This window comes from Lonchura striata, chromosome 6 (genome assembly GCF_046129695.1).
Source record: "Lonchura striata isolate bLonStr1 chromosome 6, bLonStr1.mat, whole genome shotgun sequence".
Classification (NCBI taxonomy): Eukaryota; Metazoa; Chordata; class Aves; order Passeriformes; family Estrildidae; genus Lonchura; species Lonchura striata.
In genome coordinates, this window is record NC_134608.1 from 5716285 (window position 1) to 5983347 (window position 267063).

The 267063-nt window shown below is 43.0% G+C and overlaps 5 protein-coding genes across 9 annotated transcripts; 2 read left to right on the forward strand and 3 right to left on the reverse strand.

The window, feature by feature from the left end:
- Window positions 1-6603: 6603 nt before the first annotated feature.
- LOC110484083 (homeobox protein SIX1) lies at window positions 6604-8929 on the reverse strand. The gene is made up of 2 exons (XM_021554476.2): window positions 8222-8929; window positions 6604-7182 (listed from the first exon to the last, which is right to left on the reverse strand). The coding sequence occupies exons 1-2, from the start codon at window positions 8779-8781 to the stop codon at window positions 6894-6896; spliced, it is 849 nt and encodes a 282-aa protein (XP_021410151.1). The 5' UTR covers window positions 8782-8929; the 3' UTR covers window positions 6604-6893.
- A 26400-nt stretch (window positions 8930-35329) lies between these two features.
- SIX4 (SIX homeobox 4) lies at window positions 35330-41833 on the reverse strand. Its single transcript, XM_021554474.3, has 3 exons — window positions 41001-41833; window positions 38992-39680; window positions 35330-36580 (listed from the first exon to the last, which is right to left on the reverse strand). The coding sequence occupies exons 1-3, from the start codon at window positions 41831-41833 to the stop codon at window positions 35784-35786; spliced, it is 2319 nt and encodes a 772-aa protein (XP_021410149.2). The 3' UTR covers window positions 35330-35783.
- A 1151-nt stretch (window positions 41834-42984) lies between these two features.
- Window positions 42985-160824, forward strand: MNAT1 (MNAT1 component of CDK activating kinase). The gene is made up of 8 exons (XM_021554535.3): window positions 42985-43114; window positions 76937-77089; window positions 78666-78739; window positions 87064-87167; window positions 91172-91312; window positions 96674-96799; window positions 125212-125333; window positions 159662-160824. The coding sequence occupies exons 1-8, from the start codon at window positions 43026-43028 to the stop codon at window positions 159780-159782; spliced, it is 930 nt and encodes a 309-aa protein (XP_021410210.1). The 5' UTR covers window positions 42985-43025; the 3' UTR covers window positions 159783-160824.
- A 1972-nt stretch (window positions 160825-162796) lies between these two features.
- TRMT5 (tRNA methyltransferase 5) lies at window positions 162797-168897 on the reverse strand. The gene is made up of 5 exons (XM_021554465.3): window positions 168813-168897; window positions 166599-167248; window positions 166173-166297; window positions 164099-164753; window positions 162797-163088 (listed from the first exon to the last, which is right to left on the reverse strand). Exons 1-5 carry the CDS (start codon window positions 168815-168817, stop codon window positions 163024-163026), a joined length of 1500 nt encoding a protein of 499 aa, XP_021410140.2. The 5' UTR covers window positions 168818-168897; the 3' UTR covers window positions 162797-163023.
- Window positions 168898-169019: 122 nt separating this feature from the next.
- Window positions 169020-206854, forward strand: SLC38A6 (solute carrier family 38 member 6). Of its 5 annotated transcripts, none has more exons than XR_013340132.1 (17): window positions 169020-169177; window positions 169647-169768; window positions 170473-170546; window positions 174579-174631; window positions 177499-177538; window positions 186571-186649; window positions 191083-191165; window positions 191636-191694; window positions 195902-195967; window positions 196171-196224; window positions 197748-197827; window positions 198493-198593; window positions 200598-200722; window positions 201611-201755; window positions 201876-201970; window positions 203047-204505; window positions 205925-206854. XR_013340132.1 is itself a non-coding variant. In XM_021554466.2 (16 exons), the coding sequence occupies exons 1-16, from the start codon at window positions 169025-169027 to the stop codon at window positions 203125-203127; spliced, it is 1410 nt and encodes a 469-aa protein (XP_021410141.2). In that variant the 5' UTR covers window positions 169020-169024; the 3' UTR covers window positions 203128-206854. The 5 variants fall into 5 exon arrangements, 2 of the variants coding, with proteins under 2 accessions (XP_021410141.2, XP_077640040.1); XR_013340133.1 differs by having other exon boundaries at window positions 203047-203248; XR_013340134.1 differs by having other exon boundaries at window positions 203047-203248; window positions 206079-206854.
- The last annotated feature ends 60209 nt before the right edge of the window (window positions 206855-267063 follow it).

Genomic DNA, 267063 nt, shown 5'->3' on the forward strand with positions numbered 1-267063 from the left:
ACCCCATGGCATACAATGCCCTGCTGCCAGGACAGTCCCCTCGGGCACGGAGTGGCAGGGGCTGAATGCACCCATGAGACATCCAGGCTGGGTTTCTGCGAGGTTGCTGGGCACGGCACAAGAAATCACCATGCAAGTCAGGGTTTGGCTTTAGAAAATGTTTTAGGTTTGAAGTTAACCCTGCAGCTGCTGCAGAGCCATTGTGGTGTCCACCGCGGGCTCCCCTTTGTCGTGTCTCAGTCCTATTCACAGATTTGGCTCTTTTTGCCTCTTTTCCTTCTGGTTTAGAGGATTTTAACAAATCCCCCTTGCACTGGTGCCTTCAGATCATGCATCACCTCTTTTTCCTATCTAGGGTAGATTAGCAAATTCAACACATCCATAAACCAGAAGGGACTACTGTGATGAGCTGGTTGGACATTTGGTGTGCTGTGAGCCTGGATCAAGGTGCTAAACACCTCCCTGAAAGTCATCACCATGCAGGGGCTTCTTCTCCTCCATCCTAAACCTTCCCAGCTAGGCTTGAATTCAGCCCTGAGTAGGAGCAGACTGGAGTGGGGTGGTGGGGGTGGCCAGCTGCTGACCATCCTCACTAAGATCATCACAGGCTTTGGCCACACCACTGTCCCCCACCACCCCAGTGCCAGGCTCCTATGAGGTGATGGAAATCACACAGGCCAGCAGCAGAGCCCCAGAGTCCTGTTGCTAAAGGTCTCCTCCAGCCCAGCCCTGCCTGTTTGGGAGTTCAGAGGCAGAGCAGAGGTGGGGATCTCTGAGCAAGCCTCCTGCAGCTCCCCATCTTCAAGCCCTGCTTTGCATTTGCCCTCCTGAGGGTTTTTTGAACCCAGTCCGGGTCACCCTTGGGACCTGGAGGCCTCAGAAGCAGATCCTGCACACAAGGTAACAGCCCTGGCTGGCACCAGCCCCTTGGCCAGCTTGTTGCTTTGTCTGTCCACTTCAGCAGGCACCGTGTCTCCTGGGGATAGCACAGCTTCAGCATCCCCTGTGCTGTTCCCCCCCAAGAAATAATCCCACCTCCTCATCAAGCTCCTTCTTGGCTTTTGGAGAAGTTGCCTCAAGGAGCATTTCTGAAAATAGAAACTCATAAAATCACATAAATGTAGAATGGTTTGGGTTGGAAGGGACTTTAAAATCATCCCATGCTCAGGACACCTTCCTCTAGACCAGGTTGCTCAGAGCCCCATCCAGCCTGGCCCTGAACATTTCCAGGGGTGGGGGATTCCTCCTGTGTTTCCCTGCCAGCTCCAGGACATTAGGATGATGTTAATTCCCTAAATCTGATTTGCTCTAGGACGGTGCTGCCTTTCTGTTGAACGAAGCATGCACAAGGGCAGTGTCTGCCAGCATCCCTGGCAGCCACAAAATCCCTCCTGTGCCCTCCTGGAGGGAGCTGCAGGTCCCTGTGACACCCACCACCCCCCACAGGGCAGTGGGAGCAGGGGTGGGGGGACACGGGCTCCCTTTGGGGCTCAGGAGAAACACCCTGGTAGTTTGCAGATGTGATTTCATTTTTCAATTGTTTCTAATTTGCTTGGGTTTTTTTGGGGTTGTTTTTTTTTGTTTTTTTGGGTTTTGTTTTGTTTTGTTTTGTTTTGTTTTGTTTTTTTTGTGGGGGGGGTGTTTTGGTTGGGTTTTTTTTTTTTTCAGTTCTAGAAAAGAGACAATTTCTTCAGGGAGTGTTAGCCACAAGCCTCATCTGGCATTGTTTTTTAGTCAATTGGTTTTGTCTCATATTAGGAATATTGTGTTACATAATGATAAGGTGGGGTGACTTATTATGGGGGCTATAAAGGGAGGCAGTGTGGGAGTGCAGAGCACCAGCTGCCCTCCCCACCCATCACCTGCCCTTGCTCTGACTTTCAGCAGGTCTGTCATCTCCCCAGGTCTGTTTCCCCTCCTGTAAATCAGGGCTGATCCACCCTCCTGCTATTATCCTAAAAGCTTTTCCATCCTGAAGTCAGGAAAAGAAGAATTTTTTCCCTTTTCTTCCATCCTGAGATGCAGGCACGAGGGTTTCCCATACCTTCTCCACCACAGCTGAAATTCATCTGAGCCTGAGCAGATAGCAGAGCATCTCTATCCCTGCAGAGCTGAGCTGTGGATGAGAAGCTGAGGCAGGGATGAGCAGGAGTCGCTCTGCCCACAGAGGTATTTTCCAAAAGCACTGGACAAAAGAAAACAGGAAACCGTAATTGAACTAAATCTGCCTCTTTAACCTCATTATTAGGATTGGGATTATATGCTTCAGAGAAAGTTCAACCTCTGTTTACAACTTGAGGAGATGTGGATGAACGCTATAAACCACAGGGAGAGAGGGAATGTTCCTGCACTTGGTGGGAAGTCCAGATGGAAGGAAAGACAGGGTGGCACGGGAAGGGGGTTCAGCCTGGTGCCCTCCTTCCAGGCAGCATGAGGCTGCACTTGGGGTGAGCACTAAAAATCTCTGGTAATTTGCTCTCTGTGCCTGAAGATTAAAGCAAATTTTCCTTCATTTCCATATTTAAAACTGTGTCCACATGCAGCTGGGAAAGATGACAGCGTCTCAGGTTCCTCTGTACACTGCCCCCAAGCTCCTGCAGATCCAGCCTCTGCCACCTCTGCCCTCCCCACACTGCACCTGGTGCCCTCAGAAAACCTGCCAGGAACAGCAAAATCCATCTCTGGACACGGATTGCCACAGCCAGGATGTGCAAACTCTGTGTTCTGCTGCTGCTCGTGGCACGGGGCAGGTTGGACAAAGTGTCACCAGCAGCGTCACCCCGCAGCAAGCTCTTCCTTGGGTGCAAAATTCCTGACAGCAAAGCACATTGGGTGGGCAGACAGAGAGATTTCCCACCTGTGCAGCATTCCTGAGCTGCAGTCTGGAGAAAAGCAGGAGCAAGGGAGAAGCTCAGAGGTGAAGAGTTATCTCGGGGCGCGTGCTGACTCTTTTACAGAGCCTGCGGATCCTGAAGCACTTCAGGAATAGTTAAACAATTGTTAAATAGTACTTTATCTTCAGGCTGGATAACAACAGAAGCAGCCACTGGCTGCCCAGTGACAGGCAGCTCCATAAAACCACCTACCCAGAAGAGAGGGGGTTGGGATGCCTTGGCCTAATCCTGACAGTACCGCACACCTGGACTCATTCCAGTTGCTGACATTCCCAAACCAGTGTGCTTAAAATGAAACTCCAACTTTCTGGCTGTTCAGGCCTGGCTTGCAAAGACACAGAGCACCAATGTACCACATCTTGGCCCTGGGCTCCTGCAATTGCAGCTGGGGATGTGTAAGCTTTAGGGAGCCAGGCCTGGAAATGTTGGGCTTAAATCCACGGGCTGAGCGAGCATCCACTCCTCACCAGCAGCTCCTGTGGAGGATTTGCCAGCACGTAGCCCAGGACTGTGGGGGCAGAGAATGGGACTCTACCTGGCCCTCGAGGGGGCTGGTGGGGAAGGGGAGTGGGCAGGAGCTGGCAGCAGAGACAGGACAGCACTGGCTCAGCATGACCCAGGAAATTAAACTAAGAGAGAGCAGGGGGCTGGCTTTCTCCTTGGGTATTTGCTTTTATACACTGAATTTCCTGCTTGGGGAATCTAAGTGCACCCCACAGCCCTCCCCAGGCTGTCCCAAAGGTGGAGATGGGCTGGGGAGCAGCGGGCTGCCCATCTGACTCCAACAGAGGAAGAAACGCTTACGGTAGAGGTGACCTTTCTAAATCCCCGCTTTGGACAGACATTTCCAATAAGTGCTGAAGAAAAGCCTGCCAGTTCCAGCTTTCTCAGCCTGCTCTCCATTTTCCTTCCATCCTCTCCAGGCTGAATTTAATCCGAGAAGGTTCCTTTGAGCTTTTGTGTGTTGCTGAGGGAGATGTGGGCGCACAAGGGATCGCGTTACAACTTTCATTTCCTGAAATGTTTGAGGGAACATCCAGGGTTTTATCCACACATCAGGCAAAGTTGAGGGCTCGGATTTCAGGTCTTGTCACTCAGCTGTCACCAAACAAATGAGGCTCTCAGAGCTGGAGATGGAGAGAGCTACCTGCTATTCATGACCCCAAAAGCAGGTGATCACTCATGGGAAAAGCAGGTAGAATTAATCATTCTGCTGTTCTCGTTTCCTCCCCTTTTTTGGCTGACCTGGACACAGTGTGAAATCTGTCCTGGGGGGTGAACAGGAGTGGGGGGGCGAATTAACTCCTTCCTGCCAGTGGAAATACGAAGCAGAGCTTAGCGAGAAAGAGCCTCAGGCTGCCTCCCCAGGCTGGCTCTGCTGTGAAAAGCTTGCTGCGAGGTCAAGCCTAATCGAGGAGAGCTCAACAACCTGTGCCTAGCTCAGCTCCAGCGCCTCCCTGCTCCTACCTGACAGCTGGCCAGGGAGTTATTTCCAGGGGGATGCCCTCAGCACCCTCCATCCCTCCTTGTTGCCAACCTCGTCCCTGTCCCTTTTGGGAAAATGGAGAGCAGGGGGTTGGGTAGGGCTCTGAGGTCGGGCACCTGAGGCTACCCCCGGTCTGCAGGTGTGTGCTGGAAAGGGGAATTTGGGCAAGGGGAGCATCCCATGGCATCTCCCCCAGCCTTCGCCAACCAATCCTGTCCGTGCCTACATGCAGGAAGTGCATCCTGCATGTTTGAGCTATTTGCTTTGAAAATAACTCCTGGTTTGGGAGTCCTTGCTTGGCTTTCCAGCCGCGCAGGGATGGAGCCCCGGGCAATATTTACCCTTCCTCTTCACTGAGCCTGTGGTTTGGGAAAAAAACTAAGCTGGTGCTTATCCATCCTCGAGGCGTAGAGTCTGCAGCTGACCCTAAAAACATCCTGCATTTCCCCGGGGGTTCCCCTTTTCTGCCCGAGGGGACAGGAGCGGCTGCTTTGTGACGGATCCCGGTGGAACTGGATGAGACCCCCGGAAGGTGATGAAGGTCCCCGGAAAGGGACGAGAGGGCGAGCCCGGAGCGGGGGCACGGAGCGTCCCGTCCTGTCCCCTACGGTCCCGCCGGGTCAGGGGGTAGGACTCGCCTCCGGTCCCCTTCCCCAGCCGGGCAGCCGAGGTCGGGGTCGATGCACACCAAGAGTGGGGGGTCCATGCTGCCCCCACAACGCCGGCTCTTGCCCCGGCTTCTTCTTGCAGAGGAGCGCGAGCAGCTGCGCGGTTTGCGCGTCCGTGCGCGGGATTTGCGCCCTCCGCCCGTGGTCCCACGGAGCCCCGCGGTGCCCGGCCGGGCGGCGGGTCCCGCAGGGCCCCGGCCGTGCTCCCCTAAAGCGTCGTGGGCGCGGGAAGCCCGGCGGGATCTCCCCCGAGGGGGCGGCCGGGGCCCGTCCGGAGGGAGCAGGGAAAGCACCGCAGAGCCCCGGGCCCGGCTCCCCCGCGGCCGGAGCCCAGCAGGGCGAGGCCGGGGCACGGATCCGCTGCCCCGTGCGGCCGCGGGTGGGGATCCGCCGGGAGCTCTGCAGCGGCGCCGGTCCCCGCCGGGGATCGAGCGGGAGGGACGCGCAGCGCTCCGGCCGGGCAAGACCCTCCTGCAGAGGGTGACATTTCTCCATGGCCCAAGACCCCGAGCACAAACACGGCAGCGATTTAAATAAACACGCACTTAATGATGCAAAACGCTAACAGAGACGACCGGCACCGGCGAGGCCCCGACGGGGCGGCCGGCGGAGCCCGGTGCTCCCTCCCGGCCGAGTGTCCGGCTTCCCTCGAGGCACAGCAGGCGAAACGGGTCCTCTGTCCCCGTCCCTGCTCCCTTACTGGGTCACCGGCTTCCCCGCAGCCCCGAGCCTCCGCTGCAGCCCGTGGGGAGGGGGAGAGGGTGGGCAGAGGGGCACGGGTTCGCCCCTGCAAAGAAAAGCGCAGCCTGAGTGTTCTGCCATCAGCGTTGTTTAATTTAGACTGTTTAGGTACAATAGAAAATAAACCCGAAAGCACATGCGATTTTTGGTAACAAATACTCGAGACAGGCAGCGTCATCCGCGGGCTCTCTGCAAGCCGGAGGAGGGAGGCGGCGAGCGGGCACAGACGGGAGAAGGCAAAGGGGAACTGGCGGTTTAGGAGGAAATGGCCGTCGACTTTTATTATTACTATTATTATCCTAATTTTTAGCCACATCGATGCATTTCACCACCAAAGACGAGAAAAGTGGGGGACGCGGGTCCACGGGAGCCCACTCAGTATCTGCCTCGCACGGCCGCGGTCAGACACAGGCACTTGGTAAAACTCTAATACTGCAGCTTTTGATATATTTTTTTCCCACTCTTTTTTTTTCTTTTTTTTTTTTTTTTTTTTTTTAAGTTTAAACTACATCGAAATCTTTTTGGTAAGGCTAAGTATGAAAAATGTAAACGTAACTTCCCCTCCCTCCTCCCACTCTGCCACAGGGCTCAGTACAGTGATTCTCTCTCTCTGTCCCTTTCCCAGATCCTCGGGGACCGGGCCAGGCAGCAGCAGGGATGTGCCGGCCGACCCTGCCCCACCGCGCCCACGGCGCTGGGATTTGTTTGAATGGAATCGGATCCAGCAGGGGTTGGGGTTTCATTTTCTTTTTTTTTTTTTTTTTCCCCTTTTACATTTTCTTTTACTTTTTTTTTTTTTTTTTGTTTAATTCCCGTTGGGACCAACTCGTTTGAACTCGAAGGGCTGATGAGGGTTATTGCCGCTCTCTGTGTTTGGCTACGTGGAAAAAAAAATAATTAAAAAATCGTGGTGATAGTGGGAGACGCTGAGGGGGAACTGGAGCAAGAGCCGATGTGGGGTTGTGTGAAAAGAGACGAGAGTCCCGTTAACAATCAGCGGGTGACCTGTAAAACCGGGTGCTGTCCTCTATGTACAACCCAGAGCCTCTGTCCCCGAGCAGAACCTCCTCCTCTCCCGATCCTCCGGCGGCCCGCCGAGGGCCTTTAGGATCCCAGATCCACCAGGCTGGACGTGAGGGGTCCCAGCAGCGAGTCCTGGAGCTGGTGGCCTTGGAGGCTGTGCGGGGTCTGGGATGCGGCTAAGCCGCTCAGGGAATAGCCGGAGCTCCTGGCGTGGCTGAGGTTCCCCTGCAAGAGCAGGACCGAGTTCTGATCCGGGCTTTGGGGAGGAGAAAACTCTTCCTCGGAGCTGGACATGAGGGGTTTGCTTCCATCCAGAGGCGAGAGTTGGTTCGGTTTGTTGGTGGCCGCGTTGTTGTTTTCCGTGTTCTCTCTGGGAAAGGCAAAAAAAAAAAAATGTATATATAATCCCACCACGGGGATGTTAGGGCGGGCACGAGGCGGCGGGGATGGGCATTGTGCTAATGCCCACCGTAAATCCTTCGCCTTTAGTTCCAGCGTGGGAGCAGATGCTTCTCAAGGGGAGAAAAATAATCCTAAAAAAATTCATAACGGATCGTCCCTATTCCTTTTATCCCTCCTACAAATAAATACACTGAACAGCCCGGTAATTTAGGTGAGGAGGGAAAACTGGAGGAAGGGATTTTTTTTTTTTTGAGGGGCCGTCTTCCTTTCTTTTTAATTAAAAATGAAAGTACGGCCCGCGGACGAGCTGGGTGCGGGGTTTTCTCCAGGCGGCTCGGTGGGGAGGCAGCTGAAGGAGATGCCCTCCGTGGCTCTCTGCCTCGCCGGGCCGAGCGGCCGCCTCGCACCGAGGCCACCGCGTCGCCTGCCGGGGTGGCCTCGGTACGGGGCGGCGGCTCGGCCCGGCCGGCGCGTCCTCATCCCGATCTCCCTCTGCTTCCCCCCACCTCGCCATCCCGGAGCTGCATCTCTCTCCTCCGAGCTCCGGAGCTATCCTGCCCGACCCGCGGCCACACGCGACCCGGCATCCCGACCGCTTCCCGGAGCCTCCGGGTCCGCATCGCTCCCGGTTTACTCGAGGAGGCAGGCAGCAAACAAAGGCGGCGGAGCGGCCTGGAAGAGGACGGTGGAAGCTCGTTGCTCCCCCAGGGCAGGTGAGGTCGAGTGAAAAACCCATTTGGGTTTCCACGGAAGGGGGAACCGCAACGCGGTTTAGGAGGGAAAAAAAAAAAAAAAAAAAAAAAAAAAAAAAAAAAAAAAAAAAAAAAAAAAGGAAAAAAAAAATAAAAAGGGAGGGGGGTGGATTTGAAGGGAACCGTGTGTTTTCGTCGCTCCTATCCCATCCGGCTCCGGGTACTCGCCGCGTTCCCGGAGTAGCTCCCGGGTTCCCAAACGCCCCCAGCACGGTGGAGCAGGGAGAAAAGCGGAGAACGGAGGGTGGCACGTACCTTTCCTTCGCCTCCGCCGCTCGGTCCCGTTGCCTTCTGTTCTTGAACCAGTTGCTGACCTGGGTGGTGGTGAGACCGGTGGCTTCCGCCAACTCCCGCTTCTCCCGGGGGGACGGGTAGGGGTTGTGGGCGTACCATTCCCGCAGCACGCCCCGGGATTTCTCCTTGAAGCAGTAGCTGGTTTCCTCGCCGTCCCAGATGGTGCGGGGCAAAGGGAATTTTCGGCGGACGCGGTATTTGCCGACGGCGCCCAAGGGTCTGCCCCGCAGCTTCTCGGCTTCCACGTAGTGCGCCTTGAGCCAGAGCTGCTGCAGCTTGGGGTGGTTGTGGGGGGAGAACTGGTGGCTCTCCAGGATCTTGTAGAGCTCGCGGAAGTTGCCGCGGTGGAAGGCCACCACCGCCTTGGCCTTGAGGACACTCTCGTTCTTGTGCAGGTGGTCGCAGGCCGGCAGCGACCAGAGGAACCGGCCCAGCCTCTCCAGGTTCCCCCCTTGCTGCAGCACCTCGCAGACGCAGGCGACCTGCTCCTGCGTGAAGCCAAACGACGGCAGCATCGACATGGCCGAGCGCGGCGGCGGCCGCAGGAGGACGAGGAGAAGGAGGAGGAGGACGAGGAGGAGGCGACGGGCACCCCGCGGGAGCGCGGCGGCGGAGGGGCGGGGGGTAGGCGCCCGCCGGGCCCGGGCCCGGTGCTGATCCCGATCCCGGTGCCGGTGCCGGCCCCAGAGCGGGGAGGCGCTGCGGCAGGCGAGGGCGGTGTGCCGGGCGAGCGGGGATGCTCGTCGCGGCGCCGGGGGGACTTTGTCCCCGCTCCGCCGCCGCCGCGCTTAAAGCGCCCGAGCCCCCGCGCCGCGCTGATTGGGCACCCCCGGCCCGGCCCGGCCCAGCCCGGACAGCCCAGCCCAGCCCAGCCCGGCCCGGCGGGCAGAGCCTCGGCACGGGCGGGCGGGGCCTGGCGGCGGGGACACGGCCCCGGACACGGCCCCGGCCGCGGCTGCGCGTCCCGCCGCCGCCTCTGCGCGGGTGCGGCCCCGGCGGCCGCGGGGGGAGCCCCGCCGCCCGCGCCCCCGGGCGCATCTCCGGGGAAGCCGCTGCCGGCGGGCTCTTGTCTTTCTTTCTTCCATCTTTTTTTTTTCCACCCCAAAACTCCTGCCCCCCGCCCGCCCGCTCGCCGTCCCCTGCCTAGGCAGCCCGTATTTAATTACCTCCGAGCTGGGGATGAATAAATAATGCTTTGGTGAAGCGCTGAATAACGCGCGGGGCCCGTGCGCCCCTTCCTGCCCCTCGCTCTGCCCCGTTCGCCGCGGGGGGAGCCCGGCGGGTCGGGGCAGCTCCGTGTGGATCGCGGGCAGCGGCGCTGCACCCACCGGCGGCGCTTTAAATTAGCCTAATCCTCATTTGCACACCCCCGCTCAAAAGCAATTATTTAAAAAATTAGAAAACAATTAGGCTCCCTAAGCAAAGATAATCTATTGTCAGCAGGGAGGTGAGGACAATGCGGTGAGATAAGGGCAGGGCGCGGGGGGCTGGGAGTGTCTTTATGGCTGTATTTATCTTTGATTAGATAAGTCGAAGCCCATATTTTAAGCACACTCCAGAACGCTTTGGATTCAGGAATGAGTTCGTTCCGCGGGTGCTAAGAACCATCGCGGGGCTCTTTAAAACCTGTTTGTCCTCACTAAGACAGTCGGATTTATTTGACCTACCAAGTCGGATTTATTTGAGTTCACTGCTCCAAGTGAAGAGGAGCCGCTCCCGGCCGCGGGGCGCGGAGCCGGCGGCGCTCCCTGCCCGCAGCCTCTGCCCGCGCCACGACGTGGGAAAGGCCGATATTTTCCTAAATCCGGATTGTTGTTTTTCCCACGTACTTCGCGTCTCGGTGCTGTTTAAATTAAGCCCCTGCCACCCTGTCTGTACAGCGACTGTACTATGTCCGCTGGAGTCAGGGCGCTTCCATATCCCATGACCATGTGTCTGGTAATTTTCCCTTGCCATTTTATTTTAGTACTTATGATGTTGCAGATGAAGTCTTAAAGAGCTGCAATGTCCTCCCAGAAGGAATGTCTACTTGGAACAGATCCTTATTGACAAGGCAGCTGTGTGGGGACCGGAACGGAGCCTTAAACCCGGCTCTAAAATCAACTAATACCCTAAAGTCTGGAGCAAGTGCGCAGAATTATGAGGCATCGGCTCGCCCGCGGCCACGTCCTGGAGGAGCAGCGCCTTGCCCAGCCTGGGGGTCGGTTCCCCCATCCCTTATTTCTATTGTTATTAATTTTAAATTTTATTTTCTTCTTTCTAATGAGGGGCTCAGCTCGGGAAAAGCACGGACCTGAGGGTTTGTGACTTCTGGATGAGGAGGAGAGAAACGCAACGCGGGACTGGGGAAACCCCTGGGCATTGTAACGAGAGCGGGCTTCTCTTGCCCTCACAGTTCTCCTTTTTTTAGTTGTTCTCTTTTTCTTTTTTTCCCTCCTGTAAAAGGCCGCCCAAAACAAACACTGTTCTTGCTGGGAATAAGCAAATTATCCCGATGTGGCCGGCAGAAGAGATGACAGACACGGGCGAGGGCTGAGCGGAGCCTTTCTCGCGATTCTTGAGCGGAACTTTATTCTTCCCTCTCATCAAAATTCACATGAGGAGGGGACAGACCCGCCAGGGTCTACCTGAGAGTTGCTGTAGGCAAGGACCACTGAGCATCAATGTTCGTTAAGGATTCGGGGTTGGTTTTCCTAAAAATTAGGAACCTTTCATTTTGAACCACGGAAAGAGGCAAATGTACTTCCAGAACACCCCATCCCATTTAACCCTTGAAAAATCACAAAAGCAACAACACAAAAGAGAGTTTCGAGCCGCTCAAAAAATAAAAACATAAACAAGGAAGATGCAAATAAGCAAAACGCCACCGAACAAGACGACGGCACAGAGCTGCTGCCGCCGGTCCCTCTCGGTGCTTCCTTTGCCGGCGGAGCAGGAGCAGCCCGGCAGCATCACCCGGCAGCATCCCCCGCTCCCCGCCCGGCCGGAGCTGCCCGGGCTGTCCCCGCCGCTGGGGCCTGGCTCTCCGCGCCCGCGGAGAGGTGCGGCCGAACGAGGGGGCCTCCGCTGCTCACCCCCATTGCCCGGGCACCCATCGGCTCTGTTTGTGCAGGAAATTCATTTATTCCCTTATTTATTCGATGTATTTATACAAAGCAAAGCGGGGATGAAGATGGAGCCCACGCAACACGCTGCGGGCTTTTTCTCGATTTCGCCAGAAAAATCAAAACAAAGCAGAAAAAACCTAAACCGAATACATCCCCCATTTCCTTCCAAGCTTAGAAATAAAGCTCTTCCCCAGTCAAAAGTAAAATTTAATTTTTTTTCTCTAGAAGTACGAGAATCTAGAGGGAACAAATAGCGCAACAAAATAAAATCAGCAGCGGGTTTTTGGGAGCCGCTTCTCGTCGGGATGAGAACCGGGCTGCAGGCTGGGAACCGGCGGGGCAGAAACACAACGCCGCCACTCGCCGAACATTTCGAAGGCGAAATCCAAAACCGACCCATTAAGTCAATGAGGTTTGTGTTGTAGAGGCTCCTTTCCCATCCACTTGCTGTTCTGAAAAATAGATCGCATTTCGTTATCTCGAGTGAGGATCTGCAACGTGATACCGGATCCGCGCCGCCTTCCTCGCCGAATGCGAGGCGCAGGGAGACAGCCAGCTTCCCGGCTTATTCCCCAACAATAAAGGATTTGTATTTTCTTTCTCCCCCTCTCCCCTCCCTCCTTTATTATTCTATTTTTTTAATGAGGAAGAACAAACCCCTCTCCATATGCACCGCTCTTCTCTTGCAGGAGCCTCTGGCCCGGCTCGCCTGCAAACCGGTGCGACCTTTAATTACTTGTTAGTAAATTACCCTCCCGACACCTGTAAAAACAAAGCCGGTGTCCGCGGGGCCGCTCCGCGTCCCTGCCCGGGCCCCGCGCCCCGGGGCTGCCCGGCCAGGGGGTCCCCCCGCACCCAGCGGGGTCAGGCCGGGCCGGGGCTGCCGGAGGAGGGCCGGCCCGGGCCGGGATGCTGGGGCAGGATAAGGATGAGGATAAGGCCTTCCCGATGTGGCCGATCCCCAGGGCACAAAGGGCTCTTTCTTCGCGCACTTACCGGGACATTTTTCAAAGGATTAGAGGTGATCACGCGTTGTTTTCTTCTCTTCGAGGGCCGATACGTCTTTCTGTCCCTGTCCCCGCACCTCCACCCTTATTTCCTCCTGCTTTTGCCATGGGACCCCCAGATCCCGTCGTCCCCCCCCCCCCCCCCCTTCCCTCTTCGCTAATGTACCTCCTGGATGCTGATTCTTTTAAGCTACGAAGAATTTCCTTTTGGGAGGTGAAACCCTCCAGCTCCTCCCGTTCAGAGGAAAGTGCTAGTGATGGTAATACGGGGTGACACTAAATAAACAGTTAAAGCAGGGCTGGAAAGATGGAGTTAATTATCCAGTGAGCTACATTTAAACCGAGACCAGGAGGGGCAGATTTGTTTTGGCGTAGGGAACCGAGAAGGAGACGAGCCACCGAGGTCTCCTTGCTCCTCTTTGGTGGCTCTTTAACTTGTCCTTGCTGTCGCCAGCCCGGGGACCGGGGTCCTTTGGCCCCGGAGGGGGAGTCCCCGGTTGGGACCCCCGAACCGTGGCCCGCCCAGCCCTTGGCCGCAGCGCTGGGAGTCTCTGTGCATGGGAGCAGGCGATTTCAGGGGACTCGGAGGCGATTTTTTTCATGTTTGTTTGCTTTTGTTTCCCAGAAGTTAAATGAATTCTCGTCCGTGCGGCTTGCCAGTGCCTCTGCTCTCAGGTAAGTCTGCCTCCAAGCAGCAGCCCTGCGATGTGCTTTTGTTTTTTAAATTTCCCCTCCTGCTTCTTCCTTCTTTTCCTCCGTTTTTTCCTCCCTTTCTTTTTTTCTCCCTCTTTTTTTTTTTTTTTCCTTTTTTTTTTTTCTTTTTTCCTTTGAGAAGTCTGATATTAATAATCCCCGTATGCCCCGCTTTCCGGGTCATTACGGTACTGCTGGTCTCTAATCAATCCTAATGCGATGGCAATTGGAGTCTCTGATGAATGCATCTCAGGTTTCTTGTAATGGCTCTACCACATTTTCCTGGACCTCCTTCTTTAACCTGAGATGCCAGGGGGACGTCTCCGTTCTCAGCTGCTGATTACTTCAAGATGTTTGGGCTGGTGTGGGGAGAGAGGGAGCGAGCGAGGCAGCCTGCCCCTGAATAATCTGGAACTGAATTGGATGAGCCATTTCCTAAATCAAAGGACAACGGCGGGGTTTAACTCCTTTTCTGCACGGAAGCCTGCGGCTCGCCTTCCAGCCGGCACGGGCTGTGCCGCCTCCCCCGCGCGTTCGTGTCCGTGTCCGTGACCGGCCCTCGGGTACAGGCGTGCGCAGCTCCCCGCATCAATTGCAGCCCCCCACTCAAAGGGGGAGACCCCCACCCATCCCCACCCATCTCCAGCCGCTCGCATGGCCCCAAAGCCCCCGAGTGCCGCTGCAGCCCCACCGCGGGTGGGATCCCCACGCCGAGGGGGGGAAGGGGCGGTGCGATCCCCCCGCGGGCGCGCAGGGACGCGCGGTGTTAACGCCGAGATTCGCTTTCTCCCGACGTTGTTTTTCTCTCTTTGCCCAGCGTAATAGCGTTTGCCGTAACGCGAGGCAATGTTAGCTGCAACTTCTGCCTCTTTCTTAATTTTTACAAATTTTTAAAAAATAGGATACTGCAGCAGGAATTAGGCTGCGGTCAAACCAGGCATGGGGTTGCCGCGGGTTCGAGTGCTGCTTCTCTGCAGCAGCAGGATGTTCCCTCGGGATGCGGCTCCTCCGTGGGAGAAAAACACGCCCCAGCTGCCCCTCTGCAGCCACTCCTCGGCCGGCAGCTGGATATGTCCCAGCGCGACCCAACACGCGTGGGCAGCTTCGCCTGCGCCCCTACGAGATGAGGGTGTGCTGAGGGCGAGGGGCAGAATAATGTTTGGAACGAATAATTGAATCTCTCAGCGCCGGATGCGATGTAAAAATGGATCCCCGGCGGGAGAGCAGCGAGGGGTAAATGCAGCTCCTTCCCCGCGGGGTCTGGCCCTGCGTGGGGAGGCAGCAGCAGGGTCGCGAGTGGGGTGTTTGTACTGAGGGTTGTGGGTGGGTCCCCGCTGCACCTCAGCGGTGCCACATCTGCCAGGAATGAGTCACTCGCAGAAGCGAAACAAACCGCGGGCGCCTTCCCCGCGCCGGGCGCTCGGGGAGGCGGCTCCAGCCCGGCCGATCCCCCCGGGCTGCCGGGGCTGGGCTGGGGGAGCGGGGCACCGCAGCCCCCGCCCTGTGACACCCACCCGTGTGTCACCCCACACACGCCACGCTCCCACCAACGTGCTCACTCCCCTACCTGTGCTCCTCCGTGTGCCCACACCTCAAAATCCACCCGTGGGCACTCCCCACCCGTGTGTGCGACGCTCCCCCTCCCCCGAGGGCAGGGTCCCGGTGAGCTCCTCAAGTGGCACAGACACCGCAGCCCTGCGTGCTCACCGAGCCCTGAGAACGCTCCTGCAGCCCTGTGTGCACCGACCCACGCGGGCTCCCACCCCACCCACGCGTGCACCCCACACCCGCACCTGTGACACCCACCCACACTCACATGCACCGTCCCCACGCGTGTCTGGGGCAGGGAGTTCATGCGAGTGAATCCCGTCTGTCCCTGCCTTAGGGGATGGCTAGGACGGGGGCGCTGGACACCGGGAAAACTGCAAAAAAACCCTTATTTAAAAAAGGAACTACCAAAAAAAAAAAAAAAAAAAAAAGGGCAGCAAGGGTGATGGTTTGGTTGATCCCCCCCTTCCAATACATTATTGTAATGATTTCCATGCAAAATGCTTAGAAAAAAATATAAATTACATTTTGTGTCCTCCCTGGATCGAGGCAGGCACTTTGAGGGTTTTCCTCACTCTGTGACATCCCCCAGCACAAATCCTTCTCCCCACCTGGCCAGTGCACGACCCACATTGGGAGCAGGGTGCTGCCAGGGGCTGCGAGGATGGCAGCTGGATTGGGGACAGGATTTACATCCCAGCCTCTGTTTCCCTGTGGGCTTTGCATTCGGGTACTGAACAAATATTTCCATTGCTGGGGGACTGTGCCAGTTTCAGCTGTGCCAAGGGAAGAGGCACCACGACCCTTGTGGATGGGTGTGTGTGTGCCTGTGGCGGGTCAGTGGGGACCCAGGTGTGGGAATATGGGGTTGTGGGGCAGTGCTGGGGGGGGGCCATCCCACACCCACCGCCCTGGTGGCTTTCCAAGCTGGCTGCAAGGAGGGGACCTTTCACCTCTCATTAGTGATGCCATCAGTGGCTTGGCAGAGCAGAGCTGAGGTCATGTTACATATGGCACACAGTCTGTTCAGCGCCGGCAACGCCAGCTTTGAAATTTTAGAGAGGGGAAAGGTCACCTTGCGTAAGCCGAGGTCTGGGGGTCCTCCGGTCTGTCTGCGCCCTGGGTGGGTCTCCATATGCCTCTGTCGTCGCCAGCCTTGCTCTGTCTGGCCCTGAGAGATGCTCAGCCCGTCTTCTCTTCCATCTCCTGAATTTGCAGGCAGTACTTTTCCTTTTCCCTTACAGAAAGCCTCTCCCAGTGCTGTTTTTTTTCTCCTTTCGCTTCCCAGCACAAACCTGTCTCTAACATCTGATTATTTTTTCAAACAACGCATAATGCGGCTTTCCAGGAGAAAATGAGTTGTCTCTGTTTATCAGCAGATCTCTCCAGACGGATAAGTTTACCCTTCTCAGACCTGGGTGTATAATTTCATAGACCTTCAAAAGTGTCGTGCTTCCATGGTGATTAAAACTCGCTCCTGAATCTTGCTGGGGCATTTCAGGTTTCATGCCACTGGATCTTAGAAAAGCACATCTGTACAGCCATATATCTTTCATCTGAAGGGCCAAAAGAAAAAAAAAAAAAAAAAAGGCAAACCCAATATATTTTGTATTTGCAAAAATATGACACATTGCAATAAATTAATTCCTGGTGTAATTCACTACATTGAATTTTAGCAGGATCCTGTTGGAGCTTCATCTGGAATGGTTCTGGAGGTGTTGACTGCAGGGAAGAAGTTACCAGTTTCCCACGTATCACAACTGACAGGTAAGTTCATGCCCCTTCTCAGCCCCACTGCAGAATCTTATTTTGCACTTTGTTTTTTTAAATACGTGGGGCCTGATCCTTAAACTCTTCAAGTAACTTGGCCAAGAGTCTCTGGCATGCAGCTGTTGCGGGGAGATCTTCAAAAGGACATTTGCTTCTTCACAGGTCATAATTAAAAAGGCTCTAAATGAAATAGATGCTTATCTCGAGAATTCAGGAGAAGTTGGAGCTGAACCAGCATGAAGTGGATTTGGGATACACCTTTCTCTCTGCTCCAGTGAGGCATCCAAACAGCCAAATTAAAGGGAGCCTGATGTAATTTCCTACAAATAGGGCTACTTCCATGGATTTTAATTTTTAAGTAGGAATATTCTGCCTTCCAAAGAGGGAATTTGGGAGCACACGTATGAAAAGGCATATTTTCAGAAACTGAGATGCTGCAATCTATTTATGTTTTTTTCTCATAAACACTGTTTTCCTAGCATGGGCCTAAACTGTGTCCTGGTTATTGAATGTAAATCTGCTGATTTAAATGGAGCTCACTGCAAGTGGGAACAGGACTTGGCCATCATTTTCCTCTGCTGTCTAATCACTGTAGTCTGAAGAAAAGCAACATATGTATAATGGTAGCTGAGATGCAGGAGGGGTGGAAGCTTTCTACCAATGAGAACCACATTAAATAATTAATTCCCAATTGCCTTTCTACATTAGTGCTTTCAGCTATAAAAGCTGGTCAGCTTTGTAAGGCCCCAGGCAATGAAACATTTGGTGCATTGTCAGTCCAAAAGTGGAGGTAATAGATATCCAGCATGGCTGGAAAAGTGCTGCTCTCCATCCTGCCATTTACATATTCCAGCTGCACAGCCTCATTCCTCATCCCTTCCTCTGCTTTACTGAAGTTTGACAGGACAGCATCTCTTCTCAGGTGGCTGCTGAAGAAGCCAAAAGTGTATTTATTCCATCAAAAAATGAAAGGAACTTAACGTCTGAGTCTAAGAATGGAGTGTACAAAGCTGATCTCTCTTATCAGCAGACAAATCTGACGTGTTAATGAGGAAAAGACTGAATCTCCCCCTCCTTCCCCATTTGCCCCCCTTGCTCCATCTGCTGTCCCCCAAGCCCAGCCTGTCACCTGAGGTCATTATGAGATCTTTTGGGCTCAAACGTCATCCGCAAGAAAGGTCTTGCCATGAGAAATGACTTCACAAAGCCTTTTGATGTGAAAAGCATCAGAGGCTGCTCCACTCACCTTCTGAGATAAAGGTACCTGTGCGTGTGTGTATGAAGCTGCAGAAGAAAAGGAAGTGCTGGAATAAATTGCCTGGGGAGGTGGGAGATTCTCTGTTTAGAAACAGGTCTAGACAAACATCTGTCAGAAAATACCGACTTCTATTTGATCTCGTCTTGGAGCTGGGGGAAAGACTGAATGGTGCTGTCAAGTCCTTTTCAGCCCTGAGACAACACTGTTGTACAAATATATTTATATCTCCTCAGGTGTGTGTGTAAATGTATGTATTTCCACACTCTCAGGGACAAGCTCTTGGCCCCTGTGATAATTTGTGCCTGTGAATCTTGTAGGTTAATTGCAACCAGCTTTGGTCTCTCTTGGCTTCATCAAATTTGAGTTTCATTTATATTTTAATGTCCTTTGTGCCTCAAGTAGATCAGATCACAGTGTATAATCTACTGATTGTGTTTTTCTCTCCTCCCCTTTTTCTCATGTTCAAGTAAAGTTCCTTCAATTCTGGGTGATGTCCAGCAATTCCACATAACTCCCAAAGCACATCTGTCAATGCTGGTGGGGTTGCACTTCTTGAGGTAAGGTTGTGGTAGTAGAAACTTATTTTTACCATCACTTGTAATAGATGGGTTATGGCAAAGTTGTTAGGCTGAGCATGTGGATAGCATGAAAAATTTGGGGGGTTTTATGATTATTTTTATACACAATCACTTTCCAAAGCATTCCTCAGCTTTAAAGACAATGTGGTCATGGCTGCTGCTGGCACCCCGATAATTTCCTTCCAAGCATGCAGACCTCAACAGGATCACTGAGCTGCAGGATGCAGCTTTGTGTGTGTGTTGGCAGCTCATTTGTGTTTGTGCATGGACTGGGACACACCAAGGGCCAGGGCCTGTGATCCTCTACACAGCTTCCAGCATTAATTGTAAATACTTGCATTAAAATACATTTGAAAGGGTGTTTTTATCACTATGATGCTTCCCTACAGATGGGGTCCTGTGCAACTCAGTACTGGAGACAGAGGAGAGTGATAGAAAACTTACATTCCAGGGAGGTGAAAAACAGTTTTGCAGGGCTGAAGTGGAGGAAACTGTAGAGCAATTGTCCTGTTGCTGCCCCTAGACCACAATTACACCAAACCATGCCAGTATTCCCTTGCCATCCTGGTGTGTGGAAGCAGGAGATGCTGCAGCAAGTTGCAGAAATCAAATTCTATGATTTTGTAGCAGAAATTGAGCTCTGGATTTCTGAAGCCAAAAGCTGGGATGAGCCAGGCTGCAAAGGCTGATCTAGGATTTTAGCCTTCACAAAGTTTCAGAGGTGACTTCTCCTGCTTATCCATCATATCCTTCCAAATGATCCCCCCACAGCAGAACCCTTTGTGGCCACATTTGTGATGTCCTGGCTGAAGTCACCTGCTCCTGCAGAGTGCACTGGTGCAGCAGGTTGAACTCTGCAATGACCATGGAGGGGACACACCACTACTTCTGCCAAGACCACAGAGAGGCAAAACCTTTGCCCTGGGGACAGGCAGAGGCAGAAAACCCTGATAGTGCCTGAGAACGAGCAACCAGAGCTCATGAGTGTGTCCTTGGGCAGGGTTTGAAGAGGAGCTGAGAGTTAAATTTACATTTTGGATGTACCTTCCTAGCAGAGCTGAGCTCTCCAGCATGTTCATTCAAGGACTGTGAGCAGCAGGGAGGAGAAGGTGAATTATGAACTCCTTGGGTGCAGAAAACCAGAGGGGCAGCAGCAAGGTGTGCTGTGGCACACGTGCTGATGGGTGTGGCACAGGTTTTGAACCTCAGGACAAGGAACTCTTTGCAGGCCAACCTCTAGCACAGCTTGGTCAGGCTGTGCAGGAAAGGCAGGGTGAGAGAGGGATGGTGGCTGTCCCCTAGAGCCACATCCAAGAGGAAAGAGGGGGAAAAGGAGCACAGGCTGGCTGTGAGCACGCAGGAGCTTGATGCTGGGACAAGGTCTCCAGCACATGGTGCTCTGCAGCAAGGGTGGTAGAAATCACACTCATTTTACAAAGGAGCTTTGTGGAAGTACAAAGGGCTGAGATGGGCTGTTCCCCTTCTCTTATCTCGCCCTTTTTTATTTTAAACACCACTTTTCCCAAGGTCTGCCTGCAGAGGGTGGGGCGGGCTGGACACCAAAGGCAAAATTCCTGTTTGCCCTTCCCAAGTGGCACATTTGCATGCACCGGAGGCATCGATGTCAGATGATGTTTTGGGGGCAAGGCAGAAGAGGAAGGGGGGGATCTTCCCCACGTTTTGTTTTGTCCATTCCTTTTGCTAGTGAACCATTCCCATCGTGGCTGGGCTGGATTTTCTGATGCCTCTTGGGTTTGTTCTGCAGCCAGCACTTCTGATTCTGTCTGGCCACATATTGTATTTGGCTGGTTGTCCCTCTCACTCTGAAAATTCCTTTTTTTTTTTGGTTTAATTTTTTCTTCTTTGTGGCATTTTAATATCTCACAACTGGCACCTTTACCAAGAGATTAAAGGTCTGTAAACAAAGAGCTGTTTTACAGGCAAGGTTTAAAACAGGCAACAGGTAAGAACCACTTGTAAAAGAGAATTTGGGGAAAATTTCTTCAGTGTGGGTAATGCTTTTAAAATATTTCTTCCACAAAACTAGGTATTACAAACAATTCCTGAGCTAACACTCAAATAAAGCACCATGAATTATTCAGGTAATTAAAACTTTAAAACCATTTTAAGGGAAACTAGGAGAGAGTGAAGCATTGTTGACCTTGAAAAGTTTCTACAGCAATGAGAGAAAATCCAAATTCTTTTGGATGGGTGGTAGAGGCAGTTCAGCTGCCTCTACCTTTGGCTTCAGGGAAGGAAAGAGAAAAGCCACAAATCTTTTATGTTAATAATTTGTTTTGCACCCTGGTAGAAAAGCCATTGGAAATGTATCCAAGATTGTGCTGGAACTGTCTTGGCACTGTCAGTCTGGCCTTTTTATTGAGGTTAGAGAAAGCACTTCAGGGCTTGGCCCTGGGAACTGGGGAGAGCTGGTGAAAATCAAGCAGCCAACAGACTCATGCAAAGAGCAGGGATCCCTTGGCAGGGAGACCATGAGTGGGTTTGTCCTACCATGAACTTGTGTAAAAGCTGTTTTAACTCAAATCCTTTCCTTTTAACAATCTAGAGCTGATCTTTTTCCCCTCATCACCTGAGAGTTTCCATGTTCTGTTTTCTATTAAAACCTTCTATCTAGTAAGTTCTGGGGAGCTTTTTTCCTGGCAGGGTGTCCTCCTATCCTGCATCCACCCTCTCCTGCCTGGCACAACAGGCATGAATGCATTGCCAGGTGCCAGAAGGGTGCAAGGGCACAAGTCAGGAGTGACAGCAGCTCAGAGCCCTTCCCAAGGGCTGGCTTTGGCAAATTCCAGCCTGGCCCAAGGGCAAGGACTCCTCAGCTCAGGGGAACAGCGTGGCCCTGGCTCTGCATGGAGCTGGCATGCTGTGGGACAGGCTGAGGCTGTGGAAGGTGCTCGGTTACAAGGACTCCAGGACAGTGCTGAAATGAAGTGCAAGGGACAGAGTGTGGAGGTGGATTAGCTAATTAATGCACAGCTTAATTAGGAAGTTGGAGGCAGGCATGCAAGCCCTGCTCTTCTCCTCTCCTGGTTCTGACCCCTCTCACAGTGAGTGTGACATAGGGAGCCACTGGAGACCACTACAGGAAAAGTAAATATTGTTGTTTCAAGCAGAGAATGGTTTATTCTACAGCAGAACAGAGGTGCATTCTCTTGGAGAGCCCACATTGAGCTGGGTGTAGCCCACCCAGCTGCCAGTGAGTCTGCTCCTTCTGCCAGGCACAAGCCCAGGTGCCAGGTGTGCCACCCTAAACCCGCGGGTGATGAGGGGATGCGTGTGGGGCCGCTGTGAACACATCCAGTGGCTCCAGAGATGGTCCATCAGCTCCTCCCTGTGAGCAGCTCCTTTGCTGGTGTTTGGGCCAGTCTTGGGCCAGCTGCCCAGGGCAGGATGGAGTCACTGGGGTGCCAATGGAGCTGTGAGGGGCAGGATGCAGCTGGAGCAGGCAGAGAAGCCAGTGATGCTGGGGGAGAGGAGGGCACAAGCTCTGCCCTTCCCCACTGGAGCTGTGTGATCCTTTGTATAATCCCTTTAGCTTCGATGGCACCACGGTGATTTACAGCACTAATGCTTTGATCCAGAACACGATGGACCATGGGACACGAATTAAAATATAAGAGATGACTGCAAAGCACAAGTTTCCATTTGTGGCCAGCTATTTTGTGAAGACGTGACAGCAACCAGGTGTGAAGATCTTGCAGGAGATGAGGGAAAACCAAGCCAGTCCAAGCAGATTTGTTAGAATGTGAATGGGAGCACAGCAGCGTAAGTGCTATTAATAGGATTTACACAGATTAGTAAACTAATCTGTGCATTTCAGATTGGATTTCATATTATGGAAAAGAAAATTAAGCCACATACCACACAGACTTTCCAGGCAGTGATTTGTGAGAGTGATCTCTTTGCTGGTAGAAGTGGCTGCTCAGAAAAGTTGTGACAGCTCTGTTGGGTGGGTCAGTGACACCCAGTGGGAGCCCAGGTGGGGGGACCGTGTTGTAGCTGTGCTGGTGGATTTGGGAGACAGACAATGAAAGGAGCAGGTTGTTTAAGGAATGGCTTTTAAAATGCATTACCAGGAGGTAAAGCAGTGTCCAGCCTTGCCTGCATCACCACTGGTAAAGGGGTTGTCCTCCTGACAGCTAAAATGAGAAGCTGTGGCTGTCTCATCCATGGAAGTGCTCAAGGCCAGGTTGGATGGGGTCTTGGAGCAACCTGGTCTGGTGGAAAGTGTCCCCACCTATGGGATGAGATGAGTTTTAAGGTCCCTTACAACCCAAACCATTCTGTGTTTCTGTGAAAAATAACTTTCCCTTGTCTGCATGTGGACTGAAGAGGAGCAGAATTGGTCAAATATCACTGAAGTGGGGAGGTAAAGGGCTCCCTAAAGGGAAGGGCACAGTTTCCTTGCTGTGCCCTGCTCCTGGTACCAGTGTGCAGGGACAGGGAGGTGGGAGGCATTGGCACAACTTAGGGAGAGATTGAGCACCCAGGAAAATTCTGAGCAGTCATCTGTGTAAGCCGAAAGTATATACGTATATATAATATCAAATAATATATTCAGATTACATAATATAAATACATGTTACGTATGAAAACATAATAGATATTATATGTAAATATATATTATCCATTTAAATAAATATTTTATATAAATGAATAAATAAATGTGTTTGATCAGTAGGCTTTCAGTATTTTGACTGTGCTATTCCAGGTGGGTGAACCCCAGCCTGGCTGTGCCTCTTGCCATGGAGGAGGGAATTGCTGTTACTGTTGTTGCACTGATGGGGAGTTATAAATCCAGATATTTAGGAACTGGACTTTTGGTTCCAAGTGGTTAGCATCAGCTAATCTTGGGATAGTTACAGTTCAAACTGTTTCTGAGTAGGGCTTGAAAAACAAAGTATAACTCATCTTTCTCTTTGTGCTTCCCATTATTTTGCAAAAATACAAGTTTTTAGAACATTTAAACACTCATTATAGTCAAGACTGAAGGTTAGCCTTTCAAATTTCTGTTTTAGGCCAAAGTTTTAAGAGCCAGAATGATCTGAGCAGCCCAGTGTTTTTCTTCTTGCAACACCTTGTTAGGTTGCAACAGATAAAAATCCCAAAACTGATTTGGTTTGTCTGGGAGAACAAACATTTTTGATTTTTCCTGGGCCAGGGCTGAGGGTGGCAGCTAATAAAAGGCACTTCAAGAAGGTTTCTCTCCCTTTTCTGCCTCCTTTCCTGCAGCCCTTGAAGCTTCTTCTGGTCCTTGCTATGGGTGATAACTGAGCTGAAAACCATTTGTTACAACTGGGAGCCATTTGCTTTGTGCTAATTCTGGATACACCAAAATGCAGTTTGGATGCAGACATGTATTGAGGTGTGGTGTGGAGCTGGGGTCTCCAGCAACCTGCCATGGAATGGTTTGTGCTGCCAGTCTTGAGAGCTGCCAGGAGCTGGATGCTCTGGAAATCCTGCCTGTGTTACACAGGGATGTGGAATGAATTTGCTTGAATTCCTTAAAAACAGAAGTGCTTTTACAGTGCTGATTTTAGGAAATGCATTTGTATGCTGCTTTTGGGGGGGTTGTTTTTAGGTCAGTGAAATGTGTTTCTAACTTGAGTTTTACTGAGTTGTTTTTTTTTTTTTAATCAGTGATTAGCTTTACTGATTATACTGCAATAGTCTAGAAAATTAATTCAAAAGCCTAATTTTTAGTTTATGGAAATATGGGCCCAGAGGCAGCTTTGACAAATATTCTCTTGAATTTGTAGAACATTTACTAGTTTTATTTCTAAAACAGCACCTATTTCATACCCTTGTTTATTTTCCTGAAGCGTCTTGTTGCACAAAGTGCTATCTGACCCAAAAGCTTGGAGAGCATGAGGTAACACCAGATTTGAGATAAAATGCAGATAGATAGATAGATGTGATACACCCAAATTTATATATATTCTGCTTGGAGACCTTCAGTATCTCCAAATTTATTTCTGTGTTTTAAAACCAGGAACTTAAGAATGAAGTTGAGCAGGAAGTTGTGGCTGTAGCTCCTTTGCCTACTGCCCCTCTCTCACCATCTACTAAATATTGCAAAGTCCATAAATTGTGAAAGTTGACAAATCAGATTGTTGCTTAAGTATAAGACTGAGACTTGGAGCCAGGAGATTGCAATCCTGCATTACCTGGAATATATCATTACTGACAGACTTGTTTGGATTCAATTTCTACCAGCTATAAAGTGGGATTCTCAAATTCTGTCGTGCCAGCCTCGTTGCCTTTGATGACATGATACTCTGCCTGGAAAGAGAAGAGCCATCAGAGGTGACACAGCTTGGCATCCACCAGCCTTTGGTGCTGTTCCATGCCCCAATGAACTGGGGAAATGTGATCTGGGCAAAGTCTCTGCAGGGTGGGTGGGAAATTGTTCTGAAACTCTGATTGTCTTGTGCTTCCAGGTCAAAATACCATAATCTCCTGATGAAAGTGGTTTCTTGATCAAGTGTTTCTACTCAGCATAGCTTTAGGCTGTGTTTGCGGGGACATCTTGGATTTTGGAAGAGGGTGTGCTTATTAAATACAGATGAACTGATGATTCTGCATGAGTTTCACAGGGTGGAGACCTGGATCCTGAAACATGGGATTTTGTGGTGCCTGTGCTGGAAGTAGAGTTTGCAGGACAGGAGGCACTTCTTTCACTGGATGTGGCTCTGGTCAAACCTAAGCAGGAGTGTTCTCTAGTTTTGGGCTTACATATAGCTCTCCTACTGCTTTCCAGTGGTATGAGTCTGCTCAAAACAGCTGCTTATTTCACATTCATTTATTATGGCTTCTAGAAAAACCCTAATAACTTAGAATAAGACCCTAATAACTGAGAATAGTTAAGAGATGAACAGAAATAGGCTCTACACTGTACTTTAATCTGAGGGTCATGTCCTCCAGGGCACCACCAAATGACTATTCCTTGTTTGTCATGAGCATCATTCACCTTAATCAAGACTTGATTTTGTAACTCAAACTGATCAAAAATCCAAGTGAAAAAGACTCAGATCGTGGTGAAGAAATCTGGGAGGAACAGGAGCACTTCTGACCATGCACAGGTGAGCAATGCTTGCTCCCATTACTGGGTAACAAACACAGACTTGAGCAACTGCTTGAGTGGTTTCATTCTCTGGGGCTGACTTTTCCAAAGGAATGAGATGAAACTCTCCTGGCTTGAGGGTCAGGTTAACTCTGCCTTTGGTTTGCACAAGGAAAAAACTCCACAATAGCTACAAGAAGCTGAGTCCATAAGGGATTTACTGAGACCTGCTAACCACAGCAGGAGGTGCCAAATGTCCTGGCGCCTCTGTACTGGGCCAGCAGTGAACTGTCCTGGAGGCATGGCTGGTGCTGTGTGATCTCTGTCCTGGGACCAGGCACCCTGCAGCCCTGCTGGTCAGGGCAAGGCGACTGTGCCTGGAATGTGCAGCATGCCCTGTGCTCCTGGGAGCACTTCCAGGCCCTCCCTGATAAAGCCAGACCTTGAAATAGGCTGCTCTCAACAGCCTGCTGCCAGGTACTGCTGTTTTTGGAAGTCCTGGGTCCCACCTCATATCAAGAGATCCTCAGGGCTGAGAGAAAGAAGGCAAATGAGAGCAGGCCTTAAACATCTCACTTGGAATTTCTCTGGAGGGTCCTGGAGAGCTCACAAGCTGAAAAAGCCACACAGGGAAGAGCTACAAGGGCTCAGCTGAAGCTCCTCAGTGCTCACTGATGTGGAGGCTGGGCCTGCTGTGTTCTTGCACCCAGTCCTTGTCCTCGTGGGCAGATGTGTAAAAGAGAGTCTTATTTTCTGGTCTGGAGTTGATTGCTTTCTTGGCAAAGCTGGGGACACCAAACCCTGAGGGTGATGTAAGGGGTAAAAACACCTCAGTGTTTTGAAGCTCTGGGGAGAACAGCGCTACATTAGTAGTGAAGAGGAGGAGAAATGCAGTAGCAGCCCTCAGAAACTGATGTGACTCCCCACAGAGGGGTGTGACGTGCCTAAATCCTTCCACATGCAGGTGGAGTTTGCAGCTCTCTCTCTTGCTGACAGTGTTTGAGTCAGCCTCTCCTCCAAGAGCAGCACTAACAGGGCAGTCAGCCCCTGCTGCCTCTGCTGCTCTTCTGCCACAGGCTCTGAGCAAGGGGACAAGAAGTTTAGCAGCAGCAGGTCAGAAATCTGAACCTGTGGTGGAGTTTTGGGACTGTGCTCTAATACATGTTGCTTGCAAGGAAAAGAGGCTGCACCTCTTGCACAACTTCATAGTGGACCTCAAAAAAAAAAGATTTTTTTTTGGTTTAATCTGGCTCACTTCCACCTGCACACATACAACACAACAGATAATGTTTTTTAACACAGACAGCTTGTATATTTGTATGTGCATTGTGAATGTGCTTGGGATGCTGTTGAGTGTTGCCTTTTAGAACTGCCTTCTCATCCCCTGGCCTGCCTTGGTTTGATTAAGCAGCAGTAAATAGCAACATCTCCAGTATCTCCCTAGGACATGAGTAACACCCAAATTGTCATTTGTTCTCAATGTATTCTTTTAAGAAGCCACTGCCTTAGGACATGCAAGAGCAAGCACAGCTCAGGCTCTGGACTAACCCATCCTCATTCCTGTGAGCATTTCTCCCTCTCTGCTCCTTGGACTTGGTGGGAGATGAGTCAGACCTTTCTCAGATTGCCTTGATTTAGAAGTGGGTGGCTTTGGAGTCCTACAGGGCCTGCTTGTGCATCACCCTGAGCTAATGATCCAGGCAGGAACAGTTTTTTGGAGCCTGAGTGCTCGGAGGCTTAGGGATGCTGCTCCAGGGCCAGTCTAGTTATCAGCAGGGCTATTGGTCGGCATGAGAAGGCGGCTGCAAACACAACAAATAAATGAAAGAAGGAAGCTCAGCGTTGGTGTCAGCAGCAAGTCCTCCTGCTGCTGTCATGGGACATTGCATCCGAGTGGGATCGGGCTCCTGAGGAGGTGGCTGAGCCAGTGGGCAAAGCAACAGGGGGAGTCAGAGACCTGGCTTTGTAACCTGCCTGTGCCACCCAAGCTCTGCATCGCCCCGGGCACATCACAGCAGCTCCGCTCCCCTGCTGCCTCCTCCCAGCTGCTTTTATTTCTGTGCATTTACATCTCAGGCAGTGCAAGGGATACCAGGAGCACCGAGCTCGCTGCCTGTCAGCGCGCAGAGCAGGGAAGAAAATGATGCGGTGTAACATGCAGGGAGTCCTTTCATAACGTAAGGTCTCTCACAAAGCACTTTGGCTGCCACAACAAAGCTTATTGATCAGCCTCAAGTATTCCAAAGTGTGTCTTTCTGCCCGAGAAGTAGCAGGATGGAGAATTAAAGCACTTACACGGGAGAATATTGTACATGAGTTATTGAGTAACCATCAGCACTGCTCCAGGGCTGCTCTGTTCCTCTGGACTGCATGCAACTCCTGAACATTTTATCTATTTTCTTCAGCTTTTGCAGGCATGTGCCAGCTTCTGTGGCATATAAACTAGGTGCTATTTTTATTGAATCTGGCTTTAATGCTGTAGATTTTTCACACGTGTGTTGGTTTTTTATTGTTGGTCTCATTCCTGAACTTTCTGGCACCTCTAAGTGTGAGATCGGTTATGTGCACATTGCTTGGCAGATGAATTCCTATTTCTGGGAATCATTTTCCTTCTAAAATGTATTTTTATATTAAAAATGTGATCTGTATCCACATACCAGCCTAAGATTCCAGCCCAGAGATTTCTGCAGCCAGAGATCATCATAACAGGGGATGCAGCCCGGAAGGAGACCTCTGCTTTCCAAGCTGTGAGTATTCATATTAAAGTCTTGTTTTACTGACCTAACCTCTGCCTCTTGGAACAGCAAAATCCCTTTCTGATCTGGCACCAGGGAAAAAATCAAGACAAATATAGAGGATAATAAGTCCTGTCTTCCAGCATTTTCTCCCTTCCCAGCTTGTCTCCCTGCTAGATCAAGAGAAACTACTCATCTCCCCAAGCCTTCTTACCAACAGCTCCATCTCAGCTACTGCCTTGGCAGCCCCCCCTCCCTCCAGCATCCCCAGGCCCTGTGGGAAAGGCAGGGGCTCAAGGACCCAGCTGCTCACCCTTCCAAAGGTGCTGTCCCCCCTTTCTCCATCTGTGCACAGGCTGCCAGGGAAGAAGGAACCGTGCCTGTGTGTGGTTTTCTCGCCCAGGGTGACCTGGAACACATCTGCGAGGAGCTCCAAAGTAGCAGGAATGCGCTCCGTTAGGACATGATTCATCCTGCATACCGCATGGGTGGCTGCTCGGGGAGAATTTGGATATTTGCATACGCTGCCGAGACCTTCCGCTTCTCGCTTGCTCTCAAACCCCTGCACTTCATCCAGAGCCCCTGTGGGGGCTGCACAGCCAGAAATCCCTTCCCGGGGCATTGGCTGGAGCCAGCCCAGCAGCGGTGGTCCTGGAGCTCCTTCCCCGCCTGCATGGTGAGGCACAAAGGAGAGAAGCTGCTCCCAGGCAGGTCGAAGGGTGCCTTTAGATCCTGCTGCAAGCACAGCTGGGACAGAGCTGCTGCCCGGAGATCAGTTTGGAATTCGGTCTCTGCAGGCAGGAAAATACCATCACAGCTCTGCTCAGGCAGAACCAAAGGCAGCGCCGCGAACACGGCTGAGCCAAGCGCCCGCTTCTGGGAAGGAAACAGGAATTGGGCAACGAGGCAATTGGCTCTGGCTTAGGGCTGCTCCCGGGTAACTGGATTATTTACTTCGGCAGCTGCAGATCGGATCAGCCTGGAGCAGAGGGGAGATGCTCCCCGGGCTAGGAGGGGACTCACAGTGCTCAGCCTGGAGCAGAGAGGAGATTCTCCCCAGGCTGGAATGGGACTCCCTGTGCTCAGCCTGGAGCAGAGAGGAGATGCTCCCCAGGCTGGAATGGGACTCCCTGTGCTCAGCCTGGAGCAGAGAGGAGATGCTCCCCGGGCTGGAATGGGACTCCCTGTGCTCAGCCCCGAGCAGAGAGGAGATGCTCCCCAGGCTGGAATGGGACTCCCTGTGCTCAGCCTGGAGCAGAGAGGAGATGCTCCCCAGGCTGGAATGGGACTCCCTGTGCTCAGCCCCGAGCAGAGAGGAGATGCTCCCCAGGCTGGAATGGGACTCCCTGTGCTCAGCCTGGAGCAGAGAGGAGATGCTCCCCAGGCTGGAATGGGACTCCCTGTGTTCAGCCTGGAGCAGAGAGGAGATGCTCCCCAGGCTGGAATGGGACTCCCTGTGCTCAACCCCGAGCAGAGAGGAGATGCTCCCCAGGCTGGAATGGGACTCCCTGTGTTCAGCCCCGAGCAGAGAGGAGATGCTCCCCGGGCTGGAATGGGACTCCCTGTGCTCAGCCCCGAGCAGAGAGGAGATGCTCCCCAGGCTGGAATGGGACTCCCTGTGCTCAGCCCCGAGCAGAGAGGAGATGCTCCCCCGGGCTGGAATGGGACTCCCTGTGCTCAGCCCCGAGCAGAGAGGAGATGCTCCCCGGGCTGGAATGGGACTCCCTGTGCTCAGCCCCGAGCAGAGAGGAGATGCTCCCCGGGCTGGAATGGGACTCCCTGTGCTCAGCCCCGAGCAGAGAGGAGATGCTCCCCGGGCTGGAATGGGACTCCCTGCACTTTGCCAGCGGAGCTGCGAGGAGGGAGCTGCAGCTGCGATCAGTGGGAAAGGTGGAGGAATGGTGAAAAAACACCAAGGTAATGTCTTAGTGAGGAAGAAAACAATGAATGTCATGTTTTCAGCTGTATCTATTAAAACAAACAAAACAAAGTCTCCGTCACCTCACCTTGCTTCCTCTGCCCTAAACACAGTTTAAAGGGACAGAAGGGTGTTTTCCTGCTGTGTGTGCAGGCTGTTAATTATCTCTAATGTACATATAGCTTCAGTGAGGGAAACCATTTCACCTACACAGATTAGTCAATTTGAATTTACTGTCGTTCATTTTGGCATCAAAATCGTAACCAGGCAATCCTGGTACTTGGAACACGGATCTGAAGTAATATGGTAATGTGTTTAAATCCTTTATATCAGGGGAACATAACATTTCAAGCTGTTCTCAACAAGCTGCCAAAACCAAGTATGTCACTATGTGAAACATTTTAAAGAAAAATTTCAACAACCAGGAATTTAGAAAATACAAGTACACCTACCCAAAAAAGCCCCTGACATAGAAAGCATGCCAATGTCATGAGAACCACAAGTAAATACTGACTAGCAGGTGGAAGTAGATTTTAATAACATCTAACTAATTATGGTATAAATTCAGTTTGAGACACAAGTAGGCTCAGTATGAGGTATAAGATTTATGTTTTTTAATTTAGTATTTTAGAATTCCAACAAAACCCCCTCAAGTCAACAGAAAGTCTCATTCTTGCTTAAATAGGGTGCAGATCAAACCCCATGTAAGCACAGGAGTTTCTAGTTGCCATCACCTTTCATGATAAGTCATTAGAAGCCAAGCTGCTACTTCAGATTGCTTTTCCAACTCAAAATTCAAAGCCCACACATGACATCCAAACAGAAATATTTACACAAGATGTGTATAAATATAAAGTTTATTCAGTATAGTGTTTAGAAAAATAAGTTCACATCATCTCAGAATACAAATAAAACACTTAATTGTCCAGGCACAAACCCCTATTACAGTACAACAAACATACATACTTTAGATCTCTTTGGTTGGGTAATTAAGCACAGATATGTTTGATGATACACTCTGGGGCAGCATCACCTAACAGTGCAGTAAATTCTTCTTTATTATTCCCTCCTCTAACATGTACATTCCGCTTAAATTTAATATTTGTTGTAAGGCACAATAAAACCCATATTGGAGAAATAACTGGTTAGTTCTGGACAAACAGTACATGCAGCAAAAGAACAAACATCCTCTGAATGTGAATCCTGAAAGCCAGAAGATTCACCCCCTCCTTGAGTTCAGAAATTTAAGAAGCAAGTTTTAAATTATATGAAACATACAGCTAAGGTATAAAATATCCTTCAAGATAATAACTGTTAGGTGATACAGGAAGACTTCAGGCATCCTTGCTTTTAAAAATACCATTATTTTTGTTTTCAGAATTGTAAAATTACTATTCTTTCTGATGATTTGACATTCTTCTCAACCACAAGCACTGGGCAGCTCATGTTCCCAGAGCCCTGCACACATATCTCACATGATACTGGAGGGATGCACCCTCTTGTTCATCTGCCCTTGCTAAGGAAAGTGCACAGACACTGGAAATCTATATACATGAAAAGCTCCTGCGCACACAGGGCCAAATTCCACCCCAATTTATTTAACTGAAAATTATTACTGAGGTGATTTTGCATTATTTGAAATTAGAACCTGTCCATTACTGTCATCAATCTCAGACTGAGAGCAGTAATGACACTTCCAGCCTCACCTCTGGGTGAAGCCACTTTCTGAATGAGTCTTCCTGAATCCACGGGTAGGGGAAAGCAGTAAATGGGAAGAGGTATATGCTTTGATAGACTGTGACTGTTTGGTTCTACCCAATGTCAGCCTTGTGCTCTGGTTTGTGCTGCCACTGTGTACTGGGCCAAATGCGTCCCTGACCTAACACCAGTGAAATGAATGGACCATATTCCCAGCTGGCAAAAAAGGACATTAAAGTCAATGGAAACGTGCTAGTTCAGCCCAGCTGAGGACCTGGCCAATAGATGTCTGTGATTTACATTGCTGAAATGTCCTTGCAGGTAAGACCACAGGGATAATGCTGCAAATAGTCCACACAGAGCATTCAATTCATCGTGTTTCTGGTTTTCTGCAAAGCTCTGGGTGAAACAGAGGCAGCTTTAATCAAAAGTAGTAAAGAAGAGAGGGGTTTTTAACATCGTGCTTTATAAGAATTTCCTTAGGCATATTTTTCAAAGCCGAGCCTGGGACTAGTAAAGCAGTAGAATTTGGCAATGTTTTCTGTAAGATTTCCAGTGGACTTAGAAGTTACAAACATATGCGGAGCTGAAATGATCCTTTACTCTCATCCATAACAGGGAGGAAGGGAAGAGAAGGAATGTGTATGCCAGGTAGACATACCTTCCATTTAAACAACAGGATGTGATAATAAGGGCTGTCTGTGGGGCCTGGACACTCACTGCCTTCCCATGTGTGGGAGACCAGCACCCAAATCCCCCAAACACCACGTAAAAATCCTTGGTTTGGGAGTCAGTGGAGCAATGCCTTATTTACAGCAGCCAAAGATCTGGCCCTGGACACTTTTTGGGGCTTTGAGTACTGTCTATTGAGAGCAGTGAGCCTGCCTGCCTGAGGGCCACAAAATAAAAACTTATCCTTGTAAGGAATAAAACTACTTATTTAAATTTCTATTTTAAACACACTGTACCGTGCAATGAGTCTTTATATTGTGCATATGTACCTGCAGAAAACATGAGGTTATAGCTACTTTATCTGGAGGGAATGACACTTATTTTCAATGTGAGAAAGAAAGAAAGAAAGAAAGAAAGAGTAAAAGATAATAGGAAGTTACTCGATATCTGGAAGACTAGAATAGATTAATCTCACTTTGTCCCAAAACATTGCTTTTATGTACATCCTCCACTCCCACTGCAGAGTAGGAAGTCTCCTATTAGAAGTACCAGACACTCCAAGAAACGTGCCACTGTAACAACATACACAGTTTTTCACATCAACTGTGCTGCAAAGCCACGGAATTCAGAGCCTCAGTAACACAATGAACGCAAAGAAGGAAAAATTAAAGTAACAGGTACTATTGTAACACCACAGTCTCTTCTTATGAGAGATGATCACACCAACAACTGCTCTGAAATATTCCCTAGCTTGCCTCCAAATATAGTCTGAGCTTCACAGACCAAATATTAATCCACCATCAACTCCTTCAGAGCCAAGTACACATTCTCCATTAAAATGACAGCGATATGGGGTATTTCTAATTTTCCAAATGGCTGAATGATTTCATGCAAAGCATATACAGCTACTGTCATCACCATCTTAGTTACATGGATGAAGAAGAGGTGGGAAACAGATTGCTCACGCTGGGGCCCAGCATACAGATAAACAAGCAGAATGGTTAGGAGAACTCTGGACTATCCGATTCCCTGCTCACGCGGAGCTCCCGGGAACGTCAGGGAAAGTTGTGCCAGGGGAACATACAGCTCCATGTCCTGCCTGTGATAATCTCTGCTTTAAAGCACTTGCCTCAAACACCCTGTTTGCCTGGGAGCACATGGGGACAGCCAACTCTGATGGGCTGCTCCTGCCTGCACAGTGTCAGCGACTCTGTACTCTGCAAGTGCTCCCCTTGCACACTTGTTCTTCCTTTTCCTGCCCTCTTCCCTGCAACCCTGGCTCACAGCATGGACCCCATTGCACACCAACAGAGCTCAGCCTCGAGGTTCCACAGAAAACCTTGCAAAATACGCAATATAGTGCAAAACTACAACGAGAATGCTGATGCCATGCCCACAGTGCACAGAAAAACCTTCATTCCCCAAAAGCTTTCCATGAAACCAGTTAAAATCAAGACAAACACATTGGGATATGCTACCTTAATTATCTTTCCTTTCAATTTTTTTTTTGTCCTTTACAAGTGATCTTGGTCTGTCCTGAACCTGATTCAGAGCCCACAGAAGCTTATGAAAACATTTCCCATTGCCTTCCAAAAGCTTCAGAGCAGGCCCCTGATGAGGATGAACACATGCTTTAGTTGCTGTATATATTCACATTAGGATAAAATATAACAAAACCAAACCCACCAGGATTAACAGCATGTCACTGTTGTACATCTGAATTCTTCTTATTATTTTAAAGCTTTAAGGATGTGCTTTTCCATGCTACAAAAACTCCTCTGGAGGAAAGGTTAAGATCTGTTCCACCTGCCCAGAGCCCACCTGCTTCTGCTGTGCCCAGGGAGAAAGGTGTGGACACCCATCCCCAGCCAGGCACGGACCACGGCTGCTGCAGCTCCCACCACAGCCCCCAGGCAGCTTCTCCTGGGAGGATAAATATAAATACACACTCGACTGCACTCCTGGATGGGGGCCTTGCTCGAGCAGCAGCTGAAGCTGTCCCAAACATGGGGTTCCCTTCCTTGGCCTGCCCATCCAACTTTTCCTGCTCATCCCATGGAGCCAAGAGCTTCCCCTCGGCACAACCCTGCGGTCGGACCCCTCCTGTCCTGCTGATGTGGGGCAGAAGGAGCCATCCTTGGCTCTCTGCACTGCCAGGAAATGTCACCCATGAGGTCCAGAAGACTCTTAAACCTCCTCTTACTCGTGCAAGCAGGGACACCCAAGTCAGTGGGTCTCCTTGCACAAGTAAGGCATCAGGATACGGCCCTGAGGACGGATATTTGCAAATCAGTGTTTTTATTCCTCTGGCCACTGTGCTTTAGTAACAAAGATAAGGCCACTAGGAAGAAAGGCACATGGAATTCTGTAAAAAATACACAAAAGGGTTCAACTAAATTGCAAATAACTAACAAAACAAACAAAAAAAAAGCCCTGAACACAAAGACAGAGGGGGTAGAAACAGTGACCTCCTGGGTTTGTGAGACTGGGAATTAATTTTCTAGTTTCAGTGTGATTAACATTTTACTTTTACAGTCTATTGCTTGAAAAAAACTACAAAAAAGTAAAACCTTGTCAGAAATAACTACGCTTACTTCCTGCTCAAACAATAAAATAAATTAAACAGCCAGAAAATGTTTTCCTTTTCAATGCATTATGTCTAAAGTGAAAGGGAACATAAACCATAAATAAAATCCATTGTACTAATTAAAAAAAAAAGTCTCCTTTATAAGAACTGAAACAATATTTACATTCATACTGGATAGAAAGCTTCTGAATTGCATAATTAGAGTTTCAAACGATGCTTTTTTCTTGTGCACTGGCAAAACACTAGCTGTAGCATTTAGAAACCTGTACAGGATTGATGTGAGACTTTTGGTTTAAATGCAAGTCTGCTGGGAAAAAAGCAAACAAACCAGTAACAATATTATGATTTTGTTTTGTTTCTTAACCTCAAACAACATAAAAGTAGTCAGAGAGGTATCGTCTAGAGTGCCTTAGAAATCTCTCAATGCCCATGGACTGGAAGTAAACAGAAAAAAACATGTCTGCATTGTTTCTACCATTTTGGAGTGAGATTTTTGTTTTCTGTCTGAAGCTAGGAGTGTATACTTACTGTTAAGAGTATGTTGTACTATGGAGAGTCTAGTTAAATTTTCAGGGTAGCATCTGGTAGCCAAACCTGTACCCATTCCTCAGTACTTGCCCTGGCCATTTCCTTTCTCCTTTAATCTGCTTAAAAGAGAATACTGCATGCAAACTAAGTGTGGCAATCTAATTCCATTGCTGGAGATTCCTCTGTACATTGATTCAGACCACTTAAACGTTCTTCTGGTTTCTTTAAATGAAAAAAAAAACCACCAAACAAAAAAAACCACAAACACCTCACTAGGTGTTTGTTTGTTAGGGCCTCAACAGGAGACTTATCTATTAAAACAGAAAGCAAGAAAAGAAAGAAGTTACAAGTCTTGCATAACTTCATCCATTTGAACTGTCTGCAGTTTGGCAAGTTCTTTTTTGTCCGTTTCCAGTTCTTCACATACCGTGTCAACCATGTTACTCATAACATACTTAGATTTGGAATCCAGCATCATTAAATTGCCAGTTGACTTACTCTCAGAATTAGGTAAGAAATTCTCTTTGACATCGGGTACAGCTTGCAGAACCAACCTGTGCTCTCTGCCAAAATCCTGGTGCACTTGTGCAGGGGGGTGGCTGACACGGTCTCCACTTGTCGAAACGATTTCTCCAAGCACGGGCTGCGCTGTGGAAATGGACAACAGATCCTGACTGGTGATGAGGGGGCAGTTCTGAAGGGTTGCATAGTTAGTGTTGCTGATTGATATCACTGTAGAGGTACTGGTCACGGGTGAAGACATGGACTGGCTCTCTGAGATACCAGAGCTCAGTTCTGCAGCATTTAAAAGAGTTGGTGGTGTGAGGGAAAAATTATGTGAGGGCGTTACATTCACTAACGAGGAGGCCAGGGACTGGAGTCCTGCACTGGATATATTTTCAGAAGACATGTTGACGTTCAGTTGCGTGTTCTGACTGACTGGCATCAACTGAGAAAACACCAGGCTTCTTTCCAGTCCTTCTTGCTTGACAGATCCTACTGCCTGGCCCGAATTGGGAACGGTATAAACCACTGCACTCGGAGCGAGGGGGCTGAAGAAAACCTTTCCTTGCTGCACTGTTGAAGATTCAGTTGTAAAAGTTCCTCCATCAGATGTGCTGGGATTTGCAGAAACATTACCTAGGGAAAGGGAAGGAAAAGAAAAGAAAACAGAGATTACAGCTGGCAGAGAGTTATGCAGTCCTGGTCTTTTTCACCTTTGCAGTATACACATACACTAATATTTCATGTAACACTGAAAAGCAATTTTTGTAGCAGGTGAGAGAAAACTTGATGTAAAGAAATCAATGCTGTTAATAGAAGTTACTTCTAGAAGGTTAAAAAAAAAAAAAAGTTTCTGATATATTAGATTAGGTATCTTTCAGACTCTCATTAAGGAGCAAACAGTCCCCAGCCATGTGACTAAAATGAATGTGCTTTGGCCTTCACTCGTTGCCACCACTCAATTTCCATCTAAGAATAGAAGCATGAAAAGCTATTAAAGATAGTTCAGTGACAGACTACAGCTTGTGTGTGGGAACTGGAGACACGTCACATGAAATCCACCGCTGCTGGGGAGAACCTGCCCAAGCCAACCCACACAGAAAACACGAAAAACCAGTGATTTCTATTGGTCTAAACAGGTAATCCCCAAGCACACAGCTCTATTCCCTTTCACCTTGCTTTATTGTGTTTTTCTAAAATCCTAATCCTACCACATCCACCATGCTGTGCAAAGTCATCCAGCACTGCCTGCCCTTGCTGAAAGCCGTGGCACTGCTCGTGTGATGTTGCAGTGAGCCAAAGCAAGGAGAGGTGGCCAGAGATGACCTGAAGTTGTTTTCACTGGACTTGCCATGTCAGTTGTCATTATGGTAATTCCTAAAATAAGAAATACTGGCTCTTGGGACCGAGTCCCACTTGGAACAACTCTCTTTCTCAAAAGCAGTTTAATTATAAGAGACTACAGTTAGACACAGCTGAATATTTTAGAACAGCACCAAAAGTAGTTTTTTATTTTAGTTCACTATTAATGTTGGTTGATCAATTATGATTTTTTGGAAGATGTTATGCATACAAGTAAACTAGAATAATAAAGCCAGGTAGCTTGAAGTTACTTGTCAGTATTATTTACTGGCTTACTTGAAATAGCCTGCAGCATGCTTCACTTGGGATAGGCAGCCACCTACCCATCCAAGACAACCAGAACCCTTCTCTGCATCAAAGATATGGTGGATCACTCTCCAGTAGGCAATCAGTATTTTTAACAATGGGAAAAATGGTCAAAGAAGAACTTATTATGAATCTTAGGCTTTTCAAATACAATAGTCCTACAATACCTAAAAGGACAGGACTTTCTCACCTTTGCTGGCTGTTAGTTTATGCCTTGGAGCACGTGGATTAAGTGGCTTTAGTAATTACAGGTGGCATTCATACTAAATGTCTTCCCTCTTTAATCTTGCTTAAACTATGTGCCAATAACTTCCACTGCCTGTGAGTGCCACATTTTAGGACGTTATAATTGTGCACCCATTTGAAATGTGATTGCACAGCTTCAGTGTTTCTCCCTGAACTTCAGCAAGAACAATTCACACCCTACACACATTAAAATCAAAGAAGCATATGAGCAAAATTTGACTTCCATTATAGTATTCACAGCTCCTGAAGCCAGAGAGAATCATTCCAGTTTAATAATTTTCATAATCAAAGATAAAGTGGCCAATGAGTACCAAAGATGTTCAACTGTGCCTTTTAACTGATCTGCTTCAAAAAAAGGGATCCAGAACTGGGTTTGTGCTCCCTGGGATTCTTCCTGGCCAGCTGCAAGATTCAGACTATGGTATGTTAAGACCAACTCGAAAGCAAACTTGGGGAGGAGCCTGCACACTTGGCACATGAACCTGTGATGACATATTTCCCTTGGACTGAGGGCAGTTTTATCCAAAGAGCCTCACATTCTATATCTACGAGCTGGTGCTTACTTCTATTGTTTCCATCAAGTTTAATCTTTCTTAATTATGGAACAGAAAATGTACAAGCAACTGCTTGGTCTTGTTGTGTCTACAGTAATTCAAAGTGTATTTTTGTGAAATGCCTTTGTTAAGTAAACAAAAAACCAAAACAACCACCACAAGAAGAACAACGGTAACAATTTCCAGCTGCCATAATTTTCATTTTTATGAACCTCCTCATTAAAAGAATTCAGTGGCAAACGGGGAATATTTTGAATTACTGAAACATATAACATTTACAGATATTTGTGAAGACTCCTATCACAAACTTCTGTGAACAGCATGAGATGAAAGGGGTGTAAATTACCAGACCTCCTTCCATGCTCTTAACAGAGGTGCTCAGCTTCATCTAAAGGTCTGCCCACAAACATAACCCACTATAAAGGGAGGCAAGCAGTATCCCTTGGTGTTCTGTGTGTGGCCATGGCTGAGACACTATGTCGATACCTTGGAAGAAAAGGATCACAGCTTCTAAAATGCTAAGTGTGCCTGATTCCAACTTTTTCTCATACCTCTTGCTGCAAGAGGCAAAGCTTTTACCTTGTGAAGCTGCCACAGAAACTGGAGGCAGCTGCAGAGAAGAGAAACCAATGCTTCCGTTCAGCAGCTGGCCATTTGTTCCTGAATTGGGGATCTGGACAATGCCATACTGGTTTATTTGGACAGGAGCAGTAAAAGTAACTACGGAGCCTCCATCCTGGGAAGCAGCAGTTTCTACGCCTTCCCTTTTCACCTCTGAGCTCGGTATCAATCCTGGGAAAGTGACTGGGATGTTGCTAGGGCTGAAGGCTGCTGTGGCATTGGGGACCGAAGCCTGAAGGAGTTTGAAGTCTTTAACATCTTCTGACGACGATGACGACAGTATGTCAGTGATGGACACCCCATTGCTCACAACACTCGTCGCAGTTTTGGGCGAATTTAAGGTAACAGTCTGCGAAGTGCCCACGCTGAGTCCATTGAGTATGACACTGTTGGGTCCCTGAAGAAACGAGCTACCATTGAGGAAGACAGGAGAGGTACTGGCAGGCATGAGGTTCCCATTCAATAAGACACCAGACGAGCTCAAGGCTATTTTAGTGTTTCCAAGCTGCTGCATGTAGACAGGCTCCATGTGCCCGGGAAGGCTGAGGCTGGTAACGCCGTCTGATGAGCTGGAGAGTGGATGGGGAGATAAATCCTCCCGCCCCTTACTGGATTCATCTTCTGTGCTAGGGTTGCCATCTGACTCGCTGCGGGAAAAGATGGAGAGATGACATTGCATTACCACGGCACACCAGGACCTCTGCACCAAGGGGGACTCCTTGCTTTAACACAAGTATGTGAGAGTTTCCACGAACAATTTTTTTTCTGTGTTTTGCCTTTACAAGGCACTTTAAAAGAATATTCAAGCCAAGGGAGGAGGTTTCTTAGACCAGAACACATCAAACCAAACACTCGCCAAAGGAGAAACTTTACAGACTGGGTTATGGAGTTGTAAATAAATTCCTCCACCCCGGCGACCGAAGGGGGCTGCCTGGGCCCCCCCACGTGTGAGACCGGCCGCGGCCATTTGGCAAAGCGCTGGGAGGTGAGGCAAGGCCGGGAAGCGCCGCCGGACCCTCGGGGCTCAGCCTGCCGCCCCCGGCCCGGGGGAAGCGGGAGATCCCGGCAGCGCTGCCCCCGCTGCCGGCGGAGGCACCTCCGGCCGTGCCGGGCGGCCGGGGAGGGACGGAGAGATGGGGGGCGGCCTTTGTGCCTCCGCCCGGGGCTGCGCCGGGCTTTTTCGCTGACTGGTCCGCCCTCGGCTGCATTTTTCGGTCGCTCTCCCCTCCCTCCCCCCTCGCCCTTTGATGTGTCCCGCGGAGAGGGGCCGCGGCGGCACAATCGCGCCCTTGGTTGAGAAATGCCTTGGGGCCCCCTCCGCCGGCCGCTTTCCCTCCTTCTCTCCCCGCTGCCTTCCTCCCCCCGCTTTCTCCCCCCTTCCCGTCCCTTCCCGGAGGAAGGCGGGGGGCGGGAGCGGGGAGGTCACCTCCACCTGCCCGCGCCCCCGCCGCGGGGCGGGGGGAGCCGAGCCCGGGCCGCGGGCGGAGCGGGGCCGGGGCCGCTCTCCCGCCCCGCGGCGCGGCCGGGAGCCCCGGGAACCGGCCCCGCTCCCCCGCTGAAACCCGAGCCCGGCCCGCTCCCGAGTCAGGTTTCAAAACAGAGGGAGCGCCGGGACCCCGCGCGTCCTCCGGCCGTCAATGATTAACTCTGTCAGGCGCGACAATTGAATAAAAACAAGGAGCGGGGGGAACAAACACCCCCGTCCCGTCCCCTCCCGGGAGTCCGCCCCGCGGCTCCCCCGTGCCGGGAGCTCCCCCGGGAGCGCGGGGCGGCGGGTCCGGGAAGTTTCCCCGCGCCGCCTCGCACGCCCGGGCCGGGTGGGTGTGTTGGGAACGAGGGAGCGGGGAGGAGGAAGGAGGGGAGGACGAGGCGCACCGAAGGTAAGCGCCATGTTTGCAAGGGAAGAAAGAGCCGGGAGAGGGAAAGGCAGGCGGGAGAGGGGGCGGGGAGGAAAAGTTTTCCCTCACCTTTTGGACTGGGTCTCGGAAGGGTTGCGGTCCCGCTGCCTGCGGTTCTTGAACCAGTTGCTGACCTGGGTGAGGGACAGCCCGGTGATCTTGGCCAGGTTGCGCTTCTCGGCGGGCGAGGGGTATCGGTTCTGCTTGTAGAGCTCCTTCAGCGCGTTGCGGGACTTCTCCTTGAAGCAGTAGACCGTCTCCTCGCCGTCCCAGATGGTCCTGGGCAGGGGGTATTTCCTCCGCAACCTGTACTTGTCCACCGCCCCCAAGGGTCTGCCCCGGGCTCGCTCCGCCTCGGTGTAGCGAGCTTTGTACCAGAGCTCCTGCAGCAGCGGGTGGTTGGAGGAGTCGAAGTTGTGGCTCTCCAGGATGCTGTAGAGCTCGGCGTAGATGCCCTGGTGAAAAGCCACCAGCGCCCGGGCTTTCATCAGGCTCTCGTTGCCACGTAGCAGATCGCTCGGGGGCAAAGACCACAGGAACCTGGCCAGGCGGTCCAGGTTCCCACCTTGCTGCAGCGCCTCGCACACGCAGGCGACGTGGTCCGGAGAGAAAGCCAGGGGGGTCTGCGAGGAGGAGGAGGAGGAGGAGGAAGAGGAAGATGAGGGAGAGGAGGCAGCGTGGTGATTCCTGGCCAGGAGTTCCGTATGGAGCAGTACCTGTTCCGCGGCTCCCTCCTCGCCGGCGGCAGCGGAGCCTGCATGCTCCATGGGGAACTGGGCAGCGGCGGGAGGGGGCGGCGGCGCGGGCCCGTCGGGGGCTTCGGAGAGCATTTCCATTACATTTTCCTCCTTGATCTCTACCGCGATCACGATGTCGTCCGTGGCGGGGGAGGCAGAAGACATGTTTCGGTTTGTTTTCCTTTTTTTTTTTTTTTTTTCCGTTTTTTTTTTTTTCTTGTGGGGTTTCTTTTTTCCTTCCTCCCTCCCCCCCCCCAGGTTCCCTTCTCCTCCTCTCCCCCCTTCCTATCTCTCTCCTCCTCCTGCTCTAGCCGATCAGGTTTCCCCCGGCCCCGCAGTGACCATCCGGGATCGCTGCTGTATCCCGGCCGCGCTCCGCCGCTCCCCCCGCCGCGACTCCCGCACCCGCCGCAAGACTATGTGGCCCCGCCCACCGCTGCCCCGGCCGCGCCCGCCCATTGGCTGCGCCGCGCCGGGTGGGCGGGGCTACGGCGTCTCCATGGCAACCGTCAATCAAGCGGCCGCGCTCCTCTCTCCGCTCCCCCCCCCCCCCAGTCTCCACCTGGAGCCCCCGGGGAGTGGCGGCCCCGTCACCTGCGGCTTTCCCGGGAAGGGAAGGGGTTAAAACGCTCCCGGTGCTGTCTGCTGTCGTTACTGGGGCTGAGGGAGTTTTGCTGCGTCTGGGCCTCTCGCTTCAAGAAAGTCATTGAAGTGCTGGAGCGAGTCCAGAGAAGGGTAGCGGAGCAGGGAAAGGGTCTGGAGCACAAGTCCTATGGGGAGCGCTTGAGGGAGCTGGGAGTGTTTCTCCTGGAGAAAAGGAGGCTCGGGGGTGACTTTATCACTGTCTGCGACTCCCTGAAAGGAGGCTGTAGCCAGGTGGGGGTCGGGCTCTGCTCCCGGGCTACCAGCGACAGGACCAGAGGACAGCGTTAAGCTGCGCCAGTGGAGCAGTGGTTGGACACTAGGAAGAATTTCCCCGCATAAAGGGTGATTAAACATTGCAATGGGCTGTCCAGGGAGACGGTGGAGTTACCATCCCCGGAGGCGTTTAAGGATAGACTGGACGTGGCACTTAGTGCCATGGTCTGGCTGACACGCTGCTCTTTCCCGAAGTAATCGATTCTGTGGCTCCTGTTGGTTAGTCGTGGGCAAGCGCCCGCCGTCTCTCGCTGTTACAACGGGAGCTCCGGGGCCCGGACAGCCCCCCGGCCCCGCCGCGGGGCAGGCGCTGCCTCCCGGGCGGGCGGCGTGGGGACGCGGAACGCGCGGGGCGGCGCTGGGCGGCGGCGGGGCCGTTTGGCGGCGGCACCGGAAGGCGGAAGGCGCGGCGGGAGGAGGGAGGGGAGCGGAGGCGGCCATGGACGACCTGGGCTGCCCGCGGTGCAAAACCACCAAGTACCGCAACCCCTCGCTGAAGCTGATGGTGAACGTCTGCGGGCACACGCTGTGAGTGGCGCCGGGGGGAGCGGGCGCGGTCCGCAGCCCCGCTGCTCGGCGGGGCCTGGGGGAAGGGGTCGCTGCCCCGGCCGCTCCGCGGGTGGCGGCGGCACCGGCTCCGCCAGACCCAGCGGCGTTCGCCGGGCGGCTCCGGCCGCTCCTGCCGCCGTTTCCTCCACCGGAGGGTCCGTGCCGGCCCGGGCTGGCTCCGGTGTGGGTTTGGCTGCCCTCGGGGCCGGCTCTGCAGTGGAATTCCCGGGGAGGAACCCGCGGGACGCGGCTGAGATCGGGACACGCTCCTGTCCCGCAGGGCTGCCACGCTTCGGCGTGCGGAGCGGGCAATGCAGGGAAAAATGCGTTTCCCATGGAGTTAAGCATTTCTTATTTAAAGCTGTGCTCGAGTAGTTAACAAAAAAGGTGTTTTGTTGTATTATTGTAGTGTGTTAGTTCTTCTGAATGAAGACTGTTTTGCTGAAGGTTTGGTGCTGGTTTAAATGTTGGGAAATCCTCTTGCGAGCCTGTGCTGATGGTTAGTATGGTTAGTATTAACTCATTCGTGGTGGTTTTTTTTTGTTTTGTTTTGTTTTGTTTTTTTTTTTCCCCAAGAACATCCATTACTTTTTCTCCCATCTCCCGAAAATCAGACCTTAGGTATTACTGCACTGACTGTTGCTGATTGTAGTCACAGATAGTCTTGCTGATTTAAGTCACAAATAGCCCGAACTCACTCACTTTCAGATCTGGAGACCATCCTTAGTTAGTGTGGAAGTTTGGAAGGCTGTACTCTAAATTCTTCCTGGATGTACACCATACAAGTCCAGTCCTGCGCTAGCAGCCCTTTCTGTATTTTTTATTTTTGTCTTGTCGTTTTTCCTGTGATGTGTATGTTTTTAAACCACTTGTGAATTACATTGAAAAGATGCAGCTTTTGAGCTTTTGCTTGCCTTGCTGCATTGTTGTAGGTGAACAGGATGAAGAAAGTCAGTTGCAGGAAAGGATTTATCTTGTTGTCTTAGGAAAAAAGTGTTACTTGTCATTCTCTTCCCTGCTCCTTTCTCTTCTTTTGCCATGAAGGTGTGGGAGAGGTGGCCTCAGGAGTGTCTCTTTGGTGACAGCAGTGCTGGAGTTCAAAAGGCAGCAGCCCCGTTTAGGCAAAGCTGTGCAGGTTTAAAATGATGCCTTGATCCTTCACCAAAGATCAAAGGAATGATCAAAGTGGTCCCCATGTGCTTTCAGGCTCCTCCAGAGCCACTTCCAGCAGAGGACAGCATGTCTCAGTTTGCTCTCCTGCTTTGCTTCTCAGTTGTTTTGGGCTTTTTTTTTGCAGCTGAGTTTTGCTTGAGACAATTAATGGTGTTTTCTGCTTTACTGGGTGCAGTTGCTGACACCGTGTTTGGGGTTGATGTTCTTGTCTTGCGTCTTGTTTCGGCACCCCAGCTCTTCTTGTTTGCATCTCTGTGGCAGAGTAGGATCTCTGGGTTTGTTTTGGTTGTAATTAAGGACTCTCCATTGCAATGTGGTTCAAGTGTGCCACTTTTCCTCTGTGTTTTCCTTCCAAGAGCTCCCTCAGGGTTGTATATCTATTATTGCTTCCATACAGTATTAAAAAGCTTTCATGCTGGAAGTTGTTTCTTAGAAATGGTTAATAAATTTCCATAGTAACTCATCTAGAAGCTGGAAGCTCAGATGACCCACCTGAGAATGAAAGGAGGTAATTGACTTGTTCTCATAAATTCACCATATTTCAGTCACAAGGATGGAACATTTAATTAGCTTCCAAAGTAAATGAGCTAACATAAGTTTCTGGTGGGTATTTATCCTTATTCAATCTATTTTGATATTTAGCAGTTGTTACCATTGAAAATGCTACTCCTAATTTCCAATCTAAATTTATTTCCTATAATTGAGGCATGTAAGAACTCTACCATGAATTTTACACATTTGTGAACTCTTTATTATTTCTCTTTTATAGGAATATCTGCAATATTTTGAGGCTTTCATTTTGCTATTTTTCACTCTGAAGAAATCCCATTGCTTCAGTCTCCTCTCTTCAGTGATTTTTAATTTTTTTTTTTTGTTACACTTGGGGCCTATTCTCACTGGGTTTTTTTTAAATCCTTTTCCACTTGGTTTGCATTTTGCTGGAGCTGAACATGATGTTCCATCTGAGTCCTTAGCACAACAGCCAGAATCAAAATTATTTTGTGTTCTTTTCATACCTGCATTTCATCCAGGCAGGCTGATGACTTTTTTTTTTTTTTTTTTTTTTTTTCAGTGATACATTTGTTTTATGTTGAGCATAAGCCCCAGATTCTTTAGCACTTTACCACTCAGCACATCTGTGGGCAGAACAGAATTCAAGCTTGCTTTCCATGTTATGTTGTACAGGTGATTATAATTACCTTTTTGCTCTGTTAAACAGTTTGTTACTTCAGGTGACTGTGGATTCTGAGACCCTCCAGCCAAATCTTTGATCCTGTTATTTTCCAATGTGTAGTCTGTGGACAGAATATCTGGGAGATATTGGAAATTGTTGCTTGTCACCATAAGAAATCCAAGTGAGGCAGAGCAAAATATGAAGTTACCTGCAGTAAGTTCATTGCTAAATAACTCTTCCCCTGGATGCTTTCTGTAACAGTGGAGAATGTGAAAAGATTAAAGCCATGTGAATGGGCTTGCTACCAATTTTCTCTCAGACTGAAATAACGATAGCTTATCTCTGGGTGTGGGTTTCTAATCATCTCTGAGTACTTCAGTATGTTCTGCTTTTGTTTAGATTATATGGCTGTCAGTTTAAGAGTGTCAAAAGTCCAGTTAAACCAAAACTATATTGCCTGTAGTTGCTGTTTTACTACCTATATTGTTACTATGTCATTGGAGGAAATTATATTCCTTTGATACTGTTTGTTCCTAAGAAATTGTGTGTTGAATGTCATCTGTTCTGTTATCTGAAATATGCAGGAGATAGTTTTTTTTTTTCTCAGATTATTTTGGCATCTTCCCAGGATCTGATGGTAAGCTTGATTCTGATCTGTGTTTTCCTGTGTACTTATTTCTTGCTCTTTAGAGGCAGGTGCTTTAGTCCTTCTTTAGGTTGTTGGAGTTTAATGCAGAGAACAGAGATGATCCAAAACTTCTTTTGTCCGTTTTCAAAGGGTAAATATTGCATTTACCAGATTTGAAAACCTTGAAGTACTCCTAATGCTGTAACCCTGGATATAGTCCACAGGTTTATGGACTACACGTCCATGGGTTTATGGAAGCTCATTAAGCTGTCTGCAGAAGCACATTGCCTTTATGGTGCTTTTTGTTTGAAGTGTGCCGATAAATCTGCATGGAAAATTCAGAGCCGTGGCTTTGCTGGCTTGAGAGGTTTGGAGCAGTTGCTGTAATGCATTTCCCAGTTCCAGCCTGGGCTCCTGCTCCTTCTGCTGTGCTATGAGTTACATTAGCCAGCTAATCCATCTTACTGAGTGGAGATTGATGCAGAAAATGCCCCAAGTGCTTTGGCATCATCTGTTAGAGATTTTCCCTCTCATTGGAGAGTGGGTTAATGCGCTCCTGCTTCAGTTGCTCTTGCTTGCATTGCAAGCATTCTGAAGGAATAGTTTCATTTTACATTCAGTGTTGCCTCTTGGTAGTTTCTTTCCTAAAGCTTTCCTATTCTGTCAACTGTGCTGTTCACTTAATGAAGTGACCTCCAGTGATGTGATTTCCACTTGTGCAAAATACCTTGAATTTAAAAATATTGAAGAGCCTTTACTTGGCTGAGATGATTTGTCAATAAGCTTCAGATCTTTGTTTCATCTGGGTTTCAGAAAGCTTGTGGTTTTATCAGGAATTAATTTTATTCATTTTGTGACTCTGTTTTCCTTTCTGAAGGACTGTGAGAGTTGTCTTCTTATGCCTTCCGTCAGCCAGGTTGCTTCCACTTTCATGTTCTTAGGTAGTTCTTGCCCTCTGATTAGAATGAAATTAGAAGAGCCATTCCTTTTATAATGGCTTATTTTCCCCCCTCTTTTTTTTTTTCTTCTCAACTATTATATAGAAAAAGCACTTCAGAATATCTGAGAACTTATTGGGCAACACATGCCCTGTTTTTTCTTTCTTTTTTTACAGATGGTTACAGTGAAGGTTCTTCTTGCTATGAAATCCTGTGCTTTGGAGGTTTGGCTGTTCATTTTTCTCCTCTTCCTCACTTCATTCATTTAAATCTCATCTGAGGTAGATGCTATGTGTGAAAATCCCTGTGCTGGCTTCCCATCTCTTTTCTTTCTGTGACCTTGACCCTGCCATCAGATTGGTTCTGGATTTTGGCAGCAGCATGCAGGTACCATTTCTCCTCCCTCATCCTTTGAGTCTCTTCCCCTTGTCTGTGGCTTGACCCTTTTAGAAAACTCACAGTGGCTTTCTCCCAGTGCTGCACCTTTGGCATGGGAGTTCTCCCCATGGGCATTGGGGCTCTGGAATGTGCTCCTGGCAGAGTGGGATCAGAGTGCTGATAAGCACAGCAGTGCTGCAGTGGAGATAAGGGATGGGCAGGTGGCTGCAAGAGGATGAAATCAGACATTTGGTCTTTTATAAACAACCTTCAGGTTGGGATTTCACTGCAGTTTATTCCAATAGAAGCATGCCAAGCTTTACAATTGTGGGAGTGGGTTTTTTGGGGGGTTATTTCTTAGTAGTTTGTTTTCTTTGGTTATTGCTTCTTGACCAACATTGCCAAAAGTGTAACACCATGTGTTTTTGGCATCAGAGTCATGTTAAATAAGCCTTTTCCACTATAAATCTTCCTTGTCACTGGGAGGGAGGATGATAAATTAGCAGTTAAAAGTTGTTCTAGGATGGGACTTAGTAAGGAAATGCTTAGTTCAAGAATAATGAATGTCTTTTAAAGTTTATTTTCTTAAGTATAACAGAGGTTCAAGGCATCAGATATTTGGCTTTAAAAAAACTTTTTGTGCAGGGAAAAGTGTGTCTAATTATGGAGCAATGCTTCATTAAAGTACTGTAATGCATTAGTTTCTAAGGTGCACTGATGGCTTTGGTTTCTTTTAGAAGTTCACTCAAGAATTATATTCAAAATCCGTTGTGCATGCATGACAATTTTTGGTTTTTCAGAGAATTCCTAAAGTCTTTCCTAAGCATGCAGATGCTGGGTGCATGCTTGCCAATGGAGTTGTAATCCACCTGGCTTCACTTGAGACCATGAATTATCTTTTACTCTGCCTGCTTGGATTTCATGGCCGGTGTTGAGTTTTAGAAGGCAGGTTAAGCATATCCCACTGATTTACTTACATAAAGAGGAGAGGAAATACATCCACCCAAACCTGCATTAAAAAAACGTTAAGGTTGTTACTGCTAACAGGAGTGGGAAAAGAGATTTATTCTTGGCTGTAAACTTGGACCATATGGTCTCCAAGAAGGAGACACAAAAATGTTAGGTAAAAAAGGTGGTTAATTGGGATTGCTGGTTCACCTTTGTTATCCCACTGCCTTTTATAGGGAGCAGGAAGGAGCCATCCTGGCTTGTATAGAGAGGAAGTGTGTGTCTGCAGACCAGCAAAAGCAAAGAAACTCCTTTTCTTTCCCAGTGTCATGCCAGCTGTTGTGCTGTCTTGACAAAGTGTCTTTTTCAAGCTTGACACCTCTGGGAGACAAGGGCTGAGGGACCAGAGCAGCCTCCACAGAAAACTGGGAAGCTCAGTTTCAGCTGCTGCCAGTTTGGTGGTTATGGGTTTGTTCATGTACTACCACAGTCTTAGTTGGTAGCTGATGAACTTGCTTTATTATAAGCTTTTCTGGTCTCTTTCCTGTCTTGGAGAGACTTATGGAAAGGTTTCTGGGCTCCTTACTTAAATGTAGGATTTTTTTTCTCCTGTTCCCAGAGGGAGATGTATTTATTTCTCATTAATTTGTTAATATTACTTCAAAACGAACACAGTGTAAAAAAGCTGTCTCTAGGCCCAGCTTTGTGTTGCTCAGGGGAGACATCAGTTCACCAAGTTGTGTTGTGGGGATTCTCTAATCTGCCCTGCACCCTGTTAGGTGTTTCCAGGGATTCATTAAGGGGGAAGTGCATCCTTGGAGAGTTCTAATTGTGGTGTTAACAGGCTGCAATGTGAAGAAACAGAGGTTTCATTATTTGCCTATTTGTTTTAATGTCGGAAGCTTTTGGAGTTTTGTGGCTGTCAAATTCCCTTGGAGGTAGGAATAGGAACATCCCTGGTGAATTCAGGGGAATGGGGTCTCATGCCAGTGTGTGGGGCTGGACTTGTTGGAAAACAGTTTGGAATCTTCTTGTTTCAACCCCTTCCAAGTGAAAGGACGGCTTGGCTTCCTGCTGCATTCTTCTCTGCAGTGTGGTTCAACAAAATGCCTTTCTTCTAGGATGGGGGAAGCCCAGGAGACTGTGGAAAATAACATAAAACTGTATTTCAGCCAAGTGAATTTGAGTGAAGAAGTCTAAACTAGAGGTAGGCAGTGAAGATCTGTCAGATCTGTAACTTTTCATTTGAACATGTGGGAATTAGGGGGGCTTAAATATGCATTTAAATTTTATTTGGCAAGCATTTTTCCTAAAAAAATACCTTGAATGCAAGATATACAAGGACAATGATTCAGGGCTGTCATTTGTAAACATAAAGGTTGGCTGTAATAAAAAAAAAAAAGTGTGTGGGCTTTGGAGCACAAACAAGTGTGAGTGTGGTGGTTCAGCCATGAAGTGTGGATTCAAGATTTGTGAACAGGCAACAGTCACAAGGAAAAGGGCCACCAGCCTTTGGTACTTACCAGACCCTTGCAGGAGCTGATCTGGTTTGCTGGCAGAAAATTGGCTTTTTTTGGTCAGTTAATGCTGTTTGTACGGAACTAGCAGGTTGATGTGACTTGTGAATGGTTAGTCAGACATCAGAGGGGATGCAAGGTCATCTCTAGGAATCTGTGTCTACAAATGAGGTAGGAATAGGGTGGAAGGAAGGACTTTCCTATGACACAATGTTAATTTAGTTTTTTTAACCATTTTGTTAAGCTGTGTGCCTTAAAAGTTGGCTTATCTCGGAGAGCAAATGTGTTTTGTCTCTGAGGCTTGTTTTTTTGCTGTTATTACCATATCACACCTCAGCTTAGATTCCTGGATGGCAAATCCTTGCTTGTATGAAAAGCATGAAATGTTCGTTGGATTAAAGTGGATTGGGACTACATGCAGTTGAAAATCTCAACCAGAACAGAAACTTGGTGTGGTCCTGAAAATGCCTACTTTGCTTTGGGGAGATAAGTAATGAAAGCTATGTAAATGTATTGCATTCCCAATAATTTCCACCTCTGAGAGAATTCTCCTAGTTTCTTCTGTGTGACTTGGGAGACACATCAGGGAGGTTTTTACTCATTTTGTCAGATCTGCTATGAGACTTTAACTGATGCTTGATTGAAGTAATTGCATAATCAAAGCCTGTCTGCTTCCTCAGAGGAAGAAGCAATTTTTTTTTTTGTGTTAAGTAGGATGTATTCCCTCTGAAAGAAAGCTTTTTCCTGACTTCTTAAGGGAATAAAAATCTAGGTCATCTTTCTTCTTTGTCTTTTTGGAGTTATTCCTGCTTTTATTAATTGGGATTAGATGCTCTTTGGATCCAATTCCATCCCATTAGTCTTCCAAAGTCTCTTCAAGTTAGTCATGGGAGGTGATTAAATCATTGCTGAAATACCCAAGAGGTTATTTCCTTTTGCCATCCAGTTTTGACAGTGGATATTTGCTTTTACATTTGGCTCTGAGTCATGGTTTTGATACTTCTGATGAAATGGTGTTAATGCCTCAGTTTAATTCTTTTGTTTTAAAACTGGCATATTTAGAAAATCTCTTTTCTCTGTTGAGCTATCAATTGCCATGTCTGCTTGGTAATACTTCTTGTCTGCTTAGCAAAGCTCACAGAGCTCTACTCTTCATTCTCTGTAAGTATTTTTGGAAATTTAAGTTATAGTTCTGCTTCTTGTGACCTTGGCAAAAGGAAAGCTGTTGCTTACATCCTGTCTCTCCAGTCAGTAAATGGAAAAGTAAATTCTTTTTCCTTGGTTCTGAAAATTGTCTGTTTAAATTTGTAGCCTGGGTTGGAGACTTTACAAGAGCATGCAGTGACAGGACAGGGGGAATGGCTTCACACTGAAAGACAGCAGGTTTAGATAAGTTATTTTAAAAAAAATTCCTTTACTGTGGGGGTGGTGAGGCTCTGGCATGGGTTGGCCAGAGAAGCTGTGGCTGCCCCATCCCTGGGAGTGTTCAAGAACAGACTGGATGGAGCTCTGAGCAATCTGTTCTAGTGGAAGGTGTCCCTGCCCATGGCAGGGGATTGGAATGAGATGATCTTTAAGGTCCCTTCCAACCCAAACCATTCTGTGATTCTGTGGTCCTGGAAGTGGGTTTGGGTGCCCAGCTTGAGGATTGTTCCAACATGCTTGGCCCCTTCTGGTTTGGGTGAATGCTCACCCAAATGGTCTGACACAGGTGTGGTAAATCTCTGTGGTGGAAACAAGTGCTCCTCAAAAAGAAGGCAAACACAAGGCCTATTTAAGCAATTTCATATTAGACAGGTTTTTCTGTTCTCTTTCTTTTTATTGCATCTACTTCATTTTAATTGAAGCCAATAATTTGTGGGTCTGTGAGGAAAAAAGACAATGGGCTTGCTTCTATGTGGTTGAATTAGTTGTCAGATGTTAATAAGCCATATGCATAGGTTTAATATTTATGAAATTAAGCAAATAGATTCCTGAGTCATTTTAGAAAGCATGTGTGTCTTGCTAACTGTAAATTCACAGCAGGGCAGATCCAGAAGTGCCCTGTTGCAAATGTCCAGAAGTGGCATTTGTGTGCATGCTCTTTGTTTGGGGCTTTGGTTGGTTGTTCCTCCCCCCCTGGACAGCTGAAGGTGAAGTCTGAAGAAAAGCCAGGTCAACATTTTGGAAGTTGAATTGAATACTCAATTCATACCTGGTGAGAAAATAAGGAAAATTCCCTGAAAGTCACGGACTGGCACACTGTGCTGAGCTTGCACTGGGGACACTTCAGTTTCCTGTTGCTGGTTCTCTCTCTTGGTTTGATGATATGCAGGGAACAGTGGATGTTTCCTCACAGACCACTCTGGCTGCAGTAAAAGTCACCAATAGTAGTCCTAACAGTGATCTGAATTTTGTAAAGACATTTACTTGGTTTCTCTTTTTTAAAAAATATTTTGCAATAATTAATTTTGATGAGACCAGATCTGAGAAAAGATCTTAGCAGGAGCTGCTGCTCTATGTGACAAAATTAAACTTTGTCACAGCTAAAATGATTTTTTGATGCTCTGAAAATGATATTGTTGGTTTTTTAATATAATGTGCATGGGGAGAAAATATGTAAGGAAATTCTGGCAGGGTTTTTTTGTGTGGAATGTAGGTAAGTTCAGATCAGTGAGAACAAGATGGCTCTGTCACAAAGGAACAATGAGGAAGTCATCTATGTGATAAATATTTTGGCTTCAAATTGGGAAACATGAGGTAATGATTTTTGCTGTGCCCACACAGTTCTGCCTCAATGGCTGTCACTAAGGTTAGATTATGTCTAAGCATTTGCAGAATCCTGGGCTTAACATGAGCATGACAACTTTAACATTTTGGAAAAGATAAGTGGCTCTGCTGAGAGTTAGGAAACAGTAGGGTGGGACAGAGTGAGAAAAATGTATTTTATTGATTTCCTCTTAAAGAAGGAGTGTTGAGGTGAAAGTTCCCAAGAATGTTGAACTCTTCAGTTTTTTATTAGTTCCAAGAAGTGTGACCAGACTGCCAATCTCTGCCAGGCTGGTGAAGGAGGACTGATGTTCCTAGACAGCAGAAGGCAAGGGAGTGGTTTGGCCAGTGTTGACACCTTCAGACTGCTGAGCCAGAATGGGAAGTGTTGGGTCTAGCTGGGCAGGAAAGTCTGGCACTGGGATTAGATATATTGCAAGAGCTGCCCTCAGAGCCAGGGTTAAGGAGGAAGATCTCTGGTCCCAGACAAGTACAGACAGACAAATGTTTAACTTGTCTTACTTGCAGGGTGTCATGTGTTTATCTGTTAAAAAAAAAAAAAAAAAGATATCTTTGTGGGGATTAGGAGTTGAACAGTCTCTAGGTGTAACTAGTGGCTAGGTAATCTTTACTGTGAGCACATGAATAGCCTTGTGTAAACAGAAGAGTCCAGATTTTTCTGGGAGTAGTGTCTGTAGGCTTTAAAAAACTGAAAAATATTCCTTACACACCCTGGATGGTGTCAGGAAAGACTGTCAGTGGCAATTGTGTAGTTTGATAAGCCTGTGACTGATGTGCTGTGAACTAGAAATGGGAGGCTGCCTTTAAATCCCCAAAGATCCCTTGTTTTAGGAAAAAAATGGAAAGTTATTTTTAGTTTTGGGGTATGGTTGTGTTCTGAAAAGGGAAAAGAGAGGGAGGTTGACAGGACTGAGGGCAATGCCATGGTTGTTGCTGAACATCGTCAGCTGAGCAGGCTTGGAGGAATTCAGGAGCTGGAGAGAAACTTGTCTGTTGAGCTTAGTCGAGAAGTGCTGTATTTGAACTTTTTAGTTTCTACTCTTGCAACAAATTTTTTCCAAACAAACCCTTGATTTTTATTCTTTCTGCTTGGTTTTGGGGAAAGGTAATACAGGAGATGTGTGCAGAATTAGCTGCCTTCACATGGACAGGATCTCAGGGATGTGTGAATGAAACGACCCCTTGGAGATTTGTTTCTTGGGATGAAGTTAGGGAGCTCAGATTCCATGGGGTCTGGGGGGGAAATCTTTGCTGCCAGCTGACAGATTTTGGAAGGGAGCCTTCTGTTCTGCAGGGAAGGTGTGCCTGGGCAACACCTTGTGGCTCTGGTGAAACTGGAATGCTGGAGTGATCGAAAGGGGAGGCTGGCTCCCATTCTGACTGTATGACATAAAGGAAACTGCAAAGATCACAAGGGAAACTTGCCTAGAGAGAGGGACTTGACTACATGAGAAGTTGAATGATGACTGGGCTAGGGAAGGATTTGGGACAATCTTGGAAAACTCAGGAAAAACTGGAGCTCAAGAAGTGTGTAGCAGGATATGCAGTTCTTGGAGGATGAAGGCATGGGGAGGCCATGGCTGTGGCAATCAGAGGTGAGGACAGTGAGTGAGTGTGCTTGAACATTGTGGTGGAGGGCTTTAGGTGTCTAAATGGAAATTAGCCAAGCCTGGATACAAAAGTGTTGTCCAGGAGAAGAAGAAGGGTGCAGCAGGCACTCAGATCCTGTGTTCCCTCACTGGGATGGAGCAGCACCTGGGTGTTGGAGTTGTTTTACAGAGCCCTGGTGTGGAGCTGGCCGAGTTCCTGGAGTGCAGTGTTCTGCAGGGCCTCTGCTGTGCCCATGGGATGCCCCTGTGGAAGGGCAGGCTCTGTGCAACTGCTCCTGCTCTCCCTGGGAGCTGGGCTTTGGGCAGAGGAAATCCTATAGAGCACTAATGCTAATCGCTCTCAAATCAGGAATGTGAAATTTTGGGCATGCTTCAAGCGTTAATTATAGTGGCTTAATTTCCTTATCTGGTAATGTGGGGATAATGCTACCTCATGGTGGTTTTGAGAAGGTCAGTTATTTAATGCTGACTGTGCATGCCAAAGAAAACTGGAGAGGGGGAGAAAAACAGTAAAATGTGTCGAAGCAGGATTTGAGCAGGGCAGAATAAACAAGGTCTGAGGATAAACTGGCATTGCCTCTGTGTGTTAGCTGAGTGTTGCCTATCCAAAAGGCTGAAAGAGGTGGGATCCTAACAAACTGGAAAGAGCAACCCCTCATCCTGGTGCCTGGCAGGCCATGCATGTTAACTGTAAGGAAAACCTGTAATGCCTGGGCCATATATCATGCAGGTTGTTAGAGGAATAACATCACATCCAGGCCTCTACCCCGCTGCCTGGCTTGGTTGACACAAGGTAATGGGTATTGAGGGGAGGAGCTGAGTAGCAGCATGATTGCATAAGCCTTTTTTCCAAAGGAAACTGGCTAGCACAATGTGGAGATATAATAAATTTATATTGTGGTGCACGACCACAAGAGGGATCAGACCGCTTGAATTTTCACTTTTGCGTTTTTGATTCTGCCTTCTTTTGTGTAGCCTGTGTTACATATGGAGATTTTAATTGTCTGACTTGCCAATGGTAATATGACAAATTTGGTTGAGTAGTGGGCTTGGCTATAGTTTCCTTTCTGTCTGTTTCTTGGCTTCAGTCTCTGCAGTAAAAACAAAGCTGCATTACTGTATGACTTTGATAAATAGATTTACAATTCTGCTTGCACAAGAAGTTATCTCTTACTGTTTGCTAGGTAAAGCTTCATTTCCCATACTGGTTTTTTTAGAGTGAGTATTCTAAAATGTGACTGTGCCATTGAGTTCAGATAAAATACAGAGCCAGTATTTTATGTGAGCTTGGTCATTCCAACCTGATTCTCTCTCCTGCTTTCTTTCTTCTGGAGTATCAGTTGTATAATTGGCAAACATATCCAAGAAAAATGCTGACCTGAAAGTGACTATTCCTTCAATATAATGGACCACAGTTACTTTCTCTTACACCTAATTAGTCCAACATTTTGTTTGAAAATCCATTTGTTTTCTAGGGAGAATAGAAAGATGCAAAGTTGCTTGAAGGAGAATTGTCCCAACTTCTTTCTACTGTGTCCTTTCTCCATAAATATAGAAGCAGCTCCATCATTGAAAATTTAATGAAGCTTTCATCAATATAATGCTGTGCCTCTTCATTCTCTGAAATGTATTAATTTTTAATGAACTTCTAATTCTAATTTCAGGTAACAGGAACGACTGAACATAACCATAAATCCAATTTATTTGTGAACAGTGTGTCCCATGTAATTAACAATTCCTTAAGTTGTCACTGATGACTTTTGGCTGCTTTTGATAATTTGGTAAAAATGTTTTGTTTCAGACCTTTATTTTTTTTTTTCTAATCAGCCTCAGCAAACAGAAGCAATGACCTTAAAACAACAAGGTGGTTATCCCAATGTCATATCAGAGTATTTGCATTTTACATTTAAAAAAAAAAAATTCTTAGGAAGCCTGGGGTTAGTTCCTTAGTTAAAAAGTACAACAGTGGGAAAATATTTTGGGTATGTGGGAGAGCTGGTAATACTGAACAAAATATAATATTATGGATTATTAGTTACAGAAGATGGAAACAGTCTAGGAATAGCTGTGTAAATACTGTACTGCACTCTGGATGGTCTCATACTGGAGATACCTGTGAAGCATCCAATAATATTGCACTGCTGGAAGAAGTAACCAGGCTTGCTTGGCTTTTTCTTACTGGGAGTTAATAGTAATGCTAAAAAAATAGTATTGTTTACCAAATTTTATGCAATAATGACACCTATGAGTACATAATTACCTTTTCAATTAGCATAAGAAAGCATTAACCCTGAAACATTGTTTTGGTCATGTGAAAATACTTTATTGTTCTATCTGCATTATTTAATTTATGCTCCTTTTATTGTTTCTCATAATCATAATTGACATTTATCCATAAATATTTAATTTATGTTTTGGATGTTAATTGCAGAAAAAGGCCACATAGAATGTGATGCCACTGAGTAGGGAAACATAAAATTTAATAACCAGAAACATTCTCTGCTACACATAGTATTGCCTTTGTAATAATACAGACAGTAATGTAGAAAGAGGGGAAGGGATGAATACCATTCTTGGCAATGTGCAATTTTTTTGTTTTTTCTGTTAACTTCCTTGAAAATAAATAGTAGTTTAGTACCAGGTGGAAGCTGCACTTGCATGGCACATGTTTGTATCCTGATTTCTTTTGACAGTTCTTATTTTCTTACATTGATTTACTTAGAGCATTACACCCACGGGATGTTTTTCTTATATATTTTTATAAACACTTTTTAGCAGCTTCACAAATGGAAGCAGTATGCTGAGCATATTATATAGATATCCTGAACTGTTTCAGGTATGTGAAGCAGCCCCACAATTTTATCCAACCTTAAGTGAGACTTAGAACTTCTTGTCCTTGGTGGTCTCTCCTTGGTGCGGACCAAGAGGAGGTGTTGTGCTGGCCTCCTTGGGAGGTGCAGCTCTGGGGCAGTGTTCTTGGCACTGCCAGCATTGGCACAGGCTTGGGGACAGTCCCTGAGAGCACAGGCAGCCAGGATGGGGCAGGGGTGATGCCCCTGCAGCCCTCAGTCAGCTCTGCCACGGGAGCCTTTGCCCAGGGGAAGGAAGCTGTGGGAAATGCAGCACAGCCTGTGGTGCACGGGGTTGTAATCCCTGTTCTGGATTGTTCCTCAGTGCATGGCCCTGCAAGAACACTGCTTTTTTACCTTTTGAATGCTTTCCAAAATGATTTTCAAGGCTTTCAGAGACTCCTTCCTTACAAGATCAGATCTGGTGTGGGCAATTAAATCTGACATGTCCTGAAGTAGAAAAGTGAATATTTGCTGTGCTGGTCTGTTCTAGAGACTTTACCCTGGGTGGTGCCAGATCTGTATCAGTGGTAAACACTTCTGCTGTGTGTGGAATCACTGAATGATATCCATATTTACTGAATTTATGATGGCTAATTGCAAAAAATCAATTTTCTACTTAGAATTCCCATTTCCTAGCTGTTTGGAATGCAGAGCACTACAACAGAAAAGTGGATGAAGGAACTGTGTTAACAAGGCTGTTGTTTTAAAAGACTGACTCAGTTCTTCAAGTGCTTGAGTGCCAGAATAGCCTCACTTGTGCAAGTAGCCTATAGAAATAATGAAAAATCTGCATGTGATGATTACTTTCAGGACCAAACCTCTACTATTTATTTTCACTTCTAAAAAATGTGCATCAGTTTTTCTGACAGTTGTTTTTCTGTTAAATAGTTTACTTAACACAGACAAACAGTTTATTTAAGATAAGTTGATAGTGCCAGACTTGGAGTTTGTCCTAATACAGTCACTTCTCATATTTGGCTTGGACTATTTACAGTAGAATCTGAAAGTGAATGAAATGAGGGAGAGGTGGAGGTTTGTGTCATTTGCCCCTCTGAATATGATCAGTTTACATTAAATGGCTGTCGCTCATCTTCTTCTGAGTGATACCAGACCTTCTACTTGCCAGTCGTTGGTTTGACTAAGTCAGCTTTTGATTAGGGACTGTAATAAATACACCAATCCAACTTCATTTCATGACAAGAGAGGATTTTTTGGTGCAAGATTGGAACAACTGCTTTAATAAAACTCTGTTTATCTTTCTTTCCTAATATCTCTAGAATTCTTTCCAGTTTCTTCAAGAATAATTTGAGTATTGTTACCTGGAATCTGTTGAGGAATGTATAGATAGTGCATAAAAGCTACATAGAAGCTTTGTCTTGGAGTTTAGCACCTAAAAGTAGAAAATTGCAAGATAAGGACTTGGGCTTAGTGTGGTTCCTCTATTTATATGGTAGGGTACTATTATTGACATAGAATGGTATTTTTCATCTTGTAGGATGTGTTTTATGCTATAATCACAATATTTTAATCTATTAATTTTTGGACATATCAAGCATATGCAATGCATAAGAGGAGCATTCATTTCTTCCTTTTCTTTAGCATTCTTGATATAAAACTTTTCATGCCTGTGTATTTCTCCCGTGATATTAAAGCAGTGCTGCCTCATCTTAGGAGAAAAATCATAATTTTGAGAATTATGAGAAAAATCATATTGGTTTTACAGGGTCTCTACATTTTTATGTATGCTAAAAGGGGAATGGAGGTGGTGGAGTCACCATCCCTGGATGTGTTTAAAAACAGACTGGATGTGGCACTTGTTTTAGTTGAGTGTTAGGGCATGGGTTGGACTCAATGATCTTGAAGGTCTCTTCCAACCTTGTGATTCTGTGAATTCTGTGAACTTCTTTTCCATCAACACTTCATCTTCAAACACACAGCCTACTTCCCCAGCAAACAAAACCAGCCTTTTGAAAGGCTCCTGATGTCAGGTGTTAAGCTTAGAATGTGCCAATCCCATGAGTAGCTGCTGGGCATTCCAGAAAAGGGTGTTTGCATGAGTTAAGGAAATTATACTTTAGCTTTTCTGTGCAGCATAATTTTGGAATTTTTACAAGTTAGAGTGTTAGGGAGTTGGAATGGACCTTAAGGTCATCTAGCACCAAATCCCCTTTCTATGTGCAGGGATACTTCTGAAGGTCTTAAATTTTGTGTTACATTTACCTTTGCCAGGCATCTGTGGTCATACCCTTTCCAGTGGTTTTATTATTATTGCTTGGGCTCAAAATGTTATGGCTCTCCTCACACTCTGCTTCCAGCACAAATGAGCTTTGTTACTGGCCAGGTTGGTGTAAAATGTTTTTATGCTTTGGATGTGATCAGACATCACTGGTGATGTATGTCTTTTATGCATAAAGACAACAGGAAGAGAGGTGGTGTGGTTAAGAGAACAAGTAAAAATTACTGGCTGCAGGAGTGTGTTGACTTCCACTTGAGCCTCCCTGGTTACTCCAGCTAATTAAAATCCAGGTGTTCCCTGTGTCACATGCCTGTCCCATCCTCGTGTTCCAACCTTTTTTTTTTGGCACTGAATGGTGCATCAGTTCAGGAAGGTGATCCTTTTTAGGGTTTTAGACTAGTTATCAACTGAAATAGCTTCTTGTTCCTGGGCACAGGTAGAGGTTTCAGGGCAGATCTTAAACAGGATAAGCTACTGTAGGACTAGACTTGACCTTGCACTTGTAGTAGCCTTATTTGATAGCAGTAAAAATAAATATATGAATCTGTATGAGGTACCTGCATGTATTTTTGTAGATAACTCCAGTGCTGTGCCAGGAGAGTGCTGTCCTGTAGCATTCCAACAGCCTGAAGTGCCCGTGTAGGTGTGTGTCAGCCATGCAGAAAAGGCTTTGATCTCAAATGATCCCACACAATTTCCCCAGTCCCTACTGGGAGAGTTAAGATGTTTGTTTTAGTTGACAACCCCAGCTTGCAGAAGCTCCATTTGTCTTTTGCTCAAACACGGTGTAGCTTGGATTGGGATTTCACTTAAACAAATGGCAAGGAACTTCCTCTTCATGTTACCTAAAGTTTGCTCCTGAAAATAAAAGGATCACTTGTGGATTACTGGAAGTGTTGCAATGTGACAAGAGCTGTGTTGGGGAGGAGACAACTTTCTTCTTGAAGTGGGGGAAGAGTTTTCAGATCTCTTCTTGTTTAGATCTTTATGTAGTCCTTTCAAAACTTGTTCAGGAATTAGGTTCACAGTGGACTTGTAATGTCACCAGTGTGAATGAAAAGCTGGTATGAGAGATTACTCAGGAGGATGCACAGTATGGTCCTTCATAAGTGTGATGGGTTTTGTTTGGCCTATTTTTCTTTACATAAATGAAAGTGAAGGTAGTACAAAGCAAAATCTATTTGGAAGCTAATAGCAATGGCAGTGAAGTGAATTTGGTATTTGATGTGTTGTGGCTGTTGTCACCAAGCTGCTTTTATTCTTCTTTCTCCCTTTTTTTTTTTTTAAACGTTGTTTACGTTGGTAGTAACCAGAAGACCTTTCGTAGGTCCCAACTCACAGTTCTCTGCAAGGAAAGGAAAAACTCTTGAATGATCTGTAGTGTAAAAAGTAAACAGATTGGGCAGGGCAGGTGAAGATATAGTAGGAACAAGAAACATTTTCCTCCCGAGTTACAGTTGATAGAGTTTCTCCTGCTAAAGTACTTGCCCAGTTTTATGCATGAGTTTTCAGTGCAGCTCCAGGATGGGATGGGAAATAACACTGGAATTAGAACTTCATAGAGCATAGATTTAATATTTGTGGCTTCTTATCTCTCTGGTGTTTTTTTTCACACCCCTCCCTCCTGGAACAGAGGAGGGCAGCTGGTGTCAGGAGATGTTTGTGCATTATCAGAGAGGTCACACATACGCAAGTCATCTTTGTCCCCATCTTCCTTGTCCCCTGCCTTGGGACAGCCATCCCCTACCTTCTCTCTGCGCTGGTGTGTGCAGAGGGAGAGAAGGGCAGGAAAAGTCACGTCCCATCAGCGTCATGAGAGTACTTTGTGTCCCTGGGAGAGTTACACTTGGGGTCTTTTCAAAGCGGAATAGATGCTGTACAGGTGAGTCAGCCTTTTGTGCTAAGGGCCAGGTGCTTGACTTATTTTCAAGCTGGCATGCTAGGCCACACTGGCATTCATCACATTTGTAAACACTCCTCAGAGCTGAGGAAGGCTATTGTCTTGTAACCGGTTTTCCTTAATGCTCTGGGAGTGTCTGGCTTGACGCATTTTCCCCACGTGGCATCAGCAGCCTGTGAAACACAGAGGAAGCATTTCTGCTCTGTGACCTTTGCAGCAAAGTGGTCTTTAGGGAGGACAAGCAGGAGTGAGTGTCTGCACTTTTACTGCTGTGCCCAAATATGTACACTTCTGACTCCAGAACAGGGAGTCAAAGACTCCATGTCTCGGACCAGCCCTTGGGCAATGCAGTTCTTGTCCTCACTTTTCTGCTGTATGTGAATTTGATGGTTCACAAGTCATTCCTGCAGAGCAGGAAGAGAAATCTCATGGTTTTAGCAGTGGAAAGATTATTGCTGGTATTGGAGTGGAACAGAGCAGGCTGTGGTCTGTTGTGCTGAGTTCCATGTCACATTTAGGATCTTACTTTTTTGGATGAGTGTTCAGGTTTCTTTTTAGCGATCTAAGTCTAAGTAGTCTAAGACCTAATGATTAGTTTTTGTAGCATTTTTTTTAACAAAGACTGGAGAATATTTGTCTGTAGCAAAGAACAAGTGAAAAGTAGTTCCTGGTGAGTTTTTTACAATATGTGTCATAAGGATGGCCTCAGTGCTGGGGCTGCTTGCAGAAGTGAATGTTGAGCTGTCCTGGACCCACATATGTGTTGCTAGGGAAGGCAAGAACTCCAGTTATATGGGATTTATCTAGTACTTGTAATAAGTGTTTTCTCAAGTATCTGTATTCTGCTTTTTTTCTTTTCTCCTTTCTGTTTAGGGGATTTTTTGTTTGCTTTCAGTAGGCCATTATCTTGAGGTGCCTGGTCTTGCAAACAGTAATGAACAGGCTTTTTGTTTACTGGTGATACCTGTGAGACTGTTCAAATAAGTATATGGAGCTGAATCCAGGACCTCCTTGAAGCCCACCAAATACTCAGGGTTTGTTTCCCCTTCTTCCTTGAGACCTCAATTCCCAGAGTGCCTCGAAGCCGGTTCACCTCTCCCGGTAGTCACTGACTGAAGGATTAGGCCAATTTTTTTCATAGTAATATAGACTTGAACATAGTCACATTTTGACATGTCTGAGAATGTACAAGGTGTGAGCTGTTGTTCAGCCACACATTTTTAGCTTATCAATGATGAAGTCTTGAGTGTTAACATACCTGTTAAATGGATATTTTAGGCATGTGAAAAGTGAATTAATTGTATTTTGTCAAAACCAAAGAAACTTTTTTGGCCTGGCCATTTAATAGACCGTTTAGCTTCACTTGAATCTGGTTTTGATAAAAGCTGCTGAGCAGAAATCACATGGGTTTGTCTTTCACTGTTCAGTGCTGTGAGGCAGGTGCTGGTGACAATTTGAGCTGTCAGACTTTGTGCTCACAGAGTGACAATTGCTGCCTCACTAGCAGAACCTAAACATACATTATCTTATTAGTGCATTCACATCTTTATGCAATTAAACTGTATTATGTTTAAGCTGCCTCCACTGTGCACGTTCCCACAGTTTTAACAGTTTATCATTTAGAGCCCATGAGAATTTGACTGAGATTTAATTCCACCTGTACGGCCTGGGCAGCAGTGGAGTGTGATTGTATCTGTGTGGTTTAAGTGCAGCTGCCCTGAGAAGTGAGAGTGCTCCAATCTGTATTGTCAAGGTCTTCAGCAACCAGATAAGAGCGAATGACCAGCAGGAAATACTCCTTTGTGGGGGAGAGTTTTTGTTCCATGAGAACACTTTCAGATAAAAGGTGAAAATTGATCATCTTGGCATTCCCTTGCCTTAAAATTACTTAAGGGCTATTCAGCAAGGAAGTTTCCATACAATGTTTAATAATATGAATTTCTGTAGAAATGCCAGTATTTCACACATATCTCAGTTCTGTCACTTGGAAGTTTTGCACATAAGTACTTGTCAGTTCTGGAAGCTGTAATATATATTGCTGTTAAGGTGATATTTTGGGGTGGAGTATTTTTTTTGAGTAAGTATCTCTGTCCTAAAACCATCTGAGTTATGTATTCTATTTTTTAATACAAAATGGTTTTGAAGGCTCAGCACGTTGTAGCGGTTGAGATGTGGCACTAAGCATAAAGAGCTATTGAAATGCCTCCTGAAAGGAGGGGAAAGAATATTATGTCCCCAGGATCACTGAATTAATTTAAACATTTATTTATTTCTAGTGACCTGGGCAGTGCTTATTTGCAAGCTCATTAAGGTGTGTCGATGGGTCCAGTTTTGGGGCTGACATTTCCCTGCCCCTGTTTCTGCTTCACCTGTACAGACAGGGCAGTTCTTTTTCTGTTGTGTTCAGTCATCTTGGAATGTGGCCTGATCGTTCTGATTTCCATGACCAAAATGTAACATGTTTTTTTCATGGGGGAATTTTGTTAGACTGGTTAACTTGGTTCATTGGATTCAGGTTGTGCTGCAGTGGGTCTCACCAAACTTGTTTCACAGGGTTTTCCAAGTAAAACACCCACTATGGTGTTTTCTGCCCTGGGTAGGCTGTAAATGGCTTTTTCAGTTGAGCTGGAGTTGCTTTTCAGGTACCCGAGTTGCACAATGGCACTGTGACTCAAGGACCACAGCCTGTGTCCCTAACTGGATTCTTTTGGGGCTTTAATTGTTGTGTGCAATAGCCAGGGTGCAATCTTCAGTATCTACAAGCAATCCATCTTTTCCTTATCTATGGAGCCCTTTTGTTTTATTTCTACTAGTAAACTTGGCTTATGTGCTTTGTGAGATTAGGGAAGGTGATCACTTTTCTATAGCATCCTAATTTTTCTTGGAGAAAATGCTGGTAAACTATGGAATGTCTTACACATCTCTCCAGAATGTTGCATGTGGTTTTAAGGGGTGGGAGCTGCATGAATTGCCCTTTAAAAATTGAAAGTTAGGGAAGTAGCTGAAGTTCACGGGAATCTGAGAGCTTTAGAGAAATTAACAAAAACGTGTTATAAATAGCAGGAATATAAAATAGCAACATAAAATGATGAGACTAGATTTTCAGTGTGTTATCTCCTTAGAGACTATTTTTTGGTTAGAGGGAATTAAATATTTTGCACATGTGCAGCTTGCTTTGATAAGAAAGTTAGAGGCGGGCAGTGTTACATGGGCACCCCAAAATGTCAGGAATTGGAGGGGTCATTATTTTCTGAAAAACTCATCCTTTGCTTTATTTTGTGTCTTCACTGGGTCTCCCAATTGTTGGTCATCATGTATTTTGCTAGTGGCTATTTCTGGAAGGATCTATAGAATCAAAAAATCATGCATAAATAGATGTATTGGTTTTTAATTTTTATTTTTTGAGTGTGTGATTGTGAAAAAATCGGTTTCATTATTGTGTACAGCTTACGATTTGATTGAGACTAGGAGCATATAAAAAGCATGAAATCCTGTATTTCAAACTTCCTAGAGTTGTGTGCTCAGGGGTGTTCTTATCTGATTTGTTTTAATTTGACTGCTTTAGTGGCACTAGATAATATCAAGCATTTATTGTGTGTGATTTATATAGATAGGGAAAATACTATACACACTTTCTCAGGCCAGGAACAATGTTCTTTACACATGACCTTTAATACAGTTGTGAGCCTAAATAAATGCTGCTTTTGAATATGTGCACAGATCCTGTATAATTATGGAGCCGTGTGGTTTATTATGAGAGAGCATGCAGCATTGTGGAGTGCTCCTCAGCTGATGTTTGGATAAAACAGATCAGCTCAAATATTGTCTGGAACTGATCACCTGAATCTTGGGCCAAATTTCCTTTTCCTTACTTGTTTTCAATGGTTCTTTAGTTAATGGGGGGAGTAGTGGGCTCTGGTGGCACAAAGCATATGGGTGAAGCCATGGAAAATGCTGGGGTTTGGTTCTGTGTGATATTTACAGCTGAAGTAGTGAATGGAAATGGAGAACTCTTGTCTTTCCCATTAACATTATGCATAGGTAGGAATGAACAAAAATACTCTCCAAAATGAGTAAGTTAGACTAGTGCCACAGAGTGTGGCAGGTGGGGTTTATGCTGAAACAGGCATTCATAAACACTCTTCTAGGCTATTTCCACACATAAAAACAAGCCACACACAAAATCCCAACAATCTGTACTCTGAATTTGCTGTACATGGGGGGAACTTCACATAATGAAGAACAGATTTGTGGTTATTTATCTGACTTCAAATCATTTGACAACAATTTGATCATGATCATCTCACCAGTGTGGGGAGGCAGCTGTGTCCTCCTCCCCCTTGTCCCAGCATCTGCATCCTCTGCTGAGTAACTTCACTGGGGTGTTCTGCTTTGTGTGGTTTGTGGCAGAATGGGTACTGAGAGAAATACTAACAAGAACAGAATGTATTTTGTTAAAACTTTTCTGCTTTCATCTTTTTGATCTGCCCTTAATACGAGTTGTCTCGCTTCTTGCTCCCTCTGTACAACTGATTCTCCTCATTGCTTTTCCTACTAACAAACACTGAAGGAATAAATTTGCATCACAAATTTTCATTGTGATAATATTCTTAGAAATTTCCTGCAACTCTGAGAGAACAGCTCATGTTACTCTGATGAGTAATGTGTTTGCTCACTTTGTACTTTGTGTTTGATAACCTGTGAAGCTCCCTCCAATTTCACTGGAGTAGAGCTGGGTTTTTATTCCCACAATCTGTAGGAAATAATTGAGATGCCAGCACAGCTAATGAAGGCCTGACATGTTCTCCTTATTTTTAATACCTAGAAGTATCTGCATTGAATATGACCTTACAATTTAGCTTCAAAGAGTTTGCATGACATTCACAGAGTGGTTTAATGCACTAGAATAGCAGTTGCCATTTATTTTTGAGCTTGAGAAAGAAGCATTTTTTTTGAATGATTAAATTTAAAATGAAAAAAAAAAAAAAGTTCCCTACCATGCTTTGAGTAGGTCAGGATTCCTGCCACCCTTAAAAAGGAAATTGAAACCTGACCTGCTCAATGGCCAGGGTGGGATAGGGGAGGGTGGTTTTGGTGTGTTATTCCTTTTTCTTGTTTCTAATAAGTCATAATATACTTGTTTTTTGAGATTAGTTTCACTGGCCACGTGTTGCGTATTGTAGGGTATTTCAAGACATCCCTGAAATATTTATCATGCTGTGTCCCACCAAGAATGTAATCTTAAGGTCTCCACTGTTTATGAAGCACAGTCTATATTTTATCTCATGCTGAGAAAAGATGTGATAATGGTTGTTTGGGGATTATGTGAAAATGAAGTGAGGAATGACCCTTAAAAATTGGTAGGAAGTGGGAGATTCCCAAATGAGACCAGGAAGACGGGAAACAGAATTGCTGCTGTGGGGTTTTTCTAATGAATATTGTCCTTGCACTTACAATGGGGGAAATTAAGGTTAGGGAGAGAAAGAAGCATTTAAAGAAAGTGCAATAAAAATCTGTTGGGCTACAGAAATGAAAGTTAAACCTGTAATTTGGGGAACTTGTTTTTGTCAGCAGTGCAGTTTCAGGGAGTGTAGGCACAGAGCCTGGCAAGGTGCCTGTGATGCTAAAGATCATCAGTGGATCAAAGGTGCTGGGAGGTGATGTGATGTGAATGAGCTTCAGGCACAAGGTAGCACAGCCACCTAAATGAGACACCTATTGCCATAGGAAATGCTTTACTTGGTTTTGGGTTCATTCTTTGCATCTCCTTTGACTTTCTTCAGGTTAAAAAAAGAAAGTAGATTACCAAAACATTTTTTAAAATACTTGCCTAGACTTATTTCTTGAAGGATTAATTCTGAATTTGGATGAAAGATGGCAATAAAGTGTTATTGGGTTGCATCTTTTGTTTTTCTGCAACTTAATGTTCAGAATAATTTGGGCTGTGCTCTGTGAGGTATTAAAGGAGTTCATAGAGATCATTCTTCCTTCTCTGATGTCCAGCTGTTCAAATTTCAATAGAAAAGCCAACAGAGATTTAGCAAGTCATTCTAAATGGTGCTTTAGGGCAGGGAATAAATAATGTCCTAATCAACTGAAATTTCAGTAGGGAATTGTGATATGATGTAAAATTACCTACATAAGTAGGTAATTTTAGTAGGTAACCAGAACACCCATGTGATCTCCACAGCAAAAATACTACTGAGACCTTCTAGTATTCAAAGCCTTGAAAACACTTGATTCCCTGAGGCTGTGTTGGACTGGAGAGGAGGGAGAATGATTTGTTCAGTCATGACCACCACCTTTTGCTGCAGAAAGGATTTTTTGCATGCTAGTAGCATATATCTCCATAACAAATTGCATGTTCTATCTGAAGTAGGACAAGCTGAGGATTTTTACTCCAGTTTCTTCTATGTGTTGTATTGGCTGTTAAGGACAAGCAGAATGGTGTGATCTTACCTTTTCTCTTTCCACAATGTAAAAAAATTGATCCAAGTGAATCAAGTTTCATCTCTGACATATATGTATTATGGGTTATGCCAAATAAGATAAATTACTTGCTTTTCATAGAAGAATATTAATATCTTGAATTTGGGAAGACTGCTTTAGACTGATGGCTGAGAGTGATTAGTGTTATAAGCAGAAGGAGCAGATGACTGAATACTGAAAAGAATTTTAAAGCAAGACAAGTATAGCCCAGATGTTCTAAGATGCACATAGTTTTAGCTTTTCTCTAATTTTTTTTCTTCCTAATTTATTGTTGTTTCAGGGTTTCAGTCATTAGAGCACATAGCCAGCACCATAGTTAGGACTGGAGATATCTTCTTTACCAAATCTGGTTACCTAGTGAAGACTATCAGGTCATCAACTCCTCCTCTTGTTAACTTACAAAACTTTTTAAAACTAAATAATGTTAATTTTTTAAACTATTTTTTTGTCCTGTTACTCCTGTTGATTGCGATTCCAGACCCCTGCTGTTGTGACTGATGAGAAATAAAATCTCCAGTATGAAATTTTACTCTATTGGTTGGACTTCTTATAGTTCAGTAACTTTTCCTGCTGTTTTTCCTGAAAAGCCAATCTTCCTAATCTTGTGGTTACCTAGCTGCCTTTTTGTGCATTTGTAGGATGAGCTCATCTGTTTTGAGTGAGATTGATCAGAACCACACTGGTCACCTCAGGTTAAACCTCACATCCTGCTGGTGACTTTTAAACACCTTGGATTCCATGTGCCTTTTCCTGACTGCCCCACATGGCAGGGGGACCACGAGGTGCTATTTAATTGCTATAGAGCTGTCACTTTCTCTACTTGATGCTCTTTAAGTGATGAACTCTCAGTGACTCTCTGATTTGTTTCAAATGCATGAATGAATTAATATTTTTCAGTTGTGTTGCCTTCTGTTTTCTGTTGTGGAAGGACTTGGCTGTAAAGTAATCTTGTGTGCTTTGTGTAAAGTATTCTGAAATAATTTTTCATGGTCTTTTGGCTGGATTATTTTTAGCAATTCTAAAAAATAGCATTTACCCTCTGTCTGCTACCCCATGTATTATTGCATTGCTTGTGTTTTAACTGTTCATTTACTTAGCTTTTTAGAGGTGTGTTGCTCAAGCAACGTGTAGGATATCCTGAAATAATGATGGATACTTTTGGGTATTTTTTTCTCTCCTTATACTTTTGGATCAAGATAAACTAGCTGAGTATGCTCCAAAAGCTTTGGAGGAGGGAAGGAGAAATTGTAATAAACAGCACTGTGTGCCGTGGGAAGGAGAGAACAACTTTTTATGCCCTCCTACCCAATGGAAATCCCTGGGATCTTAGTTCAGGGGTCTTGTTCAAAGTGTAACCTGCCTGGGTGGTACATCCAATGGGAGAGTTTATCTGGCTGAAAATGAACCCGAAAAGTAACCCAAAAAATAACTGTGTGGCTGCACAAGTGTTGTCCTGGCTTGTGGGAGAGGACAGCAGGGGAAGGACTGTGCACAGCAGTGCAGGTTACAGCAGCTTCTCTGGCATTGGTGCTGACTTAACACTTAGGGATGCATTTCTGGTGTTCCAAAGCTGAGTATATAAACTCAGGGTTGTTGGGACTTCTGCTGCTTATCAGAATGGCAGATGATGTCTTAACCTTTGAGTTTGGCCCTTAATTTGTAATTAAATAAAAAGAAACAATTGATTTTATTGTATCATAAACTAAGATTTATGCAGGAGCTCCCACTTGGTCATGGCGACTTGTTCTTTCAGTCACTTCAAGCAAGTTTAGTGGTAGGGAGGACATCACTTTGTTACACTTTGTTTTTTGAGCACTGATAGGGGTTTCAGAGCTATCCAGGACATGGGTGATGCATTTATTGCTCCACCAAGCTGTTTTTTCAGTTGTTTTAAATTATGTGTACATACACCCACACTGTCTACGTATTTGAATAGCTTTGAGGAAACGGCACTGTGTACTTTTCATGCTTTGAGTCAAACACAAGTCTCTGCTCTTGGCAGGAATTTGGCTTGGTTCCTTCCAATAGCCAGGAGAGATGAGCCAGCATTTGGAGATCACTCAACAGTATCTTTACAAAAGATGGGTCAAGATTTTGATTTTTGAAGACTTTTAAAGCCTTGCATGTTTCCCATTGAGACCCCAAACCACTGTTGTATTTTGGAAGACCTTGGTCGTATACCTGGCTCTCTGACAGATGTGTCTTATCAATTTTATCTTACTCTGAGATTAGACATGAAATATGGGAGTGTCTTGTGACAAGCCCTCAGTAATGTGGTCAGGATATCCCATCATGCCACAAATACCTTTTAATGTTTTTCCCCTTTTACCGTAAAGCCACATTTCCTTGTCTTGTTCCCACATGCCGTTGTTGCACTGTTAAAATATGTTGAAAAGACAGGACAGAAGGTAGAAGTCTTGTTTTAGTAAAAGAGTTCAAATAAAAGATCTGTTGTGACTATTTTGGGACCTCCAAGTGTTTATCTTTTGTTGTCTATGTTTTAGTTTTTTTCCACGTGATTTCTGGCTTATGTAGGTGTTCGGTGTGATGGAGTAAGTGAGTGCTCTGAGTACTTGGGTTAGTAAGACCTGTCAGCTCTGGGGGCAGATCAGCCCATACCATGGTGCAGGACTTTCTCATGAAGTAAGAAATGGATATGGAGGGAGAAGGGAGCAACATATCTCATGTGGAGTCTGGTGTGAGATCTCACACTTGTTAATGATAAATGTGTTTGTCTTATGAGACAGTGGGTGATGTTGAGCTGGATTGTGTCTAAGAAAGTGCAGTTTTGGCAATTTGGACAGACGTGGGAGATTTCGTAATTGTGACTTTAGTTCAGGAGTGGTGTGGGAAGCTGTTGATCCTGATAAACTATTTAATTTGATATTTGTTGAGAACTCTGAAAACTTGCAAAGCTCTCACTGAAGGAAAATATAATAAAAAAGGTTGTTGACACAGTTGAATTATTATTTTAGTGCATGTGTTTGCCCAGTAGACCATAATGGATTTGGAGTAGTTGTTCTGGTACACTGAGTAAATTCTGGGTCGGTTTTGGTGTGCCTAGTCATTGTGAAAGCACTTATTTCTCAATGCCACACAGCTGCTCTTGAAGTGTTAAGAATTGGTCTGTCAAGTACTGGCCTGTTGTTTGACCAAACTGGCAGAATGGTGCTGTAAGACATGTTTTTGTGATTGTATCCTTAATTGACTATGCAGCACTGTGTCAGAAAGAACCACTTTTATTTAAATACCCATAGAAACATTATTTCTATACTATTGAGAGTTAATAACATAAAAGCATCTCTAATTTTTTTTTTCCTCTAGGGAAAAAAGAAAGGCTTATCTCTACTGGATAAAAGTGATTTAAGTTTTAACTTGTTGTAAATTCTCTTGTCAGGTCCAAGCCCCTTGAAATGTTTTTGTAGTAGAGATGTTCAAACACAATGGGTGGTGGAAATGTTTTTTATTAATTGACTCAGTATGTCTTTTTTTTCCCTTTGAAATGCCAGTCAGTCAAGGCTGTTGTTCAGCCACTACCTGGTCTGCTTTATTTCTGATGCAGCTGAGATGAACTGGTCTGTATAGCAGAGTATGTACATGGGAGTGTGGAAAATAGGGTTAACCGTGCCTGAATGTCTCCTAAATCTTTGAGATGTCTGGGCTCATTTAACCTCCTCTTTGCTGCAATATGGAGCAGAAATTGTCTGACAAAACAAAAATGAAACAGAAGTGGTGTGCGTGCATCCTTTTCCCAAAAGATATAAACAGTCTAGAAGGAGGATTGTGTTCTCAGAAGCTTGGCAGATGATGCTGAGAATTGACATAACACAGATATAGGCAGAGCACCAGTCTCTTTTTGCTTTTGCTTTGTTGCTTAAAGGAGAGAGTTCAGATCAGCTCTCTGGAGTCCTGATACTTTTGAAAAAAATGAAATGTTAGCGAAGCAATCTCCGAGATTTTGTGTCACAATGTGTGTGACTAGGCTGAAGAGAAGGGAGCTGCAGATATCTTATCAGCAGTGTTTAAAACCTCAAAATTCTCATCTGAATTGAGGACTTCCCATCTGAATCTGATAGAGCTGTGTTTCCTGCCTGAAAGCTGTGTCCTATTGCCATGATGAGCTGTAGTCTCTGCATGGCACGTGGGCTGTCTGTGAGACCTGTTTATTTACTAGTTGAAGACAAGACCCATTGTGTGGGTTTTTTGGCCAAATAAGGTTTTGAGAGCATTCTGAAGTTGTCTCCTCACAAGGTAAGGACAGCAAAATCCCCACTGGTTGAGCTTAGCAGAATCTGGACAGGACGGGGAGAGAGAGTAATTGGTATCACCTTCTCCCATCTCCCTCTTGTATTTGGCAAGGGAAGAGATGGCCCAAAAAACATAGGCAGCAGCTACTGCAAATACTTGAATAAGGATTTATGGATTCCTGAAGCTGAGGTGTGAAAAGGAAGACTGATTTTTATCCCTAACTCCCTATTGTTGTCTTAAGCTCTGTTATTCTGAGGCTCTCAGAAGTGCTTGATATCACTGGAGTTGTGTTTCTCTTTCCTCTGCTTTTGGTCCTTATCCTGTAACATGAAAAAAATGGCTTTAGCTGGGTTCTTTTAACTCTTTTGGTTCACAGAAGTCATGGTTGCTGCAGACTCCAGGAAGAACCTGCCTTCTAGGCTGAGTCCATCAGCCCAGAAAATAAAGCTGCAAATGGTTGATGAGCTCTTGGCTACATAGCAGAAACCACTGTGACTTGTTAAATGTACTGAAGGCTGTGAAATAAACAGGTTTGACAGCTTCTCTCCCTAGACTGGGCTGTTCTTGCCTCAGTTCAAGAATCGCTGCTTGAGAATATCAAATTGTCTAATCCAAGAAGCCCAAGAATTTTTCTAGAATCATCTTTGATTTAAAAAACTAGATGCCATTCTGTAAGTTTTCTCATGTGTGTGTTTTCTGGTTTTTAATATTCTCTCCCCATAAATCAAGTCATTCCACTTCTATAAGTAAATTTCCCTCTGACATCAAAATTGAGGAACAAATGAAAACACATCATTTTTGCTGATTCTTTCCACTCTTCTTGTTTGTGGCTCAAGTCTTGGCTATATATTGAAGACTGCATTATTTTTAATCAAAACTGTTTCTTCCATAGTAGAGAGTATGATTTGTTTTGTTGCTTTAAATAACAGAAACATCTTGGTTATAAAAGCTGAAGAAAGAGAGGCTTAGAAATTGTGCTTGATACTATTTAATGAGTCTATCTACTAAAAATAGACTTCATAAAGAAGGGTAGTAACTCATTCTGTAATACTCCTAGTCAACAGCAGAAGCCATACTTTTTTTTTTTTTACTGAAATGATTAATGGCTGCATATCTAAAGTTCTGCAAATTTTTGTAATGCTCAGCAGAATCTAAAATTTTGATAGAATATCTTGTGTTCCTGCTGGTGAAAATAGCTGTTCCTTTAATCTGTTTTGTTTGCTCCCTTGCCAGCCAAGCTAAAAAAGTGAGCAGCACTATCAAGCTCTGCTAATGCTGTGAGCCATTTTCATCCTTCAGTGTCCCAGAGGGTTGATTCCTTGTCTGCCATCATCCCTGCATGAAGTGAATGTGTGCATATGTGAGGAATGCAGGATTGGGCACAAATCCTGTACCCTTTGAAGACACTCTGTCCAAAACAAACACTCAGTTCCCAGTCAGTGTAATTTAGTTGATAAATATCTTAACAGCTTTCTGGGGACAAACCTCTGCTTGTTTTCTGCAGTGTACTAAAAGCATTTTTAGTACAATCCTGAAGTCCTTGAACATGAAGGCCCTTAGTGCTGTTTGTGCACTGATGGTGCCAAACCATGTAGATGTTTATTGTTTGCTTCTCCCAAAAATGTGGTGCTCTAGAATGCTCAGAGGATGGGCCTTTTGTTTAATATTTCATGGGGGTTGAAGAGAAGAGCAACAGATAAAACCACTGTGGATGAAATGAAAAAGAGCCATTCTAATGTTTATTGGTGTCAAAGACCAAGAGACTTTATTGTTCCTGGTTGGCAGTACTGATAGTTATCCCTCTTGTATGTCCATGTGTAAGTCCTTGGGCATTTTCATATCTTCATCCTGATCACATGTTCTCAAGATACAAACTCAAATCCAAAAGGAAATGTGAGTATGTGAAGTAGAATACAGATTGCAGGGGCTGTGCAACCTTGGTGTGAAGAGAAGCAGCAACATCACACTGTTAGTTTAGCTCTCATGTGAAGCTGTAGTCTTCAGACAAACTCGGAATTGAACAAATGTATGGATGGGATTTTTTGAAATAAGAACATTTGTCATCATTAGCTTATATATGTAGCATATCTGCATACACAATACACATGCAAATGCAAAATCACCTCTTTAAGGCTCCTCATTTAATAAAACACAGTGCCATCTGTTTTGGCCCTGATTTGAAGGTGAGTTAAGCAGGTGCTTTGGTGCTTTGCTCATTTGGAGAAAGCCACATATAATGTGATGGCTTGAAAGATGTACAGAATGGTGTCCTGCTTCCACTGGCAGCTCTCCTTACTGTAAGGCCAGTGGGGAAGAGTTGGACTTGGGAAGAACTGGAAGGCTCTCCTGAAATTACATGGTTTGTGTGCTATGAGGAGCTCTCTAATACCAGCTGTGGTGTTGGGGTGTCCCTCTGTGCTATTGAATGAGTTTCTGTGACTTTGGTGAAGTCACAGAAATTGCTACATGTATTTATATAACTAGCTAACTAGATAATCCAAGTGAAAAAGAAATATATTTTTAAATTTTACAGTGCAAGATAATTTTTTTTCAAGTCACATTTTGAAATCTTTATTTCAAGATGTGAGCAAATTCATTAAATCCACCTTTGTAGCAATGGGCCTTCGTGGTGATGACACATGCTCTGACATTAGCGATCTGCATGAAACCAAAAGGAATTCCTTGGAGCAGGGTTGGGAAAATAGCTTTTTTCCCTTCCTCAGGAATGAGGTGGAAGTGTGTGACCAACATTGCCATTGGTGGCAAAGTGGCTGCTGTTTGTGGGGGCAAGGATGACAGATCTGTTTGGTGTATTAAATCTGTCTGGAGATGGGAGAGGAGGCAGGATATGGGTTGAGTCCAGCTCTGCCCTTGACTTGTCCCATACAGCCCCCTTTGAATTCAGAAGGAATTATCTCCAAATAAATATAAGGGTGGATGTGCATGAGTGAGTGAGAATGCAATCACCTGATGTGGGATTCCCATAGTGAGGTGTTGACTCATCTTTTTATGTATGGAAAGCTATTTTGCAGCCTTAGAAACTGCTTTCAGTTGGGGAAGGCATTGAAGCACTTGTATGAAGTGCTTTTGCAAGGAGGGATTTTTTTCCATAGTCAAGTCCTGTGCAAACTTGAAGTGTCTTTGATTAAGGGAAGTGGGGAGTGAAGTAGTTTCAGGTGCTACTGTCTGTGAATAATATCCTGCACATGGAACCCCTTTTCTGTTGGTCCTTAGGCAATACTGTGATAACAAAACAATACAAACACCTGCACTTGGATCCACCTGCTGAGTTCTGTCTCTTTACTCCCTATTCTATAACTTAGGAAAAAGGAGGCAGGGACTTTTCTGTGCTTTGGCTGTGTTGAGAGGCACAAACAGCACGAGCTGCCGGAATAGAGCCAGTGAAGCTGTCCTTATGTTGGGCTCCTGCATGCACAGACAGGTTGGGAGAGGAAGGAGAAAAGCTTTTCCCTGCCTTGCCTGCTCTCTTGCATTTACTCTTGGCCCTCCTGTAGTGGGGACATAAATTGCTTTCATTATGTACATTATATTCATTTCTCATTATTTTTTGAGTCCATGTTCCAGCAGCTTCTAAATTTCAGGCTTAGTGGGCTAATGAAGTTTAATCGTTCCCTACCCAGAAAATTTGTATTTATAATTACACTTTGTTTAATAACTAAAGGAATTCTGGAGCAGGAAAATGCCCAAGTAAATTCAATATATTTGGTCTTTGACATTGGCAGCTGCTGTGCAAGTTGCAGGCTGAAGCTGTAGATCTCCATGTGTTAGCAACAACAAAAAAAGGCATTTTTTTTTTTTTTTAATTGTGAGATACAATTATGTTTGTTTTCCACTTTCTAATCTTGACGACAGAAGCTGGGTAAAACTGGTTGGCTCTCCTCATCTCTGCCTCTGTAAGGACTGGAACCAGTTTAGTTTGGGATAGGTCAGCAGTGTGAAAGTTTTGTTTAAGATCTTTCTCAACCATGTCAGTGTTGTTTCTCTTACCTTGTTTAGCTTTTGTGCTGGGTTTGTGAAGGTAAAACATGGCTTTGCCCTTAACGTACAACTGCTTTGGCTCCAATATAGCAAAGCTATAAATAGGCTCCCCTTTGCCTCCCCAGCAGTAGGAAATGACTGCAGCAGGTGTTGTCCTCTGCTAGAAATTTGCACATTATTACTACCCAAGTACTTTTTTCTTAAAATCTGCTTTCTTGTTGTGTGTTCTGCCTTTGTTAAATGCCAACTGACTGGTCAGCAGGTATCTTGTTAAAATCTGAAGTCTTCATTAGGTCAAAGGTATTTTTGGTTTATTTCTGTGCAGCCCCTGTAAAGTTTATTTTACATACAATTTAAAAAGTATTACCAGAAGGCACAGGAGAGCTGCATAAAGCTGGTTGCTGACTGAAATAGTTTTGATTATTTTACTTTTGCTGGGCTGGAGTTTAACTTAGGTTTGTTGCAGCAGTTCCTCTGTGACAGGACTGGCAGATGCTTGGATGTCTGCAGGCAAGATTTGTGTCCATGCTTGGATTGAGTTCTCCTTGCACTGCAGTATCAAAAAAATAAACAGGGTTTTTTGTGCAGTGAGGTGGTGCTTAGAGTGAATAAGGATATTACAGTCTGGTCCATGTGAAATGGGTTTGCTGCTGACAATAAACAGCTTCCCCTTGATCCAGACCCCATGATTTTGTTTGGATTAATGCTTGGTCCCAGCAAAGAGCTGGAGATGTTTGGGCAGGGAGAATCCATGTGTTTGTGCTGCTGAGCCTGTTCTGCTCAGGCAGGGTGGAGAGCCCTGGCCTCCTGCCTGTGGTGGGTGCTGCAGAAAGAGTGAAATCAGGGGAGAACTGCTGTGCAAACAGCAAAAAGGGGGCACAGTCCTGTGATTCAGTTCCTGTTTAACATCTGGGTGCCTTTGCACCCTTCTTTCTTCCACAGATGTGAGAGCTGTGTGGAGCTGCTGTTTGTGAGAGGGGCTGGGAACTGCCATGAGTGTGACACCCCCCTGAGGAAAAGCAACTTCAGGGTGCAGCTCTTTGAGGATCCTGCTGTCGACAAGGAAGTGGAAATCCGGAAGAAAGTGCTGAAAATGTGAGTGTCACCATTTAAAAGAACAGAGAGTAGATGTATTTCATGGATCAAAATTAAAAATTAACTTAGTAGTACAGAGGAGATCTTTTTTTTAAGTGGCAAACCATAAAACTTGACTCCATTTATCATGAAGGGATTTCAGAGAATCTGATTTTGTGCAACAATTAAGAGCTGAATTCTCAATTTAGCCTTGAGGGATTCCTTCTTAGCATTAGAAATTGTTGAGTGTTTCTATGTGGCCTTCTTTGGCAAAGACTTGGCTCCAAAATGGAGATGATTAGATATTGAGGGGGTGAACATGGCAGTAGAGCAAGAAACAGACCTTGATTGTTTTGTTCCCTGGGGACCTGTTCTGAGAGTTGAAGGCCAGTTCCCTTCAAAATCAAAATGGGCAAAAGAGTTCACATTGTTTTTTGCTTCACACAGCAATTGTTAGTGGAAATGGTTCCTTACAAGCTTGGTGTTACCAGTCTTTCATGCAGATTTGAAAGCTCTTGAAATGGAGATAAATGAGGTCTAAGATTGCATCTCTCTCCTTGTGGCCAGTAAGCAGCATTTTATAAGGAAAATATGGGAGCCAGTTGGTGTTTTGATAGAAGAAAATCTGATAAATGTAGCGATCCAGAGAGAATTGTGTGTGCCTAAGTGAACTTACAGGTAAATTATAAGCTTGTCAGCCTTTATCTAAAACTTGGTACAATAGTAAATGAATCATATGATGTTGCTGAGATGTGGGGAAACTGTGCCACTGAATACCAAGATGCTGATGTGGAAAGCAGTGATAATTTTGATGTTGGATTTTAATGTCTATTGAAGTTAACAGAAGTCAAACTGGAATAAGTCAATAAACATTGAATAAACATGGAAAATGCTTAGCCTGCTTGGGTTTGTCACATTAGTTTTTAGGAGGCAGAAAAAATGCCCCCAAATTGGAATATGGCCTCAATTCTTGGGATTTTTATTTTCCTGGATGTCACGGTCCACAGATCAAGCAGAAGCTCAGGTTTATATTTTCTTGGGAAGAAAGTCTGCCTGTCTTGACTTTCAAAAGCTGTCCATGTTCTAAGCCAATTGTCCCTTCATCTTTTTACTTTCTCCAGCTCTGAAGAGGTGAATATGAGTGCTGGAATGGTCTATTGATATGAAATAAGATAATTGTGTAGCATGTTCAGTTTGCTGCTGACATAAGCTTTCTGTTGTTGGCACAAAGCCAAACTCTTTTCTGATTGTTCTAGAAAAGCTTTTTTTCTGTGGGTGTTGCTGTTGTCTCTGCCTTTGTTAATTAAGAGGCTGGCTGGGAGTTACTCTGTCTTGGCCTCTGTGCTCATGTTTACCTGTAACCCTGGAAAAGCAATTGGCAAACAACAGGCAAAGATAGCACAGATTTCTTCCAGGTTGCCTCCTTTCCTTTGGAGCAGGCACTTCTGTCTCCCATTAAAGATTCTGGTCAGTCTGGGAGTCACAAAGCAACAGTAGATAAAACTAGATCAGTGCTTAATCAGCTTGCAGCAAAAGCCTTGTTGAATGGAAGTTGCATATTTCTGTATTTTATAAATACTTTCCTCTTCTCTCAAAGATACAATAAAAGAGAGGAAGACTTTCCCACTCTAGATGAATATAATGATTTCTTGGAAGAAATAGAAGAAATTGGTAAGTCTTAATGCTTGAATTTTTCATGTGCTGTGCTTATGAGACAATAAGCTTTTATCTTCTGACTCAGCTGCCTATGAGAATGTCTAAGTTCAGTTTCTGTAATATGGTTTATCATAGTACCAGATTTTTATCTAATTACTTTTTTTTCTGGATTTAATCATATTTGCTGAACCGTAGGACATTGTTAAGTAAAACATTTTATCTGCCAGAGAAAAAAACACAATCCAAAGAGGAAGCAAGCTGGAAAAAAAAGGCTTGCAGGGGACTGTCAATGCTGCACTGGCAAAGATTAAACAAAGAGAGGAGAAATTGAAATTTTCATTATATCCCTCCATTAGCTTTATCTACCATGACAGAAGCCATATGGTGCCTTTCATCATTTTTGCTTCTGCAAGTACAGTAGTTGAAGCAGCTTTGAAGCTGATGGCCTTACATACCACTGTGGTAGCATTTAATGTTTCTGTGCAGAAGGAGAAGGTTTAGGAACAGACGTTGATTTCTTTCTCTTTGGATTAGCTGAAGCAGAACTTTGCCCTTTGGGGAAGGGACAATGTTATCAACAGAGTTTATTTTCTTCTTAGTTAGGGTGACTTGTGATTTATGGTGGAGTGATGGGTTTTGCTTAGAAAAACAAGGATGTGTTCAAAGGAGCAACTCCTAAATGGTTTGTTCTTGGTTTTTATGAGCTTCTGAGCCTTTTTTTTGACCTGGAGGAAGAAGAGGTGACTTAGAGCTTGCAGGAGGGGTAGTAAATGTGATTTGAAGGAAACCGTGGAGATTACACTTTTCCTTCATTTTTCTCAAAGGAGCTCATGCTCCTTTTTTGCACTGTGGTGTCTTGTAGAAATGCATCCAACACACTTACTGCTGTGAGCAATGTATCATGTTTTTGTTGGCATCAGGAGGCTGAGGCTGGGAAACACCAGTCACACTTACATGGGTCCAGATATCTGGAGGAGATGATGTGGGTGTAGCTTTGTTTGTATATTTTTTGGAATGGCATGGGGGAAGGAGGGAATTAATAGAAAGAATAGCCAGAGGATCCTCGAAGAATCAGTGTGCTCATGGGAAGGAAAACTTCTTTTTTTCATGTAGCATTAAATACAATTTCCCACTTAACTGCTGTTGCAGGACTTTTCAACATCTGTAACAAGGGAGTTGAAGTTTTGCCTGAAATTGTCTGAACCTCATGAATTTGTGCAGGATGTTATGATTTTACAACTCTTGAGATTAGGTGGTTACATTGCAAATGGTTCCAAATCCTGTACTGGGAACTTGGTTTTAGAAGCAGCAGAAATCTGGCTGGTCTTAATAACCCTATGAAAAAAAGTTATTTGGGAATAATTATTTTAGCCCTGCAAATGCATAGTGAAAAAGCCTGATGGAGTTTTTAGGAATTGCAGTTAATTACCTGAGAGGAATATCTGAAGTTTGAAGTCCAATTGCATCCTAGTTTGTTCATGTGGCAGCCAGGGTGATGAGAGGAAAGAAGGGGTGCAGTCAGAAGACTCTTAATTTTCACTGTCAGTGAGTTAATTTTTGATATCCCAACTCCGGACAGATCCCAAAGGACAGGTTAGATTCAAAAACACCACTTTAGGCAAGAGTTCAAGCCCTGTTTGCTCTCCCTGGTGACAAAGCCCATTGCACATTTGTCTCCAAGCCCATCCCTGCTGTGGTCCTGGGCAGAATTCCCCACCTGGCAGTGGGGAATTTCCAGTGCATGTTGTGAATGGTGTGACTGAACAGTGTGTTAAAAGTCATTGACTCTGTATGATAATTACACACTTTACTGCTGAGAGGAGTTATTTCATTTTTGTGTGTTTCTGAACTCCCTGCTTGCTTGCTCATGTGGAAAACTGAGCTTCAAGATGGAAAAGAAAGGATGTGCAGGGCAGATTTGCTTTGTGGAGCCAATATTCAGCAGACTTGCAGTAGCTGGTGGTGGTTGGGAAGGTTTCCCCTCTCCTCATGCCCCAAACTTTCAGTTTTTCTGTGAGAGGGTCAAAGTGCAGCTTTACCTTTTGTTTTTTTCTCTTTGCTGGAAGGTTTTGTTTCTGGAGTTGTTGTAGGGGTTTAAATGAAGTAGTTGTTTAGCGCAGACAAAATGTAACATCCTCCTGTATAGGTGTATTTCACATGACCCTGATTCTGATAGATTTTCCAAATATTCCAGGTAGGTCAGCTCCAAAACTAGCCATGGAATGAGACACAGCAATTGCTGACCTCATTTGAAACACATTTCCCTCCTTCATATCAGCTGTTTTTTGCCTACAGACTTTTCCTATTGAAATAGAAGAGTTGGATGGTGCAGCAACATGTGTGTGTGGGGGAAGGTCAAACAAACATCAGGGTAGTCACCTTTTAAGATTTCTATTATAAAAAACAGGTTTTTGAGATGGTTTAGAGTGCAGCCACTGAATAATGCTTTGGGCTAAAATGTGTTAAACAAGGCTTTAAATAAAAACCACATTTTAAAGCAAGTTCTCCCCAAAAGAAAAATCAGTTGGACAATTTGAGAACATTGTAAACACAGTTTGTTGTCATTAGCACTAGGAATAAAAATAAAATGAAAGGGTTAAAACCTGCCTTTGGAAAAGGTGTGGACAATGTCTGAGTGAGTCAGGTCTGTGCCCATAGGGAAGAAGGACCTGGTTAAACCTTTGGGTCTTGTTACAAGTTGCACTTTGTGACCACAATGTGAATTTCTCTTGCTCTTTCTAGTTTTCTTCTTTCCCCAAGTATTTCTTCTTCCCCAGAGTATCTCTGGCCATTTTTCAAGCCCTGTGTGAAAGCTCTTGGAGCAGGACCCGCCTCCCAGCGTGTGCCTGGCACCTTCTGCTGGTACCTGAGTGAGGCCCCCAGGCATTACCGCAGCACAATGGTTATGGGTAATTGCTGCTTTTTAAAAAGCATTCTGCTCCGAAGGAGGCTGCTGTTATTTGTGTATTCCTGTGTCTCCCTGATCCTCCAGGACTTTATGCAATACTGGCTGCCTCTCAGAACACTTATCTGACAAGTGATCCTTGGATAGAAAGGGTTTTGTTATCTGTGATCACTTGTGGGTTGTACTGTTTATTGTTTTGTGGTTTGGTTTTTTTTCCCCCTCTGTGTGTGTATTCTCGAGGATGGTGTTGCTGGTCCTGACACAGGCAATAACCCAACTGGAAATTGGGCACCTTTATCAAAGATCTGTTTCAGTCATCACACTGTTCCAGCCAAAATGGTCTTTCTTAGAGTGATGGGGCTAAGTGATTTCAGTCATTCATTGGTGTTTACAGCTCTTCTGGAAAAGTTGTTGACTCAGTAAAAAACTGCTGAGGATAAATAGAAATAATCATTGATACCTAACTAGACTTTTCTGGCTTAACTGTGGGTTTTCTTTTTGTTTCTGAGGATTATTTTGTTATAGTCCCAGAAATGTTGGTTGGAAAGGACCTGTGAAATTCTTTTCCATCTTTTCTCCCCCTCATTCCACTCCTACCCCTTTTAGGGGTCAGGCATCAAAAGCACCAAGGGAAGCTGCCACAGTAGCATGGGACATCCCAGGCAGACTGAGGATGAGGTTGTGTCTCCTTCTGTAGCACTCTGCCATTCCCAATCTGGGGTTTTAGGGAGATGTTAATTTAGGAGTTGTTTGTAGTAGGATGGGAGGAATGTTCTTTATAATGAACTAATGCTAATAATTTTAAGTCTTAATCTGAAACAGGGAGATTTTGAGGGACTTAGTCCTGTAGTGCAGTGATATTCATTCATACTGCTATGTCTCTAGACAAATTGTTGTGCCATTTAATTAATATTTTGGTCTCATTCTTTTTTATAACAAGGGAAATATTTCTCCATTTGTTGTAGAATTGTATAATGAACGTTGTTGTTTTGAAAAACAGAGAAAGTCCCTGTAGAGGCTGAATTTCAGAACTTGGTAGTTTCACCTAAATAGAATGAAATGTTTCACAAAAACACAATAGTCTTCCTGTTATACTTAACAGATGTCTCAAGGCAAGTCATTTTATAAACCAACCAATGTGAGATGGATAAGTAGATAAATAATTGTTGCATACAAAACAGCTTCTGTTTCTTTTCCCTGAAGGGCTTCAGGCCTCTTATATCGGCTTATGCTATATTTCAACATGGACAAAAATAAGTCTGTCTTCTCTTTGAAACCTTTTCAAACCAGCCATCTGCTTTGCCACTCATATTCAGATCTACACCAATATTTTTTTAGGGTAGGTGTAGCATATGAGTTGGGATTTTTAACTCTTTCTAGTTCTTCTAGTTCTATAATTTTTTTTTTGGAGTGATGAAGTATATTTAAAATAAATTTCTGGCAAAACTCAAAGCAGGCCAAATAAAAAAAGTGCTGCATAGTCCTATGTTAAAGTTTGTATGTGGAGTGTTAGCAACTGTGTTCTTTGGTTTTATAGTTGTTGGGTTTTAAATGCCAAGTAACTTGTGGAGGGGGCAAAGGACAAGAGAGGGAAATAATATCTTAATTTTTTTCTGTGCCCTAGTGGCCCTTGCAAAGCAGACTTGTCAGCTGTATTGTGAGGCTACAATGGCAAGAATTTGTATTCTATAAATATTGATGAAAAGACGTTTGAAGCTCATGAAAAATTTATTAGAAATTATGTTGAAAGATGTTTTGGCTGGCCGGCCGGCCACTGGTAACCATGCAGGGTCAAAGAGCAGCTTGTTTTGCTGGTAGGTGTTTATTGTAGGAGGGAAGATGCTGTTTTCATGCACTAAAAGGCAGCTGTTGACACTGAAGTTGATGGAGGCAGATCCAGGTTACGCTGTTACACTTTCCATTGTTTTGCCTTTTTTTTTTTTTTTACACTTTTTAACACTCTTTTACACTGTTTCCAGTCTTGCAACAAAATCTTAAGTGTTTCCACTCTTGAAATGTGGACTAGTCGGTGTTGAGGAGGAGGTGTTTAGGACCAGGATAATGCTTCTCATCAATGGCTATAGATCAGTATTCTCTGGGACAAATTTCCTGTGGCTGTTCAGGGGGCTGGAAGTTAGAATCTCTGATTGCTGGTGTCCTACAATATCCTTGAGTGACAAAGCAGGATAAAATGGGCACAGCAGAGTCAGCATGGTGTGAGCAGATCTGACTGCTGAGAGGTTTGTGGCTGTGGTTTGGTTCCAGCCACAGCAGGAAAACAAGGGGGGGTAAACGCTGCCACCATGAGCAGAGCAGTGGGTTTTCAGGGTGCCTATGCAGGTGGCTGCTGAAAATTTCCCAAACATTGATGCAGAAATAGATTTTTTTTTTTTTTAGATAGATATATTGCTTCCTGTAAAGTACCAAAACGCACCCATTTTTATAAGCAGTTCTCAATAAAGGTAGACATCTACAAGTGATTAAAACATGCCTGCTTTTCCCCAGTATGAGTTTTGAATCTTAAGCTTCTTGTTTTACTGACCAAATTATGACCAGTTGAACTTATTAAAGATAACTGAGAAAGAAGCAAAAAAAAACAAACCCAAACCCAAACCCTGAAGGTTTCAAACAGCAGTAATTGCAAAACAGAGCTCATCAGCTTATGGCTAGATTTATTTTTAGAGAAATATTCATGATGTTCAGGAGCCTAAAGGCAATTTGGCATCTCCTCATGTACCTGAAGGTGGCATCTGGGCATCCTGCTAGCACAGCATGGCTCATGGGCTATTTCTTTCTTGTGTCGTCATTGAAGAGTTTTGAGAGCTGCTGTGTGGATTTAAGTTGTAGGAAGTGCTGACATTGCCATGCAGCTGCTGTCGCTGCAGAGCCCTGGGCTGATTGTGTGCCAGCATTTTTATATGACACTTCTTCTCTGCCCTAATAGTCAAATATTAAAACTTCTTGTCAGTGGGCAACTGTAGGCTGGAAATTTGGCTGTCAGATCACCATTAATATACTAAATATTTAGACTAAAATAATGTTTTACTAAGGAGAGGCTGCTACAACCAAAAAGTGTGTGTTTGTCACAACATGAAATGGGAAAATATTATGCCTTTTGGAGAGGGAAAAAAACCCCAAAACATTTGGGATCTGTAGCTTGCTTCCAAAAACCAATGGCTTTAAATGGCTTGTTTGGGTTATGGTAGTGCCCAGAGGCTCCAGCTGGGATAAGATCAAGACCTCAGGGAGAAGTGTTGCCTGAAGCTACAGTGTGGAGATACAACAGGTGGTCTGTAGGAGAAGGGAACCTTTATTTCCCTTTTCCTGATTCTTACCAGTGGGAGACCTCCAGTACAGAGGCCCAGTGGTCTGCCCAGGAACAGTAGCAAAATTCAAAAATTCAACTCAGGTGTTGATTCTGAAATTCTTAAAGCACAAACTCAGCCATCTTAGATCTTCCCTCTGAACTGAGGATGGTGGGGTGGGGCTGGATGAGTTCAGCTGGTTCAGGAGCCAGACTGAACTGAAATGTTATTCCTCTTGATACTGCTTATGATTAGGAAAATGGGAAAAATAAAAACAGTTTTTTTTGTTGTTGTTGTTTTTTGTTTTTTTTTTTTTGGTAAGGTTAGGAAGTTCTTGAGCTGTATCTTGGTGAGCAATTTTGCTGCAGTTTGAGGAAATTGAGTATTTTTAATAAGAGCAAGATCATGTGGTGGTTTGGTACTCCTGGAAAGAAAGTATTCCTATTCCCATCTGTACCCTTTTATTATTTCCCTGGTACCCTCTCTGGCACTCAGCCCCTGTGTTGAGCCAGTTCAGGTTACTGGGGGATTTCTCTTGACACTGCAGAGTATCTAAGGGAGTTCTGGAATCAGAGCAGGAGAAAGAGTGAGGCCTGTGCTTGGGGAGAGGGGCAGGAATAAGAGCAGGAATGCAGCAATGAGCTGGGCTTGTAGAGCTGACCTGCATCCCACAGCTCTACCACTTTGGACCTTCCTGTTTCTTCTTACCTCCATTTTCTCCTGGCATTGATGTCTTGATGTTTCCTTCACTGTTCTCTCCTGGTTTGCCAGTCTGGGCTGCTTTTGATTTGGTTTGCCTGGAATCCTCCTAAGTGCTCTTTTCTGCCATGTTACCTGTGGGGAGGATGAAAGAAGGGATATGATGTTCTCCAAACTGAGATTGTTACCCTGATGAGTAACAACAGACTTCATGCTGCTTCCTTCTGTTCCTCTCTAGCAGCCTCACTGGTACAAATGACTTGGCAGTGGTGCTTGTGCCCAGGCTTGGCTTGGCCCTAGTTGCCTAAAACCCTGGGAAGAGAGAACTGAACCAAAACCTCCCAAGTGCCATGCTGGAGTTTCCACAAGATCCTCCTTCCCTTTAGGGTCTGCCGCAGCACGGTCACTGTGCAGTTGTTTCTTGTGGAGGATTTATCAATGGCAGCACAAATTTCCTTGCTGCTCTTGTAGGCATGTGACAGAGCTCTTGGAGGCTTTGAGTGCTCTGTGCTGGCACTGTTCAGTAGCTCTAAGGCCACGGGCATGAGCCCAGCATCCCCTAAGGATGGGGATCACCAGGAGACTTCCCAGTGATAATGGTGTTCAGTTGGAATTCACTTGACCCACAAGTGAACCAGTGACCTAGAGGTGAAGGGCTCAGGCATTGTATCAAATTGCAAATCATCCAAACCATCTACATCTTTCAAGCTGTTGATTATAGAAACTGTTCAATTTCTTGAGATATCCATGTGTAGATAATTGGGAATGTTGTGCTAAACTATGGAGCTTGCTGGCTGACCCTGCTTGCTCATAATTACATGAGATATAGTCTGTCACCATTGAGAGACATCAAAAGAATGTCAGTTGACCTATTAATCTGCAAGCATCTGCAGATTCCTCATAATAAAGGTAATTGTACATTGGTGCCTTTTAAGTTATCAAGTAATGTGAGTTTTTTTTTTTGTGTACCTGAGAATTCAGTCACTGTAGTCTTTGTGCATCAGATATTCCCTGTGAAATGGAGTGACTTAATTTCCAACCTTGTCTTCATATGCCTGTGTTTGGTCTAATTTAATTTTACAGGAATCACCATGTTCTTAGCTATAACTGCTACTTGGAAAGGTCAGTGTTTTATGAACAGTATGATGATTATTCATGTGTATCATTACAGTGTCACAAAATGGGATTCAAGATTCAAATTTTAATCTCCTACAGATGTGTAAACCTATGGAAACTCTTCTGGCTTTTGTTGAAGTGCAGTGACTTAGCAGATTGTCTCTGTCTTTATATGGCATGTTTAAATAGGTTCTGTTACTGCAATGTTTATATTTGGCTAGAAGGGATACAGAGCATAAGAATAGTGTTTCTTTGTCATAGTCATGCATGCTGACCTAATACTTTTGCTTTCTGTCTTTATAATATGTATGCAGTATTTAACTTGACCAACAATGTGGACTTGGAGAACACCAAAAAGAAAATGGAGCTGTATCAAAAGGATAACAAAGAAGTCATTCAGAAGAATAAGCTAAAACTGGTTAGTTAACTTCTCTCCCCTACAATTTTTATTCATTTGTATAAGAATTAAAGGATTTGTGGAGTACTTTCTTAAAACAAATCAAAGCCGAAAGCACTATGTAGAGTTCTTTGTATTTGAATATTGAGGTTGATAGCTGAAAAGTAGTTATGCTTTATTTTGGGAAGGGCTTGAGGAGAGGGGCAGGCAGTAGAGCCTGTGTCTCATACATCACCACGGCATGTGTGCTGGCAGTGTCGTTGGACAATATCCAGGAGAGATGAAGTTCATTCCTACACCAGGACAATCGTTCCTTTCTCATCTGAAGGAAAAAAGGAATCCAGACTCAGACATTATGAAGCTCCCAGGAGAGAGTTGTAAAATTGAGGCAAAACACAGGCCTGGTTTATGCAAAAATCAAAATGAAAGATGTTGAAACAAACATTAAAACTTTTGTTCAAGAGTTGATAACAGTAACATCATGGATATTGTATATATAATCTGTATGCAAAACACAGGGTTCTTTGAAGATTCATTCATTAAATTATGGCTCACATATCATTTTGTCTTTAAAAATAAACTTCCATGCGTTTATTCCTGTAAGAAAAGTTTAATCTGTTAAATATTTTTTCAGCATAAAAATACACATTCTTATCAGTTCTTGAAGCAAAATGTCTGCCCAGAGGGTGACATAACAAGGGTTTGTATTTGTAATCCAGTTGCAGTAAGGACTTGCTTTCAAATCAGTAGGGGTGAAATCCTCACTCCCCTGAAGTCTGTGGCAAAACTCTGAGTGATTTCTTTAGCTCTAGGATTTCACAGGAGGAGATTGGAATCTGAAAAATGTTTGTTTGAACCTCTTCCTTTTAAAGGCAAGGAAATTTCCCTAGGGGTCCATCTCTGATCTGTTATCCTGTCTCTGACACTGTGCAATATCCTCTGCTTCAGAGCTTGAAGAGACCTGCCAAAGCTTTGGCTGTGTGTCTTATTTTACAATGGAGCTGCAGGCTCTGGGGTCACAGTGAGAACAGCTCTGCCTGCAGCCCACCTTCCCTTCAAGGAAGTGGCTCTGACAGCCTGTGCAGGGGCTGTGGGATGCTGTCAGGCAGCTCTGTAATACCCTGTACCCACTCAAGCCCCCAGGACTTCTATTTGCTGTGCTCCACAGTCCTGCTCTGCTGGAGGCTGGCTGCTGGAAGCTGGGCAAGCCTGTGTGAATCCAGACTCAAGAGCTGGAAACATTTCTTTTTTCTTTTTTTTTTTCTTTTTTAACATTTGAAACACTCATAATTTCTTTTTCAACAATTGAAATATAATAATAGACTTTACACAGTGGTTATTATAGCATGATCTTGTCCATAAATTTCCCCCTCTTCTGAAAGTTGAAGTGTTGCTTTTCCTCTCCAGCTCCTCTAAGCAAGTTTTGGAATGTCTTTACTCTGTGTATGGTAAAAAGTGTTCTACTTTCTTGCTTAAACTTCTTATGGCCAGTCATTGTCCCTAAATTCTTGACTTAAATTTTTTCTGTCCACTGTAATAGGTTGCTTCTGAGGGATGTGGATGTTTTCTGTCCCTCTTGTTGTTTTTGTTACCCTTTGCCTGCTCCAGTGTGATTTGTGTTTGGCAAGCAGAAGGGGCCAGAATTGAATGCAGAGATCTTAATGCCTCTTGTAAAGGAACTCTGTTTTCCCATCTCTGCTGGAAATACATTGATCCTAAGACTGTTCTTCTCTTGTAGTTTAGAAAAAAAGTGAAGATCTTGGTGTTGTTGTAATTATAAATTGTTTTTTTAATACGTAGCTATTTATATACAAATTTTATTTATAAAAGCTTGCACCCTGAGTGGACTACAGCTTTTCCAGTGTTTCTGACTTAAATATTTGCACTTCTCCAGTCATAGGGTAACTTGTTGCTTCCTACTTTATCACTAGATGTTTAATTTCACTGGCTGCTTTGTGCAGTCTTGAAATGGTTGTGTCTGAATTCTGTGATGTGAATGTGCATGTTTTCTTGATTAGCCTTTTCTGAATGTGGCAAAACATGATTTTACTTTCTATTCTTCACTTGTAGGCTTGAGATTACTCCTGGCTTCACTGTCATCATTTTTTCCTTCACATATTGGGACTGTGTTTTAGATTGTCTTTAGTCTGGACACAACTCTTGCTGCCTATTGAACTGAGCTCTTCTCTTTTACTGTTTAAAGAATTTGATATGACTCGTGATAATTCTTCCATTTTCCTGTAGTCTGCTCTGGTTTAGGTTTGTTTATCAGTTTACTTATTTCAGACTATAATTTTTCTGGGCTGTTTCTTCAGACTAGGTCTGTCAGCACTTCCCTATAAGTTTTCTTCTATTTCAGTGCAAATTCCAGGCAGTCTTTAGAGATAAATGTGGAGGAGCCTTGGAATGTCTCAAAGACCCCGAGCTCTTCTGTCTCGAAGAACTAACTAAATCCCTTAATTTTCAGACATAAACTCAGTTAGAAATATGGGGATTTTCTTGTTTGTTTTTTTCCTTTCATTAAATGCAAAGAGAGCCCAATTCCACGTGGTTGCTGGTTGGTGACCAGCTTTTCACCAGTGTCACTGCAGCAGTTACAAAATGGAAGCAGCTTCTGTTGGCTGGGTGGCAGGTGATGAGCTCTCCCAGGAGTAACTGAGCCTCACTGGGACCCACTGGCTCAGTCTGTCTGGTGAAGGTATTTTTTGGGCATATTTTGGCTTTATTTAGGTAGCTGTGCTTTATGATGTGACTTTATGATTAGAACAAACTTTACTATGGTCTTGGCCTCGATAATGATCACAGAATCACAGAATAAGCTGAGTTGGAAGGGACCCGCAGGGATTATTGAGTTCAGTTCCTGGCCCTGCACAGCACCACCCTCAAGAATCCCACCCTGTGCCTGAGAGCATTGTTCAAACCCCCCTTGAGCTCTGTCAGCCTTGGTGCTGTGACCAATGCCCTGGGGAGCCTGTTCCAGTGCCAGCCACCCTCTGGGGGAAGACTCTTTTCCTGATATCCAACCTAAACCTCCCCTGACACAACTTCAGGCCATTCCTTCAGGTTTTGTCACTGGGCACCACAGAGAAGAGATCAGTGTCTTCCCCCATGATGTTCTGCTGAAACTCCTTTCATCAATAAATCATCTGTTAAGTTTATAAAATTTTAATTATCTTACAATTTTTACTGTATCTCCTTTTGCTTTAGTATATTTGATGGAGAAGACTTGGAAAATGTTTCTTGTATGTTTTTTCTTGTACCTTCTAACAACCAAACTGACATTCTTTTGATCCACCTTCTTTATAAAATTGTTTAATTTTCCTTATTTTCCTCTGTCTCTGAGCCCTCTTCTGTTTTTTTTATTCTTTCACTGTGATTTTAAATACAGATTACCTAATAGTTTGCACATTAAAAAAATACTTGCCAAGAAATAGATCTGTAACAAAAACTTGTCATTTTGTACTAGTAATCTTTATCTCATGTCACATGACTACAATCCAGGTTATAGGAAAAATTCCTTGTTTTCTGAAAATGTGGTATTTTCGCTGTTAATGCTTAAATACTTAAAGATATAGGCTTCCCTATTAAATATTCATATATTTGTAATTTCTCATTTTTCTTCTACACCACTGATAAGCACAGTGTGCTTTGCAAAGAAGATGCAGCTGGTCCTGGATGAGTGGGATGATCAGGAACAATATAGTGGGATCATGTTTTTGCTCAGCCTACATACATCATTGAGTTATAGGATGTGTGGGAGCTGAGAGGGGCTCACTTTAGAGTGAAAGTGTAGGGAAAAGCCATTCCCTAACATTTAAGGAGTCAGATCTGGCTCCAGAGAGCAGCAAGTTAAAAATCTTTACACTGGACAATGAGGAGGTGGAATGATCACACATAATCACCTTAAAATTCTGCTTTAAAAGGTAGATTTTGGCTGCTTTCCCCTTACCTGGCCTGCCTGGGGTCCCTTGGGGGGCAGTGGAGTTGTGGGGCTGCTGTGAGCTGATTTCTGATTTCCCTCTCAGACGCGGGAGCAGGAAGAGCTGGAGGAGGCTCTGGAGGTCGAGCGGCAGGAGAGCGAACAGAGGCGGCTCTTCATGCAGAAGGAAGAGCAGCTACAGCAGATGATGAAAAGGAAGAATAAACAGGCACTCCTGGATGACCTGGTGAGTAACAAAAGCAGAGGCTTTGAAAGTACAGTAGCATTGACATTCATCTCTATCGCTGCTAACTGCATGGAATTAACAGATCTGTCCCTGTTTCCCTGTTTTGAATGTTTTGTGTTTCCATTCTCTCACCTGTTATTTATTTCAGTGTTGCAAACTGCTCTGGTTTTGGTAAGCTAGGGGCTGGATGAAGACTGCTTCTGGGATTTGTAGACTTAATTGGGCTCTACCACTGTTGGCTTGTTAAGCCGTTCTGAGTAGTGGCTGAGAGTCTGGTGTGTGGAAGCAAAAAGGTCATCAGGAGGTGTTCTTGACTCAGCCACCTGTGCAGTGGAGATGGTGGAGAGCAGTAACCTCATGAGTTATCCAAGCATCCAAGCATTGGTCAGCCCTTTCTCAGTCAGAGCACCTAAATGATTGGTGTTCCCCTTGTATGCAAAAATGAAAAGTTTTCTGCCTTGAGTGTGTCATGTTCTCTTACTGAACTTCTCCTGTACAAGTTGGTTCTGTTGAAGTGAATGAAGCTTGTATAGACACACGGAGCAAAACTCAGACTGCTTTTGGAAATTGTGGTTAATTTACTGATTCTGAATCTGAAATGCAATAATGTGTGGGCATAGAGAAACTCACTAAATGTGTTACTTAAACAAGGTTCACATCTCAATTTTTTTAATACAGATGTGTGTGCAGATGTGCATGCACACACATTCACAGATTTAACACCCATGAGGACAGTCTGTGTACACACAGCCTGTGTGTAACCCTGAGGGAGATGAGAAAAAAGAAGTATGTATGCTGAACATGTGTTCATCTGTCTCGGCATCGTTTAAAGCTGCTTGGCATATCCAAATCATATTTTCTCTCTTATATCAGTGCATCTCACACTAATACACTGATGATTCCTGCTTTGTAGTCTCAGTTCTTATTCAAGATACAGATGCTTTTCTACTTTTCCTGAAGAAGTAGAGTTCCTCTTTGAGCCAGAGCAGAAGGCACTGACATGGGGAGAGGATCTAAGTGAAGTTTAGGAGTTTCAGAGCCTCCTGAAGAGATAGATGTCTTTCTTCAAGCCAGGGTTCCTGGCAACCTGTTACTGGTTTTCCTTTTGTAGACAAAATCAGAGGTGAGCAGAAAGGTTCTTGGAAAAAAAAAGTCAAGCCTGTATCTTTACATCCAGCAATCTATTTTCACTTTAAAAGTAAATGTGTTTACAGTCCACACAATTAGGAATAGGTGGAGAAATTAATAAAAACTCCACTATGAATTTGAATTTAATTTCTCAGAATATGGATTTAGAGTTTCTGACTTTTTAAAAACCTGCTCTAAAACACACTCCTAACTGACTAGAGACTAGTGGTTGATGTGTGGTTGTTTAATTTTTTTTTTAACACAGCATTTGGTTTTACTGGAAACCTTCACCAGGTGGCTTGCAGAAAGAATAGCTATAAATAACCCTTAAAACATGATTAAAATAAGTAGTTTTAACTGTGATTACACATGCATTGCTATTAAAACATACTTTAATATTCTGAAAACAATATAAAAGTGATTTTTAAAGGCTGAGGGAGGAAACTGGACAGTTTCAAGTTGTGTCTCTGTTTCTGAAGGGGCAGTGTCAACTTAAATTTGAGCCAAAACTTGTTTTGTAATATTACTAAGGTTTATAAAACCAGCACTGAAGTGTTTGTGTAACGACTTACAAAGTCTCTGGAAAACCAGCAGTTGTTAAAGAAATAAACTTTTCCTATGGTCTCTGAAATCCCTCTAATGCTGTGCTCCAAATCTGAAAATGAAACTGATAATAAATAAAACTTAATTGAGAAATGCAGCAAAAACCAAGCATAAGCAGCAGCAGTGTAAAGAATTAACAAAAAAAAATTCCAATATTTATGGTTCTGTGCTAAACCAAAAAGGATTAATTTCTGGCTACAGAGATACCAGAGGTAACGCCACTGACTCTGCGGGATTGTGAGAACACAGGAACGAGGGAATCTGACATTGGTTTTGAATCTTCTCCTTTGGATAGATCACCTAGTCTGTCACCCTACAGCCCACTGCTGGATCTTGGGAATTTTTTTTCCCAAGTTTACCTCTGCCACTGGGCCACAAGGAAAAAAAAAAAAAATTAAGACACATTTTTTGTGTTGTACAAGTAGAGATGTCAGGTATTTTCCTTGTCAGGAAATGAATTTTACCTTTGGTGCTGGAATCTTACAAAGCTGCAGATCTCATAGAATCACAGAAATGCTTGGGTTGGAAGGGGCCTTGGAGACCATCCAGTTCCAGTCTCCTGCCATGGGGGGGGAAAACTTCCACTAGAGCAGATTGCTCAGAGCCCCATCCAACCTGGCCTTGAACAATGTTGGGACATCCACAGCTTCTCTGGGCAGCCTTTGCCAGGGCCTCACCACCCTCAGGAAAAAAATTCTTCCAATGTCTAATCTGAAGCTGCCCTCTGTCAGTTTGAAGCCATTTCCCTTGTCCTGCCACTTCAGGCTGTTGTAAAGAGTCTCTCTCCATCCCTTTTGTCAGCTCCCTTCAGGTACTGGAAAACCACAATTAGGTCACCCCAAAGCCTTCTCTTTTCTAGGCTGAGCAGTCCCAATGCCCTCATCCTTTCCTCATGGGAGAGATGCTCCTTCCCTCTCCTCTCCAAGTATTAGATGTGGTACTTGTGGTGGTTTCGTATGGAGCAAAGGTCTCAATTGTGTGCAGGTGTTTGAGAATGCTGTATCCTCTTCAAAGAGCTGATAATTTAGGTAGTCCAGAAACACAGAAAAATGTTTGGTGTTCTAAATGCTGTGCTGGTGTTCTAAATGGGGAGTGCAGGGGCTCCTGCAGAAACGACTGGACCTGGGGCCAAGGCTCCATGAAACCATCCTTGGCTGGGAACAGGGAGGGGAAGGCCAGTGTGAAGAGCTGGAGAGATCAGCAAGGCATCAGGGGGACTCAGGCTCTGCAGGCCACTGGAAAAGCAGTTTGGTCCTTTTTGCCTCCCACTACTAATTAGGGAATTTCTGTGTTAACTTTGTTATAGGTCACCTCTTTTACAATAAAACTCTCACTTTAAAAGCACAATACCCTGTTGTAATTTTGACTTGGAGTCTCAAATGCACTTTATGCATCGCTGGGAGAGCTACATGAGTGTTTTATTTTGGGTTGTTGTTTGTTTGGGGATTTTTTTTTAAATCTTGGGATAGTCTCGGATAATCCAGGCTGAGTAAAATATTAAAGCACTTTCTTTATGTGCTGTACAAACTCTATCACCTGTATACAGAGGATTCTAAGATGATCTCTTGTGTTTTATGGGACTTGCACTCTCCTCTTCAACAGCCCATAATTCTCAGGCATGAGCACAATGGGATTGCAGCACATGGCAGAGGAGCAGGTTTTCCTTGGACTGTGGCATAGCTTGGAGCCAGGCAAAGGCGTTAAAGACGTCATATCCACACTTTCACCAGAACCTCAAGGGTTTGGAGACAAGTCTTCCAGAAATTATTGTGTATAACCAGCTTTGTTCATAGTGTAGACACTTTGTTTTCCCATACAGAAAATTGCTGGTATGGATAAACACAGGGCTGGAACTTCCACGTGTGTTAATAGTTAACAGAAGGGCTCTGTGCATATTCAAAAGGACAAACAATCAGGATGTGGTGCCTTGCTGGCACAGTGTGGGTTTCCCACAGTTGTGTAATCTGGTTACTGGTCATTGTGTGAACTCCTGGGAAGATGGTTAAAAATTTCCTTCCTTGAATCATTTTATTAGAAATGCAGTGAATATTTAAGGAGCATGAACAACAAAATGAACAGGAGAATGCTTTCCACTCTTCCCTTGTCCCCCAACACGTTAAATCTGGTGATTGAAGGAATTCAACATCCTTAACTTCTGCTGACAGCAGACAGCACATGCTGCTGCATGCAGGTTAGAGATGTACAACACTTGAAAGAAGCAGACTCTAAACTAGTGCATTTATGGCCCAAATTTTCTCCAAGTTTTTCAGTAATTAGATGTCTCTACAATTTGGGTTTTTAGTATCTTCTCTCCCTCCTCCCAGCTGATCACAGAAATGCAAGTAGGATCCTGTGCCTTAGTTGTTGTACTTGTGATTCTGGGCCAGATCTTGCCTTGTGAGATTTTTCTGCTTTTATCTTGCATTCTAGTGGTAAGGCAAAGGGAATGCAATAAAATATAGAAGGGAAAGAAGACTGGAGAGTGATGTGAAAAGTCAGTGTACAATGTGACTGTTCCTCATGATCACTTCAGAGGATTTCTCTAGGTACCATAAAAACAGCAAGGCATCTTGTGACATTAAAAACATCCAACTTCTTACCTTGAACTGAATGATTTAAAAAAATCACAGTCCTGTTAATAAAATCTGTTTGATTTTGTGAGTAACAAATTTGCTGTAACAGTATTTGCTTGGCTCTTAGAAACAGAAGTAAACGTGATGTGTGAGGGCCTTAGGAAGAAAATACTGTGTTAGAGCAGTCCAGGAAGAATCTGTCTGAACTTCTTCCCTGCTCTCAACTTCAGGGTAGTTCTAGCCAGAAATTCTCAAGGATTTCTGTGTGCATGTAGATAGTCACATTAGTCTCTTAGAAAATTACTTGGCCAATAATTTCCTGACTCTCTCAAAAATGCACTTACATATATGTATGTTAATAATCATTCTGTCCTGACAGTTTAAGTAATTCATTTGCTTAACTATTCATTTTACTACTTTGTGTGTGTATATATATATGTGCGTGTATATATATATATATATATATATATATATATGTGTGTGTGTGTGTATATATATATTTAAAAATTGGCTGGCTTCCCTAAAAATAAGTTGCTGAAGGAGAAAATAAATATGCTGTTGGTTGCACTTACAATAGTGCCATTGTGCAGAGCAGAGCAAGGATCATTTCCAAACGGCCTCAGGTGAAATCTAATGGGAAGCAATTTCAAACTGGTCTGAGTTCATTGGTAGAAAGAATGTGTCTTAGATAAACATCTGATCCAAGTTATACTACTCAGTATTATTCCTTCTCTGATTAAGTTCTAATTTTTTTTTTTATTTTAATAAATATTGTTGCATTGCCCAGTTGGAATAAGGAGCCTGTTATATTGTCTTTAATGTGGATTCTATAAAAATGGTTGTTTGCAGGTTACTCTGATTTATGGGGTTGCTGCAGCTTTTTCTTATTACTGAAAATGATCGTTTTCTGTAAACTGTTTCTGAGGGAGAGGATACTTGGCATTCTCCTGTTCTAGTGATGGCCTTGCAGTCACAGCTTGCAGTTTAGAAGAATATGCAGTGTTAATTAATATTTGTTTTGGTCTAGGACTCAAATTTATTCCTCATATGTTTACAGGAGAGCTCTGATCTTCCTGCCTCTCTGCTCTTAGCTCAGCATAAGGACAGATCTACTCAGCTAGAAATGCAGCTGGAAAAACCCAAACCTGTCAAACCAGTCACGTTTTCCACTGGCATCAAAATGGTAAGATTTGCTTGTTTGGTTTTTTTAATGTCTTTCAGAAGATCAAGGATTTCCTCATGAAATTCAGAGGTTGTTTAAACCTCAGTTGCATGTTACATGAAATAGATTGTTCTCTTCCCATTACATAAGTTAATTAGGAAGTAATTGAAGAATTTCATCATTCCGCTAGTTGGAATATTGTGATGACCCACCCAGAAGGGTCATCACAAATATATGGAACATTTTCATTGTGTAGTTGTCAAAAAACAAACTATACCTCTTTCCATGTGAAGTTGTGGTGTCCTTGAATTATTTTTCTTGTTTGTGTACCAGTTCTGGAAGTTGAAATTTTTGAAGTTCAAGAATCATCTGTACTTTCTTCAGATTTATTTTGAGCACTGGAGTAATCTGTGTGAGACTGACAATCTAGAAAATTATACCAAGGTTAAGGATTCAGTTCTCATTGTTATTTGGCTCTAGGAAGCAACAAGTATTTTTACAAACGTGTGGCAGCTGAAGATCTCTCAGCATTCCTGTTCTGTGTAATGACATGACACAATTACACATTAGCCCATGTACATAAATGTAAAGCTGGGGATAGGAGCACAAGTGACTTGTCTTTTCTGCACCTTGCTGGTTTTCTGCTTTGTATTGTTTTAAATATCTTTTTAGAGTTTTTAAAAATCCACTTTTTTTAGACTTTGTATTTTAGAATTGGTAATGGTAAACTGAATGTCTTGAAAATAGCCAACACTCTTTACTCTCCTCAACAAACGAAGAAGTCAGCAAAGCAAAAATCTGTGCATCAAGCTAGTTTCCTGTCAGTAATTAATTTATTTTTGCCATTAATATTTGTGCTGTATTCATTATCTGTTAAAGTGTTCAGTGTGGAATCATTTGCAGCTTATTTTTCCAAAAGCAGTGTCAGTTTTTGCAAGGCTGTGTGGATTGTTTTCTTGTTTTCCTGTGGTGTAAATTGATCTTCTTCCTATTTCTTTTAAAATCTAACAGTTTGGGGGAGAGTGATATGATTTGTGAGAGATTTTCTCTCTGTGTAGAAAAGCCAGTGGACAGAAAATGCCTGTTGTTCTGCTTAAAAATACTCTAAATGGCTGTACTTTTTCTTGCTGTTAAAATATATTGTCAGAATTTCTTAAAGCTGTGGCTTTTCTGTGGGAAAAGGAAGAAGATCAGCTTATGGATGTTATGAGGCCAGTGGAAGTATTTTCTACTTTTTAAAAAAAACAATATTAAATGCAGTATATGCTAGTGGACATTTGAGATCTGCAGCCCTAAGTAAATTTCATCCAGGAATGGTGAAAGACTTGGATGAAGAGATTTCCAGCAGCAGGACATTTAAATTGTAATGTTTGGAATAATAGGGGATATGCCAGATAACTAATTTCTAATTCATCAGTGTTCAGAAAATGTAAATAGATAAATAATTTAATTTGTTCAATCTCAGGAAACAAAAATTTCCTCATCCTGACTGATCTTAGTCCTAAATGGAAAAAGATCTGTTTAATTGTACTTATTTCTATTAATGTCTTTCAACAGTAAAGTTAAGGATAGAAGCATTTGAAGTTGGTGACTACTATTTATGGAAAATGGATTGCATCAAAAAGTTTTCACCAACAAAATTGCAGGTTTTGCTTAGAAAGATTAATGTTTTCTTATTTTCTTTACAGGTGCTTGACATTAAAAAAAAATACAAATTCTATTACATGATAATAACAACATTGATATTCTGCACGATAAATAAAGGAAGTGTCTAACTTTTTGTAATTTTTGAAGAAGTTGCTTTCCCAGCCTGGGAATGTTTCTGTGGGTGTTCTGCTAGGAGGCAGCTCAGTGCTTGGAAGCAGATGTTGAATTTCTGTGGATGATGTGCAAATTTTCAGTTTACATGGCTGCTTTGACAAACTGGCCTCATTTGAATTAAATGTATTTTAATAAGGCTAAATGCAAAATGAGAAATAGAAGAGTAAATAACAGGCTCTGGGAAGAGGATTTGGAAGTTTAAGCAAGTAAACCAGTCTGACCCTCAGCCACAGAGTCTGTGGGGGCTTTGGGTATGTGAATAGTCCAGCAATAAATAGGAAAGGACTTCTCCTCCTGAATGCAATGTTGGGAAGAGTTGTGGACTGCAGAGTTCTGCTGGCTGCATTTTGAGTGCAAAAATCAGAAAGAATGCTAAGAAGAGCCACAGAAGTCCATTCAAAGGCAGAAAGATCTGTTCTGTGTGGAGCATTCTGCCTCTGGTTTAGGAGGTGGTTCAGGTTTTACACTGAGTACCTCCTTAGCACAGAACATGCCAGGTCTGAGCAGTGCATCATTAAATGTAGCAAGAACCAGTAACCTTAGTTAAACAAGTACCATCTAACTAGGAGCTGAAGGAACAAATAGGACCTAAAGTTCACACAATGTTCTGCTGGTTAATTGGTCTCACTGTTAAAATTGCCTCTGGAATGCAACAAAATCTCAAATTCTTGATGTTTTCAGATTAAGATTAGGATTTGTCTTGGAAAGTTACTGTAGTTATCAGATGCAAGTTTGCTGGCCTTGGAGCAGGGTTAGTTTTGTGAAAAGCAATTCTGCTCATTGCACATGATCCATGAAGGTGGGTTCTAGTGACAGTGTAAGGTGAATTCCCACCTGGCACTCACCTCAGGACATGCTTGTTTGCCAGGCTGAGTGTTTTTCTAAGAACCTGAGATGCTCAGTCCACTCCTTTTGCGTGGGTGTCCACGTGAAGTGGGTGGAGCTTTTCTTGTGCTCTTTGTAGCTGCTTTGGCTTTGTTCCCCTCTAAACCATGGGGTTCACTCCACTCCTCTTGGTGGGTGCAGCTGTAGGGGAGTACTGAGAATTTCTTAAGCAATGCAATTCTAATTAATGTTCTGGCACAGGAGTTCTTCAAATTCAGGACATTTGTGTGAAAAGTCTGTTTTATGCCCACTGTCAGAGGCTTAGCAGTGCACATTTAATTAATCACTATGTATGTTCTTCCCCTGAGCTTTTATTTTTTCCTAATAGTTTGGCCACTGACCTTTTCTGATGGGTGTTTGCCTCTAATTTTGTTTCAAAAGAAGGGAAGCCAGATAGAGCTAGCTGAGCTGCTGGCTGATCTGGAGCTGGTGTTTACACAAAGGCTATGAAAATATGCCACTTGTGACAATCCACTGGGGTTTTTTCCAGCTTAAACAGAAGTGTTTTTCCTTGATCAGAGATGTTCTTCTGCCTGACTGCTAATCAGACATGTTTCTTGGTGTCTGAGATAGGAGCATGTCCATTCTAGTCTCCTGGGCAATGCTCAAGGAAGTTGGCTCATTTAAGGTGTCATATTAATGCTGTGAGTTCCTCTGCTTGCAGGGGGAGGAGGGAATGTCGTGTAAGCTAAGCAAGAGCATCCCCTATAGCATGAGACAGACAAATAGCTCATGGGGACAGGGTCTCCTTCAGTTTTCCTTTTGTGAAATTCCTTTTTTCCCCCCTTCCTTTCAAGTGCAAGCAGTTTTTCCTCTGTAGTCTACTCTTCAACTTCTTCAGTAAATTCTATCCTCTGTGCACAAAGCTTATATTCCAAATCCATCAGTTTGATTTACCTCTTTGAGTAGAGGGAGACAGTGCTGCCAGGCTTTTTTCCTTATCATGTTCATCATATTAAGAAATATTTTTTTCAGCACATCTGAATATTTTAGAACAGTCTTACTAAATCCAATCTCAAATCAGGGTAAAGCTACAAAAGAAGCTGTAACAATCTTAATTGCTGCAGTAGTGCTAAAAATGAGATTTCTTGTCAATTGCAGTACTTCAGACTTCAGCAGCTGTCAAAAAGAGCACAGTTTGAATTAAATGATGTTTTCAGCATTTCTAGGGCTTGTCAGGAGGTGCAAAACAAGGTCTGGCAAGAGAACCATTCTTCTGTTTCTTGGTGAATGTAATGACCATTTCTGGTTGTCAGGTAGCTTTAATGTGGGGCTCATTTTAGGGTGTAAGAAAGATGCTCCTATGCTCCTATATATTGCAGACAAATGGCAATTTGCAAATGCAACAGGAATGAATTGTGTTACATGAATTTAGTTTCCTTCTTATATCTCTAGTGCTTATAGTACAGTAGAAGGCTTTTCTAGGTCTGTGCTTTACCTCACCATGGTGGTTCAAAAGTGCACAGAAGTGTGGATGTATTTAGCTCCTCCTCAATTTGTTCAACTGAGAGCAAAGAACCTTTGAGTCTGTGGCTTAGCTGTTTCTATGTTTGTAGAAAATCTGAGTGCCTTAGACTGGCTCAGCTTGTGCCATCTCCAGCACATTTCGAGCTGTGTGCCTGTCCCTTTTCTGTTCCTTCCAGTTCTGTAATGCTTGTTTTCTTATTTTTTAAGAAAATAAACATTACAGAACTGGAAGGGCTGTCCTGGACTTCCCCCAGCCTCCCAGGACACTTAGCCTCTAGTGATGGTATTTTTGGAGTAATCTCTGAAGTTAAAAACTCAATTACCTCTAATTAGATTACTCAAAAATGATGGAAAACAACATAGGTGTCCCCTGGTTTGCTCCTGCTTGGGGGAGTTTACCTTCTTGCCTTTTATACCCAAATACCTCAGAATTAAGGTAATGCATCATTGACCTTGCAATTCTTATAATTTTTGTTTTATTACTTAATAGCAGTGGGAATATTTATTAATAGAACCATTAGCGTGGAGTGCTGTACAGGCTTTATCATTACCAAGATGGTCCCTACCAAAGTGAATTTGCAGTTTAAATAGATGTGTCAGGGAAGGAGGGGAACTAAATGCCCAGAGGGGATGTTCTCACCCAGGATTAGCCAGCAGAGCAGTGGAGGAAGAAGGAATAGGATCCAGCCCTACTAAATTCCTAACCTCGTGGCTCTTCCGCTGAGCCGGGCTCCATCTCCTGTCAACAGCACCCCTGAATGGCAGCGAATTAAGAGTGAAATATCTGCTCCAGCTACTGCTTCCCTGTCCAGCTCACAGCAGCAGTGTTAAATATAACTTTGTGGCTCTGAATATTGCCCAGATTTATTCCAGTTCTTGCAGTTTCAGGTTATTAGTAGCTGGATGCTGGGGAGAGCAGTGTGCAGCCTGGAGCAGCCAGAGCTTGCATGAGGGAGCAGTCGTAGAACCAATATTTCAGAGGAATGGATTTGTGTCAGACACAGGATGTCTAGGACACCTCAGGAATGTGTGTTACCACTAAGCTGCACATAACAAGTGTTAGGGAAGAGATTTTGTGCAGTCTTACACTTGCAGTATTATTCTGAAGGGAAATAACGTTCTTATTTTACATTATGTGGAGCTATTTCTTTTAAAACATTGACCTCATCAGCTCAGGTCAAATTAACTGTTCTTTATTATTGCCTTTTCCTGCAATATTGCTTCCTGTGCAAACAACTGCTCCGCGGCTGCTCCTGTTTTTCAGTCTGTTTCTTTTATAGCTCGTGGAGCAATTATCCAAAATCCTGTTCCAAACTCAAAAAAGTCTGTCAAAATAGCCTTTTTAATCAATTGTGCTCCTTCAAAGTTGCTTAGACATATGCCAGGTACTCTGAGGTAAGTGAGGTGCATGTCACACTGTGGTTTAGGCTACAGCTATTCTGCAGCTCCTGAGGGGGCCTTACTTTGCCAATTCTTACTGCTCTGGTTTGCTTGGTTGGTTTGTTGGTTTTGGTGCAGTGTGTTTTAGTGTGTGTGTGGGGGTTATGGTGGGGTTTTTTTTTGGGTGCTTTTAGTTTTTTCCTGAAGTTAAAAAATAAAGCAATCAAGGCTTCCTTCACTGTTAGCTCAGCTGGTCTATCTTCAGACTGAAACTGTTCAGATGGAATTGATTTCTTTGAGATGAATGCCAGTTTGAGTTTAATTGGTGTTTTGTTTTTAATCTTTGTTTGGCTCATACCATGCACATTTCTTTTTTACAGCTGGGTGGAATATTTCTCTCTTTGCAACTCTTGGTAGTTTAGAATCACAGCAAAATTACAACACTTACTTTCAAGAGTAACTAGTGTATTCAGGCATATAGATCCTTTTGTAATAGGCATATTTGTTTAGAGAACATACATGTAAAGGTAAAATTTCCAGTGGCACTGAGAATTCTGTGTCTCTGTGCTTGTATGTGGTGGCTGTGTCCCAGCTCAGACACTCTGGGCTCGGTGTTGGTGCCAGGGAGCAGAATCCCTTTCCAGAGGAAACCCAAATATCCCAGTCAGGGGAGTCACAGCACTTTCCAGAGGGTCTCTGGATGGAGTGCTCAGGTAAGCAGTGTTCCTGCCAAGCAGCTTCCCTGGAGCAGAGATTCACAGAGGTGCAGGTAGCCCTGGGACAAGTGAGATTCTGCAGTTGCTAAGCACCATTTCCTGATTCCTACTTAGAGTGTACATTCCATATTGCTTTAGCACTGAGTTTTTGTCATCAGTAACAGTGTCTTGTTTTTAACAATGAGCATTGATTTGCTAAGGAGGACACTATTTCTGAAAAGAAGAGAGGAAAAAGAAATCGTGGCTGCAAGATCTTTACCATTTCTGAGAATATGTGGATATAGAATTCAAATATATAAACTGAGGGACACCAAATATGCTGGAAGATATAACTCAGGTTAGGACTAACATGCTGGATTTAAAAAGGGATCCACAGTCCTGTTACCTACCTACTGCTCCCTTAAATCTCATAAGTTTATAAATACAATATGACTGCAACTTCCGAGTAGCTTGATGGAAAATGATTAGTAGTAGTAAATACATTTGTCATACTAAATCTCTAGCCTTCTGTTTAAATAAAGATGTTTTGTTAAGAGTCAAGCACATACATGCTGAACTGTGCTTTGAGTTTCTGAACTCTGGTTTTGAAGTGTATGCCAAATAAACTTTATTTAAGTGATCTGTCATCAGAATGCTTCCTGTGCACTCCAGCCCATGGACTGAAGTCTAAAACATTAATTGGGTTCTGGCTTTACTAAGTAATTACTGTTATATCAAAGTGCATAAACATTCAGCACATGATGTTGACTTAATGAATTTTGTTCCTTATGTTGGTAAGAAAATGTTTCTGGAGAAAAAAAGGCAAAGTAAATGACAGTATTTGTTATTTCCCCTCCCTTCATTTGCACAGCAATGGCCTTGGAAAAGGAGACTGTATTGTGAAAATACAGTGCTATGTCTCCCCATAGCTCTCTGCAGGATTTTAGTTTGGAATGCCTTAGGAAATATGCTGTAGTTGAAATGAAGTTGTTTGGTGGACAGACAGAATCAGAACTGCTTGACTTGATTGTTTTTTATGGTTGGGCTCTCTGATACTGCTCTGTTAAAATAATATTTGTTCATTTGCTTTAAGGCTCCTTTACATGGCTAAAGCAACACATGTTTATGTACACATATTAGTATAAATACAAATTAGACCCATAAGTTTGCACAGCTGTAATGACTGGAATTTAGTAAATGAAATAATGCCAACAGTGTTGATTGTGCAGGAGTGAATGGCACGACCAATGTGCTTGTTGGTTAAAGTGTCTGTGGCCAGCAGTGGAGCAGACCTGTGATTTAGCTATCACTTTTTGGAATGGAGCTGTTCTTAGGTTAGGGTTTTTTTAATTATCTTTTCTTGAGGTTGGTTTTTTTGTGTTGTTTACTTGTTTGGGTTGGTTTGGGTTTTCATTTTGTCTTGTTTTGTTAGTGATTTTTAGTGTCCTGTTTGATTTTTGGAGTTGGCCAAGAGCATAGTTACATGCCTGAGTCTTCCCCATCATTTTTCAGAGAACATCTCTGTGACATGCAGCATGTTCTGGTCCCATGTAAAGGCTCACAGGGAGAAAGAAGGATGCTGGAAGAGTTCAGCCAGCTTGTCATTTGCTTCCTTGCCTGTATGGGAGCAGGCAGTAGGACAGAACAGCAGAAACGGGCTTCTGGCTCTAATGTAGGATGCCCAAATTCCATCCCAAACAGCAGCCAGACCTGCCACTAGCTAAGATAGCACAAAGACATGTTGTAGAGTAATCTAGGGAAAATGCTATTTAAATCAGCCTGGGATCCTCCTGTTTCTGGGTCTTACAGCTCTGAATGTACCTTTGCTTGAGTAGGTGTTACTGTGAGCAATAGGGAGGGATTTGACTGAAAGAAAGAAGGTGGCTGCGAGGAGAGTCCAAAAAAACAGCTGGCAGGGAAATAAAGAATAATAAAAAATTTCTCAATCATTGTTTGTTTTGGAAAGATTGTGCTTTAAGCACATGGAAATACTTTACACATTTGAGAAGTGCTGACTTCCTACATGCCTTGTGAAGGAACAGCAAATCATTCATATAATGTAAACACATTTATAGATTGTTCCAATATAACTTTTTTTCAGTGCTGCTGTTCTTTTTAACAAGATACAATTCAGTGCATACATGCTCTTTTGATGCTCTACTTTGGCCAAGAGTTTCAAACATTATAAACATTAAATATTAGAGTTTCTGCTAAATGAATGTTGCAAAGTTACTGAACCACACTTCTCATGCAAAAAGTTGTTAAACAGTGCTGTTTGATGCACTGTTTAAAAGTGAACCCATGAGAAAGTAGTGCTGGAGTGAAACAGAAAGAAATGGTTTGTCCAAAATTGTAAATATAAGCATTATGTCTTAGAGAGATGATAAAAAATGGGATCAGACAAAGTTCCTCTGTGAGGGTGGTATTTTAAATCAGGCAAGAAAAATGAATGAAAAGAGAAGCTGTGGTGCCAGAATTGCAGCAGGTACTTGTGAAATTGTAAAATCAAAGTGCTGCTTGGGGGCCTTGAGAGATCATGAGGTTCTTCCCCTTGCCATGAGGCAGAGCCAGGGGTACTTCATGTCAGGGACCTGTCCTAACCTGTTAAAGACTGACGGGGATGGGGGCTCTGCAATCCCCTTCTCAGCCTCTGGTAACACTTACTGCCTTTGCTTTTACATTTTAGGGGAAATTGAGTAACTGTGTTTCCTTGATCTGATACAAGCTCATTTTCTGCCTTGGTAAATGGCAGAAGTAAGCTGTTCTCTACCTCTTTGTAGGAGCTTCTTATGTCCTTGAAGATAACTATGTAAGGAAGACTTCACAGAACTAACTGTTTTAGACTTTAGGTCTTAAAAAAAATAGTTTAGGCACCTTAATTGTAATTTAACAATAAAAATATTGATTGCTTCCGCAAATGCTTGGTAGACTGTCTCTACTCTTACAGACTGGATGTGAAATGACATTCAGCTGAGGACTTTTTAAAGAGGAAAATTCTTTTAAAGAGAGCAGCATGAACTTTTAAAGAACTCTAGTAAGATCAGTGAAGTGTTTGAAGCCATTTAGGGAAGCTGTAGTACATTTGTATGTATGCTTAGAAGTATGTGTGACCTTCCTGCCATGATCTTTTTTTTTTTCCTTAGCAGTTGTCTGCATCTCTGAGAACATCACATGTTTGCTCCTAATCCTTTCTCCTGTTGCTGCTGATCAAAGCAGTTCTGTGTCATTCCTTCATCTTCTCTGTTGTGTACCTGGAGGAGCCCTGGTGACCTGGAGTGGCAGAGCAGGGATGATGGCTTTGCAGATGGCTCTGAGTCAGCACTCAGGCCATGTCTGTTTGTCTTGCTCTGAGACTTGCCTATTAAGGCACGTGTGTGCACACTTACCTCCCATCCTGCTTTCACTCCTGGTTATTACATTTCTCAATGAACTATAATCCCATTTCTTGATGTGGAGTGTGTTGATCTCACAGCACTGTTAAAAGATCTCCCATATGCCTGTATTTTATTCCTTCCCTGTTCTCAGAGCCGTTTTAAGACAAATTTTGGGTAAGCACAGCCTACAGCTGGCTTTTCTGAAATTCTTGCCAGGCTTGGTCATACAAGGAGAGCCAAGAGGAGGATGAGGGATGGCCATAGTTGGAGGCAGTTGCTGGAGGAAATATGGCAGGGAAATCAGTAACAAGTGCTGGCAGCAGCAGTGGTATCCTGCTGCTGCATGGAATCAGGGCTGCTGGGGATGGGGAGCACAGGACAGCAGAGGAGACACACTGGGGAGAACACGGGGGGACATGACACCATCCCTCTGAGAGGGGAAATTTGGGGCAGAGCTGGCAGAAAGGTGGGTGTAAGTGGGGTGGGAGTTTCTAGTTAGAAGGGCTGAGTAGTTTCTCCACAAGGTTGGGAATTAGAGGGGAGCTCTAGGACAGAATCTGTCCCAGAGGATTTGGGGACCTGGGGATCTAGTACTCATCCATCACAATTAGTTCCTGTATAAGAATCCTGTTCTCTGAGGTCAGCCAGGGTGGTGTGTGTGCACTTGTGTGGCTTCCAATGTGACACCCACCCACACACACGTGTGCTAACCAGGGTTCTGGCTGTAGGCAGGGGTGAACAGGCAGAACTTTTTTTTTTGCAGCATCTTCAGTTTTGTCCAAGGTACACCAGCCTTTCTGATAAATTAATTACTAATATATTGATTTCTTATGAAGAAAAAATCATCAGTGTGTTGGTTTGGGCTGTGCTGCATGTTTGTGCTTGTACCACCTATTCTGCACCTTAGTTCCTGCATAAGTGCACAAATTAAATAAATGAATGTTTGCTACAGGGTCTTGGAGAAGTCAAATTTTGAGCTTTCAAAAGGCACATTTGTAAATCAAAAAATCATTTTAAAATTAAGATGTGTTTCAAAGGAGCTCTTGGGGTTTCTAGTTTTCAGTAGTGATCATTACCATCCAAGGTGCATCTGTATCATACTAGGGTACTTGAAGAAAGATATTTGGATCAAAGAGACTGTTTTGTAAGGAGACTTCAAAAGTAGTTTTCCTTAAAAATGTTTGTTCAGGTGCAGAGGGTGAGAGAAAGGAATATTGTTTGAGGCAATCGGTGTTGGACATCAAAAGGGGATGTCCCCATATATGTAGTGGTTGTCAGTCAGGGTGTCTCTGGTAAGGAATATTAACAGCTTTAGCTAATAAGGAAACAAATTATCTTCATGAAGAAGTACCTTGGTCTCTGAAAGTTTGGCTTATCCTCATTCCTCTTAATATTTTGGGCTTGTTGAGGTTTTTACTTTAAGGGCAAAAAACATAGATAATATTGAAGTAGAGAAATGACTAGTTTACTTTATTGTTTTGCTTTGCCTGAACACAGTTGTTACACAGGTAACTTCTGTATTTGGGGGAAATGCAAGGCTCAGGTGTAGCTTGTGATCCATTACAGTTCAGCAGAATGTGTGGCAAAGCAGTAAAATCCTCTGCCTCTTTCAAAGTCAGTAATAGAATGTTAATAGGCTGTGTTTTATGCAGGCTTCTTTTTTTAAAATATAAAGTACTAAAGAATATTGTGACTACAGAGAAAGCTGCTTTGACTCACTTAGACAAATGTGTGCTGTGGTATGGGCAGGAAATGGAAGGACAGAGAGCACATGTGGAACCATCTATCTAAATTAGCTGGATGGGGGCCAGGAGACTGGAACTTGCAACATTTGCCATGATTAGTAGAAAATGAAATGGTGGTTTCGTGTAAGAATAATGATTCTTGTATTATTCTGGGCTAGTGAGGTAGATCCTGCAAGATACAAATGGTGCAGAGTTTAAGTAGTTGGAGGGAGGAACAAGTGAGGGCTGTGCACAGGAGGAAAGCAGCATATATATATAAGTCTGAGGTCCATTCTCCTGTTTCATCTCTTGAAAGAGAGGCCTAAATAAATAGAGCATCACTCCCTTCTCCAAGGCACAGAGAGATCACAGAAACGTGATCCTCTGCAAGTCAGTTAGAGGCAGTGCTCCAGGGGCTGGGCTGTGGGGACGTGCTGACACATCTGAAGGGGTGGACTGGGCACCTGATCCTCACCATCCTTGGGCACTCTGGGGCTTGGGGCTGCCTGTGTTTGGTGCCCTGTGTTTGGTGCCTGTGCTGCATGACTGGTATAAAGCAAAAAAGCCACATACATCCCAGTTTGTAGTGGTGATAACTCTTTGGGTTCAGACAAGCCAAGCTGGAATAATCGATCTGTAAATATTTGAAGAATTTTCTGCCCTTCTGATGGGGGTGGCACTGTCTCGGCCTTGCCTGCATACCTAACATTCCTCTTTGTGGTTGTTTACAAGAAAACATGATTAGGATTTTCTTTTGTTATGGGGGTGAAAAAGAGGGCTTGGCTTGAGAGCTAATGGGAGAGAACATAGAGGGGATTGCAGTGGGAGTTTCATCCTTTCTTTAACTTTATCCATTTGGTTTCACTTATACACCTTAATCTGCTACTTGGTGGGATGATGCTACATTGAATTCCTGTTTAGGTAGAATCTGAAGCCTCTATAGACAGGGTTAGGCCAAGAATTTATCACATATCAGGCACTTTTGGAATATGGGGTAAAAGTCTCCCATTCCAATCCTTAAGGTGCAATTTATAGTAAAGCTTAATGTTGTGCCAGTTTAGTTTCACTGATAGTGTTGTGTACCGCATTTGCTTTGTGCTAATTTTTAACCTGTTTTATGTCTGGTTAGTTAAGTGTATTTGAAATACAAAATTAAACAGATGTGTCACTTTAAAGTAATATAAATATTAATGAAGTTTGTTGTACCCATTTAGCTGTGTGTTGCTTTTAAATTGTAACCAATTTGAGCTGTAGGTGCCAGGTATAACTTTGGCATTGTCTCTCTGTCATCTAATTGAAAAATTAGATGACAGATTTTTTTTTTTTTTTAAATCCTGAATAAAATATTGGAAGGATCAGAGTTTTGTTTGTTATGAAGACCAAATCATAGAAGTAGCTGCACTTCAGTTTTTATTTGGTTTATTTACAAGAAGACAAAGTACATAGCAACTGCAGCTTTTCAAAATGTGAGATTTCTGCTGTAGGAAGAAAGCTGCTTTAGAACTGCAGATTGCTTATCTTTGTTGTTAAATGCAGGACTCTATGACCATGCTGGTTCACCTTCTATTGTTTTCAGTCCATCTCTTCTCACTGTTAGCCTCAGACTTAGAAAAGAAGGAGTGGGGAAGTGAATAAAATATAGTAAAGTAAAAACCACTGCTGCATGTTCTGCTTGGAAAAACTTCTGCCTGTAGCTCTGGAGCTGTGAAAGTGCAGTCTGGACCTGGGAAAGGCAGGAGGAGACTGTGTTTTCATGTATCTTTTGCACAGGGAAGTTTTTGCTGTTGTGCATTCTGTTATCTTTGGTTTTGCTGGCAGAAAAGGAAGTTGGAAAGGCGAGGAATGGCCAGCTGACACTTTGAGGAAGGGGAGAGGGAGCCCCTACCTGTCATGGCCTGTGGGTGATGGGGAGAGACACACACAGCAGGTCTGTCTTTCTGCAGTGGGAGGGATGTGCATGTGCATTGTCAATTGTTCATGACAGCTGACAGTGGGGGGAGGGAGCTTTTGAGGGGAACTCCAAGATTTGGATCAGGGAATGTGAGCTTCAGTCAAAATGCTTCAGTTGTGGTTAATACCAAGCGACTGCAGCTAGTTGGAACATGATTTTTGGATTGAAATATCAATGCAACTTAGGTTGGGTGGTTTTTTTTTTTTTTTTTTTTTTTGTTATGGTTTCCCCCTTCCCTAACAGGACACACATTTTACTGAAGGATCAATTGGAAAACCTGAAGGAATGTGGATGATGTGAATGTTAGGGTTACTACGCTCTCTGACCACTTTGACAGACTCACTGAGTTTATAAAATCTACCCCTTTAAATATTCTTTTATGCTTTTATATGTTCTGATTAATGGAATCTTGAATCTCTTTCTAATTATTTGCATAAGGTCACACAAAGTATTAAGCTAAGGCCAAGGAGAACAACTTTGTAAATTCTTGCTGCTCTGAAATCTAATTAAAAACCTGCAAACTTCATCATTCATCATTTTGCCGTAGCAGTATATTTCTTATGGAGACAGTCTAATATCCTGCAGCAACTTCATGGTATTAAAAAAATAATTAATGGACCCTTTTAGGGCAGTGTGTGTTGCTACAATGTAGAATAATACTTCAGTGTTATAAGTGAATGGTGTGCTAGGAAACACTAATCCCTTGTGTATAGTAACAGGAAGTATGAATATTACTTATTAATAATAATGTAAAACACCTTCACACACATGCTTTTTTCTGGGCATATCTACCTTCCTGTAAACAACAGCAAATTTTAATTACAGAAGATTGGTGAGAAGCAAGAGGGATTTGTGTGATTAAGATGATCTGTTTATTTAAAAATCTTCAGAAGTTGTAAGAGATGGAACTTAGCTGTATGTGAGGGATGAATGTTGTGCAATAATGCCCCTTCATTCCCCTTTCATAATAAATCTCTGCAGAGTATTCATCTGAAGGGCTGGATGCCAAAAAGAACAGGTTCGACTTGTCTGTGAGGATTTACACCACAGTGAAATGCACAACTGCTTTTGTAGAGGTCATTGTGAAGGTCACGGAGCCAGTACTGCACCGCTGAATGGGAGCAGCCTGGAACAATGGTGTGAGAGGTGGGACTGCCTGAAATCACTGCTTAAAACCTCATCTGAAACGTAGCAATAAGCTGCAATCCTTAAAACACACAGCTTCAAAGCATGTAGGCTGTTTTGCAAGAAATGAACGGTCTCTTTTGCAGTAGTTTGCATCTCATACCCTCTGCTGAATGTGGCTCTGAGCTCAGAAAGCAAGTGTGTGCCACTTCCTGACAATTAACATTGAAATGACTGAGTGTGTCTAATGTAAACATCCTCAAACCATTAATAATTGCCTCTGTCCAGGTTTAAAAAAAAAACAACCTGGATTTAACTACCTGAAATTTGGCCCACCTCTTTCTTACAAATAAGGTCTGAGTTTGGCCATACGGTCACTATGTCTTTAAATAAAAGATGATGATCATTTCAAATGGCAGCCAGCCATCACTGGGGTTTAGTGCAGAGATTAATTAGTAAACTTTGGAATGCGCTACAGCAAATGCAGCTGATTGGCAATAGCATGTGGAGCAGCAACTGGTGGAAGGCTGGTGCTGCTGAGCAGCAGAGGTATTTCCAAAAAGACTTAAGGGTGCTGTGATGTGCTCTGCTTTAAATGGCACTGTGCTGATTGCATCAAACCACCAGTTCTCAGTTTTTGCAGTTTGGTAAATGCACAGATTAGAGAAATCTGGTGTGCATTTGGAAAGAAGGCAAGTTTTCTTGTGTTGTTTTGATAAGATGAGGTGCACCCCACGAATAAAGTGATGCCCCTGAACATCAGTTTGTAGGAATGGTGGTTTGTCTGCAGTGCATTTTATATTTTTTTAAATTAAAAAGAGCAATGTAAAATGCTAGTATAAGTATTATTTTAAAAAAGCACTAACATGATTATGGACAATTCAACAGTTATTGCAATAAGCTATTCCTTAGAATTCTAGTCCACTTTTTAAATTATACATATTTCTAAATATGTGTCTGTATGATTTATAGTTGCTTACTCTCTTCCTTTTAAAGTTTTAAATGTGTGGTTAGAGAAATTTGGAAACTTTCTCTGTAGGTTAACTTTGTAAAGAGGTTTGATCTATTTGCTATGGGTAATGGACCCCATTATGTACAGTCCCTAGTGCAACTATTTTCTCAACTTGTTTGACCCATAGGACTGGGGCCTAGATAGTGAACTTAAGGTGATTTATATAATAAATAACTAATTTTGAGATATTGCTTGGAAGCCAGATACACTTTTTAAAATCTATCTTAATAATATTGTATTAGTCTACTGATCCCCACCTTCATTTAGAAGGCGATGGTCAAACATCCGTTTAAACAGGTAAGAAAACTCACACAAATACTGGTAGAGTTTTGCTTTGGAAGTGCCTCAGGCATGTGGATTAGCTTGGTAAAATTCATCTGGCTGCCCATACCTCGAGTATTGAGCTAAGGTCTGCACTTGTGGACTAATGGGATCGCTGAAATAGTCATATAAATTTTTGATACAAACCTGGCGGAGGTGCTTGATCTCATAAGATATGGATCACCCTGGCTTTGACCCAGAAAACCCTTAAGCATGTGCTTTGAAACAAAGCAAGCAGGTACTCCTCTTGGCTCGGCTCTCAGCTCTGTGACTTGGTCCCCGTTGCAGTTCAGTCCCCAGGGCCCATCCGTGTTTCACGGTGGATCTGTGCACCCAGCAATGGCACACGTTGGTGTCAAATACCTGGGCACAACCTGCTCGACTTCCCAGCTGTGGGAGCAGTCCATGCAAGGACAGGGAGTGGAGACTGGAGCTGGGATGGTGCTGGTTGTTGCTCTGGAGGCCTGTTTGTGCAAGCCTGTGTTTCCTAGAGCGTGGTGTTTATTGCCATAGGTAATTGCAGCACAGCGGATGGGCTCAGTTTACGCCATCAGGTTTAGGCTTGCTTGGCTTTGTTGGACTGGACTCGTAGGCCACGATCCAGGCAAAGTCATCGGAATGTGACTGCTCCTTTGGCTTTGTGAGGCTCTTTGTGTGCTTGGAGCTGGGTAGTTCTCTAAGCTGAATCAGTGTTGCTGAATCTGGGTCTAAGCCCCAGGTAAGTGGATGATAAAATTTTCTGATGGCAAATAAATTTGTTTGCTTGACATGCCTCTAAATAATTCCCGTGTGCAAATGTGCACATGATTGAGGCATTACAGGATTGTGCAAACATTCTATGATAGTCTTTGTTTAAAACTGTTTAGCTCATGCCCTGGATTATTTGTGTTTGGGTGTATCTGTGTGTACACACACAGAACAGAAACCTTCATGCACACAAAGAGCATCTCATTAAAAGACGGCACTATTTGAGTGCTGCAATCAGCTAATTACTAAGGTGTGTTTATTTTATTCAAACTGCTGTGTGTATGTACAGTATACACATCCAAGTACATTGTAGAGTGTTATGAATAATTAAAAGCAAATTGTAGCCCTTTACAGAAGCAAATGTAGGTACATTCAGCAAAGCATTATCCTGTCCAGGCTGCTGGTTTGCTGTGACTCAACTATTGTATGAATTATAGAATGCTCTTTGTAGCACTTGAGGGCTCTTAGTATTGGTCTAAATCTGGGGTAGAAAAGATTAAAGTTTGAATTTCTTTGACTTGATAACAAACAGTCACTGCAGCTCCCTACTTGTGCTAATACCCTGGAACAGACCAGTGCAGGGCTGGGGGTTATGTGATTTCATAAGGTGAGCTCCTGTAGGCTCTGGCAGGCTTTTGTTCCTTGTAGGTCTCTTGGTCAGCGCTCTGTCCTGGCAATAAATGTTTCAGCCAACACAGCAATGGCTGTGAACAGGAGATGTGGGAGAAAAAAGTTGATGAAGTGTCATGTTTTAACTGTGCCCTGAGATTAGTGTGAAACTGAAGGAGAAAACATGGTTTTCTCAGTCAGCTACCATTGATAAAAGTTTATGTCCAGAGCCAGTGCCAAGTTATTTAGGCTGCTGGTGATTTAAAGGGTGATTTAAATTTGTTTGTTAAAACTTTTTTTAAAGCTTGTCATCTTTTGCTGAAAATATAATTTTCCAGAGAGTTATACATATTAAACTTAATTTTATTTTTCTTGTCAAATCTTGGACAATTGAAAACAAACCCCTAAAACCCCACCCAGGATTATTAAGCCAAATGTGCCGTGAAAGCTTCTTGAACAGCTTGCCTTGGCACGCTGAAATTAATGTGGTTACAGTCCAGCCATGGTGGTGGTGGGAAAAATAACCTTCCAAACTGTCAGCACTTGGGAAAGGAGACACAAAAACCTATTATTATTCATATGTAGTGTAGAGTTTCTGATTTGCTCCCATTGACTTGAGTGATACGGTATCAGTTTCTGCGATGGCTGGAGCCGGGTTTGTGTTTCACTAATGAAGTGGAGCAGCGATGCAGATGCACAGTAGCCCAGTGTGGCTGGATGGATGGCTTCCAGGTAGATGGACACTGGGGCTGGCCAGCTTAGGAGGCAGTTTGCTGTGGTGAGCCAAAAAATCAGCTCTTGCTGGTGAGTCTGGAAGTGTTTGTGTGCGCTGTCAGTCTCTTTATATACTGGGGTGATTGCAGCACTGATTAGACTGGAAAGGCTTGGCAAATCCTCCTTGTGTGGGAAGCCCTAGTGCAAAAACTTGCCTAATTTTCTTTATTTAAATCAGTATCATCCTGCTTGAAGCCTTTTGGAAAGCACATCTAAGTGAATGGTGTTTTATGTTAACACAATTGTTCACAATAAAGGGCAGTTTCATTGGAAAAGGGCGTGCTTAGAGTTACTTTCCACAGGTTCTGCCCTGTTACATGTGAAGGGACTCAGTTCTCCTGCACACACATTGTCTTTTGTGAAATCTCTCCTTGAAAGATTTAATATCTTAAGATTTGCTCTATGATCAGCAATTCTTTTGAACTTGCAAAGAAGAAAGTGCAGATAACTTCAAATATCCATTTGAAGTCTGATTCTGAGGAATGCTTATGTTGATTTTGACCTTAGAATGTAAAGTTTGATCTGTCGCAAAACTGCAGTTTTCTAACAGAAATGTAAATACACTCTGAACTTTTTTTAGGTCCCTTTAAAGTGCGCTCTGTTTCCTGAAGACAGGGACTTTATTCCAGAGATTCTGGGTATTAGCCAGGGAAACCTATTTCTCTTCATAAGGCTCCAGATTCAGTAGCTGATGTCTAATCAGCAAAGCTCACTTGCATGTGCTCATGTTCAGGAGACACCAATCTGTGGTGGTTTAGATTTGAATATAACATTTTTGGTAATTGTGAAACTTCATAGACTAGAGAAGGGTGAAAGGTGGAAGCTAATTGAGATGATTTAGAGTTTTATATAAGCACATAAAGCTGTATGTTGTCTTGTTGTGTTTGAGTTTGAAAAGTGCCTTTTAACTACTTTGACATCTCACTTTTATTCTCAAACATCTGCTTTAGATTGTTTGCCATAAAAGTGTAAGAATTAATCTTGCCCTCATTTTTGTTATTGCTACCAGAAACCAAACTATTTTTATTACTTCTTGTATAGGGATTTGGACCCTGAACTATTTTCAGAGTTCAGGAGAAAAGGAGTTTGTATTTTATTTTCTTTTCTTCTCCCCTCGTGCACCCTTCCTCTCCCCAAGCTCACAGGTAAAGTTAATTAAATAATAGTTTTTAGGTGCATGAAGATGTTCAGCATGGCTTGTAAAACTGTAGTAAGCTGTGCTGTACTTTGTTTGGTCCAATACTAAGAGTTTTAAGGGGATTCAAATGATCAGCTTATGTTGGTTTGTTTCTCAGAGCAGCAGCTGCCCTGAGCCAAGCATTTGCATCATATGTGGAGAGCTTGGTACATATTTTACTGATTGGAAATAATATGTGAAATTCAAAGAAATTAAGACCTTCCTATATGATTAGTCCTTTGATTAACAAATCATCTTAATGCTTGGTTTTGAGGCTTCCTTTTCTCTGGGATTGCAGCTTGTTTGTGTTGTTTCCCAAGCAGCAGCCAGTGGCCATGGCCTGGGATGTCAGTGCAATCCCTGATCCAGCACGCTGCCTTTGAGTGATGCCTTTCCCCTGTTGGGTTTTATTAAATGTCAGAGCACTCTGCTGATGTGGCTCCATCCAGTACTTGTGCCAGAGCATACAGGAATCTTCTCTTCCATAGTGGAAGGGTTGTTTTTAAGGCAAAACTATCTGTTGTAAGCCTATAGCAGAAAATACTCGGACATTCCTCCAACTTGCTCGAAATGCAATGTTTGTCCTGCAGTTGCTTTCACAGCAGTCTCCTTTTTCAGAATCTGTGGCAACACTTGTTTTTTTAAAATTTGAATACAAGTGTTTTAGCAAAAAGGTCCACAATGAAACCAGTGAACAAGATAAAACAGATGAGGCATCTTTTTATTTTGTAAACAGATAAATATGGTTTTTCAGGGACTGAGTGTGAAATTGCCACGTGATTTTATCTGTTTTTGCTGCCAGCTTCTATTTTCTCTGAGATTGTAGATTTTTCATGGGAGGAACCATTCCTTTTTCTTTGTGTTAAAGATGCTTTTGATATTTCTGCTGGTGTTTCAAGGAGGTAGGAAGCTATAGCCACTCAAACCAGGGCAACACCGCAGGCCACAGTAGTTCGTTCATAGGAGGACTTTTTGCAACTCTCTCAGGATCAGGCAAGGCTTACAAATAGGCTTCTTGGTCCTGTGAATTTCTGTGAATCCTGTGAAGGACTGGTAAAATTCAGGTGCCATGGGAAATAAGTACACACAACTTGAAAATCTGTCATGTGTCTGTGGTTCAGATTTAAGCATTGTCTTGTTATACCCGCTTAAAACTTAGGTGGAAGCTTGCATGGAAAGAAACTGAACCTCTCTGGAAGGAAAAAAGTAAATTTTGTGCAGATTAAAAATGCAGTTTCTTCTGCCCTAGGGATTTTTTTTGTTGAGTTTGAGAGAATTAATATGCATTTTCAAAGCAGTGCCATGAAGTGTGTGTTTTGTTTGCAGTGGGTCCCCTCCTGTCCTGGAAGAGTTGGTTCATGTTTACTTGTGTGCCCTTTATGCAAATGGAAAAAGGCTAGAAAGAAAGTATTTTTACTTTAAGTAATAATTTCTAAATATATTGCTAAACAGTTTTCAATTTTCATTTAAAATGTTCTACTAAATACAGGCCACAAATATTGTGAAAATGTATCATGTACTGCTAACGTCTGATACTTTTAGTTTTTTAACTTTAGACTTCAGTTTTTCTGAATTCCTTCTTTTTATCTTTTTGCCTGTTTCTAATAATTCACCCTTTCTGTTTTTCTATTCTGTTCATTCTTTTCCTTTCATCTTCCTTTATTGTCCTTTTCTTAATATTTTATTCCTTTTTTGTGTCTGTTACTATAAAAACTTCCTTACTTTCTCTTGCCAGATGATCATCAACCTTTAGCAGTCCCGCCTTAAAATCTAGCTATTCAAGGAATCTCACTTTATTTCTTCCCTTTATCAGGCAGATATAAGCCATACTGAATGTGATGTTCTGCATTTTTATCAATGTTTATCTGGGTCTAGGCTGGATGCTCAGTAAAACAGCGAATATATCTCTGACTTCCATACACACACACACAGAGTTATTCATCTTCTGCAGTCTGAGGTCAGCTTTCTGCTTTAGAGAATCTCAGGAAAGAGCAGATAATGGAGTACAGTGATGTATGATTCTTTATGAGCTGCTGTTCTTCAAACACAGCAGCTGGTTTTTACAGTTTCCACTGTTCTCCAGGAAATCGTAGATAATTTTCTTTCATAATAGAGGGATCATATTAGTGGAACACACAGCTTTAGTTGAGCAAAGTAGGAGCGCCAGTAGATTCACCTGTGCAGAGGCTCAGGCAGTTGTTGCTGGTTGATGAGCAATGCTTTGTGCTCTGACCTCCACTGCTGTGTCTGTCCCTCTCTCATTGTTCATGATGCACAAATTGGCATTTACCATTTATTCCTATTTCATGTCCCTTGAAAAATTAGGTGTTAAATGTGTGTATTTAAAACAATATTATATTAAAGCCTTAAATCCTGTAATTAGACTGACTATTGTTGATAGTTAATACTGTGCTTTGTTGATAGCCAAACCAAAATGACCAAGGCTCCAGAAGTCTGATGGTAGAGATGCAACAAAAGTTTGTTTTGTTCTGCTTAGTGTGCTGTATTACCAACATAGCACACTGAGGACTGGTGAAACAAAGTGAACAGAACATGGACTTTAAGTCATCTGTAATGAAACTTTTCTCTAAAAATGGGAAGAACTTGCAGCTATACCCTGAGAAGGGCCACATAGAGTCCTGTAAAAGCTGCTGTAGGAAAAAAGCAATACACGAGGTGATAGTAAGGTTTGCAAATGTAACTGGCATTCCCAGGGTGTCCAAATGCCCCTCAGCAGCCAGCTCATGGCGTGGCTCCTCAGTCCAGCTGAAGGTGTCCAAACAGGCACCAAGTGCAGGGTAGAGGTCCTGGGCACAGAACAAAAGGAGCAGAGGCAATTGAGCCGTGTCTGGCACAGTGGCATGCACAGAACTAATTTCCTGGGAGCTGAGACAGAGCTGGGAGGAAGATTGAGAAACCAGTGCTGAAAACCAGGAGTGTGACCCATGGGCTTATTAGTGACATGAAACTAATGTTGTTTTTTTAATTCTTCATTCCCCGAAATAACTCTGTCTTGTGCACTGGGCTATCCTTTGAACAGTGGTGGGGATTTTGAGGAAAGCTTGGCAGATCCTGCCAGAGCTCTGGGGTCTCTGCTGAAAACAAGAGAGTGATTTGTTGCAGCAAACATCCAGACTATTCCCTGAATCCTGCCTGGGCTGCAGCAGGCAGTGCTGGAGAGGACAGTCCCAAGCAGGCACTGCAATCCATGGGCATGAGGAAAGGGCACCAGGCTTTTCTGTGGAGAGAGGAGGCACTAAATCCTGCCCTGGCTCTGACCCAGCAGAATTGTATTTGGGCTTGTTAGATGGACACAGGCTTTCTTCTGGGAGATTAGAGAAATGGGGCTTTTTGGCAGGAGCTTAAAGATAAGTCTGGTCAGGTAATTACTTATGTCAGAAAGTTGTAAAGGAAAATTTTGGAGGCAAGTAGAACTACCGGTGTGATTTAACCCATGTTAGTCCATGGTTAATTTTCCAGGTACCTGTTTGTGTAACAAATTGCATATATCTGACTGTCTTTGTTAACAGCTTCTTCAGGGCTGTTGATCTCTTGGCTTATTTCTGTCATTCCTAAAGAAAGCACATCTTTCAAATCAGTTTTGGCATTTGAAAATCAAGTTACTATGGAGGGAAAAAAAGGTCTAAATTTAGGGAGGTTGTTATTAAGTATCTGAAATCATCTACCACACAGAGAAGGGGGGGTTGGCAATCTTGTGTCTTTGATCTTGCCATTTGTGGTCAGATTCTGGTTTTGAGATCAACAGAAAATCTTAATATCAGTTCTGTTGCTTTCTGTCAGATCATTTGTTCTTTCAGTTTTGCTTCTGAAATAGCCTCATAATCTTTTACTTCTCATAATCAAGTAAATAAATTAGATTTATTGTTGCTTTTTCAAAAGCAGAGAGAGAACAGTTGATATTTAAGTCTTTGAAAAAGCTTCACTGGCACAGGAATTTTAGGCCAACAAATAGAATTATACATTTTAGTTTGACATACTTTGTGTTTATTTAAAAAGGCTGTGGAAGACAGAGAGGGTAAAGGTTAAAATAATATTAACTGAGCCCTCCAAATCTATCAGTTTCATTCTTCTTTTCCTGAGTATTACTGTAGTCAAAGTAGTTAATCAGAATCAGAAGGCCACATTAGCATTGCTGACATGGATTTGTCAATAGTGAATTGAGAGGGTGGAAGCTGGAGGGGGAGAATAAATCCACAACAACCTAACTTCTGGCTCACACCACATCGCCAAGGCTATTTGCATTGATATCTGTAAGAAATTGTGTTAACATTAAATCTTTTAAAAAGCTGGATTCTGTTATGAGCTGAACAGTAAAATAGTTTCCTAAGACTGCTTATACTGAAAAATTTTTGGAATTTATAGTTTTGTTTTAATGTTTGCTTGAAATAATTTGGATAATTACATGCTCAGATGATGGTGTGTTTAAAAGGGTCTTTGTTAACCTCTCTGTCCTGCCATGTGCAATGGAAGCAGTGCTGGAGATGTGTTTTAGCAGCATCATGTCCTGGCATTCCACTGCCCTCGGTTCCTCCTTGTCCCCTTTGGCCAGGCTCAGGAGAGTGACCTGGCAGTGAAAAGGGTTAAATAAAAATAACATTGCTGCAAACGGACTTCATGAGATGTAGCGCGACTGTCGCTATTTCTGTTCTCTGACGTGTGCTGTGGAAGTGGGCTGATAGCAGAGCTGAGCGAGTTCCTAAGCAGAGAGAAATTTAAAAGGCAAAAAGATTGGCTCCAACAACGAGTCCAGCTGCTACTAGTACAGAAACTTGCCTTGTCTGGACAAGTTTTACTGACCCCAGTCTCTGGCTTCTGTCTCTTGCCTGGAGATGTTTTTGTGGCATAGCTGTTCCTCCTCTTTCCCCTACTAGTGCATTTTTGGTGTGAGTCTCTTTTCTCCTCCTCCTTTGCTCCTGAAAGATTTCTGGGAAGGCTGTCAGTTGTTTCTTTTTGCTGCCGAGGGAAGGAGGTGGAGGAAGGTAGTGTCTTTTTGGAGACACGGACAGGGAGAGAGGGCAGGACAGGATGAAGTGTGAACGCTGCAACTTGGGCTGATATTTCTGTACTCTGTGCTAAAATAACCTCATTCTGCTAGCAGGGGAAACTGATGTACCTGGCATCTGCCACGAGTCCCGCCCCAAACCTGTGTGAAAGGTGCAGAGATACACTGTAATTTTGATGCTCTAATAGCCATGATTGTTCCTGAAAGAGTGTTGTTTTTGTTTAAAGTAAGCTCCTTGTTACTGCAGGGGCAATTCTTTGTATGTAATCCGTGGCTTTTCTTTTATTAATGCCATGTTGTATCACAATCTGAAACCAAAACTGGGCACTGCTTTTGTTTCTTTTTCGGCTGATAATTGTCTCAAACAGTCTATCAGCCAGTCAGTTTTATTTCTAATACAAAGACTTTATTCAACCCCACTCCCAATTTAATTCTGTATGTCTCTCATCTGAACCCATACAGCACATGAATAGAATGTCAGTTGCTCACAAATCCATTGCTGTGCAGGCTTTTATATAAACAAAGTCCTAAGGATAAGCAAATGCCTTCCTTCTAATTAGCAGCATGTTTTGTGGTTCCATACATTCCAGTAATAGACAGCTCTGGTGCCTAAAATAATCCCAGGGAAAACACTCGTATGCTGTGAAGATTGGGCTGGGAGGGAGAGGAGGCAGGAAAAAGTGTTGTCTGTGTTCTTGGAAGCCTTTTCTGTCTTCATTTGGATGCTGTCAGCTTCTTTTACACAAACATTACAGCATCCAAGGGGAATTAGAAATACTTACCCATGACCACATCAGATTTTAGGTTTGTCAGGAGAAAGCAATGCAGAAGCAGGACCTTGGTCCCACTGCTTTAATTTTGGTTTCAGCATGCTGATAAATGCCTCCTAATGCTGGAAAGAGGTAAAGCTAACTGTCTAGGTGGAATACAGGAAATTTAAAAGTCTTATCTCATAGCTTAGAAATGGGTTTTGGATCTGCAAAAGTGCTGTGTAAGTCCAAAGTAAGTTATTGTCTGTTGTGGTGTCTCTAAAGTTACACAGCAGCTTCCCTTTTATTACCAGTCTGTTTTGAAGTGGTTAGGGATCACTTGGGACAGAGAGACAAAAGTGGGATGCTTCTGGTCAAATGGCTCTTAACTGAGATAATAGTGGTCAAATTGGCCTTTTAACTTCAACAAGGTTTTTTTGTGAGTCAGCTTATCCCAGCAGCAGTGGAAATAGGAAAGGCAATGGTTTTGGTTTTCCTCCTAGCCTTTTGCACCTATGCCTTTTGGCCATACCCAGTTCTGGGACCTCACTAACCTGTGTGGGGGCTAAACAATTTGAAAGTCCGTAAGCTCAGTGGCCTGAAGGACAGACAGCCAAAGGGCAGGAACAGCAGCTGATCATGGGGCAAAATTTTTACCCATTGCTAAGTGGAATGTAATCCACATTGCCAAAGCACATCAGCTAAAGTTGTGGTTTTGGGAAACAAAAACAAATGAGCTGTCTCATACAGCTGCATGTCATACATCCTTGAGGTGCAGATCTGCTGGCTGCACACAAACCAGTGCAGTCATTTTGCCATGCAAATGCCATCCTGGTTCCTAATACTTGCACCTTGCCCCATGAGGTGAGGGAGGTGAGAAAGACATAGGAGAGAGTCAATCTGATGAACAAGACATGAGCTGCCAGTATTTAATGGTGAAGATAATTAACTATTGCAACAACTTACCTAGGGGATGTGCCTGTACCTCTGTGATCTGAAATCTGTCTAAATCTAGATTGGATGCCTTTCAAAATAAGGTATTTTGGCTGAACTGCCAGTCCTTGGGCTTCATACAGGAACACAAAATGTCCTGGCATATGCTGGGCATGATGTCAGACCAGCTCATGTGGGGGACAGTTTCTATAATGCAGCTCCTGTTCTGACATTCTGCTGTTCTCCAGGCCACCACAGTGAGTTGGTGATGCAATTCCACACAGAGAAGTCCTTCCCCATAATCCCTGTGCCCCCCATACCCCTGGGGTGCTGACCAATCAGCCTTCCCACCATTTCCTTACAGTTCCTGCTTGGTCATCTGAGAGATAATGACCATCGTGATCCTGTGACCTCAGGCACTTTGGGAACCCCACAAAGAGGAGAAAACAAATGAAACATTTTCATCCTGTCCTCCCAGGAGCTTCCAGAGGTGGACATCTATAGCAGCATAAATAGTGGTGGGGAAGGAGGGCAGTGATGATCCCAGTCCATGTGTTGGGAGCCTTCCTGTGTCTCTTGGCCAATGCTGGCAGAAATTGCTTTCATTAACAAAGTGTCAGGAAGGCATCAGTGGCAAATGTGCTGACAGTGAGCAGCTGTTCTGGTGGTGTCCTCAAGGGATGGGGTGCCTGCAATCTGAGATTCTTCTTTTTTCCACACAGAAGTAATTTCCCAAAGTATTTACCATGGTTTTGATCTTTGCCCAAAACTGAAATTTCTTTTCTATGGCTGGAACAAAATTTGGATTGGAAAGGGCGAGACTCTTCACTCACCAGATGAGGTTTGACAAATGTAAAACATTGGTATGACTTTTCATTTGGTTTGGTTAGAGACAAAGATATTGCTAAAAATTCAAATATGAGAGTCTTATTTAATCATTACCCTCTTACAATGGGTGTAAGAGGCCCACATAAATATAGCTACAAAGTACTGTATTTTAATAAGCTTGGATACATTGTAAATTGACAACTTCTAGGATAATAAAAACCCCTGCTTTTATGTCCTAAAATATCATGAAGTGGGATTAAAGCTAAATTTTTAACCTTTCTTTTCCTACTTTTAAAAAATGTTGCAGCAATAGTTTGTAGTACAGAAATAAATGTGCTGGCCATGAGAGTTGGAGTGGTGCATGGCTGACTAGAGAATGTTTTTCTCATCTCCAGGACACTGTCCCCATACCAATGTCAGCAGTGGCCTCTCCAGCCCCCCAGGCAGTGCAGAAAAAGCCTAAAACTCTTGTTTTCATCACACACACAGGGGCTGTTTCACTGGAAAACTTGAGCTGCTGATATTTCTGTAGAGATCGGCTTAGATCCACGATAATGCTTCTCAAGGACTTACGTCTTCAGTTTTCTTAGCTATTTTCTGCAACTCCCTAAACAAAAATATCTCTGCTCCAAATTCAGAAAGGTCACTGTCTTCAACCACAAATTTAATTAACAGCTTTCCTCTTCTCCAGACTTTTTCATTCCCCTCTTTAGTTAATTTTAACTCAGTGTCCCACATTAGGAGCCTGTATTTTCCACTTGAGGGAGTAGATGCTCAAAGGAGTGGCCCCAGGGAAGCTCAGCTCAGTAAGTGATCACCAGTGGGAGCCAGGCTTATACACAGCATTACACCATGGAAAGCTTCCCATCTCCTGTTTCAGACAAAATGTCTACAAAAACAATACTACTACTTTGCTAAATTCCTGCATTCTGCAGATGGGAAACTCAATTTTTACAGGGAAAGCCAGGCTGTTTTGGAGCAGCTCACGGTGCTCTCTCTTTTTGCTGCTGCTGCTAATTTTTGTGAGCACCATAGAATACAGTAGAAAATTGAAACTGTGTGAAAGATCAACAAATCAGTGTAGAATGTCACGCAACAACATCTGTTAACTTTGGCTCTATCTCATATCCTCCTGACCCCCTCCTTCCCAGCTACAAGTGTCCTGTTTTGTGAGAGCCCCGAGTGACAGGGACTTGGAGGGGAGGGGTCTGGAAATGTCTTGCTGTTTCTCAGCAGTCTGAAGGTCTTGCAAAAGTACTATCTTGAGTGAAAGCTTAATGTTTGTGTGTTTCTATACTTTTAGTTATGAAACAAATGGGAATTTGCTGAATGAATTAATTGTATTGCTCTGTAAAAGTCTATCTTGAGAGCCATTATGTATGGGAGCTTACAAGGCCTGTGGAGAGAAAGGAAAGTGGCTTCCTTTTCTAATTAGGGCTTTCAGGAAATCATTGATTAGAGAATCAAGTAGGGTTGTTCAGAGACATTTGTTTGATAGTACTTCAGATAAATGAAATTAGTGCCTAATAATAATTTTCCTAGTGACACTGGAAGCTGCTGTGCTTTCTAATTGTAAGCTTACCCTGACTAAAGCTTCTTCCCCCCATCCTTCTTGTCCAAACAATTATAGCTGATGAAACATCACTTCCAATCTGTAGGTCCCAGTAGAAAAAATTTAAATCTCAAAGGAGTGATATAGTGAACAGTATGCTCTTAGTAGGATGGTGTTTATCAGGACCACGTTAATGCTTGTTCTTATATTGCATATTAAAAAAGTCAAAGGAAAACCTTGACCTTGATTATATGTAGGAATATTTTACTTTTTCTTTTTTTAACAGGGTCAGCAAATTTCATTAGCTCCCATTCAAAAGTTAGAGGAAACTTTGTATGAATATCAGCCTCTGCAAGTGGAGACATATGGACCAGAAGCTCCAGAGCCTGAAATGTTGGGAAAGCTGGGGTAAGTAAATCGGCACATTTTAATTCCCATTTTCTGGCATTATAGCTGGGATTATTACCATCTTCAGATTGCCAGGGATCTTTTTCTTCTTTCCTTTTTTTTTAGGGATCTTAACGGAATATCAGACTTCCTGCCTAACCAACATTTTGTTTGGGTGGATAAGCTGAAATTTTTGGTCCTCTTGCCTTTATAGATCTATTGAGAGCTGGACTGGATTGCATTAGTGTTTTTAAGGTTGTCCTTGGCAGTCATAGTGAAGTAGCTGTTCATTTTCAGTTGCACGGTATTAAAAAATAAATAAATAAAAATCTGGGGCTTAATTTACCCAGCTGTAAGCCAGTAAAAATATTAAAGTTGGGCTGTTTGCCATGGAAAAGGGTAGATTTACTTGTCGGCTGCTGTCTACAGTCAAACTGTGTTTGTGAGAAATGAAGCACAGAGCTTAACTTTGTCAAAAAATATAATGTGGGGTTGGTCCAGCAGCTTGGCAGCATTGTGGTGTGCATCCATGTTTTAAAGGTAGTTTGGGAGCCTTCTATGCCTGGGTAAGGGAGGTTAGGGAGTCTAGGAGTGATGTATCTGCTCTCTGAAGATGTGTTTGTAGCTGAAATGCCACCTGAAAATGGTAGCTACTGGGGGAGTGTCACCCAGCTCATCATAGCTTGACCCTCAAGGTCATCAGCACTTCCAGTGCCTGGAAAACTGCATGGCAGAACAAATGTGCAGGCTGGCAAGGCAAGAAAGAGTTTAAAAAAAATAACAGTTTACGTTTGGCTGTGCAATCTGGGAAAACTTGAGTACCGAACAAAGTAGAGGCAATTTAGTGTGCAATTTGGGAGACCACTGAAGTCCAAACAGGAATCCCATCAGTTCACTGGCATGGGCGATGTTGTATCTCGTCCAGGAAATGACAGAGGTAGATAGACTTAATAAGGTAAATAAGCAACCTAATGGTCCTTCAGAAAACTGAAGTGAGAACTGACAGTGAAAGCTGTCTGGAAGTGAGGCTGTCTCCATTTTTATTGTTTCTGTGTCCTCCTGATGCCTGTAATTTTTATTATCTGGTATCAAGCTTCTGCGACCAAGTATTAATTAGGAGTTTAAACTTGGGCAGTCTGCTTTGGCCTTGGCCACCTGTTTGGATGGAGCACAGCTGTGAGGGACCTCCAGTGTGAGAGGGGCTTGGAGGCCCCCTCAGCCTCATCACAAACAAGAAAAAGATGGCTTGTGCAGGGAGGATTCCCTTTGCCTGTGCCCCATGAATGCTGGTGTCCAAATCCATCAGGATCAGTCATCAATGTCCATTGCATTTAGTGCACCAGTTCTGAGGCAGCCCAACGCTTTGCAGAGCAAAACCCTTTAAAACCTGCAGTTGTGTCTGTGTGGGAGCATATTCAGAGTAGGGTTTGCTAACAATGCCACAGTCTTTCCTTGGAGACACTTTGAAATGTGCTGTTTTCCTCCTGTGAGCAGGACCAGCCAGGCTTGTTGGGCTTGGCTCTGGAGGTGGTGGAGGAGCCGAGGGCTGCGGGGTGGCTGCGGCAGCACGGGGAGGCTCACGGCTGCCTGGCTGGCTTGGTGGTGCCCACCAGAAGAGTTCCTCTGAGTCCCGAGGCTGTTTGCCATTCCAAAACAAATACATCAATGCTGTGGCTTCCCAGCCAGCACAGCTCTAACCCTATTCCATGGGGTGTCTGAAATACCTTAAACCGTGCAGGGCTGTTGGTTTATATATTTGTGTTTCTGTGTTTATACGAACTCATGCGCATTTCCTGTTGATGATGAATGCTTAACTAACGCTCCTCTGTCCCTGCTTTGGGCTGTGCAGGCAGCTGCACACAGCTGCCTGGCTGAGGCAGAAGAGCTGGGCACAATGTAAACCTCTCCAGCTAAAGACTTTTAGTTTCCTGTTCATTTGCACTTATAAAAGGCCATGCTGGATGGGGTTTTGAGCCACCTGGCCTAGTGGGTGGCATCCCTACCCATAGCAGGGGGGTTGGAACTACATGGTCCTTAAGGTCCTTTCCAACCCAAACCATTCTAAGATTCTGAATGTATTTAGTTGTTTCTATTTTTTTTTGTTTTCAATTTTAGTTTCTCTTCCTTTTAATTTTCCTGTTAAAAACTTTGTAGCCTGACATTTATTGCTGCTAAATAGTTCCCTCAATGTCCAGGCTGTTATCTGAGTTTCTGGAGCCAGAACTATTGCAAAGACAATTGTCAACTTCGTGACTTTGAAGTCACTTCAGGTAGCATAATTCATTGACTTTTTTTTCTTAAAGATATGTTTTTTTTAATCTTCAAAACACTCAATACAATGAGTTTTTTGAATATTTCTTAATCTCTAACCTTCTGCAAGACCTGCTTTATGTTTCAGCATTTTTTTCTTAGTGAGTTGCTGTAATGAAGGACACAGCTGGCAAGAAGGTTTTAGCGAAGAGCAAGAAAAGGGGTGAATACTTATGGGGTCATGTAGAACATTTGTAAGGAATCTTTTATAATTAAAAAAAAAAGCTTTTTAAGATACTTTTAAAATACTTTTCAAAAAACGTAATGAGCAGACCATAAACTTGATTTTGCATTTTTCCACTGCTCTTCTTATTTGCATATTTTGGAAATGAGTAAATTTATGTTTAAATTGTTCTTACAAATTTGTTTTCCATTTCCCCTGGGGATGTAAATTTTCTTTTTTTTTTTCTTAAGTACAGCAGAAAAGCATTAACATCCTTGTGCATTTTTTGTTAGGGTGTTGGAAATCTGAGAATAATGAAGATTTAGGATTTCTTTTTTCCTTCAACACAAATGATTGGTATAATGTGTAAGGGCTGGTGTCCTTCAGTCTCCAATGAAGGTCACTTTGGTTGTTCAGACTCGAGGACCAGCTCATGCCTGTCTCAGCTGTCAGATGGAAACGTGACTTGGAAAAGGGGAGAGGATGTGTGAGAGCATCTCCCAAACATGTGGTGCTGCCCTTGCAGGAAAATGGGGTCTTGGATCACTGGAACATGCCCATCCTTGGGGTGGCTTCTGCAGCTGCCTGTCCCTCCACGATGACTTACAGCCCTGGGTCTGTGTGGCTTTGTCACTGCTCTGAATTACTGAAGTGCTCAGGGACGTGCCCTGGGAAATGGTTGGTTTGTGCACGGAGCTGGGGGCAGCCTGCTGATGGTTTGGAGAGAGATCCCTGCCTTATCAAGGGCTCTGCTGCCACTTCTGCTGTCACCACAAACTATTAGTTTGGACTGAAGTGGGAAGTGTCACCTTTTGGTTCAAATTGGTGCAAATCTGTTGAATTGCTTTTTGGGGAGATGTGTGGCTGCAAGAGAGCACGAGGAGCACCTGGGTGCTTGGGCACTTGCTGCCAGTGCTTGGAGGTTTTCTTAAATGGGAAAAAAAGGCTTGTCTCTCTTAATTTTTTTTTTTCTTCCTGATGTTTTTGCTGAATATGCTGAATTTGTGTGGTTGGAGGTCTGCATTTTTCTTACTGGAAAACAAAAGAAATGAAAAATATAACAAACTGACGTTCCAAGTAGAGAAAGAATAACACAGGATGGGGATGGAAAGTAGTTGTGTTGCTTTAAAAATGTATGTTTGATACATTTTGTAGTTTTGATTTTAAAGGAAAAACAAAACAAAAAAGCCCCAGAGGATCCAAATGATTTTTTTTTTGGAGGTCCTGAAGAATGTAAAGACATTCCTGACAGTAATTGTCTGTTTTACAGGAGTGGCCACACAGCAACCACCAAATTTTACAGCTGGGAAGAGCCATACACAAGCTACTTAAAAATTGACTATAAATTGAGAATCTGCTTATGTGATTAGCATTTTGGGTAAAGATATATAAACTTCATGACTCAAGGTTTAGAAGCAGACTCTAGTAATCCAAAGTAAATAATACTCAACACAGTGCCAGTCATATCCTCACCATTCTCATAAAATTGAGGTAATTTACAAGTCAGGTTAAAAATTTCTCTTTGCAGCAGACCTTGTAATCAAGTCAAGCCTGGTCTGCTTAAAATAAAATTGTCTTTCCTACTTAGCTTTGGAAAGATCCAAGCTGAATATATATATGGGTGTATATAAAAAAATCAAGTTTCCTCCAAAAATATTTTCTTTAGGGGAAAATGTGACTTCTCTTTGATCTATCAACTTGTTTTCATGTATAATCACATTGTTAGGAGCACCCTGGTTAATGTTTTGTTTAAACAAGATGCAGAAAAAGAAGTTCAATAGTAAACACTAATCTAATGAAGACAGGTAATATACTTAGATAAATTAAAAATTAAATCTAAATGTAATTTTAAGAGTTGAGGGGGTAAGTACTGAAGCAGAGTGGGAGTGCTGTAAAAATCTGTACATACAATGAATGGTTTTAACCCACTGTGCTTCTTCTTATGAACAACTGGGTTGATTAATTCATTTTTTCCTAGTGTAGGACAGCTCAGGCATTTTAAATTTTGCATTAAGATGAGGTTGGGTTTCATATCTGTTAGAGCTTTGTTAGTGTTTAATTTTTAACCTTCACTTCAAGTGGAAAATTTCTGCATATTTCTTTGTTGTACAGTGTTGTAGTGTAATTTGAAACACATGTAGAGTTCTGGCACTTAATCTAGAAATGACTCGTGTAACTTCTTTGCTGTCAGTCATTGTGATTTTTTTTTTTTTTTAAGTGAGGCAATAGTCAGGATGGTCTCCAAACTATTCTTACAGCATAGCTGAGCTGGTCTTTGGCTGGATTAGCTTCTGCTAGAACCCTGTCAGTGTCTGTGTAGGGTTCGAGGCAGTGAAATAACTGAGAATTGATTTTGAATGGATGACAGAACTGCTGGGCTTTAAAAGTCCATAGCAGGTGATTTTTCACATCTGCTCTGTCACTGGGGTATGCAGATATTTCTTGAATCTTGGAAAAGGAGAAAAGCCACAAATGAAGGGCTGATTTGATCTGCTTTGGCCCATTGGGTTTGAACACTGAATTCATTCTACTCCTTTTAATGGAATCTAGTCTCTCAATAAGCTCAGTAGTCAGAGTCTAAAGATTGAGTAAGAGCAAGGGAAGCTTGTCTTGCTTTGGAGGGAACATAGAGGGCTGCACTCCTTGCAGGAATTCTCTTGGCTACCAAGGCATATGGTCTGAATTTCCCAGAGTCTCCTGTTGCAGGGCCTGATCCTCAGCCGTGAGATTTCTGTCTTCTGCAAAGTGTTTTGCATTGGGTACCTAATGAATGAGATTGGCAGGAAAGGATTATTCTTTAAAGACTCATCTACAGTTTCCATACAACCTTTTCTTTTTTGTTCATTTTATCATGAATAATTGAATAAAATCCCATGAATGGCAAAACAAGTACTGTGTGGGTGCCCTTTTTTGGAATCATGAATATGGCCAAGTGTGCTGTCTCTCAACAGAGCTGCCTGTAAACCATCTTGACCTGGTTTGATATAGAAACTGTCTGGTGTTGCTTTAGCATTCCACAGAAATCCTACAGCCTTCATTTTAGGATTTTTGGAAGGACACAAATTTAATATAGGGGAGGTAGATTAGCACTAATTTTTCCAGCTGAATGGAAATCAAGGAGTGCAGCCTTTAGTAAGTCTGAAATCTTACTGTTTAAGGAATCAGCTTTCTGGCAAAAAAGTCTATGAACATTTCAAACGACACCCCGCAGAATATGGTGTTTTGCATGGAGCTCTTCTGTCAAGGTCATTAGCAATTGAATATATTAAAAGTGGACTGCTTATGAAATGGAGAGTTTTGTTTCCTGTCCGCCCACCTGTGGGTACAGTGTGGGTTCTGTAACTGTAAAAGGTCTCAGGAGGGTTATGAAAACAGAGAATATGGAAAATATATAAAGAAATAAAGAAGGAAGCCTGCATATACCACGCAGTTTCTTACATGTAAAGCTGGCTGTAGCTGTGTGTTTACCACTAAATTAACCTCAAAAGCTGGCCCTGACAGCAGAATGTCCATGGTGATTGTTTTTGTTGGCCTTTGGCTTCAAAATTAACTCATCGATCTAACATGAGTCTCTGTGCTCAGAATACCGGTCTGGTAATGTTTTTTTACTTTTTCATGCAATCATGGAAAAAATATGTTTCTGCTCGAAGCAGTTGTCAAACAAGCTTCTTTCATCGACAATCAGACACAGGGCAGCTGAGTAAGGCTGTTTAGTCTAGAATAAATACTCGTGAGATTACAAGGTCGCTGTAGGAAATGTAATTATACCATTTATTCCAGAATAGTCTTTCTGTAGCATGGGCTTGCCGAATACTAAATCATACATTCATTAAAATACTTACAATATGAAGAGGGGGAAAAAAAAAAATATCAGAGCCTTAACGGAATGGAGATTTGTCTGCAAACTGTGCTACAGGATCAAGCAGTAAATATTTAAAAATCAGGATGGTAACACTGGCTTTATTATTGAGAGTTTGTAGGAGGCAAACCCTGAGTTGTCTCTGCAGGTTTGGAGGCAGTGCTGCTAAGTGGGCAGCTGAAAGGTGTCAGGCAAAGTTGTCTGCTGATGGATTATAATGTGTCAGGAGGCATCCAGCAATTGTGTGGGCCAAATGCCCTATTTTCTGTGCTCTTTGTGTCTCAGCAAATCAAAGCCTTGTTACTACCAGCCACTTAAAAAGACCTGATTGTCTGTGGCAGTTCTTATCTGTTATTGAAAGCCCTTCTTTGCTTTCATCCTTCCCTCCATCCCCTGCATTGATATTGCTGTTGAAGTCTGGTTCTCTTGTGACTCTGTATGTCCACAGGCTTTCCTCCTTAGCTGCTGTATTTTGGTAGAAGTTAAATTTTAGGACTTCTGTTGCATCTCTGAAATGATGTGGTAAATTTGAGATCAGTAGTTTTTATTTTAAGTATTCTCCTTTTCTTTACATTTTTCCTTCCTTGCTTCTCCTGCACTCCATCATGTTGCCCTTTTTGAGTCTTTCTCTGGCTCCTTAGCCAGATGGATAATTGCACTGGGAATTGTGTGGTTGCCACAAGAAAAACAATATGTTTTACACATGCGGGAGAGATCTGTCCTGATTATCTCTCACTTCCAACAGCAGGGCCTCAGTGTCCTCCAGTTTTTGTAGTTCTTCCTGTGACAGAGCCCCAGATGCTTTCTTTGAGCCCAGTGTTATAGTACAGAGGCAGGAACACAGTGATGGGGAGCAAAGCCTGTCTGATGGAGCGTGTGGGAGCTCATGGAAATCCATTGCTGAGCTCCTCCTCTTCATCAGCATCTGCTCCTGCTCTGTGCTTGGCTGTCAGGAGAGATGGCACAGCAAGGACTTGCTCTGGGGCAGTCTAAGAAAACCCTGGGATTTTCTTCTGAAGGTTTATTTGGATGCAATAATCTTAAATTATTTAGTCTCAGATATACTTGAAGTAGAAAGGTAATGAGCATCCTATTTGAATTTGCCTTCTGAAACATTTGTAAAAAATCATTGCAATAAAAATTTGGAAAGGAGGAGAGAGAGGCTTCCTAAGCCCTTCAACACTGCTGTTTAAGAAGGGGGGGGTTATGTTAAATGAAAATATTTAGCCAGAGACAGCCAGCAAAATAGACTCATAAAGAGGAAAATAAACTCAGAAATGATGCATCATCTTGACTCTGACACTGATAAATACACTTGTAAAGCAGCATTCTGAATGAAAATTTTGTTCAGGTATCAAATAGCTGAAAAGGTGAGTTATTACTTTCCTTACATGGCAGAGGGAAGCATGAGGTGTTGAAGCTTTCTGCAGCTTTTGAAGCAGTAGTTTGTGATTCTTTAATCCCCTTCAGATGGCTTTTTTGAAGGACTCTAATGCTTAAAGCTTCTCCAAAGAGTGCTTAGTGGTAGCAATGAAGGATCTCTTCCTGAAGGAGCAGGTCAGTTGCCAAAGTCAGTAATTCCAGTGATAAATTTCATCCTATATATGCAACTGCTCTTAGTCCTGATAATGATGGATGACAAGATTTTTAAGGGTTGGGCTGGCAGTCTCTGTTTTCTTATTTTGATACTGATCCTGTAGGCCCTCAGATTAGATCATGCTGGAGGGAAAAGTGGAGCCAGAGAACTTTTCCTAAGAGTTAATGATATCCCATCGCAAGTGTGTTCTTCTTTATTTTTCCTCATTTCCTTAAAAAACACCCCAAAACATCCAAGTCTTCCACACCCATAAGAATTGGGATTTCTGGCTCCTTCCATTCCAGCAGTTTGTGCATCTGTCCCTAATGGTTGTCACACTTGCTGGAACAGCAGAGATTTTCAGGATAACTGAGATCAGAGCTGCTGCATGGAAGGGAATGGTTGGACAAAGAGGGGGGACCCTAAAAGTACCTTGACTGAAGATCTTTGGATGTTTGAAATTGGAAGATGTCCAAGGACAGGTTAAAGGTTGTTATCTCAGGTGCCTTTTGAAGTTAGAGACTTCATGTTGGGTCAAGGGGGCAAAATACATAATATGGCTTTCCTATCATGCATTATAGCTGTTTCTGTGTTTTTGTTTTGTTTTGTGTGGATTTTTTTTTTTTTTTTTTTTTGTGTGTGTGTGTGTGTGTGTTAGTGGTGCTGCTTAGAGGGGATTGAGGAATTAAAATGGTTGGCTGGAGATTATATACACACATTTAGGAACCAATTTCATGGCTTTGGTTTTAAAGCCTTGCTTGCAGTTATTTGAAAACTGTTCTAGGTAAACAAGACATGCAGTGCCGGGCTTCCAGAAAGAATTGAGTTGTTCACTTCTCCCTCTTCCAAATTGAAGCATTTGAGTTAGGCTGTGTTTCTAATAACAAAACAGAGGTTTGAACATAATGGGACTTCACAGCTGAACTATTGCTCAGGCTTGGAGGTAACACCACCATATTTTTGTTTCTTTAACTGGTATTAAATGTAAAAACATAAATCCCTTTCAGTGGGAGACGAGAAGGGGAGATGGTTTTCATTTGGCATAATTTCCTGTGAGACGTGGTTCTAAACAAGGCCCATATTTACACAAGACAATACAGTTTTACATGTTCTGGTATATCCAGCACATTTTAAAATTGTTTAGCCAGCCCCGGGTATTAAATACCTTCACAATAAATGTGTTTAATAAAAGTAGATGAAGTTTGAAATAATTTTTTAATAATTTTACAGTAGAAACACCAGTTAAATCAACCCCACTGCAGTAATAAATGTCACAAAAACAATTAATTATAGTTGCTTGCCACTGCAAAATCAATTGTGTAACTGTTCTTCTAAAACTGACTTTTACATTACTAAATCCTAAACACTACACTTCTGTAACTTGTCAGAATCAGGTTTTGGTTAATAGATATTTTCAGTGATGTAATGGGAACTTCTGGCATGGAGTCAGAATATAATGGACTGTGATTAATGTTTTAATAAGCACTTTTCTTCTACTTATGATGCAGCAGTGAAATGGTTTCCTGCTTAGATTGATAGAAAAGCAGGTGTGCGTACATACTTTTTTCTTTCAGTAAGAATAAATTTCCCAATGCTTCTGCTTGAAAACATTTAATATTTTTCCTTGAGTCAAACACTGCTGATCTGGGGGTTTCACTTTGTTTGCTTTAAATCCAGCTATTGCTGATATTTGTCAGCTGAAAGTGGAGGGTGCCATGGAAACCTATTCAGTACTTAAAGTAATTGCTTTATAAAAAAGGAAACTCATTAGTTTAAAAAATAGTTTTGATATATTGACATTTTCTTCAGTGGAAGGATTTGTTTAAAATAGTGTTGGAGTAATTTGAAAGTGTGCAAGAACACATACAGTGTTGAAAATATTAGCAGGTTAGATTTATTATGGAGGTTGATGTAATACACTTGCTACATCATGCTTGGTTACTTTTGTCCTGGAAGTAGTTGTGTTATTCTGTATTTTAAATATTTCTTTTTTTAGGAAAAAAAAAATTGATAAATAAGAAAGTATTTTAGTCACTGCTTTTAATGACCTATCAATCCAGATCTTTTACAGGTATAGCTTTTTTTTTTGCTTAGAGCTCAAGTCAGGTCTTGTCCTGTTGGTGTTTCTTCTAAGATGATGCTAAAGGTGAGCAAATTCTTCAGGGTCTTTTACATCCTAATGACACCTGGTGATGGTTTTGCACTTGGTCTCCACTATTCCTCTGCAGAGGAATAGATATACACACATAGGAAAATGATATATATATATAACCACAGATCATGAGGACTGTCTTCTGAGGAAAACAAAGTCATCTTTCTTTCCTTCTCCTCTGTCCTGGTAGACTTGATAGGAACAGTGCATATACCTGTGATGAGGAGAGAGAAGAGGGTGAAACCTGTAGAAAGAGAGGTCCCATGTCTTGCTGGCATCATTCCCCTAGCCTGGATTGCAGGTCCCTATGCTCTCCACCTCTGAAAGCTGGGTGAGTCTTTCTGGAAGGATGGAGAAGGTGCTGAGGTCCTGGCTCCAGTGCAGGCGCTTTTCTCCCATCTCCGGACTCCTGTCGCCGTTAATTGAGATTCAAGATAATAGATTCTCCATCCCTTTGTTCTTTCCCCTAAACCTGGAATCTTACTGACTCCTCTGTTCTCAGAAGCATCGACCCATGCTTTAATTTTTCCATCAACTTTGGAAAAAATGCAGATATCAGCATACTTGTGTTTTTAATATTTATTGAGAATTTACCAAGCAGCCTCTCTACCTTGGGTTTGTGCCAGCTCTCTCTACTGGGGTAGTGTCTGCCTTGCACAGAGGTTACTTATGGTTTCCTTTATTTGCTACTGCTGCATTTGTCTAGTTCTCCCTTAAAAAGATGCAGGAGGTGAGTGCTGGCTGCTATCTTTATTTTCTGACTCTCTTCCAGAGTTCATGAGGAAATGCTCCTGAATAAAGCCAAAAAAATTCTACACCTCTTCTCCCCTTCCTGTCATTAGAAGGTTCTCTCTCTCTTCCCCCTCTTTTTACATTTAGGCCCTGATGGATTGGGCAGACTTCTTGCTCTGTGGTCGTTGATTCTACTAATTGTCAAAAGCTATTCCAGAAATGAGAGCGAAGAGATTTTGCACTCTGAGGCCATCTCAAAACTTGGAAGCATAAAGGCTCTGCTGTTCCAGACTCTCTTCAGCACACAGTTAATTTTGGAATGAAAAGTCCCACAGATATAGAGTCTGCAAACAATCTGAAATAAGGAAACAATATCTTGCCTTTTTATTTTTTCCCTTGTTCCATGATGTAGGTGCATCCTGCTCTTTTTCTCCCCAGAAGCAAGGCAAGTATTGTTGTGAAGGTGTGAATGCAATGGGCAGTTTGCTTTCAGGAGTCTGCTGTGACTGAGCAGTCCCTTGCCTTGAGCAGTTTGGGCCATAGGATCCTTCTTGATCTTTTGGCTTTTGTCTAAGAACAGTCACTGAAGTTGTTATTTTTGTATTTTGCATTTATTACCTCTCTCTTTTCTGCTCACCCGGAAGTGCTCTGTAGATTTTTTTAGTTCTGCTGTATTTACTCAATTTATCCAGGCCTTGGAAAAGCTTTGAGTAGGAGAAGAACACACAAAATTGGAGTTGCCCAGTTCTACAAACATCTGAGCAATTGACAGTGTGGTAACAGACCCTGGAGGTGACAGCAAGGACAGCTCAGTGCAGCTCCTTCCTCACCATTTTCACCAGTTCTCACAGTTAACACCTCCAGACTCCTTCCCTGCTTTCTCCAAAGAGCTGTAGGAAGTTCATATGTTGCTTGACTTGTTTCTGGCTCTGGTGTCAAAACACTAATCTGAAAAACTCCCATTGAACTTGTTTGGGTGCTGAGCATGGTAGGTTTAAAAATAAATAAAAGCTCGCCACAGGTCCAGTTCTGCTCCCAGACCTGGCAGAGGAATTTGTAGTGGCTTCAGTGGGACCAGGATTAGACCTTACAGAAGTGCCTTTAATGTTCCTGCCCTTGGGCACTCTGGGTAGATACTTTCTTTTGCAACACAGAGGATGAACTGTGTGTGCTCCCAGACTCTTCCACATAATTGAGGAGTGTGCTCACATGGCAAATGGAGCAAAGGAATGCAGCTACCTGTAGGACAGAGGGTGGGCAGTGGAGCCTGGTGCTGGTGCTCTTCATCCCCGAGTTCACAGATATTTGGCTTTTCTGGGAGCTGTTGGCTGCTGGTTGATTTTCCTGTATTTCAAAACAAATGCTGAAAACTTGCCTGGAGCTCTCTGCTCAGATCAGCTGCCCATATGTACTACAGCAGCAGGTTTTACAGGCTGTCTGCCCTGGGAATTGAAAACCAGAAAAAGAAAAGAAAATCAATGTATTTCCTTTTAATGCTATTTTTGTCTCCTTAGAAAAAGACCATGAATGGGGCTAGCCAATAGATGAGATTTCAATGCTCGTGTATGGCTCCATTTCATGCCTTCCTCATGCACATGTGCATTGTTTCTTTTTGTTTTTCTTCTTTCTCCCATTGGTGCTTTGGTTCATTACATGAAAAATGGAAATATCTGATTTATAATATCAGCATTAGGTTCTGGGAAGTACTTGCTACTTGCAGTAGAGAGAAACACACAGAGGTGTCTGGGTGAAGGTGATACTACAGGCTCCTGGTGTGTGCAAAGAGCAGTGCATCCTCTATTTTGGGCTTTAAAGGATGTTATTTGCAACAAATCCCAGGGTTTTTGTCGACTCATGACTTATATTTTGGTTTTATTCAGCATTTTTTTTGTCCTTTGAGGGCTCCAGCAGCTGAAACAGCATCGTCTTACCACATGGCAGTTTCAGCTGAGCCTGGTGTTTGAAATGGCAACACTGCTAAATGTTTGTGATTTGTTTTTAGAACACCATTTCAGCTGCCAGTTTCCTTGAGAAAGCAAAAACAATATGAAAAGCAAGAAATACAAATAAAGTAGAGGCTTTAAAATACTTCTGATGTACAAAAAAACCCACCCAAACCAAAAAAACTAAACACAAAACATGCAGAAGACATGCTGAATTTTTCAGAATTTCTTGAATATGAAAAACACATCTAAATAAGCATGTATGTTCCTGGATTCCCTTCACCTTTTCTCTAACTTATGATTGATTAAATTCTTTCTTAATGAGCTGTTTCCAAACATTTTGCTTTTCCTTTGATAAAAGGCTTGGGTGCTCCCAAAAGGATAGCTGCTACATGGTGAGGGTAGATATAGGGGAGGATGAGAGTTCCCCAAAACTCTTCTTCCTGACAAAGTGGTGAAGAAACTGCAGTGGTACCATGAATTTTTTCAGGGAGAGGGTAGGATTTAGGGTGCCAGGAATAACTGCTTTGAGGGGATAATCTGTGTGCCCAGGAAAGCTGTTTCTTCTGCTGGAATTATTTTATTAATACCTATCTTTGTGCATGGCTATGTGTGTTTGCAGATATTGTTGTGGATCATTTTACATTTACAGTGATAACTCCTTGGAGTTACTGCTGTTGTATTAGGTGTTCTGTATGTCTGCAGTACAGTGAGTTTTTCAGTAAGTACAGCTGAAGCTCAGTGTTTTGCCCCAGAAAAGAGAAGGTAACACTCAGAGCTCACTGCAGGAAAAGCAGGGTGAATTCTGAATTCCTCTACTTTGATACTATTTTGTGTCTGTATCCACCTCCTTACCTCCAGGAGAAACCAGAGCCCAGGTTTTGTAAGTCAGGCACCATTTTCTGTGTTGTTTCCAGGATTAATTAATTTGTGGTGCTGTGTTTGTGTGACCTGTTCTTAGCTCCTGCCTGTGTGACCTTTGCTATTAAGCTGTCTCTAACTGGAAAAAGTCCATATTAGTAAGTGCTACGCAGATTAATTTGAATAATTTATCCATTTCCTGAGCCCCCTTAAATTTTTTGACAGATGTACATTCTGCAATGGGCGACTTTTATATTTTCTTTCAAATGGTAGATGAAAGTTGTTGAGTATCACTAGGATAAAATGAGATCCCTGAAGGGAAAATACCTCTTTGGATGATGAATCCCCATTTACACTTACTTCTTAAGAACTATCAGTGTAAATAATGCTTTTGTTTGTTTGTTTGGGTTTTTTGTTTGTTTTTTTTCTGCATATGGTACTTAAAAAAATTAATTACTGCCTGCTTTTTTTATAAAGCTAAAGGTAAGCTTGCGTTTTTCATTGGGTGTGTCACTGAGGGGTGTGTTAATTCTCGGGGTGAAGAAATTTGAGATCAATATTGCTTCAATCCATAGGTCAGAGTAGGATATTTTCAGTGGCAGTCTATTAAATGGACAGGACATACAGTGGAAAGTTTTGTACTCCAGGGGGTTGAGGGATAATAGTTCTGATGCAGAAGGGAAGCTAAATCAGAAAGATGACACACACGACTCCTCTGGAAATATTAACAGATCATTTTCCTTTAAAAACCTGAATGTTTTCTGTACAGAAAATGAGGAGTTTGCATTGATACAGATTTAACCTCCATAAAGAGTTACAGGAAAATCCTGCAAAATTCAAGGTAAAGTTTGTGTGGCTTTTATATTTGAGATGGCTTTTAGGGCAGCCCAGGCTCACGTGTGCTCCAGCCTGTGCTGGAGTAGCACAGAGGTGGTCTGGGAAGAGCCAGCTCTGCTTCCCCTGTGGTGTGTGCTCTTCCATGGCTCCAACTGGTAGAACCTTTGTAGTACAAGAAGTTCTCACTCACAAAGGGCATCAGGTTAGCCTTTAGTAGATTTATGTGCCATAATATTATTTAAGCCTTTGAAAACCTGCCCAGCGCTGCGAGGCAGATAATGCAGTACTTGTATGGGGCTACTTCAAAGTGAGCTCCATGGAGTGCTGGCCCTGCTGCTGAGAGATCAATACAGTCCTGTGCTCTCCCCCTTCAATCACATCAACAGCCTGTCAGAGGTGATGCACTGCTCCACCAGCTCAATACAAACAGCAGCTTGATTCTGGTAGGAAAGAGATTTTATTGGACCAAACCCCTTTTTCTCAAGAGTGTTTGGTGTTTTACTTCAGAATAGGTCTGTGCCTGAACTGAAGTGACATTTTCTTCTGTGATGTCCTCTTCTTTGCTGCTCAGGGACATAAAATCTGTGGAGTGTAAGTCCGCAGAGACCTCGATGTTTTTTCTCAGTTATGCATCCAGTGAGTGCTCCCAGTCCCTGGCTGCCACCTGGGAGAGCTGCATTACTGGTCTGGCTGCTTTTAAGAGCTGATTACGAGGAAAGGCATTTTAGTAGAGAAGTGCTTTCATTCCTGCATTACCCACCATGCTGCTTTGTGTTCATGTTTTAACTGGAGAACTGCATTAAGCACGTTGTGTGTGTTACCCATCTCTCCTCTGCTGCCTTTAATTACAAGGTTTATACATTGATGTACAGCAAATATTAAATTGGAGCTAATGGGAGGTGGGTTTGGGCCCGAGCTCTAGTGCTTATACAATGTGATGAGATCTGGCAATTGACTTATGATGCCAAAGAGTGGCATGACGTGCAATCTAGTGGCATCACATTGAGTGGTGTTTCACATTGCACTAATATTTTATGTAGCCTTAAGATAAAAAGCTTGGTTATAACACTCAATGCATAAACATGCATATACCTGTTTATGGCTGTATGTTAAAGCAGTGGCCCACACTGTTTTTTAGATTTCTTGTTGCAGCAAGGAGCTTATATATCTTAATAGCACAAGAAATTAAGCAATTAAGAGAACAGAGCAGGAAAAATACCTCTTTAATTTTCTACAGATGTTTCTGGTGACTGAAGACTAAAGGAGTTTCATAATGAAATAGCAAATTGCCTGAAAGAGGTTAAACTTCAGTACAAAGTTAAGCTGTATTTTAATATTCCAGGGGAGTGTATACTAATAGAATAATCACTCACCTCTTGTCTTGCATCTTTTGACATGACATAGCCATGGAACTTCCCTTTAAAGCACAGTAATTTCTATATAAGCTGTTTGATCTATCAAATAGGTGTAGGAGCTTGTGTCAGACTTGAAGAAGGGAGCAGATTCGGCTCTGACAGATGATACAAACACAGTGAAGTTAATTGACTTTGCCAGGGGAGAAAATTCTTCCTCCCAATTATGTCAAATGCCAGATAACTTTCCAGAGGTGTGGAGAGAAACATGCCTAAAGGACAATATTGACACTGCTTTTCTAGTAGGTGCTTGTTCTGCTATATTTTTAACTTTTTTATTACTTAAGCTTTCAAGGATAAAACAATAAAATCGACTAGCTCAACTACCTCTTTGAGGATTCTCAGACCTCATAAATCCATTGCCCCTCTGTGGTCCTCAGGGTTTTCTGCCTGGTTTTATGAAGATAAAAACTTTCAGGAGACTCTGTGAAGCAGGGAAGCCCCAAGCTTCTTACTTTTCTGCCAGTGTTAGGTGTTCTGCTTTTTTGGCTTCCTATTGCTATAATTTAAACTTTGTCAGAGTCAACAGGTTTCTGTCACATTCTAAGATTTTAGTATTTGGAAGGCAAAGGAGAGGACTGGGCTTTTGACTTTGTTTGCTGGTCCCATGTCAGACCTATAGCCTGTCTCATATATGAACCTCTGCAGTTTTGTGTTCCAGCACCACATGATTCTTTTACAGAAATTTCCTGTCAGTGGAGAAGGAGCCAGTGAGGCTGTCATGGTAGGGGTTATTGCTTGGAGAAATAAAACTCCCCTTCTCCACTCTGACACCTTTTCCCCTCTCAGCCCCGTTTTTGTTTTCAGTTCATGGGTTTTTCCACTGCAACTCGTGATAAGTGTTACTGCCAAGAGATGATAAATAAAATAAATAATAAAAAGGGATTGATGTAGGCAACTTTTTATTCTCTGTCACCTTCTTGTGAGGTTGTGATGGACAGCACAGCACTGGTGAGCAGGTCATGCACAACCCTTCAGTTTTGTTTCACAATGAAGGTAGAATCAGTTCAAATGTCCTTTTCTTTTGTGGCCCAAATCTACTCTATATAACTGACCTTGTTCAGTAACTCTTACAGCTTTTTCAAGAATATGTTGGTAAATCTGACAGTATTTACATTTTATGTGGTTGGGTTTTTTGGTTGTTTATTTCTGGGTTTTGCCTTATAAAAGTGCCTAGGAACATAACTGCAAGTCCATCCCTAGACACTGTACAACAGGTGAGAGTTGTGTGGAGCAGTCCATACCTCAACTGGAGGATGCCATCTTTAAAAGAAAAAAAGTTAAATCCTTGACAGTAAACTATCTCCCTTTTATTCCTCCTGCACTTGACTCTCTTCCTGCTAAATGTGGCAATACTGTCAAAATTTCTCATTCTTTTGGCTTCTCCCTGTCAGTATAAGTGTTCCAGACCTTTCAGTAGCCAAGAAATCCATTCTGTTTGTGGGATCCAAATTTTTACTCATCCTTGCATCTGGTTTTGTTGCCTTAAACTCCAGATACTTTCAGATTGACACAATATTGATCACAGTTGCATTTGGTTAAATTTGAGGTTAGTTTACATGAGTCACTGATGAAATTGCATGTGACACTTTTTTGGACATCAGGAATTCATTATCTTTAAAATTATTTTTGAGAAACTTTATTCAGCCACTAAATACACTTTTATTAAAACAAGCCCTTACTATGCATAAGTGAGATTTGGAATCATGGTGTTTGTTTTTTCACATTTCTTGGAGTATGCTTTCAGTTTAGCTAAACTAAACACCATTCTATTTAGGGCATAATTTTAAGAATATTTTTGTAATTCTGGCAGCAAATGCTGTGACATTATAATTATGCCATAAGCATTCAATGTTTATCCATCATAAACTGGCTGTAATCCCAGTTCTGGAAAACAGCTTTCTTGTTGCTCTGGATTCTTCAAGTGAAGGGGCATTTTTGTCTGAAGAAATGATTTTATTAAGGAAATCCACCATTTGGGTTAGTTACATACTAAAGCAACTCAAAAAGAGAAATCTCTCTCCCCTTCTAAAGTCATAAATGATTTTTGAAGTTTTCTTGAAGGAAGTTCACTTTTAAGGACCAGTTGAACCAGCAGATACTGTTCAGAAACAGATCTTGCATTTATTAAAATATTTCACTCATTTGAACACCTACATTTAAAAAGGGAACTGGTTAAACCAATACAATCTAAAGTTGTTAACATACCTGTTAATTTGTGGGTTTGAAAGCCAAGCAGGATGCTGTGGTTCCCCCCAGGAGTCGATCCTGGGAGCAGCACCCTGTTCTTTCCTGGCTGGATGGGGAAGAAGTGCTCCCTCAGCAGCTTTGCAGGTGATGCCAAGCCCAGAGCTCGTGCACCAGATGGTTGTGCTGCCCTTCAGAGGGACCTCGAGGCTGCAGAAACGGTGTCACAGCAGAATAAGAGAAATGCAGGGTGCTGCACCTGGGCTGGGATCACCCCGTGAGCCAGCACGGGCTGGGGGTGACCTGCTGGGAAAGCAGCTCCATGGAGAAGGGCCTGGAGCACCCCATGGTGACCAGGAGCCAGCAGCCTGTCCTTGTGGGGGAGAAAAGCCACCAGCCCCCTGGGCTGTGCCAGGCAGTGTCACCAGGAGGTCAGGGAGCTGGTGATGCTTCCCCTCTGCTCAGCACTGGTGAGGGACACATCTGAAATGCTGGGTCCTGTCCTGGCATCCCTGGTTCCTGACATGGGTGTGCTGGAGCAAGTAGGGATTGGTGATGCCTCAGGTTTTAACTTTTCTATTTTTCAGATTCTGTACTACTTCAGTGTGTGGGTCTGGGTTTCATATTAGTATGAAATTCTAATTTCTCTTCACAGAGTAGGGAGACAATTTCTTCTCTAGCTAGGGACCAAGGACAAATGATCCAAATCTCAGGCCCAAGAACATAAAAAACAGTAGACTGAAGAGAGAAAAACAAGAAGGATGTGGCTTCATAATCTAAAGCTGTAATTGGACAATTAACTCCAATATGCAAATGGATCAGAACTGAGAAAAGTGAGAGATCTTCTGACTCATCCATTTTGTGACCATTTTGGGTTCAGCTGGGGTGTAGCCCTGGCTGGGCTCTTGTGCTTCCCAAGGTGGATCCATTGAGGCCTCCTATTAAATCCCTACTTTATTCTTTAACTCTGTCCAGCCTTTGCTCTAGGTCAGCCTTTACAAGGCATCAGTTTGTGTGAGGTGAAACTGAGGGAACCTTCAATCTGGAGAAGAAAAGGCTTGGAAGGACTTTGTTTATGTGTGTGAATACCTGATGGGGGGCAGGGAGTGAAGGGGACAGAGCCAGGCACTCCTCAGTGAACCCAGTGAGAGGACAAGGTGTCATGGACACAAATGGAAATCCTTGGAATTCCACTGGAATGCATTTGTCGCAAGGGAGGTCGAACATTGGGATAGGTTATCCAGGTAGTTTGTGGAGTGTTCCTCCTTGGAGATCCTAAAACTTGGCTGGATACAGCCCTGAGCAACCTGCTTGAGCTGACCCTGCTGAGGCTCCCCATGTCCCTTCCAGCCTTAACCTTCTCAGTGTCACTCTCCTGCTCTGATTGCACAGTGTGGTGAGAAAATTTCACCAATTAATCTCAGCAACAAGATATGTAAAACTATTTTAAAATAAAGATATTTTAAAATGAAGACATTATTTATTTCAAATTGATGACTTCTAGAGCAGAATCCACTAGGAAGTGTCTTTTTTGTCTGCAGGCTGCCTTTGTTATCTTAGTTTGTTTTTCCAGAGGTCTTAGAGGTTGCTTCACCAGTTTCTAAAGTGGAGTGTTGGATGCTGAAGCTGGAGTTGCCATCAGGTGTGGGCTTGGTAGCATGAAATCAATGGAGCTGCATTGGTGTGAGACATGATGAGTGGTACAGCTGTGTCACCCTGAGATTTCAGAGGTGATTGAGAGTGTTAAACTGCCTTCCTGTTCCTCTATACCCCTGTCAATTTTGTACTTTCACCACTGAGTTTAAACTCTCCAGGAAAAAACAAATCCTGAAGTACAAAGGTACATCTGCTCATAAAAGAGGAGCAAATTGTCAGTGTCCTGCTGGTCCCACTGGAATAGTCAGGCTGCCATGCACTCCCTTTTCTCCTCCTGGAGAGGGGGGCTGGGGTGGAGGGGGTGTGAGTCTCACCCAGTCCAGCTTTGCTGAGCTGTACTGTTAAACACCTTTCTCTAGCTCTTACTCAGGGTATGATACTGAGCTTGGGTAATGCCAACCAGATAAAAATTCAATTGTCTGTAGCAAACGCAGCAAATGGCATCACTTTGTTGTAGCAAAGAGCAAAGTGTTTGTCGTGCCTTTGATCTCTAAAGTGCTCTGATGTGGTGAGGTCATGTTGAGGAAGCACTAACAGGCCTTTCCTTGAATTTTGTATTTAACTTGATGTAAAAGGAAGAAGGGAAAATTGAATTGAATGTGTGCTTATTGTGATAATTAATTTCAGTCAACAATTAGCTTGCTTTTCAAAGCTCCTGCATGGTACTTGGTATTGGAATGGGACATTGGCAAATGACTTTATTAGTTTTCATTGAAAATTAATATGTCTGTCAGCTTTTCAGTGCAGGGTTCATTTTGCTCTTCAGATCGGTAAGACTGCTAGCTTCCCTTTCAAAACTAATTTTCTTTATTGGTATATTTGCTTATGTGTCTTTAATCCTTCCAGTTAGTGCTTTAGAAGATGTGGGAAGGAGAAGAATACTTGGTCCCTGAAGGTTGCTGTGAGCCAGGCACTGCTCGTATGAATGAAATATTTTCATACAGCATAAAACTTTATCTCAAAGAAAGTCTTGAGAAGTTAAAATAATGGTAAATGTTCTCTAGACTAACTCTTGCAAGGCCTAAATAGCCTGGCCTTGCTCCAGGAAGGCACTTAACAATGTGCTTAACTTTAAGCGCATTGAATATTCTTCCTGGCATGAGTGAAAAATCAATGAGGCTGCTCACATGCTTAAAATAAGACATGTGCTTAAGTGTCTTTCTGGACCTCAGCCAGAGCGTTCAGCCTGTGAGATGAGCTGAATTCTAACTGTGGGCAAAAGCCAGTAGTGTTTCATTTTGCTTGTCTTGTGCCTTTCTGAAGAATGCATTGATATTGTCTGTGTTTATTTTAATTGGCCTCCATTTCCCATCTAAGCCCTACCAACTCCAAGGCTCTGGGAGTAAAATAGATGTGCAACTTAGGGCTGTCAAACAGCTTGTCAGGGGTAGTACTTAGACTGTATATATTGCTCTAGAGCAGGAACTGAACTTCAGAAAAGCTGGGAAAAGATGAGGTGAAACATGATTGTTTTCTTTGGTAGCAAAGGTTTTAATATGGAGAGAAAATGAAGAGGAGAGAAGAGAAGGGCTGGTGACACGTAGCACCTTTTCAGTTAACATAGTTGCTTCTTAGGAAACATTAAAGAATGCAGACAGATGCATTAATAATCTGCTGGCAGTGGCTGTGGCATTGGCAAATCAGCTTTCCTACCTGCTATTGATTTTTCTGACTCTCAGGCAGCAATTTGCAGTGGGTGGTGTGATCTCTTACCCTCAAAATGGGCAGGGAGAGGAGTTGTCACAGCCAAAATAATTTTTACTTTCTAACCAACCCCTCCTGTTTCTTCAACAGCATCTTTTCCTGCTTAGATGACAATTTCCACTGCTGACAACTGTGAATGATAAAATATTCTATATTTAAACACAAACAGCCTCCATGGCTAGAGGTACAAAATAACCCTCCACGATGCACTGAGCTCTGTGCTGGCACCAGCCACCCCTGGGGAAGCACCCCTCAAGTGCTGTAAGTCCGGGGTGTAACTGCTTGGCAAGTGGAAAAGCAGTGCAGCCATGGGCATCTCAGAGAAATCTTTGCTGTCAATTCAAACTTACACATCTAAGGAAGCAAAAATGTCATTCTCCCCCTGCTGCTTTTTGGTTTTCAGCATTTAGACAGTACTTGGCTTTTGCTTTCCCTCTTTTGTGTATTTACAGCTTCCTTCTAACATCACCAGGGCAGGGGCACCTCTTTGTTTCCCTATGGATTTGATTTATAGAGGATGAGAGAGAAACTTAGAGCAGTTGGAAAGAGAATGGCCAGAATAAAGGAAAATGGAGCATAGATGTTCTTTAAAGGGTTAAATATGTAAAACTAGAAACAAGCAGTTGAATTTTGCATTTACTTACCAAAGTATTCCTGAAAATGCACCTCCATGAGGGAGCAGCTGACATTTTTAGGAGATCTTTCCCACATTGAGTCTTGAGCAGTTTTGAATGAGTTTGTTTGTAGGTTGTTGTTTTTCTTTCAGCTGCAGAAGTGTATTTGCAGAAATGTGTAGCACTCCAGGCTGGGTTTCAGATTGCTTCAAGGTAACTCAAAGTGTATGTTTTTATTATGTACTTGTCCTAGTAGCCATTTACTTCTTTAAACAGTGAATTTCTTTTTAATTGCAAAAAATCTTAATAGAATCACCTGTCACACACAGAATTTCATCTGAATTGAGTAAGATGTGATTAAAGGTTCAGGTTTAGAGGGTGTATTCACATTCTGGGATAGCTTAAATGGTGAAATAAAGTGTACTAGGGATATCAAAGCCAGAGTTAGAACTGGAAAATGGGATCTTAGAATTGTTTTGCTTTCAACTGTTTTCCCCTTAGCTTTTCTAAAATCAAGCTCAAGTAGTTATGTGAGTCTATCTGCAGGTGTCTTCAATGTGACAGAGCCTTCTGCCACCTAGTGTTACTGGGAGCTTTCCTCAGCTGGAAAATTTATTAAATGTGAATTTTTATTAGCAATTTTTTTATTAGCAATCCCCACTGGTTTCTGGCCACTTTCTTTGAATGTTTAAAAAGGCACTTTCTGCCTTTTCAAAGGCAGTTTCAGAATCAGTCAGTAGCCACAACTTCTTTGGAGACAGATTTTGGGGATGCAGTTTGCAAGTTGAGTGGTTAACAAATAATCCATGGAGAATGTCAGCAGTTGTGGATGTCACTGCTCTATAACAACTCTGTTGGTATTTTCTCTTCTAAGTGAAACTAAAGGGTTCTGCCTAACTCAGAACACTCCTGTTGGATATCTGTGCTTCTGCTGTTTCAGAATATTGGATTAGACTGAAAGCAATAGAAAATTAAAATTAATTCAACAGAAATCATATTAAAAATTATTCAATTTAGACACTTAACTCATTGTCTTTTTGAAGAGTAAAATGAAGATGATCTATCATCACTGCATTTTTCCCCTCTAGAAATTCTACCAGGGCACAATAGAAAAGGACAATAAAATCCAGAGAATTTTACCCAGATTTCACAATAGAATTGTTAAGCTGTTAAAACAAAAAAATAGCCTTAATGATGATTTATATTTAAGCCAAATAATAATAGCTGACAGATAGGAGGAAATTAGCTAGGATTGAAGGAATGGCTTTTCCCCCTTCATTCCCCCATAAAAATATTTTCAGGAGAACAGGGCAAGTCTCCCCTCCTCCCCCACCTGTGGGAGCTGTGCCAGCCCCGTGCCAGAGTGGGGCTGTGCAGCTCCTTTGCTCTGGGGGTTTGGGAGCTGAGCCCAAAGGCTGCACCTGCCTGGGGCAGATGCTTCTCATCTTCAGCCATCCCTGGTGTTGAGGAGAAGCCTCTCTCCCAGCTCCTGCCCTCTTTGCTCCTTCCCACCTCTTCCAGCTCTTCCTGGGGAGCAAACGCCAGCCTGGCTGGGAGCTGTAAACCTGATCTCAGCATCAGCCTGAACTGCTGAGCTGAGCAGCAGCAGCCAGAACCTGAGGAGGCTGAGGAGCTCGTGCATTAGAGCACAAGTCAGCTGCAAGAGAAAGCCACCTGGTTTTCACCTTCTTTTGACCTGAACAATCTCATCTTCTTTAAATACTGCCATTCAAGCTGCATGATTTGCTTTCAACAATTGCACTTTCCACATCCTGCCTGAAGAAAATAACTTTGGGTTCTTCTTATCTGAAATGAATAAGTGAAAGTTCGTAGTTTTTCATTTGAGATAATTTTTAGGTTTGGCAGCTTACTTATCTGATCAGTATCAGCAGCTAAAAACCCTCTAGAAATTTTTGTGCTATTTTATTTTGAGTCATATTAAGCTGGAATTGCCATATGATGTGAATTCATTTCTACTCAGTCAGAACAGAGGATGCTGTGTCACAGTGAAAACAGAACTGACTTTCTGCCTGGGGAAACTATTTCAAAGCTGAGGTTATAACCACTTTTTCTGTGTTCATATGTTTTTTTTTTTTCTGTCAGCAGTGATCTGGGGACAAAAGCAAGTCCTTAAATACAAGAAAACCTTTAAAAGCATTCTGCCACTACATTTTCCAGCCTTGGGCCTGAAATCCAGCACTCCTGGGGCTAAAATACCTCTTGTATGCTTGGAGCCATCCTGGACTCTGCAGATGTGTCCTGAGCTACTGGGTGGCATCCCTGTGTCCATGGCAGGGGGTTGGAACTGAATGATCTTTAATGTCTCTTCCATCCCAAATCATTCTGTGATTCTGTGATACAATCAGGGCTGTCCTTGTCTGTTGCCTCAGAACTGAGCATCAAGGAAAATGTGCTAAAAAGAGGGAGAAAAAAGTGTCTGTGCATCTCCAGCCTCCTTCTGTAGGTGCTCCTGACTGAGTGCTCTGTTCAGAAATGGTTCCCTTTGCCTACAGATGCATAATTCACATGGAAGCTGGTGCTGGAGGAATCTCTTTCATGTAGCTCTCCCAAAGCCCCAGTTCATCAATATGGATCTCTGGCTGTGTGCTGGGGGTTTCATGGTGCTCAGTGGGGTGTGTGGAACACAGAAAAAAAGGGAGGAACAGGAGGGAATTTTTATCCTGAAAGAAGAGTTTGTGTGTCCAAAAGAACTGTCTTTCAGAATAAAAGCTGTGTTCTCCCTTCTTGCCTGCAGAAGGAAGTTGTATTCCCAGAGCCCAGCCCAGGGAAGAAAAGACACAGTGCTGTCTTTAGAACTGAACTTGCCCTATCCTTACATAAAAAAGATAAGTTTATGAAAACAGTCTTGACTTAGGCAGAAAGTTACAGAACAGTGGTTAACTTCCTCAGAGTTAGAATATATATTTAAACACATCCATGTTCTTCTTGTGCCCTTTAGGCCCTTGTGCCTAAAGACAGTGTGTGGGAGGAAGTGTGGAGTTGGAGGACAGAGGGAAAGATTAAGAATTCGGAGATCAGTCTATGCCAAAACATTTCCACAACACATTAAAAAGAGAGCTGCTTCGCAATTACAGCAATGGTGACTTAATGGTTGTTTTAGCCATTGAAAAGGAAAAAAAAAAAATCCAATATCACAGCTGAGAAAAGGCCCTTGTGTTCAATGCCATTTTTACCGAGGTCAAGCAGAGCCTAATTTAGTCACAAACTAAATGCAGCTGCAGCTCTGCAGCACTGCCAGGTGCGATCCGTGGCAGCCCTGCAGCGCAGCCCTGCAGCGCAGCCCTGCAGCGCAGCCCTGCAGCGCAGCCCTGCAGCGCAGCCCTGCAGCGCAGCCCTGCAGCGCTGTTGCTATCATGCTGGCATGGTAGTGTGAAGGAAGGGTTTTAGAAAGGCCTTGGGAATGGTAAACTGAGGAAAAGATACATTTCTGTATGCCCCATTGTTTTAGAAAGGCCTTGGGAATGGTAAACGGAGGAAAAGATACATTTCTGTATGCCCCATTGTTTCGGGAAAGTTTCGCTTTAGCATTCCTCTGTAAACCCCCTTCTCCCCACCTCTGAGCAGTTCCCATTGGACCTGACCCCTGGGGTGGTTCTGATGTTCCCAAGCTGGACACTGTCTCTATTGTTTAGACCTTATCTCTTAATTTTGCTGTATAAAACTGTATCTGGGCAGTAGCCCAGGGTCTTTGGTCCCTGCGAGCGTTCAGGCAATACAATCTATCTGGACAGCACACAACTGACCTCTCTGGGTCTCTTTATCTCGATCCCTTGTGGTGACCGAGGCAACGCCGGAGCTCCACCGTGCCAACCCAGCCGCCGCCTGGTGAGCCCAGGGCAGCGGGACCACGGCAAACCCCGGTCCCCGGAGGGTCCCGGGGGACAGCGGCGAGGAACCCCGAGAGCCGCAGAGCGCAGCGCCCAGCGCGGGCACCGCGGTGTCCTTGTGCTGCTCCAGCGCTTCGCTTGCAGTTGCTGGAGCCCTTTCTGTGGGGGCTGATTGATTTACTGGATCTGGAAGTGCAGAGCTGGAAACCCGAGCGAGGGGAATGCAGCGAGCGCGGGGCTGAGGCCGGGTGTTGAGAGGACAGACAGCTGGCGGGTGACCTCAGGAAAATGACAAATGGGGCACCAGGTGCCCCCCGCTCATCCCAGCCCCTCTGGAGTTACGGAAGTCGCTCGCTGAAGGAAGGCTTCCTGTGAGCAAGGCTTCTAGAAATAAACACTAACCTCTGGTCACAGCTAAGTGCATGGGGGTAAGGAATGCCAGCGGCTCTTTGGGAAGGAGTTGAAGCAGAAATGCTTGCAGTTTAAAGGAAAAAAAAAAAGAGTAATCCAAGTGGTAGTGCCTGTGTGTATTTTGGAGCTGGCAGGAATGTGTGGTGTGGAGATGCGTGGGTGAGCAACAAGAAGGAAACTGTTTATACAGCACAGTCAGTGATGGCTCTTCTCTGACACGTGTGGAGCCATCAATAACTAAATTATTTTACTGGGATGTGAGGAAGCTCCCCAGCAATCAAAGAAAGAGAAGCCAGCATGGAATTTATATAAAATATCCTTTACAGAGCTAAAACACGTGACCAAAAAGAGCTTGCATAGCCTTTAGTTTTCCTTTGCTTGCGAAGGATCTGTGCAGGTTCTGCTTTCCATTTCCTATTTTTATTCTAAAATAGGTGGTCATGTGCTAAAATGAGAACTTCCAGATAATCCTTATCTTGAATCCTCCCTGCAAAGCACAGAAACCTGTAACTTTAGACCTGCTGAGGATATGCCTCCTTTCTCTAAGGGTTCTTCAGTGGGGTTATAATGTACTTCCACAGCTTCAGGGCTGTTTGTTTTTCTTTTCAACTAAAAAAACCCCAACAAAACAAGATGACCTCTATCATCACTTAACTTTTGAAACTGTGTTCAAGATTTCCCACATAAGCTTAGAATCACTGAGTGCTCCAAAGACAGGCATTGGCTGCTCTCTTGCACTGGTATTCATATTTTCTAAGGTTGGAATTGTTATGCCTCGTCTGAATGATGCTGCCTGATCAAATGTTAAGAAAAGCTGATTAAATTTAGCATTTGGTTGTTATCAAAGGGAATATGCAGACACCCACTGTGAATTGTGGGCTCATATGAGGGGCAAAATGTGTTTCTCAAGCATGCAGTGGATTTATACATGGGAATTCTTGTTGAATGTGGATCTCTAGCTTGGATAACTCCTCAGTGAAAAGAGGAGGTTTATTTAACTTGTGAACACTTGTAATATCTCCAGGTGTAATTGGTTTTACAGTTCCTTTTGAAGATGGAAATAAGTCAGCTTGCACCATTTCAGGGGTTTATGTCCCATTTCAAAGTAATTTTTGTATCTACAGGCTACAGTGCTTTAAGCTGATCGTCTCAAAGTCTGTGGTCCATTGCACTTGGAGTTTATAGACTTTTTCTACATGAAATAATTGTATTGAGGTGGGGCCTTCTTGGGTAGAGCCCTGCAGTGGGACTGGAATTGTCCAAACCTCATTTTTTTGGCAGTGCCTGCAGGTCCTGTCCCAGGGCTGCATCCAGCCTGCAGCAGAGGAAATGTGCAAAATGCATATCAGGGCAGAGGAGTACAAAGGTTCCTTTATTCTATAAAACCTTTTTCATCATTAGTTTCCTGTCTTTACACTTTAAAACATCCACTTCTTTTAAAATTATATCAGTTTCTGGGAGGCGGAAGGCATTTCTCCTTTTCCTTTGATCTCAATTTCTCTGCAGCTTTTCATCTTACCTCAAGGCAACAGCACTGGCTTCTCAGTTACTCCAAAAGCAAATGTTTATGTGTTAAATAAATGCAAGTACCTGAGTCTGGTCTCAAATCTATTTAAAAACCAGGGCAGCAGTAGAATTGCAGGGCTGGGAAAATGCTGGAGAACCAGGTGCTCTCTAAAACTTTTCTTCCTTTAAAATTCTTTTTCTGCCAGGAGAAGAGCTGGGTTTTTTATGAGGAGCACTGAAGGTATATTTTGAGGTAGCTGTCATAAAGAGATTTCCCTCCATTCCACTCGCCAATGTATTAGCTTTTCAGTGGTAATGTTTGGTCTCTGGGTTCTGGATTTTGTCACAAAAAGAGGAAGTTTTTAGGGAAAGTAGTATGGGAAAATCTGATCTTGTTCTCCTCCCCCACTGAGGAGAGCTTCTGTGACTTTGGGTCTTTGCATTTAAAGGTTTTTGTACTCCAAGGTTCATGACTGCACTCACCAATTCAGAGATATCTGTAATAAACTCTCTGAGATGGGTCACTAAATATATCTTACAGGTCATCTATGGGTTTCAGCATTAACAGAGGAAACAGTTTATGTGAAACATCCAATTCAACTGCTGTAGTTTTTACATTAAACCCTCAGAAATTCCTTTATTGGTCCCTGCAGCAGCTGGTGAGAGAGAGCTCTGAGCCCCAGGGTGCTGCTGGGTCACTGTTGCAGCAGGACACTGGTGGCTTTGGGTTTCCAGGATCCAAAAGATTTGCCCTTTATATAAAGGACAAGGGAGAAGAGAATGGGGGAAAAGAGGGGGAAATAACTCATCCCTGATTTTTACCTTTGGAGTCAGAACTGACATTATCAGCAACAGCTGTTTCATAGCCAATATCACATTTTGGGGCTTTTTTTTTTTTTTTTGCCTCTTTCAGTGTCTGCTAGCAGAACTCTGTCCTGTTCCATCTTAGCTGAGATGTGCTGTGGCAGACCTGCTTTGTTTTAATTTTAAAGTACTTTTTTTCACCACACGCAGTTTACACAGACTCCTGCCCTGAGAAAATTCTGACAGTGTTTGAAACAAATTGCTGTTTAGAAAAAGCAGATGGAAGAGGTTAAAAAAGAATCACTAGGAGTCCTATATTTCTTCTATTGATTTTCTGGGCTGGGACATTTCCTGTCTTTTTTACTGGGAAAGTTTATTTCTGGTGGAACAGAGTTCTTCACTCAGAAAACCTAAAAGTTCTAGGAGCTTAAACTCTTAATTATGTTTTTTTCTTAATCCTCAACTGTAACAAAAAGAGATCCATTAGAGACAGAAGGCATCTGCTTTTGCAGAATTTATTGCAAGATGAAGGCACTAAATTTCCTTGCTGGAAATCAGAATTGTGATGAGTAAGCGATGGTTCTGCAGCAGGTTCCTGGGGCAGGGGTGAGTGAAATGGGCTGAGCAAGTTTGTGGCATGGAGAAGGATCTGGCATTCATCTGACACCTCAGAGAGAACTTTCTGCTCACTAAGCCCTCAGAAAGCAGCACAGGGTTATTTATAATAACAAAGCAGCCTGGCTTACTAAGCTGAATGTGCACAGCACTGCTGTGTGCAGGTGGGATTGCTGGGGCTGCAGCAGCAGTGTCTGTGCTGGATCACTTGTCTTTGGCAGGAATTTTTAGTAGCCAAAATTCTGTTGCTGTTTTTAGAGTGACTTTTCCATGTACCCCTGCACTACGGGCTGTGTTCAGTCCATAAGGTGCCATAATCTGGGTGAAAACGTATTTTTTATCTCCTTCATCATGCTTGGCCCTGTTTTGACATCCACACTGATTGCTGCAATTGTGTACAGAGAAGCACTGGAAAAACCCCCAAACAAATAACAGAACTCCTTCAGTGATTAGACAAATTAGATAGATTTTCTCCCATTTTGTCTGTGGGGTGTGGAGGATGGAGGAGAGGAGTGGCAGGTGCCCAGCTGCTGCCAGGGCTGGCAGTGTGACCTTGGGCAAGGAGGGATTGGTTGGGCTCATGAGGAGCCCCTGCTGAGCTCATGGCTGCACTGAGCTGGAATTCTGTGCCAGAACAGGCTGGAGTTCAACAGGAACTTCTGATACCAGTCACAGCTGGTGGGTTTAACAACTAAATACAATCATACAGCCCAAATAGTGTCTGCTAAAATGGATGAAAATCTGTTTGTTTGTTTTTTAAATTTGAGGATCAGGCTTGTAGCTACTCCCTGGAACGATGAATTGCTGTTCTGGGTTTGAGTACCAGCTTTGTGCCTTGTGTTTTTGCCCTGCCTTAGTCATATTAGTCTGAGAGAGGGAGAGCCACACCATATTTGAACAACACCAATGCATTTCCTGGGGCTATTTAATGGAGAACAGCAATGAGCTTGGTTCATTTTATAAACAAATTCTGTTTGGCTGCACGGACTGACTGTGGTAGAGCTGAGTGGTTCAGAGGAAAACAGAGCAGAGGAGCTCAGTTGTACCTGCTCAGGGATAGAGTAACCCTGGCCACACATTCCTCAGCAGAAGCAAGGCCAGACACAGTCCAGTTCCTTCCTTCTGATGAGACCCAGGCCCTGCAGCTCCCTCTGAGTAGCACAGCAATAGCTCATCCCAGGGATTGGTAAATCCAGTGAAAATGCTGCCTCCAGAAAGGCTCAGGAATGCAGCAGCCTATGCTACTGCCTTCCTAGTGCTTCACAGTTTTCTAGACTGGAGTATTTTGCTTGCTTTATGCAACTACTATTTATTATTTAAATGATGAATCTGGAAAATTTCAGAGATGTAATGTCTGCCCCATTATTTTATGTCATACTGCAGATAATCAGATGAGCAGTAATAGAATAGAAGAAAATTATTTCTTTTTTTTTCCCCTATCAAACAACTTGTGAATGATTTTTCTTTTCTTCACTCCCATAAAATATCTAATAGCTGAAAAAAAATCTGTATGCCAAATACACAGTTCTTCCATATGTATCTCTAAGTGATGCATCTGCAGAAACACCTCTGGGAGTGTATTTGTCTCGGGTAGCAGGAAAATTGTGTGAAATAATCCCTAGCGCTGGTACTTTCAGTTGTGTGGGTGAAGGGACATACTGTGGGGTGGTTTGGGCTTGTTGTTTGTTTGGTTGGTTCTTTTAGTTTGTTTAGGTGGAGGTTTTTAGCTTTGTTTGGTTTCTGGTTGGTGTTTATCTTAGCCAGGTTTGACTGTGCTGTTTCTCCCTTCTCTCTGATTGTTTCTGACGTCTTTCCTGAATTTCTCTGGAACAAGACCACCCTGCTGAGCAGTGAGGGGATATTTGCCAGTGGCCCTGGGTGTTGCTGAGCTGCTGTTGGGTTCTCTGGCTCTCAGCAGCAGCAGTGCCAGGGGCACTGGGGCTCCCGGGAAGGCACAGGGGGATGGCATCCACTGCCACGCTGAGCCCACGCAGCTCTCCACAGTCCTGGCCTGTCCTGGGAAGTGGTTGTGACACAGCCTTGGGAAAAGAGAAAGCACCAAGAAAACCCCTTCCCAGGAACAACCAGCTTGATTCTGAGCCTCCACTCCGACTGTGAATTACACCTCTTTCCTTGAAAGCAGGAGGGTTTTTTTTTTTCTCCCATCCCCTCCAGGGTGATGAGAAACTGAAGGTCAGGAATGATCCCCCCAAGGCTCATGAAGAACAAAATATGATGTGTTTTAACTGAAGTGAAAGCTTAATGGGGAAGATCAACATCCAAAGGCTGCAGCCAGGGAAAGGGGGCTTGTTTGGGCACAGCCCGAGGCAGAGCATAGGCATTGCTGGGAATGGGAAGTGTGAAATGGTGGGGCAGGGAACACACAGCCCTTTAGCCCTGCTCAAAAATAATAGTGCAGGCTTTTTTTTTAACTTCAGAGTTTAGTCTGCCCTCAGTAAAAACAAGTAACATTAAAAAAATCTGCACCAGAAAAAGCAAACCTCTTTTTCCTGGTTTCTGCTTATAAGATTTACAGGTACTTAAAATAAACCTATGAAAAACAGACCCAGTGTGCTGGAATTTGCTAACTAGTGAGAGCAATTACCTCCAGGTCCCAAGACCTAACGGAGCTCGGCTTTTTGGAAATAAAACTTGGCAAGCGCTTCTTCCTGCTGCTGTTGTAAAGGTGTACATGAAAAGATGTGCTGACCTCTGCCAGAAACCCCAGGAATCCAGTTCAGAGAGATTCTCCTGTGGAGGGGATGGCTGGAATCAGGCAGCACAGATGGGGACTGGTGTGGAAAAGCCGGCAGAAATCATTCGCTTCTCATTGTGTGGCTTCAGCCTGGCAGGTTCTTTGCAATTGCCTGGTGGACCACAGTAATTAAATGGGTCAAGAGCAGTAAGTTCAGATACTTAACAAGAAAATAAAGACCTCGTTTGACAGCCAGCAGCCGGTGCTCGTTTCACAGGAGTGAGGAGAATTAGGGCAGGTTGTGCAGTAAAAGTCGATGGGAGCCTTTTTGGCAATGATTTTGTGTTGCTTCAGAGATCACCTCCCAATTAATTACAAGTGCTGCAGTGGCTGGAAGTCAGGTTTTCTTATGAAACTAACGCTCCAATTTCAGATGTCCTAGAAAAAGGGAAACAATAGACTCTGTTTTTCTCCTTTCAGTGATATATAAGTAAGGGAAGATAAGAAAAGTAATGAGAAAGGCACAACCAACCTTTGTTAATACTGAAATGTAAAATACTCCCGTTTCCACTGGACTGTTTCATGCATGAGGGGAAAATGAAGTTGTGCAATGAAATAAATATGATAGAAATGAAATTCAAGATGGGAACTGATTTTTATAAAACTTTCTGTTTTGGAGGGTAGAGGTAGTTTCACACCATCATTTTGAAGGAAATTATTTGTTGTTGTCAGTGCCCACCATTCCTGGCTGGGGAAATGAGCTCCTGTTTCCCACAGCAGTTTTAAAAGTCCTTTGGGAAGGATGAGATCTTCCTCTTAAAATATTAAGGGACAAGTAACAAGAATGTAAAAAAAAAAAATTTAAAACCCATAAAATGTGTTCTGCCACAAACCAGGAGATCTCTGCAGACCACCTCCCCTTGCAAATTAAGAGATGGGACCAGCTTTGTTGCTGTGTTTGTAGATTCTTTTCGACTGAGCACTATTAAAAGGGTTTATTTTATTATTACTTTGTGTTCTCCTGCCTCTGTCTGTGCTGATGGGAACCAGTGTCTGGCAGTGAGGGCCAGATTCTGTCACAGCTTGGTACAAAACACCTCAACTCGGTCACAGGAGGTAAATTCAGTCTCAACTTCAGCATCTCACCAAGAATCCCTCAGAAACATTGCTCATGTCTGTGCATTGTAGTTATTAGGTGCAAGAAATACAGTTTTTAAAACTGTAATTTATCATTTTTCAGTAATCTTTCTCTATGCTTTTATGGCATCAATGGGTATGACTGTTTATTATGTCTTACCTATAAAATCTGACCTGTTTTATATACTCTTTATGGAAACAGTGTACAGTCATAAATTAAAAGATGCAACTGTTTTGGATATTTTACTGGTGGTCCTGTATTTTCCTGCCAAAAGTGCAGCTGTTTTAGGTTTCTTGGGATAACATTATAAAAGGCTGTGTGCGTTTTGCAAGTTTATGCTTGGATTGCCAAGCCAGAGGTGGAATGACTCAACCTTCCCAGGAGCAACATGTACCAAGTGAGGAATCAAAACAGCGGCTGAAGCGCCCCTGTGGAAAGCACTTGGTGTTTGTGGGGCTGTGTCTGATGGTCAGGACTGGAGATGGTTCTCATGCTGGTCCTGCTGGGCTGTGGATCTGTCTGTTTGATGGGGTTTTGGTGCAAAACTGGTGAAGAATCTCTCTTGTCCTTGTCTCACGGGGTGCAAGAGCTGTGGGGTTACAGTGTGGGATGGAGCCATCCTTTAGCAGGAGCTCTCAGCGTGTGTGGCTGGGGTGGAGCCCTTGGAAGGAGCCAAGGGGAGCCAAGAGTGGCAGCGCCAGCCCAGGCAGCGTGTTTGTGTTTCCATGTCAACTGCTGCTTCCATGCCAACCCAACACCCTGGAAGGTTTGGGGTAGAATTAGACAGCTCTGCAAATGGGTCATGATGATAATGGGGAAGTTTAAAACCTTCTTTAGCCAAAATGATGGTGGCCTCCCACAGATCTATTTCCCTGGGTCAGTGGGCTCCAGGCACAGGTAGCAAGGAAAGGAAGCTCAGCGCTGTGGTCATCAGAGCAACCAGCACAGTCAGCTTGGAGGAGCGTCTGTCACAGAGTTGAAACCCTCCTGTTCCTGTGGGAGTGCAGGAAAGCTCCTGGTGGTGTCCTTGTCTTGGCAGGACCTGTGGGAGTGGGGAAATGAGCCACCCCCAGAGCGAGCACAGAGAACACAAACCCCTGGGTGCCCCTAACCCTGTGCCACCAGAGCGCTGCCTGGGGCAGCCTGGCTGAAGGAGCGTCATTGCTTTAACTCACAGAGGTTTTATCGCGATGTGTCCAGCGGGCAGTGGGCAGCTCCATCTCCTCGCTTTCTCCTAAAAAGTAGCCTCAACCTGGCTGTTCTGTGAACTGCAGGGGTGTTTGGTGTGTTTGCTCTGCTCTGAAGTGACGCTGCTCTTTGCTGCAGGTACCTCACCCACGTTCGAGCCGCCTCTCCGCAGGACCTGGCTGGGGGCTACACGTCCTCCCTGGCTTGTCACCGGGCCCTGCAGGACGCTTTCAGCGGGCTCTTCTGGCACCCCAGCTAGCCAGGGAGCAGCAGCCTGTGACCAAGGGACACCCAGCGGGGCGAGGAGCCACCCCCGGCAGCGAAGGCGGGGCAGGATCAGCCGGGCTGCACCCGCTGCTCTGTGCACCCCTCTGCTGCAAAACCAGCTGCATTTCAGCGTTAAAGGGAAACCAAACCCCCTCTGCACCAGAGCTGTGTAAAATGGTAGAGACATTCTTGTGGAGGGGGAAACTCGTTAGTCATGTGGTACTTTGCTGAGGGAGGCTGAAGCAATAAGCCACATCTAATGGAAGATGTGAATAACTCAGCTGTGAACTTGAGGCTTAAAGAAATACACTTGTAAATTTTTTTTTAAATAAAGCCAGACTTTAATAAAGTTTGTGGTTTTACTCTTATTGCAGGGTTTTATTTGCACAAGCATTTAAATGCCATTTTGATTATAACATTTAGTGTCAATATTCAAGCCTACATTTTCTTCCCATAAAACTAGTTTTCCCAGTTTAGACAAGTGGGTTTTTCCTCCTGCCAGCTGGATGAGACAAGAAACTCTGGAAATATGCTGACACAACTCTTGTGTGGGATCCTTCCTCTGTGTGTCACTTGGTTCTTACCTTTGCTTGGGGAAAAACCTTTAGCTCAAGGTCTTTCAGCTGAGGTGCTCTAGAAGCGATCTAAGGTGAAGTCACTGTCATAGTCACAATTGTGGGGTTCCCTTTTGGGGTTTGTTTGTTTGCTTTGCTTTTGTATGTTTGTTTTTTCCCTGTTTATTTCATTTTATTTTATTTGCAACTTTTCTGTCATAAACTCAGGGGTTTCTTTAGGTAGGTACATCCCTTTGGCTTTGGGGATGATCCCTGCCACCTGATGTGATCCTTTTTGTATTCCTTGCCTGCTCCTTGTAATGGAGCCTTGACCAACTGCAGGAGGTGGGAATCTGCCCAGGACAGCCACCTTGGGCCATGTTTCATAGGCCACCTGCTCATAGATGTTGAATCCTGCTGAGGCGTGCACTAGATGAATGTACTTTTTCTATACTGTAATAAAGAGATGAATGAGATCTATTCCAGACTTGGTGTTTTCTTATTAGAGAAAATGGGAGGAGATGGCAAAATTCCCATTGCCCTTTGAAATCCCCTTGGTTGTGCCCAGAACAGCTGCTGACAAGGAATGTTACAGAAGGCAGAGGTGAGATCAGATCCTTCCTTCCTTCCTCCCCTCGCCCCCTCTGCCCACCCAGACTGGCAAAGATGCACATCACCAGTGATCTCTTTATACTCACTTTGTGCCCCAGGTCATGCCCTAATGAATGCAGAACTGCATATGCATATTAATATTTATGATTTCAATACACTCATTAACTTGTGTGTAGCGTGGCTATTATTTATTATGCCATTTCTTGTACACAGAACTGGCAACTGCACAGAAAGCTGGAAAACCCCTCGTTATGAGCATAGTGATGTATCTGCTGGACTGGTATCTAAACTGAAGTTGTGCTGCTGGAATGACACTGACATTCAGTCCTTCAGGGAAAAGAACTTTTACCACTTCAAATCCTTGCCTGCCCTGGGACACTGTGGTGAAAATCAGAGTTACATATTTTACAGGCTTGGCCCAGAAATGGTGATCAAAGCCTGGTTTGGATCGGTGCAGTGCTGCCAAGCCCTAAATTGGAGCTGTGAAGCAATGTGAAGTCACAGGGACCCAGTCTGTGTAAGGCAGGGATCCCAGGGTGGCTGCACCATTCCAGAGTGGTGGGGGGCCTTATCACTCCAGCACTCCTTATCACTGTTTGTGGGGGCCCCAGAGAACAGGAGCTGCCTTCAGATGTTTATGGAAAGGGGGAAGGCAGCAGCTGGAGAGCAGCAGAGGTGTCAGGAAACGGGACAGGCAGCGGAGCAGCAGCGGGGCCAGAATCCCAGCAGAGCTGTGCCTGGCAGGAGAGCACTCACAGGCTGGGGCTGCAGGCGCTGCTGCTGAAGGCCTGAGCAGGAGTGCTCGGGCTCAGAGCAGGCAGGGAGGAACCAGGATAGCCGGGGGAGCCAGGACAGTCCCTGGGGATTGAGGAATGAGATCCTGCAGGAGCCCGGCTGCGAGCGCTCGCTCCAAGCAGCGGCTGCGCAGCCAAGGGAAGGAAAGGCTGTCACACGGAGCCACCAGCAAAACAAACCCGTGGCCCTTGGTGGTGCTTGGGTGAGAACCAAAAATGCAGTGGGCTGCAGGCTCGGGGCTGGAGCCACAGCAGCAGGGCCAGGAGGGTGACAGACATCTGGTTGCTGGGCGTGAGCTCAGAGCTTGGGCTGAGGGAAAATATCTGAAACCGAGAGGGCGAGCCGAGTTCTCTGGCCAAATAAACTATTTGTGGTTGACATTGCCCAACAATAGTTTGGATGGGTAAGAAAAGGAAATCAAAGGCAGAGGCTTTTCAAATCCCTGCGGAATACAAGCAGCCAGGCAGAAAGATCATCCAGGGACTGCAGCAGGGGAGCAGGCAGAGGTGGGGAGGGCTGGAGAGGGCAGAGGCACAAAAGCCACAGGAGGACAAGGTTTCAGGAGGACAGAACTGTTTTTCAGGTGCTGCTTTCAGCCTGGAACTGCAATGCAAGCATGAACTTTATCTGCAAATGTGCAAAAGACATTAAAGTATTTCTGGCTCTAACCGTGGGCAAACACAACGTTAGGAGTCAACTAATCCCTAACTAAATCTTGGTGTTAAAAATAATTTTTTACTCAAAACCTCAGAATATTGAGCTAACCTGATACCTTTTGGTATCTCAGGTTAAGCTTTTGAAAGGTTACCTTGCTTAAACAAGAGCTGTTTGTACATCTGCTAACCATAATCCAATGTTCTGAAACCAGAACATCTGTCAGGGAGAATCCAGGGCAGGGGTTGTATCAGTCACCTTCCCTAGACCCAACAAGACATTAAAGACTGTGTTTCCCACAACTTGCACATCATCAAAATGCTACAGCAGAAAACTACCCCAGGCCCTGCCACTGAGTTAGCACAGGGCATGAAACAATAGAGAGCAGGGAAGTACCAAAACAAATTTATTATAAGAGAATAACATTTTAAATTTTTGTAGTAGCAATTTCAGTTGTTCCCACAATGAGAAGAAAAGGTGACTGCAGGAAGCAAGGCTCCCAAAGGAAAGCTGCAACTCGATAGGAACACAGTTCTGCACCTTACTACTCAAGGGGTAAAACAGAGACACCCCAAATATCCTTTACACAAACTAAGGTAGTCACTATAGCTCTGGTCTTCAACTCAGTACCTTCTCTTCAGAAGAATCTTGGCTGGTACACAGACGTTTCGAGGCTGGTTTTGCTGGAAAAGGTTAGAAAAAGTAAGTTATTTAATGTACAGTAAACAGACTGACCTAGCACAAGCTCTGGAAAAGGGAGCTCTGTTAAGGGATTTAACAGGAAGAGATGAGAGTTAAAATTAGGATTAGCAGTCCCAAATGAAAACTCTTAGAGCAATAATGGGGGTCTCTACTGAAAGCCAAAAAAGACTCTCCAAAAACCTGTATGGAGCTGCATTTGACCTACATTTCAGAGCTACCCAACAACAGCATAAAAATAAGTTTCATGGCATTAAAGCTTTAAAAAAACCTCCTTTCATCCAGTTCATGTAACTGCAGATGAAAGCCTCCTTCTGCTCTCTTTATCATGTAGTGCAAAGCTCAAGGTCACTGAAACCAACCAGTTTCTTCAACGAACAATTATAAACAAAAAAAACCCACCCCACAAACAAGCAAACTCAGCACTGAAGATCACTAAGGGTATCTATGTGTCAGTTAAACTCAGTCAGGTACAGAACCTGGTTCTGCTGATGTGCTGACTGCAGACCTCACTGAGTCTGTGTGAGCATAAGGAGAAGGTCAGAGCTGGGACCAGCCCCTTGGAAGTGCACTGATCTGGGCAAAAACACAGCTCCAGTTTGGAAGGACTGAGCTAACAGAGATGTGTGCTTGGCATTAGATCACAGAGCCACTGCATATCCTGCACTGGACGGGCCCACAAGGATCACCCAGTCCCCATCCTCCCTCAGCCTCAACCTGAGGCACAAAGGTGTGGTTTATGGCCTGTGGGGTGATCCTGTCCAGTCCACCATATTTCTGGGGCGGCTCATGCTGGGATCAGAGGAGCAGGCTGCTGTTAGCAAAGCAAGGAAGCTCTGCAGCTGCTGCACACGTGCAGGAACTCGATCCTGCCGGCCACCTCCGCGCTCAGTGCCACATCCACGCCGCTGTCACACACCAGGAGCGGCCCACGGGGCTGACCGGGTGGGACCAGCCTGAAATCCCAGTGCCACGTGGGAGGTTTGCTCCTTACCTTCATCAGGGCAGGGCCTCTTGTAGAGCACGTCTGCTGGGATCTGGAAACTGAGGCACAGCATCTCCTTGTTGGGCGCCACGTTCCTGACCAGGAAAGTGGAGCAGCGTCCAGCCAAGGAGGTTCCCAGCGTAGCTTCCGCTCGCTCCTGAATGTCTCTGGCTGGGTTGCTGTGTTTGGAGAACCCATAGCAGTGCACAGTGGGAAGGCCAGCAGGGCTGCAGGGCTCCCCGACCAAGAGATGCCTGAAAACATCCAGAAACTCCACAGCCAGAGCTGGCAAGTTCATCACTATGTGGAAGGCAGTTTTTTGTTCTTCCCTGAGGAGCGGGAGCTCTCTGCTGAGCTCCTCCCTCACTGGGCCCCGCAGGAAGTCCCTGCCGTCCATGTTGAACGCCTTCACCTTGGTGTCCACTCTGTTGAGCCTGCAGTTGTGCAGGAGCCAGGTGTAGGACTCGGGGTTGAGGTCGTTGGCGAACACTCGGCACTTCCTCTTGGCCGCTGGGATGGCGAAAGGCCCGATGCCAGCGAAGACGTCGAAGAGAACGTCGCCGGCCCTCAGCAGCTCCACTATACGGCCGTGCTCGGTGGACAGGCGCGGGTTCCAGTACACTTTGGAAAAGTCCAGTTCATAGGCAATGTTATTTTCTTTGACCTGGAAGTCCAAAACATTTGCTTAAGCCTCTGTGTTCAAATTCCAGGCAGATTTAAGCATTACCAGATTAGGTGCCTTATCGAAAGGTGACATGTACATCAGCATTGTCCCACTGGTAGCATACGTGGATCTTAAATAAACAGAAGAGCTAAGCAATCAAATTAACTGATCTTAAATCTTTAACATAACTCATCAGAAACAGCCATGTCCCAGTGTCAATCCCAATGGCTGGCTTTATGCAGGTCCCAATCACCAGGTGGAAATAAAGCAGCAACTTAAAATGACCCTAAAAAAATCTGAGGGTTTTCAAGAGCTTTGTGGCTGGCTGACAGCCCTTTATTGAAAGCAGACCTTGGAAAGATGCCTCAAGCCCTCCTTTGTGAAGTGCACACAGTAAATAAGTGTCTGAGAATGATAGGCCCAAGAACAGGAACAGTCAGCCAAATTCAAAGCCACTGGGAGCCAGTTGTGCAGCTTGAAAAATACTGTATTTCATCTCCCAAGGTGACAGAGTCTGGAAGCTGATCCAAACCCAAGCTTTGGGATGACCACTATCTCAAGAACAGACCTGAAAAGGAACAGTATTTATTCAGATGAGAATGGGATGCAAGATAATACTCTCTTTGCACCAGCATGTGGAATTGTCTGATTCCAGGATTCAGTAACTTGGGATCCAGATCTTGACATGGTTTGCTTTGCCAGCAAGAAACACCCTGAAGTGTCTCTGCACTCCTGGATGCAGCTCCATGGTGTGCCAGGTGTGTGGTGACACCATCTGCCTAATACTCAACTGTCACTGCTGCCTTGACAATCCAACAGCCTTCTCTGCATGAACAGGGTGTTCCACCAAGTCATTACACTTTTTATTTCGTAATCTCATGTTTTCTCCTTTGAAAGTATAAAGCTGCTAACAGATAATAGAAAATATTTTTGTGGAAGCAGTGGCCAAGTTTCCATTTACTGACAAGAAACCCTATGTGAAGAACACTTGGCATTTACACAGTGATTACACCTGATAAATGTCAGAGCAGAGGAGGCAGGAGGTTTGTCTTGCTGCTGACAGGAGAGGAAAAAGGCAAAGGCAACATGTTGCCTAAGTTGCAAAGTCAGTGAGATAGAAATTTCTGTACCAGCCACTGTACAAGGCATGGTGAAATGAGGAAACTGGATTTTTTTAGATCAAATCCACATCATTAAATCTAGGCTGTGGACTTGGAAGAATACATGCCTTCCAGATCTCTGTGGCTGAGTTTGCCCTTGGCAGACCAGGACAAAGGCATGCAGAAGTAACAGCCAACCCTTAGGCTCAGGTGTCAGGAAGGACACTGTGCAAAGGAATGGCCTCGGCAGCATCCCTGCATCACACCTCTCCAGAAGGTTCCATATTAAATTTAAAATACCAGGGGAAAAGGCCTGTACCTTGGTCACCAGGTTGTTCTCTCCAGCAAGCACTTCCATTTCAAAATTCCTGTATGTGCTGTCGATAATATTGGTTTTATTCACTACACAGGTGACTCCTGGATTCTTGTCCATTATAACCTGACCTGAAAGAAAGGGTGGGAAATAGTTATAGTTAAGGGACCAGGACCTTTTAATGTTTTACAACAGAAACAACAAACCTGCTGTTTACAGGTAAATTAACAGAAGTAAGTGTGTGTTGGAACCTCCCTCTAATGACTCAGGGCTGCAGCTGTGCCCTTTCCAAGGCACACACTTCACCCTGGGCCATGGCTCAGTGCAGTGAGAGCACCACAGTGAGAGGAGAGCTGTGCCCCTCGGCACAGCAACTTTTTAACAAAATACAGATGACACAAACACCTTCCTGAGAGGAGCTGCTTCACCCACCGATCAGGTGTCTGTAGGGCAGCTGGTGATCCCTGAGGTTCAGGTGAGCAATGTGGCCAACACGGCTGAATCCGGAGGTGACCTCCTGACCTTCGGGAAGGACGGCTCGCAGGATCTCCTCCGTCTTGAAATTCTCATAGCTCAGCTCCAGGTGGTACTTGGACACCTCAGGGTGGACATTGAGCTGTTTCAGGACCTGCTGCTCTGACTCTCCTAATGAGAATTCTGGTACTTTATGAGGATCCAGGATAACAAATCTGCTGTCCTCATCCTCTGGATCCTCCACCACCCGCTTGAGGCCGGGGCGCTGCAGTACTGATTGTTTTAGGGACTTGAGCACACTATGCACAATTTCTTTCTTGACTTTAAGAGCTGGAACAACCACTGTCCTTCTGAAAGCCTCTCTGTTGAGCACCGTCATCCCACGCACTCCAGGATGTGGCAAATACAGTTCTGGATTAGTTTGATCCTCCACGGTTTCGGGCATTGTGGATAAAGTATTTTTTTTAACTACTACAAAGAGCCCAGGTATTCTGCCAGAATGTTGTGCCAATAGCGTCCAAACTGTTGGAAATGATGTATTTGATGCAGCTGTCCTAAAATGATTAGTTTTCAGTAGTTTGGCACAGTATCCCAATCTCCACAAAGTCCTAGAAGAGAAATTACTCATTTTATAGACATTATGTAATCATTCCATTTAAAAGGCTGCAAATCACATGGATTTGCTGTTCTCTTAAACCAAAATTTCCATCTGTACCAAACAATCCACAATAGTTTAGTAAAAGCTCTTTATTATGAAATATATGCTGCAAATTTGTTATTTTGCAAATGTAGTTTTAGACTCAAACATTAACTGACTTCAAGCAGCAAAATAATCCCCTCCTGCCAAAAAAACAATGACCTCTCTTTGTTCTAATAAATGTGAATTTAATGTCAGTAAGCCCAATGGAAAGATTTCTACTGTCTTGATCCTACTCTTGTTGGATTTCTCTTGTGCCTGGTAAAATTCATTACCAAGCAGTGGTTGCTAGAAAACAGATATTAGCAACAGTGGTCATGATCACTCTTTGGTGATTTCTGCCTCCCATGCCCCAGTGTAAGGAGTTCCATGCTCTGTAAGATCTTTGCTCCATGAGGTGCATACCAATAAGGTCATTAATTAAATGCAGTGTCCCCAGTAAGGTCCAGAGGAGCATCAGGAATGTCTGCTCCTGCCACTGAGCCCCAGTTCATCCACGTGATGGAAACCTGAAAAGTGGCTTTACACTTCTCTAAATGGTTTCCTCCACTAGAGACACACCAAAAGGGCCCAATTTTCTAACTTGGCACTGGCTGCTTCAAGGCAGGAACCAATAATTTAGATGGTGCTGGAGGCTGGCATTTCTCCTGACTTTTGTAAAAGCTTGTTTTGAGGGAGAGGCTCCGCCAGGAAACTGGTTCTGTTTCCTGCCTCCCTCAGCCCTGCCCCTCTCCAGGGTAACAGCAGGCTGTGTGTTCTGTCCCTCACAAACCTGCTGCGCCCAAACCCTGCCAAAGCTGCTCCTGCTCCCGTCCCCTGTCCCGCCCCAATCCCATCCCGGGCCGCCCACTTCCCTTAGCCAGGCTTTTGGCAGAGCACACCTCCTTCCGACAGACACACTGCATTCCTCTGCCTGCTGCACAGGAGAAATCCTCATCCAGAGGCCTGAGCATCCCCGTGCTTTTCCCGGGGTGGAAACGACTGGTGTGGTTCCCAGAGAATCAAATGGGCTGGAGCAGATTTCTGGGACCATGGAGTGGAGCTGAGACCGAACACCCACCACCATGGCACGGGGTGGCTCGCCCCACCTTTCCTCAAACACCTCCAGGGCAGTGACTCCATCCCTCCAATGTCTGAGCACCCCTTCTGTGAGGAATTCCTTCTAATGGCCAAACTGAGCCTTCCCTGGCGCAACCTGGGGCCACGTCCTCTCATCCTGTCGTTTTTCTGGATTAAACCCCTAAGATAAAGCCGCCCGCAACGCTGGGTCTGGCTGGAGGCGCCTATGGAGAGCCAGCACCCTTTTCCTCAGCACCACGATCCCCGACTATCCCATTCTCCCCTCAGCACCACGATCCCCGACTATCCCGTTCTCCCCTCAGCACCACGATCCCCGATTACCCCGTCCTCCCCTCAGCACCACGCTTATCCCGTTTTCCCCTCAGGGAATTCTCTCCCCCCGCCCCCGCCCTCACCTCATGCCGGGCCCCGCGCGCCGCGCGCGTCATGGCCGCCGCGCCGGGCTGGGCGGGGCCGGCGCTGACCACGCCCACAGCGCCCCGCCCCTCACAGGGCGGGCATGGCGCGGAGGCCACGCCCCTTGTGCGCGGCCCCGCCCACCGCGCGGCCCCGCCCCTGGCCCCGCCCCCGGCGCTCCCTCAGCGGCGCTCGGCGGGCGCGGGGGGCGATGGCGGTGCCGCCGCCTTGGGGGTCCAGGCGGGCCCGGCCCCTGCCCGCCCGCGGCTGGTACCTGTCCGCCCGCGAGCGGCGGGAGGAGGACGACGAGGACGAGGAGGAGGACCGGGAGACCGCCCCGCTGCTGCCGCCGCCGCCGGGCAGCGTGCGTGTGAGGGGCGGCGGGGAGGGAGCGCGCTGCGGGGGCTGCGCTGCGGGCTGAGGGGAGGCTCGGCCGGGCGGGACGGGGCTGTGCGCGGCCGCTCCGGGCAGGGGAGAGTCACCTGGAGCGGGGGGGATGAGCCTCTGCTCCCATCGCTGCTCCCGATCCCTGCGAGTCCCCGCTTGGAAGCGCTGCCAGGGGCACTGCCCCCGCTGCGAGCACGCTGGGGGAGCATGCTCCGAGCCTGGATCTTGCTCTGCTCCTTTTGCGCTCTGCTCGGAGGCTGTGGGCGTCTTGAGATGCTCACGGGGCGGATCGCGTGTGCGCAAGGATTTGTGTCGTTTTAGAATGAGAAGTGAGATTTCAGGTTAAAGAAGAAGTTGACCCTTGCCCCTTCCCTTGAATTTTCATTTTAGGAAAGATCAAAAGACCTCTTTCATTAATTTTATTCATTTTTCTGTCCTTTTCACAGAGTTCTTCAAGTCGTGGTTCTTCCTTTGCTTTCTCAGTGTTTAACTTAATGAATGCAATCATGGGCAGTGGGATACTTGGCTTATCCTATGCCATGGCCAACACAGGGATCATGGGGTTTAGGTAAGTTTTCAGATTTTACATATACTCATTTTTAAGTGCCCCTTGTAGGTTTAAATTGAACAAAAATTGATTCCTGAGACTCCTGTACAAATCTGAGGAAGAAATGAATATATTGTGCTTTTCAGAATTGTTGATTAAGATCTTCCCCTTTTGGATTTAGTCATTCAGATCTGGCCTAACATAAATCATACCCAGACATTGCATTAAATTGCCACAGGGTGGCAATTTCTTGGCCATTACTCCTGATAGATTAATATTTTCCTTTCAAAACTCTGATCTCCTTTAGCTCCAGGAATGGGCCTTCTGGAATAGGATGGATATGTGGCTGAAAACTGTCAATCAGCTTGTGCTTTTGTTTGCACTTCCACTTGTTGCAAATGCTACCCTGTGGGTAATGGGGCCAAAGTCACTGGAATTGTCCCTTTGACCATTTCCTAAGCATTGATTTCTCTTCACTGGGGGATGTGTGTTTGTATATAGGTGCACACACAAACTCCCATGGTGATGGCCATTCTGTAATCCACACATCAGGGCAGCTTGGCAACTATTGGGAAGATCAGAGACCACGTGAACCATAGTCAGCAGATAAAAGCCATAAAATGAGGAAATCCTGTAGCTTGGTTTTTGCAAGAGTAGCATTCTTAAAGCTCAAAAGTGCATTGTACTGTAAAAGTGCTTAATTGTGAATATTTTGTGGTTTTCAGTATCTTGCTGCTGATTGTTGCCAGCCTTGCTTCTTACTCTGTGTTTCTTCTGCTCAGTATGTGCACTCAGACTGGTAAGTGAAAAGGATTTATCTAACAGTGAGCTCTGAAATATTTCCTCAGTTTTATCACAGAGACATGACTCAGTATAAAGATTGCAGTTTACAGTTGTGTCTGATTGACTGACCTTGAAATACTTAATGTTTTTAACAATATCTGCCATTTAAAAGCAGGATTTTGAGTCTTTTTATGCAAAGCCAATCCCAAACTGACTGGTTTCTAAATTTTTATTTTTCTTTTTTCCAAATAACTCTCTTATCTTTCCAGAGAGATCCTGTATTTCTGCAGCAAAATTATTTTGGTGCTGGCTGAACTTCACTAGTTCATTGTGTGCTTTTGCTTTCAGTGAATGCTTAAGAGCAATAAAATAGAAGCCTTTCGTTTTCCTAGGAGTAGTGCATATGTTTTTGTCCATGGTTTGAAATGGATACCTTTCAGGTTTTTCAATCATATTGAATTATCATTATTCTCATGGTGCTTTATAGATGAAGCTTGCAGAGCATTTTTGATGCTGAATGAGAAGTCATGTTGCAGCCCTTGGAAACTGCACTGCTTTGAGGCACTTCAAACAGTCCATTCTAATACCTGCAGTCAAACGTGCTCATGTTTTAATTCCTGCTTCTTTTAATTACTACTGAAACAACTGAGTCCTTCCTTCACTTCTCCTACACAAAGATCATGTTGCAGCAGGAAGTCTCACTGCTTATTGTTTCCCTCTCATCTGTTTTCCTCTCTTTTTGAAGGTGGTGGGAGAAAGCTTCTGCTTCTTTCCTCTTTGGCTTTGTTTTCTTTAGCTGCCTTTGGTCTCTCAGATGATTGCTTCCTGATTCTTCTTAGATCTGCTGCTCCTGTCCCCACCTGTTGAGTGACCTTCTTCATACATTCTTAAAAAACACCCCTCAGAGGTAGGCTTATTTTTATGATTGGTATTGTTGGCTGCTTGATGTTTTGAGATTAAGTCTTTGGTAATTTTTTTTCTCCTTTTGGAGTGCTGCATATTAGAAAGGAATCAGGACCTGAAACACGAAGCTAGAGAGGTACATGAAAAGCAAAAAAAAAAAAAAAAAAAAAAGGAGACTTCAGGTAATTTTAATGGCCTTTTTAACCTCTCACTTTAGGTTAAAAAGTTCTGTTTTTTATGGGCATTAAGTTGTATTAAGCTGTTGTCTAGTAAGAAAATAATTAAAGAGATTATTGCAAAATAAGGATTTAAGTTCATTGAAGTAAGAACAGTTTGGATGTTCTGAACTCAGAGGCCTGATATGCAAGAAGGGTTTAACTCCTCAGTTCTTGTCCAAAGGCAACAATCCACCTCAGGAATGCATTTTGATAGCATACAGCTGAAGTGTCAGGATGAAGAATTCCTCCAGTCTGAAACTAATAATTAGTTATCACCTAATGCTGGCAGGTAGGATTTTCACCAGAACTATGTCTGGATAAGTTTGCTGGATTTATGAACTTTTGTCTTTTCATTTTTAAAATAAGATTTGAGATTATATTTTCTGTAATTCCTGTCAGCTATTGAAGTAATTAAATGTTAGGTAGCATTCCAAGTTTTTCCTTGGAAAACTGTCTTTAAAAGTAGGAACTACAACTTTTGTACCTTGACAAAGTAAAATCTCTGTACGTGTTTGTTTCCAAAACACTTAATTAAACATTTTCTTTAAAAATCTATATTAATTTGTAAACAGTATTAGAATATTAAACTTAATCCATGGGAGAAAATTGGAAGGAAATGTTAGTATTTTTATATTAAAAACAAGCTAGAAAAATGTAAAGGTGGTGAAGAGAAACTGTTGAAAGGGTTTCTAAACTATTATTTAGGAAAGAGATGACCTATAAAACACTTTCTGAAAAGAAAGCACTAATACTAATTCCATTTTAAACAGAGGCCAGGATTTATTAAGCACAGGCATTTTAGTTGCAATCCAAAAATAAAGAAGTGGCTTTGGTTACTCATTTATATTTGTCTGGACTTTGACAAAATCAAGTGATTTGTGTAGACCAACAGGCTTAGCAAAAAAAATATTCCCAAGTGTCAAGTGTTTGAGTTGAGATTGGTTTAGTCAGTGTTTGTCCTGGTGTTAATTCAGTATGACCTGTGTTGTTTTGGGCTGATAAAGGCTGAGCTTACTCTGTAAAGCAGAGGAATTGGGAATTTAAGTGGGATGCACTTTGAAGTTTTGTGGCTGTTTTTTTCCTTTCATTTTAGGAGTTAGTCACAAATATTGCTGGTACTATACTTGCCCCTTCACATTTAAAGGGATAATTTCCATGGAATGTCAATAATATGATAAAAAACAAACTAATCAGGCAGAACTTACTTATCTCTATGTAAATTGCAAATATTTTGTTCCATATATTCTTGAAATTACAAAAATAATTTGATCAAGTTCTAGGACTTCCCAGTGTTCATAGGACTAAACTGATTACAGAAACAGTTACTACAGAAAATATTCTTAAGGTTTCATATTGCTTTTTTGAAATTGTGTGGAAAATTTTGTTCTCTTTATTCATAACTCCTTATACATGTGTGCTGTATATTTATTACCATGTGGTAAAAACAACCTGTTCTTAAATATGTTTACTATTTTACTGATATGAAGTTGGCTACCTAAAATGCTTTTTTTCTCCCTTGTGATCAGCTACTTTATAAATGGAAATTAGGAAAAACACAGAGTAGAATCTAGTAAGACATATATTTTGTTTAATTATATTTGTTAGAGATAGTTGCAGGTTTATGCTGAACACTGAATCTGGCTCATTTAATTTTTAAATTTCATTTGTATTGTCATAGTGTGCTGGTGTCTGTAGTAGAGGGGAATGGGAAACACTGCCCTTGAGAAAATCATAGGAGAAACTGTATGAAGTTTTGTTGGGTTTGGTTTCTGTTTGTTTTTGTTTAGTTCATTTCCCCTCTGGGGCACGGATCTGATTGTGTGCAGAAGTTCCATGAAATAAAACCACCTAAGCTTGGGCAAGTGAGAGGCTCCAGTGCTGTCCCCTGATCTCTGTGAGGTGCCTGTGTGTCCCATGCCTTGTGTCATTTGCTGCAGAGGCCGGGCTTCACTCAGGTGTGAAAAGCTCAGCTTGCACAGCTGGGCCCTCAATTAAGATGTGACAGGAGCAGTGTTGTACCAGACAGAACCAAGGAAGAGAAACCAAATGTCCTGACAACAGAATTATGTGGGTTTGAGATTAATTTTACCCTCTGAGGCATTCACAGCTGTTTTATCAAATCCCAAGAAATGAGGGGTGTTTATCAGAAAACTTTTCATCTTTTTGATATTGCTTGAGTTTCTAATAACAAAATACAGAGTAACAAAGGCTTTAATAGGACTTCCCCTCTCTCTGAGAAGGGATTGTTTTGAGCTACCAGCAATAATAGACGTGAGCTTCAGCTAAAACCCAGCAAAATTATACAGGAAACCACAGGCTGTTTTCATGTAATTATGTAAGCTGGGTGCAGGTAAGGGCAGGATTTTTGTTTTGCTTTGGGTTTTCTTTTGGGTTTTTTTAATAATAGATTTCAACCAAAGAAGTTGTTTACTTTCTGCTCTCTTGAAAATATATAGGGCCTAATTCTTAAAAGCTGAAAAGATTATAATATTTATATTTGTAGAAAGATGAAAATGTATCCTCTGTTGTCATCCTAATTTTAAAAATCTGCTTTTTAAAAAACAAAATACAGAAATATCTTGTATCTCATTGCTAATGCTAATTTTGTAATTCTTCACCCACAAAGAAAATCTTTGGGAGAAGGCAATTTGCCATTAAGGTTCTAGTATTATATTTTAAATATTGTAATTACAAATATTAAATTGAATTTCTGAAGAATCTCTGAATGTTTGAGCATAGAGCTATATTTTGTAGCAGGACTACTGGTGTATACAAAAGCTATTCTGTAAGTAAAAAGCTACTATGAAATATTATTTTAATCCTGAATTTTATTAATCTAAAAAGGGGAAAAAAGGGCCAAGAATAGAGGTTTCGGGCTTTTCAAGTTAGAGATATTTTAGCTCTTTTCTTTTTTTCCCTTACCACAGCTGTCACTTCTTATGAAGACCTTGGCCTTTTTGCATTTGGATCAACTGGAAGGGTAAGTATTCATTTTTACCTGTTTTTCTTCTTGGTTGCATGCTTCTGATGTGCAAATGTTCTTTGCATAGTAAAGAGATGTAAATGGAATTAATAATCTTTTACTGACACCACAGTATGCTGAAAAATCCCTTACAGCCTGAAGCTTTTCACTTGGTTTCAGTTTGTGTGTCTGCTCTGTGGAAGCCCAACTTTAGTTAAATTTACATTCCTTAAATGCAAGATTTTGTGCTGCTTTCCTGTCAGAGTGTTCACTTTCAGTTGTCTGCTCACTGGCAGTGTTGTCAGGTTGGCTCAAGGTTCAGATTTGATACAGTCCTGCCTCTGCTGTAAAAGTATTATAATAGAGACAGGTAAGTGATGAATTTTCTGTTGGTGTCTCAGCATTTCATAGGGATCTAAGATAAGGGATGGCTTTTTGTATCTTTTCCACAACATGAACAGCTAAGAGTACATATAATCATGTTACTTGTTACCTTTTGTTTAGTAAGCTCTTCACATGAATGTTTACTTGTTTTATCTCTTGATTATAAAAAAAAACCACAAAACCCTCAAACAAATGTAACCATACAAAACCACCATCAAACTTAAACATTTCTGATACAAGAGTTATGAAAATATTCACTATTATTTTTTGTAGTGTGTTTTAGAGCTGTCTTTCCTAGCACTGATGTTATGGAGTAACAGTGGGTGCACAGGAAATACTGCCTGAGAATATGCACATTTAATGTTATGAATTCTGTGCGTTGTGTTCCAGTTACACCTTACTGAGAACACGTTGTTACCACACACAAGTGTAATTTTAATGTTTTACTGAAACAGTACAGACTTTTTAAAATTAGTTTGGGTTAACAGCCTAGAGACTGCTTTTTTCTATCTAAATGTCAGAATTAAAACTGAGCTGTCAGGTGTTTGTAAGGCTTCCATTAGCATTAATAAGCAGTTGAGTGTAGTCTGAGGATCAATATTTATTGACCAAATTAGCAAGTGATCAGCCTCAAGTGATAATAAACCTTGATAATAGCAAGGAATAAGACCTAGTTGTTTTTTACAGGAGCTGTTCTGTACACATTAATCATGAGCCATTACTGAAAAAAGTCATTGAAATGTAGAGCTTAAGAAGAAACTAAAATGTGACTTACTCTGCCTTTGCCCTGAAGCAGGGCTGAACATACATAAACCATTCTTGGCAGATGCTTGTCTAATCTGTAATTTAAAAGCTTAAGTGAAAGGAGATTTCACAGCTTCACGTCATAGTCAACATGTGTATTTTTAAAAAAAATTCTTCTTAATATACTGTTTCATTATTTTCAGTTTAAGTAATCCGTGCTGAAAATTATCTACCTTTTATTTTCAGTGTGCTTGGAGAGCACTGGAATATTTCTGTGCTGAGAATCTGTTCTTTTGATAAAACAAAGTTCACCAAGCTTTCCTGTTGAGCTGATGTTTTCTGGAACAGTTGTCTTTGTTGCTGAAGCATCTTTGATATTTATACACTTTTCTTTAAACTTGCCTGCAAGACAGGCTTTGCTGCTTCTGAGTGTGTTATCTCAGACTTTTTTCTCTTTGCAATCCAGTACCACTTTAAGTCTTGTATTTGAGGTCTGCTTCCTGAATTCTTTGCTTCTAACTGATCTTGTTGATTTTTAGGCTTTTCTACTTCACCACAACCATTCTGAATTCTGATCTGTCCCTGAATTGTTCTCATGTCAGTCAGGCACAGATTACTTTTTTTTTTTTTTCTTTTTTTCTCTGCAGCAGTACTTACTTTTCCCTCGTACATAGGGAGTTATAGTGCCAGGCCACTGTACAACCTTGCTTGAACTGGCAGCTTAGTTTGAGTAAACTACTGGTTAACTACTCTTGAAGTAGAGCAATTACTCAACCTGGTGATTTCCTTTCAAATGTATTTTTCTGAGATTTGTAAGAATGGAAATACTCTGCTGTTGGAAGATTGCTGATTCTCCCTTTCCAAAGGTGTGAACTATTTGTTTCCATCTATGGCAAATTCCAAGATACTATTTTTTTTTTCTTCCTTTCCTTGTTGAATTTTGAACTGACTTTGAATAAATTTAAAATCTGAAATGATTTTCAAAAAGCTAGATTTGTACTTCTTCTCATTACTGTAGCTGAAGTTTTTTCCAAGTTGACTTAATGGCAGCACTCATTTAGGAAATGTGCTATATCAAGAAGAGCAGTGGGCAGAAAGAAAATGGAAGCTCATGATCATGGCATTTTAGAGCTGAACTCAAAAGAAAACATTGGAAAAACTTCATAGCTACTTTTAGGGTTTTTTTTCAGTTTGATTTTTTTTTTTTTATTCAGACAAGTTTTTTAATTGCCTGTAATCATTTTTTGCTTCCATATCAGTCCAGTATGAATAATCACAAGTGCTAAGGAGAAGTCTATCTGGTTTACAAGTTTTAAAAAACAATGACATTCCTGACAGTCAAAAATATTCCAGAGTAAGGAAGTACACTTGAACTTGTACAAATCTCTGCTGTCTGTCTTTTCAGAGATAAATGATAATTTTCATTTGTATTCACCTGATGCCAGTTAGAATGCACTTACGTTTTCAGAGATTTAAAAACCTTCTCTTGGGCACAACAGACTTCACTGTTGCTTTGTCTCAGAATAAAAATGTGATATTTTCAGGAAGAATTTTTGTTTTAGAATGTTCATTTTAGATTGTGCTGGTTTCCATGTGTTAAACTCCTCACTAAGGAGAAGATTCCCTTCCTTTCAGGACTTGTTATCACTGCTACATCTGGTGTGTTTAAGATAATACACATGTGGTTTATGCCTGCTGTAGACATATGATTTTAGTTATACTTCTTACCCTTTCTAAAGAAATCAATTTTTTTATAGGTCCTTGTTGCAACTACAATAATTATCCAGAATATTGGAGGTAAGAGACTTCATATGCTCGATATTAAATCTGTGCCAGGCTTCAAAGCTCCACGAGCACCAAAATAATTAAAGTGTTTTTAAGAAACTGATTAAAAGGACTGGAAACTTAAGGGAAAGGCTTTTGTGATGGTGCTAAGCAGAAGGGCTGTAGTTGTGGGATAGATGGGAAAATTCTGGGGATTGGATTCTCTGCCTGTTGCTGCATCCCAGGATGTGGAGCACATCCTTTAGAGCTGCACTGCTCATTGAAAGGAGCTCAAGGAAGCAGCATCTCCTCTCTGCTGTTCTGTACATTTGTGTCTGGTAGCTGCATTTTATCAGATCATGTGTTTTGGGTTTTGCTGTTGGAACCTGCTGATACATTTTAGTGATTTGTGCAGCAAGTGAATGTTTACTTAGCTATGATGTTTCATATGTTTTGCATTAATGGGAGCTTTCTTTTTTTAGCTCAGTAACTTATTTTTGGGGGAGTTTATCTTCCTGACTTACATCATGTGGGCTGTCCACTTCTACTGTTAGTTATTTTGTTTTCTTGGTACATGGCATAATAGCACTCCCTGTTTTTCTACTTGGACTCTTACTCAGGTTTGCTCACACACTTGATAGTCACTAAGTATTTAGAAATTATTTGTGTGAAAGTAGAACAGTTTGAAGTCTAATAGAAAAAAAAATATTTTTCTTTTGTTGTAAATGTTTTCTTTTAAATGTGGGAATTACCTGAAAGCTCCCTCCTCTGTTCTCTACCACCATGGGATACCCATGTTCACATACATCAGTAGAAGGAAACAGCATTCCAGTGCTGTTCTTCTTTCCTTTAAGATTACCTGTCAAGTCCAGGTAATTCAGTGATTGCTGTTTCTTGTCACTGTGTACACACTTAGAACTAGACAAAGTAACTGTGCTTTCATGACAAGATCGGAATATTATCTTAGACTAAAAGTTCCAATATAATAAAAGCTATCCAAATGAAATGGCTATAAAAATCCAAGCGTTAATTTTAGGCAGGAGTGACCATAGCACTTCCAAGATTAAGGACTATTTATTCATACAGGTTTTAGAGGATGTTCTGTAGCAATGAACAAATCTTTTAATTTCCTTTCCCGTTTGAGTGGACCTCTAAATAAACAGTACAAGAGAAGGATTGATACGGTGAGCAGGTTCTGGAGATTCTGGGTTCATGTACAAGATTTTGTTGTCAAAGTAAATATAACTCTCATTTCTTCCTCATCACAGTTCATAACTTCCTCTGTGCCATCCTTAATAAACTTCAGCTCAGTAACTCTAGAGCCCCAAACCATTGCATGCTGGATGCTGCAGTCCAAGTCCCCCATATCAGGACCAGCTCCAAAGGTCACTGTGCTGCAGGCTGACAGGCTCCTAGAAAAATAAGATATGAAAAGTTCTCTTCACTTCTCACTTAGCTTTGACTCTTGAAAGAATTTCATGGAAAGAAAAGAATTTTTCTTGTCTTTCTGGTCCTTCTGTAGATTTTACATGGGAAAAGTGTGGAGTGTAGTTTGTCCTGAATGGGATCCACACTGGGATTAAGTGCAAAACCTGGGCTCTGCCTGTCATGCTGGTTTGCTGTGCTCCCCTCTTCCTGTTTTTCTGTCTGGCTGAAGGAACCAGGAGCACAGTGCCTGTTGGGCAGACATCCAGACTCTGTGAACATCTTTGATTTCAGAGGAAGGCTAAAAATAAAATTGTTTTGTGTTACCTCTTCCATCATCAGACCTGGGTGCATTGCATCATACGGTATCTTATTTCAGAAGTGATTAGAGAGCATGAGATAATGAAAGATGGCTTGTGATTAAGCAGCTTTACCAGGGTTATTGTCACTATCTGTATCTAGTCTGGGATTTTTTTTTTTAAGTTTGATCCCTTCTAAAAATAGCCTAAGTGCACAAGTAGGTGATTTATGTTAATTTGTGGTGGAGAGAGCATTTTAGTGATAATTTTAATAGTTATGCTTTCCAATTTGTCATCTTTGTGTCTTTTTAAAAGAAAGCTTAATGTGCAAATTTGAATTTGACATTCTAATTGCATACATTCAGGGATTTGTGTAGATAGGGAAATTGATTTTTCCATTACCAGCATACCCAAGGAAAAAAAAATATTTTTGTACAGTTACAGGAAAGCACTGATTGGTCAAGTTAAGGTTGAAGTTTTCAAGTACATTGTATGGAATTTTAATATGCATCTCTAACATGAGTATTCAACTTCTCCTGTAGCTTTTTAATTGTCCCTTGGAAGGTATTTAGTTAATCCATATAATACCAATCAAATAACAAAATCCATTAAAGTACCAAGATTAACTAAGGATGCACCAGGATACTGAGTTAACTTTTCAATATCCAAATGTAAATTAGAGTAATTTTAATACCCTAACTCAAAAGACTTCATAGAATATGTAGAGCTTAGTGTGACTAAATTTAGAGAACATTAGCAGTGCTTTCCTTATAATGAATATGTTCTTGTAATGTCAGTATTTGTTAATGAGGGAAAACAAAAGGCTGAATGGGATGGCCAGTGCTACTAATTTTTACATTCAGTTTCTCAGTTTGTTGACCCAGTTCAGCAGCCCTTTAATGTAAACAGTCATGTGAACTGCCTTGATCCTGACAGGGCTGCTTGGTGTGTGGGTGCAAAGAGCACATGAAAAAGGGAACTGTCAAATTGCACTTCCTAGGCTGCTCAGGTTTGTTCATCAGCCATTTCCTGTCCTGCACATCTTCCCTATGTCCCTTTCTCACCTGCTGTGAAGAAGAGGATCTTGAAGGGTCCCAGATGGTGTCAGGTGCCCTGAAAGAAGGGAGAGAGCCCTTGAGGAATTGCAGGTCTGTAGGCACACAGGGAGAGAGGGAGGCTGCTGTCGGAAATGCCGAGTTCCATGGCTCTGCTGGCTCTCCATGTCATCCTTCCCAGGAGCAGCTGGAGTTGGATGGATTCCCTGCCATTGTTTAATAGTATTGTGCTTCTAGGAAGTGATGGATGAGGCACAGTGGACCAAAGCTGTGGCTGGGAATCACACCAGGGAAGTTCTGTGAGATTCCTAGGTGCTTTCTGAAGCAGGGGAGGAAGGAGGACAGCATTTTCTCCATCTAGAATTGTCCTTTCTGTGAATATGACTGAAAAGGAGGACAGTCCACAGCCATGTGCCCAAGTAGGACTCCTAAAGCGTGTGTAATAAAGTTAGAGAAAGGCTGATTTTTAGCAAGGCTGTGGAAAAATGGAGACAAACACAATAAAGTATTGCACAAGAACAGCTCTCAGCCCCTTGCCAGCACTAAGAAATGCCAGCACCCAGGTCTAGCAGGAAGCACGTGGAGTTTTCCAGCGTGCTTCCAGGCTGGGGCTGCCATCAGCTGAAGGTCACTGCTGGCTGAGATATGGCTGGGCCCAGAGGGCCTGGTGGCTGCGGTGCACACAAACATGAGTCCAGACTGCTGAGAACAGAAGTTTAATCATTCAAAATTTATTAACAGTGGTATTAATGCTGCAGTACCACCATGGAGCTTAGGTGGTCTCTGTGAGGATTTTTGCAATATATATATTTTTTAATTTCTTCAAGGCAGATAACCTCCCTTGGCTTGTCCCCAGGTTGCTATTGGAGTTATTCTTTGGAATGAAACTTTACAGACAGCTATCTTACTTTTACAAAGAATTACTTATTTTCTCATATAAATATGGTTCAAATCAATGTAATTTCTATAACTGGTGCTTTTTGCTTTTTGTTTCCATATTCTGGAGATAAGGTGTCCTCAAAGGTGCACACTTTTCTTCTTTGTAAGAATCAGTGATGAGGAAAAAAGCTCGTTCTGTGTCCCTGGAGGGATTTTTATCCTTGGCACTGCCTGAATGCTGCAGGCAGTGCCTGGAAGCGACAGGATTCGTTCCAATGGTGATGCTGCTCTGTAGATTTTATGGCCTGTTAATACAGTCAAGGTGACTGTATTAACACACAGAGACCTTGCTGTGAGTGTAAGACACCCTAAATAAGTATTTATAATCGTGTGGGTCGTGTTTCTCAAGCTTCCCGGAATCAATGGAGAGGCATAGCCGCTGTGCAAAGCAGGTATTTCAAAAAAGCAGCACCACCCTCTGCTGGCCTGGGCTGCCTTCCCGGGTGAGCTGCCGGCAGCCCGGCGCCTCGGGAGCCTCCAGCTTCTCCTGCGGGGTTCCACATCCCCCCCTCTTTGTTTTTCTGATGTAAACAGTGAAATATTTAACTTAGTTCCCCCCCATGTAAATATATATATATATATATGTGTGTGTGCTTTCTGTGAGTGCCTGCTTAGAGGTGCTGTGCAGGGACTAATAAATCCCTCTTTTTATCAAGCTAAGTGGACATTTTTTAATTGCAAATTATTTTGTGTTTTTCTTTCTCTCTCCCCCAAGTTCATCCATTCTGCAGTTCAGTTCTAAAAATATTTGCAACATTTGTTTCAAACTTAAATAAAGCAAGTATTTTTTCAGACTGAGGGGGTGTATGGGAATAACCTTTGTGTAATCAGCGAGAACAATACTCCAGAAACTTTGAAAATGAATGAATGGTGCAAATCATGGAGGAATAAAATAAAATAGAGCTTTTTTCATGTGGAGACCTGCATCCTTAATACCTTAAGAAATTACTGAGCTTCCTTTAAGTATGGGAAATCTAATTCTGTTTTCAAACAAACTTGAATGTTTGTTTTCACAGCATGGTTTACTTTTGACGTGAAAGCCTAATTATCCTGACTGATTCAAAGTGAGGATTTCCAGTGCAGAGCTGCCTTAATTAAGGGCAGGTTTGTCAGCTCCTGTACTAATTTAACAAATGATGACCCATGCTCCTGTGTTTTCCTATTGCACTGAATGGAAGGTTTGATATTGTACAGCATATTAACCTCACTTTAAATAATAGGAAAAAAATTACAGAAATAGCAGCCTGCAGCTGTACTACAGAATGGAATATGTGATGAGCTATGTAGGAAACTTTTCTATTCTTTTAGCATAAATGTACACTTATAACTAATGAAGTTTTACCAAAATAAGTCTACTGCCTGTGTGTTCCATGTACAATAATAAGGATTTTTGTTTGTTTTTTAAGCTTGTCATAAGTAAGTCCAGACTAGTTCAGGTGAGAGTGAAAGATAGAAGGAAGAGGAAGCAGGGGAACAGAAATTCGTCAGGATGAGTCTCTATAATAGAAGGACAAGCAAAGAAATTGACAACCTGTCAGTTGTTGGAATTCTCCATATGAATTCTCCATATGAACCAGGATTACATCTTGTGTCATATACTGCATTCTACATTTGTATTTGAAACCAAATCAATTATCCCAACACTCTTTTTTAAAGCTTCCACTAAGAGGACATATTAAGACCAGTACCTGCCCTCTCTTCTCCTGGGGGAAGTTTGGAGGGGAGCTTGTTTCCATCTTTGCACAGTGCTTAAAAATGCAAGACATCTTTATAGGGTTCTAATACCATCATCTACAGTGGCAGATGAGGAAAAGCTGACCAGGAGAGTCAGTCCCTTCAATGAAAATATTTCAAAGAATTCATCACCATAAAGTCTGTGTTCCTTACAAGTTTATTGTACAGTCTCTGATAATATCCTTGCTGTGGACTTCAGCACTTGTTCTCTTTTTGGGTAGGATAATAAGAAAAAGTTACACTTTTTTCTTTTAACCAAACAGCTAGCCACATATTTTAAGTTTGGGCTGCCTCAGAAGAGGTATTTTGAGGACTACTTAAAAAACAACCTTTTCTCTAGCAAGTGTTTTTTCAGATAGGGGCACATATGGTCAGTACTAAGCAATATTAGTAGCACAGCACAGACATTCTGAATAATGCATGTATGCTGTGTGTATTTATAGAGTCACAGCTCATGCTGGCACTGCAGGCTGTAGTAATGGAAGTGTAAAGCAATTACTATTTTATATTTTGTTTTTTCTGTCAAAGAGCTAATACCAAGTTTTCAGATCATAGCAAAGTGATAGATATTTTAAGAGCAATATTTCTTACTGCTTTCAACATGGTGCAAGTGTACAGAATAATAAACTAATAATATAATTATGATTTCTGCTGAGTTCTAGTGTGTCAAAACCTGTTGAGAAGTTCAGAACTGTTCTCCATCAAGTAGCTCTTGGTGCATACTGAAAATTACTTCAAACATAATACAAATGGCAGATAACATATATAAATAGCAAATTTAGAACCTGAAAATTAGGAAGTGACCACGTGCAGGTTGCTCATGCAGTTCTAGTTCAGCCCTTGTGGCATCCCCCTATTGCTGCAGCCTCAGACCAGGCCATTGCACAGGGTTTGTTCTGCAGGAAACACTTGTTCCTCAGTGCTGGAATGGGTGTCTCGTGTCAGTATTTCAGGGTAAGTCAGAGCACAAGGATGTTGTGCTTTTTGTTGTGCTCTCTTGTGTCACAGCTCAGTCTGTGGCTGTGTAATCTCCTCCTTCCGTGGCACATCAAGGCTGCCAAGGAGAGCTGAGGTTTCGTTTGTACAACACAACTTGATTCAGGGAAGTGAGGTACAGATTGCTATTTGGGGCAAAGGATACCTGACTTTTTGTCTATCACATTCTATGTTCTTGATTCCTCAAGTAGAAAAAGACTTGTCACATTGTTGTAGTTTTCTTGTTTTAGTTTCATCTTTCAAAACAAAACAAACCAACCATGTTCTTTGCTCACTCTCTAGTGTGTTGCAGAGTTACACAGTGGTCAAGTAAAGCTACAAGGAGTTGTTTCTCCTGAGGAGAATTAAAACTCTGTTTACAAATTAACTAAAAGCAGAATTTTGCTTTTTTAACTGTATTAAGTATAGGCATCCTGCTCAGGTTTATGCACAAGGTTTAGATCTTGTTTAAGCAAAAACCAACATCCTGATGCTTAAATAAAATAGTTTTAAATTAGGGTTCCAACATCAGGATATAAATATAATTATTTAATATTCGTTATTCATCTTGTAGTACAAACAAGAGAATATAAAAGAATCCTACTGTGTGAGATTGTTTCCCACGTGTCCAGAGAAAGGAGGAAAGATGCATGCACAAGTTTCTTGGTGCAGGACTGGCTCCCTCCTTAGGAGTGGAGTTCAGTGAAATAGGACTCCTCTCAAAAACAAAGAGTGAGCAACAAAGGATAAGTGATCAAGTGATTAGCCAGAGGCTAATAGGAATGCAAGGGCAGAGTGACAGATTGCATATTGAAGGAAATCTGATCTGGAAATTAATTTGAGGGTTTCTGCAGTGGATACTGCAAAAGAACTAGTTTTGAAATCTTTCTGAAGATTTCTGTAAGATTAACTATATGAAAATTCAGAGTTGCTTCTGTATAAAGTGTTCTGTCATACAGGAGAGAAGGCTAATGGTTAAATAAGGTTGAATTGCAATTTAGAGGAATTTTCCTTTCCCTCTTCCCCCACTTAGTTTTTTTTTTAAATTAGAATAAGTATGCAGCTGCTTGCAACTTAGCATGAAAAATTTACTTAAAAATTCTAGTGACTTAGAAATATGCATGCTGTAATTCTCTCTGGTTGAACCTACATTCTGTTGTAGGAGAATAAATGAGGACAGCAGATAAATACCTCAGCACACACAGTCAACAGCTACATGTCACTAAATAGACATAGATACTGGAAAAAAACAGCTTTTAATGATGAAGAAGTGATTATTATTATTTAGTGACTTACCAAATGGTTTTAATTTAACCTTGTGGTAGGTAGATGTCACTTCATGTTAATAGAATTCTTTTTCTTTATTGGGACCACCTTACCCTTTCTTCAAAATTTAACAGCAACTGCTATAATACAGCAGTGTCTGAGTCCACACATCTTTTCTTTTAAGATTCAAAAAATTCCTTAGATAAAAAAACCCACACAAACTTATTCAAATATCAGCTTATGAAAGTTTTCTGGTTTGCCTTTTCAACATGTATGTTTTAATTTTAAAGCATGAATAAATACACCATGGTAAAATTCTAAGAATTACTAAATACTGAACAGTAAAATTTGAGTACAACAGATGAGTTTTGTCAGGGATTGAATGTAACTAAGCTTTTACTGACACATTACTAAAATTACTTGCTGCTGCAGAATGGAAATTAGTTTCACTTAGGCTTTGATGCTCGTTGAAACTGTTTGTAAAGCTTGATTTTTTTGAGTAATTCTCTGCTGGTTACATAAAAAAGCAACATGAGCAGTGTGTGAAAGTATCAGAACACTATAAATTGGGATTTAAAAACCCTCTCATTCATTCCTTTGATCACAGTATTTAGTGAAGGAGATAAATAGTGCTGTGAAGGAACTTTTGGATTGCTTTCTGCTGAATAGAATTAAAACCACTTAATTTCAAGTCAGTAATCCTGTAAGAATAGCTAATAATTTCTCCTCTGCTTCACAGTTCCTGTACAGTTCTGCACTTGCTATTATTGTTGGATCTTGTTGCTGATGGATTTGTCATGAGAAGCAGGGATCTGTCACTGATAATCCTCTTAGCTCTAAGGACCAAACCTTGCAGTATATTAAAAAACCCTTTCAAGTCCTATACTTGTGTTTTAATTTCTGTCTTATATTTATTTAATACAACAGCAATGGAGCAACTATGAAAACTGAGTCCTTAAAAAACCCTATTGTATTGAGAGAAACAAATGTTATTTACTCTTATAATGAATAATGTCTCATAAAGAGGAAGGAGGAGTGCTGCAGCCTTATAGTCTGTCTCTAGCCTGTAGGTCTGTATTCCCAGGTAGAAGGGCAAGCCTATATATTATATTATTTTGCCTTTTAGTCCTTTGGATTATGTTTTCCTTGCTTCAAAACTCACATTGTAAGAGTCTCTTTGGAGGCATTAACTGACATCACTGCAGTACTTGCAGCTATTTTTAAAGGAAGTATATGAGAAAATAAATTCTGGTTCTGGTGCCACGGTGTCTCACACAGAGCTGAGATGTTCCAGGCGTAGCCCTGCCGGTCCAGCCCTGCTGGCTGAGATGCTGCTGTTCCTCTGCTAAATCTGTCCTGCTTCTGTTTGCAGCCATGTCATCTTATCTCTTAATTGTGAAGTCTGAACTTCCCGGGGCTGTTGCGGGTTTTTTGAGTGGAGTCGAGAGTGGGTAAGGAAAAATGCTTTGTGCGTTCTGTGTTTGTCTTGAAGAATAAAGGTGTTCAGCACTGCTGAAAGAGATGGGTGCTGACACTTCTCTGATCTCACATGTAAAATAAATAGTCATTTACATGAGTTGTTGGAATATGAAATGTATTTGGCAAGTGCAGGTCTTTTGCAGCACACACACACAGAGCGTGATTCTTTCCTCATGGCAATTTCCTATCCTACCACCTTAAAGTTGGTGGCAAAACTCCATCTACAGGAATCTCCTTCCTGTAATATTTTAAAAGGGGAAGCAGGAAGGTACTAGCAGGGAGAGGAGAAGAAACATTGCCCCTGCTGTCATGTTATCACTTCACATAATTCAAAATCACAAAAGAAAAAATGGCAGGCATTTATATGGAAATACTTTGTTGTCTTGCTCTAGTAATTGGACTTGTCTTGGGAAAAATGCCAGGTTTCCAGACTTGGTTTGTAATTCCTAAACTTGGCTCCCAGTAAAGAACTTATTTTTCGCAGTTGAGCTGTAAAGCTGTTTGTAAGAAGTGTGTCCCTCACATTTCCATTGGAACTGTCACAAGAAATCTTAAGGCAAACACTGCAGCTTCAGCACTGAAATACCTTGTTTGAGTTGTTCCATACTCCTGTCATTCCTAACAGTGTATCTTGGAGTGCCTTACAGCTGTTTTTCCAAATTGCTATTTTCAGATGTTTTGAGCTCAAAACTTGCTCTGGATTGAAATGTGCTGAAATTGTCTGAAGGCTGTGTGATGCTTGTATTATTCCTGAATGTTGTGGGTGAATTTTAAGTGGGAAATCAGTTTGTTAAAAGGTACTTCAGTTGATTTTCTATTTTATCAGTTGCAACTTCTGGATTTTATAATGAGTTTGAAAAATTAATTGTGGCTGTAATCTTGCTTTCTGTCTTTCTGCCCTCCAGGCTCTCACAGTTTTAGTAGGTTTTTTGTCAATTTTCTCTTTTTTTCTAAACTATTACATTTTATGTCTGTATGTTATTTTTAATCCGCTAATGTATCTCTTCCAGCTGTGGTAGTTATCAGCTTTTCATTTGGGTGCTGTAACCTTCTCCTTCAAGCTCATACTTCAACCTCACTCTTCATACACAGTGGTGTTGAGCTGCTGCTGTATCCGCTGCGTGTATTCTGATCTGTCCAACCCCAAATTTAGCATCTAACATCTCTTACTACTGGTTTTAATTTTATGTCAGCTCTGTTTATGCAAAGTGACTTTTCTTTCAGCAAAGATACACTGTGAAACAAACAGCTTAAGAAAACTTCTGGTAGGTAGAACTTGGAGGTTCAACCCTGTGCTGCTCAAAGGGTTGTTCTGTCTGAAAAAAGCACTGTGACAACTTCTTCATTAAGGTGCCTGTGGGATAATGCTCCCAACAGCTTTGTCCAGGTCCTACCGCAGATCTCCTGGATGTGAGCACTCAGGTTACAGTGTTGAACTGTTTATTACAAATCACCTGAGCTGTTGTAATCCTCAGTGATCTGTCAGCTCTGCCAACACCCATATTTCTTCCCTAGCTGAAACTACAGTTAGAGATGGGAATGAAGTTCAGTTTTGCATTTAGAAAGAGCTGAAATTGTCAATAGGAATCCTAACCACAGCTCCAGTGCTTAGGTGTTTGGCAGCCTGGTCTTATCGAGTTTCTGCCTCTGTAAATTGGAGTTCTTGCATCAATCAATGTTTATTTAACACAATTTCCCTCCTCTACTATGTGTCCAAGCAAATAGTTCAAGTGCAGTGGCCAAGCAGTATTCCAGGAACATGCACATACGCGTGCCCACATCTATATTTAATTTATTTTGCCATATGAATGGCCATAGTAGATAATAATCTTTTGTTTCTGTGTATTCTTTTGCAGATGTTAAGTGTACATTTTTACTAGCAGGCATTTTTAATGGTAGGAAATTGTTCAGCAAAAATAGATAATCAAATGCCAAGCCTAAGAAGCAACTTATTTATACAAAGGGCATAAATATTGAATAGTTTGATTCAACTTCTTTATCTGGGCCACTTGTTTCCAGATGGGATTGCACAACTGTTCTGTGTTTGTTAAGTCATTATAGCATTTGATACGCTTTCATTTGGTACAGCATTTATCTTAACTGTAGTTGGGATGTATCAAAAGTGTCAGTTAAACTATCTGTGAAAGTATTTTATATGCATAAACCTTCCTGAGCTGTACATTTGGGAAAGCCATTTAAAGAATGTTCTGTGCACTAAATTGTTTTTATAGGTAGAGGTTAGCAGGTGTGCGTGTGTTTGAAAGGCTCAGAGCCAGTCTAACACATCCTCATGTCTTTCTAAAAAACAAAACCATACAGTATAACACTTATTAATATTGAGTGGAGATGTTTCTGTCTGCATAACAAGAATTCCACATAGTTTTGATGACATGAACATAGTTTCAAATGAGGACTGTGTTAAAAAGTTGTAATTTGTGAGCCCTCTGTTAACATTTAATGACCCTGTCAGAGGATGTGATTGATGCAATTAAGTTGTCTTGCTTGTGTGTTGTATAATTGATATGAACTGAAAGTAAGATCCTAATTTAGAACATATGAATATCTTCTGTTGAATTCAGGAATGAAATTAAAGCAATTTTTAAATGTCTGCTTTTAGTTAAAATATGGGGGAGGGAGCAGAAACATCTGCATGCCAAAGCTTTTTCAGCAGAGTCAAGGATTTATATTCTGTATTTAATGTTTTGAATGCTTTTATCATATAGGATTAAATTTACAGATCAGATTGATTTTAAAGGCACTATCAAAACATTTATTCTGCCTTTGGAAAAGAAGTGTATTTTACAACAGTACTTTGAGGAGAAAATTGACACATTTTCCAATAACCAGTCCTCTATGCAGTTTTTTGAGGTCTTTCTAAGTATACAAACTGGTATTCCAAAATGAAGCAGTGTACAAAATTAGTTTTTCTCCTTCATTTCCTCACTGCTGTTTTACTCTCTGCCTTCCCCCCTCCCCCCCAACTCACAAATGTTTCTTCATTTACCATAAAGTAACCAAAATTAATTTTCTGTCTGTTCTCCTGAGCTTGTGAGCCTTGGTGGCAGCTGTGGGTTTGGAATTGGGAGATTTAAACAGAGGTCCTGTACACATAGTGCATAAGCCTTATGTTCTCTGCCATGATGCTGTTCCTCCTACTCTGAACATCCAGCAGACTGGAAAGAAACAAAATCTTTAAAAATATATGAACAGTAAATAATAACAACATGAAAAGTAAATGCTACAGCAAGAAGCTGATTTTGGCAAAGTTGCTTCTTCACTGTAGCAGTAGCAGACAGAGCTAATAATATACTTTCTTAAGAATTATGTATTTTGACTAATTTTTAATATAAACATTGCCAGCTAATGGTTGCTTTGGATTTGATACAGTGAAGATGCCCTCAAACTTGAAATTTCTCTGTTCACTTACATTACATCTTTTCAAATAAGTCTGACTCAAGTGGCTCTCCATGACATACAGCAGTAGTTACTATACCTGTATGATAATTCTTCTTTAACACAGGTGTTATGGTACTTCCCTCATGATAATTTGAGGTGCTGCCTGTTTATTAGGTGCTAACCATATCCTGGACTAAATAAAGTGGAAGGTCAAAAGTCAAGGTGTTTATAGGTGGTAAAGTTGGAGGCTGATGTGCAAGATGTTTATCAGTACAGGATATGGTTATTGCCAAGTCGGGGCAGGCACCCTCAAGATGTTTCTGTTATTTAACTTATCCATCTGTGCTTTCCTCACTTTAGACATGGGATTTTGATGCTTCAAATAGATTTTAAATGTGTGAGGACTTAATGTGCTTCTACAATGCTTTTTTTAATATGTGTGGTTTTATGTATAAACATTCTACCAGTTTCTTCAGCATGATTTTTATCCCTTCTGTCCTTTATATCTTTCATGGATGTATGCAAGGAAGGGAAGCTCAGCAGTGAGTGGGAATTGATGTTGCTGTTTCTTCAGGTGTGTAAATATGCAGCTCATTGTAATCCAGGTTTAGACACACACTGTGCTGTGTGAGTACTTCTGCTGGAAATCTGTAGATTATGAAACCCTTCCCTCTGACCCTTGCTGTAAATCAAGGCAGGGATTTGCATATTGTGCTGATGAGAATTATTAATTGGCTCACATCAGACCCCTGATCCATGCAGACACTTGCCTGTGGAACACTGCTTGCAGTGATGGTTTCTTACAGAATGATGCTCTCCTTATTATCTGGGAGCTCTGTTTTATATCAGTGTAGAAACTAGGAGTACAAATTCATGTAAATAGCATGTGAGACAGGAAATTATTTTTTTCTTGTCCTAGTGGTTGCTTTGTCTAAGAGCACAGTTCTAAGTTAAACATATTTTTAGGACTCCTGAGCTTTGTATCAATCCTGAATCAATTTTCCAACAGGTCTTGGTACCTCGATGGGAGACTGCTGCTGCTGCTTACTTCAGTCTGCATTGTTTTTCCTCTTGCCCTTCTTCCTAAAATTGGTGAGTAATTAAAGGAGAGAAGCGAATATTATTCTACTTTAGTAGCAATTACAGTTGAAGACTTTAAAATCTTAATGGGTTATTTATTTATTTAAACTGGCAGGGGGCTGCTGGTGGTGGTGATTACTTAAGTTGTTGTAGTGTGTTCTGCCTTCCAGCCTTGCCTAGTTAACCTATTACTTGGGTTGCAGTAGTATTTTGTCTGCAATACTAAAATAAAATCTTTACAGCAGAACATTAAAGAGCTGCATTTACTTACAGCATGCCATTAGTGGTAAGCCAGTTCTAATTCTGCCCTACAAAACTACATAAATGATCTGTGACAGGCAGTTGGAATGTTGTTATTCTGAGTCCTAAGCCCCAGATACCAAGCACTGTAATAGAAAACATGCCTAAAATGTAAAGCTTTAGCTGTACATTAGGATCACTTTCCTTATAAATTCTCTTTTATTTTTACTGTTATTTTACAGGCTTTCTTGGCTACACAAGTAGTTTATCATTTTTCTTTACGGTGTACTTTACTCTTGTGGTAAGTTAAAAATCTCTGCACAGCTTCTTTTTTTTTTTTTTTCCTTATTGTTTGAATGTTTTCATAAGCCTGTTTTGAAATTAATTGTCTTCCCCTCCCCCTTGTTTTTTTTATGTGAAATTTAGAATTTTCTTCAAGTTCAGAATGTGCTTGCTAGGACAGATTACATTGTTTTGCTGAGAGTAGGAAATGTGTATGAACTTCCAAGCATGTGAAAAGAGTTAAAATAATTATATTTTGGGATGGTAAATATAACAATTTTTTTTTTTTTATTGTTTTTTTGCTGATGGTGCAGCAAAGAGAGCTGGCACTTACATTTTTGTTTCCCTACTAGGAGAGGAATGGAATTCTGTTTTCTTAACTTCTAACTATTACTTACTGCAACTAGTACAGCAGAAAATTTAATATACTCCAAAATAAATTAAATTTACATGTATAATGGAGTGACAGAGTTCAGAAAAAGGCAAAGAAAACTAGAACTTCATTAAGGCAGTTTACAAGATTCATTAATACGTCAATGACCTTATTCTCCTTTCCAGCTGAAAGGAAAAGTTCTTTTCTCTGAGCCATATGAGGGTTTTTGACCCTGATGTTCACCCTCTCAAGGCCCCTGTGAGGTAGATGTTTCCAAATATCAAAAGTGAGACCTGCTAGGCAGATCTAAGAGAGAAAATGTGCCTTTAAGTTGCACTTTTTTTTCTTCTTAAAGGGAAAAAGTGTGTTAATGCACATGTGTAATATGTGGTACAACTGAGCAACTCTCACTCTGTCATCTATTTGAATTTTATTTGGGAGCCTGGCAAAAATGTTCCCTCTCTGCCCTTTCATTCTGGCTTGCATTGACTTGCATTTAGTACCTGTTTTACAAAGGGATAAACAGAGTTGAAGGCAAGTTGAACAAACATGCCAACCAGGAGACCAAGGCAATCCATTAGGAACTAAACCATGTGATAAAACCAAACTTCAAAGCTGTCAAAACATCTCCCTAGGGTATCCCTGGAGAGCTGCAGTGTTTGTAGGACCTTGGGAAGTATTCTTCTTTAATTGAATATTGAGAAGCAGCCACAGCCTCTCCAGAGTTAATGGAAATTCATTTGTAATATTTATAAATTACCTTAACTTTTGACCTCTTTCCTAAAATTTATCTTTAAAAGAAAAAAAATGGTAAGAAAAAGCACTAACTATAATGCTGACACAGGCCTTTGGCTGAAGCAAGTTGCAAGGGTTTTAAAACCAGTTCAGCTCCTGGATTTCAAAGGGATTGTGCATGGATCTCTGAAGAAAGCTGTTGTAATGGGTGGGTGCATTTGAAAACAGCTTCAGTCCCTGAAAAAGCAAATGTGTAAGCAAGAATGGTGTGCAGCCATGCCAAGTTGGGATGAACTAAACTAGATTTTAGTTTATGATTCTCTACCAAAAAAGTGGTTACAAAGTGCTAATGAAGGAGCACAGAGTGCTGGATTTTTAATGAAATGGTTAAGTTTGTCTGCTTACTCTTTCTTGTTAAATGGCAAAGCAGCAGCCACAGTAAATCTAACTGAGGTCAAAATTTTAAAAGCCATTACGGATGTTTCCAGAAAACCAATACTCTTGACAGAATATTCCCTCTGACTTGTTCAGGCTCTGAAAGTCAAAGGCATTAAATGTGGTTTAGTTTTCATATCTAATTGCTTTGAAGTGGGTGATGTGTGCTGTTGAAATGGTGTTTTAGTTTGCACACTGTTAATTTCTGTGTGGCAGATATGTTTTAATTTGTTCCAGAAGAGAACTGTGTTAGTCATATGGAAGTGATATAATTATATTTTGCATATACAGTAATTCTGTGCCTTTTCAAGTGCACACCATGTGTTCAGCTTTTTGCCAGCAAGCCACAACTTTACTGCAGCCTGCAGAAAAGAGACGTCCTGGTCAGTCTGGTCAGGGAGTGCACTGAGCAAAGGGCTGGAGACTTCTTTGTTCTGGGTCTCAAATGTCCTCTGTGTGCCTCAGTATCTCCTCATTTAAAGCCAAAAAACTGGTTCTAGGCTTTACTTGCAAAAATATTGCAGACACTGAGGTGAGCTGATATAGGAGGAAAACAAGTACATGTAGCTATTAATTCAAAGCCAGATTCTGTGAGGTCCTGAGCACTTTTGTTGCTCAGTTGTTGAATACTTCCCTGACTTGAATCCTCAGGGAAAAAAAAAATTGTGATTGTTAAACTTTTCTGTTATTGCCTTCCCTCTTGCTGTATATATTGGTGAAGCATAAAGCCAGATTTGTAATTTCTTGTGTATGTAGAGGACAGCATTATTGATAGTTTGTTCAGCAAAGGTGTTAACAATTGCTGATGGTATTTGTCTAAATCTGTCGTTTATGTTCTCAGAACAAAATAACTTGCAGATTGGGAACCTGCCATATGCAATGGATGGTGTTATGCACAGACAGCCCCTTTGCTGAGTGCTGTCAGTATTGCTGGAATAAAGGGATTCCTGTTTTCCCTCTGCAGGATACAAAAAATTACTGAGAATAATAGAACACTTTGAGCTTCTAACTTTAATCTTTAGCAGTGTTTCTGGTGCGGGCTTAAAATACCCTTTTTCCACTAGAATCTCTCTTGATTTTTATGGGTTTTTTTCACTTAAAACCAAACATTTTTATACTCAAAAGAATGTTTATATGAAATAGGCTTAAAGTTCTAAAGGAGGGTAGTGGTGCCTGCATGACTGGTCAGCTAACTGGGATGTACTGCCAGCTTAAAAATCCTTTCCAGTTGGGGAAACTCATTAGACTACAATTAGAAACCCAAATACATTTGAATAATTAAGCAAGTGGGCAAATATAAATAGAGATTTTTAAAATGCACCTAGTACATTTTATTTTGTCTTCTTTTATTTCCACTTCAGTCTGTTCTTAATCTGTATTACATTTATTTTAGAAAAATGTTCTCCCAGCATTTTAGGTTTGGCTTGCCTGGTCCTCTCTCTGCAGTGTTTATATATATCTTTGCTCTTCAGCTTGCAGGAAATCTTCCCTTCACCACTGCCAGGCACATTTTATTTTCCCTAAACCTTGCCCTTCAGCTCCATGCCCCTTTCCAGTTCCTGTTCCAGCTTTAGACTGGAGTGGGGAGTTCTCACAAAGCTGACTACTTTGGAGTCTTCAAAGCCATCCCCTCTTTGGGTGCCTTTAAATAAAACCCAGGCCCAAGTTATATTTTAGAGTTTGGTGTTTGCAGGCTGCTGTTGAGCAGGCTCCCTCCTAGTTCCATACCTTGAATGAGTTGTTCTTGTGCAGTTTAAAACGTGTTACTGCCACAATGCACTCAGCCTGCTGTGTACCCACAGTTTTCTTTCCCCACATTTTGGCCAGAGGTAACATTTGTTTGTCTCTCCTGGCACTGATGACAAGAGGGAGCATCTAATCCTCTGGGAAGCACCACTTGGCAGCATGCAAAGCACAGTTGTCTGAGCCAGGAGAAGAGATCCCTTGCATGTTATTCTTTTTGTGAATCTGAGTCTTTAATTAAGTTTTTAATGATTTGCTCTAGGCTTCAAAAGAATTATAACCTCTAAAGCCAGGCAACTACAATAGGAAATTAATTAGGGTGAGGAGAGCAATGCAACTATCATTTTAAACTGGGCTCCTGAAAAAGGAGGTAACATTTCTTATTTTAATTTCCCTTTGATTTTCAGCCCTCTTACTTGGCAGTCCCTAAACCAGCAGGGAGTAGCTGAAGGCCCAATGACATTCTGGGACAATAATTACATTTATTGTTTTTCCTTTGCTTTCTAGCCCAAACCATATGTTTCTGCCTTTTAAGATTAGCCCTAGGCTCTGCTCTATCTCTGTTGAGGGCTGGTGCGCTCCGGGCGCGAGGCTGGGCTCGCTAAGGCAGCAGCAATTCCGGCCGGGAGGCCCTTGCTGTGGAGCCCAGGGAGAGGGGCTGGGAGTGCTGCTTGGATTTCAGCTCATGTCAGAGCCCATTGCAGTGCCCCACCTCCAGATCCCTGGGCCATAAGGCTGCCAGCTGTGCAGGGTGAGCAGCTGGATGGAATGGCACTGACAGGCTTTTCTTGTCGAGTCTCCTTCTGGCAGGCCTGGTAATTTACTGGGGGTGTAGCTCCCTGCTGGGTGTTCCAACAGGCTGATACTTCAGCTATGTGTATCTCAATTGAAAACTGATTTTTAGGATATCATTCATACATGAAATATGCTGTCTCTGCAGGTTATGATTAAAAAATGGTCGATCCCTTGTCCTCTACCTCTGAGTAGTGCCATAGAGAATTTACAGGTAAAGTGCATGCTGGTTTGAAGTTCTAATTTTACTAGTAAACTGTAATGCTTTTTTACATTAACACTTTCAGAATGGCTTGCAATTTAAATTCCTTCTTTTATTAATCATCACAGAATCTGAAAAGTTTCTGTGGTTTGAGCTTATTCTTTCATTATGCCTTTTTTTTTTTTTTTTTTTTTTTTTGCATTTGTATTTTACAGGTTTCAAATTCTACTGGGGATTGTAAAGCAAAACTCTTTCATCTTTCAAAAGAGGTAATCTCTATTAACAATACACAAACTTAAAGGGGGGGTGGTGTTTTTTTAAAAATTGGGGTTTAAACCTTACCCAGGGTAAGCTGTCCTTGTGTAAAACTCGTTATGAGCTGCTGAAATATTTTCTGTACCTGCTGCCAAGTGCTATCCAGTCTCACTTTTTTTTTTTTTTTTTTAATATGAAGGCTCACTGTCCAAGTTAGCATTTATGAAAATATTTTGGAAATATGACCAAAAAAGAAGGTATAACAGATGAAACAGTGGTCAGCCTCATCATGCAATCAGACCAAGGCAACTTAACATGCCCCCAGCTGGAAGTTGGTGCTACTTGCCTGTGTGTTCTTAGCTCCTGGCAGGGTAGAGCAGCTTTCCTGACACTCCCTGGACCTAACCTTAGTTTTTCCTTACCTGAAGCTGATTCTTCAGGCCCAATGCAATCTTGTGCATCTCACTGGGTGCCAGCTCTGGTATTTGTTAATTAACGTGGCATTTAAATTATGTAACCACCCATCAAGGCTTGTGGGAGAGGAGGTGTCATGTAGAGCCCTGGTCTCTGGGAGGTGAAGAGGAAGGGAAAAAATAAATCTGTAGTGAGATCTAGGAGGGATGTGGCTGCATTTCTCTGAAAAAAACAAAAGTCCACCCTACCCTCCCAAGAAAAAGGGAAGGGAAAAAAAATGGTTAGGCAATGCAAACATCAGACAAATGTTATCTGTAGATCAAAGAAGAAATGGTGTTTGACCAGAAACATCTAATGTGAGATTCTGGCTTTTTGTGTTTGGAAGAATCTTGGGACTCATCTCTATTTCTTATTCAAAATTATCTTTATCAGTAGAAAGTGGCATATCTTTACCAGTATGGGCCTGATTACTTCAGCACAAAAATGTTTGTTGTAGTTCAGCTTCTTCCACTTGGCAATTGCAGTAAGCTGTACTAGATGATTCATCTATTTTATTACAGATTTTTGGAATCAGACACCACTAATTGTGTGGTTGCATCTTTAATTACATAACTGTCTTAAAACTTCAGATCCCAAAGCATGTTATATTTCCTGTTATGTTTTATCCACATTTTTTCTGAAGGAGTAATAAAATAGTGAGGTCAGGGTGAAGGAATCAGTAATTTGACAGGTAGCCATGGATATTAGAATTCGGAAAAATTCTTAAAGAATTTCACAAGTGATACACTGGCTCTGGGACATATCCTGCTCTTTCTACAAAAGTGCTTGGCTTCAGTATAGCCAGAAAAGAATCTTCCAGATTTTGGCTTATAGGCAGCATGACTTCTCTTGATGATGAAACTAAGCTGTGTCCACGTGAACTGACATGACTTGAAAAGGTTGAATTTTTGTCAACTGATTTAGAGACTCCATTTCTGCCTTGTGGAGATTTATCTCAAAGCATTAATTTGGAAATATTTCCACTGATTTCCAGTACTTGAACTGAATTCTGAGTTCATACAGATATTTTTTTCAACCAGCAGTAATAGCAAACAACTTACAAGATGTTTTCTTTCTATTTCAGAGTGCTTATGCAATACCAACTATGGCCTTCTCTTTTCTGTGCCATACCTCAGTCTTGCCAATCTATTGTGAGCTCCAAAGGTAATGTATGAACACATGCAATATTAAAATATAATTGCAACCTTTTGTGTAATACTTTCCCTAAATTAATCCTGAGTAGTTTTTATTTTTAGGTCAGTGCCATCAAACACTGCAGAATAAAGAACTTTCATGGTTTTGGGAAATGTATAGTTTTAGTCTGTACTGGCTTTTTCTCTCTTAGAGGAGAGAAAAGTAGCAAATGTAGTTCCATCATCAGTGTCAGGATATTTTCCTGCTCTGGACAATCTGGAGGAAAAAAAAAAGTCATTTGCTAAGGTACTTAAATAGTCAATTTTTATGGCTGTAACTGAATCTGCATTTGGCCATATCTGATTCAGTTTTTGACATAGATTCTGTTCCTGGCTCTGAATAGGTATCATCCTGGTAAATCCCAATTTTAATTTAAAAGAGTGGGAAGTCTAAATTCCATACAAGTGGGGGACAGTGTTAATTGTCTGCTTGAAAAGTGCTCTTTTAATAACCAGATTAAAGAAAATACTTTTAAACTTCCTAAATATCAGCACGTACCTCAGCAAATCCTCAGTGGCCTTAAATTAGCCCAATGCTTGCTTATGAAAGGCAAGGTACTGCATAGATTGTGCTGTGTTTAATCATCCTCAATACAGATAAAACAACACTGATTTCCTTTTCTTTCTCCATTTTAGTCCATCCAAAAGGAGAATGCAGAATGTAACTGTCACAGGAATTGGTCTGAGTTTCCTAATTTATTTTATGTCTGCTCTCTTTGGGTACCTGACATTTTATGGTAAGTGTATTCTTCAGGTATTCCTTAGAACAAAAGTTAATGATAAATGAGAAATGTCTTCTGCCTGGAATGCTTCAGGCATTAGTACACTTGAACCCTCAGATTTTAAAAATCCAAAAGGGTAGGCTTTGAGCTGGGTTTTCCAGCACATGCTTCGGTCTTGCATGCAGTTCCTGAGCCAGAAATGTGTCTGTTTGATACATGAACTGAAGAAGTGCACATTTCTTAGAAATGTTGTTGACATTTGATGAAGTAACTGTACCTTTTTACTGCCAATCAGAAGAGTGGGTGGGGTATCACACTTGCCCTACCAAATTCTACAGACATTTTAATTTGCTGTAGAATTTAAGTTGGCAGTGTGCTGCAATACCAATTTATCACTCTACATTTGAACTTCTAAATACTTCTGGGTACGGATTTTTCGTAGAGTTTGAACATAGATGACTTCTTCTGTCTGGCATTCTTGTACTTCAGAAAGATTTCAGACCCCTTATGTACAGAGTGGACTTTTTTAAAAGGTCCATCACAGCCCTGGCAGAAGTGGGGTAATGATACAGCATACAGCAATGATAACACAACTACTTTATTGAATTTCTTCTACTTGCTGATTCTGTTGTTGTTTCATACCAATACTGTCACATAAATGCATAACAGTCATCCATGAGGGTCCTTCTGATACCTTCTGAAAATTCTTGTTATGAGATGATCAGATGCTAATCTTCATTGATTGAAATTAATAAAACTTCTAAATAATTTAGAATTTAATAATTCTAGATAATACAGTCTCCTAATAAAATAGGAGGCTGTAAGGCAGTAAATAAAAGTTTGGATTAAGATTTCTTTTCCTTTCAGTTATTTCAGTTATAATTCTTGATTGTGGGGATGAGATGGTATCTGACAAAGGACCAAGAATATGTGGTTTCAGCATCTAATAATGCCAGATTTTTAGAGACTTTTGTACCTTTTACCCCCCAGGTATGAGCATGTCTGAAAATATTGCCTAGATATCCAGAAACTTTAGAAAAATTATATGGGGAGTCTTGAAGACCCTAATAACCTACTGGGCACTATTGCTGTTTCCTGACTGTCTCCATGAGGTTTGTTGGAGAATGTAAATTTAAGTGCAGCTCAGAGAGGTTCAGTAGGCAGTGCAGGGTACTTAACTGTCCAGATGAAATCTTAATAAGAAGGGGAAGAAAATAGTCCTGGAAGCCATCCCAGTTCCTATTACCTTTACTACCATGATTTCTTTGGGACCAGACCCTGTCTTGAGCGTAGCCTCTCAGTCTGTTTCACTGGGAATGCTTTGGGTTTTGATTTCCTTTAGTAACTCTAAGACTCAGGAGCCTGAAATGCTGGAATCAAGAGTGGATGTCTGTAAGAGAGTTGTTTTGTTTGGTTTGGTTTTTTTTCCTTTGCAAGCTTCTTCTTCTTTTCACTTTTCAGTTGTCTTGTTTAATTAACTTATTTCTTTAAACAGAGAAAGTCTGTTCCCTGTTCCTAAAATACCAGTCTGAGAAAATGTAAAACATTTTATTTTAAATTGGAAACAAAAGAACAGTTCCCTCTTTGAAATGAGGCATGTTTCATCTCTCTGTGGTTCAGATGGTTTCTTCTGTTTTCTGTGAATTTGAAACTTCACAGGGTGACCAGACTTTGAAAATTTCGGTCTATTCTGAAGTCCAAAAAAACAGAGTTAAGATTTAAAAAAAAAAAAAATCAGGGTAGCAGACCACTCTCAGTGCTCTGACTTTTGCTGTTAAATTTCCTCCTTTTTTTTATGCCGTCTCCTTCAAGTTTGTGATTTTTTTTTTGGCATCTTTGCCTTCAGCAGAGGCTCTACCTGGCCTTGCCTCCTGGGGTTTTTAATTTCCCTGAAAATTTTGCCTCCTGCATCTGCATCCCCCAAGCAGATGGATGCATTTGAATGTCACCTTAATATGCCTTGCTAATTACCATAGCTCTCCAGTGGTTAACAAAGCAATTAATTTGTCTTGTTTTCAGACAAAGTGGACTCTGAACTGCTGCAAGGTTACTCCAGGTACCTGCCCCACGATACCATCATCATGACTGTGAGAGCAGCCATTCTGTTTGCTGTGCTCCTGACAGTCCCTCTCATCCATTTCCCAGTGAGTATTCATGAGAGCTCTGGAGCTGGCGGGGAGCACTGGTCACTAATATTTTGCAGACTGCAATTCTTGAGTCACATCTAGTCTTGTGTATCTTATTCACTTGTCAAGTGATTGATCAAAGACCACATATTTGCATATGTTCCATGAAAGCTCCAAAATAACAACTAACCACTAAGCTAATTTGTGCTTTTGAGACAGATTTCAGATTAAAACTAGCCCAGAGCATTGTTTTTAATTTAGAGAATTCAGAACTTCTAAAGTTTATTTAGTTTGATTTTCTTTTCTCTTAAATTGAGTTTTGCTGACTTGGTTTTTCCTTTCTACATGCACGCAGTCACACACACAAACACACTTATACTTGAAACTCAATTTAATTGTAAATTAAAAACACATATAGACCTATTTCACAAAAAAAAAGAAAAAACCAAAAACAAACCTAGTTTAGCTTATCAATAATGTGCTAGAATTGAAAATTTATTCTTTTAGGACCAAAAACTGTGCAGGCAAAACTCTGTGTATGGAAGCACTGTAGAGATTTTGTATCGGTTGGCAATATGCTGACATTGGCTACCAGGCATTTTCAAAGAGACAAAGCACTATCCCCCAGGCCTTCTGTTGTCCATCCAAAAAAGGGAGGGGCCAGTAATTTCTTAAGACTAATGCCCATGTGATAAATCTTGCTTTAATGCAGTAATAAATTACATTTTACACTGCAGAGAGACAAAGCATTAAACTATCACTAATCTTCTGGCATTTTGATTTTTAAAATGTTCTTTCACATCTGGAATGATGTAATTCTTAAGGTTATGGAATGGAGATAAGATCAGAAAGTATGTGTGTGTGTGTATGTATGTATTTACCCACACAATGTTTGTCTTTGTGTAGGCAAGGAAAGCTGTGTTGATGGTATTTTTCTCTCATCTTCCTGAGTCGTGGATTTGCCATATCCTTGTCACCTTAACACTGAATGCAGTTGTTGTTCTGTTTGCAATGTATGTGCCAGACATAAAAAATGTATTTGGAGTAGTTGGTAAGTTCTTGTGGTGGTTGGTTTTCTTGGGTTTTATTTTAAGTTGCAGAAATTCAGTATATGATTCTGCAATGTACTTCAGTCTTCTCTGAACAAAATCTTACTTTCTGTTTATTAAAGGTTCAACCACGTCAACATGTTTGCTTTTTGTATATCCTGGACTATTTTATCTTAAACTTAACAGAGAGGACTTTATATCACCACAGAAACTTGGGGTATGTTTTCTGTTTTCTCATCTGCACTAATAATATTTAAACAGGCTCATTTTAAATGCATTTTAATACACAGTGGAGCACACAATCCGAGGAGCAAAGCTCTTGTTTTCATTGCAGCTCACAAAATCTCTGAGCATTTCTTTCATCCTTCCTAGTAGCTCTGGTCTTTCTGAAACTCCTTCTTCACCAGAGCTTTTTGGCAAGCAGCATGTCCATGTACTGGACCATTGATTTCAGAATGTGCTTTTCCCTGTAGTTCTCAGATGTTGACTTTTAATCCAGTTTCTGCTCAGTTTTTACCTATTACTCTGTCTGGGCACTTGGGACAAAGCTAAACTGCATTTAAGTGCAACAGTTTTTGTGCTTGTTTTCTATAAAAGACTTCACAAAAATAGCCTTTTTTTTGTTGTTTTCTTCCTTTTTGTTTGGTTTTTTTCCTCCTCTTTGTGGTTTCTCTTTTGTTGTAGTAGGTTAAGTTCTGGGCTGGAATTTGTGCAGGAGCCTGCTTTTTGCACTGTAACTGTCTTCATTTAACCACTGCTCAGCAGAGTGGCCAAAATGCTGACAAAATGTTTATACATAGTCTTTCTGCCATTCTTATGATTCATGGGTCTGCTCTTGTATTGACAAAACAGGGAATCTGAAAGAAAATCTAATAATGATGCCCTCTGATCATCTAAAGTCATGACTAGTTCCAGCATGTTTGGGGCCTGTTAAAAATCAGCAAGCTGCAGTCTCTTGAACTGTGGTTTTATCATAATCTGGCTATTCAAAAAAGTAAAAAATCCATTGTAATTTTAATTGTATTTTGAGTAAAATACAAATCAATTTCTCAATTTGTCTAGAGTTGTAAAGGGCAAATTCTATTTTGTGCAGCTGGATAGTGTGAGCAGGGAGACCAGGCTGCTCCAGGAGTTCCCAGGAAAACTATCCCAGGCTTGGTTTAGTTTCCCACTAAATTCTTTGTGTTTGAAGACTGAGTAATTTGAAACATTAGAGATTATTTTATAAGACACTGTTTGTACCTGTTCTTGTGGACTTTCATAACATTAATTTTTGCCTTTCTTTCTTCACAGGCATGTGCCTTGGTTATTTTTGGTGTTTGTGTTGGCCTTCTCAGTTTGGTTCTAATAATTGTCAATTGGGTTAATCAATAACAACTATTGACACTGTCTGAACTGAGCTTCAGAAGACAGCAAGAACCAGAGAGGTGCCAGCACTGCTGCAGTGAGTGCTGGACACCCCAAAGGAGCACTGACCAAAGCTGCCAAGGAAGAAGTAATGCTCTTTTCAGCTCCATTACTGATGGTCCTTCTTTAATCTTGAGTCACTCTTCCGTTACTGGATAATTCATCTTTGCCATTCTAAAATATGAGTTTTGATGATATAATAAGGACAGGTAAAAAGGTGTCAAGAATTTCTGCAATGCAAAAATGGTTTAGGACACAAGATGAACAAAACAGAAACTTGAAATAACTTGTCCTTTCAAAACAACAAGGTGAATAGACATTACATCAGTCTTTTTGTGCATAATGTGATATATGCACATAGGATAGTGCACATTGTCCTAATCCTTGAAAGATTTCTGTTGCTTGACTAATTTCCAAAATTTCAGCCAGTTCACATTAAGAACTTGTTGATTCCAAGTGTTTAACCTAATTTATCCTAAGATGGATCCAAAGACCAACTGCCTTAGCTCAGTTTAATGGGCATGTCATGATAATACTTGTTAATTGTTTTTTAAAATACAGTTTTTCTATGTCAGCAGTCTTGAATCATCCTGATGTAATTTTTTAAATAGCAGACTTTGTCCATCAAGTATAATAGCTTTTAGTAGCATTTTGTTTTGATGTTTTCATTTTGCAGTTAATAATAGACATTTTTCAATTAATAGCTACTTTTGAGTAGTACTCAAATACTCAGTATTCCTCCAGGTAAAAGACTCTTTTTCTCTCATTCGCATTTTTACAAATCTTTCAGGTCTGAACTAAAGTGCTTCTATATTTTACATTCTTTTGTGTGTCAGAGAAGATTTGGGCTTAAAAGATGAACATCTGCCTCTGTTGAAAACAAAGGGAAATTTTACTGTTATGGAACCTTAATTTTACCTCAGATGTCTATGAACTTCCATGTAGTCTTTTATTATTTCTTATTTTTTAGCTCCCTGAATGTGAATGCAATTTTCAACAGCAGCTGGGCTTTGTTGGAAATGGTATTGGACACCCACAAGGAAAGTTCCTCATTTTAGTAGATTGAAAGCAGTGGCTGAGAGCATGGGGAGGTTTTTAGCATTTGCTTCTGTCAGGTGGGATCTGCTGGCCCTAAAATGGCCTTCTCTCCTCAGAGATTTCATGCCTAAGGAAGCAAAGGCTGATTGATCCTCTCCTGTCTAAAGGGGAGGAACAGCAAATAGCAGAGTTGGGATCACCTTCTCTATTCCTGATTTCTCATGCCAGCAGATCACTTGGCTTTCTCAGGGCCCAGAAGTTACTTTTCATTTTTGATGGATGGCCTGAAGGCACCCAGGTGGTGCAGGTTAGTAGTGCTTCAGAAATCTTTTTTGCTTGGAAGTATCCTTCTACCTAGGAGTTTAATTCAGAAACAGACACATGTGGTGAGGCCAGGGAGCGAGTTCAGAAATTTTGGTAGGATCCCAAAGAAAAACATCCCTGGAAAAGACTGCAGTTACTTTTATAAAAAAGTTTCTAGAAGAGGTTTCTTGAGTTCCATGTAAGAGTTTGGCAGTACCAGAAACGGCACATCCACACTTGGCCAGGAGTTCCCAGTCTCTCCTGTGGCACTGGCAGTGGCTCCTGTCAGCATGTTTACCCAGCAGAAAACCAAGGTGACCACGAAATGTGACATTATCTGCCTAAAAAGTGAACTTGCCTTTATTTTTCCAATTCAAACGCCTGCTAACCAGGTGTAGCCTCTTCCCTGCCTGTGGCTGCCCTTTGATAGCTGAATTTCGTGGGCTTTGTTACACTGCAGGGATTCAGATGATCGTGGAATCTCTGGCACTGTTGTAGAAAACTAAATATATACCTTGTAAAAGTGTACCTTGAGTCAGCACTGACAGCTGTACATCAGGAAGTGATTTTCTGTCTGACTGAACCAAAACTTCTTTGGAAAACAGGACATCTTAGTTTGCTGAGAATGAACTCGGATTTTTGTCAGACACTAGAATTTAGGGAGTATATTAGAAATTTTGTGGAAATTATTTCTCATTTATTATCTGCTCTTGTAGAATACTGTTGAGTAGTACTGGTAGGTTACTGCAGTATACTGGTAGGTTACTGCACTTTTATTTTAAACTCTAACCAGTAATGCTTAAGTCTGAATACTAAGATTATCTGTGAGGGGACAGAAAGCTGGCAAAGCTTTGCTGAGCTTGTGCTCTTCCCTCCTCTCCCTGAAGAAGCTGAGTCTTCCCGTGCACTGTACTGCTCTGTTGTCCTTAGGCAGTTTGGTTTGTGTGCATAATCTTGAAAGTATAACTGAAAAAATACCTGAAATACATTGTTCATTTTACAGTGGATTCCTGTAGTGGTGCAGAAATCATTACAGTATTGTTTTAATCCTTGGGTATTACCCTAACTAGCCTGGCTGCTGACTGACTGTCCTGATAGGTAGACTTTGGAATGAAGAACTGCAGTGTGTGAAGTTAATACTTGATGAGGATAAATGCAAGCAATTCACAGCTCTGCTGAGCTCTGTTACTACATTTTGGCTGCAGAAAGGAGAGCACAGGGGTTTACAGAATGCCTGTTATTACCTTTCATGTGGAAAAAAACTCTAGAAATGCTGCTACTTCTGAGTTTCTGAAGTTCGTAACATAAAATATGGAGGGAGGAAGAGAGGGGCAGAGAAAGAATTTCTGTTCCCAAATTTAGAAGATATGAGTGTTGTCCACAGTGAAAAGCCAGAGTAATTTATCCTTCTCATCTCCCACAGCTGTGTCTCTCAAGGGTTTTTCTACAATTGTGCACTTCCATGAAGTTTTTGAGCAGAAGAGACCTCCACTGTGGAACTCTCAGTTCATTTAAATGCTGACAAATATTTTCTTCATTATTATTGCATACATATATTTTTTCTTCCAAATTTCCAGATTTATAAATTTCAGTGATTCTACTTTATTGCCTGTCATCATGTTCCAACCTTCTTCACTGAAGACTTGACAGGAATGGATGAAGGGACCCACAGCATTTCTGAACTCACTTGGAAAAGTTCCCTTTCCCCAGTTGAGCAGGAAGAACAATGTGAGAGATGAAAATTAATTGGTTGCCTTTGATTTATTTACTCTTTTTCTCTTATTTCCATTCCTTGTCCATTTGGAGGCTTCTCAAGTTTCAGCTGGACTGTGGTAAGCTGGGTGTGAAGAGTGGTTTTTGTAACCAGCATGGCAGGAAGGAGACTGCTAAACAACAGTGCTCAGAACTAGTATAATTGTAGAGTTCCTTTCCTAGTTGGATTTAATTTAACACTTTACCTGAAATTGTTGTTTTCCAGTTTATTTTGATGTTGAAACCATTCGCTGCAGCTGCTCTCCATACAAGAAACCTTTGGACATGTTTGCACTTACTGCCAGTGGGAGGGAATTTTCAGTATTATAAAAGTGCTGTGTAATTCCTGCAGTTTGTGGTGGTGGTCTTGGTATTTGTGTGCTTCAGTAGTGTTCAGCCATGGTTCATATGGAAATGGAATTCCCAAAAGCAATCAATAATGATCTGGATGAAAAAATTGCCCAGCTCATGCCAAACCTGTGTGTTGTACAACAGATTTTCTGTTCTGAGTTCTCCTTGCCTCAGAGTCACTGTGGAACAGCCAGAACATGTTCCAAAAAATGACCAGCAAAAAATAAAGAGCAGATTACACTCTACCCAATTGTGTGTGTGATCTCCACTCTGTTGTGCAGGTGATGCTTTGCAGCACATCCTGAAATGTTCCCAACTGCCCCTCCTGGGCCAAGCAGCTCCCAGTGATGGATTTTACTAATTGGACTGTGCTCTCCAGAATACCAGGATGGAAAAAATGAGAAATGCAATTATTGTCCTCCCAGGTATTGGTTCATGGACAGCAAACCTGCCTCTTCTGTGCAAATCTCTGAACAGGAGCCAGCAGAATTCATTTCAGAGGCTGGTGTTCTTCAAGAATCAGGAGATTGGAAGTTAACAACTGTAACTAATCTCAGTGTCTCTCAGCTGAAAGTGAATGCATCTAACCCAAATTTACTTGTGCTTTAGCTACAACCACTTGCCAGGTAGGAGCTTACCAAGAACAGAACTGACCCACATGTATGCATGATTTTTAGAGCTTTTGAAAATGTCAGTTATATTCAGGAAATTACAAAAAAAGCAGAGTGGAAGCTTGTAGGGCTATCAAAATTTTCTCTTACAAGGATGAATTCAGTGTTTTTCAAAATTTATTTCACAGCTCTGTGAAAGGGTGAGCAGCTGGCCTGGTGGTGCATAATGGGGTGAAAAACTGCTCATGGAGACCCTTTGGGAAGGGCCTTCTTGTTGAGCAAGGTGAGGGTCAGTTATGGGGAAGAGGCCATTTCCTTAGGGGGTAGCAGCAGAACGATGGCTGGCCAGGAGGGGCTCTGGAGCATGGATGTGCTTTGTGGCTATAACAGTGCTCTCCAATAGCTGTGTCCTGTGAGAGTAGCTCCAAGCACTTTGCAAGGGCCAGGGGAGTCCTGGGTATAAGCAAACATGGAAAACCCCCTCGTTACTGTGCTGCTGGCTTGATTCCAGAGCTGCAGGAAGGTCCACACACGTGGAAATGAGTACCAGCAACTCTGTTTACTTACTAGTTTTTGCCCCAAGTGGAACTGGCACCGAAGAGCACAAATCCCAGCATTTTCCATGCAGTGCAGAATTGTGTCCTGTGCTGCCCTGGTTTTGTTGCTGAGTGTGTCCTGGCCGTGCTCGGCCTTTCTCCTGCCCCAGCATCATCCCTGCTTGCACATCAGGGCTTTGAGCCGCAGCCATGCGACGCCAGGCAGCTCCTGGCACCTGGTTTGAATTTAGAGCTTGTTTGCACATGATGTCACACTTTTATTGTCAGCCCGGCCAAGGTCAGGACAGTTCATCTTGGGAAGGTTTGCACTGAGCCCTTATATTGCTGCCATTAATGCCTTCCCCTGATTTACATTTCAAGCGTGATTTCATCAAAGTCACTAGGTGTCCGTGATGAACAGGGAGGTTGCTGCAGTGGCTGATTAGCCCAGGGTGCAGGATGACTTTTCTGGAGACTGGGTGAAAATTCCTGCTCCAGACATCATGTAGCAAATCACAGATGTGGCCAAGGAGAGTTAATGAGCCCTGGAGGCTCAGGGCTATTCCAGTCTGTTGCCTTTCAGGAGCCCATCTGCCCCTCCACAGACCAAAGCGAGACAGGGTTCCTGGGAGCCCCTTCTCTGCCCTCCCAGGGAGCTCCACTTCATAATGAGATTAACATGCAGGGATGGAGAAAATATTTGGGATGTGGTTATGATAGCACAGAACCTGTCGGGCTGGAGCTGAGAGCCTTGAAAATCTCATGTCTTATTCTCACCTTGTGTCACTCTTGGCTGTTTCACTGTGCTTTGGGCTGAAGGTGGGGCTTTAGTGTAGCATTTCTGGGTTTGTGCAGCTCATGGCTATGAATCTCCTGTAGGAAGGGGTTAAAGAGTCTCTGTTTTACAGCTTCTTACAGGTCTGGGACTCAATTTTAGTGTTTTGCTCCCGGTTTTGATGAACAACTTCCATCCTTGTTAAAGGGAAAGATAAGTGAAAGCATGGGGTTTATTCACTTCTCTTTCTCCAAATATAATAATCAATGTTTGATTCTTTGGGCCAAAGCAGTGAGTGGAATCAGCTGCATGTTGGTGGGTACAGAGACAGCCTGGGCAGAAGCTGTGCCAAGGGGATCCTTACTGACTTGTGTGCATGGCACTGGAGCAAACTTATGGAATATTCACCAGAATAACACCTCCTCTTGGTGCATTTCAATTGCTGATTGTTGTGTGGTCATAGGAAACTCCTCACCCTGAGTTTTGGGTGGGGATGAGGGGGAATTCCTACTGTTGCTCACTGAGCAGGTGCTGACCAGGTTCTTCAGCACTTACAGAGGTGCAAGGAGCTTTGATGAAGTCCCATGTGGTGGGTGAGTGGTGCAGATGGAAGATCTGTCTGGAGGTGGCTTTGCTCAGACAGGGAGAGTTGAGGCCACTAGAAAGGATTTGAGACTCAACACTCCCAGAATCACTTCCTCTTCCCAGCTCCAGCAGGGGGTTATGGCCTTCACTGCCCTTTTGATGTCATTGACATGTTTGAGTGCAGGGTCACTGCACACATTTTTCTCAACAGCAATATGTGGAATTTATGCCCCCAAATTGCTGCATCTTCAGAATGTTGGTTTTTTTACCCCTACTGGATGTGTGCTCTTCTGGGGAGCAGTGCAGCACAGTGAGGTCCTGCTTGCAGACAACTTGCCAGGCACTAGTGGGATGGAAAGGTGGAGTGCTAAGAGCCCTTTCCTTACATGATTTCATATTTATTCATTAACCCTGTCACATGAAATTGGCCTGCTTTGGATTTGGTGGGCACAGACACCAGTGAAGTGCAGAAGGAGCCATTGCCAAGGCACTTTGGGGTTGCCAGCTGTCACCACAGCACTTCCCAAGGACTTGAGGTGGGGATGAGCAAGAGCAGCCTCAGCTGTTGCACAACCAGTGACACCATCCAAGGCAAGCAGGCCTTGTGCACAAGTGATCACCAGATGGGATTAGGGAGTAAGGCTCATGTCTTGAGGGACACCATCCCACAACACGGTGCTCAGAGTGTCTCAGCTGGGCCCAGTTCAACAACTGTTGAAAAGGTACAGTTTTCTTTTTGGTATTTGCTGGCACAGCTTCCATTGCCGTTTACAAGTCATACATTCTGGAATCATCTGAGCAACAGGAACATTCATCTGGTCCTTTTCCAAGGGGAGATTACTCTGATGATGGTGGAGAGAGACATTGTCTTGGCCTGGCTAGTCAAAGACGTCTGTCTTGCCATTCCTTAATCTCACAGTTCAGTTTGGTGAGTCACAAGCCAAGGAATGACATTTACCCAGGGGAAGCAAAGCCTCAGGCTGAAACTGCATGGAAACCATGGGCAGTTTTTTTTTTTTCCCCCCACAAATACTGAAAGTTGATATTCCACCTTCTCCCAGCCCCTGAAGCTGTTCCTACAGGGTCTGTGCCTCGTGTTTGCCATGGCTTATCTAAACAAGGCCCTTCCTTTGAGCAGAAGTGTCGCTGCACATTCTCCAGCACGCTGCAAAGGGGAAACATTTGGCTTTAGCACTTCCCTGCCACCCTGTGCTCCTGCTGCAGGGGTGGAACACAAACACCAGGGTTTTAGGGGCCCCAGGGGAGGCCAAGCAAAATTCCTTGCTTTGAAATTAACATTAATGCTGAGAAATTAAGAAACTCCATGTACATTCATGTTTTGATAGCTCAGCATTATCCATTAGGCTCCAGCATCTGGAATTCAGGGGACTGTGGAATAGTCAATTTAATGGTGATTTTAAGTGTTTTTTGGATTTTGTGCACATTTTAGCCCTGGTTTTGACTTGCATGATTTACCTCTCCTGGCTTCAAGGAGAGTTGGATCAGTCTTTTGAAGGTGTTTTCTTAGGGGACTTTTCCACTCTGAAAGCACAGTGGAGCAGCCTTGGCTATATAAATCAATTTGGAAGTGACTTACAAAGAGCTTAATTTGCCTTCTATTAAAATCCCTTGTCATTTCTCCACTCCCTCCAGCTTGCTGTTAAATAATCTTTTGGGAGGGTGAGGATTGAAGTCCTTTTCTACGCCGCAGAAGGAACGTGCTTGACTGAAAAAGCTGAAAAAAGCAGGATCCAGTGGATTTTACCTGGAAAAACACATGAGGTTTTGTTGGCTATTTGGTGACTTTAAAAGCTCTTTGTTGTCCTGTTCCAGCCTAGGGGCTTAGAGTGATGATAAAGGCATGAGCAGGTGAGGGTCAGACCCTTTTCCCGGTGGCATCCTGTAGCTCAGGAAGCATTTAGGAGCCCTGATTCCAGGGGCTTTCAGTGATTGCTGGAATCTTAAAGATCCAGGCCCTAACGAGGAGCTTCTTATGGTCAGACTGGGCTCTGACACAACCAGGCTGGTTCTGGAGCAGCCACAGAACTGCTGTGGGCTGCTGCAACAGCAGCGAGGCCAACGCTAAAGATCACCAAGACACAGAAAGAAATTCCTCAGCCCTTCCATTCCCCAAGGAAGGAGGAAAGTGGCTGGGAGGGGAGGGGAGGAGGGAGCAAGGTGAGGAAGGATTTCTTGGGTTGTCTCTTGAAATTGTAGCATGGCAAAGTGTCCATTCAAAAGCACGTGGCACCATCCCTGCTGTGCAGGGGGTCTGTGGGCAGGGAGGGGACACCAGCCCCTCTGCTCTGTCACCCTCTGTGAATCCGTGCCTGTGTCTCCCTGGGATCCTTGCCTGCTTTGCCTTCACCCCCCACAATGGTCCCATTGTGGTGACCCATCTTGGAGCCTCACCCTCTTCCTTCAAGGAAAGCAGAGGAGAATCTGAGGCCACAGCCTGTCATCCAGCCCCTTCTGAGCTGGCCATAAACACAATTGCCTGTCCCCAAGGGCCTCAAAAAGCCACAGGAGGTGGCTCAGTGGGTGAGAGATGCTGCGAGCACCAGCATGGCCCCTTCCAGGCTGCATCCCTGAAATGACTGCACCAGCATTAGCCCTGGGATTGTTTAACCACTGTCACTTGTCTGGGGACCAGACAAAGCTGGTCATCACAACCCTCTGTGATGGGCACAGTGCATGAGCACAGCAGCCATAGGGCTTTTGATGCATCCCAGCAGCTCCAGCTGGTTTGGTCTCTACTGAGCTTCACTGAGCCAAAAAAACTTGGGCGAGCAGTTGTGGGAGCTGCCTTCCACCTAGCCTTGGTGTGGGGCTCAGGGATGGCTCTCCAAGAGGAGATCTTGGAGCAAAGCAAACCTTGCTTCCAACTTCTGGTGACTATTTGTTGCTTCCAACAGTGACAAGCAAAACTGAGCTTCACCTGAGGATGCTGCAGCAAATTTTTGACCTTTCCCACCCAGGCTGGTCTGATTACAGACTCATCCTTTCTGGTTTAATTGACGCCACAGAGACACCCAGGTTGCTGGAAGGATTTCTAAAACGAGCCTGGAAAGCAGCAAGTATCATTGTTAGGAGCTGCTGAGCAAGCAGAGTTTAACAGGGTGGCACAACTGTTTTTCCTTCTATTCTCTGCAAAACAAGGTGCAATCACAAGGAGTGAAGAGAGCCATATGCTGAACCTGCACATCTATTTTTACTCCCCTGCTCCATAATGTTCCAAGAATAATTTTTTTAGTGCACAGCAGGGTAGGAAAAAACTCGTGCTGATGGCATCTCTGCTATCTCCATTGTGCTGGGAGGAAAGAGGCAGCTGCTTTGCTGACCTGTCACTTCCATGAACCCGCATTCCAGGTACAGAGGCCATTTGCTCATCAGGCTCTGTTTGACGAAATGGCCACCAGGGTTTATATTTAGATCCTGCCTGTCCTGCCAAGTTCTCTTAAATTCTTGTAAGTTGAATGAAGTTGGAGGGGGGTGGGAGAGGATCAACTTGAAAAATAGAGCTGCTAATCTGCCCGTGCCTCTGGGAGAGCCTGTGGGATGCCCCGTCCCCCCTGGGGCTCCGAGCATCCGCGGGCATCCCGCTGGGAGGGGGCAGCAGCTGGTGCCCCCACGCCAGCCTGGGGCTGTGGGCTGCTCCACATAGCCTGTGGCCACTGCTGGGGTGCCAGGGGATTGAGTGATGGGGGAAGGTTGGGAGGAATATTTATAGCTTGTCTCAGTGCTGGGCCTGGGGTGATCACCATCCCAAGGATGCGAAGGGCACAAGTGTTCCCCAAGGACAGCAGGATGCAGGGATCAGGAGCACAAATGTCCTGATGGTGAGGGCAAGGGCTCTGCAGTGCCATCTCTTGCTGGGGAGAGCCCTCATCCCCCTTCATCATTTAAAGCAGAGCAGGGGAAAACACCTGGGGCTGGGAGGACAGCTCATACCCAGGGATGCCCAGTGGGTGACCCCAGACCACACCAAAGCCATCCCTTGGCTTGGACTGGGCTCATCAGGCACCCATGGAGCTCTCTGCTCCTGGCTGTCGCTGACCCTGCCCTCTTCTTTAACCAAGCTGTTCTTGAGGACTGCATGGTTTCCCTTGGATTGTGCTTCTTTGGTTATGCTGGACAAACTCACCAAAACAAAGGTTTTCAGGTAGGAAACATTGCCCTGGCCCCAGCACCATCACGGTGGGAAAAGCCCAGAGCAGCCCCAGCCCAGCAGCCAGGCCTTCATCTGGCCTGGGCATCTGATCTCTTTCCCTGGAGATTTTGGGAAGTGACCAACAGTGACTCTATTTAATGTTCTTGTGTCTGCCTTTTCCCAATAATATATTTTTTTCTTTCTGAAAATATTCAGAATAATTTTCACCTTTCCTTGGCTAAAACAGATTGCCTCCTTCAGAATTCAAGTGTCTGCTTGATGAAGTTGTTTTTCAGCTGGTTTTCTTTTATAATCACTTGTCAGTTCCAAAATCTGACTCCAGAGTCCCAGGGTAAGCAGAAGAACTGTGCCATATCACCAATTTTCACCACTTCAGTAGGAATGAAAAGAATTAACCATGCCTGATCATTATATAGACACTGTCTGATTTCAGGTTGCACCAGCAGCCAGAATTTAATCTTTTAAATCAAAAAAACATATCACTTCTCATGATTGTAGAGTAAATCTGGAACATAGAGGAGCACAGCCAAGGTGCACTCAACATATTGTGAAAAACCTCATGGTGCTCAATGCTGGCTTGGGACCAGAGTTTGGAGCTGGCTCAGGGGGTTGGATGCTTGGATTTGGTGAGGTCTTTCAGCTCCCTTTCCATATGAGATGTGACTGATGAGCCAGGGAGGCCATGAGCAGGTGCCCTCAGCCCATCATGCAGGGCAGGGAGTTCCAGCAGGTCCTTGTGCAGAGAGTGGAGAACACTCCTGGGCAGAGCTCAGCACCCCTCCTGCTGCCTGCAGGGAGCTCTGAGTGTGTGTGTCCCCTCTGACACAGGGAAGATACCGAGGCTGCTTCCATGGTAATGCCAGGAGATTTGGGAGGGCTGGTTTTGGGTTTAGGGAAGATCATCATTGGATGAACTCCCCAGGGGCTGGCTCTACAGCCCCTGCCTGTGAGGTTCTGCTTCTCGAGCTTGACTCTCTTTGATGCACAGAGATTCTCTGATTCTCTAGAGATCCGTGCCTTGGTTGCTTTGTTTTTCGGCCAGCTCTGCTGGCAACTCTTCTTTCCTCCCAGGAGAAGGGGTACAGAAGATGTTTGGCTGACAGAATTCTCTGTCTGTCCCTGTGTGCCAGGCACCTGTCTGCCCAAAGATCCCCCCGGTGTACACATGTCCGGAGGCATAGCTTTGTTCTTTGGGGTTGTCTGGTTTTGATTTCAGCTCAAATTCCTCCCTTCCTCCTCCTCCTCAAGCTGCCAGACCCAGCATCAGGCCTGTCTGGGTCTGGGAGCCCTGGGCAGATATTTCTGAGCTGTCAAAATCCACACCAAGCTGAGTCTTACTGCCTTTGCTGCTTTCTGCAGTGAAATTTATTGACATCTGTGTGCACCAATGGGCCACGTCAGTGTTCCCCTGCCATGGAGGTGTAGCACCTGCTGGAGTGGGCACACAGTTCCATTGAGTTTGGCCATGGTCAGTCTCCATCCAGGAAAAGGTAGGTTGCCACACTGTGGACACACCTTGCTATTCTCCAACCTGCCAGTAGCCCAGTCTTTTCAAAAACTCTGATATTGTTAAAAACGTGGATAAAATGTTATTTGTCTGTATTTTTTTTTCTTAAAACCTCATCACTTGGTCAGCTTCCTGTGATGTTTTCCAAGTTGTCTGTGCAATTTTCCTGAGCAATAACAGACCTCTGCAGATCTGCTTGGTGGTGAGGAGAGTCCTCTGCCATTCTGCTTGCACTCCAAGATTCAGGGAAATCTTACCCAGAAAATGTTACCTTTCTTAAAGGTTTGGCTTCTTGTGAAGGTTTGCATCAAAACATTTCAAACCCAGAAGCAAAAATTTCTCAAATATCCCAGGGGATTGCAATCTATGGGAAATTATGGAAGTTTGTCTTGAGCCTCCAGTGCATTATCAGTCAGATATTGCTGCTCCTGAAATGCCAAGAGTAGCTGGTACTATTGCTGGAACAGTGAGACCAGGGTGTCCTGGAGAAAAGGAGACTCAGAGGTGATCTTATCACTCTCTACAGCTCCCTTAAAGGTGGCTGTGTTCAGGTGGGGTTGGGCTCTTTCTCCAGGCAGCACTGACAGAACCAGAGCACACAGTCTCAAGCTGTGCCAAGGGAAATACAGGTTGGATATCAGGAAAAAGTTTTTCATGCAAAGGGTGATAAAGTTCTGGAATGATCTGCCCGGGGAGGTGGTGGAGTCACCATCCCTGGATGTATTTTAAAAAAGACTGGATGTGGTGCCAGGGTTTGGTTGAGGTGTCTGGAACAAGTTGGACTTGATGATCTTGAAGATCTCTTCCAACCTTGTAATTCTGTGTGTGAATGCTGCCAGTGCTTTGTTGGGGTGGCTCTTCTGCTACTGCAATGGAACCATTAACTTTGGCTTAAAAATGCACATCCCTACCTCTGTATCTCCTGGTTCAAACATCACTCTCTGAACTGTTCACCCAGAAAAAAATCTGGTTTGTTCTTTGGTGCTCTTGCCTTGTCCAGCTGTGAGCATCCCATGAATCCTGCTGGGGCAAAAAGGCTGAGGTTTGCTTTTTATTCCAGGTCAGGCAGGTTTGCCATGTAACCTTGACAGGGGAATAGCTCCCCTGGAATCGCTGGATTTGCTAATACACGAGGCCTTTGTACATAGGTGGTGTGGTGTGGTGTGGTGAGGTTGGTGCCCTGTGACTGACTTGTTCAGTGCAATAAAAATATATTGGGTTCTTAAGATGTTGACCAATGGGTTTGGGAAACAGATGATTGATTCCCACAGCTGAGAAACAGGGATTGTAATATGTTTTGCCAGTGGAGACCAGTTTGACGGATGAGTTCATTTAAGGATTATGCTATAGATAGAGCTGTTGACAGAATGAATTTGTTTTTATTTTTCATCAGTAGGTATAACACAAAGCAGAACTAATCGAAAGTAGTTTCCTTGTGGCATCTGGTTGTGTTTCTTGCTTTAAGTCTTTCACACACTGTAAAATTACACCAAGGGCTTTTCTTCGCTTCCATTCGCTTTCCAAGTTTTCCATCATTGTTGCGCGTGGGTTGCCAGTGTGTCAGACACGTTGGGAAGTTGCAGACTGCACAAGAAATGGAGCTGGGCCATCATTCATTATTGCACGAATGCTCTGGTGCACATCACAAATCCACACTGGGGTGTTCTCACCTTAGGGCTGAAGGCAGAGCTGAAACATGAACGCCCTCACAGATATTTCTGATGGTGTTTTAAACCATGACCTGTACTAAATATGATTCCTATGCGGACTGATCTTGTTCTGAGTAAGGCCCAAACCTGGAAGGTGATTATGTTTACCCAAGGAGGTGTTCTGAGGTTGAAGGAAGGTGTTGACTTGAGTTCTGGAAACAGCTTTTCCAATCAGCCAGAGAGAACAAATCCCAGAGTTTCTTCAGGGATTTGGCTCGCTGCATTCATTGCTCTCTTGGCCGGACTGTTATCGCCTGCTGGCTCGGGCTGGCTGATGGGAGCAGGGGCTCAGCTCCCTGAGTGCTTCCTTTGGCTGTTTGTGGTTCCGTCTGTGCTGAGATCATGCAGGCTGTCAGGGTAAAAAACTGGGCTCAGTGGTTCAAACCCATCCTACAGATTTGATCTGTGGGTTTTGGCTTGTTGGTTTTTGTTTTTTTTTTTTCTCTCTCTTTCTTTTCCAGTTGTGGTCGAATAAGAGTTTTCCAGAACTGACTTGCATGGGGCCAAAGAACAGGAATGCAGTGAGCACGGCAGTGCCTGCCAAACCAACAGACTCACCAAGGCAAGGGAGAAAACACCCCCAGGCCTCTGCCACTGAGGCCAACACCTGAGGAGAAGAGTCCATGTGATTTCAGGATTACATTGCAGGCTAAATCCTAGCCTCCACTTGGCCTCAGGCCTGAACTTTAAGCCCCAGCCAAAACATAATCTGAATCTGAGCACTGGCTATTGGTCTGTCTCATCTCCTGCTCCTCATATGTGCAGTCATTCAACAGAAGCTGAAATGTGTTTTCCCTGCCAAGAGCCGTTGGTTTCCAAACAACTACATCAGCGTGGTGAGTGATGGAGTTTCCATCAACTGCTGTAGGCCAAATGCAGTCATCTGAATTCAGGTCTTGGCAGGTATAGAAACTTGGAGTTGTCAATGATTTTTATATGAAATGGTAATTAATTACAGTTTCTCATCCTGTGCTTTGGTTCTGTGAAAACTCTTGGAACTATAGATGAATGGGAGCTTTTTTATCTCTTAGCTAGTGAGATTTTCTGTTCTTTAATTGACCTTTGAAATAATTTAGTCTGGGCTTGGATCTGGGTTAAATATAGCTGGTTATTTTCACTCTGAGTATGTAATACATGAAAGAACCTAGGTATCCTTTGAATGTGTTTTGACAAGTGCCCTGTCTGTGTGCAGGTATGTATTTATAAACATTTGTGCTGCATGTACTAAAATGACACTTCCAAAAGCAAGTACTTTCTTTCCTGTAGCAAAACATTTGTCCAAAATGTAGTGTTAGGCTTGCAAGAAATGGACAGTTCAAAGAGAGTAGGACACTTGGAGAGAGAGTGAGGAGATGTGGACTGAGCCCTCAGTAGTTAAGAAGTGAACATTGAGCTGTTATCCACTTTATCCCATAAAGCCAGGACTAGATGGTGCCTGAAGCACTTGCCTGACAGCAAAGTTTAAATCAACAAAAGGAACTATCAGAGAATCATAGATACATCCTGGGTTGGAAGGGGCTCACAAGAATCATGGAGACCGACTCCTGACCCAAACACCCTGTGCCTGAGAGTGTTGTCTAAATTCTTCCTGATAACTCTGTCAGGCTGGTGCTGTGACCACTGCCCTGGGATGCCTGTTCAGTGCCCAGCACCCTCTGGGTGCTGATATTTTCCTGATTATCCAACCTAAACCTCCCCTGACACAGCTCCAGCTGTTCTCTTGGGTCCTGACCCTGGTGACCAGAGAGACGAGATCAGTGCCCGCCCCTCCTGCTGTCTTATCTGAGGTTTCATGGCAGAACACCTCAATAGTGGTGTTGTGGTGGCTAAAGCTTCGCAAGGAAAGGATTGCACAGGCTCATGGAAAACAGCACAAACTGGGCTTGTTCACTGCAGAAGCCATTTGGTTACAGCAATAGCCTTCAAAAGACCCTGAACTACCGTGGGTGGGTGCCCTTCCCTCTCTGATACTTGTTTATCCAAAACGTTTGTTACTGTCTCCTGTTAGAGATGAGGTGCTAATGACGTCCTGCTCTTTTTAGAGATTATAATTGTTATCTCCCTAATTTATACAAGTCCATGAATTCTAAGGAACAAAAAAGAAGCAAGATCTCAATAGTTTCTTGCCACCAATCCTTTGACTAACACTGATTTCACTTCAAAAAAGAATCAACAGCAACAACAACAACAAAATAATAATAAATTCAAAGTATTTGGCAGTATTTTCCTCTGTGTTTTAGAGACACAAAGTCCAGGGACACCTTGCACTAGACCAAGTGGCTGAGACCCCAGTCCAGCCTGGCCTTGAGCACTTTCAGGGATGGGGATCAATAACCTCTTGTGGCATTAAAATGGGGGGAGCAGTTACTGCGTTAGCAGAGTGTTAAAATAAAATCTGAGTTTAATCAGTGAGACTCAAGGCTCAGTCAGACTTGTACAGGTTTGTAGCTCATAAGAATGGGCCAGGTGCATGTAAGCAGCTGAATCTGCTCCTAGTTTCACCATTTCTGGTGTTTTAGGATCCACCAGGAAACCACCTGTGTAGCATGTCAGTACTTGGCCAGTGCACATTTGCATATATTGTGTAAATACAATTATTTGGAAACAATTATGTTATTTGGAAACAATTCCTCTCTTGAGAGGATCCGCTCCCTGGAGAGAAAAAATACCCAACTGTTGAATCTAACCCAAAAGAAGGAAAAGCTATCCATGGAAACTGAGTTCTACATAGTGGAGGAATCTTCTGGTTCTGGAGGAGCCGATAGGTTTGAGTGGTGGCAGTGCCAGGACAGAGGAGATACTGACCACAGGATCTGGTCCTTGAGAGCTGCCCCACTCAGCTCCTTGAGCAAGGAAAACACTTGAGACTCTGAGCAGGACCAGGCTGAATAGAATTGGACTCTGTGATCTTGAGGGTCTCTTCCAACCTGGTGATTCTGTGCAAATTGCACATACCCACGTTCTTCCTTCCTGTCTTTTGCCTGCCACTCATAACTTCTTAGCTCATGTTTGATAGAGGAGCAAGGTTCCATCTTTGCTTGTTTGAGGATAATGCCTGGAGCCACAGCCTCCCTGAGGAGCTGTCTCTGGTTCATCATTACCCTGCTGTTCATGTAGCCATTTACACCCAGATTCCTTCTCATTTGCAACATGCACGTGTCTCAAGTGTAAATGAGTGTGTGGAGTAGACCAGCATCATGTCTGCTCTGCTTCCCACTGCCTGCTCTTCTCCAGATTGAAAGATTTTGCAGTCTCTATGAGACTTCCACCTTCTCCCTTGCCATCAGGGTGGGGCAATGCAAAAAGATTAACCCAAGTCCAGAAAGTGTGACTGCAGCAGTGGGAGTGACAATGGGAGCATCATATATATTCTTTGGGAGGGAAAAGATAAAAATGACCCATTCTCAGAGGGCAAAGCCAGCTCTGGCCCTCTGTCCTGAAATCTGTGATCTGTGTCATCAAATTCCCTTCTGCTGTAACTGCTGCCACTTTTCTGGGGGTGGAAAGCCCTGCTAGCTCAGACCTACCAGTGCCACTTGGCAGCTGTGGTAATTTACAGCAGAAGAGACTCATCTGCAACTTGTCAAGGCATGATCTCCAACTTCATTTGAAACACTTCTGCTCCTCCAGGTGATTTACTGCTCAAGCACAAGGTGGTCATTTTATCTCTCTTCTCTTCCCCCTTGGCCCACGACAGCCTGGATCCCACGCACACACTGCATCCCCCTTCCAGCGTGTTGTGGAATGAGGGAGATAAAAGCTGCTTCATTTTTCATGAGCCCTCCTGAGCAGTTCTGCAGGGAGGTGACCATGTAGCCGACGGCTGTGTCCATTTTACTGGCACCTCCAGCATTTTACGCCGTGTCTGAGTCTCAGCAGGCTCCCCACGCCTGCTAATGGCTTTGCAGCCCAGCCAATCAATTGGTTATTTATGGCAAGCACGTCTCAAAACTGTCGGGTCAAGTTTTCCTACCCTGATGTATTTTGTTCAGAGGAACACATAAATCCTCTCCTGCCATTTGCAGCTTAAACCTCCTGAGTGTGAAGCCAGTGGGTTAAAGTTTCCAGCAATAGTAGCAAACTGTATTTTAAAGGGTTGTTCTCCTGACTCTTAGGGGCTTGGGCGCTTTGTCTGAGTCATGAATCAGTTCACACTGCAAGATTTATAGGCATTAAACTCTCTCTTTGGTGTCCTTTAGCTCTGGAGTTTGAAGTCATAAGTAAAGAAATTGAGACTTCTCCACTGCTCCAGTGCTTTTCCATTTAAGGTGCTCTTCTGAAGGGTCAGGATAACATCTTCATTAGGTTCTCTAAAGTCAGATACAGAATTCCTGCACTTTCAGTCTGGTGCTGCTGCACCAAAATTCGTAACTTCGTGAATGGAAGGATGAAGGACTTGTGTAAAGTGAACTCTGGATTTTGTTATCAAGCCTCTAAAGACTGTAACACTCCCATTACTTGGAGCTCTGTAAATCTTGGTGCCAGAGCAATATGAGTCAAACACAACCACAAGATTTCCCAGTCTTCAAGACCTTCCAATCATGAAGACTTTCCAATTTTGAAGGTTTAAATACTGACCACTGAAGCACAACTATCTATAGCAGCAACTACTATGCATGAAGGGTATCTCAGAAAGCATGGGGTAATTGCTGGGCACACTCTTTACAAGTGGATGAGACAGGATCACAGTCAACCTTCTGTTCAGCCTATCTGGTATCTTTTCAATACATCTGCATGTTTAGAAATGACAAAAATGGCTACTGTAAAATGAAGTGAGGGAAATTATAATAAACCCAGCTTCTGAAGCTATGAACACTGTACTACATTTCAGGGATTTGGAAAATAATTTGCTTACAAAAGGAAACTTACTGTTAATGACACAAAGTGGAGATTTTGTCTGGTCTCATGGCAGAAAATAATTTTCCCTGTCAGGATGTAAGCAACCTTGGAACTGGTAGCATACTGCAAACACACCTTCAGATTTCAACATTTCTACAGTTTGGAAAATATTATCTGAAAAATCATAGCTCCTCAACACTTAAAATCTAATTCAACAAATTTGGACTGATCCATAAAATTTCATGTGATAAAATGAAGGGTTCCTCTGTCTGTGGCTGGGATCCTGTGCAAGACAGCATGGGACTCATCTTCCTTTCCCCAGAGCTCTCAGAAGAACATTGCTGCTGAACCCTGATGAGTGTTGTAAAAGGACAAACATGAACATGAATCCAACCTTGAATAGAGGAGGAGAAGGAGCTCTGACTTTTCTGAGTTAGCTTAAAATATACTGAATTTGTATGGACTACTGGTTGCTACATGATGGTCTTACATATGTTCCTTTAAGTCCATGTCTGGGAATGATGAAAGCCCAGGTCCTTCTTGGCATCAGTAATGACTTTTGCTGAAAGAAGAACAATTTCCACCCAAGATGACTCAATATTTGCAGGGCTTTGTGGCATTTCTCTGTTTACAAATGGAGACCACTTAAGCTCAGCAAATTTTTAATACATGGGCATTTGTGAGCACAAAGAGAAACTAGTAAGAAGATAAAAACACCAAAGTGTTAACCCTTGAGTGACCTCTGAAACAGCTGCATGGGGAATGTGGGGATTCAAAGACTCTCCTTTTGTGGCACTTCAGTGGGTGATTTGAGGAGTATTTTCAAAGATGAACGGGCTCTTGTTAGAGGGTGGCGATGCACAATGCATGCACACATTTGAAAGTCCTTGGTGAAAGCCCAGGCAGGCACCTGGAGAGGCTGTGGTAGATGGAGGTGCCCTGGCTGTGCTGTGCTGTTATCAGCCCCACGGCTGCGGGGAGCGGCGCTGTGTGTGGTGGAAGTTTTTGAAACGATTTTCATCAACATGATTAAATACTTATTACATGAGTGAGCCATACAGGCTGCATTAAACCAGTGAACTCAGAGGAGTCTCCTCATCTGTTTATGAAATCCATCTGGAATCATGGATGGCTCAGGAGAAGGAGGATGAATGCAGCTCAGTGTGACAGAAGCCCACTCCCCTCCCAGGAGCCTGCCTGCACCGACACACACTGCACTCCTCGCCCCACACTCAGGGAAAAGAGCTTTTATTTTTCTTTCTGCACATTCCCGGGCAAAGAACCAAGGCCTACCATGACTTTGACAGTGAGACTTTAAATATGCCCTGTCGGGATGTGACACAGTCACCTTTTTCTGGTGGCAGGATATAACACAGCTTTAAAGAAAAAAAAAAAGTAGATGCAAGCTTTTGCACTGGAGGGAAGTATACCTTGAAAGGAATGGCTTAATGAACTTTAACCAGCCTTCCAAGACCTTTATTAGTTGCCCCTTTATCAAATTAAATTCACACTGTGCTAGGCAGGTTAAGTACTGTGAGTTGATGTCATGTGCTAAGTGCCAAAGTAGGCTTTAATTGGCTGTTTAAATGAGAAAAGGGGTCCTGCTGTGCAGCACATGCATGTGCACACAGAGCTCAGCTCACACTAAACAAGTTACCAGATTTTTCTTAAACCAGCTGGGAAGGTTTTGCTCCATGTCAGGTTAAGCCTTTTCTCTACCAGGACAAATAACTGAAGGAAAAATTGCACAAAGGTCCCTAAGCTTTGTCCCCTGAGTTATAGGTGACACAAGGTGTCCATGGCTGATGTGCTTCAAGGTTAAGCTGGATGAGATGCTCCTTCCAGAAATGTTGTCCCATGGAATTACTCAGAATTGGCTTTTTCTGAGCAGCACTCCTGAGGAATGCCTGCTGATTAACCTGGCAGGGTTTTAATAAGGGTTTTTTGTACCGGTCACAGCTCGGTTTCATCGATCACCAATTAGTCACAGATGTCACCAAGAGTATCCAGAACAGTAAAGGCCAGATGGAGACGAGCAGGTCACCTGCAGAAGGATTTTCATCTTAAAAACACTTCACAGCAGCAGCAGTGGTGACTGCAGAGTTAAGATTACAGAACATGGGGGGTCCTTTACCTTCCCAGTGGGAAACTCTGGCCTCCCAGGAGGAGCAGTTAGTCACACATGGAAAATCCTGCTGGCATTGCTTGTGTGGGATTGTCCAAGGCAGCCACTGGCATGACTAACAGCTCTGCCCCTTTGTGAGAGGGATGAAAAATGAAGTGGTGGTGGCGTTTCGTACTCCTGTGGCCCAGACAGAGCGAGGGTGAAAGTGCTGCTGGAACTTGCTAAATTTGAACAGTTGTTTTCTGTTAACACATGGCCTTAAAAATGTGATTTGAGAAGCTTGTTAGAGAGTTAGTGTTAACATCTAGTTCCAGTGCAACTGGACCCAGCTGGACAACAAGCCTCTGGAGCATCCTGCTTTCCCCTTCCAGCTGCATCCTTCTGTCCCACTCGTCAGCCTTTGCTTGATCTGCCATGGTGGCAAGCTCCAGTGCTGCCTGGGAACACTCTCCCTGCCCATCCTGACCCACAGCGTGAGCAGCTGAGCCCTCAGCTTGATCTCCACAAGATCTGGAGAGCAATTGCACTTGAGCACTGGTGGCTGCTGTTTTCTGCCCTCCTGGGCAGTGATGCTGGTGGTGCCTGTGGGACTTTGCCACAAATCTCTTTCTCTTCCTCCTTTGTTAAGCATGCAAAAAGCAATTTTCCACTGATAGAAAGCCTTGCAGTAGGTCCTGCTCCCTTCCTCTCTCTCCTCTCCTTCTGCCTTTCCTTCCAGCCCTTCTCTGGTTTCCTCCCAGCCCCTCTCATGTCCCTGTCCCTGAGTTTACCTTCTCCCTGTCACTTTCCTACTGCTTCCCCCATTAAGCTGGACACTTTGGGGAACTCCTGTCTTCTCTCTGCAGCTTGCAGTTGATTTGATCTGTCCCCCAGGGATGGTTTTCCTGGGGCAGCAGCCAGCACAGAGGTGCAGAGGCTTCCGGCACTCGCACTAACCTGCATTCCAACATTAAAGATAATGGATACAATGGAAAATCAATGGAGAATATGTAACTTTATCCCATTCATAGCTTCATATTGCATTACACCATGGCCTTCAGATACATAAAAGTGATATATGGCTGAACTTGGCAGCAGAAAAGAACACAGGAAACAAATATCTTCAGTAAGAATCGCAGTCTAGGTATAACTTATACAGAAAATAGGCCTAAATATCTTCTGGTATTCATGAATTTTTTGTTTGTAATTATTTTCCAGTAATACACCAGAGTGTAAAAAATAAATCAAGGCTTTGTGCATATTACAGATTTCCCCTGAGTGAGATAAGAGAGAGAAAGAAAATGACTGCTTGACTTTCCAACCTCAGCCATATGCCAAATCTGTCAGAAATACTGCTTTTTTTACATTATATCAGTGGAGGAAATTATAGCTGCTGTTATCTGCCCTTTGGTCAGGAGCACATTCTGCACCTTGGCTAATGTGCCTTTGTGGTGCAGCCACCTGCACATTTTCGGGGAGTTCATCTAATTACGGGGTAGATGAGTCAAGCTGCATTTCCTATGGGCTGTCTACAAACATAGGAAGTTATTAATACTGATTAGCTGAAAAAGTTCAGGTCTTCTCCACGACGTTTCCTGGCTAATATTAGACACACCTTCTGTGCTTGAAGGTGTGATGGCTGATAAGAACCAGTAGTGTGGCCACCGAGGTTTTACGGCCGTGGGTGCAGCGTGGGACAGACTGTCCCAAGAGGGTGTTTTCTTACACCTTTGGATGCATTCAAGCAGACAGGCTGGAATGAGAATAGGAAACTAACAGGAGAGGGTACAGGCCTGAATAAAGTGATGTGCAAGGCTCTTAGGAAATGATGAGGGGGTGGCATGATGCTGCCTTGCCTTGGTGCCTGGCAGCAGAAGAAAGTTGTTGGGAAATTTTCCTTTCACTAGAAAGAAATATGTCCCCAAAGAGAACAGAAAGTTCCTAGGAGATGTTGTTAGAAGACTGAGCCCCTTCTTTTGGAAGAAGATGAAAAGAAACTTGACTGTTTAATGAGAATTAACAGCTGTAGCCAAGCTCTAACAACAGGCACAATGGAGACCTGCTGGGGCAGAGGTCCCTGCACAACCTCTGGGATAACCAGGGTTTGGAGACAGACAGAAGCCATGTGGCACAGAAGAAAGAGATGCTGCAAGGTCTATTTTCAGGTCTTCCATCAGTCTGCAAATCCTTGCTGGGCTGTTTGCTGAGCCCTCTTTCACCCTGGGCTGGCTCCTCTGTGCAACCCACCAGGGCCAGGGCTTGGTGGTGGAGTGCCAGCTTCACACTGGGCTTGTGTGGCTCCCCAGGACTCCCACAGCAGCCTGAACCATGCTTCTTGTCACCATTCTGTGTGAAGAGATGGAAAAGGGGATGTCCTATGGCTCAGTGGGTGGAGGGCAGGAGTTTGGTGGTGATGGGAAGCTCAGCTCATGCCTGTCCCTGCCTGAGTGGTGGCTGTGGCTCAGGGACACCTGGCCCAGCTCTGAGAGGCAGCAAAGGGGTGGAAATAACGACGTAGCACAGCTGGCCCTGCTGTTGGCAATGGGGTCTTCACTGGTGTCACGTGGGGATTTTCAGATGATAAACCAGAAGGCAGAAAACGGGACAAAGGGGTAGAGCTATGGAGATTTATCCAAGTCGTGCAAAGGGGAGTACAGAAAGCAGCCAGAAAATTCTTGAGATGGAAGTGATTATACCTTAGAAAATAGGTAAAATAATGTCCCAGCAACCAAGACTGAGAGCCAGAAGAACAGAGATTAAATGCTTTAAACATTCACAAAACAAATCTTGTATCACAGATGTCTTGATGTTTTATCTCTTGATTTATTTCACATTTGCAAGCCACAGAAAAATGGTACGTGATGGTTTTTCCTTTTCAGTTCCCACTACTGAGCTTACAAAGCTTGCCAAGTGTTGAGAACTTCACAGAAATCAAGAAGAAAAAGCTTCCTGGCTGGCTGGATTTTCTATTGCTTTCTCAGCTGTACCACAGTGGCTCCTCTGATTTATTCTGCAACCAGAGGGGACAACTGGGCACAGCATGGGCACATGGGGTGGGGAATAGTGGCTGGCACATGCTACCACAGTCTCTGGAATCTAAGAAAAATTGATTTGAGGTGGGAGGACTGTGTTTCCCTGCTCCCTGGGTAAAGGAGGAATGTGTTTGGCATTGCATGGGCATAATGGTGAAAGGGGGAGAAGCAGGCTGCAAAAACCTTTCCTCCCAAGGTCCCTTGGGTTCATATTCTTAACCAGAGTGCATCATACAACAGGAAATTTTGCTTCCTTTCTCCCTCACTTTCCTGGGTTCAATTTCAGTTCCTGTGTGGCACTGCTGGTACAGGTAAGGTTATTTTACAGTATGAAGTCGGTGCCTCTACAAGTAATTAAACTAATGTTTATAACATTATCCCCTGTAAAAGGGATAAGTGTTATCCCCCATTTTACAGGTGTGGAAATCAAGACAATTTGGCCATGGTGTTGAAAGGAAATTATGTTGAGCTTGTGGCATTGAATTCATGTAACTCATCCCACTCCTTGACTGTGGATCAGAGTTCAGAGAGTCATGATCTATAAATATCTGCCAGCAAGTGTATGTGAAAGATAAAAAGCCTACCCTTCCCTCAAACTTTGATTCAGTCTAAATGTATGCTTCTCATACCTGGTTTTACTATATTTGGTCTAAAAGCCCATAAATAGAGTTACACACAGAAACTTTGGGGAGAAGGTTGCCAGAAATAGGGTTTCTGCTGCTGGAGGATGCTGCCCAGTCCTAACCTGTGCTTTTCATGTCTCAGCTGCAGATGAGATAGAAAATCTGAGCTGCTTTGGCCAGAAGCTTATCCTGGATTCAGATTCTTTTTTTTTTTCCCTCCCTCACAATTACTGCAGTACTTTGAAATACAGAAAAGCAAAATTCAGGAGTTGGGCTTTGATGATCCTTGTGGATCCCTTCCAGCTCAGGGATGGCTCTATGAGTTTGCTCCCATGCCTGATTGATGAAACTGGGATGGATCTGATTTATAAAATAAAATTACACAAAAGTAGGCAAAAAAAGAGGAGAAAAAAAATCAGTGAGAAGCAACTTTCAGGGAATCATTAAAAAACAGAAGACAGAATTTCTCCCTTATTGAATAGTTTTTGCCCAGGAACATTCTAGGCCTAAAGCAAATCCAGAGATTGTTGTAAGTTTGTGACACATGACTTTTATCTTGAGACTTTACAGCAGATTGCAACAGACTGAGATGACATTTAGGCAGCTGAAGCCACATCCACTAAGTTTTGTTTTGCAGGGAAAAATAGCCTTCCTCGTGGGAATGTTGTACCATTGGGTGGCAGAATGCATTATTATTATTAGAGATGGCAAAGATCTATGTGGCCTTTGTGCTTGAAATAAGAAATTTGCAGTTTGGGCTGGGCATTCCTTTGTTTGCTCGTTTTTGTATGGCCTGGGTTTCTGCATGTGCATATTTCTGCTAATGCAAAAATAGAGCCTCTTTTATTGCAACATTTCACAGAATTTTTCCAGCTTAAATGAGCCAGTTTCCAAGTCAAAAGGATAAACCCTAATGAAAAGTTGGCTTCTAAATGTGAGATTGTTCATTGTCCACATTCCACTGGCTTTTAAAGGAATAGAAAAGTATTTCTCTAATGAAGATAAGTCGTATTTTAAGGGGGTTGTAACCATTCTCTAGCAAATGGTAAAAATTTTGTCAAATTGAGGAGGGTGGGGTCTTTCCACCACTTCTGGTTGCCTTATTCTTGCAGAATGCAAAGACGCCCAGTGAGTAGGATGGAAATGCTCAGGAATTAAAAATATCTGATTTCCAAACCTCTGCTCATCTTTGAGGAGCTGCCAGGTCTTGTGTTAGGGGTGACTTTGTGAATGTGAGAGGCATCTTGCTGATCTGGAGGCAGAGCCACTGCTCACACACCAATGGCTCTTGTGGACACAGCCAGGTCCCCTCTGCCAGCCCTGCCTGCCCAGGGTGACAGATAATACCTCTGCAGGTTTGAACCCTGATTCCTTCCAATGTGAGACAGGGAAAATCAGATTTTGTAAAATGGAGCCAGCAAAACTCTTTAAGGGGTCGTAATTCTAAAGTACCCATCTGCTTTTGCACTGACTTTATACATATTTTTTGATGAATTATAATAGGTCATCTGTGGCAGGTGGAGTCCCAACACCCCGCAGTGCTTCTTCAGGGCCATTGGTTCCCAAAATGAAAACAACAAAGTCAACAAGGTAAGCAGTGCTTGGATTGTGCCTCAAAGAAGGAAAAGGTATGCAAGATTTTTGAGCAAGGTGCTCCATGGAAAAGAATTACTCCAAGAGAGAAAATCCTTAACTCTGCATGAAGAGAGGCTGAAGTCCAGCCTCTTTACCTTTACAACACCTGCTTGACCTTATTGTGGCCCTACAGGAGAGCTGGAAAGGGACTTGGGACAAGGGCATGGAGTGGCAGGGCAAGGAGGAATGGCTTCAGACTGACAGACATCAGGATTGGGTTGGATACTGGGGAGAAATTCCTGACTGTGAGGGCAGTAAAGCACTGGAAAAAGTTGCCCAGAGAAACTGTGGAGCTTTTTTGGCTTTTTCCTGGCAGTGCTCAAGGCCAGGCTGGAAGGGATTTGGAGCAAGCTGGTCTAGTGGAAGGTGTCCCTGCCTTCCACTTTGGCTCAAAGATTCCTGGCAGCTGGGATGGAGGATGAAAGGCTGCCCTGTGCTCTCACTTCCCCACCCAGACTCTTCCAACATCCATCTCTTCCAACAGCACTCCTGCTGTCAGGAATGACCAGCAGAAGGTGAGTGAAGTTATTATTTAGTTATTTAGTCTAAAAATAGATTGATGTAATCTGCAAAAGGCTAAAAATGTAATCTAAAAAAAAGAGCCTGTTGTCATATATTCTTCCAGTTACATGGTGCTGGATGATGAAGAAGATGATGATGCAGCAAATTAATTCCTGATTCTGCAAGTGCTTTTGAGGAGCTGAAAAATTGCTTGGCTAAGGTGACAGAAGGGTCATAGAGGACAGTGAAATCAGCCTTCTTGATGTAGGAGCTAGAAAATTTGACTAAACCATGACATTTGTAGCACTTTTCTGTACACATCAGTAATTCAGAGAAGTTTGAATAAGGGAGATAATTTGGTTTTGTTCTCAAATAATGCAAAATTGCACTGGAATGGGAAGGCTCCTCAAAGGTCTTGCAGTCTAAAAGGCTGCCTGGGAAGGATGGACACACATGGGTTTTTAAGTGTAGACTTGAACAGCCCAGCTTTGATGCTGCTGGCAAGATTTACTGCCAGATTGAGGAGAAGAGGAAAAAAAAAAGCTGAATTATCTAGGGTTTGTACAAGTTCTTGATAAATTGTTGGGCAGCAGCCACTAACCTAAGCTGTTCTGGGGAGAGTCAAAATTTGAAGTGAAGGAAAAGGAAATGCCCTACTTGAAGGATAGAGAAGCAGAGAAAATTGACTTGAAACATTGTTCAAGCCCCATAAAACAAGAAAAACTGAACTGGCATACAAATGATGAGAAAGAGTTCTCTTACAGCCTCTCACTTTGCAATTTCAGAAAGAAAAATTAATAATCCTGGCTGCAGAAAAAGCCTTTAACCATACAAAATAACCTGGAACAGAATTTCAGAAGTTCCCAATACAAACTTCTCCCCCAGCATGTTCTAGAGGAGGTGGCACAAAGCTGAAGAGTCAGATCAGGGGGAAAAGTGCATCAGAGTTGAGACCTGCACAGAGGTTCAGGGAATCTGGGCTTTTGTGGAGCAAACATGGATTCCCACTCATCTCCTGAGCATTTCTGATAAACAGCAGGATATTACAGAACAAGGAATGCCTGTGAAACATGGCTTTCAGAGATGTGAGTGTGCAGGGCAAAGAGCTGTGGAAAAAGCAAGTTAAGTTTTCTAAATTGTCCTGGTACTAGTGCCAGCACAGGGAAATGCCTCTAAATGGGGGAAGCAACAGTGTAGGACAATTTCTGAGAAGGACCCAGGCTCTGTTTTTCAGATCTCATAGAGGCACAGGTGTTAAAACTGATCCAGGTAGTGGCAGAAACAGGCTCATTAAGCAATCACTCCACTGATTAGGAACAGAAGAGGCTTTATGTACAGCTGAGAAAATGGATTAACTATGCATAATTAAACTTGAAGTCACAGAATTATTTGGGTTGGAAGGGTCTTTAAAGGTCAGCTAGTTACTACCCCCCCCACCATGGGCAGGGACAACTTGGACAAAGGTCAGTCAAGCCCTGACCTTCACCCAATTCATGCTATGAAACAGGATGACAGCACCAGTGAATGCTGGAAAATTAAATTCAATCATTTTAAATGCTGGATGTTGCTTGTATAGAGTTGATGTTAAGAATGCTGTAGTGGATTCAGGTGGGCTTTTCTTATTGGATCTGGAAAAATAGTGGTGGATACAAAAGGCAGGAAGATAAAAGCCCTGTCTTTAGAGCAAGAAAAGGCTTGTACTCATTTAAAGAGATGGCTTTCAGCTTGCAAATTGATATCAATTATCCATTGATAAAGAGGGTCTGGTGGTGTCATTTGTCCAGTGTGTTGTACCTACCTGAAATCCTCATCCATCCAAAGTCTTTGAAGGGGAACTCATAAACTTTTAAAAAGTGGTTTGTGATAAGGAATGTGAGGAGTCCTGAAAAAAAATTACCTTTCACATATTGTGCAGGAGAACACCAGGGATGGAAAAGAGTTATTCAAGTTAAGGCATAGCCACAGCATGGAAGCAACTGGGTACAAACTGCTCAGGAATAAAATTAAATTGGAAACTGGAAGGAGCTCTGTTCTGGATATGTTTTTATAGGAAAAGTGAGAAAGAGTTTATGAAAGAGACAGCAGATTCCAAAGAAAGAATAAATATTCCTCAGGGACTCTCTCAAAAGGCAGATGTAACAAAAACAAGCAGGAAGATTAAAATTCCCCCAGGAGGTTTGTACAGGGGAGAGCTCAGACTGAGCTCATGGTATGAAAGCATTATGACACAAAGCAGAGGCTCCTGATTATGGCTGTGCCATTTGTGACCTGCCCACAGGCCTTTTCTCTGCCTGGTGTGGACCCAGCAAGAGGCAGGAGAAGATGGGGTGCTGCTCCCCTGGAAAACAGCCTCCCAAAGGGTGTGTTTGGTCTCAGGTTAGGGCTGGTCTCACTGCTCCTTTCCTTCTAAAGTGAAACAGCTCCTTTATCTAGTGGCAGCCAAAAAGAAAAAAGAAACAGAGCAGAGCACAGGGCAAATAAGGAAAAGCTGAGTTGAGAGGCTAGAAGGATATGGAGACAGTCCCAGGACATTTCTATTTCCTATGATAAAGAGGCTGATGCTATTTGATAGAGAAGAGTGGGCAAGAACAGCGAGGGATAAAGCAAACATAAGGCACATCCTGAAGAAGAACAAAGAACAAAAGGTTTGGGGCAGCGTGGGGGCGAGCAGAGAAGCAGCCTCCTGCTGTTTGATCCCATCACATCCTGGCACACGGGGATCAGTTTGCATTTCCTAAAAATAAACAGAATGGCACTGAAGTGGCATCTGACCACAGCTCAGCATATGTATCCTCCTCGTGGAAACACCCCGAAACCATCCGGACCGAGGGAGGTGACAAGACACCCACGTGTGCACACACAGCAGTTACAGCTCTCCAAACATTTATCATAAAGAATCCCATGCTACAGAATTGTCCTGTACTCCAGCAAAAGCAAATCACATTTGCTTTCAACTCCTCTCCAAAGAACTTAATATCCATCACCTCTTGCATCACAAAAAGGGTGCTAAAATAAGGGTTTATTTTATAGTACAACAAGTTCCCAGTTGTAAGGCAGGAACATGAATTTCAGATATGCCAAGCAGTCTGGAATTCCTTAGGTTTCAATATTCCTGCTGTCTCCTTCTTTGAACAGTCATTTCTTTTGATCATTTTCTGTACCTCTTTGTTGCATTTCAGTTTTTGATACCAGTGGACAACTTCTGTGTAAAAAGTGAATTCTGAAGTAGTCTCGGAATATGCTGAATTTCATGTCCTCCCTCCATGCTGAGTCTAAGGGAAGCTTCTGCATTCTGAATGACAAGTCCCCAGAAAGTATTTTTCTAACCTCTCACCCAGAAGCTTGGCCCTGAGCATGTGAAGGAAGCCTCTAGAGTCTTTGTAAATTTGGGATTAGCCTATATTGAGCCTTAGCCAATATGTTTTCTGGGTGTGGGAAGGATTGTAATTGTTTCTTGGGACGAACCCCAAGCAGTGTAAATGCAATGTTAAGAAATGCATGCATTGATCGCAGACTTGTATCTGATTTTAGAAACCAAAAGAGCAAGTAACATAAACCAGTGACATTATTTCACGTCAAATTGCTGTATGTCAAAGCACAGAATGGTGTCCTGTCTTTTTTATTTGTTCCCAGAAATTAGATTTTGCTGATAATCCAAGATATAAATGACTGCTTCTCTTTAGAAACCAGTGTGACTCACAAGATTCATACATCTTGAGAATTGCACTCAAAGAGCTGTTAAACAGCTTTAAACCTTAATGCAGATATGATAACCCTCAAGTCAGTGGCCTGGAGAAGAAGAATTCAAATATATTTCATCAGAGGTTGTCACTGGCTAACTAAAATCCCAGAATATTAAAAAACATCATTGTTCAGGAGGGGGTGACTCCCAGTGGCTGCCTGGCCAGCCTCAGGAAAGAATGTGTGTTTTGGTTTGGGTTGTAAATGTCTGCAGGGTTTAGCTGATGAATGCTCTTCTCATCTGTGAGGAAGTTCTCCACTTCTTTTAAAGCTGACATGGGGCAAGCTGCTAAAATGAATGGAATTAAGCTTTAAAAGATCATCAAATTTTTCCTCTTCTTTTGAAGCAACTCTAAGTTGATAACTGTGGACTAAAATGAGGAATCTGTGTTTTTTTTTCAGCATCCCAGAACTGCAGCTGAGATGGGAGCAGGATGCAGAATTCCCATGGCTTTTCCTAGGTCAGTGCCTCAGGGCTCAGACCACCTGCACAGCACCTGCAGGCAAATTATTCAAGGTAATTAAGCTGAAGATCTCCACTTGCTGTCAGCCTCCTCCCCCATTCATATCAAATGCTGAGCTGTCACACAGGGACTGTGACAAGCATTCACCATGAATGTGAGGGCCTCTTCTTTTCTCCAGAGCTGCATTGGAGGATTTACCCTGTTCCCAAGATGGACTAAAGTCTTTAGAATACCACCAGCAAATGAAGTATCTCAGGTAACACCAAGGTGCTGATATTTTGAATTGATTTCTATTGTCCTGCAGGACAAGCCCCAGTTTTGGTCTATTCCCATCTGTGACACCATTCATACTCATGGGACTTGGAAATTGAGGCAGAGGGAGGGAGGAAAGTACTTTGGAGTCAGCAAAAATGGGGCACTGGAGGCCACAAGATCCTGGTGCAGGGAAGTGTGGCAGAACACACTCCTGTGTCTCACTTATTAAATCCTTCTCTCTCTCTGCTGTAGAAGGAACAACCAGCTCAGAGGGTTGTGTACAGCAGCAGTGCCTGGCAGGGTGCTAAACTCCCATGAAATAATGGATTTTCTCATGTTGGAGGTTGAAATCCTGTGTCTTTCCTTGTGGCACGTTTTCCTCCATTTGAGCCCTCTCTCAAGCTCTGGCCTGGAGGGCTCTCATGATCCCCTGGTTGTGATAGATTAGGATTTTGGCTTTTATAGTTTTCAAATTCTGTACTGCATTAATGTATAACTCCAATGTTCATATGAAGTGTTAGTTAACAGTTTTCACTTTTTGGTCAGACAAAACAATCCCTGCTAGGCCTGAAATCCAAGGACACCCTACTGCCTCAGGCCCCAAAAAGTACAAACAAAAATTGAATTTGGGGGGGAGCAAACTGGGGGTGTATGACTTCATTCCCTGAAGCTGTAATTGAAGGATTAACCCCTGATATGTAAATGGACCAAACTTATAATTGTCTGAAAAACTCATGACCATCGTCCAGCTTGGGTGAGGCTCTGGAAGGCTTCTGACTGCCCAAGGTGAACCTGTTTGAAGGCCTTTAATAAATACCCATCTTATTCTCTTAATCTTGTCTAGCCTGTGTTCTAGGTACCACTCCAAGGCATCAGCTGTGTCAGGGAACACGTTGGGGTTTTTTTGGTTTTTGTGGGTTTTTTTTGTTTTTTTTTTTCCTAAATTTTGTTTGAGTACTTTTTGTTGCAGGTCTTTGTGGAGTAGAAAAGATATTTCAAGTACGTGTGAAATCATGCAGATGTACTCATGAAGATTAATGCTCTCCTCAAGGCTATAGACAGACACTTGCAATTCAGAATGCAAACTGGGAGAAGATCATGTTAGTTATAATTATTGATAAATAATCTGGAGCTGAGCACCAGAGGCCAGCAATCCTCACAGTTGGGTGGCAGCTGCTGGGAGGGGTCACTTCCCCCAGGTTTGTCCTCTCACGTGGTGTGTGAGGAGCTGCTGCCTCCTCATCACAGATGTCAGGCTCTCCCCACAGAGGAGCTAAGAGATCTTTTGCTGTCCTTTAGAACTGGTTTGTGCATAATTTTTGGGGAACAGCAGGTTTCCCCATTTTTCTGCCTTTCAGGCTTTTATCTATCAGCCCCCCACGCCTTTTGGGAGGGAAGGTGTGACAAGGTAGTTTCAGGTAGCTCCAGGGTTTTTCTGCAGTGGCACCATATGATGATTTTTTTTTTTTTTTTCCCCAAGAAAAAGAAATGTTTAGAAACATGCCCAAGCCACAGATTTCAGATCAGGAAACATATTTTTTTAAAATACCCTAAAGTTGGGAAGTGCTTGCCCTAGAGCAACTGTTGGGCTGTCTTCAGCCTTCTAAAATAGCCCTGCCCAAAATCCAGACTCTGAACCCCACCCTTCAGTCTCATGCCTTACTTTAGCAAAAGTGGAAATAGAAATAAAATCTCATTTAATCTGATATTTTTGCTTCAAAACACTTAGAAATTTTTTAGTTTTGCTTTCTTAATAATTCATGTCTGCTAAATAGATGGGGTTTTTTGACCTCTTTGCCCTCTCAATGAGCAGTTTTCCAAGCCTTGGCTGTCAAGGGTTAAGGAAAGGAGGCCTGAGAGAAACTGCCACTCATTAACTGTAACAGCCAAAATCCTTGAAATTGCTATTGAACTTGGAATCTCGTGTGCTATTGTTCTTCTCTCCTCTGCTGGAGTCTTGCACGATGGTGGTTTGGATGGAAACATTTTTGGGCAGGTCCTTGGAAAAACAATGGGAAAAAGCCCTTTTAAACCACCCTGTGAAAGCCAGCAATGGCAACACTGACCAGAACTCACAGATTTAATTTCGTGCATCTGGAATTGAAGGGAAGCTTTCTGCCAGGCTGATGGCAAAAGTCCACCTGTCTGTCAGGGCTCGGGACCAAACTCTTTCCAGGCATCAGGACTAGCTAATGTCACCTTCCCAGGTGACACGATTAAACATAAATTTTGGGAAACCACATTGCTGTTTTCAGCCTACCAGTCAATTGCTGTTTATCATTGTGAAAACATAATTTATTACAAGGTGTCTTGAGCCACCTCTCAAAGTGTCAAAAGTATCTTGAGATACTTCTCCACCATTTTTACTGGTACCTGTAGTGAGCATAGTAGATGTGGGAAACAGCTGAAGAACTCAGCCTGAGCACTGAAATCTGCTGGATGTCTACTTGTAATTGCTCTGAAGAGAGTACAGAGAGAGAAGGAGAAAACAAAATGAGTCAAAACTGAACTTTCCCTGGTTCTTGGACACTGGCAAACAATATTGGGTTTGCTTGTGTATTTTTCCCCTACTTGCATGCAGTGGGGCCGTCTGTGAAATGGCTTTGCCACGTTATTTCAGCTTTGCTAAGTTACACAGTTTGTGATCCCTCAAAAGAACTCTACCCTCTTTGTCTTTGTGGAATATTTTTTGAGCAAAGAGGACTTTTGGACTTGGCCCAGTATTTTTCTTCTGGGCAATTATGGTTTCCTGACTTTCCAAAAGAGAATACCATACTCATGTGTGTACTAGTGCCACACAAACCTTGTTTTAATTAAGATGATCACCAGATTCATGTGAATCCAAGCAGAAATGTGGGACAATGTCCACGAGCTGCCCTCTGGCTTACATAGGCTTGTTTTCCATTATACAGAGTCTCAGGAACCAAGCAGGATGTACCTGCCACGAGTGGTTTGTGTTGCTAAAAAACCAAATTTTTGGGCAACTTCAAAATGCTCCTGTTGGGAGCTTCTCTAGAGATGTTATCCCCAGCCCTGCTCCCTATGGAGCAGCACTCCAGCCTCCAGCAGAAATGCACTCCCAGGCATGGGATAGATGGAAATTTCTTCCCTCCCTCTTGTATCACCCACTGCAACAGGCACAGCTCAGCTACAGAGAACTCTGGAGTCTCAGCTGACCCTGGATGAACCTTGTCATAAAATAATAACAATAAAAACAATACAGGAATATGAATCCTGTAAATCACTGACCTCTTCTGAGAGTAAACTGGATCTCTCCTAACGTTTTTAAGATTCATTTAGCGCTGTCTTTATGGCTGGCTTGTGTGTCATCATAGCATAGGCAGATCTTCAGCTGAAATAAATCCCAGAGCCTCCACTAAAACTGTCATTTCACTTTTGATTTACAGTCTCCTGAGTGAGACAGTCCCTGTGCTATTTCTATTCAGATAAGGAATGCGAGAAAGTTGTTATCAGAGCATATAACACTCTAATTATTCTGACATTGGAGACAGATTAGAATGCAGATCTTTGGAAGCCTCTTGAATTGGACTGATGCTCTTTGAATTGTAAATATCTTCTGACTTGCATCTGTGATTGCACTTGCAAATTTATCAGGCTCTTAATGTTATTTCAGCATGCCTGAATAGCTGATTTTATTTGCCTGCTTTGTGATAAAAACTAATGGGAGCAGACCACAACTTCATGCTGTGTTTCTATATAGCAGAGTAATTACAGAACAGGCTTTGAAAATACATCTGCAATGCAGGTATTTCTCAGTCAGGTTTTTACTAGGGGATATGGCCACTTTTTTGCATGTATACTGACTTTCCATGTGTTTAGAGCATGCAGGGAGTTTGATTATCCCTTAAAGCATGGCCAGAACACCTGTCAAAATACCACTTCTGTTCTTGGAGATTAAGAAGTAATTTATTTCTTGCCATTTGCTGACTTATTCTTAGCTTGATATCCCTGTCTTGTATTTGATATGGACATATCTGTAGCTGACAAATTCAACTTCGTGATAAACCTGACAAGAGCATTTCTGACAGAATACAGCTCTGGCTTGATCATGTGTCTGGACATGAGAGGAGCAGTAAGAGGGGGAAAGGCAGCAAACAGAGAAGGAACCAAAGACCTGAGCTGCAGCCAGAAATGTTCTTAGAGCCCAGCCTAGAGAGAATAACACAGAAAGGGATAGAGAACATGGGGGAGCTGCTGGTTACAATAAGACCAGGTGTTGTCCCCACATGTTATTTGAGTCATGCTCTGCTCAGAGAAACTAGATTTGGTTAATAATGAGGATTTGAGTTCATGAAGATGTTTTGATCATTAACTTTGAAAAATAACTAAAGTGAGTTTCTTTTCTTAATGGAAAGAGCCAGTGAGACCCCCAAAAGCCATTGAACTGCTGGAAGACAGCACTGCAAGGACCACTCAGGGCTTCAGCAGCACACAATGACTTCACCTGTGTTCCCTTGGACCTCTCGTGGACAAGCAGAATGGCCGAGGGGAGGCTGAGGAAAACCAGCCGTGTCCCTGTGTGTGCAGCCCCTGCCTGGAGCACCAGAGAGCAGCAGATGGGATGGGGAGGTGAGCCAAGGAGCTGCTGAGCCTGTTGAGGTGTTACACAGCCCCTGGAGCGAGATGTGCCTGGCCAGGATCACCCAGGACATGTGTCCCACCACCAAACCAGTGAGGATATAAATCCTTGCAGGGACTGGACAGCGAGCTGTCTGAACACATGGAAAAGGAGCATCAGCCCCTGGTCTGGGGTTGTTGATAATGGCTAGAAATGCTCATTTTAGAAAATGAGGTAAGTGTAATGTTACTAGAAAGTGGAAAGCTTCCAAGCCTGATCCTGCCCTGTACCCCTGCTGCTCTTCAGCTTGAGACCAGACTTTTAGGGCAAGCTTTACCCTGCAGCAAATGTTGACTGTGATGTTGTGATCCCTCCTAGGACAGGAGGGTTTGTGATGGAAATGATGATGGAATATGAAGTGTCATGGTGCTTCGTGAGCAGCACAGCTACAACAACCCCCATACCAGTAAATAGGAAAAAGGTCCTCTCTGTCCAGATGGGGAGGCAGGAGATATAACCCTACTCTACGTAACACCAGAGACTTTCCAAATCCTACTCCAAAGCTTTTAATCCCTTTAGTCCTAAACGGTTCAAAATTACATCATCATTTCCTCCATTTCAGACAGAGCTTTGCCCCTTCTGCTTCTTAGCTGCAGTGCAGCTTAATAGGACTCATACTTCTTCATCTTAAATGGAAAAATATATGTCAAGGCAAAACAAAGCACAGTTTCTAGATCTCCACAGGGGGCGAAGGGGGTGTCCCATAAATCTGTGTGTGATTAAAGGCAGCTGCAGATTGACATGGACAGTTTGAGCTTGTCAGTCCCTTGATGGATGGCTGTTGGAGCAAGCCAGCAGTGGCAAGCTCAAGACAATGAATTTCCTGCACTTCCTAATCTCATTGCTGAGGACTGGGAAATGAATGCCTAATCAGCCCTCTATTGGTAAGGGCCCTAACACAAACCCCAGCACAAGCACTGCAAGTTTTCAACCTGGTCATTTATTCTCAACTCTTTCAATCTCTTGTTTCAATAGCAGCAAATGTGGAGAAGGACAATGAATTCCTTTCTGGTAACCTGAGAATATCGACTAATGGAAAAAACAAAAACTGCTCTGCAACTATATTAAATTTTCAGGGATTTTTCCCTCCTGCCCCCAACTGGCTGATGTTAACATTTTTTCCAGCGTCCTTGAGATTGCAGCAAGCAGCTTGCAGGGAAAAGCTTGAACCAAACAGCTTGAACCACATCCTCAGCTGGCACAAACTGATGCAGCTCTCCTTTTTACACCAGCTGAGAAGCCAGGGCACTGCTGCTTTTATATCAGATTCACAACAGAGTTACCATCATAAAAGAAGATACTGAGATGAGTTTTGCTCCAAGTGACATCATCAATTTGTGGGGAGAAGGAAATGTCTTGGCAGAGCTGAATGAGGTGCTGTGCACAGAGCCCATTTGGCACCAGCAACTAAACCCAGGATCCATAGGGATGCATCCAAGGACACAGTCTTGCATTCTGTCTCCTGATTTTATGAACATCAGACTGATCTGTGTGTTTAGAAATGGAAGTAGGAAAAATAATGATGAAAACATGCATCCAATATTATGGTTGCAATTCTGGTTATCTAGCATGTTTCACTATAAAAATTGAGTGATTTGAGAAGAATGGAATGGAATAGAATAGAATAGAATAGAATAGAATAGAATAGAATAGAATAGAATAGAATAGAATAGAATAGAATAGAATAGAATAGAATAAATATTTCAGTTGGAATGTACCTACAATGGTCATCTGGTCCATCTGACCTCTTCAGGGCTGACCAGTGCATTAAGAGCAAATGTCCAAATGCCTCCTAAGCACTAAGACAGATTTGGGGAATCAACCACCTCTCTAGGAAGTCTGTTCCAGTGTCTGACCATCCTTTTGGTAAGGAAATGCTTCCTAATGTCCAGTCTAAACCTCTCCTGGTGCAGCTTTGAACAATTCCCACGTGTTGTGTCACTGGATACCAGGGAGATGAATCAGCACTTGTCATAGAAAGAATCACAGAATGGTTTGGGTTGGTGATATTGGTAGTGTCCAGCAGCATCTGGAAGGAGGAGGAGACACCTAATCTGAGGTGTGAATTTAGGGAACTTTGCTGCTGGGCATTAGGGATCCTACATAGTTTCAGGGTGTGAAGTTTATGAGCAGGAGTTTGGGGATTTCAAGTTTGGATTTAGATACAACTCCCACATCTCTCAAAGGTGCTGTAAATACTCCTATTTTTTCTGGGAAAAGAGATATTTGGAGAACTGCAAGTCTGGGGCTTAAAATGTGCAGAGATCCTAAGTTACCAGGGATATACTGATGTCAGTAAAAGCTAAAACAAAAGAGCCTATTAAGTAAAGAGGACTCCAATGTGCTCCAGAAGACCTTTTGGAAAAGCTGACTCCAGAATTCAGTATTTGCTAACTAAAGACCTCACAGTTTGCATTTGGGGACTGAAAGTTGCTACATTAAATTTGGAAGCCATGTTTTTAGAGGTGAATTTGAAAGACAAAACAAAGGTAAGGACCCTACAAAACTGCTGTTTTGTATAAACTGAGTAGTAATTGCTTTTTGAGCAGTCTCTCCTGTATTTTAACAGAACTGCAATACATATTCCAAATGGCTGGAGTATTAAAAAAAAACTTTGGCAAAAAAAATCAGGCTTGGCAGCAACTTGTTTCAGGACTTGAAAAATGAGATTAATGAGGAAGAAGGTGTTGAAAAGGGGGGCCAGAGAAGATGGGGATTGATGCTATTGTAGCACAGACATCCTTGTACCACTTATCAGGATTTCCTGCTTTTAATTTTTTCTGCATTATTCACCTGGAAAGGAAAAAACCCTTAAGTTCATGCACTTCATTGGAACACACTGGTCTCAAAGAGATGTGTTTGCTGTTTTCACATGGGAATGGTTACTACTTGGCATCTATTCTAAATTCAAAACGCATTGGGTCAAACTCCTCTCTGTTGCAGCCTTCTCAGATTGCAGGATTTCCAGTCAGGATGCATTTGGCCCAGTGTGCTCTGCCTGTTTTGGCTTCAATACATTATGAGATTGTTAGTTCCATATCCCCTGAAGGATTATATTCTTTCTTGGGCACAGAGCCCACTCAGGTCTCTGTGTTTCACTAAACCAGACTATAAAGAATAGGTGCAAACCCTGCACAGGAACTTCACTCATCCTATCAATACCATTTCAAGCTGCCCTTGGAAAAAAACATATTTAGTGATGGGTTTGGTGTGCTCTTCCCAGTCATAAAAGATCTTAAGATTCAGTCCTTCTACACAGCTACCCTTAATTTGGGGGATGAAATCCTGCCAAGCCCTTCAGCACAGTGCCCATTAACCAGTGTAGTTACAGCACCTGCACTGTTCTGCTGTCTGGGAAACATCCTGCACGTCAGCACCTCCAGCATGCCCAGTGCTCAGCTCCTGCTGGGAATCCTCCAAAGCAAACTCCTCCATTCCCCTCTCCAGGGCCACACATTCCTTGTTCCTGAGCTGCACAGGGCTCAGGCACTGATCCCCATAGCCCCACAGAGCCACTTACAGACAGATGGGCAGAGGTGAGGCACTTTGGGCAGTGGGAATTTTGGGTAACGTGGTGTGGATCTCATGTGGCAGACTCAAACATCACCACACCACTATGGAATTCTTTCTGTAGCACAACACTACAGATTCCTGAGGTACAAGGATGAGAAGAGAACCACAAGCCAGGGCTATGTGCCTTACACTCTGCATACATGACTTTTCTGAGCTCACCCTGCAGGTTACAGCCCAGAAAGTCTGAAATGACCCTCTACACTGAGCTCCCCCCAAATCTTCCTTGGTCACGCAAGTCTGGAATGGCTCCAAACACTTGGGAAAGGAGAAATAACAAAAAAGAGTCTTTCTGTCACATTTTGTCACTGTTTGATGAGAAGTCTCCATCAGGATCAGAAATAAAGCCTGCTATGATTTGGGTTCTAGACTGGCATGCGCAAGAAGCAGGTATGAGGTCTCTGGGCATAGTTTTTCTACAGCCTCGAGTAAATCACTCATTTCTCCTTTGCAGGAAGCATTTGCAGCCTGTTTCTGTCTCTCTTACCCTGGCAGACCCAAAGGTGCTTTGTCAAGGCCGTGGTTTGGAAAGTGTTAAGCAAATTTGGCCAAGGCCCATAGATGCTCCTGTAGCACAAGGCAGGAAGAGCAGCAACATTTAATAAGATTCTCCCTCAGGAATGATGGAGGAAGAGAGAACCTTTCTGGAGCTGAACACTGCCGTAGTCTGTATCACTACAAAACTGAAGTTCAAGGTAAATCTGGTTTCTTTTGTTGTCTTTATTAAAGGCAAAAAAATCGGATAACTTCTAATAAGCATAAAATGTAAATCTAAATGACTTAAGCTTCATAAAAAGACTGGCCTCCCATCTGGGAGTAGCCTGTGCAGTTTTCAATGTAAGAAACAGGTCATTACCCCTCCAAAGGCAATACAATTAATAAAATAATACAATTATGCTAAGCCAGTGCTGACGATCATTTCAGGGGATAAGTATAGTTATTCTGGCTTGCAAATAAAAAACAAAAGTAGTTGAAAGTTAGAACAGAGAGCAAATGGACGACTGTGAATCCTCCCTCTATTGTTAAACTGTACAAATCTATTGCTTTTCTAATAAATATTCCCAGTGCAGAGCATTTTCTTGCCAATATTTTCAGCAGTGGAAGCCAAGCCAGAAGGTTCTGAAACCAACATATTGGCATGGGTGTTTTTTTTTCTCCTTCTTCTAATATACCATGGAATCTAGTTAAACATTTTTCCACTTCTTACTTCTTTCTCCTTCTTCTGGAGAAAATGTGAGTGCCTATTTCCCCATAAAAATATCTTAGCAGTTGACAGGTTGGGTGTCTTTGATCCTGAAATGTTTTTGGATGATTTTTCTCCCCCACTTTGACTTTGTAATATAACGCTCCATAAAAAGTATATGCATATATGCAACTTTAAAAGGGGATCCTTATTTGAAATTAAACTTTTACACCAATTAACCTCCTCCCAGTGCTCTATAAAGTGCAGTAAAAACAGTGCTCTTACAGAGACCCTTGCAGTTCTCAGATTGATGCCTCCCTGGCTGTGGAACCCAGAACATCTGCTTTAAATTAGCTCTGATGGAAGGTCTACTTGTAAATGCATGACTTAATCAGCCTTACTAAAGTAAATGGCACATACTGTAGCAGAGGGTGCTTCAGAGTCAGACTCAAACCTGTCTTTCTTTTGAAGCAGAGAGGGGGGAAAAAGGAGGGGTGCAGAGGGGGCAAACTTTAAACCAAAGGCGATTTTTTTTTTTTTTTTGTCTTTTATGAGCTGACATTAGCAGACGTGTGGCTGTACCATAGCCAGTCTAACTCCCAGCACCGTGTGCAGCTGTGCAGGGCAAGCCTGCCTTCCTCCTCCCCATCCTCACATAGCCAGGCTTTCAGACAGGCCCCATTTAGGAAAAGGCTGCAGAGAATTCCATGGGGGCGTGCTGGGAAAACTCCTCCTTTGCCTGAAAGTTCTGAGCATCCCCGTTAGTGCCCAGTTTGTCCTGAGGGAAGTCTAAGGGCAGCTAATCCAGCCAAGTTTGCCCAAGGATGAGTCTCCTGTGTTGCCCAGTCCCTGCTAACCTTCCCTGAGCAAAAGGAGCCACAGGCTTCCTGTTGGCTTTTAACAGAGGGATTGTGAAGGGTGAAGAGTTGCAGAAGGTCCTTGTGAGGCTGAGTGAGTGGGCAATAAAGTGACAGATGAAATTCAGTGTGTATAAACAGAAAGTGGTGCATGTGGGGAGAAACAACCCCTAGATTCATTATAAAACGATGGGCTCCGAGCTGACTATTATGACTAAGAAGTGAATCTGGAATGAAAACATCAGTTCAGGGCTCAGAAGCCACAAGGGAAAAAAAAAGGTAAATTGAATGTTAGGAATGATTAGGAAAGGAATAGAAAGCAAAACAAAAATAATTTCATCACCTTCTACAACCATGGGTCATCCGCACCTCAAATAATGTATCATTATTTCATAACATAAAATAATGTTCTCTCCCCTCATATTAAAAAAAAAAAAAAAGGGTAAAAAGTGTGATCAAAGGCTTGGAATAACTTCCATATAAGACATGATTGAATCTGGAAAAGGGTAAGTTTGGGAGTGGGGGTATGACAGAAATCTAGAGTACCACAATAAGGAGGGTTTAAGCAGGGATAAACTGTTCACTGTCATTTCCCTGGAAGTGTTCAAGACAAGGCTGGATGGGGCTTGGAGCAACCTGGTCTAGTGGAAGGTGTTCCTGCTCATCATAGGGGGATGGAAATTGATATTTAAAGTCCCTTCCAACCCAAACCACTCTGTGTTTTTTTCTGCAAAAGTGGCCATGATAAAGGGCTTGTAAAATCCAGGTTAAAAATAACAGGAAGTTTTTCTTCACATAAAGGTAACAGGGCTGTGGAATCCCTGCCAGGAGAAGTTATGAATGGAAAAAGTTTAGTGACTTAAGGAGAGAATGGTGAGAATTTAGAAGAGATGAGTAGGGTAGGAGATCAGTAGATAGGACAGAGGAGCAGAACAGCCTGAGCTGTTTGAGTGTCTGTCCATCACTTTGATCAGCATTGTGGTGCACAAAAACTCAGCATCCAAAACCTGGAGTGGCCACTCCCGTTCACTCTCTGCACTACAGACCACCCCACAGATGGATTCACAAATCCTTCTGGTACACCACGCTACCAAAAGGCTTAGAGTTTATTTCTTCTAAAAAGAAAGCTCTGCAAGCTCAACTTGTGCAAGTTTGCCAGAGCAGCTTTATCTTCCCTTTCCTCTGTTGAGATGCTTGGCACTCTGAATTACTCTGCACATTGCAATATAAAAATATGGTTTCTGTGAGGAGCCTCCCTCCCTCTGCTGGCTCCACTCAAAGCAGGATTACACCAGAGCTCAGTGGGAGCTTTGAAACCCCAGCATTTCCTGGGGGCCTGCTCTCTGCTATCATCCATCATTTCTCTACAGCTCATTTTTAGATGCATTTGTTACAAGCTACTCTCTGGCTACACCCTTTTTAATGCCATCAATCTGTTGCCTTTGGCCTGCCTGGACACTGCCCAGTCCCCCCAGTGCCATTACAACCAGCCCTCCAAAAATGCAACAGACTGAGTCATACCTCAGGAAAAGATCTGTAATTGCCCAATTTCATGTTATTTCTTTTCCATTAGAAAGCCAAACTAGAGGTGGCCATTTACATTTTTGGGGTAATACATATTCTAAATAAGGCCTTGTTGCTGTTTTCTTTTTTTCCTCTTCCATTTCCTTTTTGGTTTATTCATTATATGTGATTCTAAAAACCCATTTATTTAGCATTGGTCTTTTAGTGTTAGAGAATGGGAGACATATTGATTGGTAGTTGCTCATGTGAAGTTGTTTAAATAGTACTTTAAAAGACATTAAGCAGCATTTCAAATCAAAAACCATTCAGACACATGTATTTGGAAAGATACTGACTAGACTCATATTTCCTGTATTAAAATACTTGTATAAAAATGTGTTCTTTTCTGATTTATCAAACAAGCAAATGACCCTCTGGAGAGTTTCTGGTTCAGACATGAATACCTAAGCAAAATCTTAGTGAATCATTTGAACTTGCTATAATTTTTCCATATGCAGACTATTATAAATGTATCAATATTATGGTGTGATCTTATTCAATACATGCCTGAAATCTGTATCATTACACTGTTGGCTCTGGAGATTTAAAAGGAAAAATGCACTCAAGAACATCAAGATGTATGGAGAATATCAATTCCTTACACAAATTTGGTTTGTTACATGCTGACAAAATGTTTTGCTGAACTTACCTCCTTAGCTCAGCACCATAAAATTGAAGGTTTAATTGTAATTTAATTATAATTTAAACTTTTTCCCATTTCACATAATTGTTTTGCACATTTAGGAACAAGAAAACACTAGGGTGAGACCCATTCAGCAGATCTTAGCAGATAATTTAACCCATCTGTAGGATTTAGAAGTAGGTTGGGAGATGTCAAAATATTTTAAGCTATTTAAAAGTAATGTGTCTAATTCAGCCCTCAGATATAGATGCATTAAAAAACTCTACCAGATGTTGTAAGAAGGGCAGGGAATTGTGGCAGACATGGGAAAATCAGAGGAAAAAAAGAGAGGGGACAACATAGAGATTTTGGCTTAGACCAAGAAACCCAAGGGGATGACAGAAAGATTCCTGTTGTTCTCAAAAGCTTTTGGATAGCATTTCCTAATATTATCTTTTAAAAAATAGAGGCAGGGAAGCACTGAGATATCACAGGGCCAGCATTTATTGTGCCTGATGCAGATTAGAAGGATTTTAGCTTAAGCCTGAATAAAGCTGAGAGAGAGACATATGGATGATAAATATGTGTGTATGTGTGTGCATAGATGTACACACATATTTATAATGGGTTTTATGGAATTACTGTCATGGTCTGAAGCCAGAGAGGAGTTTGCTCCAGCCCCAGAAGTGGCCAGTCCAGAGGAAGGGTGATGGGCTGGATGTACTTCTGGTCCCTCACGTGTTGAGAAGGAGGTCAAAATGAGTCCAATACCAGCGTTACAGTAAGACTATCAGAGGGAGAAAAAACCCCTAAAATATATGTTCCCTGTGCTTAAATTTTTACACTGTTAAAATACTTCCATAATCCATGCACTTAAATACCGGTTGACTCTGGACACTTTGACAAAACATCTATTTTAAAGAGATTTGTTATAGGACAGTGAACCAGACAGCACAGGAAACAGCTCAGAGAGCAGCTGAAGGAGCTAAATTAGAGGAATCGATAGTGCTACCTCCACAGCAGAAGGAATTTGTGAATTCAGGATGCTGTGCCCCACCATGGATGGAGCTGTGACCTGGATGGAGCTATGACCTCTCTCATCCTGCAGGGAGGATTGAGAGATGAGTTGGGAGAGTGCACATCCCACTTGGGTCCTGCTCAGGGATTTGCATCATGGTCTGGGCAGTTCTCTTGAAGTCAGGATTGCAAGTTCAGCTGTGTGGTGATGGGGAGAAGGGAGAAGCTTGCCAGGATTTCAGTTTTTGCTCTCCAGGTAAAGGTTTAACATAAGGGAACGCAATTACTTTTAACAGGCACAGCAGAATCGCAGCTAATCCCACACAGGAGTCAGATGGGATCATTATTTCTCTTCCCTCAGGTTTTTGGGGCAAGCAGGTCCTCCCTTGTAGTGTCAGGGCAATTTGTGGCTGTTAACAGCAGCAGAACAGCATCAGCTCCATCACTACTCTCACTGTTGAATTCCCATGGGATTCACATCTCCAACTTGTCCATCACCATGGATTGTTCCAGGGTGCCTTCCTGGGGAGGGACACTTTGTTGATGCTTTTTTCAGGTCTGTAGCTCATTTGAGTGTTAGCCAGGAAAATAGTTCCAGGAATTACATAAGTTTTTCTAGCCAGCTGTGGCATTCACATTCTCTAGACAGAGACATAATTCTGCCTCTCAAGAGAAGCACAGAGAAAAGAAAAGAAAACAATCTTTATCTCTGCTCCTTTGTTTTCCCCATGTAAAAATTAGTATAAAGATTTACCTAAAGTAATTACTTACATAAAGTAATTTAACTGAAGTAAATTTACCTATTTACTGAAAGTAATTACTTAATTAAATTCTAGTAAACGTTATTTAAGTTCAGTAACCAATCAGATCCAGCTGTGTCTCAAACTCTCAACGAACAATCAGTTTGTTAATTAATTAATAATTAAGTAAATAAAAATATGTATATAAAATAACATAATCTCTCTTTAAATAGTATATTCATATATTATGTTATAGTTTTAATAAAACTATCCTTCAAGCTTCTAATCTAAAACCAAACATCAGCATTTCTTCCCACAGTTGGGGTCACCTTTTTTACTATAGACAGCAGTGAAAAATATTCCTGTATGGATCTTTAGATTTCTAGACCTCTGTGAAGGCAAGGCTGCTCAGCCACTTCTGGAATCACTGTTAACCACAGGATTTCATTTAGATTATTCAAAATGGAGAGGCACTGTGGGCCAAATATGAAATGCCTCCCTACAAAAGAGCATCTCTAGTAGTTGTTTGTGACAGCATGTGAAAGCTTAGCTGAAATATCCTGCATTTCTGCATCTGACAGGGGTGTTCCTCATCAACTGATACCTGCTTATACCCATCTGCACAGTGATCTTTTACTGTGTTACTGAAACATGGGCACATCTAAGTCCATGTGGCTGTGTGTCTATCCATGTGCTTCTGCAAGTGTAGGAATTAACTCCATTTCTGTATTTCCCTTCATAGGAAAGGATGATTTCCTGCACTCAATGTCCATCAGAAGTTTATCCGACTTTGCAGCTTGAGAGTTTCAGAATTACGAGTTATAATTTGGGAACTTGGAGGTCTGTAAACTGTCAAATATCTCACTATTGCCTTTTTGTTCTGTATTTGCCTTCCCTCATATAACTCCCTGCCTTCTCTTGGTTAAAATCCATGCTGTGGTGTCCTGGGATAAAGTATGTCAACTGTCTGTGAGTGTGGAGTGAGTGGAAGCTACTCCAGAGTTCCCCTTTCAGTGAGAGGGCTTTGAGGCAGGAACATAAATCTTTGAAGTATGTGTTGAGCCAGCTGCTGCATCATTTAAAAATAGTCAGGTTGGTGCCAACAAGACAGATCGCTCAACTTGGGGGCCATAAACAGAAATCAAAGGCATGCATTAGCAATGCCCCAGTGTTTGTGTGGTTCCATGAGGAGCCCTCTGCCCCTTCCAGCACGTATGTGATGGTGTTAGAGAAGAGCCTGCTGTCACTTCTACCACGGATCAATGTCACCCAGCCTGGGAAGGTGCTCCATGTCGAGGGCTGTGCGAAGGGGGGAAGATATTTTCTGACTTTTTTGTGTTAGGTTGCAGCCAGTTTTCTTGATTTCACAATAAAAGACAGGTTTTAAGAGTCCTAATAGCCCCAGCAGCTCTGGTGACCTGCCATTTGGGTATTAAATACTTGAAAAGGGTCAAAACCTATGAAGTGGTCAAAGGGAACAGAAACAAGGTCAAAAGTTTAAGCCATGATACACAGTAGGCAGGGAGAACTCATATTTTAAGGAGTCTAGACAGCATATTAGTAGAGAAAGCTTACTGTGTTGTATTCTGTTTATGGGAGTTTTCCATAAACTGCAAAAATTATTAGGAATGCAGCAAAACCAAAGCTTTGCTTTTCCCTGCTGCTGTGCAGTTTTATGTTCACAGAGCATGGTACCTATACACACTTAATTCAAGTACAAGGGACAAAGTGCCTTAGGGGAAAAGATTAAAAAAAAGAGTTTATTTAATATAGTTTTTCCTGCTAAAAGCCTTCCAAACTTAATTTATGTATCTGTCTAGAGACAGGTATAACCTAGATGTTGGTGCTTTATAGCAGATTTAGGAGGCCACTGCAGCACTTGGGCACCTGTGTTTTTTATATTCATGCATATATATTTTCTTGTTTTCAGAATGAAAAATATGCAGTCCTAATTCATTTACTTTGCTCAGCTTGTTTCAAGCTTTTCTCTTGTTTTCTCACTGAATAAAAAGCAAAGTATTTGACATTTTCAGTCCATAAATCTTACCTGTTGTGGGCTAAATTCTACCCACAGCTCTTATTCAGAGTAAGTTCATCAGGCCAACATGTACCCCAGGGCAGAATTAGGAGCTTTGAGGTTACCTGGGTAAGTGGAAGGATGCAGGCTTGGCTTGGGACTTGGGTTCAGCTCAGGGAGCTCAGCTCTGTGATGTCACTCTGGGGGAAGCTGCTTATGGTGTCCCAGGCTCCATGGCTCTGCTCCATGATGGTCCTGGATTGAAACACTTATTTCCTTCAGTTCACACCCTTACCTGCCCCTTTGTATCACTGCAGAAGTAGAAATGACCATTATTTTTGTCTGACATGATTGACAGTTCTTTAAGGCAGAGAACACTCTAGTTCCTTTGATTCATTTCTACAAGAAAGTAAAATAGCTTCAAATATTCTGTTAAAATTAGTGGCATCAAAAAATTCATTATGGTGTGAATTCACAGTGTGAACTACTGTGCTTACTCTCTTTGTTTACGTGTCGATATTGAATTAAAAAGTGAATCAGCTGCCCACAGGGATGCACATCTAAAATACAACTGTTGGGAGAGTTTTATGTAAAACACCTCAGCTATTCCAGTTCTGTCTCACTTGGACCAACTCAGTGCCTAAATTGTGAATTCATTGTCCTCATGAAGTGGAGCCTCCTTTCTGGACTCTGGCCTAGAAACCACCAGCATAAAGCTCATATTTTGAGAACAGCAGCATTATTTGGGAGTAACTTCTGAACCTTAGATCGGGAGTTTGAGATGTTGCAGTGGGATTGTCAAACTCTCTCTTTGGAAGCTGTGCTGGGCCAGTGCAGAGCAGTTTTGTAAAGCCCAGGGTAAGTTCTGAGCCCTGCTGCCCTCCTGCCTGCAGGTGTTTGCTGAGGTTGTACTGAGCATTTTGCCTAATCTTGCATGTATGCAAACACTGTAAAATCAGGTTCAGTCTGATTTGGCTGGGTATGTATTTTGTAAAAGTGAGGCCATGAGGAGAGAGATCAGGGAGAAATATTGATTGAGAGAGAGGAAGGCAGGAAGATTGGGAAAAAAACAAATAGGTAGGAGCTATGTGAAAAAGCAAAACAAGGACAAACTGTTAATTAATAATATTATCTATATGAAGTATAAAAGAGCCAGTCAGCCAGCACCAGTGTTAGGAGATACACCAGATCTTATACAAATGTTGCGATACTGCAAAAGATTCTTTTGCTGTAATGCAAAATATAAATTTGTATGATATTTCTTATGTGTGTGGGGGCCTTCAAGCATCACTGAACAAAATCCAGCAGCTCTCTGCCAGGAAGATTTCTGGGATTTGAATCCCAAATAGGATTCATTGCAACAAAGCCAAAGTGCTGCAGGTCTGGTCACTGGGATGGTCAGGCTGAGTTCCTGCCAGCTCAGAAAGAAAAGTGAATTTTCTTCCCAAGAGAGTAAGGATGTGTGAACTTCTAGCAAGGTAAGCTGAGAAAATCCACATGGAGCAGAAATCTCCCTGTGAAGATGAGCTGAGGAAGGATTTTTAGCAACGTGCACTGATGAGTCATTGCAACTTCTATTAATATAATTGGCACATATGTAAATAAATTCACATGTGCTCCTCTGGAAAGTTAGCTCATGAGATCAGTCAGCAATAATAAACCAAGAAGAAATGCAGTTTCATAGAAACAGTGACCCATGGCATTATTTCCCAGGTATTTTGGAAAGAAAAGGAACTATTTGGTCCTTTGCAGTAGAATAAATGGCCACATATCTCAGGAATTCTCTTGTAGCCCTTCACCGGTATTTGCACATGGTTCCATAGAATAGTTTGCTGAAGCAATTTGTGCATTCTCTGATCTCTTAAAGACAACCTGTGGTGTGTAGATCCATGGCCAGGTCTGGGAAAGGAAATCAGCACAGCACCCTGGGCTGAGCTTCGATACCCATCGAGGACCTGCCCGTGTTCACCAGGAGCTGCATGAAGCCCTTCCCTGTTCCAGGCAGTGTTAAACATCAGCACCAAAATGTTGGGCTGCCTTCCCCCCCAACTCTTTTAAAAATGTGAAACCTGCTGCCTATTATGCCCTTAGCCGCCCATTCATAGTTCAGACACCCTTGAGTCCAACATTGTACAAGAAGAACTTTGTATTTTCTGAGAAAAGCTGCTGCTGCTCTTAGGGTGGGACTTTCTAGACTTAGGGCTTATCTTAATAAAACCCAGGAATGTTTTAAAGGCAGTAGCATTAGAGACCACCAACTATTTTATTGGTCAAGCCTAAAAGAAAAATCTGTTATACCTGAGACTGACCCTGTAGCTGTTCCTTTGAGCAGGTTCCTTAGAAAAGTAGAAGGGCTGAATTTTTGCAAGGGTATTAATGCATTATTTTAGATTGCATGAGTATGGATATTTACACACAACTATACAGTAAGCACATGAGAAAATCAACTGGATTTGGCCCCACCACACCTCCTTCTTAACACAGAATACAGAAGAAACAATATAAACAGAGAGGACCAAATCTTGTCTGTTCAGCATGACTCTTTTTACTTTTCTAGATGTTTGTGTGTCCTGTCCTCATCAGTGTAACCTGTGAGCAAAACATATCAAAAATACATCCAACAAAAACATGTATCCTTCCTCACACTCTTCCCATGAAACAGACCACAGCTAATGAAAAAACATGGAATTTTGCAGGTTGAAAACTAGGTCACCTAAAACTGAAAACCTGAAACATCTCAAGGTGGCTCAGGGACAATTTCCATTGACTTAAATGGACTGACTGTGTCTGGTGGATCTGGGTTTCCCCTGCCCAAGGCTGTGTAAGAAGGTATCAGGTCATGAGATGAGTTTTCTTGAGAGCCAAATCCCATAATTTATTTCAACTCTTGTCCTTCTGAAGGTAATAAAACAGGTGTTGTGAAAGAAACCTGTGGTCCATGGCTAGTGGCTCTTTGTCCTAAGCATGTGGCTTTTAATTTTTGGAAATATTGATGGCAGGTTTGCATATGGGATTTCAAATTAGATTCAGTGATCCAAATGTCTCATCTGGAGTCCTAGATGGTCACATGGCTATGAGGAACTTATTTCACTAGCCTTTGCCATTAATTTCAGTTTGGTGGTCACAGTGCTAATATTTAATAATGTATTAATGATATTTAATAATAATAATAGTGATTATGATAATGATGATAATTATGATTATGATAATGATGATAATATTATTATTACTATTTAATATTAATATTATACCATGAAGCACTGTCTGTGGAGGATGTGAACATCTAATTCAAGTTTTCAGGGACAAAGATTTAATTATTCAAGCTCTTGCCTTCTCAAAACAGCAATGTCTTCTGTCTCAGTGCAGGGTGAAGATGCAATTGGGAAGATCTGAGCCTTGCCATAAAACTCATGTAGCCCTAACACTTGAGATGCAGGGCCAGGTTGTCCAACTCTCAGACAAAGAACTGTTGTTCAAAATACATGGAGGGAACCTGGATCCCCACATGGAACCTCATTTACACCTACCAGTCCCCATCAGTATTTCTGCTGTCTGCTGATAGGGAAGGCTCCAGGAACTGCTCTGAAAGAAGGTCTACAGCTGGCTCCTTGCCTAGCTAGTTTAGAGGAAAATTCCTGCCAATTTGGCTGGTTTTAAGTTATATTTTGAATAACAGAAAAAACAATTGAAAGTGTTGAATAAATTTTGGCATTATCTTAAATTTTATTTAAATTAAAATGAAATGCTTGACATGGGATTACCTCTTCAAACATCCTTGCTTGATTCCACCTCTAGCTAAAAAGGAAGAAAATCAGACACAAAGAAACAGCAATTGAGAGCCAGAGATTTAAAAATCAGCTGCTGTGCTCAGTCCGAAATATTCCCTGACCTACCCATACGTTTATGCTCTTGCTCACACACAGACAGAATTAATTCATCCCAAGATGCAATTGTGCATCTGTTTTATATATTTAACCAGTCACTTCAGAAATATTTTTTAACTTGTGGGGAGCATTTACAAGTGTAAGAGCAGGAAAGGTGACAAATAAAGGTGAGAGTATACATTTTCCAGACAAGAATAAGGAGACATAACAACTATGAACAAAAATCTATTTCTCTGTGATCCATCCTGTATGCAATCCCCAGCAGGGATGCAGTGATTTCACCTGGAAAGTATTGAGAGTTTGTAAGGAAATCCTGCTTGTTACCAGGCATAGGTAGCAGTCAGGTTGTCTGTATCCACAGCTGCAGTAGCACAAATTTCTGCTGCTTGGATTGAAGGAAATCTCAAGATGATGTGTAAATCAGGCCAGCTGCTATTAGCTGCACATCCAAACCAGCACTTGACAATATGAAGTAGTAGACAGGAATGTATAAGGCAGGGTAAATTCTAAATAAGGGACCCTGTGACCTTCCAGACAAGCTTTTTGTTTCCCCAGGTGAACCTCTGCCTTCATTCCTACTAATGAATTCTGAATCTTCCTCCTAAAAATCAAAGGTGGTGTACTCCCTCTGACAGCAATTACATCTTAAAAATTGTTTCCTGACTTAATTTGCCCTCACATAAATGCAAGTTGAAGGTTTGTGTCTGATCTGAGCCCCTGGTCTTTTCCAGTTTCTTAAGCTGACAGGGATTTCTCTTCCTTTCTAATCCAAGGATCCCCACTGACAGGGCTGCAGGAGAGGAAAGGAGGCTGGCCACACCATGCTGGAAAGCAAACTACCTCCAGCTTCCTCCAAATCCTCTTCCCAGCCCCAGAGGAATGCATTCAGGAGGCCAAATGTCTCAGGAAGCAGCTGCCACACTAAATACTCCTAGTATTTAGTGGGGACTAGTCCTGAGACAGTGGGAAAGCTGAACTGGTTTGGGAAATGTTGGTGAAAGCACCCAAAAGCAGCTCAGCAGAGAGCTGGCCCCAGCTTGTGGCAAGGAGGAGATAAGAACCCCCCTCCCAGTGCAGAGGCAGGGGGCTTTTAGCACTCGATATGTCAAATCTCGTTTAGGGCAGATAAGCAAAAGCACAGTGCTTCCCTGCTTTGGAACTGGGATTTTTTTCCGTCCTCCTGAAGGATGAGAGACCATTTTATGCAGTATACCTAAGGGGGCAATGTCAGGAAAAGATGCCTGCAGTCACGCATTTGAGAATTGTGGAGGTACAAGGGGATTGAAAGCATGCTGTAGACTCTGAGATTGTGTTCTGGTACTCATCCCAGCATGGGCAACGTGTGTGTGCTACAGGGGAAGAAAAGCTGATTGCAGTCATGGCTTGCTATACTTAATTTTTAATGTCCTTGGTTAGTGCAAGTGCAAATGTTGGCCTGAAACATTTATAAAAATAAAATAAAAAGCCTTGATTCAGCATATTTATACCAAAACTAGCTTATTCTCCAGTTGCCAGAATTTTCTTTGGAAACAAGATTTATCATTTGTTTTTCACATTTCTTTGGATAGATGATCTGACTTGGAAGGATTGTCATCACTTATTGTTTTGGAACATAAATACTTGTAAAAACTGCCATATCTCTGTTTTAGAGAGAAACTTCAACAAATCTTTTTTTTTGAGGAGGGGATGAAATCTTTCCAAATTCTAATTCTCCTAATCCCTGAAGCGTTTTAGGAGGAGCAGACCTGCTGCCTGCAGTGTGTTGCAGGCAAGACCGACCTCTGCAGGACAAAGTAGGGCAGGTCTGAAGAAAATTAGGCTGAATGTATCTTGTAGTGGTACCACTAAAAAGTAAGTGTTCTCCTATTTTTTGGAGAAAGTCTTTCCTCCTTCCTGTTTTCTTGAGTCAAACTCATAGTGTGAGTTTACAGGAAGGGGCAGGTGAAGCTTTTGTGTGAGCTCCAGACCTCCCCAAAGGTTTCCTCTGCTCCCACTGATGCACAGAATGCCTGTGAAGGGTAATAAATTCTTGCCATTAATTCTGTTCAGGGTGAGAAACTCCTTGCAAAGTGCTTTTCGGGGCCTAGGACACTTTGCTATGAATTTTAAAAGTTACACAGTGGTGGAATTCAGCCTAACACTGAAAAGGGGATTAACATTTTTCCAAGACCCCTAGGACCAAACTGAGATGGGGGGACAGGATGTGTGTGATGTGTGTGGCAGACTGGGGAGTGTTTCTCCTGCTACATGCTGAAATTGAGTTTGAATAATTTTTTTTTTTCTTTTAGGCTTTTTCCTGGATGAAAAAGTCGCCTTTACTTTTTTAATGGCTGTTCTGCTTCTTCTCCTTCTAATTACTTGCCAGCACCAGAGCGTGTTGCTCTTGTACAGTCATCACTGCAGATTCTTTGGAGACCCGAAAACAGCTGAATAAAAGCTCCTAAGCTTTACAATTTGCTCAGTGAGCAGTGGAACTTGTGAATCCAGGCTTCCTGTGGCCCTGCAGTGTAGGTGCTTTGGTGGCCAATAACACCAACATCTCTGAAAGTGGCTGCACACGTGGGCTCTCTGGTGGCTGGTAAAAAGGTGAGCTCACACCGTGGTTCTCCTCCTCTGAGGAGTCTCTCCCCTTTCCTGCTGCCTGATGGGAGAAGCAGGAGCTCAGTGTTGGACTCCTCAGCCCTGCTGTGTGGTTGGGTGGAGGTTTGGTGGCCAGACAGATTTCAGAGCTGTACAGGGAGAGAATATCAGACTGATGAACACATGTGCACACATGGGGTGGTTTGGTGGCCCTTTAACCATCCCCTGAAAAACCCAGCACCCCTCACCCTCTGTTCTCCCTGCAGGAGCATTGCTCCTCTAGGTGTTGGTGGCACAGGTAATTTCATAGCTGGGTGGTGAATTGATCACACCTAAAAATGTGTGAAGGATTGGGTCTTAGCTTTGGGTTTATAATATTTCATGGCTTATTTTCTTTTCAGCTAGCACCATTCTCTCTGCTTTGCTGTATAAACCCCTCCTGCAGAGGCAGGGATGGGGAGAGGGGGTGCAAATATTTTGTCTTTACATTGGCAGCACCTGGTTTAAATGCACACTGAACCACAGGCACAGACACCAGGAGAACACAACTCTTCTTTCTTAAGAAAATAAACCTAAAAATATCTATTAAAAAAAAAAAAAAAAGAAAGTGGTGGGTTTAATACCTAGCAGAGGAAGAATAAACATAAAACCAATGGTCAAAACATGAAGATTTGTTTTTCCAGTGACTGTGACTTACACAGAGAGATATTTCTTTTTGCAAGGAAAACAAAGGGAGCAGACAGAGCAAAGAGGTTTTGCATCTACATCAGACTCTCAAACATAGATCCAGGCATGAGAATTTTAACAAAAATTTCAAATTACCATGTAAAAATAGCAGTGGGGAAGTCATGGCAAGAATACAACAACCTTGAGGAGATAATCCCACCAAAAGCACTGCCTAAGGATGCTTAAACTTCCATCAGTTGGCATTGGATGCTGTTCCATGGAGGATGTAGGGTTTCTATGAACACCCAACAGCTTTACTACATGTCTAAGTTGCTTTTCTTTAGATATTTGGGCTCTACTTCTCTTTTAAAAATGACATAATAGCATAACTGAAATTCTGTCTCAGATCCAGGTGGGTTGCATCTCTTGCTTCTGGCTATGGGAATGTCAGGGGAAAGTCCTGTGCTTGTGTAATGCAGGAGATCTAATTTGATTATCACAATGATTCCTTCTGACCTAAAAAAAACCTGTGAATGTATCACTGACTGGGCTTTGGATACTGAAAAAAACCCCAGGTTTTTGTTGAAATGAAGCTTTTGAGATTTGTTTTCTAAGTGCTGGAAAGTTCTCAAATTTCAGGTGTATTTTGTACATGGAAGAGCCTTGCTTGCTGCTTCTTTTGTGATGCAGTGGTAATCTTAACTTCTGCTCCAATTCATTGTTTTTCAGAGCCACACCTTGCAACAAAGACAGACTGATTCTGGTTTGGATGTCCCGTTTCTGGAGTTCTGCAGAGTTTTAGGACTTGCATCTTGAATGGCCAGGGAGATCTTAAGTCCTTGCTATTATTTCTTCTTCACTATCCCTCTTGCTGTCTGTTCTTGTTCTTGTTCTTGCCATTGCTGAAGCTTCATGACCTGGAAAAATAAGACAAGCTCTCTCCCACAAAGGTCTGCTTGTTTCCTCTTCACATTATATTCATGTTATGGCCATCAGCACACAGCATTTGTGCTCCTAAATCTGTACTGTGCCATGGGAGGTAGCTAAGAAAGAGGTTTTTTTGTGCACAAAATACTATTTTGGGAAGAAGTGTTACTTCAGGTAGAACAAAAATGACAAACTCTGAGCACACATATTTCCCCTTCCATAGGCATTATTCTGGAGTTAGAATTCAGGAAAGCAAACAGTGTTGTGGTTGGTGATCATCTGACACCATTACCTACCATAACCAATGCAATGGAGGAACACAGCAGTGCTATGTCCACCATTACCTACAATATTCCGCATATTCCTGCTTTGTACTTTTACTTAAAATGTAATTTCAGTTATAGTTACCATTCTGTAGTCTCTGTGCTGCAGAAACACATTGGAATTGATAAAAATGCCTATATTTTTTTACCGAGGCAAAGTACTTAAATCATTGATTTGGAGCAGGATTTTGTTTGATTATACCCCAGTCCCTGGACTCTTGAGCTGCTTCAGTTCCCTGCTTGCTTCCAGGAGGCTTTCATTTTGAATAAGGTCAGTCCCTGCTCCCCAGCCATCTGGCTTCGAGCTCCTCAGCATTTTCCTCCTAATCCCCTTCTTATGCAAGCCCAGAATAAAGGAGTTTCTTCCAGCTCCAGATAAGTAGTAGCTGGATTTTTCTCTCCTGGTTGCCAAAACTGCCACAGTTCATCACAGGAAACAGCCCAGCTCCACATTCTGACCTACTGGCCCTTGGGTGAGGTATTTGGCCTGCAGGTCCTACTGCAGGAGGACTGTTTGGGAGAAAATGAAATTACATCTGCAAGGTTGATCGCAGAAATTGAAGTTTGCTTTTGCTGAAGACACAGAATTTTTGCTATTTCACCAGAAAGTTTAAACCAGCACTAGTGAAATGTGTCCAGGTGGAAGTGCCTACAGTGCAGTCATCTGCACTGTGCTAATATTCTGCATTTCTTTACAGTCCATGGAGGGAAAGGCATATGGAGATTGTGGTTTATTTCATTCAAGATGTCTTGAAGTAATTCAGATGAGCTAGGCCTGGAAGTGATGTAGCTCATCTTCATTCTCTCCAGTGATTAAAGGAAGCTTTAAGTGGTTACAAAGCAAACCTCTAAGTGCAAAATCCTTTCTAAGTCCTTAGAGAACTAAGATGTCTGAAAGTCTGAACTTTGTTGATTTCAGGATTGTATTTCTTTCACCAGGTTCAGACTGAGCTCTACATGCTATGAGCATCTTAGGGTGACTGTAAAAATCAGGTGTTGTAGCTGTGACATTATTACCATAAGGTGTAGCTCAGAAATGCCTCCAGATCAGCTGAAATGTGCTTTCCATCAACACCAGGCAGGGACAAGTCTCTTCCCCTTCCTTTCTGTCTGCAGGGAGGGCAAAGGGGAGCAAACCAGGTCTTTTGCAATTCAAGTCTGAACAGTCTCCACTTGTGTCAGTGTTCCCAAATGACTTTCTTGTAGTACAGTGGGATCTCATGGAACAGAGGATATTGTTTCCCACACATCTGTTGTTTTCAAGCCCACGTCACCACAACAGCAAGCACTTGGTTTTAGTGACCTCCTGTGCCCATATTTGTGTCTCATTGTGGAGGGAAAGGATTTGCCTCCCTTAGCAGGTGAACATCTAGGTGGTGTCTCATATTCCATCTCCTGAGAGGCAAGGCCTGCAGAACAGGCATCAGGAAGGCAGCAGACTTCAGGCCTCAGGAGAATGAGCCAATGTTATTAAACCTGTGCTTTTTTCCCCCCTTTGCAGCACTATTTTTCAGCCTGTGGTCTGTGTGCCTCTGGGAGTCTGTAGAATACTCCAAGAGGTCCATGAAAAACAGCTAACAGGAGAAAGCCTATTGTCAGTAGGTTTAAATTCCCTATACAAGGATACATACCTCTTTTGGAGGGAAAAAAAAACCAAAATAGACAGCTTGTAAATTGAAAACTGTTGAAAACTGCAGCTCTGCAATGTTCCAAGGAGTAATTTTTCTGAACACTTCAATGGTGAAGGGTTGGAGGGTGAATTATTCTAGCCTGGTGGTTAGCAGTCGCTTTAATAATAATTTTATTATTTTGTACAAACAGGAGAGGCTGAAAATTTTCTACCTCTGAATATCCTGTAGCGCAGGAATTAGGAAAATCTCTGGGAAGGTGAGAGGCTTGAATTGGGCAGGGAAAAATGTTGGAAGCTTAGCACATGTGTGGGGAAAGTTCCTTTCTCCTCTATACTGGATAGCAACACAAAAGCAACACCTTTCCACACCTTCTCAGTGTTTTGTGTTGTGTGGACTCTGGTAAATGCTTCCTTGTGGCTGAGTAGTTGGGGTGGCTGTTCATGTGCTCAGTGGTGGGTGGTGTCCTGGAAGAAGAGGCTGTGAGCATGGATGTCATGTTTTATCTTCTTTTCTTCTGCCAAGATCAGCATTAAATGCTCGAGATAGAATTTCTTTTTCTTGTATAGTTATTAATTCTTATCTGTGTTACAGTCTCACAAACTGTGAGTTCTACAGCATTTCACTTACAAACTACAAAATGGAGCCCTATCTCTCTCTCTCTCTCTACAAGGCTTTTGAAGGATAACCTGCCCAGTTAAGAAATGACACCTAAATTATTTTCACTTTTAACCCAATAACCAACCACCCGTGCCCTGAAATTATTACTTTTTTTATCCAGTTACCCACCCAAACCGCTGGAGAAGAAGGTGAAGAAGGATCAGCCTCCACCCTAAGACTTCCATCTTGCTTTATTTATATTACTGTATTCTAAAACTTTAAAATCTTAAGTTTTTCACCATGTGATATTACACACTTCTAGCCAAACTCCACGCCCATAAATCCCAGTTCTATCATTCCATTTTGGAAGCCTTCCCCACGGCCTCAGGTCAATGCAGAGTTCTCCTGGGGCTCAGTGCCTGTCAGCACAGAAAATCTGAAATTCTCAGCATCCAGGGCTCCAACAGGTGAAGTCTAGAGGTGCAGCTCCACTGGCACTGCACCCATGGTGCTGGAAGTCTGTGTAAAGCACCAAAAGGTGCTTTAAGATTAAGCCTTTTGTGGCTCACTCAAGGCCACAGGAGGTTCTTGGCAAAGGAAGGGTGTGAGCTCAAGTTCAACAAATACAACATCAGTACCTTGGCCACAGAGCTGGGATGTCTCTGTTAACACAGGAGTAGAAGTGATCAGATTAAGGATGAGCAAAAGATGCTTTTTTTCCCCCCAGAGAAGTTTAAAAGAGAAACAGAACATGGCAGTGCTACCACCAAGGAAGTTGTGCCAAGGGAGGAAAGGGGGAGGACAAAGCCCAGTGTTGGATGTGGAAAGCAGAGGTGTGGTGCAGAAAGAAATGTTAAGGTTGGATTTACAAATCGGGGAAGGGTTACAAAGAGGGTCACTGCTGCTCCATGATTTCCACACACAGTTCACAGCATCCTAAGGAGAGGAAAGGATGGGTACATGGCTCTAGTAGAAATGATACTCAGTTTAAAGAAATGCATCAGCTTAAAAGAATAAACAGATTTTTACTCCTCCAAAGAGCTGTAATTGAAATCAAGATAACCTACTACCTCCCGAGGGCTTTGTCATAACCTTCAGATATCCTGAGGATCCATAATTGGATTTTTACCATAAACAAGCATTGAGAAACATGTTTCTTATTTAGGTTGTTCATGTGCTTTTTTTCTTACCTCTTAGTCAGGAGAATTTCTGTGGACACGAATGGGAACAGGAAGGGAATTTGTCACGTGAGGAAAGGCAAACTTCCCAAAGTCCACAGAACTCAAAACTTTTAACCTATTTTGGGCATTTAGAAAACAAAATGTTTACCCTCACAGACTTGTTTTGCCTGTAATTTAAACTCATTTTCTCTCCCATGCCATTTAAACAGATTACATTTCAAAACCAGATTTTCTAGAGAGCTTGCTTATGTATTAAAGAAGGCTGACAAAAGAAAAGCAGCTACACATCAGATCCTACAGAATAGATTTCTGTATGCACTATGAGGATATTTTCTAATATTTCTTCTGTTGGACAGAATTTTAGATTTTTTATTACATAAATCTTAAATTATGTATTACATAAATTCAATAATACACATTAAATATTTATAAAATTGTATTTTTACACTTATTGCTTGTATTTATTTGTATTTTTGTTTGTATGTATTAAATACACTGAAGCTTCTGTTTTTTTCTTCTGCTTTTCAGTTTATTGTGTCTCTGTCAACTTCTCCCAGCAGTGCATGTTTTAGTGAGAGGATATGCTTTGTTTAGAAAACATGAATCCAATAATATGAAGAATAACTTTCAAACCTAATTTATTGACATTGTCAAAGAATGTGGAAAATTCGGAAAATTTGGAAAATTTCAAACTTTAAGGTCAAACCAGCTGAGAAAGCAAATATGTAAATATGCTAAATCTTGGAAGATTGTGGATTATTCTTCAGACTTCCTTTTCTTGTTGGTCTCACTTTGATGCTTAAAATGGACTCAGTTTTGCAGGCAGGGTACTGTGAATGGGATTGAGATTTCTGTCTGTATTGCAGTGACAACCAAACAGCTGGTAATGATAAGGGGATTTTCTATTACAAGTCAAGAGGTGCTGGAGGGAAGAGCCAAAGCTCAGCTTTCAGACCTAACTTTTCATGTTCTGACAGTTATGTATTTGATTTTTCAATGTTACGGTTTACTGCTAGCCCAGAAAGACGATAATGAGAATTTAGAAGCACAGTGATATAATTGGTTTGTATGTGGTCTCTGAAAGTAAATAGCGTGAAAACAATTTGGCTGCAGTATTTTAATTGAATTTAACTGAATTGAAACACTTTATTTTTTAAAGAATGGGACCATTTTTCAATCTTCTAATTTTTTTTAACCTACATGCTGTATTTTTTTGATTGTTGTGTCTTCTGAGTTATATTTTATTCCTTTATCTATTCAGAAAGTTTTTGAACATACCACTCTCAAAAAGCGCAGGATGGGTGGTTCTGAATGCAATTCTGAAGAACAAGTCCCATGGATATCTGTGGATATATTCTCACCCCATGGACATGTAAAGTAGGTCTGGATTCCCAGTGGGTCTGAGTCAAAAGCTCACAAAATCATTTTGAGCTTTCCCCGTGACTCCAGTTATGTTTGGCTCACGTTCAGTGAATGGGGAGTCAGTTGACTTGTAATTCTGACCCCAACTTATTTTTATTTATTATGAGTGGACACCAGCTGCTTCTTTGTTGTCTGAAATATACTGCATGCCCTTGAACTTTGACATCTTCCTTCCAAGAGGATGATTTAGGCTTTGTCCCGGGTTTGCCAAACCAGCAGGCTACCCCATACTTTTGGACTTCCGACAGACCACAAGGGACCAATCCCCCACCTCCCTTTGGAGTGGTACATAAAGTGAAATAAGGAAAACATAAACGAGGCCTTATGAAATGGAAGTATTGATCGACAGGGCCACAGCTTGTGTGCTACCTTTGCTGATATGTTCAATTAACAGTCCTGTCAGGGAGAACCTGGCTTTGGTCACTCAACCTTACTTAATTTGAGTTGATAACCCTCGATATCCAACAGTGGGATAAACCAGATTCCTCAGCTTTGTTTGTTTTGGCCTACCGTGTCTCTTTATGAGGAAAATGGTCAAAGTAAAGTGCTTCCTCTGTGTATTTTGACAGGAAACAGTACTAATATGCTTTCCTTTTGTCGTATGCCTTGCTCTTTTCTCCCAGTGTTGTTTAAATATTTTCAGTCCAATGACATATTTATTAACCCACCACTCTCTGCATGGGGTAAGACTTTGATTGGCCCATCTGTAAAGACTCTCGGTTAAGGTGGTTTTTTCAGCGAGAGTTAATAATATTACTACTATTCACGTAAAACTCTGAGACAATCTCTTTAAAAATGGAGCACATTTATCTAAAACAGCTGGTTAAGAGAGCATGAAGGCCCAGCTAGAGTCGGCAAGGTCGGGGGTCAGGGTTAACACCAATCTCTCTGGAACTTTGAAGCTGACATTTTACAGATTATATGTGTCTCAGTGCACAGTGGGCATGGCATATAAATTGGTCTTAGAGGCCCCTATTTGTTCTCTGCATTTTTATGAGCCTACAGAGTTGTTCTTTGAAGCAGCACACACAGAAAATAAAAACTCATTTTAACGTTGTGGAACTATTTGCAGTAAATCATGTTAACATCCTGGCTTTTCTTTAGAGAGATGCAGGGTGTTTTTCCATGTTCTTGGGTGCTATGATTGCCTCTGATTTAATCCTGTAATTTTCCTTCTAATCTCACTTCATTCATCTTGTCTTCTCTCCTGTCCCCACTTTGGTGTTTGCACAGTTCTCCTGCGTGCCTGGCTGATTTTAAGCTCCAAGGACACCTTTACTTTGCTTCATACAGTGACTTAGTTATTGTAAGTGCTTACTCCCTCCTCTATCAAAAGTCCCCTGGCACTATAAATCCCTTGCTATTGTATGGCACTGCAGCCTTAAAAGGAAGCATCTGATTTCAAAGAGACCAAGTTCCATTCTGGAAATAATTATATCATTTATTTTATGATTTTTTTTAAATTGCTAGGTGTTTTAACTGGAAAATGCTGAATTCTGGAGAGCCACAAGGAACAGACACTGTTAACAGAATCTGCTGGAGGTATTTTAGCCACCTAATTAATTTTCAATAAATACTTCCAATAGGTAATTTGCTTCTGGCCAAATGTAAATCAACTGGAGACAAATAGGGTTAAAATTGGAAATGTGTGATGGGGACAATGTTTATGGACAAAATAACATGGCACTCCTAGAAATAACTTGCTGACAGTAATAGAAAATTGGACCACACAGAGGTTAACAAAACCTGAACACTGTGTGTCACATGGCCCTGGCAGAGTTTCTCCAGCTGGACACACAACTGGCTCCTGTGTGTGGGTCTCACCATACAAGGCCTATTTATCCTAATCCTCCTTTGGAATGGATTGGGAATGACATCCCTCAGTCCTCCTGTACCTGGCATCCTTCCTTAGGTGCCTTTTCTCCATTCTCTTTTGCAAAAATTGACTTTATCCTTCTCTTGAATCTCCACGAAGACTCAAAGACACTCCAGGCAGTACAAACATCCTCTGCAGTGTGTTCTCAAGGCTTAGGGGTCAAATTTTCAGAGGTCCATAACACGTGAAACACAGACAATTGATGAATAAAGTTTTCTAATTTTTTTAATTAATAATGGTACTAATCTATACCATCTTCTGAGATAAACTTAAAATTGCATATTTGTTTTTCTTAAAGCTTCCTCATCTCTTTCACATATTTTTCACTGCTTCTAATTCCATAATAAATCCCATTGTCTTCTCCAGATAATGAAGTCAGTATCTGTCCTTTCCCAAAGGGGCTGGTAAGAGATTAATTTTGTGCTTCCCAGTATTTCCATGCAGGTGGCCCTTGGACAGGGCTGCCTCATGGCCAAGGTCCCCCATGAAACATGCCCAAGTCCCTTTCTGCCCTTAAATCCAAACTGGAAAACATCTGACCTGGGCAGAAACAGCTCTTTATCCATGGAAACCTTCATATGAAAAAAGAAGCATTAAGGTTTGATGCCTTTTTATTATAGATGCTAAGTCACTCACCCCATAATTTAGAATAAATTAGACAATTTGGTTCCGAGACAATGACAGGATTGGTGTTACTTGCTCCTGGTGTGCCTGTGGGTGCTGGGAGAGACTTCAGAGCAGATGCCAGGTGCTGTATGAACAGGGAAATCCCCCAAAGCTGGTGATCATGGGCAGACCAGCAGCAGCCCTAACGAGATGTGGTGGAGCTGCAGTGACATTGTCATCCTGAAAAACAGGCTACAGATACCTCTGTGGCACGAGGTGTGACAAACACAGGTTGCTGCCAAATAAACATATAGACCAGAGACCTTTGATTTCCCTTCTTGCTTAAATCTTGAGCGTTTTCTGGAAGCAAAACTCAACTTGCGGGTTCGCAACTTTTATAAACTTCTCTAAACATAAAGGTGACAAAACAAATTATGACAATTATCCTGCCATTTTCCCAGTCTCTGTTACTGAAAGGCACTCACATGGTCTCAGCATCTCCCTAATTTTAGTGGATTTAGGTCTGGTCCTATAGGTAGGATCTCTGTCAACTTCAGGAAAACGGCTGGGCAGCAAGTTTGTTGGTTGATCTAGCAAATCTTTTAGCAACTGTAGAATCATGAGGGGGTCTGGAAAATTTTCTTCGTCTTTTTGAAGTCCTACAAAGTTTATTTCTGTCACTTTTATTTTTCCATGATGGCCAGTGTATGGAAAATGGCAACGTATCAGGCTCCATCCCTGTCTCAAGCAGCCCCAAAGAAGGCTGTGTGCTGGCTCCCATGCTGGTTTCCTTCTTTTTCTTGGCTGTGCTGGCGGAGGCATTTTGCTGACACTGAGAGAGGAGTATTTATTTAGTTCTATACCAATGGAAAGTTTCTCCATCTGCAGTGCTGCTCATCAGAGATCTTTGGTTTTTGTTGTTTTTGTTTTTTTTCAAATGGCTCAATGCTGGCAATGTCTTCAGTCGAAGACATTTTCTCGGTGTCCCTTTTTGCTGAGCAGGCAGATGAGTGGTTTCATGACTGGACAACAGGATGGGCATGTCCATCCTGCTCCTGCTTCTCTGCAGTCTGGACAGCTTTGCTGCTTGTTAAGAATGCTGTCACAGGAGCTGCCCATGAGATTAACCACTGCAAGGCTTTGTGTTTTGGCTGTGGCCACACCTCTCTTTCAACATTGTGCAACTGAGCAGTGATGACAATGTCTGCCAAAATGTCCAGCTCATACTGTTCCTTCCTCCTTGTAAGACACACTGTTGCTCCATCAAAACCAACCCTAAAGAGCCTCTATGCTTTGGTTTCTCCTATTTGTGAGACTGCATGGTGGGATGAAATACCTAATTCACAAATCCTTGTATATTGACAAATTGTTCTCATTGAAAGCAGAAAATGCCTAGAGACCTTACCATACGGCTTGAAAATTCTTAAGGAAATACTTTATGATCAACAAAACCAAAGCAGCTGTTCCCAT

Coding starts and splice junctions, on each gene's coding strand:
- LOC110484083 (XM_021554476.2), bottom strand. CDS start 8,781: ATGTCGATGCTGCCGTCGTTTGGCTTCACGCAGGAGCAGGTCGCCTGC. Junction 7,183..8,221: donor GCGGCGGAGGCGAAGGAAAG/GTACGTGCCACC, acceptor TGCCTTTCCCAG/AGAGAACACGGAAAACAACA.
- SIX4 (XM_021554474.3), bottom strand. CDS start 41,833: ATGTCTTCTGCCTCCCCCGCCACGGACGACATCGTGATCGCGGTAGAG. Junction 39,681..41,000: donor TCCGAGACCCAGTCCAAAAG/GTGAGGGAAAAC, acceptor CTTTTCCCGCAG/CGAGTCAGATGGCAACCCTA. Junction 36,581..38,991: donor TTCTGTGGCAGCTTCACAAG/GTAAAAGCTTTG, acceptor CCCTTTCCCTAG/GTAATGTTTCTGCAAATCCC.
- MNAT1 (XM_021554535.3), top strand. CDS start 43,026: ATGGACGACCTGGGCTGCCCGCGGTGCAAAACCACCAAGTACCGCAAC. Junction 43,115..76,936: donor AACGTCTGCGGGCACACGCT/GTGAGTGGCGCC, acceptor TTTCTTCCACAG/ATGTGAGAGCTGTGTGGAGC. Junction 87,168..91,171: donor AGAAGAATAAGCTAAAACTG/GTTAGTTAACTT, acceptor TTTCCCTCTCAG/ACGCGGGAGCAGGAAGAGCT.
- TRMT5 (XM_021554465.3), bottom strand. Junction 166,298..166,598: donor GCCCTACAGACACCTGATCG/GTGGGTGAAGCA, acceptor CCTTTCTTTCAG/GTCAGGTTATAATGGACAAG. Junction 163,089..164,098: donor GAGGCCCTGCCCTGATGAAG/GTAAGGAGCAAA, acceptor AACCTTTTCCAG/CAAAACCAGCCTCGAAACGT.
- SLC38A6 (XM_021554466.2), top strand. CDS start 169,025: ATGGCGGTGCCGCCGCCTTGGGGGTCCAGGCGGGCCCGGCCCCTGCCC. Junction 174,632..177,498: donor CATTTGGATCAACTGGAAGG/GTAAGTATTCAT, acceptor ATTTTTTTATAG/GTCCTTGTTGCAACTACAAT. Junction 198,594..200,597: donor TGGGTACCTGACATTTTATG/GTAAGTGTATTC, acceptor TCTTGTTTTCAG/ACAAAGTGGACTCTGAACTG.